At 40.2% G+C, this 221,696-nt stretch overlaps 3 protein-coding genes across 4 annotated transcripts; 1 reads left to right on the top strand and 2 right to left on the bottom strand.

Moving 5' to 3' along the window:
* Positions 1-30,330: 30,330 nt before the first annotated feature.
* Positions 30,331-169,792, top strand: FRYL (FRY like transcription coactivator). Of its 2 annotated transcripts, XM_080797034.1 has the most exons (62): positions 30,331-30,465; positions 42,248-42,301; positions 45,429-45,568; positions 46,504-46,600; positions 56,239-56,318; positions 56,763-56,843; positions 59,218-59,386; positions 59,674-59,766; positions 64,902-65,000; positions 66,024-66,125; positions 69,064-69,108; positions 72,044-72,147; positions 72,555-72,663; positions 74,155-74,241; positions 76,227-76,398; positions 76,855-76,987; positions 79,525-79,632; positions 82,737-82,974; positions 84,082-84,267; positions 84,556-84,642; positions 85,802-86,070; positions 88,375-88,570; positions 89,678-89,802; positions 92,226-92,283; positions 94,859-94,950; positions 98,246-98,418; positions 99,983-100,143; positions 100,658-100,768; positions 101,727-101,881; positions 102,204-102,303; positions 104,083-104,251; positions 106,536-106,798; positions 107,779-107,919; positions 111,018-111,186; positions 113,043-113,127; positions 113,881-113,993; positions 114,945-115,095; positions 115,760-115,863; positions 116,938-117,123; positions 119,124-119,328; positions 120,516-120,637; positions 121,696-121,886; positions 123,201-123,295; positions 124,363-124,970; positions 125,298-125,395; positions 129,523-129,693; positions 132,131-132,271; positions 135,068-135,265; positions 138,239-138,400; positions 138,524-138,598; positions 138,936-139,112; positions 143,649-143,852; positions 144,449-144,616; positions 150,661-150,911; positions 153,770-153,977; positions 156,371-156,520; positions 157,619-157,717; positions 162,942-163,010; positions 165,970-165,987; positions 166,753-166,863; positions 167,891-168,081; positions 168,579-169,792. In XM_080797034.1, exons 1-62 carry the CDS (start codon positions 30,346-30,348, stop codon positions 168,835-168,837), a joined length of 9,096 nt encoding a protein of 3,031 aa, XP_080653160.1. In that variant the 5' UTR covers positions 30,331-30,345; the 3' UTR covers positions 168,838-169,792. The 2 variants fall into 2 exon arrangements, with proteins under 2 accessions (XP_080653160.1, XP_080653161.1); XM_080797035.1 differs by lacking the exon at positions 69,064-69,108.
* A 4,241-nt stretch (positions 169,793-174,033) lies between these two features.
* On the bottom strand, positions 174,034-178,305 carry ZAR1 (zygote arrest 1; the record flags this gene model as incomplete). Its single annotated transcript, XM_080796901.1, has 4 exons — positions 174,034-174,177; positions 175,801-175,875; positions 175,957-176,049; positions 177,331-178,305. 4 exons carry the CDS (start codon positions 178,303-178,305, stop codon positions 174,034-174,036), a joined length of 1,287 nt encoding a protein of 428 aa, XP_080653027.1.
* Positions 178,306-179,712: 1,407 nt separating this feature from the next.
* SLC10A4 (solute carrier family 10 member 4) lies at positions 179,713-185,488 on the bottom strand (the record flags this gene model as incomplete). Its single annotated transcript, XM_080797013.1, has 3 exons — positions 179,713-180,225; positions 183,871-184,081; positions 184,893-185,488. The coding sequence occupies 3 exons, from the start codon at positions 185,486-185,488 to the stop codon at positions 179,713-179,715; spliced, it is 1,320 nt and encodes a 439-aa protein (XP_080653139.1).
* Between the last annotated feature and the right edge of the window lie 36,208 nt (positions 185,489-221,696).

Genomic DNA, 221,696 nt, shown 5'->3' with positions numbered 1-221,696 from the left:
CCATGATTTCAGTATTTCTTGGAGCCCTCCGGATATTTCAGGGGGTCTTTTCAGATTTTCTCAGGTAAGTGAAAGGAAAAAAGTGGACATGACGCTGGTACCCTAATCCTTGGTCAGCCAGAGTTACTTTGATTTTTTTTTTTTTTTAAGATTTTCTTTATTTGAGAGAGAGAGGGAGAAAAAGAGAGAGCTAGAGAGAGCCTAAGAAGAGGGAAGGCCCGAGGGAGGAGCAGACTCTCCCTGCAAGCAGAGAGCCCAATGTGGGGCTCGATCTCAGGACCCTGGGATCATGACCTGAGCCGAGGGCGGACACTTAACCCACTGAGCCACCCAGGCACCCCGGACTTACTTTGATTTTAATCTGTTTTTCTTTTTGGGTTTAAGCATAAAGATTCATTCTTTAGGAGGTATATTGCCAAACAGATTTGAGATTTGCTATTGTCCCCTAAGAGTGGCCGTCCCCGATCACGCTAACTCAATCGGGCCTCATCTGGTTTTTCGTGTCAGGATACCCACTTTATTACCTTCACAGCCCTTGGTCACAATTTGTAATTTTATATTTGCATGTTGGTATGTGGGGACCTCCTCCCCCACACCCAAACTCCTAATCTGTACCATTGTATCCTAGCCTTCCCAAGGGCACACAGATCTGTTTTATTCACTAAATTATCATTTAGCACTTGGCAGGGTGTTTCCAGTGTTTAGACAACTTATATCTAGTATAATGGGTGACATGGTTGAGCTTAAATGTATCTTGTTCTTATTTTCTATTTGTCCCATCTGTTTTGTTTTTACTCCCTCTTTTGTTGCTTTCTTTTGGACTAATTATGTATTTTTTAGTTGTAATTCTACTATTGGCCTTTTAAAAAACTCTCTTTTTTTTTAAAGCTAGTTGCTCCAGAGTTTACAGAATGAATTTTGGCTTATCACAGTCTATTTTCAAATAATAATAACATTTAATGTATAATGTAAGATCCTAAAATCTTCTTCTCTCCTCTCTTCTTTGCACTGTTGTAGTCACATTTTTTATTTTTACATGTTATAACCCTGACAGTATGTTAACCACTTCTGCTTTAAGCCGTCAATTAACTTAAAGAAATTTAAAATGAGAGATAAAGGGTCTCTTTACCTGCAAATGCACCATTTCTGGCATTCTTCCTCAATTGTGCGAATTCAAGTGTTCATTTCATATGATCTTGTTTCTGCCTGAAGAACTTTCTTTAACATTTTTTGTATGCAGATCTGTTCGTGTCAGATTCTTTCAGCTTTTTTCTGTCTCAGGAAAGTTTTGCTTATATCTTTGCAAGCTATTTTCACTGGATAAAGAATTATAGGTCATCCGTTTTAAGCTGTAAGCTTTTTAGCAATATCATTATGGGTAAAATGTTACCAACCAGAGAAACTCATTAGAGACTCAGTGCCCAGGACAGAGCCTTGTTAGTTTCAGACGAAACGTCTGTGTTGGTTTTTATCTTTTTCCTCTGCGCGTAAATTATTTTCTTTGACTTTTTTAGATTTTCTCTTTGTCATTGGTTATTGGCAGTTTACGGTGTGCCTTGGCATCGGTTTTTGTTGTTGTTATTTGTTTGTTTTTGTCTTTGTATATGTGTTCTTGCTTGAGGTTTGATGACAGTTTGGGATTTGTGGGTTTGTAGACTTCCTCAATTTTTGAAAGTTTTTATTTATTTATATTTATTTTATATTATATATATAATATACATATTATATTTATTTATATTTATTTATTGAAAGTTTTATTTATTTCTTCAAAGAGTATTTTCTGTTCATTCCTCTCAGATTCCAATTACACATACATTGGACTGTTTGATGTTGCTCCAAAGGTCACTGAGGCTTTGAGCTTTCTTTTTTTTTTTTTTTTATTGTTTTGACATCTGTACTTCAGTTTGGAGCTACTGTTTCCATTTCTCCAAGTTTACTGATTTTTTTCTTCTCCCAAATCTAATCTTTTGTTGGTCCCATCTAGTGAATTTATTGTTAAGGACAGCATGTATTTTTTTTTTTTTTTTATTCTTTAAAGTTCTATTGGAGTCTGCTTCTTATATCTTGTTTTCTCTTCGTGAGTTCATCAGTCTCATATTTTCTCTTCATTGTGTTTATTTTTTTCCTTTAAGTCCTTGAGGCTATTTATAATAGCTTCTTAAAGAGCACATATGCTGATTCCATCATTTCGGTCATTTCTAGATTTCTGTTGACTGATTTTGTGGGTCATATTCTCTTAACTTCTTGACAGATAATTTACGAGTGATTTTGAAGTTTTTAAATTATAATTTTTTCTTGGATGCTGGGCATTGTAAATGTGACATTGTTGAGAGCTAGATTTCGTTATATTCTTTTAAAGAGTTACTTATTCTGGAAGGCAGTACTTGCAGATAGCTGAATCCTTTGGGGCCTCTTGGATCCTTTGAAGCCACGTTTAGGAGGGCTTAAAGTAGTCTTTAGCCCATTACATTTCTGGAGTATCTACAGAATGCCCTGGCTATTCAACTATTAGAGTTTCTGAGGCTTTTCTTATTTTTAATTGCCTTGATAATGCTGAGGAGTATTGGTTTGGCAATTTGTACACTCTTCAGTTTAGGTCTGTGTAATTTTTTTTTTTTTCCATAGTTAGACGGAGGTAATGGCTTTTTGGTAGGAAGAAAACAGAGGTAAAATGCCATTTTCATCATAATCATATCAAGAGCATGTACTCTTATCACAGATGATTTTAATCTTGATCTCCTGGCTGAGATAGGTTTCTCTAACAAAATTACTCTTTTCTCCCTGCTTTCTATAGTGTACCTTTGGAAGGAAGCCACCAAGTATATAGTTCACGCTTTTAAGGGTTGAGAGTAAGGCTCCTTTTTCTTGAGAGTAAATTATCTACATAAATTATTTGGAATTCTTCTAAATATGTCTCAGAGGTCCATGAGGCCATTCTCAGAGTTAAGGATCTACTCGAAGGACTCACGGGGCACAGCATGTAGTTGTACTCACAGCTATGATTTATTATAACATAAGGGTACTACACAAAATTAGCAAGTAAAAAGGCATGTGGGGCAAAATCCAGGGGAAACCATGTGCCAGCTTCCAGAATTTCTTCTAGTAGCATTAGAGAGGAGGGAGTTGATTTCCCAGCAGTGAGCTGTGACATCCAGGTGACATGTTACCAATCAGAGAAATTCATTAGAGACTCAGTGCCCAGGATTTTTATTGGAGCTGGTCCCATAGGTATCCCCTGCATGGCACATCCCCAAGTTTTAGACTCTGAGTGACAGCAGATGTCTAGCATAAACCATATTGTTCGTACCAGCAGTTTAGGCTTAGTGAGCCATGCTTTCTAGTTCTGTGAATGGTGGGGCCCTCTGAAAATTGAAGTTCTTAGATGATAGCTACGAGCCAATCTTGTAAGCAGACATTTCAAAGGATAACAGATCTGCTAGGTTAACTCTTTTCTGTACCATGTGAGATTTGTCTCTTCTCTCTTAGTTATTTACTTATTTATTTAATCATTTATTTATATCCGTGTAGACTCATGGATATTTATTTTATACTGGGGATTCTATTCCAAAACTATATTGTTTATTTTGTTGTTCAAATTGCTACAGCTTTGGCTCTTGGCAGCTCTTTCAGTGGGCTCCCATATCCTCTTGATATACCCACATTATTTTGTGTTTTGAGCCCTTTCTTACTTTCTGACCCTACGAAAGATGTTCTAGGATTATCGTGTGCATGCTCTGGCTTTAGGAATCCGCCGTTTACCCAGGGAGCCTTGCTCCCTTTTTGTAGTGAAGTTTTAAAATGTTAAATTCATTTTGAAAGTTTGGAAAATATATAAGAAGTAAGTAGAAAAGTAAGTGCATAAGAAGCAAATGTTAATTACTGACATCATTATAGATAATTACTGTTAACATATTTTGTTGCATTACTTAATAAGAATCCAAAGAAAACTCTGAAAAAATTTTATAACCATTTTTTCTTTTTTTTTTTTTTTTTACAAATTTTATTTATTTTTATTTTTATTTTAAATTGGAGTATATAGTTAACATACAGTGTTATTATATTAGTTTCAGGTGTACAATAGAGTGATTCAGCACTTCCATACAACACCTGGTGCTCATCACAAGTGCACTCCTTCCTTAATCCCTATCACCTATTTCCCCCACCCTCACCCTGTTTTCTTCTTTGTATTTTATGTATAGTATTAATTAGTATTAATTTCCTAGCAGACCCGAGAGACTCTTTCCTTTCAATCTCTTTTTTAAACTCCAGAAAAGATAAGGGCTTTTTGAAGAGGCTGAAATTTGTGGGGCTGTAGAATAGAAGGCTCTAGGAGTGATAGGGTAGTTGACATTTTATATAGAAAAACTTGCCAAGTTTCTGGGTTTTATCATATTATAATTGTTTTGGATTACCAGTTTAATAATTTCTGAGGTATTTTAAAAAGTGCGATATAGGGACGCCTGGGTGGCTCAGTTGGTTGGGCGACTGCCTTCAGCTCGGGTTGTGATCCCAGGGTCCTGGGATCGAGTCCCGCATTGGGCTCCTTGCTCGGCCGGGAGCCTGCTTCTCTCTCTCCCTCTACCTGCTGCTCCCCCGCTTGTGTTCTCTCTCTCTGTCAAATAAACAAATAAAATCTTTTAAAAAAATGTCAATATAAGGGATAATGCTTATATTTTGTACCTTTTTTAAGGATGTTAATAATTGAAGACTTTTATTTCCTTATAGATAAATTTCAGTGAATTGTATGATAGTTTATATTAAATCCAAACTCCATTATATATTGGGGAACATTTTGTTCAGATCCTATATTTAAATGGAGTATTTCTGAAGGATTTATTGAGATTTTTTCCTGGTACACATTCTTTTAGTGTATTAGAGTGTACCTCTATCTTCCTTCTACTTAGACTTGTTAAGCAAGTAACTAATTCCATGAATCCTTAAAATGCCAGTGGAAAGGGCATAGAATTAAGTGGAAATTGATTAAAAGGAAGAGGGAAACCTACTTTCTAACTCCTTGAGGGCAAGAGAACTGCCATGGTCATCTTTTGTACATAATGCTTTATATTATCTGGTCCAGGCCAAGAGGCTGGTAATACTGAAATTGTGAAATTCTTAAAAATATTCTAAATCTTATTTTTATTTTTAAAGTCTCATCTTTTAAAAGCATTCTTTAATATATTATAACCTAAATGGTGGAAAGGAGTAGAGTTAAAGGAAGTAATCCAAAACAGACTTTTCTGTTTTGCCAAGGATATGCCATTGAGAAATGATATCTATCAATATCTTCCCATGATGAGGATACCGAAAAATATATATGTATGATACAACTTGGAGAATTCTGAAGTTATAGAAAGAGTAAAATCGAGGACTGATATTTTGACTGGTCTTTGGCAAACCTGCATTAAGCCCTAGGGTATGTGTTTTTGTGATTAATCTATAAATTAAAAATAGAGAACTTACTTGAAGAAAGGTGGGAATATTATTATCTGTGTAATATGAAAATATGAATAGTAATGGAGGGATTGAGAAAGCATTCAGAATACTGTAGGTCTCTGCTACCTAGTCTTCTAAAAGGATTGTTGGGCCCATATGTAATTGTGGGTGGATATGTAGTTCTTCTGATTAATACTTGAGTGATTTGGGTGATAACATTTTGGGAAAGGTTAGAAAGGAAATACTTATTCCATTAAACGTTGTTTAATTTATCATTAATATTTGGAGTAGTAATATGACTTATTATTTACATTTCAGAATAAAGTTCAGAGCCCAGGCTCTGCCCATACAACTGGGCTTGTCAAATTATTTCCCATATAAATGGGAAGTGCCATTTTCACTCCCCCTCTGTCTATAAGGAAATCCTGATGTCAAGTAGAGCTTCCAAAATAAGCCCAGAAATTGATTTTATACATCTGTGTCCCAGAGAAGCTGTAGATTTGCCTTGGCTATATTTACAGAGTAACAGACTGATTAGATATAATAGAAACTGATTCTTTTAGATCCATGTAGACAAAAGTTAGGCAGAAGAAAATGCTTTTTTTCAAGGTTGTGAGAGACTCGCCCATTATTTAACTTCTACCCTCCACTCTCAAAAAAGTTCTCATACTCTCATGTTCTGTAGCATGTTCATGTTGCTACTTATAGTTCATATATAACTACAGTTATAGTTCTATACAGTTTATTTAGCTAGTTATAGTTTTTAAAGGTTTACTAGAAACGAACTTTACTTCCGTGGGCCATTCTAGCCAAAGAGTGTTGAGTAGCTTTTAAGATTGTTGAGGCTAGCAGGCTTAGCTCAATAGGGCAAAATAATCGGGTACACGCCCCCTAACTTGTCTGCTTGCTGACATGGTTCAGTTCTGAGTCTTGGCGTTTAATGGCATAGTTTGCTTGGGTCTAGATCAGCTTATTCCCTGAATCTGATAATAGTTGTTCAATGAAAAGAGGATTGTATTGTCAAATCACTTTAGGGAATATTTTAATTAAAGAGAAGAACTGGTTTTGTGTACCACTCAGAGCCCTTTGTTTGTTAATATGCATTGTTAATGTACAAGAATGGAATGTAGGAGGTCGTGTTTTGGACTGTGGAATGCCCTTTATTCATGCGACACTGAGTCATTTGTGTTTCATTTGATCAGGGGGAACCCTGCTCTTTACTGAGGTCTCTGATCAAGAAGATGTACCCAGACAATGTGTTTTGGTCCCTGGGGGTCTGTTTGATTAGCCTTTGCAGCCCTGGTTTGAATTTAGGTTTGGGGCCTGTTCAGGAGTAGGAATGGCCCAGACTTACTCCATATTTCTTGAACTCCTCTGAAGAAGCACAAGCTTTAAATGAAATTCCCAACACTACTGTTACCTCCGACTATGTCTTAATGGATAGGATTATCTTTTTCCCTTAGTATATGGAAGGATGTTCTTTCAGCTTTGAATAGAGTGCCTAGCCATTTGGCTATGAATAAATTTATTCAGTTATGCTTTGATCACTGAATTTACTTATTCCTTGTGGTATTTAAAGGATACGGTAGCATAAATGGGTCAATTCAAATGTATTGCCACATATGGAAAACCACATGCTCTCCTGACCTTCAGTGTCACAGTAAGCTAATTATGGGGTCCGGACCTTTTTCTTCTGACAGTAACAAAAAATGTGTTGGGTTTGATTAGGGAATTTTCCTACTCTTTTGAAGAGCAGATAGGCTTCGAACAGTGTCAGTTTCCAGTTTTAAAATGGTTCCTATGGAATACAGTTTTGAAAATGTGCATTTTATTTGACCAGAAGATCTCTCGCTATTCATTGATATTCCGACTGTGAGATTTCCTAGGGGAATTATGTGCTCTATTAAGAATAGAAGGCCCTATGTTTTGAAATAATCCCATTATTATAATAGAGTTCCCTCTTCTGAATAAGTTGCATGCAGCAGAGGAAACTTTGTCCTGAGCTGAGCAGTTTAGAAGGCTGATGGGGGCTCGGCTACAGCATTCATTACATCATCTTTTCATCCCATTAGCCTGCGTTCTCTCTGGTGGGTTAAGTGAGGCAGTGGACTCTGTACCATTAGCCTGCTGAGAAAGTCACTGCTTACTGCCTGGGGGTGGAGAGAATGTACTCCTAAAATCACCTAGAGAAAACTGATGTTGGAGTGGGATAAATACCACCGATCCTTTTTTCTTCTTCTTCTTCTTCTTCTTCTTCCTTTTGGTCAGCTGTTATAGGAAGTGATTTAAAGACCTTCTGCTAGACCCGAATTTGTTTTGATCCCGAAGGCCCTTAGTGAGAAAAGTTGGCCTCCCTTGTCTGTTTACTAGCAGTCAGTAGTGAGTGACTCCACTGAAGGCAGCGGGAGACACAGCTCATCAGAACGGCAAACAGGAACAGAAGCGGAGAAGATCATTGGGGCCACGTGGATGGCCACCTAAAGAAAGGTGACGCTGTCCTTCAGGCCACTTGTAATAAACTCGTAAGCTTTTATTCAACGGGCGAGTTCATCTGCATTCAGCAGCCTTTCCACTATAGTCGTGCGTCACTGCGAGACTGCATGGTAATGAAGCCAAAGCACTGTGGGCCAAAACTCCGCTGCCTGCGAGAGGAGAAGGGACAGCGGCTTGGGGAGAGAGATCAGCACATCCGCGGCTGCTGCTGCTGCTGCTGCTGCTGGGGCCGTTCCTGCTGCTGTAGCCCAGTTGAGACACAATGTTGAGCCTACAGGATTCTGTGTTTTTTGAAATTAGCATAAAGTCCTTGTTAAAGTCCTGGAGCAGCAGCTGTAAGTATAAATATTCCTAAATGGGAGAAATGCTGATGTATGATCATGGCCCTTCCTTGCATGCTAATTCTTTAGACCAGTCCAAACGCAAGAAAAGCTGTTGAAAATAACATGAGGAGTATTTTCTTGGATGGCACTCAGGGAGATGGGTCGAAAATCTGGACGTGCACACGCTGGGCAGTTGTAATACTGGCAGTTAAAGAGTCTGAGGCTGAAATTTACCAGCGTTGGTTTTCTTGGTAATCTGTATCATTCTGGCAAAGTTTCTCTCAATTGGTCAAGTACAGGGGGGGAAATGACAGACAGACTCTGATCTCTGCAGGGTCATCGGATCCCAGTACTATTCCACAGTTCTGTTAGGACAAGATGTTTGCTTGAAACCACATCAGCTATCCGAAAGCATCAGACAATTTAATACAATGATCATAACTTTCCCCTGTTCCTATAATTGAAGTCACAGTGAGTAATTTTCATGTATATGGTGAATTTTCTGCTAAAGAACGTTCAAAGTTTAGGTAGATCAGTAAAACTAACGTCACTGAGTTACTATTTTGTTTGTAATTCCCTTCCTAATACATAGGTTTGGCAGAAATGCTGATTTTGTTCAGTATTTCTAGTTTTTTTCCAGTGGTACTTTTCTCTGAAGACCTGAAAGCACTTATAGCAATGATTTATTACCATAGCCTGTTTTTTTTTTTTCCTTTTTGGTCAAAATTACCTTAAAAATATGATACCCAACTAATGAAGTAATCAAGCAAAGATTCTGTTGTAATGTCTGTTTCGCCCAAAGAAAACTGAAATGTAGAAAAAAAATATGACTCTTCCAAGGTCATACAGTGGCAAAGAACTGGAATTAGAACCCAGTTGTTCTTGCTCCCAACTGTGCTTCTGGTGCCTGAGCAAACTGATGAATAAAAGATGAAAGACTATATTTAATTTTTTCTGGTTGACTCCTTACCAAAATATTTATTTAGTGTAGTTTTGTTTTGTAAGCAAATAATACAGATGGCCAAATGTTGACATAGGGGGAGAAAACCTCTTAAGGTAAAGCCTTATGGAGTATAATTTGAGGAGATTTGTATTTTGCCAAATAGACTGCATTTACAATCTCCGTATTTCTTTTATTTTTGATCTGTAAGGAATTCTTCCATATGGAGATATTGTTGTGCCAGATGGCAGAAAGTTATCTTAGTTCTAGGAAAGTTTCTAAGTGAATTAAAATATTGGGAGAATTATAACTGAATTATAATTACTAATTTAAATTAAATACTTTTACTACTGCAAAGGGGAATACAAGAATGCATTTTTACTAAAACAGACTGTAGTTTCTAATCATTCTTTCCCCCTCCTCTCCTTCCCCCATCCTTACCATGTACTTTTTTAAAAATAGTAAGACGGTTTTATAGTGAGAAGGAAGCTATAATTAATGGGTTCTTCTATAGGAACAGTGCCTTAGATTATATCACAGCAGCTTGTCTTGTAAAAACTTGGTTCGCATAGATATTTTTGAATTATGTGGTTATTTTGTTTTGTGACCATTTAAACATTTCTTCATGTCATTGCCTGAACCGTGTAACCAGCCACTGCCAAATCTCATGTAATCACATCCCCTGAATCCAAAAGTGAACCCAAAACAGATGTTTGTAAAACCTTTGCTGTTAGCTGTTACTAATATAATGATTCAGGTTGTGGGCATCCCTTTGCCCTTGGCCGTTCATGGTACATATCTCCTTAAGGTGTTCTTACAGTTGTAAAGCGATAGGTTAATATTGAGAAGACAACACAAAGTCTCACTGTTCACTGAGGCCCCCACTAGGTCTGTTCTAGCCCTGGAAAGTGGGAGAGTATTTTTCTTTTACCAGTTATCTGCAGATGGTCTTTTTAAAATCTCCCCTTAGCCCTATTGTGTTTAAAAAGAAGAGAGAGAAGATTAAAATATATTTAAGACCCTAGAAAAGGACAGCAGTTATCTGTCTCTGCCGAGGGCTGTGTTAAGAATCCAGCACTTGCATTGGCCAGTATTGACTGAGCATATACTATACTGTAACAAACGGATGTGATCTTTGCTCAAAAGGAGCTTCTAGCTTAGTCGGAGTGCTAATATGCACAGGAAGTTAACAGTAAGGAAGTTCAGTGAGCGCACTTGCATATGTATCATGTCTTATCATGAGACTGTTACATGTGAAAAGAATGGGGGGTACGAGACTTAAGTAATCCTATTGGGCTACAGGGGACACCCCCTCGTCGTAGACAGCACTGCCACCCACAGTTTCCCTGAGCCAGAAAGCAGGTTTGGGTCCACAGCCCTCTCACCCGTACACCACCTACCTTCCATGCCTTTCATCCACTTACCAAGATGTGTCTTGCACAATTTCCTTAGACGCTCCTGCCTTCTCTTGCCAGAGCCACTTAACTTAGTTCAGGCCTCTCTTCCTTATCATCTGGAATACTGTCATAGCTTCCTTTTTGTCCTCATAGCCCCTTCCACGGTGCTGCCAAGGGCACCTTCTAAAAGCCCCCTCTTAAAGTCTCTCCCCTCCTTCACAGTCTTTTTTTATCGCCTGGGGGATGAGCCCCTGCTCATTCTGTGTCTCCTGTTGCTGGGCTTGCCCAGTTCCTGCTGTGTTTGTGCCTTATATCTGCTGCTACCTTTGCCTGGAGTGTGCCCCCCCTTGTCCCCACCGCCCTTAGGCCTGCTTCAAAGTGAATTCTCCATCTTTGAAGACTCATCCTTTTCTTCACCTTAAACATCATGGAATCATGCTTATTATCACTTCATTCATAGCTTTCTCTACCCCTTCATTGTAAGCTCCCAGAGGGCAGATTGTCTTTTTTGTTCTTTGCAAAGTTAATACTTCTTTGTATACTTAATGCTTAGTTAAGTTCTCGTAACTGTGTAGGCAACTAAGAGCAAGCTTGGGGATGCAGTCATTTTTGTTGGGTTGGATTAATAATGGGGAAAAAGGAGGATAAATATATGGTCCCTCTTCTACTATGTGTTTATTATTATACCAGTGAGGTCTCTAAGGGGAATAGTTCCGGAAGCAGGAATTTATAAAATGATACCTTAGTGAATTAAAAAAAAATTCAGCATTTTACTAAATTCCGTTTAGTGAATTTCCCAGGAAGAATAGAGAAAAACCCAATTTATTAATACCTTTTGTGTTAAAAAAAAAAAAAAAGGAAATGGCAAACAATTTTCCCATTAAGTAAACTGTATATTTCAAATGTTGCCCTTACTCTCCTTAAAAAAGAAAAATTAAATTTTTGTTATTGAACATAACTTAATAGCAGTGCATGTTATAATTCTTGATCATTAAATGATAGTGTTTCACGTTTATAAGATGAGTTTCCTGTGATTTGTATTATTGTTAAATGCTACATTTTATATTAATTGCGAGAGGCCCTCTGGTTTCAAGGCCTGCTTAGCTGGCAGAATGTTGATACAGTGCTGCTGAAGTTTGATTATAGTTGAGCTTATTTCTTTCAGTAACAACAATGAAGTGACATTCATATGGCCTAAATTCAGGATTTTGTCTTTGTGCCAACAGTTTTAGGCATTACTTCTTTTAAAAACTGAATCGGGAACATTCTGTTAAACCAGCTGTGTAGTGAGGATGTTATCATTAAAAGATTGGCTTAGTTCCCTAAAATTGATAAGACAATGCAAGATTCAGTCCTGAGATCTATTCAGTTACACATCTGCAGTGTTAATTATGGTCACACACACATTATCAATATAATACCTCTTGTAAACATATTTATAAGATTTATTTTGCATTCATAATTTTACGACAGCTAGTGTTTCCAAAGTTCAGTTATCACAGACATAGAGGAGATACGGACTTATTTTTAACCACAATTTTTATAAATTAAAATATGAATAAGGTATTGTGTGTTAAACAATCTGCATAAATTACTTGGGTTTTTGCACAATGAGCAAAGTTCACAGAGTTTTTAACGCTCAGAGATGTTTTTCCTGGATTGCAAAAATAGTAAATGTCAGCCCCAAAGGCACAATTATGCATTTATCTAAACTTCAGTTAAAATTTGTGTGACACTTGATTGAAATACTACTATTTACCATGTATTGAAGTAACTGTGAGCACATATATTGTGTGTGTGCGGATACAGTCAAATTATGTGTACATACATTTATTCTATCATGTAAGCATTTTGAAAATTTGATGGGGCAAACTATTATTGCCATTTTAAAAATATTGGGTTTATGATATGTGAGATATCTATAATTCACATACTATAATGTCATCCTTTTAAAGTCTATCATCCAGTGGTTTTTAGTATGTTAACTAAGTTGTACAACCATCACCACTCTCTAGTTGTAGTACATTTGTGATCCCTAACAGAAACCTCATACTCATTAATTTACTGTCCGCCTCTACGGATTTGGCTCTTCTGGACATTTTGTGTAAATGGAATCCTAATAGGTGTCGTTTTGTGACTATCTTCTTTCACTTTCCATATTTCCAAGGCTCATCTGTTTGTAGCATGCATCAATTTATTTCATTACTTTTTATGACTGAATGATATCCCATTGTATGGCTATACCACATTTTGTTGATCCATTCGTTGGTAGATAAATTGCTGTTTTTTTAGTAGAAGAGTAAATTGGTGTTCATATAAGTTTAAGAGCAGGAAGAACACCCCGCAAATACCCAAACTCCCCCCACCCAAGTTTTATTGAGATGCAATTGACAAATAACATTGTCTAAGTTTAAGGCATAAAACATAATGATTTAATATTATATATACATTGCAAAATAGTTACCACAATGAGATTAACATCCATTACTTCACATGGTAGAATTTTTTTCCTTCTGATAAAAACTTTTAAGACCTACTCTTCTAGTAACTTTAAAAAATACAACACAATATTGTTAATCTAGTATTTTCAATTGAGTATAGTTACCATTGTACATTACACACCAAATTCTCTAGCTAACATCCTTTAATTCTTCATGTTTCAATTGAAAGTCATCCCCGATCTCTAGTGATACTTCAGAATTAACAGTTTGGAGGAATGGTGGGTGGGCAAAAGGGATATGACATGGTGGACAGTAGAGGACACATGACCAATCTGGCTGGAGCAGAGAAGCATGGGAATGAGCTGGAAAGGTAGACTGGGGCCAGAGCATGTCTTGAAGACTTAACTATGGATTTGGAGAACCATTGATGGACTCCATGACAGTGGTTGGGATGATCTCATCAGGCTAATGTTTTTCATGGAATGGCGGGAGAGAGAGGGAGGTACTGTGTACGGGAAGGAGTTAGGATATGACTGCTGCAGATCAGACATGAAAGGAAGGTTGAACAAATGAAGAAATGTCCTTTCCTTTTTTTTTTTTCAGCAAACATGTATATAATGCCTACTACATGAGTAGGTACACTTCTGAGTGCTTCACGAAATAGAAACTCATTTAATCATGGCTATGAGAAATATTTAAGAGCTGGGAACAATAGATATGGGAGGTGAAGGAGATTTTTAACTAAGTTTCTACACATGAATTCGGTAGGGTAATTTATGTTCTCATGACAGTAATTTCCGAGATGGAACCATTGAGAGTTAAAATTGATCCCAGTGTAAAAGAATCACTTATTGCTTATTGCCAAAATACTCTCTCATCCCTCAGAGAAATCTGTCTGCTTTGGGAAATGAAGCCTAGGCAAAGAAGCCAACTCATTGTGCTAAGTGAATAGTGTGAACTCTGTGATGGTCCCTGAATTTAGAGTTCCTAGCTGCAGACATCATTGAATTTAGGAATCGTGGGTCTGCTTTATCCATTTAGGAAATACACAGATTCTAACTCCTTAAGCTAGTTTTACCTCATTTGACACAGATACTCTCTTTTCTTTTTTTTTTTTCAAGATTTTATTTATTTTTCAGAGAGTGAGAGTGTGTGAGTGAGCGCACAGCAGGGGAAGCAGCAGGCAGTGGGAGAAGCAGGCTCCCCGCCGAGCAAGGAGTCCGATGTGGGACTCGATCCCAGGACCTGGGATTATGACCTGAGCCGAAGCCAGGGACTTAACTGACTGAGCCACCTAGGCGTCTTGATACTTAATTTGTGTGTGAGAAGTGTAACTGATTCTTTAACTCATTAAGTATTTAGTTTCATGGTTTGTTTGAAAATTTTGTATTGGTAAGTATTAGAATAAAGCATATAATTTACTAATGAGATAGAAAATTCAAGATGGGGGCGCCTGGGTGGCTCAGTGGGTTAAAGTCTCTGCCTTTAACTCCTGGGTTCTTGAGATTGAGTCCCGCATTGGGCTCTCTGCTCAGCGGGGAGCCTGCTTCCTCCTCTCTCCCTGCCTGCCTCTCTGCCTACTTGTGATCTCCGTCTGCCAGATGAATAAATAAAATATTAAAAAAAAAAGAAAAGAAAATTCAAGATGGAAAAATCTAAGATGAATGGTCACAATATTCATACGTGTCTAAGATTATTCAAAAAGGACAGTGTAGGGGCACCTGGGTGGCCCCACTGGTTAAGTGTCTACCTTTGTTTGGCTCAGGTCATGATCCCAGGGTCCTGGGATCGAGTCCCACATTGGGCTCCTTGCTCAGTGGGGAACCTGCTTCTCTCTCCCCGTGCTCCTGCTCTCTCCCTCTCTCTCTCTCTTTCCAACTCCAATAAATAAATAAAATCTTTAAAAAAAAAAGGACAGTGTAACATCTGTGGCAAGTTTCAGACCCACTGTTTCATAAACCTGGATGTCATAACCTTCCCGTTTGTACCTTGTGTTGTAGTTGTGTCTAAACTCCTTCTTGGGGTGCCTGAGTGATGTAGTCGGTTAAGCATCCAACTCATGATTTTAGCTCAGGTCATGATCCCAGGGTCATGAGATCAAACCCTGCTCAGGCTCTGCTCTTAGCATGGAGTCTGCTTGAGTCTCTCTCTCTGTCTCCCTCTGCCCCTCCTCTGTACTGCATACTTGCTCTCTCTCAAATAAATCTTTTAAAAAAGAACATAAAAACTCTGTGTTACTATCAGGCCCTGGGTCCTGTCGTATGCTAAGATGGTGTGTTTTGGAGAGCCCTAGCTTTCTCCTCCAGACAACTCAGCATTGGCCCAGCCTCACTAACAAGCTTTGGCCTGACTTTGTTCTTCATTTCTAGTGTCTGGGCTGCTACTCCTTCTTGTGTCAAACAATGGAGGTCAAAACCTCCACCTCTACTTCTTGGTACTTCTTCCTTCCAGAGCCTTGCCTTGTCAAAAAAACTCTTTGGTAACTGTTTCCTTTAATTATGGGGCTCTGCTTTGCTCCTCAAGAGAATGAAGTTCTCATCCAAAAACAACTATTAGGACCCAAAGAGAATCAAGTTCTGTTGATGTACCTTTTTCATGATGAGATACACCTCCCTTATCGCATGTCCGTGTACTTCCTGTTCTAGACTTTGTGGAACATATCTGTTCCCTAACATGTAACTGTTGTTCTTTCATGGGTCTCCATGGTGCTTTTTACCCGTTATCACTCTTTCGATGCCATGTTCTGCCTCCGTTACTAGATTTCTCACTACCTCCAGCATCACTGATGTTCAGCCATTATGCATTCTTATGACTGTACTGGTATTTGTAGTCAGAGTTAGTTCTAACTGTCCCTCTGTACCAGTTGCTGAATATTTGAAATGTGACAACTGACAGGTACCTGGTCTACATTAGTGGTTAAGCGCCAAGTCATTGAGTTCTGGTTTGTTCCAATGTTCCAAGACTGGACATATTCTTTTAGGCTTCTTTTCTGGAAGGAACCATGTTTATAGTTTCATCACATTGATGAGACAGAGTTTGCTAGCCTTTTGCAGGATGGAATGGGCTTTGTTCTCTTGATTTTTCCTCCTCCTAATCTTTAATGCAGGATGTCACAGGACACTGCCCAAGTGGAATTTCTTACAGTTTTATTTTGAGTCTACTAGTTGATTGAAGCATTCTTTTCCCCAATTAAAAAAAAAAACTTGCTAAAATGAGTAAAGTTTTAAGGGTTTTTTGAAAAAGAGAATTCAAGAGAAATCTGTTCGGGGAAGACTGTCGAAGCCAAATTCCAAACTGTCAGACCTGTTTCTATTAGAAGATAATGCATTGGAAATGTGATGGCAGTTCATAGTAGAAAATCATATGGATGGTTTAGAAACAATGCATGTATTTATTGACACCTGCGGCACAGAAAGTGAAAATAGCCATAAAAATGAAGGATGAACTAATATCTATTAATATATTAACAGTGTAACAATTTATAAATTATATATATGATAAATGCAGATTTACATTAGATGCATTAAATGAATATTTTTTGTTTAAAATAACCTTCACTGATGTTTAGAGCAGCTTTAGTCATATTTGCCAAAACTTGGAAGCAACAGAGCTGTCCTTCAGTAGGTGAGTGGGTAGATAAACTGTGGCCCATCCAGACAATGGGGTATTAAGTGCTAACATGAAATGAGCTGTCAAGCCATGAAGAGATTTATAGGAAACTTAAATGCATTATTACCAAGTGAAAGAAGGAAATCTGAAAAGCCTACATGCTGTAGGCTTCCAACTGTAGGATGTTCTAGAAGAGGTGAAACTATGGGGACAGTAAGAAAAGTAGTTGCCAGAGGTCAAGGGGAAGGTCAGATAAATAGGTAGAGCTCAGAGGATTTTTAGGGCAGTGAAACTACTCTGTAGTATACTATGTTGATGGATGCCTTTGTTCAAACCCATAGAATATAAAACACCAAGAATGATCTCTATGGTAATCAATGGCCTTTGGGTGATAATGACGTGTCCGTGTAGGTTCATCAGCTCTAACAAATGGACCATGCGGGTAGGAGATGTTGGTAATGGGGGAAGCTATGCATGTGTGGGAACAGAGGCGTATGGGAAATCTCCATTCCTTCTTGTTTTGCTGTGAACCTAAAACTGCTCTTAAAAAAAAAGTGAAGTCTTAAAAAAAAATTGAAAAACTAAAAGCTTCACATAAAATGTTGGAGCAATATATGAATGAGTCATTCTTATTGTAGGGAGACTGTGGAAGAAAAGAAAATGATGATTCCAATAAAATGGCCTTAGTAACACCCTTGAAGGTAAGGCTAGGGGTGCATTTTTATGCAGAATACAGAGGCGTGCATTCCACGGTTTGATGGGCCCGGCCTCACTTGGTTCAAATTGGAGTCACTTTGGCTGCTTTGTGAAGTTGTTAGCTCATGCGCTAAGAAGCACAGGTAACTGTGAAGGAAGTTTTTTAAGGAGTCCACGCGGAGTATTGTTAATGCACTCAAAGCTTAAGCATGCAGGAAAAAGAAGGCATTCCTGTCAGTACGCTGGGGTTTGGTGACTAGACTGGTTAGAGGATACAAGGCATGGGGAGGGATTGATGTGATGGTTCTCGAGTTCTCATCACTGAAATCTCACCCTTCGAAATCACCGATAATGGGAGGCAGGGGGTTCATAGGGCACCAGGATACGTGGTTCGGGGAGTGGTTCGGGGCATGGTTCGGAGAGCAAGGGGAAGTGGCCGAAACCACAAGAGAAAAAGCAGTTCACCGAGATTTCTAGTTTGAGCTGGGAGAACGACATATGACTTTTTAAAATGAGGTTTTTGAATTATTTTATTGATCCTTCACTCTGTTTCCTAGAGCGTTCCCCCAGTGACATGCTTTTATTTAACAACTCTCCGAATTGCTTGATGGATGTTATTTGTGGTTATTCTGTACCCAGGTTTCCTTATTTCTGGTGTTTTTGAAACTTTTTATTGATCAGAATTAGTTTTAAGTAAAATCATTGTAGAGAACCAACTGTTCCACCAAAGATGAATAGTGTAAGGCAATGATTCTCAACCTTGGCTGCGCCTTAGAATCGGGATGGGGGCTTGTCAAAAACTTACAGATGCCTGGGCCTCCCTCCAAAGATTTTGATTGTGATTTAAGGAATTACCAGAGAAGGCCAGCACAGACTGGGATCAGGTCAGAAAACTTGACTTTGCCTTAATGCTGAGAGTGGATATGAAATCTGTTTCAGGAGGTGGAATTGTAATAAACAATCTGACAGAGACAAGTTTTTAGGTTTGCCAATTTACTAATTTACGATGAGAAATGTGCCAAGTGGGTGTTAATGCTAGGGCTGGCCGGCATTGTGGGGTAGGTCATACAAAGCTAAATTCTAATCAGAAAGATGCATGGAAAGCCTGCAGATCAAAGAAATTAATATCTGTGGAGCTTCCTTTAGGGGCCAGAATACTCATCTTTTCGTTCAGCCTACTGGACTGTACTTGGGTGGACGTTACATTTCCGTCAGCAGTAGGTAAAGTGTTCAGTTTCTCTGTACCTTGCCAACAATAGAGCTGATTTTCACTTCAATATTTGCCAGTCTGATGTGTAGACAATGAAAGCTTATTGCTACTTTTGATTTGCATTTTCTGGGTGTACGAAGTTTGAATATCTTTTTCATATATTGTCTTTTCAGATTTGTTCTTATGTGAATTGCCTAATTACATTTTTTTTTGTCAATTTTTGTCTGTTGTGTTGTCTTTTTCCTGTTAATTTCTAAGAGCTCTTTGAATACTTTATATTAGCTGTTACCTACATTGTATTTTTTTCCAAATTTGCCCTGTCTTGTTTATGGTATTGTTTGCCTTATGAATATTTAAAATTTTTATTTGGTTGAATGCGTTAATCTTTTAAAAATAATTTTGGGTTTTCTATCTGGGCCAACAGTCTCCTCTCCCCTGGATTCTCTATGTTCATTCCTAAGTTTTTTCTTTAAAACATTTTAAAAACTTAAAAGAACGAATTTTCAACATCCTGTTAATCTAGACTTTGCTTTTTGAATATAGTATATTTTTTTCAGATGAATAGTCAGGTGATATTCCAACATTATTACTAAATCATCTTCTTCCTTCCAATTTTGCCCCTGTTGAATTCTTATTCTGGGATTTTTTAGGAGGTTGTCTGATGTTTTACATTAATCTGATTTATCTGTACTTAGGTTTACTGAATTGATTATCATTATATTATGTTCTGAAATAGTTTTATATTTGGATGTAATGTTTCAAATATAGTTATAATGTGTTCTGATTACAGTTATGTTGTCTTCTGATTTAGAAAATATTTATATATATATATTTAAATTTTATTTATTTTTTTGACGGAGAGTGAGAGAGCACAAGTAGGCAGAGCAGTAAGCAGAGGGAGAAACAGGCTCCCCATTGAGCAGAGTCCCATGCGGGGCTCTATCCCAGGACCCTGGGATCATGACCTGAGTCAAAGGCAGACGTTTAACCAACGGAGTCACCCAGGTATCCCTCTTTATATATTTTTAAAATGATTTTTTAAAGCTTTTGTGGGGATATTTAATCCTCATTATGTATACCCTACGATGGTTTTTATCCAGTACAACTTAAAAAAATAGTATTGAAATCTTAAATTGGAGTTGTCATGATTGATATATTAATTTTGTGAGAATTGACCCTTACAATAAAAAGTATTCTTACCTACAAATAAGTCTTTTCATTTGTTTAGATCTTCTTTTATGTCCTTCAAGAGATTCTCATAAGGACGCCTGTCTGGCTTAGTCAGTAGAACATGAGACTCCTGATCTTGAGGTCATGAGTTCAAGCCCCATGTTGGGTGTAGAGGTTACTTAAACAAACAAAAAAAGAGGTTCTTATAGTTTCCTCTATAAAAGTCCTATGTTTTCCTTTTTAAATTTATTTGACTATTTTTATATTTGTGAAGAGAAGATTTTTATCCACTTTTCTTTCTAGGTAGTTATTGCTTTAATAAAGAAAGCTTTGTTTCTTTTTCAATATTTATAACAATGATTTAATTTTTTTGTGCTGGGACGCCTGGGTGGCTCAGTTGGTTAAGCGGCTGCCTTCGGCTCGGGTCATGATCCCAGGGTCCTGGGATCGAGTCCCACATCGGGCTCCTTGCTCAGCAGGGAGCCTGCTTCTCCCTCTGCCTCTGCCTGCCTCTCTGTCTGCCTGTGCTCACTCTCTCTGACAAAAAAATAAATAAAATCTTAAAAAAAAAAAAAAAAAAAAAAAAAAAGATTAATTTTTTTGTGCTGTTGAATTTACTTATCCCTTAACCTCCTGATGTTAAGTAATAAGGCAAGAGTCTGCATTTTTGTTTAGTTTCTGGTTTTTTTTTTTTTTAAAGATTTATTTATTTATTTGACAGAGATTACAAGTAGGCAGAGAGGCAGGCAGAGAGAGAGGAGGAAGCAGGCTCCCTACCGAGCAGAGAGCCCGATGCGGGGCTCGATCCCAGGACCCTGGGATCATGACCTGAGCCGAAGGCAGAGGCCTTAACCCCCTGAGCCACCTAGGCACCCCTTAGTTTCTGTTTTTAATTGAAATAGATTTGGTGTGTTGAAACCTCGAATGGTGTTTGCTCCTCATGTTTGGTAAATAATTTTGTTTTCTTTGTCTCTGGCCGCTGGATTATATTATCTGTAGAGTGTGGTTATATCTCTTTGCCTGCTCCTGAAGGGTGGGCCATATAGTTACAGTGCTTTCAAGAGGAATCCCAAGAGTGATAGAAGGGAATCTAAGGCAGTCTCAGCCCTTGTAGGCCCCTCTTAGTTGGCTCCCAGTTCAGATATTAGGAGGAAGCCCCTCTGGTCCTTGTCTTCTCCCACCATCTCAGCCTCATGGGAATGGAGGATTCCGCCTCCTTATCAGACTGTGCTCAGCTTCTTGGAAGGCAGAGAAGATGGTTATACATCCATATGTAGTCGGTGCCGTCCCTCAGGCCCGGAGTCTATGTATATTTGCTGGATGAAGTCCTGCAGGGTCCTGGTGTTCCCATATTCCCTTCAGGGCTGTCCTGTGCTGATCCCCAGATTCTTGTCCGGCTAGAAGAGGAAAGTCTGCCACAATAGCTTTTTTCATTGGCAACAAATGTTTTTATGGGAGGAGGAGAGGAGAACAAAAATGAAAACAACTTTCTTATGGCTACTGATACGTAGCCATGGCTGAGATATAATTCAACCCACTCATTTTCTAGAGGGAAAACAAAAGCTTAGAAAGGTTAAATAGTATGACCAAGATTATAATGATACCAAGTAGCCAAGTCAAGTTTGGGCCCTGGTCTTCTGACTTCTGGGTTCATGCACATTTTAAAAATACCACATTATTTCTAGATTTTTAGAATAGTTCCTTAGCTGAGTTTCTGACGGTTCAAAGAGTACAAGGAAATAATAACCTCAGGGAGATTCTAGCTGAGTGAATAATGGATTATTTAGAGATAGGTCATTTTTCTTGAGCTTTATAATAAGCGATATTTCTGTAGCAGACTTCAAGTAAAAAACACTGGAAATGTGCCAAGGATGTCATGGGACTTCTATGTTTAGAAACTGTTTTCAGTAGGAATAGTTTAGAGTAGGATAAATAAACATTTTAGGAACAGATGTCCAAAGAACAAGCAAAAGTCTTAATTTTTCTATCCATTGAAATTCCACCAGAAGAAAAAAATGTTGGACTGAATGGTAAGAAAAATGATGGCATTCACACAATAGAAATTCAAAGTATTTATGATTAGAATTAGTAAGAACTACATACTCTGATTTTAAACATTAATAGCTCGAAGAGTGAATAAAAATTCAAATCCAAAAAAAGAATTCTATAGATCTCTTATGAAAGAAAGTGTATTTTGGTGGGGGGGAGGGGGACGGAAACGGCAGTTGGCATACACAAAGGAAGATAAATTAATGACAATATGCCAGGTTCCAGACAAGAAGTCTTAATTAAGATGTCAGTTTTTTCCCAATTACTTTATGAAGATGTGCATAAGCCGAAAGTATAAGTGAAAAACAGTAGCTGAGAAATTACTGAAGATGGTGAATAAACAGCACTATTTGTGCCAACAGATAATAAAGCCTATGATAAAGGTACAGTAAGTAAAAGGAGGTCCTGATCCAAAAGCAGATTTTAAAAATTTGATGATGCTTATGTTTTATTATCTCACCATAATCTTTCTACATTTGTTATTATGAGACTGTAGTTTCACTGTATCATTAATTTGGTAAATTTGTGATCAAGAAAGCTATGGAGGTACCCAGGTATGAGATTTAAAGGAACAGTCCGGTACAATAGGCCTAAGAGGTGTTCGCAGCCTACGTTCTAGGCCCAATTCACCTCTAGTCCTTTTCCTCTTTAAAAGAATCTCTTCGCAGGGCACCTGGTGGCTCAGTCGATTGAGCATCAGACTCTTGGGCTCAGTTCAGGTCATAATCTCAGGGTCAGGGATTAAGCCCCGCGTGGGACTCTGTGCTCAGCGGGGAGTCTGCTTGAGATTCTTCCCCCCACCCCCCGCTTGCACACTTTCTCTCTCATAAATATATATGTATGTATATGATATATATATATTATATATATATATATATATATATATATAATATATATGTCAGTCTTTTAAAAGAAATTTCTTCTCTCAGCTTCCCCTCTATGTATATAACCAGGCAGGGCAAAGCATCCAAAACCAGAATCTTTTTGTCGTTTTTGTTATTTTGTTTTGTTTAGGATTTATTTATTTCACTCTGTTTACTTATTTATCACTCCAAGTAAACTCCAGTTGGATGACAGTTTTAAATGGGAGAAGTAAAGCTAATTAAATAAAAAGGAGTTAAAAGAAAATATAGGCAAATACCTATCAAAGTGGGAAAGTTTTTCTTTATAGCCCACTTTATGTAAATGAACTTGAAGATGCAACCAACATATTTGATTTGGGAAGTAGTTATTCTAAGTGAATAGTATGTTAACAATCTAGACCTTTAAAGAATTTAAAAAAAAAAAAAAAAGGATGCATCAAAATCTGGTGATTCTCGAGAAGATAAAGCCACTGATCTAAAGGTTCTTAGGAATTGAGGACCAGACTTCATTATTTCACGCCCATGTGATAAGCAACTTTAATTAGAAGTCAGCTTCCTCATCCTAATTGGACAGTAATTTGAAGAGGTATATTCTGGATCTAGTCCCTGCTAGGAATTTTACCAGCTCGCTGTTAAACCCGTGGTGGCTTGAAATCAGCCATGATGACTATATTTACACGATAGAAATGGGCAAATGATGTAAATCAGAACTTTTTTTTTTTCCCAGAGACATTTACCAGCATATCACTTGAAATAGGAATAAGTTTGTTAGAACCACAGAGAACAAACTGATGGTTACCAGAGGGGAGCTGGGCGGGGGAAAGGCTGATAAACGTGATGGAGATCAAGGAGAGTGCCTGTGGTGATGAGCGCTGAGTAACGTGTAGAACTGTTGAATCACTGAATTGTACACCTGAAACGAAGATGACACTGTATGTTAACTATACTGGAATTAAAATAAAAAATAAAATTAAAAAACAGGATTTTTAGGGTAACAAGATAATATGCAAAATATCTTGATAACATATTGATAATGTTTCATTTCTGTCAAATAAAATGCGAGTTTCCTGCATTTCTGAAGAAATTTTGAGATTACAGCAAACTATGTGTGTGTGCACTAAAGCCATCAAATGACGCTTTCATATTATACCTCTCAACACCCACAGCATACATATTATTTATCTTTATTTCCTCTTCCGATACAGTTGCTTCCAAATGTGCAGTTTTTCTCTGGATAGTTTGTTGAGAGCTTACAACAACCTAATTGGCCTCACCAAAAGTTGAAATTCGCTATTATTCCCTGATACTGATTTTGCTAACTTTGTTTCTCCTTTCAGTCTACCATGTAACCTGATTTATGTTTTTGACATTTTTATTTTTAATTGACTTATAATCTGTTTCCTTTCTCTCAGCTTGATCCAAGTACATTATTGTTTTAAGCTTTAGCTTGAGCTGTTGTTTATTTTCACTCTTCCCAGGCATCTTTGGTTCTGGCTGACAGGGATAGAATGAGCTTTTCTTTTGGAGTTTTTTGTTTTTTGTTTTTTTAAGATTTTATTTATTTATCTGAGAGAGAGAGAGAGAGAACAAGCGGGGAGGACCGGGAGAAGCAGGCTCTCTGCTGAGCAGGGAGCCCCATGTGGGACTCATTCCCAGGACCCTGAGATCATGACCTGAGCTGAAGGCAGATGCTAAACTGACTGAGCCACCCAGGTGCCCCTTCTTTTTGAGTTAAAAAAAAAAAATTAACAGACTTTATTTTTTAGAGCAGTTTAAAATTTACAGAAAACTTGAGCAGAAAGTACAAGCAGCTCCCATGTACCCCCTTATCCTGCCCCCCATTTCTCCTATTATTAACATTTTATATTAATGTGATATAGTTGTTATAATTTATGAACCTACTTGACACATCATAATCACCCAAAGTCCATAGTTTACATTAGGGTTCACTCTTTGTGTTGTCTGTTCTATGGGTTTTGACAAATGTAATGATGTGTTCCCATCATTACAGTATTGTACAGAATAGTTTCGGGAGCCTCAGAGTCACCTGTGCCCCCCTATTCATCCATCTCTTGCTCCACCCCCTGGCAATCATGCTGCTTTTTACTGCCTTCAAACTTCTGCTTTTCTCTTAATGACATATAGTGGGAATCATGTAGTTTTTCGGATTGGCTACTTTCGCTCAGTAATACACATGTAGGTTTCCTCTAAGTCTTTTCTTGGCTTAATCATTCATTTTGTTTTAGCACTGAACAATATTCCATTATCTGGGTGTGCCAAGGTTTATTTTTCCATTCACCTACTGAAGGACGTCTTGGGTGCTTCCAGGTTTTGGCAATTACGAATAAAGCTGCTACAATTATCTATATACAGGTTTTTCTGTGGACATGTTTTTAACTCCTTTGGGTAAATACAAAGGAGCATGGCTGCTGGGGTCATATGGTAAAAGGATGTCTGGTTTTTTAAGAAACCTCTAAACCATCTTCCAAAGTGCCTATACTTTATACTTCCACCTGTGATGAGTGAGAGTTCCGGTTGCTCCACACCCTCCACCGACATTTCATGTTTTCAGTGTTCTGGATGTTTGGCCATTCCAGTAGGTGTGTGGTCATACTTCATTGTCATTTTAATTTGCAGCTCCCTGAAGACCTGATGTGGAGCATCATTTCATATGCTTATCTGTCATCTGTGTGCCTTCTTTGTTGAGGGATCTGTTCAGATATTTGGCCCATTTTTTTTTTTAGTTGGGTTATTTTCTTGTTGACTTTTAAAAATTCTTTATATATTTTTGGATAGCAGTCCTATCAGATATGTGTTCTCAAAGATTTTTTTCCCCAATTTGTGCCTTGTCTTTTCATTCTCTTTTTAAAAAATATTATTTATTTATTTATTTATTTAGAGAGAGAGAGAGAGAGAACGAAAGCGAGTACAAGCAGGTAGAAGAGCAGAGGGAGAGGGAGAAGCAGGCTCCCCGCTAAGCAGGGAGCCCGATGTGGGGCTCCATCCCAGGACCCTGGGATCATGACCTGAGCCAAAGGCAGACGCTTAACCGACTGAGCCACCTAGGCGCCCCTTTCCTGGGACTTTAAAGTGAGCCTTGAAGTTGGGTAGTGTAGGTTCTCCAGTTTTGTTCTTCTCTTTCACCGTTGTGTTGGCTGTTCTGGGTCACTTGCCTCTCCATATAAACTTTAGAATCAGCTTGTTGATATCCACAGTAGAACTTGCTGGGATAGGCTTGCTTTTTCAAACTAAGAATTTTGGTTTTGCTTTCTTAATTCAGAAATATTTTTTATATTTGTTCTTGTTCCAAGGCCATTTACCTCATACTTTTTTTTCTTGGGTGATCATCAAAAATTTTATTGTTAGTTTGTGTAAGTAATAATAATAATAATTTTTCAAAAAAAGATTTATTTATTTGAGGGAGAGAGGAAGTTGGGGGAGGGGCAGAGGGAGAGAATCAAGGTGAGGCTTGATCTCATAACCCATGAGATCATGACCTGAGTCAAAACCAAGAGTCAGACCCTTAAGAGACAGAGCCACCCAGGTGCCCCACCGTGAAAGTAACAATTATGATAGTAAGCAGTTGTATGGAACTTTGTTATTATTCTGCATTTTTATACATAAACATATGTGTGTAATATACCTGTACATATAGAATGTTGTGATGATAAAGTAGGAATTTTTATCCCTAAAGACCTGTTCTCAGAGGTAAGGCAACTGTAAGCATTTTTCACAGACTCCACTGGGATCTTTTTGAGCCACAGCTACCTGCCCCCACCCATTCCTATCTGAAATATCCCAATAGTTGAGAATTACTCTGTATTTTGAGAGATGTTAATGTTTAGAGTACTGTGTGTAGGAGCATAGTGGAAGCAAAAAAAAAAAAAATAAGGCTGAGAATCGTTGCTATAAAGTAATAAAATGGACTCCTGGGTGGCTCAGTTGGTTAAGTGTCTGCCTTTGGTTCACGTCATGATCCCCAGGTTCGGGATCAAGTCCCACATTGGGCTCCTTGCTTAGCGGGGAGCCTGCTTCTCCTTCTGGCTGCCCTTCCCCCTGCTTGTGTCCTCTCTGACAAATAAATAGATAAAATCTTTTAAAAAAATTAAGTAGTAAAACCAAACACATCTCACTTTAGGAGTTATATCTCTTCTCGCTTGTCTGCTCTCTTTGACTGAATTTAAATTTATTTTATAAGGGTACAGGTGTCTTAAGAGAATGAAAAGGATAATTATTTTAGTAAATATGCTAAGTACAGTGCTATATAGAATAAGCTGTCCCAAAATACCATATTTATTTTTTATTTGCACTTTATCTAAAAGAAAGAATACTAATGTGAGCTTATATTTCCATGTTTGAGTTATTCAGGTCTTGCGTTATTCTTGTCAGCAGTTAGAGTTTAGTGAATTATAGTCTAAGGATGCTTGATATTACACTGGGCTCCTACAATTTGTAACCCACTGAGCCACCCAGGCGCCCCTTATTTTGGTTTTATGTACTTACTGTCTTATGACCTTTTCGCACCTAACTCTATATGTTGAATATTTTCCCGTGCCATTCAGTATTTTTTGATGATGTCATTTCAACCGTCTACAGAGCATTCTGCTTATTAAATTATAAAGATAATTTACTTTGCCAGTCCTTAACATCAATGTTAGATTGTTTTGCGACCAGAAATCTCATTGAGTAGATATGTTCTGTATTACTTTTTGGTATTAATGGAGTCAACAAGCATTCATGAAATACTACGAAACACAATTGAAATAAATTAATTTGTTTGATTTAAAAACATTCATTTTTCATAAAAATTGGATTTTCTCAAGCTTGAGATATTTTTATTTTGAAAGATAGTGCAGATGGTTGGAAGAGAAATCTTTAGTTAGAAGATAAGTGCAGGTTGTCCTGAAACTCTTTGGCTTTATTGGCAAATTTCTTAAAATATGCTATTTTGATGCCTAGAAATATTAGTTTATGCTTAATTTATACTTTTTAGGAAGTATAAGATAGTAATGGCAAATTATTTGAGAGGTCATTTTAGCTAAAGTTTTTTTTTTTCTTTTTTTGGAGAAAGTGTTAAAAAAATGTTATTTAAAAAGGTTATACCTCAGGGCACCTGGGTGGCTCAGTGGGTTAAGCCTCTGCCTTTGGCTCAGGTCATGATCTCAGGATCCTGGAATTGAGCCCCGCATCGGGCTCTCTGCTCAGCAGAGAGCCTGCTTCCCCGATCTCTGCCTGCATATGTGTGATCTCTCTCTCTTTCTCTCTCTCTCTCTCAAATAAATAAATAAAACCTTAAAAAAATAAATAAAAAAGGTTATACCTTGTCAAAGTCTAGAATTTAAATACCAGGTCTATTACAAGGCTTCTTTGGTTACATATATTGTGAAGTTAAAGCCAGAGAAACTTTGTAACTGTTATGATCTTATGAATCTTATTTCGACGTTTACAAATCTTAACTAAAAGAAAAGACATATTTTGTTAACTATGACCTTAAGTCAAAGTTTGAAAATGTTTTATCCTCATTTTTATGTCTAAAATGTAAATTAACCTTCTGGAAACTATCTGAGTAGTTTTTGTTCTCATTGTTTACTATTTTGTGATTTCCTATGGTTATCCAACATAATATGGGTATAAAATATAGAGTTTGCTTAATGATCCAAAATAATTTCTTTTAAGATCTCTATTTTTCACAATAACAGTTGTGAACAGATTCTCTCTTTTATAATACACAATGTTGGATCATGGAACAGAGTAAACAAACAGGTCATTGTTTAAAATAAATAGCGTGTACTGTGTTCAAAGGACTGTGAATTTTTGTTTTGAATTGTTCTTATTATATAATTTTAGTTCTAGAATACAATACATAATATATTTTGATTTGGAAGTGTTGCAAAGATATTTAGTTTTAGGTGCAAAATTAACAATTTGTAATATTCTTTAGATTATTTTTAATAGATAAGCATGCATGACTAATTTTTAATTTTGGCTTTGGAGGAAAAATACTCTGTTTTGTGGAAAAATAAATAAAGATTATGACTAGGACATGAAGGGAGGCCAAGTATTTGGAAATTCTTTCGACAATTTTTTTTTCTTAATTTGCAGTTATTTTTTCTGAAGTCAAATATTTGTATTTTGCATTACTTTCTAGAATTTTCTTTTGGAGTTATCATGGGTCACTTTTATTTATTTCGGCACACTATATGGTATAGTAGGGTTGGGTTTGTTTGTTTTTTACAGAACAGTTTATTTGTTTGGAGAGTATGTATTTAGAATAAATTTGCCCCATAGTTATGTACACACATACGGAGATTCAGCATTCGGTTGTGTTCTGCTTCTGTTTTCAGGGAGGGGTTTGCTTTGGGGACACCTTATGCAAGGGCATTACCTGGAGATCAGGTTGGGGTAGAGAAGTACAAACTTGCAGGTTTTCAGTGAATATTCTAGGCCACAGTGACGTGAGCTGAAGTTTGGGAAGGGAAGGGTCTGTGTTACACAGCTGGCTGAAAGACCGAGGTGACTGGATAATGTGAAGATAGGAGGCCCAGGAGTCTAGAGAACAAAACCTGTGATGACAAAGAGCCTGTAGCAGTCGACGTGTGCTCTTTTTGTACCCCAGCTGGGGCAGGCACTGAGACATCCCTATCTGAGGACATGGCACCACTGTCCTTTGAAAGATTGCAATAAAAATCCTACAAGTCATTGCCAGTTCCTTTCCTTCGCTTTGATGCCAGATTCACTAACACGTAACAGATGTCAAGGCCCTTCCTTCTCTCCTGTGCCATTCCATCCTCTTACCCTGAGTTAGTATTGTCCCACCTGGGCCTGTGTATAGCTTCCCTGAGTACCCGGGCTGCCTTTCCAGTCCGTTCTCTGGAGGAGCTAGAGAGATCTTTGAAGAGAAGCAAGATCCTGTCCCTCTCCAAGTTAATACTTCCCACTGAATTTTAATTTTAATTTAATTTTAATTTCATTTAGAATAAAATCTGATTTTCCTACAAAGTTCTAAATCCCTAATGATTTTGACCTCGTCTGAAATTGCCCGTCATCCCGGCTTCCTCCGTTGAGCTCCAGCCACACCGTTTATCAAACATGCTCACTCAGTTTAGCACTTTCTGTTCCTAGTGCTTTGCCTTGCTGCCTCTTTTTTGTTATCCAGATGAGTTCAAATTTAGCTTCTTCAGTGAGGCCTTTTCCTAATCATGCTTTCCCAAATAGTATCTTTCAGTGCCTTAACTAATCGTGTTTCCGTTATTCCCATCTGTTTTATTTCCTTCATTGCACATCACTTTGTTTAGAATTGATAAATTAGTATGTATTTATTATATACCCAGTATATGCTAAGCATTGTTCTAGGCACTTGGGATTTATTGATGAACAAAAAAGACAAAAGAGAATCCCTGTTTTTAGGAAATTCACATTAGTAGGGTCGAAAGAAGAACAGTACATAATAACACATAACTAAATTACAGTTGGGCAGTTTGTTAGAATGTAGCAAGTGTAATGAAGAAAGATAGAGTATGATAATACAGATTGGGAGATCTGGACAGGGTTTAGGGGCAGGAAGCATATTAAATAGGGTGGTCACGGTGGGTCTCATCATTTTGTTGGTCATTAGAATTCTTTCGTTTCTTCTATTTTTAGCTTCAGCACCAGTCAGCAAAGTGAATAAGTACTGTGCTTCCTCCAACTTTCATTCCACTTCGGGAAAAAAGAATATCATCATGTCAAGCATTACGATTGACCCAGATGTCAAGCCTGGTGAATATGTCATCAAGAGCCTCTTCGCAGAATTTGCTGTTCAGGCTGAAAAGAAAATTGAAGTTGTAATGGCTGAACCCTTGGTGAGTAGAGCTGACCTATAAATCTGAAATATTTTCTTAACTTTTTTTTTTTTTTTTAAAGATTTTATTTATTTATTTGACAGACAGAGAGCACAAGCAGGCAGAGAGGCAGGCAGAGAGAGAGGAGGAAGCAGGCTTCCTGCTGAGCAGAGAGCCCGATATGGGGCTCGATCCCAGGACCCTGGGATCATGACCTGAGCCGAAGGCAGAGGCTTTAACCCACTGAGCCACCCAGGTGCCCCTTCTTAACTTTTGTATTAACCATTATAATATAAAGTTTCCAAAGGAAATAATGTACTTGAAAAAGAATTAAAGGAAGCCAATCTGAAAAGGCTGCATACTATATAATCCCAACTCTGTGACATTCTTAAAAAGGCCAAAATGTGGAGACGGTAAAATGACCACTGGGGACAGGAGCTGGGGGTGGAGGGATGAATAAGCAGAAGAAGGAGGATTTTTAGGGCACTGAAAATAGTCCGTGTGATACTGCAGTGGTAGACCCATGTCATCATACGTTCGCCCATACCCACGGAACGTACAACGCCAAGAGTGGACTCTACTGTCAGTTACAGAACTTGGTTGATTAGGAAGTGTCATTGTGGTTTCATCCGTAGAAACAAATGTACCACTCTGGTGGGGAGGTTAGGCCAGTGTGGGATGGCGTATATGGGAAATCTGTACCTTCCACTCAGTTTTGCTGTGAACCTAAAACTGCTCTAAAAAAATAAAGTCTAGAAATTAGGAGATAGGTGAGTAAAGTGATGATCTAGAAAGCTGTAATGACTTCAGACTGCACCTTGTTAAGTCACTTCAGGTCACCAGAGAACAAAAATGGATTTTACCAACAGGAATTGTTGAGACCAGATAAAACATAAGAGAAAATAAAGGAAAATCTAGAATATTCTGCAAGTTCATGATATGGCAGTCGCCAAACTTATAATAAAACTGTAAACTTATTTTTAGATGTATAGTGCATGCATGAGGCAAACTTAAGTGTTCTGAGAAGCTCCATGTGATTAGAGCTTACGGTAAAGAGGAAGGAAGAGAAAGAATGAAAACAAATATTTGAGTCAGATTCTGAGGGGCTGTGAAGGCTGTTGTGATAGATAATACAGTGCTTGGACACTCATAGGGAGAAGAGATTAAAAGCAGAGGGCAGAGGGGGCCCTGGCTGGCTCAGTGGGTACAGCATATGACTCTCAATCTCTGGGTAGTGAGTTTGAGCCCCATATTGGGTGTTGAGATTACTTAAAAAATACAGTCTTAAAGGCAGAGACTACTGTTTAGCTGTTGTATATAATTCAGTCTGGAATGAAAAGAGTCTTGAATTAGAGCATTAACAGTGGAGTGGTTGAAGAAGAGAGTAGGATAACAGAATTAGTAGAACTCAAACAGGAGTAGGTGTTTTGAGGGAAAGTGAAGGTTAAAAGTTCTTTGACGTGTTAGAAGAGATAATATTAGATTAAAGAACACGAGAATGTTATTGGGGTAGGAAAGGAGAATAAGATAATTTTTCTTGTGTGAATGATAAGCTTGAGATACTGGTCATGTAAACCATGTGGAATTACTTTATTGGTAGCTGGGAATTCTTTGTCAGTGACCAGAAATGATGACCGGAAATAGAGATTTTGGCATCATCTATGAGAGAGAGTGGTAAAGCCAAAAGAGCAGATGATGATCAAGAGAGAGTGTAGAATGGCATTATTATTGTCAAATGATATGGAGGGGAAGAGTACAATGAACACTGAGAGAAGTTACTGGACTTGGGAATTAAACAGCCTGAGAACAGTTTTAGTAGGGTGATACAACTTTAGGAAATAACTTTGGGAGTTTGAAGGGGTTGGATCTGGGATGTATCAAGACCACAGTGTCAGTTAAAATTAGGATGATCACAATGAAGATGAAGGTGGGGGATGTCACTGCTGGAATTTACTTTACTCCTTAACACAACTGGGTTAGGGATAGGTTTTCACCAGCGATCTGAGACCCCAGGGGTTTGCTCCTTGCCTGAAGCTCAAAGCCACAGAATGGCAGAATGAGGAGTTAGGCACAGTAATGGCTTCAGAGCCTGTATACTTCCTCACTTTGCTGTACTTCCTGCCTAGGAAGGAAGTGGGGAAAGGAACAGAAGAGAGAACAGGTGATAATCTAAGAAAGGTGGGAAGTCGAAGGAGGTATTGCGTTTTTAAGTCCTCCTTCACTAAGAAAAGTAACAGGGCTAAGATTGCAAAGGGATGTGAATGGGTCTGCGCATGCCTGCGAGTGAGTTTCTTGCTGTCTTTAAGTAGAGAAGAAACTACTTTAAGTAGTGAAGAAAGCAACTCTGCAAAAAGTGTTTGAGGTCCGGTAAATAATAATATATAAGAGAGCATTAGCCACAATGTATGCTTTAAAACGGCAGCTCGTTGTATTCCATTTAAATCATTCCACAGTTGCTTTCTGTGTACCACATTAATGATTTTGTTTTGATCAGTGCGTATACATTTACAGCAGGTATATAAATTTCCCCCTTAGAAACAAGATTTATAAGGACTCGTAGATATGAATTAATGGTTATGAGGTTTGATTATTGATGTGCTTAATCTATAAAGTGTTATTTTCTTCATCGGTGGTCTGTGAATTACTCGATAGTGTGCTACAGTAGCTTGTTTAACAGACATAAAGTAAGAAAGGGAACCACTTTAAGAAAAAAAAGAAACATTAAAAAAGTTTTTGGAATATGGTCACTAGTTGATAATACTGTATTATAAACTTGAAATTTGCTGAGAGTAGACCTTAAATGTTCTCACCTCCCCCAAAAAGATAAATATGTAAAGTGATTGACATGTTAATTAACTCAGTGTGTACATACATCAAATCATCACATTGTACACTTCAAACACATTATACTTACATTTGTCAGTTCTATCTCAGTAAACCTGAAAAAAAGAAAAATGTTTATGAAAAATTTCAAGTTATATATAAAAGTATAGATTATAGTGTAATGAACCCTCTAAGACCCATTGCATGGCTTCAACAACTTTCTTTCTTTCCTTGTTTTTTTTTTTAAGATTTTATTTCTTTATTTATTTTTAAAGATTTTATTTCTTTATATAAATAAAAGAGAGAGAGAGCAAGCGAGCACAAGCGGTGGGAGGGACAGAGGGAGAGGGAGAAGCAGACCCCCGCTTAGCAGGGAGCACCTTAAGGGGCTCAATTCCAGGACCTCAAGATCATGACCTGAGCTGAAGGCAGATGCTTAACTGATTGAGCCATCCAGGTGCCCCTAAGGATTTCGTTTTTTAAGTCATCTCTATCCCCAACATGGGGCTCAAACTCACAACCCTGAAATCAAGAGTTACACCTTCCACCGACTGAGCCCGCCAGGCACCCCTGGCTTCAGCAACTTTCAACTCGCACAGCACTTTTAAAAAAACACTTCACCTATTTTATAAAATATTTATTTATTTTTTATTTTATAAAATATTTAATAAATAGCAGCATGTGGTATGGTCCTGTCAGCTCTCTAATATTATATATTAAAGGAAATTTAATTTTGACATATAGAGTTCTTAAGAGTAAAAGTGTTACAAGAAAATATGGGTGAAATTACCTAATTTGACTGAATTTATGAAATGGTGATTTTATATCTTCCTCCTTTCTTTTTCTTCCAATGCCGTGGTCACTATCCTAGCTCAGGGTCAGCTTTGCTCATAGTAGGTCATTGCAATAACTAGTAAGTAAGTGGTTTGTCACCCTTCCATTTATCTTGCTCTCACCAGACTTTGCTTCATCTAAAACAAATATTATTACCTTTTCCTTTAAAAAATCTTGCTAATTTTTTGTTGCTGTGCAATGAATTCAAGTTCTTGGTGGGTCATTCTGGCCTCTTCACAGTCTTATTACAATTTGTATAATGTCTCATGACTCTTTTACCCTGATGTCTCCTATGACACTTAACGTATCCTCTGTATATTCTTTTGTCCTGGTGTGTTCTTACTTTTCTCCTGATCCCAAATACTCTTAACTCTTCTCTATTTTAAGCCTCTATTCATCCTTCCAGACTTCCCACATGTTCCCTCTCTCGTAGTGGTCCTCTTCAACCTGTATGAATCTTCGTTTCATCATCATAATTTTTCATACTCCCAGATTCTGACATTGTCCTGTTAATTGCTTACTTGTTTATCTCCTCTGATGTGAGCTGCTTGATACCAGGAGCCAGGTCTCCTTTGCCTTTTTATAGTCCTGCCTGTGGTGGTAGATGCCTAGTAGAAGGTGAGTGGTAAAGAGTTGTATTTTAACTTGGCTTTAGCCTTACAGAACATCACTGTGTACCCTTTGTTCTCTAACAAAATATAATATCCTCATTCTAGCCATAGCTTTTAATAGTTCTTTTATAATAGTCTGATGCGGACTATATTTTATTCTGTAATTTAGTAGCTAATTAAAGAGACATCTACTGTGTTGTCTAAGACTATAAAATTTGGTGAACAGTGGTGAGGTTTCCATCAGAAAATTGATGTTTTTACTCCACCATTGTACTTAGAAGAAGCACTCTCTGCTTACTCTTCCTTACCAGAACCTCCCTTCCCCCCAGTGTAATGGACTGTAGCAACCAAGGGCAAAGTCTGTTAAGCATCTGACTCATGGTTTTGGCTCAGGTCATGATCTCCGGGTCCTGGGATCAAGCCCCACGTCGGGCTCTGGGCACAGTGTGGAGTCTGCTTTGTCCCTCTCCTTCTGCTCCTCCCCCTGCTCCCCCCTCCCGGAATAAATTAAAAAAAATTTTTTTTTAATTATAAAAAAGATTAGACAATGATACATTTAATCTAATACTGTGACAGTGTTGATATTATAGCTTCAAATTTGTTTATCGTGATTTCATTTATTGTGAAATTTATTCAGTTTTTTTATTTTAGTAAAAACAACCATCTAAGATGAGTCTCTTGAGTTCTTGAATGAAAGAAACTCTTGCAGGCTCACTTCAAAGAAACTAGCATCCATGGATTGTTACATAAAAGGATACTAGCATGTCTCATGATCAGTCTGACAGTAAGTTACATAAAAACGTAGAAGCACAGATGTGAAGGGATTTTGCTAAAAGAGTTAATCTACCACTAAAATGAGAGAACTGGCCTTCTCCTTCTCATATTAGAAGCCGTAATAAAATTAGCGGAGCTTGATATTTAGCCACAACTTCATTTTCATTTTAGGGGGAAGATTGGGGAAGGAAGGCGATCACTAATTGAAATTGCAGCTTGCAAACCACAATCCAGTACCTTAGGTCTCTTCCCTCCTGAAAGAGGTGGATCAATCCTTGGTAATGATCCAGGCACGCTCTAGCTTATCTGTTAATCTTTTAGATTGCCAGTGACTAGAAAAGAAGATAAGAAAAAAGGCTTTAACCAATCACCTGCTCATTTAGACTTCATTTGGTTTAGGCCCAGCATTTTTACAGCTTTGAAATAGCCAGTATTTTTTTTTTTGAGAATATTAAATACATATATGTAATTTTAAAAAAAATGTTCTCCTCATATGACCTGCTTCTTCTAAAAATTTTGCCTTCTCCTTACATGTATGCCTGTTATAATTTGTTCTATTTTACAACCACGGCATGAAACAGATCGGAAACCTGGGGGGATGGGCCTTTTTGACTATGGTCTTCAGTGTGTAGTCATTGGAACGAGTCATCAGTGTCAGGTCTATTTCTGGGGTCTGTCAGGGTCCCTAGGGAAGGTCCTTCCAGTACCCCAGATGGCAGGCTTCAGCTGATGCCCTCAGGGTCTCGAGGCAGAAGATAACTGGGTTTGTTGGTATTTGGTACATAGATGTTTACTTGAGCTCCCTGTCTTCAGTGTGTTATCTCCTCTTCGACTGTAGTGTCCACCAGTCAGCATTTCTGTTTTGCCCTGTCCTGAGAAGGACAAGTGTTCCATGGGTAAGGTGGAAAGACAGAGCTGCTGAAGGGAAGGAAAGGGAGGGTCTCGGTTTTCCTTAATCCTTCAACCAGCCCTCTTGTTTTTGACTTCACCTTTACCTATACTTTCAGAGCACTGAAGTTCCCCAAATTCTCAGGAATTGCAAAGTACTGACTGGATTATCTTTCCTCCACCCTGTGTGGCAAGCTCACCTACTTTCCCCCTGTTGTGACTCAAATGTCATCTTCTCCATGGTCCTTCTGTCTAAAATCTCACCCTGCTTTCCAACCTCCTATCCTGAAGTCTGTCTAAGAGAACACACATTTTAGTTGGTTCTCTCATTGGACTTTTAGGTTCATGAGGATGGGGATTGTTTTCCATTTTGCTCGTGGTTGTGTCTCTAGAGCCTAGAACTGTGCCTGGCATACTGTACATTCAGTAAATAATTCAGGTGAATGAGTAAGTGGCTGCATGGAGAATAGACACCCAACTTTTCCCCTTGCCTACTTAGGACTCACTCTTGTTGGCTGAAATGTCTTGGTTGGGCTTTATTGTCTCTCGCATTCTCTCTACCCTTTGGTTTTAATTCTTAAGTCTTCTAAAAATTCTTTTACTGTTGTCTTGGTCGGGTTTTAGAGGAGAGAATGGAGGCTATGTGTGTGTTAAGCCTACTCTCTTTAATTGCAAATTATTGAGGTATTTCCACATCATTGTTAACACTATCAGAATCCTTTCAGTAAATGCTCTTGCTGTCCCTGCAGGCTACATGCTGTTCTTGGTACATATATGCTACTTAACGAATCAAGTTAGAACATAAAGATTGGGAACCTTAGAATATTCGATCTTTAGATTTCTTTTCTTTTCTTTTCTTTTTTTTTTTTTAAGGTTTATTTATTTATTTATTTATTTGGGCGGGGGCATGGAGAGGGAAAGAGAATCCCAAGCAGACTCCCCGCTGAGTGTGGAGCCCACTGCAGGGCTCTGTTGTGCAACCCCGAGGTGCATGACCTGGGCTGAAATCAAGAGTTGGATGCGCAACCGACTGAGCCACCCAGGCGCCCCTCGTTGTTAGTTTTTTATATTATTATGAAATAATGACGTTATAAAAAGTGGAAATAGTTCTAAATTTCATATAATAAGAGTAAGGATTCTTACTTGCATTCTGTATCAAAATAAACACTGTCCACAGTTTGTAGTCCATCATTTTCCATGTCTGTTATCCATCTCTGTAGCATCTGCCACATTTTAAAAATTTTTTTTTATTTTTAACCTTTTTGCCACCTTTTTTTTTAAAGCACAAATGGGAGGTTTTATATCTGTGTGTTTGTGTGTGTGTATTGCTGTACCTACATATTTTGAACAAAGTAAATTGGAGATTTTTCTGCATTAGCCTGTATAAATTTGCCTCGTTCTTTTTAATAGTTCAATATTATTCTTTTCCTTTTTAAAAAATTTAATAGTTCAGTATTTTATTTTATTAATTTTTTTAAAAGATTTTATTTATTTATTTGACAGAGCGAGAGAGAGAGACCACAAGTAGGCAGAGAGGCAGGCAGAGAGGCAGGCAGAGAGAGAGGGAGAAGCAGGCTCCCTACAGAGCAGAGAGCCCGATGTGGGGCTTGATACCAGGACCCCGAGATCATGACCTGAGCCGAAGGCAGAGGCTTAAGCCACTGAGCCACCCAGGCATCCCTGTTCAATATTATTTTGATAAAATAATGTTTTTTATTAGTCTCTATTGATAGTCGGTTTGGAAATTAGCTTAATTTAGGGCTACTTTAAAAAAATATGGTAAAAAAATATGGTAAACATTCTTGCACAAAAGGCTTTGCATACGTGCATGAAGATAGAGAATAATTTCTATTCTTTTTTGTTGTTACAATGGGTTGCTTCTGCTATAAACATTTTTCGAGGATTTATCTTTTTAAAATGTCTTATTGGAAGACACCCCAACTGCTTCTGCAATGATGAGGGTGTCCTCAATCACCCTATGCTTAAATTGAGAGGTTAGTACAGAGTTCTTGGTTACTAATTTCTATTTAGTACAGTACACTTGTTTTATGTTTTTGTACTTATGGTAACTTGAGTATCCTTTTGCATTCAAAAATAATTTCTGAGTTCTTCTTATGGGAAAAATAGTCTACTTCCATTTCTTGGTTTAGGGAAAGCTCAGGGAGGATGTCAAATCTTTGAGGAAGTATGAGCTTGTTGAGAAATAAAATATGTTAATATGAAACAACATTTTGTTTCTGAAAAGCTCTCTAATTGTGCTTGGCCGGTACTCTAGTGTATAAACATGTTATTTGAGTAATAAAGCACTTAGATCAGCAGTCCTCAAGACATCACTGAAGACCTTTAGACTTAGAGTGTAAAAGGGGATTAAATGAATGTGAAGAAGCCACCTACTGTCTCCCCCAACCTCTCATCTTACATAGTTCACAGGAGGATAGTAGAGACTCTTTAGCTCACTATTTTTCAAACTTCTAGATACTTTTAGAAATGGTGTTCTATGGAACTGCTGTAGGACTTTGTGCTTTACTGAAATTTTAGAGCTAATTGATATCACATATATGGTTGTACAGAATCATCGTGTTGGATGTAAATGATGTATAGGTTGGTTTTTGAAATCCAGAACTTGTTCTGCAAGATAATCACCCAAATGCGCTTAGCCTGTGAAGGCCCAGGTACCAAGGACATGCCAAAAACCTATCCTTATTAAGAAAGTAAAGTGCCCCAGAATTCAGGCACTTTCCTGATCTCATTTAAATTAGTTAGAAACATGTTGCACTGATAGCCAGACTGGGAGTTTTTACACTTCAGTGGCAAATATACTTGTGGATGTGTTTCCATTAAGAATAGCCATGAGTGCCAGAAAGTGATAGGACTCTACCAGATAAAGAAACTTCAAAATACACATATTTCTAAATTCTCATTTCTTTCAAAGAAGGATGATGCTTGTTTTTCTTTGATACATGTTTAATATGTATTTAAAATTCAGTAAAAAAGCCTAACATAGAGAAGTTTAGAAAATCATCCTAAAAATCTCAATAAAACAGCCATCGTGTATTTGAATATAATCCTAGCCGTCTCCTGTATTCAGTAAGTAAGTTAGGTAAGGATATGTGGGGTTGCCAGCAAGGCAAGTAGGTAGGAAGACGCACAAAAGGGATCACACTGTCTGTGCTATCTTAATTTAAACTCATTATGTTATAAATTTTGTTTGAATTAAACAGAACAAAAAGAAACAAACTAGAATGATTTAACTTCTGAATTTCAGGTAACTTTCTTTTATAGAAAGAACAGTTCTTGAGAGATCTTTAAAGTTGGGGCACCTGGGTGGCTCAGTTGGTTAAGCATCTGCCTTCGGCTCAGGTCATGATCCTGGGGTCCTGGGATCGAGTCCCGCATTGGGCTCCCTGCTCGGTGGGGAGCCTGCTTCTCCCTCTCCCTCTGCTGCTGTCCCTGCTCATGCTCGCTGTTTCTCTGTAAAATAAATAAATAAAATCTTTTTTAAAAAAAGATCTTTGAAGCTAAATGTAAAGAAATAAACAGACGTGTACATGGAGGTTTAGTGACAACTAGATTTGAAAATGAGGAAATTAAATCACTTCTTCATAATTCATGATTTTGTTTAGTTACATTGTTTTTTCTCATATTTTAAAACACATCTGTTCTGTAACCATAACTTTCATGGTCGTACCCTACATTGTTCTAAAATTAAATGAATTTGCTGGATTACCACCAAGCATGGGAAACTCAAGAACAATCCTCAAGTTTAAGAATGAGAGGAAGTAATCTGCATTCTTTGTACAAAATACAGAAAATAAAAGTAAACCAATTATTCAACCACAAAATAGTGTTATTCTGTTTTTATTTCTAATGCGTGATAAATATGTTTCTAGAGCTTTAAATGTATTTATATGTGTAATACCACCATATATGCATTTATCCTTTTATAAGAGAATTAAATCTGTTATTCTCTAATTTAATTAATACATTGAGAACATTTTCCCAATCTACCAGTTTAGTTCTACCTGTCACTTACTGGCTGTTCACTACTCTGATGTGTAGCTATACCATGATTTTGTGACCCAAATTCCCCATTGTTGTACTTTGATGTTGCTTCTTATTTTTAACTGCCTAGTTAATGTCCCTTTATGTGCCTTTTATAAATGTGGAACACAGTCCCCCCCGCCCAACCCTGGGGCATATTCTGTTTTTGGATCAAAGAGGAAATTGAATCAGAAATGATGTTTTTATTAGGATTCTCCAGAGAAACAGAACCAATATTTTGTGTGTGTGTGTGTGTGTGTGTGTGTGTGTGTGTATAAAAAGATATTTATTGGAAGGCATTGGCTCACATGATCCTGGAGGCTGAGAAGTCCCCAGGTCTGTAGTGGGCAGGCGGGGGACCCAGGAGAGCAGGTGGTGTGAGCTCCAGCCTGAAAGCCGGTCCAAGAAGAGCTCCTGTTTCAGTTCGATATGGGAAAAGTGGTACGGTTGGGCTAGCCTGATGCTCCAGCTCAGTGTAGTCAGACAGGAGGAGTCCATCTTACTCCAGGAAGGGTCGCCATTTTGGCTCACCTCGGGCTTTCATCCTGTTGGCTGAAGTCCACCCACATAAGGGAGTCTCAGTCTACTTGCTTGACTCAGTTCACCAGTTCAAATGTTAATCTCATCCCAAAATATCCTCACAGGCAAACCCAGAAAATGCTCTCGCGGGGTACCCTGTAACATAAAATTAACCATCACAGTATCCAGTGTCCATCAAAATTTCTGTCTGTCTAGGATTTACTTAGCTCCCTCTTCCTCTCAACCCATTGCAGCATAGTATCACAGCCCATTCCTTCACTCCTTTGTTTTCTACTGGGTGGAGGCCCCTTTATGTCCCAGTGTCATCCATCCTTCCTTCCTTCCTTCCTTCCTTCCTTCCTTCCTTCCTTCCTTCTATCCATCCTTCCATCCCTCCAGAGAGGGAGAGAGTGAGGGGAGAGAGAGAATCCTGATGTGAGGCTGAAGCTCATGACCCCGAGATCATGACCTGAGCCAAAATCAAGAGTGGGGTGTTTAACTGACTGATCCACCTAGGTGCCCCACCATGACACTCGGTCTATACTAACTTTAGACAGTGATCTGGACTGACCTCTTTTGAGTCATTTCTTCATACAAGCAAAGAAGAGTGCGCATGCAGGCGAGAGGGTGGGGAGAGTTTACTATCAGTTACGTCCCCCAGGCCCACTGGTTGAAGGGTAAAGGGTCTAAGCTTTCCACAGTGAGTCCTCTGAGCCCTCTTTGGGTCACAGATGTTGCTTGCTCACAGTAGGAACTCAGTATGTGTTTTTTCAGCAAATAAATGAACAGAACAAATGGAAAGTTAAAAAAAAAAATTCCAGTACTGTTGTGTGCTGAAGGAAGACACAACACTAAATTGGAAGATTATATTAATAGGAAGCAACTATACTGAAAGGTCACCTCATGAAAGTATCATGTTTCACTGTCAGTACCCTCGCTCTTTCTTTATGTAGTACTCTTTTCCCTTGGCTTCTGTGATATGCAATTTCAAATGGTACAAAAATCTATGTAGTAAAAACTTTCCATCCCGAGCCCCCAACCCTCCCTTTATTCTAACTGTCCAATTTATTTCCCCATGTGCAAACACATATTTCTTTCTTTTTTTTTTAAAGGTAGTCTGTGTATTTAGTAGTGCGCGCGCGCGTGTGTGTGTGTGAGAGAGAGAGAGAGAGGGAGGGAGTCTTACCTTTGTTTAAAATAAATCTAATTACAAATGAAAACAAAAACAAAACCAACTCATGAATCTGCTTTTCATATATAAGATTTCTAATATTTTGTATATATGCTTTTTTTTTTTTTTCCTTAAACCATAGGAGAAGCCATTGTCTAGATCTCTTCAAAGAGGTGAAGATCTTCAGTTTGACCAGGTATGCCAATTTTGGGGGGATATTTTTTCTCCAAAGGAAAATGTTTATTCTAACAGTCTGGTCCAAATATATCCAATATTAAGAAATTGTTTTATTTTGTTTAGTGAACCTTTATATCATTACACATTAGATTCAGTCTGAAATTGGTAGTTTGTTTTTTAACAAATAGAAGGAGTTATGAACTATGACCTTTATAGTTCATGGAATGATCTGTGAACTTGATTGGTTTCTGTCATTTATTTATTTACTATTTTAACATTTTATTTATTTATTTATTTGATACAGAGAGAGAGAGAGAGAGAGTGTGTAAGCAGGGAGCGTAGGAGAGGGAGAGGGAGAAGGAAGCCCCCTACTGAACAGGGAGCCTGATGTAGGACTTGATCACAAAACCCTGGGATTATGACCTGAGCTGAAGGCAGATGCTTAATTGACTGAGCCACCCAGGCACCCCAGTTTCTATCATTTAGCATCTGAAAACTTTTTACTTTCATTGATAATCTCTTTACTGTGTCCTTTGAAATTTTCTTAAAATGTTTCCCGTTACATACCTCAATCTTTCCTTGTGTACCAATTCATAAAATTTTTACATAATAATATTTTACCTCTTTTTTTTTTTTTTAAGAGAGGGAGAGAAGGGGGTGGGTAAGGGGCAGAGGGAGAAAGAGAATCTTAAGCAGGTTCCATGCCCAGTGTGGAGCCCGATATGGAGCTCTGTGTCATAGCCCTGGATCATGACCTGAGCCAAAATCAAGAGTCAGACACTTAACCTACTGAGTCACCCAGGCGCCCCATAATATTTTACCTTTTAATGTTTTGGTTTTGTCTCTTTGGGGCTATCAGAACCTTAAAATAGAACATTAATATCTAAAATTGAGTGCAGTATTCCTAGGATGTTAATTCTTTCCTCTTGCTGAGATTAAATGTTTGATCAATTGTTATTTTTGTCATAATTATGTTCATTCAAGAATTATTTTGATATATATTGTTTGCAAAAACCAATAACCCAGATTAGCTGTTTGTTTCTAGTATTCCTGTAGTACTTTTCTCATAATTATGTATCTAGGAAACAGAAATTTATGTTCATGTTCATCTCATTGACTAGATAAAGATGACTGGCTACAATTAGCTGGGTAGAGACTTTACAGCATATTGTGTTTCTGGACTCTAGCCCAGTTCTGAATCAGAGTTACCAAGAGCAGGGCTCCAGCACCCGTATTTTACAGTAGATCCCTGGGGGATTCTGAAGGATACGCCACTTAGTGAGTAGCCATTGACCTAAGAAGAAACCATAAATAGGAAGCCTAGTTTCTGTTAAAGTAACGTTATGATCACTTTATATAATGCTCACCAAATCTCAGTGTTACTACAAAAGGTTCTAATTATTACAATAATTAATTTTATTTATCTGTTACTAATATATTATTTTAAAGATATTTAGATTATTTAGATCTTAAATCCACTAATGAATAAATGTATAGTCAGAATTTAAAATTCTATTAAAGTATTTTAAGGAATATTTCCATTTTTTAATGTAAACTTTTAATAAAACTTTAAATGGTTGTGCCCCATAGTTCAATTTTGGTTCCCCCCCCCCACAATAAAAAGCCAGGTGTGGGAGAAACTGTTTTCATATATACTTAAAATAGTAGATGGTATTTTATTGTTCCTTCTTTAGATATTAAAAGGATTTGCTTTGAGTGATCTTTTTTATTGTTTATAAAATACAAATACGAAAAATTAGTTAAATAAAATTAGAATCTTGTTTTTACTTTAATTTTCTATATTAGAAACCATTACCTGTCAAATTATGGTTAATTATAAATAAAAGTATGACTAGAAGAAGGCAGAGATAATGAAAAAGAGAAGAAGAGCTTATACAATCAAATAAACTGTTTTATTCTTTTCTATTTCCTTGGATGAAGTACATTTTGAAGTTATATGAATTAGGAAAATTAAAGGTTTAATTCCTGGTGGTACCGATCTATCTTCATTAACTGACACTTTCTGTAGTCCTGGACCTGAACAAGACCTTGAATATTCCTGCAACCCGTCATTTTTTAGATAAGAAAAACAAAATAAAGCATGTTTGACTGTATACTTTGAAGTATTAATTTTATGAGCAGTGAGTTGCATCAGATATGGAAATTCCTATCCAGAGCGATTTTTTGCTTGAGATCCTTCAGATGAAGAGTGACCTTAGGGACTGCTTGCTAATGATAACTGGTGTGCTTCTTACTGCCACTGCAGATTCATTTCATTCATGAAATGAATCTGGCATTTACCTAGAATTCAGATGGTTTCCGGGATGCCTCAAATTGAACAGCATTTGTTCATCCCACCACGTTTATCTTTACGCTGTCCTCTTACATATCCTAAGCTTTAAAAGCTTGTTGCAGCACGTTTCCAATACATTCATGTGTGGGTGTCACAAATTAATAATGCAGTTATAACTCTCCATTCTGCAGTAGAGTGACACAAAGTTTACTCTCATACACTTCTAACATAACACAGTCTTCTCCATTCCTCATCTCTTCATTCATTCTAGCGGCAATATTTCCAACCTTTTGTTCACATGAGCATGGAGGAGGAACTGGCCGGGGGAAGGAGGCAGGTGTGGTTTTCTCATGATACGCATACCACTTCCCCCACAGGTATCCTTCTGTATAACCAGAGATGTTACTAAGGGTCATGTTTTTACACACGTGAGTAGTATATAGAGGCAGGAAAAAGGTGGACAACTTAGCCCACTTTGTTACTTGGATAAACCCCTAATTCTTATTTTTATTTTAAAACACATTTATTGGGATGCCTGGGTGGCTCGGTTAAAGCCTCTGTCTTCGGCCCAGGTCATGATCCCAGGGTCCTGGGATCGAGCCCCGCATCGGGCTCTCTGCTCAGCAGGGAGCCTGCTCCCCCCCCCTTTCTGCCGCCCTCTCTGCCTACTTGTGATCTCTGTCTGTCAAACAAATAAATAAAATCTTTAAAAAAACAAAACAAAACATGTTTATTGCATTTGAATTACTCTGTTCATCTTAGAAATATCGGTCATTTCCAAATGATGGCTAATAAAGTTAGCAGTATGGCACCTTGATGTATTTTAACTTCTGGTGGTATCTTGTGTTTTCAGTTGATAAGCTCTATGAGCTCAGTAGCAGAGCACTGTCTCCCTTCCTTACTTCGCACCTTGTTTGACTGGTACAGACGCCAGAATGGAACTGAAGATGAATCCTACGAGTACAGGCCTCGATCCAGCACAAAGTCTAAGGGGTAAGGGGCTCATTTTCCACTCCTCTACCTAGAATTGAAACGCTTTCAATGACAGGGGCATTAGTGTTCTCAACCAAAGACTGGTATTGTTTGATTTCTGAGCAAAAACATTGACTATTTTTGTTATGAAACTGATAGTGAAAGGAGCATAGTCCATACTTAGGTGTAAATCAAGGGAAGGTACCAGTTAAGGTCGATGGAACTCCATGGTACCGATCACTGGGATAGTCAAATGAATTTTAGGAGCGCCATTTCAGTAGTTCAGTGAGGAGCTTTAATGGTTCTAGAAGAAGTTAAAATATTCAAAGAGGGTCCAGTTCATATGGCTTGTGATGGGAAGCAATTGCTGTGATACAGGAGGACTGCCAAACCCTATATTATGATACCGTGAGACTCTCCCTGTTGCTCAAATCCCCGAATTTCTCTTCCCCTCCTTCAAATTTGCCAGGGAGGTGTTGGCATTGCATAAAACATCCATCTGGGTTCAAGAGATGATCTGTAGTTTGGAATTGGGTTTTAGTTGATGCCACCTGTGATTTTTCACATTAGATACACAGAAAGTTTCCCGGCACTGTATTTTCATCAGAAAAGTTTTTATTTTTGTTTCAGTTCTTAATTTTAAAAAAATCCTAATCAATATGGAGTAATGTTAGATTTTCTAAATAAAATTTATTTTCCTTAACTGATTCCTTTAGAATGGGTTTAATTTCTGACAGATACAGTAGCGACATGTTTATCAATACTGTACAAAATACCCAACACGAGAAAGAAAATGAGAGTGTACAGACGTTGGGTATTTAAAAACAACTTGAACTGTCAGTTGCCATAGGGCACCATACATACGAGGAGCTCAGTAAATAACCAAACTGTTAACCAATAGCTATTTTAAAATGTATGGTCTTAAATGCAATCCTAATTTGGGGTTCTTGTTACAGGGATGAACAGCAACGTGAAAGAGATTATCTTCTTGAAAGGAGAGACTTAGCAGTAGATTTCATTTTTTGTTTAGTTTTAGTTGAAGTTCTAAAGCAGGTAAGAAGCTTTCTTTCTGCAGAGTTTGTGTTCCTTATTCTTATTTTGCCTTCACGTTTCATTTACCTTATTTAGGGTGTTATGTCTAAAATTCTGGCCCACGTTAACTAGATTTCTACAATATAATTACACGTCTTTCCGTTGCCCTGGGCTTTCGTGGCCCATACCTATCACTTCCTATTCTTTTTACCTTTACAAAATGCTGTTTAAGATAGGAGATCTTGTTAGCAAAATTGAGATGAATAGAAATTGGGTTACATACGGGCTTTTAGCTGTGAATACAGTCTGCCTGTCATCCATCAGCTTCAGTCCAGTTTCAAAGAATTTCTCTTCTGAAGTGATCAAGCCTGTGTTCCAACGTGTAATCATCGTACAGTTACAGTTAAGGGATAGGGACGTGTTGACCTGGGGAATACCGAATTGTCAAGTGCAAGTGCTTTTTGGACAAGTGAAAACCCCTCAGGATAATAAATGTTTCATGTCTATTCAGTGTCTGTTAGGATGCTGGCATTGTGTTCACACTGTGCTTGTGAATGTGACATCTGATGTCTGGTATCCTGTGTATTTGTACTACTCAAAGTCAGTACAGGTATACCTTTAAATACATCTAAGTACTTGTACTGATTTTGAAAGTGGGTTTTTTTTTTTTTTTGGTCAGTTTTTGTTTTTTTATTTACTAAAATCAACTACTTTGTTCAAATACGTGAAAGTATTTTTTGTTTCTTTGTTTGTAGTCTTTAAAAAGCTCTATATCATTCAAAATCAAGCCATATATTTCCAGCCATGTACATTGTAATGTTTGAAAAAGTTAGGAAACCTAAAAGAAAAAAAAATCACATTTTGCATATGACATATTTGGACAGGAATTTTGTTTTTATTATACAAAATGAAATAGAATATATACTATGAAAGTAAACAGCAAATGTTAGATATAGAAGTTAATTGACAGCCAATTTTTTTGATGGAAGCAATATAAAATTATTTGAATTATTTTTTTTTACACTTTACCTTTGTTTTTATAATGTATGTGAAAAATCATTGAAATCTGAATAGCTGAAATTCACAAATAAAAATTTGAAATATGAAAAGCAGATAAGTGCATTAATCGGTGGTAAAAACCATTTTAATTAATTTGTACCTTTCCTAAAGGTCTTTCTGTAGGTGTAGGAAAGAAATTTGCTGTGGGAGTTGTGCTAATAAGCCAGGTTTGCTTTCTGTGATCTCAGTTTTGCTGGGATCCTAAGACCCTGAGGCCAGCGTAATTCGGGGTAGAAGAGCTTAGGACCAGAGCCGTCATTGACCATGACTGGACTTTGCCTAGGACTCATTGTGGTTGACCTCTGGCATCTTGTGTGCTGATGTAGGTCATGTGAGTGATTTGGTAACCAACAGTTTGCATTGCCTAGTTAAATAATCCAGGGTTTCTTCTTTGAGCTGGAGAAATTGTAAATTCCCTTAGACATTCAGGCCCGTCTCTGATCTGGCTCCATGGTACCTTTTCTCCTTTGCTTCCCAAGGCATTCTTTCACTTGCCAATCAGTGTCTCCTCTGAAAGTTGCCCCTCATTGCAGCTTCAGAGCTTCTCTGCACCAATAACCCTATGTAAGTTTTCTCTATCCTGTCCCCTTCCTCTCACCCGCCCTCTCCCCTTCCCCATTCTCTTGGTCTTCATCCTCCTTCCTTCCTCTTCCTCTTAAAAAATAATGCAGATAGCTCTTCTGGTGGAGAAAACCATAGGATTCATAAACTTTCATTGGGCCCATTTTTTTAAGTCCATTCCACAAAATCCCTTCAGATCCATGGTGCACATGGACTCAAAGTGTGGGGAAAAAAGAATAGCTCCTTTTTTTTAAAAAAAAAAGATTTTATTTATTTATTTGTCAGAGAATTGGAGAGAGAGCAAACACAAGCGGGGGGGGGGGGGTGGCAGGCAAACAGAGAACAGGCTCCCCGCTGAGCAGGGAGCCCGATGTGGGACTGGATCCCCAGACCCTGGGATCATGACCTGAGTCAAAGGCAGCCACCCAGGTGTCCCTACAACAGCTTTAATAGCTAATCTCTGTTTTTTGGTTCTGCCACCATATTGTTCCAATCTATAGCAGCCTTTCTACTGTTTTCTCTCCTTTACCATTATCCTCATACTTTCACTCAGATGCACCCATGAAAGAATAAAATCTGTCACAAAGAACAGTGAGATACTTTATTTATTAAAAATCATACATAGTTTTTTTTTCTTTTCCCCAGTAAAAGGGAAGTCTTTTTAGCTTCTTCGAAACTAATAAAACAGAAAATGAAATAAAAATCAATAGAACTTTTTGAAGTATCATGACGAACTAACCCAATTTTCTACCGTGTCAAAGTGATGTAGGGTTTAATAGATCTGGAGACTAATCAGTGTCATATATCTTGAATTTAATAGGACTTTTACTTTTGCCCCCCATAAGAGACACATATTAAAACGTGACTCAGTTTTATTTTGATGAGACAGACGGTCCCAGGAGTACTGAAGTATTGATACTTGGTTGGGCCAGTCATAAAGAGGAGTAAATATTCTTTACGGGTTAGTCCTTGACATCCTATATTATAAATTTTTTTGTTTCTTGAATAGTCTGTTGTGTCTTCATGCGTGTTTAGAACTCTTCACGATGCGTAAAGGCTCTATATCCTTTGTATCAGCCGGTCATTGTAATAAAACTAGGAAACAGCCAGGACAAGTGCTTTCATTCCAGCTCTGTCATTTTCTTGCTGCGTAACTTGGATGAGTTATTATCCACTACCTTTTCCCCCCCTCTGTAAAAGAAGGATGATAATATCATTTTTGTAGAAGCGTGAGCGTTAAATACAGTAATGCCTGGGACATGGAAAGGGCTCTGTCAGTGTATCTGTTATTTTCATTTTGCAGATGAAGAAATGTTCTTAATTTAGTGACTTGCTGATGATTATAAAGTTAGTTCACTTTTTTATTCCAAGTTTTCGGCCATTAATAATAAGAATATTGGTAAAATCAGTGATACAAAATTAGGTGAAATAGGCAGCATCTAGGGAAATTAAAGTTTTAATCAAAAATTAGAGAAAGAATTGAGTTAATGTAAATATGATGAAATGAGTATGATTCACTATGGGAACAAAATTAATTCAAGATGATAGAGGACGTAATTTTATTTTTTCAAGAAAGTCAAACATAATTTTGGGCTTATGGCCAACTACAAATTTTAGCATGTCAATACCAAAAGCTTTCAAATTCATAGTAAAAACATGTCTAAACAGCAACATCAACATTTAGAAAGTTTGAAGCGATTTTCTTTCCATATGAAATTTTAGTCAGACATTTACTCATTGAAATAAACAAGATTGGGAAACTTGGTTTGTAAACCATCTCCAGCTCTTGGCTTAGTTTTATTTGTGCTGTTGCGAAGTATTAGAAGGTGGAGTACATCCTTAGTATGTTCAGATTTCACATGTGCATTTTTGATGTGGATGAGTTCCCTGAAGGCTGTGAGGTTATTTGTGATTTTTCTGAGGTTAAATGCATTCCTTCCCCTTGGCACTGAAAGCTGGTCCTTTAGGGAATGAATGAGCCTCATTGACTCCGCAGTGTCCCTATCGTAACCTGATTTTGTTATTTTTCACTTTCATGATGTGATAAAAGCATTAAAGTTTGGGAGGTGGTGGTGGGAAGGGCCTTGGAATAAAACTCGGGTAATCTTTTTTTTTTTTTTTTAAGTTTTTTAAAGTTTTGTAACCAATCTTTGTATGCAACGTGGGGGCTGGAATGCATGACCCTGAGGTCCAGAGTCCCATGCTTCCTCTGAAGTCAGCCAGGCGCCCCTGGGTGTTAAGATTCTGCCAGATATATATCCTTCTGGAATGTTGAAGAAGAATTAGTGCTGCTTCTAATCACAAATGACAAGACCTGAAGAAGTCTTGACAGTATGGGTGGGAATATTACTCCATGCAAGTAGACCTCTTCCTCTGTATGCTGAAAAGGGGTTCTGCACCCTGCCCCCCACCGCTGTTGCCTTTTTTTTTGAGATTCAGTTTGAGAATGTTTTTATTATTATTGCTGTTATTATTATTCTTGAAAATAAGGGGAGAAATAGGGATTTTGAGAATGTCTGTGCATCCTGATCTTGTTCGTTCTTAAAATTAGGTAAGGCCTATTTCTTCTTTCACTTCTATTTCTGGCTACAATATGATAAAATTGAAGGCTTTGATTTCTTTTGCCTTTATCAAATGCATTTTTATATGGCAGAAACTGGGCGTGCAGTATTTTCTAGAGAAGTACACATCAGCTTCTGAACTTTAGTTCCCTCATCTGTAAAATAGGGAACCAGTATCTACCTTGTAAGACTAAGTGTTACAAGTAATATTTACAAAAATGCCTATCTAATGCCTGACACACAGACACATACCAAGTGTTGATGGTGGCCATAGGAGGGGAATAACTTAAGAGTGTATAGCATGACTAAGCAGTGTCCCTAGCTGTCATTGTTAGACATCAGACATCGCTGGACCAGATAAGACGGTTTAGGAGAAATTGCAGGTTGAAGTTAAGCTGTATTTCATATCTCTGGCCTAGACCACACTGAACATCCCTGCGAGGAAATCCATATTGTAAAACCACAGCACAGAACAGCAAATGGAGTATAAAAATTAAATCACATAAAATGCAGTGTTATGTTATTGCAAGGTCAGTGAGGTATCTGGGGCCCGGCCTGTATGATTAGCGCCATGAATTCTGGAATAGGTTCTAGAAGTCAGAATGCTTGATCCCGGTACAGCCTCTTCCCGACTGAAGTTTGTCATCCACTGGTGGTAGGTGTCTGCTCCGTTTTAACCATCAGTGGGTAGCCACAGGGCTGACCCAATGCGTGGGACAGCAGCCTTGATGATAGTAACTGTTTTTGTTACCTTCGGGCCTATTTATGGGCCCAGTTGAGGGAAGATCAGGCTGGGAGACGACATCTGCCTCCTTGCTTCTCGAATGGGCCCTAGTTTCCTGCCATTTTCCCTACCAGGCTTTCCCCTCGGTATCTCCATCCTTATGTTGTAGCCCCTTTGTGTGGCCTGCTTTCTCAGGAGATAAGAATTTTGGCCTAGTCCCTTTTAGAAAAAGATGGAAAAGGGGAGAGGATAAGAATCAATGTCCAAATGTATTATGCTCGGTTTTTCATTCTCTCAGGACCAGTGATTTTAGGGTTCCAGTCTGTTGTCTGTTTTATAGGTGGGAAAGTGGAAACTTGCTCAAGGTTATATAACTAGTAAAAAGAGAAGCTGTGGCTTGATTAAACTAAGCCAAAATCCACGGTCTTTCTACACTTCTATCATGGTAGCGAAGAAAAAGTTTTTATTTATAAAGATTTGATTATAGTTTATTTACAATAAATTTATCAGCTTGGTGTGTATAAAAGGAACACTTGGGGTATACTGTTCTGAGTTTCTTCTTAATATAAGAGAATAGTATTGTCCTAAAGAGGTATTCAGGGTACCAAGTAAAAGATTGTAATGCATCTACTTGATTGATCGGCTACTCTTCTGAAATTCCTATATCAACAAACATGATTGTTATAATTCTATAAGGAAGTGTCTGCCTATGAAAGATTGAAAAGCTTTTTTAAATTTTTTTTTTAAGATTTTATTTATTTGTCAGAAAGAGAGAGAGCACACAAGCAGGGAGAGAGGCAGGCAGAGGGAGAAGCAGGCTCTCCGAAGAGCAAGGAGCCCAGTGTGGGGTCATGAACCCTGGGGTCATGACCTGAGCTGAAAGCAGACGCTTAACCAACTGAGCCAACCAGGTGTCCCTGGAAAGGTTGTTTTGTTGTTGTTGTTGTTTATTTGTTTGTTTTTAAGATTTTGCTTATTTATTTGAGAAAGAGAAGGAGCCAGGGGGAGAGGGAGAAGGCAGGGAGCCTGATGTGGGGCTCGATCCTGGGATCCTGGGATCATGATCTCAGCCAAAAACAGTTGCTTAACCGACTGAGCCACCCAGGAGCACCTGAAACATTTTTTATAATTTATATAGTCAGTCATAAAATTCCTAGTTAAGTATTGCTAATTGCTAAAGAAATTCTGGCTTTAAAATTTCATCTTCCAATGTGGGACGAAGGTTAAGATTATTCTTGTAGAGTCTGAATTCTGTAGAATAAATTCAGTTTTGGTGCAATTTATTAACACGGGATTTTCAAATCTCAGCTTCTACAAACAGGTGAATAAACATCTTTCCTCTGTCGTCAGGCTACTACTTTTAAAGGTTCATTGAGAGCTAAGAAAGGTAGAGTTTGGGTTACAGCTGCTTCCTCACTTAACCCTCTTTGATTTTGCGATGGAGCACATTTTTTTCAAACTGGATTCCAGGTACAGGCCTTTAGGATGGTCCCAATTTCTAGGAAATCTGAGACAAACGCTCTCTCTGATCCTCTTCCGTCAACAACAAATTATCAATCTGCTTAGCCAAGATAAAGCTGTAGCCTTCCGTCCTGGAGTTAAAAGTTCACCATGAGCCTTTCCAGCCTCTCATAGCTGCATGCCTCCCTCTGCTTGGACAGCACTTTAAAAAAATAGTGCCCGTATTCTCATTGAGCTGAATAAATGGCAATGAATAGTTACTGACTGGATTTTCTTATATCTCTTGTCCCTCATTGCAGTGTAATCATGGTTACTGTTTCTAATGCCTCTCTCCTATTTACTAGGTTTGAACTAGCTCCCAATCATTATTTAGGACTAAATTCAGCTCCCTCCTGATAGACTCCTGATTTACCTTTGTAAAAAATAAATTATCCTGGAGTGACTGGGTGGCTCAGTGGGTTAAAGCCTCTGCCTTCGGCTCAGGTCATGATCTTAGGGTCCTGGGATCAAGCCCTACATTGGGCTTGCTGCTCCGCGGGGAGCCTGCTTCCTCCTTTCTCTCTCTGCCTGTCTCTCTGCCTACTTGTGATCTCTGTCTGTCAAATAAATAATAAAATCTTTAAAAAAAAATAAAATAAATTATCTTTATTTTAAATTAAAATGTCTCCTTTAACCCTCACGAAACATTCTCTGACCATCTCTGAATAATTAGTGTTCCCTGCTGTTCTTTACCCCAGGCTAGTTTGTGGCTTTCTTGATAAATTAAAATCTCTATTATGATTTTATCCTGTTGATGAATTTTTCTCTAATATATATAGTTAAAATTTTTTAAGGAAGTGTGGAATTTCTGTGTGTTTTGTTTTATTTTGTTTTAATTGGACTTCAGGGCCACAGAATGGGAGAAATCATGATCTTGGTTCAAGATACACTGTTGTCGTTGGTCTCTGTGTGGCTGCCTTTGTATTTGTTTACAATATAATGATTACCTGTGGGCCCCCAAATACCTATAGCTTAAGCCTAATAATATGAATCTCTTCTAGTTCACTCCCTGGCTACCCTCGTACCATTACATTGATCTTTACGTTAATTATTCTCTTTTAAAGATTTTTCATATATGTTTGAATAATAAGTTTTCCTTGCTTTGGATTTTCTTAAAGAACGTATCATACTATATGTTGTCCTCTGGGACTTACTTTTTCACTCAACATTATGTTGCTAGGATTAATCCATGAAGTGTGCAGCTATACACACTTTCTTAGGTTTTCTTAGGCCTATAATTGCTAGTGTAGTGGAGCTCCACCCTCTTAAGTTCATTCCTGGAGCCCTGCAAATTAAATTGACAACCATCACACGAACAGGAGGAAAAGTGTATTACCAACGCATATGGAGGTCTTCATGGGAAAGAAGTTGAAGACATAAAGAACGGTTAGACCCTAAAATTTAACAGAGAGCAACACATTATGAGTGACAAAACAAAGGAAAAGTGTCTGGGCTTCTAGAGGTGGTAAATTGGGGGAAAGAAAATATATGGGGGAACTCATGGACGGTAAGGGCTGTTTAGTAAGTTTGTGCAGTCCTATCTCATTGTCAGCTTTCTGTTTCTGATGATAATGGTTGTTTTCTTGGTATGGGAAAGAGGAGGGGAGACTGCTTTTAGGCAGAAAGGGGGAGGCTGGAGAGCTTTTCCTGCCCCTGGAAAGTGCAGTTGCCTTCAGCTCAAAATGATTCTCATGCCAAAGTGCCATATTTTGTGGTGGCATACTTTGATCAGCTTCACTAGCTTGTGGGCTGTGTAAAAAATGGATTTGAACTTAACACCAGCAATGTCTGTAAAACCTCATTTATTTATGTTATCTCTACTATTTGGTATTGTCAGACTTTTCCCCACTGAGTGGGTGTAAAATGATACCTTATGTATGTTCATTCTCCTTATTACTAATTAAATCAAGCATCTCTTCATACTTATTAGGAATAAGCCCACCCAAGGACAAAAACAGAAAATTATAAAGCCTAGCTAAAAACCTTTAAAGAAGTGAAGAGATACTCCATGAGAATGTAGAAGAATACAGTTAGCCCCAAATTGATCTGTGGATTGACTGCAACTCCAATAAAAATCCTGACAGTTTTTCTGTAACTTTGAAGGGTTACTCTAAGTTGAATATGGAGGAACAGTGGGCGAAAAATGGCTAAGCTCTCTCTGAAGAAAAATAAGGGGGACTTTTAGTACCAGACATCAGAACTTATTCATAAAGTCTAATAATGAAGACTATGATTTTAGTACCAACATATAAAAACTGATAGAACAGTGAGTTCAAAAACAGACCCACACATGTATAGAACTTGAATATATATCAGTGGTGACTTGTGTAATCTTTGATCTATTAGTTCCTCCTTTTGGACTCTTTCACGTGGAATTATACAAGTATTTAACATTAAATGTACAGGATGTTTATTGTATAACATTATGTATATTGATTATTGAAAATCGGAATGAAATGTTCAGCAATAGAAAGCTTATTAAATAAATTATAATACACTGAGTAGTATATGGCCATTGAGAAGAAAGGAGGAACTCTAAGTACTGACATGGAAAGATGCATCATTTTGTTAAGAAACCTAAGGTTTGTATGTATGGGTGTGTATAGGAAAGAATCTGAAAGGATATACACCAAGCTGTTAGTAGTGATTACAAAAGGGGGATGAGGCAGGGATTTTACTTCCTGGTTTAAATATTTTGGTTTGTTTCATGTATTAGGAAGTAGCATATAACTTTTAAAGAACCAAGCAAAACAAAGATATTTAAATGACAAATTTCTAATACGAATAAGGCCACAAATAGTTTTAAATTGTTGAGAAAGTTGGTGTCGTTTTGGCTGCTGTTTATGATAGAAAATCAGACTAATGGAATGTGTGGCTGGCTCAGCTAGAGGTTGCCTTTCTGTACATGTTGCAGAGAGGTACGTGTGGGTGTCTTCGTAATTTCTGGGCAGTGATAATTATAGTCACATCAGCAATCATGCCTCCTTGTTCCCCTTTATGGGCTGTAATTCAAGGAATTTTGATTATGAAGCTAACATTCTTAAATTTAGAGCTTATTAAATTAGATGGGTAACTGAATTCTCAGGGAAAATAATAACATCCTTAGAAAAAGGGAAGATTGACTAATTAGTAATAGATCCTATCGTAGAAATGAAAACTGGTGATTGATTTAATTAGTTGGAATGTGGAGAACACTCCGAAAAGATTTGTAACCCACTTAGCTCTTGCCGACTTGACAATTTGTTTTGTTCCAGATCCCTGTTCATCCTGTACCCGATCCCTTAGTTCACGAAGTTCTAAACTTAGCCTTCAAGCACTTTAAACATAAGGAAGGGTAAGTAAAATGCTAGCTTGGGTCGATGCTTTTCTCTGCAGGCCACGTTTGGATCATGTAAGTGTGATTCGAACTCTCATGATCATTTGTTTTTAGAGTTCAAAGCATTTTCCTTCCCTTCCTTCCTTCCTTCTTTTTTGAATCCACACCAAATGCTTACAAGAAAGGTGTTTTGTTTTGTTTTTAGGCTGTGTCCCCCTAGGAAAGGTATTATTTAAAAAATTCTTAAAACTGTTGATTGGATTTATAAGAAGTCGAAGGTTGAATTTCATGACAAAGTAAAATCCAGATAGAAGAAAATTCATGTGGTTTTTATTATCCTATCGATGAATGTTTAGAGAGGGGAAAAAAATACTGTATAACACCCTGACGAGAGCTTTTCAAATTTATTAGGGAGAGTTTATAGAAAAATTTGATAATACATTTGTTCTCTTGTTGTTGTAGATATTCAGGAACCAACACTGGGAATGTGCATATTATCGCCGATTTATATGCAGAGGTGACAGGGGTTCTTGCCCAATCAAAGTAAGTGTTATAAACCACTGATTTCAGTTTGTGTTTTAGAATGCTTCCTTACTTGGGGCACCTAGGGGTGGCTCAGTCGGTTAAGCATCTGCCTTCGGCTCAGGTCATGATCCCGGAGTCCAGGGATCGAGTCCACATCGGGCTCCCACCTCTGCAGGGAGTCTGCTTCTCCCTCTGACCTTCTCCCCTCTCGTGTTCTCTCTCTCTCAAATAAATAAATAAAATCTTTAAAAAAAAAAAAAAAGGAATGCTTCCTTACTAGTATAATAGATACAGTTTTAGATCTATTTTTTTTTGTAGTTATTTTGTAAAGATGTTTATTTATTTATTTGACAGACAGAGATCACAAGTAGGCAGAGAGGCAGGCAGAGAGGGGGAAGCAGGCTCCCCACCGAGCAGGGAGCCTGATGTGGGACTTGATCCCAGGACCCCAGGATCATGACCTGAGCCGAAGGCAGGTGCTTAAACATCTGAGCCACCCAGGCACCCAATAATGACTTTTAATGCTTTCTATTGAGTACTTCCATTTCTGAGTGCAGTGTCTTCCTCCTAATTAATCGTATTTGTTTTAGCACCAAATAGTGTTTTGGATAGATAGAAGAGATACCAAGAAAGAAAAAGGAGATAGTAGATTCCTCCGTAAAGGTGTTGTTCATTAGGAGTTATACTCGTTGAACTGCCTTGAACCATCATTACAGTAAACAGTAAAAAAGTTTGTCTTTTGGGGCGCCTGGGTGGCTCGGTGGGTTAAAGCCTCTGCCTTAGGCTCAGGTCATGATCCCAGGGTCCTGGGATCGAGCCCTGCATCGGGCTCTCTGCTCAGCAGGGAACCTGCTTCCCTCTCTCTCTGCCTGCCTCTCTGCCTGCTTGTGATCTCTGTCTGTCAAATAAATAAATAAAATCTTAAAAAAAAAAAAGTTTGTCTTTAGTATCTCGTGGTTGCTCTGAAGACTATGGAATTTGAATTTCCTTTGTTGCTACTGGGAAATTTGTGAGGTAAAAAGTTATCAATGAAGATTTTCTTGGATGTCATTTAAAGAGTCTTTGGTCCTGAAATCATCAGATGAAAACCTTTCTGAATTCTAAGAAGCCAAGTCCACTTCTTGTTAATGTTTGGTTCCTCTGATTTTAGTGACTAATAATTGTTATGAGAAATTTAATAAAAAAGAAAAACCCTTGGATTCTAGTGTTATTGCAGTGGGAAGGGTTTTATCTACTTTGTATTTTCTTTATGAGATGCAAAAGAATACGTTCATGAAAAATGGTATTGTTTTCCCCAAGACTCAAATGGAGGTGGATAAGTAGTGTTTTCTATCATGTATCCATATTTCATTAATATGCACAATTTTTTTCCCCTATGTAGTCAGTGATGATTAGAAAATATGCCTCATTTATTATTTTTACTTTCAGGAACTGGTTTCCCCAAGTAACATTAATAGTAAAATCTTCAGTTCTTTCATATTCTGCAGAGGGGGAAATTAAGTATTATTGGTTATTAAATTGTTATGTATCTCTTTGTAGTGTAAGCAGAGAAAAAACTGGGTCACCTCAACAGTTGTGGTCATTTGAATCCAGGATGGTGCTTATATTTTAAAGCATTTCGATTCTTTTACTTACTCACTTTGTTATGAGACCATGTCCTCCCAGTCCTTGTCTTCAGTTTTTCTGCAGTGTAAGGAGAAATTAATTTTAAGTGATGGTGGTCTAAAATTGTTTGGTTCATGTCTTTGAACAAATTTGTGTAGTCCCTAATCTGTTCTCCGTATACCTCAAATTACAGATTTTATAAAAAGGAACCTTAAACATTAAAGATACTCTCTGATTGATAGGGGGATGTTTTATGGGTGGATTATTTGATTTTATTTCTATTATGATTATTATTTAACGGTAATGGAGCTGTACTGATGCTATGATAGGAATAAAGAAATCTTTTTTTTTTTTAGATTTTATTTATTTATTTGACAGACAGAGATCACAAGTAGGCAGAGAGGCAGGCAGAGACAGAGAGGAAGGGAAGCAGGCTCCCTGCTGAGCAGAGAGCCCGATGTGGGGCTCAATCCCAGGACCCTGGGATCATGACCTGAGCCGAAGGCAGAGGCTTTAACCCACTGAGCCACCCAGTTGCCCCGAAATCTTATTTTATCTACTTACGGAACATTTAATTTTACAATAAATGAACAGCAGTTTTGGAATGACAAATAACTGTGTTTTTCTCTATGCTTTTCTGGTAATTTTGAGGAAGGCCAAGAAAAGAGATGATGTCTAGGTATAATATCTTTAGATTCCCATGTTGAATATCGTGTTTTAAATTCATATCCTATTATATATTTGTGTTTTAAATTCATATCCTATTATATATTTGTGTATATTATAGGTTTCAGGCTGTGAGGAAGAAGTTTGTGACAGAGTTGAAAGAGCTACGGCAAAAGGAGCAGAGTCCACACGTGGTACAAAGCATCATCAGCTTAATAATGGGAATGAAATTTTTTCGAGTAAAAATGTATCCTGTAGAAGATTTTGAAGCGTCCTTTCAGTTCATGCAGGTGATAAACGTCTTCCACTGCAGGGATTAGAATTAGCCTCATAGTGGTTATTCTTGCTCTTTAGGACTTTTTAAAAGAAACAAAATGTATAGAAATGAATGACATTGTTATTAATTCCTAACCACAAGTGTTAAATTGGTCACGAGTGCGAATTAACTTGTTTTATTTGAGCGTGTTTTGACCTTAACTTTTTGGTAAAATGACAGTACTTAGAAAATTATCATGATCCTAACAATTTTTAATCTTCCTCTTTTGTGAACCTAATATATACCTCTTTTCCCCTCAAGGAATGTGCTCAGTATTTCTTAGAAGTGAAAGATAAGGATATAAAACATGCACTTGCTGGTTTATTTGTGGAGATTCTTATCCCTGTAGCTGCTGTAAGTATGTTTTAATTTTTATATTATCTGTTAAAAAGTACCTTTTCACTGAAGAAGTTGCCACATGAAATATTCTTACTTTCTGGTAATTTCGTAGACTAATTAGTGGAAACTTGGGATGTAATGTGGATACGGGGAGAGTAGTTATTCGCCAAATGCCAGTAGAGCACTGATTCGTCTTTTAATTGAAAGAATGGGCCCAGGCCCTTAAGATTCAGAGACTGTTAGGAGGGCAGAGTATCTGCAACCTAGCCTCTAGGTTATGCCTCTCTGTCATGGCTGCCTGAAGTAGCTCAATGCATTTACTCATGGCTTTGCTTCTAAAATGTGGCGGCCACTTTAATAGCCTCTGAAGTTACTCCATATTCAAAGTACTGTAACGTGTACCTTGGAATTTACAGGACTGTCTCAATTTTAAATGTTCTGTTCTGTAATTGCGGTTGACATTCATCATACTTGTTGAACTATATATTCTAAATTATTTAGAAGATAGGGTCATTATAAATATGATTGCATTAACATCTAGGGAAGCAGATATAAAAGCCTTTCTTGGTGTAAAAGGAGTGTGTTATTTGAAAATAATTTTTGCAGTGACTAGTAACAGCATGCTATAAATAGGATTAAGGGATTTTATAATGCTTAGATGCCAGGTTTTTTATTTCCCATGGGTTTTATTTTTTCCTCTAACCCAACTTAGTTGTTCTGTATATGTTATACGCTACTCACTTTCAGTATACTACATATGCTGTGTAAATATTCTTCTCATGTATATTATTATTTCATTTTTAAACTTGAGGTCAAATTGACATACAATAACTATGCATACTTAGAGTATATGATTTGACATCTGTATGCACCAGTGAAACCATCACCACAATCAAGATAATGTACATATTTGGAGCTTGGGTGGCTCAGTCGGTAAAGGCTCTCACCCTTGATTTCGACTCAGGTCATGACCTCAGCGTTCTGAGATTGAGCCCCGTGTTGGGCCCTGTACTGGGTATGGAGCCTGCTTAAGACTCTCTCTCTCCCTCTCCCTCTGCAACACCTCCCCAAAGATAATGTACATATCTATCACACCCTAAAAGTTTCCTTATTTTTTTTTTAATTACCCCCTTCCACTCACCCCACCTTGGTGAGTGCAACTATCGATGTTCTATCACTCTACATTAGTTTTGGTTTTCCAAGAATTTTATATCAATGGAATTTTACAGAACAAAGCTTTTTACTCTGCATAATTTGAGTTCCAGCTGTGTTGTGGAATATATCAGTGGGTTTTCCTTTTTTGAGTAGTATTTCATTTATATAGCTATGCCGTGATTTGGTTTTGTGTTCACCTGTTTTTGGACATTGGGTTGTTTCCAGTATTTGGCTGTTACAGATAAAGCTGCTGTGAACATTTATGCACAACTCTGTGTATGGGAAAAAAAATTTTTTTTTATTTCTTTTGGGGGAAATGTCTAGGAGTGGAATTGGTGGTCCGAATGGTAGGTGTATGTTTGGTTATTAAAGAAATCGTCAAACCATGTTCCAAAATTGTTACACATTTTGCATTCCAAGAAACTGTGTGTGAGTTCTAGTTCCTCCACATCCTCATCACCCCTCGTTTTAGTCAGTTGTTTTAGTTTTAGCCATTGTAGTGATGCACAAGCAGAAAGCCCAAATCAGGGCTCCATCCCACAACTCACAAGATCATGACCTGACCTGAAACCAAGAGTTAGAGGCTTTTTTATTTTTTTTAATTTTTTTATTCGACAGAGAGCGAGGGATCACAAGTAGGCAGAGAGGCAGGCAGAGAGAGATGGGGAAGCAGGCTCCCTGCTGAGCAGAGAGCCTGATTCGGGGCTCGATCCCAGGACCCGGAGATCATGACCTGAGCTGAAGACAGAGGCTTAACCCTCTGAGCCACCCAGGTGCCCCCAAGAGTTGGAGGCTTAACCAGCTGTGCCACCCAGGCATCCTAATACATTTTTAAAATATGTTTTAGGTGCAGATATTTTATCAGATATATGCTCTGTGAATATTTTCTCCTAGTCCATGATTTAGCTTTTCGTTCTCTTAACTCTCTTTGAAGGGAAGTTTTGATGAAGTCTGATCTATCATTTTGTTCTTTCATTAATTGTGCTTTTTGTATCATAGCTAGGGAGTCTTTGCCTAACCCAAGGTTGCAAAGGTTTTCTCCTGTATTTCATTTTTAGGGCTTAATTTTAAGTCAGGGTTCATTTTGAGTTAATTTTGTGTATGGTTGAGGTATGACCTGGTTTTGTTTTAAGTTTTTGTTTTTTTACGTATGCTATCCATTTTTTCCATCACCATCTGACCTTTTGTTGACAAGACAATTCTTTCTTTTTTTTTTTTTTTTTTTAAGATTTTATTTATTTATTTGTCAGAGAGAGAGAGAGAGAGAGAGAGCGAGCACAGGCAGACAGAGTGACAGAGGGAGAAGCAGGCTCCCTGCGGAGCAAGGAACCCGATGTGGGACTCGATCCCAGGACGCCGGGACCATGACCTGAGCCGAAGGCAGCTGCTTAACCAACTGAGCCACCCAGGCGTCCCAAGACAATTCTTTCTAAGTAGCTTAGTTTTTTGTTCAAAAAATGAGTTGGCTGAGGGGCACCTAGGTGGTGGCTCAGTCGGTTAAGCATCTGCCTTTGGCTCAGGTCGTGATCTCAGGGTCCTGGGATCAAGCCCCACATCAGGCTCCCTCAGGAGGAAGTCTTCTTCTTTGTCTCTCTCCCTCTGCCCCTCCCCACTGCTCATTTTCTCTCTCTCTCTCAAATAAATAAAATCTTAACAAAAAATCAATTGGCTGTATATGTGTGGGTCTATATATCTGATTCTCTCATGTTCCATAATGGTTCTCTAAATGATAGGTTTATTTTATAAAAAAGAAAACAGACTAACTGGAGTGGGAGGCTATCTGACTCAAACTACCTGCAAAGCAATAATTCTTGACTTTTGTTCATACCCATTAAAAAAAACTTCAAATATTTAATTATAAGGAAATAGTTTCTGTAAGTAAGAATTTCAAGAAAGGTGTAAAAAATCGTGCCAGTCACTGTCATAAATATTTGAAATTCTTCACTTTCTGTACAATTCCATGCCCACCTTTTTTAAGCATGCTCTAGATAGGACCTGAATGCCACAAATCAATTCATAGGAATATATAGATCACAAGCCATTTAATTCAATATTATAAAATGAAAGTCTAAACTACAGTTTAACTCTCAACATGAAAATAAATTTCTCCACTTTTAAAATCTTCAACTAAAATAAAGCCTGAGTAAATGGAAAGTTACTAACTTCCATTTCTAGCCAAGATGATATAATTTATAAAATCCTTTCTAAAACCATCAGTTTTAGTCTATTATCATTAGTACATGTGCTCAATTTGTTTTTCTAGAAGTAATTTGAATTACTGCCTATCCAATCCCAGATTGTCATTGGTTTTGCCAGTTGCCTGAGATTAGGGTTTTTTTTTTCTTCAGGTAATTAAAAGGAGCAGGTTGGAGGAAGAAGGACCCTTGACTATGGTCCATTAATACTGTGTTGCCTGATTCTTCTTTTTTTGCCATGTTTGCTTTGTTTGCTAAGGCAGCCCTAACAAAATACCCCAAACTAGATGCTTAAACAACAATTATTGACTCCACAGTCACGGTGGCCAGGTGTCCGAGACCAACGTGTTGGCAGGTTGATCCCCCCTGACGGCTAAGAAGGAATCTCTTTCAAGCCTCTCACCTAGTTTCTGATGTCTTTGACCTTCCCTGGCTTACACAACCATCACCTGAGCTCTGCCTTCATTTTCACATGGCATTCTCCTACGCACATCTTTGTCCAAATTATTATTATTATTATTATTTTTAAGGACAGCTGTCATGTTGGATTAGGGTCCCCCAACCCCAAAAGGACTTCATCCTAACTTACCTAATTACATCTGCAATTTCCAAATAAGGTCACACATTATGAGGTATGCAGAGTTAGGACTTCAGTATCCAAATTTGGATTGTGGCAGAGGTGACCGTTCAATCCATAGTGCCCACTCTGCACATAGAGCTCCTTCTGTCTGGAACCTTTTTGCCTCTTTAATAACTTTCCTACCTCCTTTGCCTGGTTGGACCCCACTTATTCATGACGTGTATGGAGTGCTTTCTTCGGATCAGAGCCTCTTCTGTGCAAAGGGAATGCAGGAATGATCAAGGGAGGACAGACTCCTTGCTCTTAGCTCCTTTTAGTGCAGACTACAGGTAGTCATCTAGTAGGTACAATATCTAGTGTGTAGATGGTGATCAGTACTATGGAGAAATGTAAAATAGGGTGGGGGAGAAGAATTCCTGAAGGAGTAAAGAAGTTGAAATTTTAGATAAAGTGATTAGGTGAGACCTCCACCTGGAAAGAGGTGATAGTGCGGTAACTGTTGGAAGAGCTTCTTGGGCATTAGAAACCAGTGCACACGCCCGGAAGCAAGACCATGCGTGGTATGTCCTAGGAACAGCAAGAAACTAGCTGATGTGGCCAGATCCCAGGGCGGGAGGGCAGGGTAGTGGAGGACAAGGCCAGAGGTTACACAGGGAACTATTGCACTCTTTTCAGGCAAGAGGAGCTGGATTCAGCAGAGATGGTGTTTCCTTGGGGAGGTTTTCTCTAGGGGCCCCTTATGCGAGGCAGAGCACTGAGAATTTCTCTCCTGCAGCCGTCTGTTTGCTTTAGCGCATGCGCACTTGTCTGCTCTCGTTCCCCAGTTCTCAGGGCAGGGACCGGGCTTATCTTCTTTTCTGAACAGTGGTCGTTAGGCAGTTCACTGGACTTCAGTGAGATAGTCGTGAATTATTATTATTTTTTTTAAGATTTTCTTTATTTATTTGACAGACAGAGATCACAAGTAGGCAGAGAGGCAGGCAGAGAAAGGAGGAAGCAGGCTCCCTGCGGAGCAGGGAGACTGACTTGGGGATCGATCCCAGAACCCCGAGATCATGACCTGAGCCGAAGGAAGAGGCCCAACCCACTGAGCCACCCAGGCCCCCCGATAGTCGTGAATTATTCACCGATTTCGAACCTTACAGAAGTTTCTTGTAATTCTTGGATCATTTAACTTAATGTTTGTAACCATTTTCTTTTTCTATTATCTCTTGACTTAGGCTGTTAAAAATGAAGTGAATGTTCCCTGTTTGAAAAATTTCGTGGAGATGCTCTATCAGACTACTTTTGAACTGAGCTCCAGAAAGAAGCACTCATTGGTATTGAAAAGCACTTCAACCCTTTCCATATTTCATTAGGAGTTAGAGTAATTGATTTATGAATTCAGGAGAGATTTAAGAGAATTATAAAAGCTAAAATTATAAAATATCCAAAATACAGCATAAGGGCAAGTTTTTATATATTTTTCCTGCTCTTATTAAGACTTTCTAGTCCTAATTGGACTAGCTCTACATTTGATAGGTGATTCAGACTTCATTCTAGGTATTGGCCTGTCTTGACAGCTGGTTTAAATTATGTATTATACTATGTGGAAGGTTGACTATACTGTTGAACCATAAATTCCCTTGTTTTACATTATAATAAGTTGCACTCAGAAGTATTAGATTATTTAGGAATCGTTGTCTGTCTAATGACATCATTCCTATTCAGAGATTTAAGATTTATCCCCCCCTCCCCTGCCGCCCTGCTTAACCACCCACTTCAATTAATGTTAAAGGAGTTTCTGTAAATTTTTATGCAGCTCGGAGAAAGTGTGGAGAATTAGACAAATACTTGACCACTTACGGTAGAGATCTAATAATGAATAAATAGTGATTTTTCCAGGCATTGAACTAAGTGCTTTGCATTCTTTGTTTTACTTTAAGCCTCACAACCCTGTAGGAGACACGTAATTATTATTCTGAGCTCTGCATGTTAGGAAAGCGAGCCTTGGAGCACATCATGTATCTGCCCTGAAGTCACACACCTGGCAAATAGCTCAGATTTTAGTGCCAGTCTGTCCTTGATCCCAGGGGATCACTAACCCCTGTACTGCTTGAAGGAGTGATGGGTCTGTGGAAAAATAAAAGCATGAGAGGAGATAGATTAAGGAGTTGTTCTAATAGAAAATTTGCCCTTTATCATGTTTTTGTTAGATTACTCTGTGAGATCGTACCTCTTACGACAAATGGGAATCCTGCCTAAAAGAACGTACTTCTCTTTGTTGATGAGAATAAATATAATTAACAGATCCAGTGCTTTTTCCTGAAAAATGTTAATCCCCCTTTCCCTGTCTCCTACAGGCTCTATATCCACTAATTACCTGCCTTTTATGTGTCAGTCAGAAACAGTTTTTTTTAAATAACTGGCATATTTTCCTACAGAACTGTTTGTCACATTTAAAGGTAAGACATAGTCACGTTTCTGACCTGTAAATATTCTGACTATAGTATATTCACTTATGTATATATATATATATACATACATGTATATATATATACACACACAGAACAATATGTAATAAAATGTTCCTTGTTACTGGTACATTTGAATAGTAATACTTTACCATATTGCTTTTCTTATAATCATTCTTTCTGTGGGGAATCATGTATTGACATGAATAAACTTGTGATTGAAAATTTAGTTTGACTTAACACAAAATTGTACATTTTTAACAGCTGTTGTTTATATTATCTTAGATCTAGCAATATTTGTTAATAAATACATACCTTTAGAATTGCAGAGTATTAATCTTACAGAACCTTCCAGATACTTATTTTGTATTTCATTTTGAAAAAATTAAGTAATGTTGTCCCCAGTCTGAAAAGGAAACAAGCCTTGATATTAAATGTCACTAAAAGCACATTTAATGTAAGTATGCCCAGCCGAATCGAAAAGCCTGGTATTGGATCCACATGGGTATGAAAGCTCCTTAAATGATTCTGCCTTGAACCAAGAGATGGTTGTTACTAACACTATTTGGCATATCCATGTCTGGTCTCTCACTGTTGTCAACAAAACTGTGCAATAGTAGGATCTTTATCTTCCCAGGGTACTCTGCTAGCAGGATCTAATGGGATTTTCCTTTCTTCTGTGGATAGGAGCTCAGTTCGTTTCTGCATAAAACATGGCACTCTTCCTCACCTGAATGTCATGGAAATGCTTGATATGAACACTGTTTTGATGCATGGATAGATATGTTTGAGTATTTGGTTACATGTTATAGAAACATGATAGACATGACATTTCATTTCCTGTTACTCCTCTAAGTTAGGGATAATATCAAAAACTTTTATACTTTGAAGACAATGAAAGCAAGCACAGATAGATTAAATGACTTTTCTCTGACCCTATAGGTCATTGGGGTATTTGAGAAATAGGTCTGGCTCTTCTTTCCCACTTTGAGAATGGTCCACGGAACCACATTATCCTATACATACTTTCCATGACATTTTATATCATTTTCAAAAGTGCCTTGCATTTTCAAAAATACCACTTAAAGAGGTATACAGAAAAATATCAGTCTTTGAAAAAGTTTTGGTTATTTTTCTCCTAGCTACACATCAGTATTACTCTTACTTGGATGAGAATTGATATGCTCTCTTTGCTTCCTATATGAAGATTCTCAGGACCAGATCAAGCTTATTAAACTTTTTATGTCCTGCAACCAGAAAATAGGTTTTATTTAATTAATTGCATTAAACTGTTTTCTGTCCTCATTTTGAAAAATTCGTACAGATATAGATACTGAAAGGGAATTGATCATTTTCTGGGTGGTATGATTTTTCCATACTTGTAATTAAATATTGTAAGACATGCATTTAAGTGTTTGCTGAAAGGTTGCTTTGTTTCATGACAATTCATACTTTTCTGTTGCTTGTTGGAATTTTTTTATATATATACGTTTCCACCTAACATATTTGCAATTCTTTCGCAGTACCTTAACTTTTATTTTTTGTCTTAAGGCTTTCATTTAAAATGCTGTTTTCTTTGAACCCTTACCTCCTGTTAAATATTTCTGGCATATTGTCCATTTTCATTAATGGCAATGTCCATCTGCCAGGCTAAAGGAGATAAGAGCCACCTTAGCATGAATATTTGGAATATAGTTGTCTTGGCCATTAACCCTTAACTTACATTAAGGCTCTATTCAGCAGAAATTTTCTGAATCGGCTCCTGTTTATTAGGTTTTAGAGACTGTGGCTACACTGCAGTTGAGGTAAGACATTGAGTATGCAGGGAAAAAAACCTACACTAGGTAACTGGTACAACAGATATGATTTATTTGTTTTATATATAGGAAAAACTGGTTCAAGATAAAGGCCTACAGTGATTTTGTTTTGAGATTCAAGTAACCTCCTGATTTAAAAAAAAAAAATCTATAACAGTTTTTCATTTATTAGACTTATGACTTCTTAAATCTTGTTTTTATTAATATTTACCATATGCTAGATGCTCTAAATATAGTATCTCTTAATTCTTACTATAACTGAGGCTGTAAGAAGATAAGTAACCCATGCCAAAAAGTGGTAGAAATAGGATCTGCATCTAGATCCATTCAGTTCCATAACTTTTGCCTTTTTGAGGTCCACCTTTTAATGGTTTCTAAGGAATTTTGCTATACTGAATATTTTCAGAAAATATTTGACTATAATTCTAGGATAGTAAAAAGCATTATTCTCTAGAGCATTAAGAATAAATAGGAGACATTTTCAAAACACTTCACTATTGTCCACTTTTTTTTTTGAATGACCCTTCTAGTTTTTGAAGTTGGTGACCATGAGAAATGGGTGTTAGTCCTGTTGGCCCATAACTGCCATGAGAAAGCATCCATTGATATTCACAGAAAATGCTAAATCTCTTATTTGTGTCCTAAACAGAATTTAGTACTTTCCTGTTTCCCTATCTTTATATCTGTTAAGGTCACCGTGTGAAAAATGATGGCCAAGTTTCTGAAGAATAATTGGAGAGGGATTGGGGGGGGGGACTGATAAGAGTAGATTTCCTATAGAAATAATTGAAGATTTTTTTTCTACAGTGCATGCTTATTTTCCTTTAAAAATTTACCCTTGCTCAGACTCAAAAGCAGTGGTCTGAGGAACCTTTAAGATAGTTAACAATTTAACCATTTTCTCTTAGTTCGAGTACTGTAGATGTATCCTACAGATGTATTGTAGGATTTTTTTTCCCCCCTTAGTGTTTCTGGCCACTGTCTTGGAACTTTCAGATTTCTTCTAAATAGAGACCTTGGTGAAGAGCTGTCTTGTTTTGTGCTTATTTTCATCTAACATGCATGTGCCGCATCTCATGTTTACGTTTGCTGTCTCACATTGCTTTATTTAGATGCCATCTAACAACAGTATCAGAAAACAAATAGAAACACTCCAGGTGAGTTGTGTTGACGGTACAAAGTAAACTACTGCTTTATCTCCTTTAAGTGTGGCTTTTTTTTCTCCCCCTGACCCATTGTTGCATTGCATGTCTGATGTATTTATTCCAACCTGCTTCTCTTCCTGTCAAAGACTAGCTCCCAGCAGGGACACTCTCCAGGGTTCATATTAACGTGGCCCCAAGAAGATGAGCTTACAGGCTGGAAGGGATATGAATGTGGATTCTTAACCCACATCCTTGATTTTAAAATAGTCTGTTTAATTTATTGTCTAACATTAATTACATTGTTATAAATGAAACTTTAAGAATGTAAGTGAAATTAAGGTGATAGTGGCTTAGATTGTGACTATCATTTTTGATGCATGACTTTTCAAAACTTTCATCCTATTGGTTTGGGTTTTAAGCAAAATATTTTGGTTTTGGTTCCCAGTAGAAAAAAAAGGGAAACATTAAAAATGATTGCTGCCAAACATATTGGACATATCAGAACTTTATTGGATTTTAATTTATGTAACAATCTGATTGTTCATTTTATACCAAAAATTGTGACTAGGGAATTATATATATACATCTATCTTTGTTTAAGGCTCAGATCAATTTAGGATGTTTTTATTATTCAGGCATGTATAGCAGCCTTTTAGTGACTGAATAAGTATCATTGCTTGATCATTTTTCATCTGGTTTTGGCTTTGTTCAGTATAGAGTAACTCTGCTCTGTAAACATAGTAGTCCATCTTAGAAAGTTTGAAAATCAAGTGGTTTTCATTCCGGATACCTCAACTTTTAACATGAGATAACCCAAATACTTTATTAGCCATTCATATAAGAACATTTTTTATATGGAATTGGACTTAAATATTTTTAATATATTTTGAAAATAGCATTTAATAATGTGAAAATACTACTTGGAGTATACATATTTTGATATCTTGGATTTAAATGATAGATAAGAAAGTACTATAAAAAACTTGGTTGTAACTAGTAACAATGGATATATTCTTTGATACTTCATATGTTACTTTAGTTACATTAGTAACAAATTAGTAACTACTAGGGAATGTATTTGAAATTTGGACTCATTATGGATTTAGCAGTGGCAGGAGATTGATGTTGAGACACGGACCAGCAGAATAATTGATACTCCATTTTTTTTTTTTTTTTTTCCTTCAGCAGTGGGAAGGGGCATAGGGAGAGAGAGAATCCTTAGCAGGCTCCACACCCAGAGTGAAGCCCTACCTGGGGCTTGATCTCAGGACCCCAAGGTCATAACCTGAGCTGAAATCAAAAATCGTTCCCTTAACCGACTAAGCCACCCAGGCATCCCAGTATTCCCTTCTTAATTATATCAATTCTTCATACAGATGTGTAAAATTATATTTTCTAGTGGCTGTTTTTCTCTTGATCCTGAGTTGTTATTGTTTTGTTTTGCTTTTCATATGTAGTTGTCCGTTTTTCTGTATATTAAGAAAATGTAAAATAGAGTGGCTAAATTACTTAGTATTTTAAAACTACCTTTTATTCCTTGCTATATATAAAATAATTGTTTAACAATAAGAAGTCCCCAAACCTGGAGCACCCGGGTGGCTCAATCCGTTAAACTTCTGCCTTCAGCTCAGGTCATGATCTCAGGGTTCTGGCATTGAGCCCCACATCAGGCTCCCTGCTCAGCGAGGAGCCTGCTTCTCCCTCTGCCCCTCCCCCTGCTTGTGCTTTCTCTCTCTCTCTCTCTGAAATAGAGAAATAAAAATTAAAAAAAAAAATCTCCCAAACAAAATTAAATGAATGCTAATTTATAGCAATCAGTGCATCCTAGAACCAATCAACATGCATAAAGAAATGCTCCAGGGGCACCTGGGTGGCTCAGTCAGTTAAGCATCTAACTCTTGATTTTGGCTTGGGTCATGATCTTGGGGTCATGTGATCAAGCCCTGTGTCTGGCTCTGTGCCAGGCATGGAACCTGCTTAGAGATTCTCTCTCTCTCCATCTCCCCCTGCCCACCACCCTCCCCCCAGAATGCTCCTGATGAAAATGACCATTAGCTACATTTTGAAAATTCACAATTAAATCTCATTACATGACTCTGGTCATTTGAGAACTTAACTTTCTAGAAGAAGTAGTATGAAGAAAAAGTTTACAGATCAAATTGTGATTGAAATGGAATAATTTTCTCATTCTAAATGATAATTTAAGTCATTTCTCATTCTAAACAAAATGTAAAGGTACAACAACTAACATATATTGAGCATTTAACATGTGCCAGGCAGTGTTCCAAGTGCTTCTCACATAATAACTTCCTTAATCTTTGAGGTAGGTACTATTTTGTCTCCATTTGAGAGGTGACAAAATCACTTGTGGCACCAAGTGATCAAACAGTGCCCCTAGATGGACTCTGGCCGGTGTCATTCCTGATTTCAGAGTCCATATGCTTTTCGCCCTCTATTCTGTTCTTCCTTATAAGGATAATCACCTTATAATAAAAAATAAAAAGATAATAGTTCTCATTTTTTCATAAATGCAAGTATCTATAATAACTTTTGGTGTTCTGAATTTTAACTACGTATGGGCTCCAAAGATGAGTAATCCTTCCATCATGATGTCAATACTGTGTGAACCATTTATTATCAAGTAAGTTGATGGGTGTATAATTTACAAGTTCTTTAAAGTGTTAATGTAATATTCATATAATACTAATATTTTATTATTTTGTTTGAGCATTTAAGGAATGGCTCAGGATTTCCTTATTTATGGTTACCTTTCAATTTTCTGTACTTACCATATACCGGATGTATATTTACATATCTAAGCCTGCTTTAGATTGAAAGACAGAAAGAAGTAGGGCAATGGCTTTTAGTTCTTGATAGATTGTATTGGGTCAGAAATGATTACAAGTGGTTTAATAAGTTTATTTTTTTCTCTTTTGTTTTTAAACAGAATAAAGATCCTAAAATGTCTCGCGTTGCACTGGAATCTTTGTATAGATTATTGTGGGTTTATGTAATTAGAATAAAATGTGAAAGCAACACTGTAACTCAAAGGTAAGTGCCTTTGTATTAAAGTATATATTTAGGGGTGCTTGGGTGGCTCAGTCGTTAAAAGGCTGGCTTCGGCTCAGGTCGTGATCCCTGGGTCTTGGGATCGAGCCCTGCATCAGGCTCACTGCTCAGTGCGGAGCCTGCTTCTCCCTCTCCCGCTCCCCCTGCTTGAGTTCCCTCTCTTGCTCTCTCTCTCTGTCAAACAAATAAATAAAATCTTTAAAAAAATAAAAAGTATATATTTAAAAAAATCTTTGTTAAAAACCATCACACTGATGGAACTTTAGTGAGCCTTGCAAAGACCTTAAGAAGGAATATGAATTCTCCTGACATCTTACGAAGAATAGGAAGAAAGTTGTTAATGTCATTATGTCTTTATGACTCAGTCTTGTCTTTTTTTTTTCCTGTAGTCGTCTTATGAGCATAGTGTCAGCACTTTTTCCAAAAGGTTCACGTAGTGTGGTTCCTCGTGATACACCTCTCAATATATTTGTGAAGATTATTCAGTTCATTGCTCAGGTGAGTGCTGTACCCGATAATACACATAGACCTGCAACTTATGCATAATTTATTATAGTAATTTGGAGTTTTAAAATTTGTTGCCCATCTAAAAGCATGATAACAAAACACTTACTAATAGTGAGTAGTGAAAAATAAGAGTGTGCTAATAATTTTTTTGTGACAAAGTCAGTTTATGTCTTTGATCTGCACCCCTGCAGAAGGTAGTGAGACCCACAGGCAGAATAAGCAAGTAATTTAGGAAGGGTCCAGGAGGTCTCTCCGAAGATTTTTGGAAAATTGTTCTCTCGTGCGTTAATCTAGTTTCTTAGGGACAGATATAGAATCCACTGCAGTTAGTGGAGCCCAGAAGGATCTTTGAAGCAATCTGGATGGTTCACAGAGTTGCTAGTAGGACTACTCTGAATGACTAAGAGGAAATTGCAAAATTAGGCTATCAGTGTAGCTGCTGCCCTGGTCCGCATCAGTAGAAGATACCTTCTGTCCCGTCCTCCTCTTCCTCAAGTATGCCGGTTCCCTTGGACTCACATGGGTATATGCCCCTTGGCAGGGTCTAAATCACATCCCGAAGCCCGCTATAGTGAGGAACCCTGGGGAATACAATTTGAGCTTTTAGTCTCTGCAGTAAAGGAAGTTTTATTACAAGGTGATAGAGGCTGAGTGAGCAAATCCCAGGTTTCGGTCACCTTCCCTTTGGGGACGTCAGCCCTCGAGAAGCATAGGTAGGGTTACCTCGTCAACTAAGGAAAATGCTTTGATTTCAGGATATTTGTTGTGTTCTCTTTGAACTAAAACCGTGACAGTTTTGACAATTTAGATCATCTATAATGTAATAATTTTGAACAGTGAAGAAATGAGGAATATTTAAATACAGTGAATGCATTACTATATACTGGAGCACAGAACTAATGATGGTTAAATGAGTATAAATGTTTCCTTAAGGTGAATGAAAGCAGACTGCTTTAGTGCTTGTGTGCAGAAAACTTTTGCCATTGGTGCACATCTCTATTTTTTTTCCTTTCCCCTCGGATCTTACGTACTCCCTTGGATTAATCACCACATCAGTGAGAGCTGTGTGACTCCTCTCAAACCTCAGTTAATCTTACTAATTTTTCATTTCCTTGGAGGTTTCCCTGGAGACCTGTTCTGCCTGTCTCACTATGAACTCACCGCTCTCTAGGCCTACTGCATGGCTGTTGCTTTGGGACTCCCTTTTGTCATCATCCTTCACTTAGATATTTGGGTGTGATTTTGGTAAATGAGTGTTTAAAACGTTTATCCTATTTGTTGGGATACTAAATCGTTTGATAAGTAATATATTTATAGTCACATTTTTCCCCCTGAATTTGTAGGTATTTTTCTTTTGTCCAGCTAGGTTTATGAAGTTCTTATGGGCACAGATCTGTGTTGTTGCTATTATATGTCTAATTCTTAATATGATACCCAACACGTAGTAGGAGGTTATAAGGATTCCTTGATATTTTTTTCTAGGAACGTTTGGATTTTGCAATGAAAGAAATAATATTTGATCTTCTCAGTGTTGGAAAATCTACTAAAACTTTCACCATTAATCCAGAGGTAAAAAAAAAAATTATAATATGATAATACCCTATCCTATATAATCTTTTTATTTTATTTTTTTTAAGAGCAGTTTCTGGAATCAGAATGCTTAGGCTCAAACCCACTAGTTAGAAGCTTTGCTTTTAATTACCAGTATGATCTGGAACCAGTTATTTGACCTTTCTGATGGCCAACTCAATGGTTTCATAGCATGGTGAAAAATAATCGAGAGAGGAAGTTTTCCAGATCAGTCAGCTCAGTGGACTTGTACAGGTTGTGATATGAGCTCAGGTTTCTTTTATCAATATCAGTATCAGATTTTTATTTTTTTCTTTTTTAAGATTTTTTAAAAATTTATTTGACAGAGAGATCACAAGTAAGCAGAGCAGCAGGCAGACGGCGGGGGTGGGGGGCGGGGGGAAGCAGGCTCCTCGCTGAGCAAAAAGCCCAACACAGGGCTTGATCCCAGGACCCTGAGATCACGACCTGAGCCGAAGGCAGAGACTTAACCCCCTGAGCCACCCAGGCTCCCCAGTATCAGATTTTTAAATAAATATTATTTATTTAGCATTTAGTTTAGTTAAAGCCAGAAAAAATTACACACTTAATCAAATATTGGCAGATTGCAGTACATGGGAAGAATAAATAAGTGGGGGTCCCTCTGTGAACCCCAGTATGGGCCTTTCCCACTTCCTTCATGATGTTTTCTATGACCGTGTGACATGACCATGTGATATTTAGACTAAGGGAGGACACCCATGCTATGTCATATATAAAGACGAGTAAAGCTTAAAACTTTAATCTTATTTAAATTCAAAAATACATATAAATATAAGTTTTTATTTTCTTCTGGTGTTCCAGTGAGCTTACCTTGCACACCCATTGGGATGCACATGGCCACTTTAGAGACCACTGGCGTAGGGCAGAGACAATGGCGGCGTGGGTGGAGAACAGTGGTGGTGCAGACGGAGAGGAGGTTGTTGACCATGGAAAGAAACCTTGAGAAGAGATCGAGGTTGAGGGGAAAGTGCATTTGGCTTGAATGAGTTGAACATAAGGCATTTTGACATCCATGTAGAGCTGTCATGTGGGTCTGAGGGTCGGAGTTCAGAGAAGTGAGGCTTCAAATTGGAGGGCGTGGTGGTATGGGTGGTAATGGAAGCCATGTAGACTGAAGTCGCTCTGGGAGAGAAAACCTGGTGATAGAGGAGAATGCTGTCTCGGACCTCGTCCTGAAGTAGTCTCACATTGACTCTGTGGCGAAAGGAGGCCAGAGCTACAGGGCTGGCAGAGATGACTCAGCCAGCCATGGCACAGATGAGTCAGAGGAAGGGAGTGTTGCAGAAAACAAGGACGAGTTGACAGAGTCCTGTGCTGCTTGAAAAGTCACTGCTGAAGCAGTTGCTTCAAGGAAGTATTATAGAGAGGACTTACTCTATTAAGATAATAGAACATAATTAATGAAAGTTAACAGAATATATCCAGTTGAAAGGGAAACGCTGGAGATGCAAGCAAGAGAAGGGGTAATGGGTGGTGTGCCATTGCCGGGAAAGCAAGACCAGATGGGATCCCAACACCAGGGAAGCCCAGCGCCCCCTTGACTGTCAGCAGAGCGAAGGAGAGGGAGAAGAGGCATTACCCTGTGAGGGCCTGAGGACAGTTGATGGTTTTTTCTGCTGTGAAGTAGGAGACACATCATCCCTTAAAGGAGGGGAGGGTAGAAGAGTAGGATTGCTGAGGAAGGAGCAAAGAGGATGGAAATAAACTTTCTAGAGAACAGGAGAGCCAGCTGGCCTCAGAAGTGAGGGGGTGGCATTCGGGAATTTGGTATTAAACCGTAATGCCCAAACTACTTAAAAAACACCAGACAGAAAAGTTAGTTTTCCTCGTGTCCTCGTGCCCCCCATCCTCCCCAGGTTAACAGACAAGATGTTTTCAATGTGAAAAAGGGATATCTTCTGATGCTCTGATTTCATTCTGAAACTTTTTTTTTTTTCCTGAAGAGAATGAACATAGGCCTCAGAGTCTTCCTTGTAATAGCAGACAGCTTGCAGCAGAAGGATGGGGAGCCACCGATGCCCACCACAGGGGTTATTCTTCCCTCAGGAAACACTCTTCGTGTCAAGAAAATTTTCCTCAACAAAACCTTGACAGATGAAGAAGCAAAAGTCATAGGTTAGTGTTAACTAGGCCAAATAAACTGCTTTGTGATAGAGTTTAATTTTCTTTTGAAAAAGTTTATGAACAACTAAATCTAAAATTAATATGTTGGTCTAATGTGGTTATTCCAGTATAGAGTGATACCGAAAGTGAATACAATTTTGATAATACCTCCAAGTTTTTGCATTAAGAGTCTTCCAATTCAGTCATTATTTTCTTACATGATACTATCCACTGCATTTTGTACTTCCTTCCAAGTAATTTTAGTTCTGTGCGTGAGTTGTACACATTTTCTCCAATATACTGAAGCTGATCATTAGGGAGAAGAGTGTAGCACAATTGACATTCCTTCCTTGGTGCCAACAATAGCTGATGTCCTTGAAAGATAGGCTTTTATTTTTTATGGAAAGTAACTACGGCTGTTCTTTATGTAATTTCTGACATTTTGTAACCACGACGCTGTTTCCCTAGGAATGTCAGTGTACTATCCTCAAGTACGAAAAGCATTAGATAGCATTCTCAGACATTTGGACAAAGAAGTTGGGAGACCAATGTGTATGACCAGTGTACAGATGTCCAATAAGGAGCCCGAAGACATGATCACGTATGTAGTTCACTATTTCTCTTCATTGCTATTTCAGTGTTCTTAAAAAGGTAGATATGGTTCATTCTTGCTCCCTTCCTTTCTCCTCTGGAGTTGCCCCATATTGCCATCTGCTGCACTTTTTAATACAGTGATTCTTTCCACCTGCTCAGTTTTATTCTTTAAAATGCTATCAGTGGGCGCCTGGGTGGCTCAGTCATTAAGCATCTGCCTTCGGCTCAGGTCATGATCCCAGGGTCCTGGGATCGAGCCCCACGTCTGGGTCTCTGCTCGTCGGGAATCCTGCTTCTCCCTCTCCCACTCCCTCTGCTTCTGTTCCCTCTCTCACTGTCTCTCTCTCTCTGTTTGAAATAAATAAATAAAATCTTTAAAAAAAAAAAAAAGTGCTGTCAAATGAGTTGAGAGAACAAAAGTCCTCCTGGATCTCAATGTCATTGTCAGTGACAAGGCCCTATCCTTGTTCCATGACTGATAGATAAATCCTGGTTACCCTTGACGTGTGGATGTGGATGGTTTAGTAAGTCAAACACATACTCTTGTTTCCAGAATCCCAACAAAAAAGAAAACCTAAAAATCTCCCAGTAACAAGAGGTACAGAGAGGAATAATATGAGTTGTTTTCTTTAAACACTACGTCAGCCCCCTGCAACCTCCCCACCCCCATGGCTTGTCGCTGCTTGTCATCCCAGCATCTTTTTTTGTTATTGTTGTACGACAATAACTTGTTGTATTTGCTAGTAAGTATCTATGTATCCTGTAATAAGAGAGGATTTTTTTTAGATATTAATAGATATTAATATCTGCATTATAGGTTTTAGAACACCAAACTGGATATTTGATCTATCAGTTTAATTAATAGAGAGTTATTATTTACTGGCATCTGCTAACATCTCTGAGAACTTATCTAGTATTGATGTTTTTCCCCTCTGCATTCTTTTCCCTGAAAAGTCTCTCTCCTCTTCATCACAGCCACCTTCCTCGCTGTGTGACCAAGTTGGCCATCACTAGCTTCCTCTGGCCATACACGTGGGGTCTGCAAACGCAGCAGCGTGCACACTCCCTGCCAGCTGTCCCCTCTGTAATGCCATTCATGTTTGGTTCCAATTTCACCTCCAGCGATACCGCTTTTCCTTTCTCTGCTGTGCTTGCGTCCCTGTTGGCCAGTTTCCTCTTCTGATGATCCGCGTTTGTAAAATGTCATCTGTGTTTATCCCTGGAGTCAAGGAAGCAGCACAGTTACCTGCTTTGCTGTCTGTGTGAAGGAATAACAAATGTGCAGTGACCAGTCACAACAGACTTGGAAAAAGTACTCTTGTTCTCGGGGTCATGAATTCAAGACCTATGTTGGATATAGAGATTACTTAAATAAATAAAACTTAAAAAAAGAAAAGAAAAGAAAAAGTAACACGATTCGTCAGGGATTATGATGCACATCTGTTACTTACATAGTGCTTTGTGGGCTGTAGAGCTAGCAGGGAAACTGGTATTATTTAACTGAATTGTTGTAACTGAAATTCATGCATATTGGAACCATTTAAAGAGAAGATGGACTATATAAAATCTTTAAAAGTAGGTTAGCAAGGCCTTTGCCAATGTAATGAATACTGACCCCAAATGCTGAGAACATCCAAATTCTTTTCTACCTGAGAAGATTTTAGGCTACTTCAAGAACAATTTGGATAAATAAACTAAAATCCTCACCTTGAAATATAGACCAAAATAAAAACAAAAACCAGTGCATTAGAAGATATTTAAAATAAAATTTTAGAAATCATTGAATAACCAGAAGAAAATATAGTAGAAATAAATTGTATTGAGCCTCTGAAGGAACCAGGGTTTTCAGAATTGACATTTAATTAGATAAAAATTAAGTATCTATATTTGTGTGTATTTGTGTATATTCTAAAGTGAAATAAAAAGAGAATAGACAGTACCAACAGTGGAATGTGAGAATGCCTTTGTTTTAAGACCCTGTTAATTATACATATACTACTGTATATGTGTATGTGTGTGTATATATGTATATATACATAATTATACATAAGTATACATACTAATTATACATATTAATGTATAATATTAAATGAAAAAAATTTTTGTTAATTTTATACGTTCCTAAAATAACCAGTGTTTTGTTATTTAATAATATCAACTGTATTTCCTATGATTTAATAATTAAATATGCTTTATTAAAGGTTAGATATTGATTAAATTATATTTAATTTTTAATTTAAAATAATTGTATTCTAAATAATTAAATACTATTTATTGTTTAAACATAATAGTTTCTGTGGCTTTCTAATTACTGAAAATCTTTTTTGCTTGCTAGTGTTTTCTTTCCTGAATTATCTCTTTATTCTTTTGTCGGCTTGTAAACTGATGACTGTTTACTGGATTTGCATGAGTTCTTTTTATATTAAATACATTAAACTTCTTTAGGGGAAGGAGACTCCTATTTTCTCTAATTATTTTTCCAGCTTTGCTTTCGTTGTCTAGCATATGTAGTAAACTTACTAAATCCTGTTATATATTTTTCAGGGGGGAAAGAAAACCCAAAATTGATTTGTTCAGGACTTGCATTGCTGCTATTCCAAGGCTGATTCCTGATGGTATGAGCAGAACTGACCTCATTGAACTCTTAGCAAGGTAAATGAGAATGACTCTTTGCTCTATTACTTTTTACCTCTTTCAATCCCTTTAAATGTCGAATACACCCCGTTATTGTTCTCATGAACAGAGTAATAAAGACATGTTCAATGCTTTAGTTGATATACTTTCTTTTTAAAAGAAATTTTTTTTAATTTCTTTTCAGTGTTCCAGAATTCATTTTTTAAATGTGATATACTTTCTAAACTTCCGTGTTGTCTTTTATGTATTGTTAAACACATTCTCCCCACTCATTTTTAACTTTTTAAAGTTCTTTTGGAGTCCTCTACAAATCCCATTTTTCTGTTTTCCTCCTTTTCCATCTAGTATATTTCTTAGAATTTAGATAACATGTTATTCCTTAACAGATACGAGGTGTTGCCCAGCAGGCAGTTAACTGTTGGGCTAACACTTGGAGTCCTTCCTCTAACACCCAGGGCGGTGTCCGGATCTCATGGTCACTTATTTCTCCCATCGCAGAGCCCATAGGGTTTATGCGGCTCTTTCCTTTGTTGGGCTTCTCATAGCTTTATAAAATAAGAAATAACATGACAACTGAATTTGAATACTTGCTCCCAAAACTAACTCCAAGCTGAGGTGAAGGTTTGTTGAAAGCTGCTTTTTTGTTGATGGACGTAGGGATTCCGTAGATAAGGGGTTGGCAAACATTTTTCTGTGAAGGACGGGATGGGAAGTATTTTAGGATCACAGGTCACGTGGTCTCCGTCACACCTGCTCATCTCTGCCGGTGGCTCAGGAGCAGCCTTGGGCAGCCTGTGAAGGAGAGGGCATGACCGTGTTCCCATGGTGCCCTTGGCCCTTGAACTGTAGTTTGCTGGCCTCTGCTTTAAATGAAAAAAGCCAAGTATCGTGGCCATCACAGAGCAGGGGTGCTTGACTGTTTTGAAAGTTGTTTACTGGTTGCCAAGCACTTATCACTAAGACTTAAGTTAAACTCACTGTGAACAGCTAATAGACTTCTTCAGCAACCCTTTTTACCTCCTCCTCAAAAACGCCCAGCATTTCACACACCTGTCACTACCCTGTCCTCAACCAGTGCAGGTTGCCATCAAGATACAGAACAGCATTTGTCTTCTCCTCCATTCAGGGTTATGAGGGGAGAAAGGAGTCACTTGGAAACTTTGCACCATGAGCTAAATTCATCCCGTTCCACTCTCTTAATTTTTGCTGTGAATTGGATTGAAGAGTTACAAAATTCATGTCAGTGTTAGGGCAGGAAAGGAGGTTTAATGATTTGTAATGTTATTGCTTGGAAAAACAGAAAACAGCTCTTACACGATTGTATGCTTACTCCTCCCCCTTGGTAACTCTACACCTTTGTGGATAAGGATCCCATATCCCCCACCAAAAGGAAACTGCGTCTCTAAGGGGCAGGGACTGGGGGGCCCAGTGAAGGGAGCAAATATCTGAACAGTTGAGTGAGTGACAGCTTTGCCACTTGCTTTGCTTCCTTCCCCTGTGAGATTCATTTGCAAGTTAATTTACTTCACCAGAAAGGAACATTCTAGGGTCTCTTCTATTTTGTGCCTCATTCTTACCATTTGGAGTTACGATCTCTAAATCTTGGGTTTTTGGTTTTTTTTTTAATGAAAGCAAGTAAACAAAACGAAGATGCATTCGTAGACTTGTATGCTATGTCTAAGGAAAGTTAATTCGTCTGTCTTAATGAGCCTGACTGCATTGTTGTTCTCTACGCAGCAGGTGGTTAGCTCCTGTGTGTAAATTTTGAGTTACACAGATGGGTGCAAGGTGGACATGTGTACATTTGGGGATTTGAGGGAGGTTGAAATCATCTTTAAAATGAGCATTATGGAGACAGTCATTCTTTTTCCACAGCACCTCCCTTGGTGCCACGATCAGAGACACTGGGCTAGAGAGCCTGAACGGGGCCCCAAATGATATTTCTGCTGCTCCGGGTTCATGGCTTACTTTCAAGTCTATCGAGCTGTAATAGATGTTCTCTTCCGTCTCCCTGTCAGGTGAAGGTTGGCTTAGTGAAGACCAGAACTGAGTTCAGCAGGGCGAAGACAGTGAAATCTCCTTCCTCCTAAAGCACGCAGCTTTCCTCCTCTGTCAGTGAGGATAATGCCACTGCCCCAGCCTCCTGTCAGCCTGTCCTTGTGGCGTAGTCTAATATTACCTACTTAGCTGCTTCACTCAGGCTCTTCCTAACTCTGATGCCTGTGTCCTGATGGTCAGTCACTAAAGGAATCCTCTTCAGCCCCAAATCAGAAACTCTTGCTCATAGAGGGTTATATATTGGTAGCTTCACTACTGCAACCATCTTTTATGGTTTTCTTATCATTCTCTGCTTTATGTTCTGGTAAAATCCTTTAGCTAATAATACTTTCATGTTCTCTTATTGCTTTGATATCTTTAAAGGGTGATTTTATATAGCCTTTCCTCAGTCTCTTTAGGGACCTGTGTGTTAGATCAGCACTTTTTTTTTTCCCATTCTTTTTTCTGCATATACACCTTTTATGATGTTACTCTAAAATTTACTCTCATGCTTCGGAATGGTTTCTGTTAAATTGCTTTCATCTTGGTTTACTGTATTTTCTTGTTTACAATCAGCCATCTTGTATTTAACTCTAACCACAGGAGCACGAAAAAAGTGACCGATAAATCATGTTCTTTCCAGTGATAATAAGGGACTGAACATCCGAAAGATAGGGCTTAGGTATTATATGACTGGATTTAATTTTTGACTGATTACAAGATAACATACAGCATTTCAAGGACTAAAGCATCTTTAAAATGTAATTCTGTTATGTCAAGCTCTATTTTTTTAAAGTACAGCATTTTAATTATGATCAAACTTATTATCTGAATTATAGTAAAAGTACCAACTACTGTTAATAGATTTGTATGGGAATTTAAATTTAATTTATATGGGAATTTAAATAAGTGAATATAGAATAACATAGGGGTGAATATATACAAAAGGGGAACATTGGTTCCTATCTTCAGACTTAGAAATCAATGAAGAGGACATATTCTTTAGGTTCCTAGTTTTCAGTTTTACATGATAAAACTGCGGGGGAAGGTTTTGAGGTTTGCTAATGGACTTCTGTTCTTGGTAGGCTCACCATTCATATGGATGAAGAACTTCGTGCTCTGGCTTTCAATACCCTGCAGGCACTAATGCTTGACTTCCCAGATTGGCGGGAGGATGTTCTTTCAGGATTTGTTTATTTTATTGTCCGGGAAGTGACCGATGTCCATCCCACGCTCCTTGATAATGCTGTAAAGATGTTGGTACAATTAATAAACCAGTGGAAACAAGCAACCCAAGTGCATAACAAAAACCAAGACTCCCAGGTACCTAGTTCTTCTGTGTGGTCCCTTTGTACGTGGTCAGTGGGAAATGCCCAGCAATGGTGTTAATATATGTTGCTTTCTCAAAAACCGAATATTGGCTTAGTGTTGTTGACTTTGGAAGTATTCGTAGTCCCTTAAACTGAACCTTCCTGCAGTTCAGATATTAAATATAGAGTTTGTGTGTCCAGCCTTTCCAACCTTCTTCCTTTGGTAACAGTTTTGAATGAACACAGAGAGTGGAGGCCATCCTAGCTTACAATTAGGCGATTTCCAATATATTTAAAGCTGATAGAATAATAATTTTTGGTAGTATTCCATTTGAGTTATTTGATTGTTTTACCCATGGCACTCATCCCTGCTTCACATTTGCAGTCTGTCTGTTTGTTTAAATGAAAGGTTCTCAGATTATAATAGATTTATGTAATGTATTATCTTAGAACCTTGTAATTTTAGAGCTGGATCATCCAAATCCGTCCAGCTTCTTAACCTTCATTGAGCATAGAAATCACCATGGGCTTGGGCGCCTCGGTGGCCTAGTTGGTTGAGCATCTGCATTTGGCTCAGGTCATGATCTTGGGGTCCTAGGATCGAGCTCTGCGTGGGGCTCCCCACTCAGCAGGGGAGTCTGCTTGTCCCTCTGCCTCTCTCTCTCTCTTGCTCTCTCTCTCAAATAAATAAGTAAAATCTAAAAAAAAAAAAAGGAAATAAAGAAATCACCAGGGGCCTAAGAATCTCTGTTTTCTACAGGCTTCTAGGTGATGCCATGCTGTGGTCTACACTTTGAGTTCAAATGGTCCAATTCAATCCCCTTATTTTCCACAAATAAATGTTAGACCACAAGTCATTAACAGTGTCAGCTCCAAGATTACAAAGTAGCCAGAGCACGGTAGCAGTTCAGTACAGAATTCATAGACTGCCAGTTAAATGCTTCTTTTCCTCTGTGTATACTGTTAAATTTTGATAACTTAAGTATTATTTAAATTGCCTGAGCTGAGGCAGACCTATTGCTGTAATCAAGATAATTTGCTTTCCTCTTTATTAATGGTTGCACCGGAACGTCTACACATATTATGTTGTTTTATTGTTAATTTCTGTTTATTTTTCAAGCATGGTGTGGCTAATGGAGCTTCACATCCCCCTCCTCTGGAAAGGAGCCCGTATTCCAATGTATTCCACGTGGTCGAAGGGTTTGCACTCGTCATTCTCTGTAGCAGTCGACCTGCCACTAGAAGGTTAGCCGTCAGTGTCCTTAGAGAAATAAGGGCTCTGTTTGCACTTTTGGAAATACCTAAGGTAAGATTTAGGTATATTGCTTAATTATCTAGTGAAAGTACTTAGAACCCTCCTGTTGTTTATTCTTAATGCCTTTTGCATTGCTGCCATGCGGGTATAACTTACCTTCATAACAAAGGAACAAAGTCTTTTTGACAGGGTTTAAACTAGCCCACCTGCCCTCAATTCCATTAGTACGATTCCATTATTACAAATAGCGCTAACGTGAATTTTGTTATGTTTTCTTAGATTTGGTTACTTTTCTTAATCATTCCTAAATCTTTTTAGACATATGATACTTTTTTATAGGGTGACGATGAACTAGCCATCGATGTGATGGACCGGCTGAGCCCATCCATTCTCGAGAGCTTCATACATCTCACTGGGGCCGATCAGGTAACTAGAATGATTTCATTCTATTCAGTCTTGAATGCTGTTCAATCTTGGAACTTCAGATAGACATCTCTGAATTTTCCTTTACAACTTTAATGCATTGGAAAGCATTTTACGTCCAAGTTGTAAGTAATTTGACTCAGTAAGATGAAGAAAAACACTTTGTCAGCACACACAACTAAGAATGGGTTGATTTTTTTTAAAAAGGTCATACATCAAGATTTCAAGATTAGATGTAAACGTAAGTATCCAACTTGATTACTTGAAGTTTTTTCTTCCCCTTTGAAATACAGGGACAAAGTTTCTGTTCTCTGTCTGTGACACTTGGCTCTTATAACTCACAACTTAATATATAACCGAGGGAGATAATTAAAAAAAATTATAAACCTAAGTGATGATTATAAATCTGTACAATTTAAAGAATTCTGTTTTAGAATATTAACTATGATTTATGCCAACAAAAAGAATAGTGAAGTACTCTTTTCTAGTGCCCGAAGTCCTGCCTTCCTGCATCAGAGCCGGTGTTTCATAAATATCTGTTGACTTGATAGAGTATGAATTGAGCCTCTGTTCAGTTTAGGACTCCATTTGTTTTTGTTGTTGTTGTTTGAATGACACATAATTTGCTGTGAAGGTCAGTCTTTATCTCTTCAGTTTTAAGAGCTTAGAATATGGTTGAACAAATATGTAAGAATAGGTACCTCTGGTGAAGTCCCGTTTTCCAGTCTGTTCTACGAATGCCTATTTCGGGCATGTCAGCATGAAGTTAATGGTCCCTTTTTCAGTTCCCAGCAGCGTTAGTATGCCCATGGAAGTTGCCTATTCCTATATGAATTACGTTAAGTCATGGTTCTTCACCCTTTTTGGTCTATAGAGCCTTTTGAGACTAATGAAAGCTGTGAAATCTCTCTTCAGAAAAGCACATACCTACACTTTTCTTCAGAAAAGTACATACCTACACACAAAAATGGTATATGCAGTTTCAGGAATTCACTACTCTCTTACACCCACTTTGGACCTCATCATTACCTCTGTTTTAGAACCTCTGTTCCAGAAACTACCAACAGGCTGCCTGTAGTTTAATACAATTCGTATGGCAAAACTTTGAAAATTACTCAAATGTGCGATAACTCGTGGTTTGTTTGTTTTTTTCTCTTCGTAGACTACTTTGCTGTATTGCCCTAGCTCGATAGATTTACAGACATTAGCAGAGTGGAACTCTTCTCCCATCAGCCACCAGTTTGATGTGATTAGTCCATCCCACATATGGATATTTGCACACGTGACCCAAGGCCAAGACCCGTGGATTATAAGTCTCTCCAGTTTTTTAAAGCAGGAAAACCTCCCCAAACACTGCTGTACAGCTGTGAGCTATGCTTGGATGTTTGCATACACAAGACTTCAGTTGTTGTCCCCACAGGTTGATATAAAGTAAGTTAATTCCTAGATGATATAATATCAGTTTTTAAATGTATAGCCTGTTTTTATAAGTATGTATTTGAAAAGTCATACAAGTTGGAAATTCCACAAATAAATGATGTGCCATAATTGGACTGATGTCTAAGGAGGGAGATGAAAGATGTAAAGGATGTAGTCTTATAGTCCCTTCATCCTTCTCATGTCATTCAGTCTCACCAGATTGTTAGTTCACTTACTAGGACAGTGCTTGGTACATGGTATGTGTCTGATGAATCCGTATTGAAGGAAAGAACTAAGGAGGGAAGGGTCCGAAGAGGAGGATAGATGGGGATATAGGGAATTTTGTGGATGAATGGTGTGAAGTGAAGAGACAACCATCTCAGGGACCTGACTTCTCCTGAGGACATCATGAGGAAGGCCATCTGCTGATAGGGACTAGTGATAATGGCATTGAACTTCTATTTGGACGCTAACGGTAAAAATTTGGAGTAACTGATGGTGTGATAGAGTGTGGAGGCAGGCCGTCATCAGCTGCAGTGAATTTCTTCTTGCTCTTAAATATAATAGAGAATTTTTGAACCTGAATTTGAGTTCCTGGTTTCATTTGATCCAGTACGCCATTCATCGGATGGCATAGAATGAGTCCTCTCATTGTAGACGTTGCCATGTAAACCCAACACCCAGACAAACCCAACACCTTAGGGTCACATGAAAGGCTCTCCAAACTTGGTTCCAGTCTATACATTTTTCCTTACTTTTGGTCATGGCTACCTGTGTGCTCTTATGTTAGAACCAAAAAAAACTTCTCAGAGTTCACTGCCTGGGTCTACAGTTTCTAGTCTCTGAGTTTTTATTCACATGAACTTAGAATGTTTTTTGTCTTCTCCATGTTCTATGTGTTGATATCTGATGTAGCTCAAATTCCACCGTATTTTTAAAGCTTTCTTCTGCATCTCCAGCCCAGAGTAGTCATTCCTTCTTTTGGACCTGAATATAGCTATTTTTGGTATTTCTCTATGTGTATACACACTTATTATGTATCTATGTACATTCTCAGGAATTGTGTATTAGATGGTTTTTTTTTGGTTTTTTTTTTGTTTTTTTTTTTTAGTGAAAATTGACACCTGCCACCTTGCAAAAATAACCTTTATGACTTTATCTCATTTGGTCTCCCCTAATTGCCATATTTTAAATTGGAAGTCCCTTTCCTACTACCATTCTCTATCTCTTGTGTTGTTCATTATCATACTTGGCACCATCTGACATTGTTTTATTTATTCTGTATTGTGTATCTTCCCCAACACACATGATGGTAGTGATTTTTTACAGGGTTCATTTTGTTTTGCTGCCATCACAATATTTTCTAAAATAGTAAAACACTGTCGGTGAATTAACAAAGTGGTATATTGCTTTGCTTATCTTAATATATAAATGTATTGAAGACAAGGACAGTGTATTAGTATCTTTCTGTTTTGTTTTGCTTCTGAGTCCTTAATCCCACCAGCATTTTGGTATTTAGAAAAATTTATAGAATTGTGCCGATATATTTTATTGGTCTGATGTTTCAAGACAGAAATTTGACAGAAGCCTTAAAAATGTAGCTGTCCTTTTGATGTCGCAATTTCAATTTCAAGAGTTTACCCAAGAAAATAATTAAACTTTTATTGTAATTAAGCATATATTCAAATGATTAGTGCTGTGTATTATAGGGGAAAATTGCTATTAGCTAAAATGTCCAATAATGAAAATTTGGACAATAAATCCTGATAATCTTTATAATAACATAGCATACAGCCATCAAAAATGATGTCAGAGAAGTATATTCATTTAATGGAAGATGTTTAAAACGCACATTAAGTACATGTGAAAACCAGCCGTATTATTCAGCTTTTATAAGTTAAGGGAGATATATTCATTTATTTATATATGTATGTATTTGAATTGAAAATGTATGAAAGAATATACAGTGATTATATTGACCTGGGACTAAAGGTGATTTTCATTTTGTTTTCCCAGTTTTTTTTTTTTAACACTGAGCGTGTATAATAAGTTATAAAATGTGGCCTGTTAAAAATATTAACTTTGATCACAAGAACAGTAGATTATGTTAAAATGATCCTACGATGTATTTAAATTTTCAGTCAGATAGTCATTTATATCTTATACCATCCCACAGAGATTTAGTGGTTAGTAATAAAACTTTATTAACCATCTTTCCCAAATTGATAGAATTTAGCTTTAGTTTAAAAAAAAAAACAACACTTCAGAACACATTGAATTATTTACAGCTCCCTGTTTCTCTTCTTCTTCCCCCAGTAGCCCCATCAATGCCAAGAAGGTAAATACCACCACCAGCAGTGACTCCTACGTCGGCCTGTGGAGGAACTATCTGCTGCTTTGCTGCAGTGCGGCGTCGTCCACATCCTCTTCCGCATCCACGGGGTCTGTGAGGTGTTCCCCGCCCGAGACGCTGGCATCCACCCCTGACAGCGGCTACAGCATTGATTCCAAAGTAAGCTTTCCCCGTCCGCCACTGAATCTGAAGGGCACCATGAAGTAATGTTTTCAGATTTCTTTTCCAGGACAGTAATGTGGTTGAAAAGTGTGTTACTTGTATGAATGATGAAAATAGTTCAAGGAGTCCCATTACTATGGATTCCTGGTTGGAATCAGTTTTATATATATATGTGTGTGTGTGTTCATATGTGTGTGTGTGTATAATTGATTCCAACCAGGAATGTATATAATAAAAAACTATATAAAACTATATATATGTATATAGTTTCTCTTTGGTGAAGAGATGATCATGCTCAGTAAATTCATCATAATATTTTTTTTTTTAAGATTTTATTTATTTGCCAGAGAGAGAGAGAGTACACACAAGCAGGCAGAGAGGCAGGCAGAGGCAGAAGAAGAAGCAGGCTCCCTGCCGAGCAAGGAGCCCGATGCGGGACTCCATCCCAGGACCCTGGGATCATGACCCGAGCTGAAGGCAGCGGCCTAACCAACTGAGCCACCCAGGCGTCCCCATAATATTTGTAAAGCAATTTTCACCCCTATTGTTGCTCACTTGATTTCCTGTAGTTCTCACAATATAAAAGAAATCATTTAAATAATTAAATACCTTTCTTGACTTTCCCTAAATTATGCAGTGATATAAGTGATACTTGGTAAGAACAGTTCTGAAGTCTTCATGATATGACACAAAATATTGTGAGGTGGTTGAAGACAATTTAGAAAACTGAGTAAGATCTGAGTGTCTTACTTTAACACCAATGACTTGGAAATAATTTTGTTTAATTCACTTTCACGGATCAAAAGACATAGAATATCAGAATATCCTCCTACAGAGGAAGTGAGCCTATTATGTAATGGTAAGTATCTGTAAGAAATTAAGAAACCCACAGAGCCCAAATTCTTTCAGTGAACTTAGAGTGAACCATTGGGCAAATCATTTAATGTTCTTAGATTATGTACACCACAGGTGAATTTTGAAGTTCCACTCACAGTAAAAATTTCATCTCTCCGTTGCCCTTGATGAAGTATTAATGAAATGCCAAGCTATTTAGTTGGATGTACTGTCATTAATGGCTGCTATAAATACGTATTTTTTTTCCAGATTATTGGCATCCCATCCCCTTCATCCCTGTTTAAGCATGTAGTTCCAATGATGCGCTCTGAGAGCATGGAAATCACAGAATCCCTTGTTCTAGGTCTTGGCAGGACCAACCCAGGAGCTTTTAGGTAATTACCTTCATATGTTTTCTCTATGCACTAAAATAGTCAGTGTACTACTGGAGAGGTGAGTTAGAGTCCTTCCAATCAGGACAGTTCATATCCGTCCTGACATTTACCAGTTAACTAACCATGTAACATTAAACGAGTCATTTAATTTCTTAGAACCTTTTTTCCTTCATTTTGACTGAGCAAATAAGATTTCCCCGATATCCTTCACAGAATTACTATGAAATCTCATATATACTATATATAAATGTGTTCTAAAAATGATAAAATGCCACATAAATTTTTAATATTTTCCTACCTATTGACACAATGATGTGATTATTTTGTAGTTTTGGTCTATTGGTTGAAACTATAGTTTTTCCTCTTCTTGTTCAAAAGAATTAGATTTTTTTCACTTTTTTAAAAAAATTAACATATAATGTATTATTAGCCCCAGGGGTACAAGACTGTGAATTATCAGGCTTACATATTTCATAGCACTCATCATAGCACATACCCTCCCCAATGTCCGTAACCCAACTGCCCTCTCCCTACCCTCCTTCCCCCAGGAACCCTCAGTTTGTATTTTTTTGTTTTTTGTTTTTAGATATTTTATTTATTCATTTGGGAGAGAGAGAGAGAGAGCACAAGCAGGGGAAGAGGCAGAGGGAGAGGGTGAAGCAGACTCCCCCGAGCAGGGAGCCCGATTCGAGATACGATCCCAGGACTCTGGGATCATGATCTGAGCTGAAGGCAGACACTTAACCATCTGAGCTACCCAGGTGTCCCCCTCAGTTTGTTTTGTGAGATTAAGAGTCTCTTATGGTTTTTCTCCCTCCCAATCCCATCTTGTTTCAGTTTTTCCTTCCCTACCCCCCAAACCACCCACTTTACCTTTCAGATTCCTCATATCAGGGAGATCATATGATAATTGTCTTTCTCTGATTGACTTATTTCGCACAGCAAGAATTAGATTATTTTTAAAAGAAATTTTTTTTTATATCATCCTTGATGTTCTTTATCTTGACAAAGTAAATCCTTCATTTTTGTCTGAGATTCTGCTTTATTGTTGCCTGCTGGGCCTTGTATTTATTCTTTTGAGATTATCCTCTATTGATCTAAGGTGATGTTTGTTTGATGTTTTATCTCTGAGATAACGTGTACAACAGAGGCTAGGTTAGCAAATTGTAATATGTCTATATTTGCGGGATGGCATTCATCATAAACGAGGTTTTAAAATATTATTTTATGACAAGAAAATACATTATTTTGCTAATAGCAAAAAAAAATGGGTTACGAAAATGATCTCAGCTTCTTTTTTTTTTTTTTTTTTTTTAAGATTTTATTTATTTATTTGACAGACAGAGATCACAAGTAGGCAGAGAGGCAGGCAGAGAGAGAGGGGGAAGCAGGCTCCCTGCCGAGCAGAGAGCCCGATGCGGGGCTCGATCCCAGGACCCCGGGATCATGACCCGAGCCGAAGGCAGAGGCTTTAACCCACTGAGCCACCCAGGCGCCCCTGATCTCAGCTTCTTAAGAAAACAAATTCTGGTAAACAGAAGCAATCCGGAGGCAAATACATTAACGTCTGCAGTAGTTTTATTGATGATGAAATAGTGGATGCATTTTATTTTCTTCTTTTTTATTTTCCCCATCATCTACGGTCTACATCTACAATGAGCACATTTTCAATTTAAAATCAGATTATAAGCAAAGATGAGACTATCATTTTCATGAAGTTCATGCACTTTGACTCATTAATTCCATTTGTAAGAATTAATCCTAAGGAGATAATCAGAAATGAAGACAAAGATGTTCACTGAGGCAGTATTTATAATAATAAAAATTAGAAAAAATTGGGGCACCTGGCCGGCTTAGTCAGTAGAGCATGTGACTCTTGATCTTGAGAGTGTGAGTTTGAGCCCCACGTTAGGTGCAGAGATTACTTAAAAATAAAATCTTTAAAAAAATTTGGATGAAATTTAATGAACCGGTAATAAATGAAATTATTTAGAAAAACTATGGTATCCCATAGTTTTGGGATAATATGGTATCCCATATTCCCATGTGGTAGGATATTGTGAGCTAACTAAGGGCATATGGATGTCATTATGCTAGTGTTGGAGAAAGAAAAGATATCTTCTCACATCTGCTAGGGCTTCAACTATGTAAAGTACACCTGGGCTACAAAATGATGGAACATCACTGTTGACGATACTTACCTCTGCAAGTTAGAATAGGTGGCCTGTACCATTTTTTCTGCTTTCCCAGTGGTCTACAGTGTGCACGTGTTCTTCTGTAACCAAAACAATGAGGACTGTGTTAAAACAGTAGAACTGGGGTTAACACATTACTGCATGTCATTAGATGAGTATTTACATATTTGTGCATCAGATTATATCTGTTCAGCCATTATTTAACAATGTATATAATTTTTCTTTTAGGGAACTAATAGAGGAATTGCATCCCATAATTAAAGAAGCACTCGAAAGAAGGCCAGAGGTAAATGTAGTTTTCCGCATTAAATATTTGGCAGATACTTATTTGTCTTTTGTATTCCCTACATTATACCAAAAGTTAGCGATTGAGAAGTAGATATGTAAAAGATGGTCTGATGCAGTCGTCAACCCTTTCTTTTTTTTTTTTTAAGAGAACATGCAGGGGTGGGGAGGGGCCATGGGAGAGAGGGAGAGAGAAGCTTGAGTAGGCTCCACGCCCAGCACAGAGCCCAGCGTGGGGCTCGATCTCACGACCCTGAGATCATGACCTGAGCTGAAATCAAGAGTCAGACACTAAACTGACTAAGACACCCAAGCATGGTGCTCCTGAACATTTTTTTAATATACAGAATTCTTCCCTGCCCCCTCACAGAAGATCTTACGCAGAAACTCATTCTAGAAAACATATTAAATTCCTCTAACTAAAGTGGGCCCAGTCAGAGTCTAGGTTGGGGTCAGCAAAGCTTTTCTCTAAATGGCCAGATAGTAAATATTTTCACCTTTGTGGGTCCTGCTGTCTCTGTTGCAACTACTCAGTCTGCTTTAGACTACTAAACAAAGGGGCATGGCTATATCCCCCCCCAATTTTTTTTTTAGGCAGCAGTGGGCCAGGGTTGGCCCCAGGTCTACGTCCCTAAATCTAAAAATCTGCAACTTTTAGAAACCACAGGTCTGGCGGGGACAGGTAGATATGTGAACCACAATTATGACAGTGTATTACACACTGGAAGGAAATCACAGATATGAGGTTGCTCAAACCGCAGAGAAGAAAGCCTCTGGGTCTGCCTGTTGAGGAAAAGTAGGTCTGAAGCACCAGTATTTGAGGAGAAGTTTGAAGCATGTTCCCCAGTGGACAAGCAAGGGAAAGACATTCTAGGCAGGGAGACAGCATTTGCAAACTTTGTAAAAAGAATGTGGATGTTGCAGATTCTTTTGCATGATTCTGTTATGGAGAAAGTGATTGATGATTGATAAGGCTGCAAAGCAAGAGAGGAACTCTCATGAAAGTATCCTGGTCTCAGCTTTATCCTGCAGACCACTGGACACCATATGGCGTGAGCATTAGAACTGCCTGGAGGAGTTACTACACATTATAGATTCCTGGGCCTGTTGAGTGAGATTCCCTGGAACAGAGCCCAGAAATCTTTTAAAAAGCACCTTAGATGAACCTGGTATAGGAGACTGAGAGCCACTGCTATTGATGTCCCAGAGGAATTAAAGCAGGAGAAGGACATGGTGACAAGAGCCGCCCTTTTAGAAACTTTAAGATGGCATCTGTAAGCCTTCAGTTCCTTTCTTTAATCCAGCCCTGTAGAGTAGTGATAGTAATTGATGGGACTTTTGTTTCAGAATGATCATGTTGATTACAGTGTAGGATGATTCATTAGAGGGACTCGGAATTGGCAACAAAATTAAGTAGCAGTGTTTATTTATACTTCAGAATTTCAGGGGGAAGAAGTCCTCCTAGCAAGTGAGTGGGTTAGCTCAGTGTTGTACCTGGAATGTAAGATTGATTTTGAACGCTTCAGACTCAAGATCTTTCTGTAGCGACAGAATGGAAACAAGTCAACTAAAACTTTGCAGAGATCATCAAAGACTGCTTAGAGACTGTCCTGCTCAGTACAAATGGCTGTAAACTTTATAAAGAGCGATAAGAAATCGGAAACGTAATGAGCTGGTCATCAGCAAATTGGTCTGCTCTGGAAGGCAGGAAACTGGATTGTTGCTCTGTATTGTGAAAATTACCTCCCAGTGACGTAATGAACAGTAGAAGGAGGTGGTAGAGCAAATCTGTCTCTTCCGACTACACGGGTTCCCGCAGAATCCAGGGGAGATGTGACAGCTAATGTGCTAACCATTAGTCCTTCGGTGCTAGTAAGACCAATTTATTCAGACCGTAATGATCAGGGAAATTTTTTCTTCTGCATTTAGTTTCTGTGTCAGAATTAACTGTTGAGTGGAAAACTTTGGCGTGAGCAAAATCTGTGGGGTTTCTTCATTCCCCTTTGTGTTCTTTTCCCTGTCTTATTGTTATATTTTGGGGAATATCTTAGGGATTCTTAACCACGCAGTGGGAACAGTTTACTGGCTGCTTCAGTGCTTCTAAGTTGCCAGATTAGCAAATCACCTGAAAGTAACTGAGAAGTAACTATAGGATTTTATTTTATCCCCACACAAGGAGTGTTACCACATAAAACATCATGTGATTTAATTTGGCTCATTAATTTCACACTACTCACATGTATCTCTGATTCAGTAGCCTGTAGAGTGATTGCATTACACATTATTCTTCCCAAGTTATATGGAAAAGTTTTCTTTTTTTTTTTTTAAAGATTTTATTTATTTATTTGACAGACAGAGATCTCAGGTAGGCAGAGAGGCAAGCAGAGAGAGAGGAGGAAGCAGGCTCCCCGCTGAGCAGAGAGCCCGATGTGGGGCTCGATCCCAGGACCCCGGGATCATGACCTGAGCCGAAGGCAGAGGCTTTAACCCACTGAGCCACCCAGGCGCCCCTGGAAAAGTTTTCTAACAACTTCTCTGAAGGATGTTTACTGAATGTCTTTCTGTCTTTGGAATAGAATATGAAACGGCGCAGGCGTCGAGATATTTTACGAGTACAACTGGTACGAATATTTGAACTGCTGGCAGATGCTGGTGTCATTAGTCACAGGTCAGTATTGGATTTTGACTTTTTTAAAACTTCAGAATAATTAGGGAACATATTTTTTCTCTTATGAAACATATAAAAACAGAAAAGCACCTTTGCAGCAACAACAAAAAACTGCTACCCTGTGAACATTATTTAAAGAAGATGCAGCCAATATGTTAACCAGGGGCTAAAAACTGTATTGAAAAAAATCCACCACTAGTACCAGATTGCTTCGGGCAAAAATCAGCTATAATGTTCCTAGGATTTTTGATATTTGCAGGAATCTAGTAAGTCAGGCAAGTCGACAGTGGCCTTTTTTGGTGACTAACTTAACAATTTCTTACCTTATTTTAAAGATCTATTTCTTTTGGATTGTAAAATCATATATACAAAGGCTAAATGCTCGCTATAAGGTTTGTAAATTTATTCCAGTCGACTCCTAATCTCTCCAAAATCCATGAGCGTAAATCATAATTCATAACTTCCAACGCTTCACCAATGAAAACATAAAACCTGGAGTTATTGCTAGAATAAAGGCATGTGGACACTAAGACCAGGAAAATTCCATTGACTTTGGAAGGGTAACTGTGTTGCCTGACTATTGAAGGAGGAAAAAAAAAGGTAGATCTGATCATCTCCAAAAAAAGGTAACTGAAAACTGAAAAGAGATCTCAAGGGAAAAAGAATGTTCATAAACTAGTGCAGTATTGTGACTTTGGCATTTGTCCTGATTATTTCTTAGTATACCTCATACCTTCCATAGTTAGCATCAAATGCTTTTGATGAGTGCTTTCAAAATTGAGCTTTAATTAAAGAGAATTTAGACCACTGACTTACCTTTTCTTTTATAATAGATGAAAAGAAAGAAAAAAAAGATTTTTTTTTTTTGTCCTACACAAAAATAAAACAGTGCAAGTTAGGAAAAGAGAATTTGAAACATACTGGGCTTAATGCAAAAGAAAAAAAAATCAACAATCTAATATGTTTCTGTATCTTTTTTTCTTTTTTGTTGCTTGTAATGTAGTGTTAGTGAATGAAGACTCTTTGGCACTATTTGGGGGAAGTGCTGGATGTTGATATATTTAAAATTTACAAAAGCTGTAGTCACTATTGAGCAGTAATGGTTTTTTTTTTTTTTTTAAAGATTTTATTTATTTATTTGACAGAGAGAGATCACAAGTAGGCAGAGAGGCAGGCAGAGAGAGGGAGGGGGGAGCAGGCTCTCTGCTGAGCAGAGAGTCCAATGCGGAACTCAATCCCAGGACCCTGAGATCATGACCTGAGCCGAAGGCAGCAGCTTAACCCACTGAGCAACCCAGGCGCCCCGAGCGGTAATGGTTTTGAACACTGTTACGTGGTTGTTGTTTTTTTTGTTTTTGTTTTTGTTTTTAAGAAAAAGTAATACTGTAAGGCTGTTAGTATTGTGGACTTTTTATTTCCTTGATTAAGGAAAAAAATTAATTCTAGAGGCCAAGAAGGCAGGGATCTTGGCTTTGTTCACCCAGCCGATCTGATGTGCCTGATGCGTAGGAGGGATTAAATGAATAGTTGTTAAATGAATGAATGTTTTTTTCTGAGTCAGGTTGTAATCTATTAAATTGGTTTCCCATCCAGTAGTAAATCACTACTCAGAAATTAAAAACATTCCTTTAAGGAATGAAGAATAACATTTCATTTTGAATTTATTCAACATATTTTTATTGTTGTAGACTGGTATTTTTAATATATTGTAGTACCATTGTGACTCCTTACTTTTGTTTTCATGGCCACAACTCCCAAAAATTATTTTTACTTTTTTTTTTAACTTTTTATTTTTTAAAGATTTTATTTATTTATTTGTCAGAGAGGAGGGGGCACGCACAAGCAGGGAGAGCTACAGGCAGAGGGAGAAGCAGGCTCCTGCAAGGAGCCCAATGAGGGACTCGACCCCAGGCCCCTGGAATCATTAACCAACTGAGCCACCCAGGCATCCCTATTTTTACTTTGAAAACCACATATTTTCGAAGTACTTTTCAAATATAGCAAGGAAAAACCGATTAAAATAAATGTAAATGTAATAGCTAACCATTTATATAGCATTTATGGTTTACTAATCCTTTATTATGTAGTAACGAATTTATATTCTTACTAAAATGCTCTGAAGTAGCTGCTGGTCAAATCCTTAATAAGTGTGGGAACAAGACTGGAATCCAAAACTTCTGACTAACCCAATGACCCCCTTTCAGTCTGTGGTTTCCTGGCTCAGAAGCCTTGCCTCAGAAAATTACTACAGAGAGTTTTGAGGCAACTCCATAGGTGTTAGATAGAAGACTTGAAAACCAGCACTCTTACTTGAATTCTCTTTAAATTTTTGTATCCTCGGTACTACCTATGCTAGAATCTTGCTGAGAGTAAGTACCTAATGGATATTTGATTGCTTGTACTAAAGGCATAATGTGAATTTGCATGGCAGCTCTGAGAATATATAGAACTAGTTGTTCTTTTTTCTACCTTTTTTTTTTTTTTAAGTGGGTTCCACCCCCAGTGTGGAGCCCACTCTGGGGCTTGAACTCACAACCCTGAAACCAAGAACTGAGCCGAGATCAAGAGTTGGCCACTTAACCAGCTGAGCCACCCAGGCACCCCTCCTCTTTCTGCCCTTCTAAATTGATCCTCCCTATCCCATATGCCTCCTTATTTCCTTTTTTTGAAAAGCTATATATTTTGCCAGAGGGAATAACATTCAGCACTCAGAAAAGTTGATTAAAGGTAGATATGGAATTGAATGATATAAATTGCAATAGCAGTTTCTTGATTGAGAAGCACCATCTATTTTGTATTTGGAAGCCAAATCATGTTCATTTAATTTTTATAGATTAAGTTGCACACTACCATGATCGTGCCAAGTTTGATATACAGTTCACCTTTGAGCATGGACTTGAACTGCATAGGTCCACTTGTATGTGGATTGTAACAGCACAATACTATACATGTATTTTCTCTTACGATTTTTTTTAATACTTTCTTTTCTCTAGCTTGCTTCATTCCAAGAATATAGTATATAATACATATGACATATAAAATATATGGTAATCGACAAGTTTCTTTTATCGGTAAAGTTTCCAGCCAACAGTAGGCTATTAATAGTTAAGTTTTGCAGAGTCAAAAGTTACATGCAATTTTTGCCGGGGGTGGTGGGGGTAGGTGCCCCTAACCCTGACATTGTTCAAGGGTCGACTGTATATTATTCTGATTTTGATTACTAGCAATTTATTTTGATTTGGAGTATAATTAAAATCAAATTTTCTTTTTTCTTTTTTTTTTTCAATATTTTCAGTGCAAGTGGTGGCCTTGATAATGAAACACATTTCCTCAACAACACTTTATTGGAATATGTAGATTTAACTAGACAACTCCTGGAAGCAGAAAATGAAAAAGACTCAGACACACTGAAGGATATACGATGCCATTTTAGTGCCTTAGTGGCGAATATCATTCAGAATGTTCCAGGTACTCTTTCCAGTTTCTTAAAACACTGTCGACTATTAAGGAACCATCATGTGCTTTCTTCTCCTGAGGGTTTGCAGGCTAAGGTGATAAAACAGCTTGGGAACATAGTGGGAGATATGTCAATGTAACATGGGTGGCCAAGAGTTTGTTTGACCTTCAGTTAGTGTCGCAGGCAGAAATCAAAAAGCAACACCACACCACATCGATTTTTAATGATAATAAAGACACTAACAAAAAATTTAAGAAATCAATAGAAGAAGCTTCTTTAGGCAAACTTGTTCGAGGCGCAGTGAGCAAAAAGCCATTATGTCCCAAATGGTAATTGAGCAGAAAATTAACGAGGTACTGCTGAATGAGGGAGGAAGGGCATAGCCGCAGTTACAAAGTCTGCTAAGGATATACCATGTTACTGACTGATTCCTTTAAGGTATATGTGCCTGCTTTCCAGTACCTACTCTAAGCCGGGTCCTGGTTTAGGCCCTAGGAACACTGATACATGCACTTATATTTTAAAAAGCCATAAATTGCTTACAAGCATGAAACATAAAATGTGACTGTAGCCTTTGGTAGACAATGTCATTGCAAATGTTTCTTTTTCTTTCTGAAAAGGAATTACTTTGTTACCTTTAAGAGAACATACAAACCGTTGACTCTCTAAGTGAGAGCATTGGTTACATTTTATAAAAGAGGCCTGTAAACATTTCTTTAGGTCCATTAATTTCAAGGGCAGGAGGCCTGTTTTGAACTTCAGAGGGAAATGATTTCCTCATCTGAAGCTCAGTTAGCATAAAGATATAATTTAGTCCATTACCAAACATTTGTCTGCAACCTCCAGATTGGTTTATTAAGATACTGTTGAGTTTCTTCAACAAGGATCGATGCAGAGAACTTGTAGATAGAATTTTCAAGTGGAAAGAATTCTTGGACATCATCTCGATCAGTGGTTTTCAAACAATGTTGTTTCTTTCCTGGTGCCATCAGCAAGCAGCAGCAGAATGGGTCTAGACTCTGGGCCTCCCCCCTTACTTCAAGTAGATCAGCCTCTCCTTTGTCTGTTCCGTATATGGAGATTCCATGTAAGGATTCTTTGAAAAAAAAAAAAAAAAAAACAGCTGTGCAGCTGAAAACGGACAAAGCTCAGAAACAGCTTACCTATTCCAAAGCTTTGTCTTGGCAATGAACCAAGATCCAGACTTGCATTCGTGTTGGTGTCTCGGCCAAGCTTACTGTGTAGCCAGCAGCAGCCAGGGAGAAGCAGGGGCCCGACTCTCGGCTCTGTGCCTGCCTCTGGGCAGTCCTGTGCCTGCCTTGAGAGCCTCCTCGCAGAGATCCTGTATATCTCACCGTGCTGAGCTACATGATGTCAGAGACTGTGGCCCTCTTCCCTGGTCCTGCACGTGCGTCAATGATTGCCATCACCGAGGAGGTGTTTGGTAGGCTCAAAGGAAAACCTTTGCTGGCTTTCTTGCAGTGTTACGTACTCAGTACCAAATAAGTTGACATGCATGTTAAAATAAAAAGAAATGGAAATAAATTTTTTCCCATCTTTTTTTTTTATCCGCAGTGCACCAGAGAAGAAGTATCTTCCCTCAACAGAGCCTTCGTCACAGTCTGTTTATGCTGTTCAGTCACTGGGCAGGTCCCTTTAGCATCATGTTTACACCCTTGGACAGATACAGTGACAGAAATATGCAAATTAACAGACATCAGTACTGTGCACTAAAGGTATTGCTTAGAAATCTAATTTCTTTCTTCTCCCATGAAGAGTGCAGTTAAATATCTTGGTCTCTCAGTGTCTAGTAGTATAAAAAGGGTGGATTTCTTCTACCATTAGAATATTTGCCTGCCGTATTCGATTTATACTGTACATTTCTTTAAATACATAAAATACGATGCAAAAAAGTGATAGAATCTACCCAAAACTTAAATGCCATTTTCTTAAAGAACTGAGAATTGCCTCTTTTATCCTACTTAAGTACTTTTTCTTGGTCTTTTCTTCCTCTTCTCTTCCAGTACTGTCCAAGCTCATGCCTTATTTCGTATCATGTATTTACTTACTACTCATCATAAATTACTTAGTTTCGAAAACTGCTATTACACTTTTCTTTGTAAAGGAAAGAATTAAAAATACTGTGGCTACATAAGCATGAATAAAAATATCCTGCCTCTTCGCATTAAGCAACCAACATAAAAAACCTCTTAAATGTTTTAAATGTAATTCTAATATTATTGTTTGAAGGCTATGTCTGCTGTACTATGTTGTGGCCCTGTTGCAGATAATGTAGGACTTTCATCAGATGGCTATTTGTACAAATGGTTGGATAACATTTTGGACTCTCTGGACAAAAAGGTGATTATGACGGTTCCTTTAAGATTTCATAATAATCCGCACTGCTTTATTTGGATTTAGAGTATGACCCATTAAAAATAAGTCTTTTTTTAAAATTAGGTTAGAATTATATGCAGAAGGCGTGTTTTGTAAAATTAAATAGGATGCAATAATTTAAGAAATGTCTAATTCTCATTTATTACTTATTTAAATAATGTTAATTTCCCTTTTGTATTATATGATTAATGCGGTTGTCTCACGAGAGAGTTCTAGATCTGTAAATAAAATATTAATATAGAATACATTGAGCTCCACGGAAGAAATATGTTATTTGTTATGTTTAATATCGTTTTTTTGACCGCTCTCCAATTAATCTTTCTTGCCTTCCCTTTTCCTCACTCCCCTCCTGTGCATGCCCAGACTTCACAATTTAAAATAGGACTTATGTTTTTTCCCCTCCAAATAATTTTTCTATTGGGTTATCAAAAACAAGAATAAAGCTTGATAAAAATAACTGGAGAGCTTAATAACTCACTTTTCTGAAAGCACTTAATCACTGTTCATACTCATCAGCCGCCTTCAGGGCTCTGCTGGAGGAGAGAATCGTACTACTTAGAGTCTTGTATAAAAAGCAGGAGACCAAGTATAATTTATCCGTGTCATTTTTTTTTTCTTTTGGCTGAATAAAATGAGAAGGACTTGAACAAAAGGAAACTGAGTTTTGTGCTTAAATATAGTAAATATATATACTATATTATGGATATAGTATATATACTATATATACACACTATAAATACAATGAATATATATACTATATTGCTAAATATATGACCTATGTATACTATGTATACTATGTATACTATTTATATATATATATATAGTATATATATATATATATAGTATATATTTTATATGTACTATATATATATCATATATATAAAAAATTTTTGTCCTGGCCATTGTTGTGACCTTTATGTAGGTTCACCAGTTGGGCTGTGAGGCAGTTACATTACTGCTGGAACTGAACCCGGACCAGAGCAACCTGATGTACTGGGCTGTGGATCGATGTTACACTGGTTCCAAGAGAGTGGCAGCCGGCTGCTTTAAAGCCATAGCTAACGTATTCCAGAACAGGTACCCTACATACTGTCTTCCGTATTTTAGTTAGCTTTTGTTTGTTTGTTTCTTTCTTTCTTTTTGTTTTTAAATGTTTCCTTTTGAAGTCAGAAATACTAAGAAACCAGTATTTTCTTTCCTTGAGCTCTAACAAAATTTAACCAGAATAAAAATAATATCACCTTCCATTTGTTGCGTACCTTTCGCCTTTAAAAAAAAAAACAAAACACCTAGCCATAGGCTTTACACTTGGTGTCTGCAGCCTTGCCTTTTGTATATCGTATTTATGAATGATGTGAAAGCCTCTAAAATTTCTCTAACATGTAAAATTTGTCCCTAGGGATTATCAGTGTGACACAGTGATGCTCCTAAATCTGATACTGTTTAAAGCAGCTGATTCTTCTCGAAGTATCTATGAAGTTGCTATGCAACTTTTACAGGTTTGTAAGCAAATGTTAGTTAAAATATAAGTTATTGATGATTTAATGAAGCATATAAATATTTAACCTTTTCTTTTTTTAAGATTTATTTATTAGAGAGAGAGAGTGTGGGGCAGGGAGGGGCAAAGGGAGAGGGAGAGAGAAACTCTAGCAGACTCTGTGCTCAGCGCAAAGCCCAACGCAGGGCATAGTCTTATGACCCTGAGATCTCAAGCTGAGCTGAAACCAAGAGTTAGTCGCTGAACGGAGTGTGCCACCCTGGCGCCCCTGGGCTTTATTTTTAATAGGGAGGCATGGCACCAATTCCTGATTATCATTAAAAATAGAGGACAAAGAGAAGAGATGCCTGGGTGGCTCAGTCAGTTAAGCATCTTCCTCGGGCTCAGGTCATGATCCCAGGGTGGTGGGATTGAGCCCCATATCTGGCTCCCTGCTCTGTGGGAAATCTGCTTCTCCCTCTCCCTCTGACTGCTGCTCCCTTTACTTGTGTTCTCTCTCTGTCTCTGTCAAATAAATCAATAAATAAATCTTAAAAAAAAAAAGACGACAAAGATAGTATGAGTCACTTAAGTCTGGAAATAATACAGACTATTCACAAATGAAACAAGATGGGATCGGGAGGGAGACAAGCCAGAAAAGGCTCTTAACCTCACAAAACAAACTGAGAGCTGCCGGGGGGGCGGTGGGTATGGAGAGGATAGTTGGGTTATGGACATTGGGGAGGGTATGTGCTATGGTGAGTGCTGTGAAGTGTGTAAACCTGGCGATTCACAGACCTGTGCCCCTGGGGCCAATAATACATTATATGTTTATAAAAAAAATTAAAAAATTATTTTAAAAAACAAAAAACAAAAATACAGATTATTCAGAAATGCATTACAAAGGGCTTATAGATCTCCTCCCACATACACACATGTATGCGCCTGTATGTGTTCAAATGAAAATGGAGTGGTTAGGACTTCCGTGTGCCTGGAACTATCTCTGTCCAGCAGAGAAGAATATTGTGAGCCAAAGGTTTTTTTTGAGAACCAACTAAAAACTAATTAGCCCTTTTATGATATGCTTGTATAATTTTTCTTTATTAGACCTAGAAAAATAACCTAGAAAGTTAACTTACCAAGCAGGGAGATTTTACAGTTATTATTATACAGTTATACATTATTGTGTAATATACATTATTATACAGTTATTATTATACAGTATCTAACTAATCGATAATAGGATGAGGTTCTTCCCTCTTAACCGAGTTAAGAATGAGATTCAAGTAATGCTGATTTTTCCAGAGGGTTTGACTAGTGGTACTGATGCTGGTGGCCACCATCTTGGGAATTATACCCTCATGGCTTTATTAATTATGAAGAAAGTTCAGTGCTGTATATTTACTTGGTATAACGTTAAAATAATTTTTAGCTCATAGTCCATATTTAATCTTTATTTAACCAAGATCTGTTTGAGGATTTTTTTTCACTTATACATGTTTTACATAATCCTGTTTTTGAAATGTAAAGTGGTAAATCTTCTTCAAGTAATTGCAAGTTGCTAAAGTCATTTTCAGAGTATGCTCCTAACCCAGGCATTAAGCACAAGGAGTGTAAAGCCTTCCAAACAGTTAAAGATCTTTTGCAAACATTCCTGGGAATTAGAAATTAACATCTGAAATACTCTACAGTATGCATAACTATGTAATTTTTGAGCTGGAATAATTCTTAGAAGATTTTATTTTATAGTTATGGCTGAAATTCAGAGGACTCATAAAATCTCGCATCTACATTCCTGCAGATCCTGGAACCGAAGATGTTTCGCTATGCCCACAAATTGGAAGTTCAGAGAACAGATGGAGTCCTCAGCCAGCTGTCTCCTCTGCCGCACCTGTACTCTGTTTCATATTATCAGTTGTCCGAGGAATTAGCAAGGGCTTATCCTGAGCTAACTCTCGCCATATTCTCAGGTATGACCGTTGAACTTGGCCGTGGGTTTTCTTTAGCAGTCATTTCTAAAAAACTACTTGTAGGAAATTTAAATAAAAGAAATTTGAGGTTGATTCAAAACAGAACATGTCTTTATGTAAGAAAATAATTTTTTTCCTTTAGTAAGAACATGTAAAAACTAATCTATCGTGGTAGGTTTCTTATTAATGTAGTCTTTCCAAGGCTTCTTACTTTACCTTCCCTTCTCAACCCCGGGGTGGGGGAGGGCTTCACATACAATTTAAAAATGTTTCTTTGATAGACACAGAACTTTCTAAATCTTCTAGTACGTACTTCATCTTGTGTATTGGTCTGTCTTTAATACTAGAAATGGGCAGCGATAAAGATACAGGTTTCTTTCCATAAGTAACACCTCTCATCATAGGGAAAGGTCCTGCATTGCTTGGAGCAAAACTATTGCTAAGGGGGCGCCTGGGTGGCTCGATGGGTTAAGCCTCTGCCTTCGGCTCAGGTCATGATCTTGGGGTCCTGGGATTGAGCCCCGCATCAGGCTCTCTGCTCAGCGGGGAGCCTGCTTCCCCCCTCTCTCTCTGCCTGCTTCTCTGCCAACTTGTGATCTCTCTCTCTGTGTCAAATAAATAAATAAAATCTTAAAAAAAAACAAAACGAAAACCTATTACTAGGATTCCACGTTGCTTTCTGTTCCCATTTCCTTTTCTGGGCCAAATGACAGTTCCTTCCAGGGGTTTCCAAAACAGCAGCACTATGTGTCAGGCAAGATATCCTCTTTATCTGCATCTCCCAGGACTCAGATTTAAGACAGTTTTTTGTTTAAAATCTAGTTTAACCTTCCATTCGATGAATGTACTATTGTAAGTGTTCCTAGAGTGCTTTATCCTTTTACTGAAGATTTAATTTTAACACCGCGCACTTAGGTAGTTTTCCTGCTTTCACTTGTTGTGAGATCTTATTTTAACCTGAGAATTGAACATGCACCGAAATGGCTATCCAGGAGATGACAAGTAGCCTTGGCGCATCTTTCCACGGCGCCCATTTCAGCAGTAGAAATAGTTCCCCATCCCTCACTAACCTGAACGGGGAAGAACCTATGTAAATCCTTCTAACAATTCTTAAAGCAGTTTACCTGTCTGGTTTGCACTGGTAGACGGCGTGATCGTGCCCCTTCCCTTTTCGTACTGCCCACAGTCCTGATAGCCCTTTCGGGATCAGTGTGGATGGTCATCAGTGCAGAGCAGTGGCTGCCACGATCCCTGATTCTGCTCCTGGGCTTCTTCCCAGGACTCCCACACAGAAAGCAGAAGAGTCCAGCTGAGTCTCAGAGCTCCAGAAATTGGTGGGGATGGGGGATGGCAGCCGGGACATGTGGAGACCATGCCCAGAGCTCAGTCCCTTGTCCTTCACTTCCGTCTTCAGATAGTCTTGTCGCTAGGACCTGCTCATTATAACTCCTTTGCTGAAAATGGTCTGTTCTAAACCAAAATACAGCCTGTAAACCTGCTCAGTGCAGTTTTCACTTTTACTGCTTCCAAGGCAAGATGAGCAGAGTGTTTGTTAGGGATCGTATGGGGAAGGCTATCAGTAGGCACGTTGCCCACTTTGAAATTTGAGGGTCCTGCTCCTTCCTTGCTCTGGGACCAGTTGCGGTGATCTTTAAATGTTTCTCAGCTCCCTGGCTCCTCTCATCCTTTTCTTCCTTTACACCCACTTCTGACCCGTTCCCCCGCCCCCTTTACCTGCCTCCCTTGAGTATCCACATTCGCTTTTTCTCGGCCCTTACGCATCTTCATAAATGGCCTTCAGACTCCGTTAGTGTGAGTTTCTTCTCTGTGAAGTTACCGAGGACTTTCTCACTGCTAACCCTAATCCTCAGCTTTTGGTCTTCAGTCTGTTGGCTACTTTGCCAAGCAATCGATGTAAGTCACCCTACATTTCTTTAAATCCTGAGCTCCCGTGATTTCTAGAAATTTAATGTTTCCTGGTTTTCCTTCTACTGTGAGCTATTCCTTTTCTGTCACTTTTGATGGATTCTTTTCTTCTGTCTTAAGTATTCGTGTTCCCAGGCCACCTCCTCAAGAGACCCTGTCTCCCCGAAGGAGGTCATTGCCATGGCTGGGGGCCTCCCCCACTCCCACACATACCACCGCCGCCTCCCCTGGTCAGGATCTCTTCATTCAGCTACTTTCAGAGCTCCAGGTCTTTGATTTCATACCAGAGGTAATTACAAATCAAAGGAAACAGAAATGATGCCCGTTGTTCCCTCTTTCGGCTTGTTTTTAATTACAGAGATAAGCCAGAGAATTCAGACCGCTCACCCCGCTGGGAGGCAAGTCATGCTGCACTATCTCTTACCCTGGATGAACAACATTGAGTTGGTCGATCTGAAACCGCTGCCCACAGCAAGGCGACATGATGAAGACGAGGAAGACGACTCCTTAAAAGACCGAGAGCTCATGGTGACCAGCAGGCGCTGGTTGCGAGGAGAAGGCTGGGGCTCTCCACAAGCCACTGCGATGGTTTTGAACAATCTAATGTACATGACAGCGAAGGTAAAGTGGGGTTGGTGTTCACAGTTGCTGCACAGAACTTTTTTTTTTTGGTTTGTCCATTTTTAAAAAAAATTTTTTTTGTATTAACATATAATGTATTCTTAGCCCCAGTGGTACAGGTCTGTGAATCATCAGGCTTATACACTTCACAGCACTCACCATAGCACATACCCTTCCCAATGTCCATAACCCAGCCACCCTCTCCCTACCCCCCACCCCCCAGTAGCCCTCAGTTTGTTTCATGAGATGAGGAGTCTCTTATGGTTTGTCTCCCTCCCGATCCAATCTTGTTTCATTATTCCCTCCCTGCCCCCTGCATCCCCACTCCCTGCCTTTGAAATTCCTCATATCAGAGAGATCATATGATAATTGTCTTTCTCTGATTGACTTATTTTGCTTAGCATAATACCCTCTAGTTCCATCCATGTCATTGCAAATGGCAAGATTTCAGGGCGGGGGGTTGATGGCTGCATAGTATTCCGTTGTATGTATATACCACATCTTCTTTATCCATTCATCTGTTGATGGACATCTAGGCTCTTCCCATAGTTTGGCTCTTGTGGACATTGCTGCTATAAACGTTCAGCTACATGTGCCCCTTCGGGTCCCTACATTTGTATCTTTAGGGTAAATACCCAGTATGCTGCATAGAACTATTAAGAGGAATCATAAAGGGTAGAAATAGATGAAGAGATCAGATCATCCTGTGATAACCAAACAGATAATGGTCTGACAAAGAACCAAATTCCTTCCCTTAAAACACTTCTCATTGGATACAGGATATGGTCTTGGAGGGAGGAGAGAAAATCATATATGATTGATGATGTTTATGTTTAGATTTAAAGAAATATTTATTCCTCTAGAGGAGGGAAAAAAAGCTGCCTCTAAAAACACAATTTTCTAATATTTCGCGGTGTGACAAAGTTGGGTACTGAATACGCAGTCATCACTGAAGTGTGTGCTATGTGTCCTGCATCTAGTACGGGGACGAGCTGGCCTGGTCGGAGGTGGAGAATGTGTGGACCACGCTTGCAGACGGCTGGCCGAAAAACCTGAAAATCATTTTGCACTTTCTGATCAGTATTTGTGGAGTGAATAGTGAACCAAGCCTCTTGCCTTACGTATGTATTCAGGTTCATTTAATTTTCATTTTTTTTTTGGTGGCTTAGATTCTTTTTTTTTTTTTTTTTTAATTTGACAGGCAGAGATCACAAGTAGGCAGAGGGGCAGGCAGAGGTTGGGGGGAAGCAGGCTCCCACCAAGCAGAGAGCCTGATGTGGGGCTCGATCCCAGGACCCTGGGATCATGACCTGAGCCAAAGGCAGAAGCTTTAACCTACTGAGCCACCCAGGCACCCCTATTACCATTTTTTTAAAGTAATACTTACCTGGTTTCTTGTAGTACCAGAATGTGGGGAGCAGGAGAGCAGCAGAAGCAAAGGCCCATAGTAGGGACCCCGCCTGGAAATCAGCACATGCCTTTGTCCATTGCTTCATTCAACCGCTGTTGACTGGCCTTGCCCACAGGCCAGGTGCTTTTCTAGCTTCTGGGCATTTCAGTCCGATAGGTGATGGAGATTTTATTCTTTGAACCTCCGCCTAATGTATTTAATGAGTAAACCAGTAAGTTAATACAGTGCAGTCTTGATCAGGGCTACAGAGGAAAATTGCAAGGTACTAAGTGTGAATAACCAAGAAACCACAGCTCTCTGGGAGGAGTGGAGATGATCCCCAAGGGGAAGTCATCTAGAAGTGAGACCAAAAAATTGAGAATGTTCATGCTTTCTGCTAGGCAGGAGCTGGATAGGAGATCAGTATGGTGAGTGAGAGAGCTCAGTGCTTGTAGAATGGCGCCGACGGCTTCCAGAAGTGGGGGGATGCATAGGAAGAGGTATGCAATGAAGACTGTCACAGTCTTTACCTTCTAGAGGGGAAAGCATTGCTTACATCTGCTCAAGTGGAGAGTAACACGAGAATGTGAAACATGAGGGTTCGACTGGAGGCACACAGGCGGACCAGTGCACACGTGTGTGTGCACACATCAATGTCAGGCAATACCCTAAAATCATGACCTGAGCCTAGATCAAGAGTCGGGTGCTTAACCAGCTGAGCCACCCAGGCACCCCATCTCTGGGCAGATCTTAAAATATGCTTTATTATATCATACCAGAAATCTTACAATGATTACCCATTGATAACCGACCTACACACAGCTCTGTATCTATTGCTGTCTTCCCAGAGCCTGGTCTAGTGTCTGGCACATAGAAGGTACCTGTAATTGGATGGAAGGATGTGTGAGTTGGGCTGGAAGAAGAAACAGGCAGGAAGTAATAATGCCAAGAAGCCAAGATGAAATTCAGGGAATAACCATTTGCCAGGAACTTAAAAAAGGAGCTATTTTTAATGACCATCATAATTTCTCGATTTTCATTCTTAATCGCTTATTCTAGGCCAGGCATGGAATAAGCACCTCATCTACATTGTTTCATTGAATTCTTAGATCTGAGTGTGTGAAGATTACGGCAGTTCTATGGATGAATAAAACAGGGCAGAGAGTAACTTCTTCAACGTTGGGCAGCTATGAGCTCCGTCACATAGTAGAGTGAATTCCCACTTTGTGGAGAAGCCTGGCTGCTTTCTCACGGTCAGATGGATTAAAGGCACAGAGGCAGGAATGCATCTAGCAGGGTTAGGAGGTGACTGAGTCTGAGAACAGAGACTTAGCGAAGACTTAAAGCGGTTTGGATAGAGACAGAGCTGTGTGTAGGTCGGTTATCAATGGGCAATCATTATAAGATTTCTGGTATGATATAATAAAGCATATTCTAAGGTTCGCCCAGGGTGGGGTGCCTGGGTGGCTGAGTGGGTTAAGCCTCTGCCTTCAGCTCAGGTCATGATCTAAGGGTCCTGGGATCGAGCCCCGCATCGGGCTCTCTGCTCAGCGGGGAGCCTGCTTCCCCCCTCTCTCTCTGCCTGCCTCTCTGCCTACTTGTGATCTCTCTCTCTCTGTCAAATAAATAAATAAAAATCTTAAATAAAAAAAAAATTTGCCCAGGGTGGGGCACCTGGGTGGCTCAGTCGGTTAAGCACCCGAGTCTTGATTTGGGCTCAGGTCATGATCTCAGGGTCCTGGGATGGGGCCCGGAGTTGGGCTCCACATTTAGTGGGGAGCCTGCTTGAGCTGCTTTCTCTCCCTCTCCCTCTCCCTCTGTCCCTCCCCATTCTCTCTAAAAATCAATCACTCAATCTTAAAAAATAAATAAATAGGATTTGCCCTGGGGTCATGTAAAGCAGAGTTGCCCCTTTTTCTGTGTGCCGGTGAATCACCAGGGTATCTGGTTCTGGTGGGGGGGTGGGGGGGTGGGGGTGGGGGTGGGTGGGTGGAGCCGAGATCTTATATTTCTAGCAGCTCCCTCTCCCCTCCCCCACCTATGCTGGCAGGACCACATTTTTTAAGCTGCAAGGATTGAAGTACAAAGAAAAAAGGAGGCTGATTAGTTAGTAAGCGATTCATTAATACTTATTGCCGAGACACAGAATGCATACTACTGAAATGTTCTTTTTCCCTTACTTAACTCATACTATGTACTAGGCATGTTTAAAGTGCTTTCTTAAATCTTACTTAATCCTAACAACTCTATGAAGTAGGTGTCGTTGTCCCCATTCTGCAGAAGAGAAAACCGAGAGTAACTGTGCAATCGCATAGCTACCAAGTGTCTACGCCCCAGTCCATGCTGTGTGGTCTGGGTTCTAGTTCAGCTCCAGTTCTTTGCTTGTAATCACCACTCTGCACCTGCTGGGTTAAATACAGAGTCTTAGTAGGGGAAGCAGAATTAAAAATCCTGTGTTTGAAGTCTAAGGGGAACGTAGGGATGGTATTATTAATTGAAATCTCTTCATTAAAAAGACACTGATTTATAGGAAAGCAGTTATCTTTTGCTTTTCTAAAAAAAAAAAAAAAGCAGAATAGTAAGGAAGTAGATAATGTGGAAACCGTTAAGCAGTCGAGTCATCCCGATTAAATCTAACACTGAGGGCCAGGGGAACACCGTCTTTATAAAGCCAACTAACGTCTTATTGGCAATCAATGTTCAGATTTAAGTTGGGCTTATTTAAATACCATTTCGAATGGATCTTAGCTGATAAAACCTGCTTCGAGACCCAATTTATGAAAGAAAAATTGTCCTTTGTCTCTTCTGAACCGTTTTCTCTTGTGACAGGTGAAGAAAGTTATTGTCTATTTAGGTAGAGACAAAACCATGCAGTTGCTGGAAGAGCTGGTGAGTGAGCTCCAGCTGACCGATCCCGTCAGCTCAGGCGTCACTCACATGGATAACCCCCCGTACTACCGCATCACTTCCAGCTGCAAAATCCCTTCCGTCACCTCAGGTAAGAAGTCCCTTAAAACCGACCCCTTGGTCTCCGAAGAGAAGCTTTACCTAACTGTTCAGCTCAGCGGGCCTTTGTTTTCAACAGTGTCAGGAAACACAAAAGCCATCGTGAGTCCCGTGTGGGGACCAATTTGACAGGACTTCGTAAATCCTCACAGGAGTGAAGGAGTTGGACCTCGAAAGGGTTCTTAGTATTATAGAGGGAAACAGACTTACACATATGTGTGTGGAACTGGAATATAGATTTATATATCCTTATACAACAAGCATTTTTCTAATAAGTATAAATAGTATCTTAAATATAGAAAAGGCTTACTTATTGACCTACTCTGTAATTTTGTATTATAATTATTTGGGCATATATGATACCTAATGTCCAGTCATGTGAGTGTTATATGTATATACAGATATAATCACAGTAATATTTTCAGTTGCAGAAACTACATCCCTGAGGGAATAACTGCCTCTGAAAATCAGTGTAATAACAGGACTATTTTAGGTTATATTTCCATGAAGTTCTTTGTCACTCAGTTTCTATGAAATGTTTCTGGCATGTTAATAACATCTGTGTAATTAGAAATATTTCATAATTTATTTCTTGTCATCTGTTTTCATCTCTTGGCTCCTTTTGTTCTGCTTTCTAAGGGATTTCTGATAACACTTCCATAGAGTTTTTCTTATCTGTCAGAATGTTAATTCCAAAGAGTTTATTTTTTAATGAATTTTTTTTAGGAGCACCTTATTCATGTTTCATGGTTGGACTGTCATCTATAATTAATTTTCTTCTCCCTGCAGAAGAGCCTGTTTTCTCTATATTGCTCTGTTTTGATTTGTCTTGGTAAAAGCTTTCCTCAAAAGCCTACCAACTCGAGATCTGTATTTTTTGATAAAGAGTAGAATATTGAAAAGTTGATTGGATATTTTGTAGGTATATATGGAGCTTGTTGACTTTGTCTTTTGTTGTGTGATGATTTCACTGATGAAAGTGTCTATCGGTCTCTTCTCTTGGACTAATCCAGTTACCCAGACAAAACTCTACTAGTCATCTACCCAAAGTAGAGTGTGTAGGGCTGTGTGTATGTACACATACATAGAATCCATGGATAGACATACACATGTACACGCAACATTGTCTTCATGCCTTCTGGTAACTCAGTGGGGTGAGAAGCTTTCAAGGGGATACCATCTCAAGTTTTAGTGTGTGTATTTCCCCTCAATTCCCCTATTCTCAATGAAGTTCTTCCTCTTTCAGCTGTAAATAATGTGCCCTAGCCCAGAAATCTTTGATTTACTGTTATCAGAAAAGAATCCTGGGGGCACCTGGCTGGCTGAATTGGAAGAACATGCAACTCTTGATCTCAGGGTCATGAATTTGAGGCCCATCTTGGGTATAGAAATTACTTAAATGAGTAAAGTTGAAAAAAAAAAAAAGATTTCTGGAAGTGGAGGGGCATAGATCTTGGGGACCAACTACTTCTGAAATAGATTTTCAACCAAGCCCGCTATTTTAGTTACATTTCTAACCCCTACACCCAGAGGTACTCAGTGCTGCTAATGCCTGAGTCTTTTGAAGGTTCAGCAATAAAGCTGTGGATGCTTCTTGGTTTCCCCCACTACCAGCTTAGGATTCAGCCTCCTCAAAGCTGACTTACTTCTTGTCCATTTGTTTTCAAGCTTCTAAACTTTGGTTGCTGTTGTCTCCTTTCCCTCTTGGTCATTATGAGTACATTTCTTTTGAAAAATCACCCTGCTCTCATTTTAGTGGAGTTTTAACATCTGTAATTTTGAAATCTTTTGTTCTTACTGAGTTATCCCAGGCTTTAAGCTCACAGATAGTTTCATTTCTGATTGCAGGAACTACTTCCAGTAGCAATACAATGGTAGCTCCCATAGATGGTAATCCTGATAATAAGCCCATAAAAGAGAGTATTGAAGAGAGGTAAGTACCTCTCTGTTCTTCATTAGCCTTTCAGGTTGACAGATACTATTATCACCAGAATAAATGATCATTTCTGCATTGCAATGTATGTTTCATTGAGTGTATATTTCAGAATTCTAGTGAAGAAATATATTTCCATTGTGGAAAATTTCCACCATGACCGTTTCATTATCAGAATGCTGACGTGCTAGATTTCTTCTCTGTGCTCTAATGTTTGAGTAGATTATGTCCAGTCTTTTTGTGTCGTCTGCATTTTTAGAGTTTTCTAAATGGCTGTTTACTCTGCCTGTTATTGATAAGCTAGGTTTCACCAGAACATTATTACCACAACAGTTTAAGAAAAGTCTTCAGGTAGAAATAATTGACTTAAAAGCTTAAGCTTGGGGCTCCTGGGTGGCTCAGTTGGTTAAGCATCTGCCTTCCACTTAGGTCTTGATCCCGGATTCCTAGGATCGAGCCCCTCGTTGGACTACCTGCTTGGCAGGGAGCCTGCTTCTCCCTCTCCTTCTGCCTGCAGTTCTGCTACTTGTGCGCTCTCTCTCTCTCTCTCTCTCGCCGGCAAATAAATAAACAAAATATTTTTAAAAAAATAAAAAAGCTTAAGCTTTTGAACTATATGGTGGAAATTAGGGTATATCATAGGAAGCTTTTTTCAGTGTTTTATGTACTGTGTTCTATTTTAAACATAGAAAGTGAAAGTACAAATACCATTTTACCATGAACTGTGACTAACTGCCACGATCATTCCCATAGCTATGTGCACCTTGACATCTACAGTGGACTAAGCAGTCACTTAAATCGTCAGCATCACAGACTAGAATCTCGATACAGTAGCAGCTCGGGAGGATCTTATGAAGAAGAAAAAAGTAATAAATTCCACATGTTTTTTTATGACTATAATGGCGAGGTGTATTATTATGTTGATACCAGCGAATATATTTTTCTGATAAATTGTTTTTAAGAGGAGTATTTAAGTGCCACTGATGGTGTTCCAACATAATCCGAAATGTCCTGATTTTAAGCAGCAGCACGAATGGGGAAATTTGTTTTCAAAGCACAGGTTCCCTTATAGATAAATCAAAAGGAACATAAGAATTGGTTCTCGAGAAGCACCGTAGACACTGGCTACAGCCTGCTTTTTCTACCAGGTTTGCTCTTTCTCTGTGGATTCACATTTTACTGGCAGATTTGCCCTTGGAGTCGCAAAGTGCATGTCCCCCCAAGTCTCCCTCTAACACTGGGGGAGAGTGGAATAGAGGCACCAGCCTTCAGACTGGGAAGGGACCCTGAAGATGATCTGGTCCAATCTCCTCACTTTGCACATGATGGAACTGAGGTCCAGAGAGGTTAAGTGACTTACCCATGTCACACAGAATTCACATTTCCTGATGTCATTTTTTCACTGCACCCTACAGCCCCGCTGCGGTAAAGCAGATTTCCTTTTAACATGGGTTTGTGTTGGCCCTATCTCAGGAAATTTAGAACGTAGTAACTTACCAGAAGGCCCTTGCTACAAGGCAGCTTCACTCTGATGGGGTTCGTGGCTTGGACATCAATTATGGAGTCTAACAGAGTACGAATGTAGTTTTGCTTTGCTGTGAACGATGGAACCTAAACTGATAGTTCTTTCTGTCTCTGATTTGCTTAACTTGACAATAGTTGTGCTCAGGTCTTCCTAGCAAACCTAGGTCAAAAAAGAGTGGGAAGTTATTTTCTTATCACTTTCCAATGCTATAAATAAATGGTGTCTTACTAGAGTTTGCTTATGTGGGCAGAAAATAGATGGTGTAGAAAATGAGATCATTTTATTTTGATAGGTGATTCAATGCCACTTTATTCTAATTGGCGACTGAAAGTGATGGAGCATAATCAAGGAGAGCCACTACCCTTCCCACCAGCTGGAGGCTGCTGGTCACCACTGGTGGATTACTTGCCTGAAACGTCATCACCTGGATTACCTCTTCACAGGTGGACCACAGCGTCATTCCTATTTCATATGAGCCAAATCGCTGCTTAACACTTTCAGCTTTCTTTTTGCTATCTGACAACACGGCATAAGAGCAATTTCTTTCTTTTGATACTGCAACAAATGAGATTCATGTGTTTAGAGTTCGAGAAATCTACAGACTCAGAATTCTGTTTACAATTAATATTATTAAATCTACTTCTGCCGCTGCTTTTCTGGGTGTCTGGCATAGTTACTTGACCTTTCTGGGACCCAGTTACTACATCTGAAAAATATTCTATGGCACTAGGCACTATTACTTTGAATTGTGTTAAAACTGAATTCTACTTAGCGAAAACACAATAGAACAGTTACCGCATTCTCTCAAAATTTATTAATGTATCAGACACGTACTGAACACCTACTATGTGGCAAGCAGTGTGCTAGGTGTCAGGGTTGAAGATGAAGAAATTATGGCCCTTGACTTTGGGGAGCCCTTAGCAGGTAATGTTTTATTCTAAAACTATCACTTAATGGTTTCTTCAGCTATATTTCTTTTCATCTTTTTTTCTTGAGAAGTTGTATTTTTCCATAAAATACATTATTAAAAAAGTCTTCAAGTAACTGGCGTAAGATTTTCTCAAGTTGACTCGGATAGAACATTAATAGCACTCTCATTTGTCACAGGTGTAACATAGCCGTGATCCTTTTGACCGATCTGATCATTGATCACAGTGTGAAAGTGGAATGGGGAAGCTACCTCCATCTTCTTCTTCATGCAATTTTTATAGGTAATAAATATTGCTTCTAACTCAATGTCACATTATATTTCTACAATAATTTAAAGACAGTCTGTTTTTTTTGGTGTTTCTGCTGTCGTTCTGTGGTATATCATTTCCACGATGCCTTTTATGGTGATTCTCATGGCCCAGTAGGGACTTAGTCCTCACCTCTCTCTTAACCACAAATAGGTCTTCTGTCCTCTCCTGTCCTGCGGCACCCCCCACCTCTCACAAACACACCCTCTAGCACGAAAAATTCGAGAGCTATAGCAAGAGTAAAGTTAATTTACCTCTGGAACTGGAAACTTCCAGTGTAAATGGAAAATTAAAATGGGTTCTAAGTGTTTCCCAAAAGAATGGGATTTTGGACAGCCTGATTATTGAAACTCCACTGGGCCCTCAGTCACAGACACATGGGGTCCATCCCATCCGCAGTCCTTCTCGTGCTCGTAGAATTGACTTCCTGAAGCAGGTCAGGGTAGCCATCTTCTCCACAGTTTTCCTGATATGCACACTTATTATATATGTATTCATTTCTTGGATAATAAACATCTACTGACTTTCCGTTATATGCTAGGCACAAAAAATGCTTGCCTTTATGAAATTCATTTACATAAAGTGTTATGTAACAGTGATTTTTTTCTTTTTCTTTTTAAGAGAGGAAGGGAAGGGGGGTTGGAGAAGGGAAAAGGGAGCGGGAGGAAGAGAGAATCCCAATCAGGCTCTACGCCCAGCATAGAGCCTGATGTGGGACTCGATCTCACAACCCTGAGTCCATGACCTGAGCCAAATTAAAAGTCGGACATTCAGCCGAATGAACCACCCAGACACCCCCAAAGTAATAATAATCCCTAATAGATTGCTAAATTTTAGTCAGAAAATGCATGGAAAACTTGTCTTGATTCTCCCTAGTGCTCTAAGACAATGATAAAAATTCCAGACCAATAACTATTTTTGTGTCTTCTACATCGTCTTCTACAAAACATGTTCTGTAATGTCCGCTTTTCTTTAAAATATGTGTTTGGAAGCAAGAGTAGTCATTATTTCTCTTTATTGATGATTATTTTCTCCTGTCCTTTCTAGGGTTTGACCACTGCCACCCTGAGGTGTACGAGCATTGTAAACGCCTGCTTCTGCACTTACTAATAGTAATGGGATCCAACAGTAACATCCGCACTGTTGCTTCTGTCCTTCTCAGGAACAAGGAGTTTAACGAGCCCAGGGTGCTTACAGTCAAACAGGTTGCACACTCCGATTACACTTTCACAGGTATTTGCTCCAAATGCCCAGTTTGATTGACAGTGGAATCATGCTTCATTAATTTGAAGTCTGCAGTGGAGAAAGTCAATGAAATCAAAGTTGAAGTACATTTTTTTAAGTGTAGTTTTATTAGTTTAAGGACCATTTACGTTATTTATTCACTAGTAAAAGAAATAAGCATGGAGTATTTGAGTGTTTTGCCTTTTAAGGGTCTTCATCGTACAGATTTTACTTCTTAACATACAAGTTGAAGATCAGTGAACGAGTGCTTAGCTGATTGAGCACAGTTATGGAGAAGACATTGAACTTGTATTAGATTCCTCGTACTCTCAAGATCTGAAAAATGGACAGAGGAAGACATTTAAAGTTTTTTATTAACTTGGTTATATTTACTGTATGTATGTATGTATGTATTTTTTAAAAGATTTATTTATTTGAGAGCGAGAGAGCACATGTGAGTGGGGGCAGAGGCAGAGGGAGAGGGAAAGAGAATCTCAAGCAGACTCCCCGCTGAGCACGGAGCCCAGCGCACGGGGCTCGATCTCATGACTCTGAGATCATGAGTTGAGCTGAAGCCAAGAGTCAGACACTTAACTGACTGAGCCGCTGAGGTGCCCCTATATTTACTGTATTTAAAATGTTACGCATTTTTAAGTCTAGTAAGTTCCAAGTTACACATTTTGAATAATGAGGTCCAAATTATTGACTTTAATATAAATGTTATTTCATTGTTAGTATGCGTTTTTTTACTTTGCAAGTTACATTTTCTTCTTTCCTGATAGCCATAACTTACTACATTTGTCTGTATCATCAGGTTAATAATAGGTGATCTAGAAAGTGTTTTTTTTTTTTTTAAGATTTTATTTATTTATTTGACAGACAGAGATCACAAGTAGGCAGAGAGGCAGGCAGAGAGAGAGAAAAGGAAGCAGGCTCCCTGCTGAGCAGAGAGCCAGATGTGGGGCTCGATCCCAGGACCCTGGGATCATACCCTGAGCCGAAGGCAGAGGCTTTAACCCACTGAGCCACCCAGGCGCCCCTAGAAAGTGTTTTTAAAAAACGAAATAAAACTACCTTTTTTCACTAGTCCTATAACGTCAGATACAGGGTTAAAGTACTTGGTTAAAACCCTATTTTTTACTTAAAACCGTGTAGTTAGTAAGGAAACAATTAGTAAATATCTCACCTTTTAAAATGTGATTAAAAGATCAATAGAATAAAGCTTACGCCTCTTTTATGTTGAAGCATCTTTATTTAAAATTCCAGAGTTTGTTTTTGTTATTTGTTTTTAAGACTCCTTTTGCCATCTTGTGAAGATCGGAATTAGTAACAGCCTGTAAAAGAATTTAATAATTGATGTAATATAAATATTACGAAGTTTTGAAAATTATCTTTCTTCACGTAAAATGAAGCGGAAAGTGTCAAATCCTTTCCCTAAGAAAAATCAGTTCAGGTTGTGGAAACACTGGGCTCAACACGTGTTGAGACAACATGCCAAAACATTAGGAAAGTGCCACTTTCAGCTTCCCTCAGCAGATGGCAGCAGAGGACTTCACAGTAAATCCAGATAGTTAAGTTTGTCTGTTTTTTTAAAGATTTTATTTATTTATTTGACAGAGAGAGAGAGAGATCACAAGCAGGCAGAGAGGCAGGCAGAGAGAGAGGGGGAAGCAGGCTTCCCGCTGAGCGGAGAGGCCGATGTGGGGCTCAATCCCAAGACCCCGGGATCATGACCTGAGCCGAAGGCAGAGGCTTTAACCCACTGAGCCACCCAGACGCCCCAATCCAGATAGTTAAGTTTTAATAGGAGGAAAACAATGTTGGCCCCCAGGCTCACGGGCTGGAATTTGGTGCTGATGAGGCTTCCACAGGAGGAGTGCTGATTTGCGCCAGGGGGTGCCAAGATTCCCACGTGGGGCCCGTATAACCTGTGAGGAAGGAGGGTTTAACTGTAGATAGTGTGTGAGATCCTCTCCTGTCTGGTATTCACACCATCTTTTCTCTTGCAGCGGGCGTTAGTGACTTTATACCTGATTACCAGCCCTCCCCCATGACTGACTCAGGGCTTAGCTCAAGTTCTACCTCTTCTAGTATCAGCCTAGGAAATAACAGCGCTGCCATTTCCCATCTGCACACCACTATCCTCAATGAGGTCGACATCTCAGTAGAGCAGGATGGAAAAGTCAAAACCCTCATGGAATTCATTACCTCAAGGTAACGTCACAGCTCTCGCCATTCTGGCAACTGGGCTGTGTTAAGTCGTTCTTGCATTTGTCAGCTACGGGGAACCCTGTTTTTCATTGCTGGCTGGCCACTGATTTGGAATACCCAGGTGTATACTATGTGACACTTGGAAAAGTTGATGCCTCCGAAGACTTCTTTTGGGTTCACACAGTCCTCCCTGAGGAGGACCTTAATCGTGTCTGGGTACCAGGTGGCCAAAGAGAAGACAGTATTATCAGAATACGTATCCCACCTCCATTAGCTACATTGGCAGTCATCAGATTTTTACTCTTTACAAGGCACCATAAGTAGGGAAGACACCTAGATGGGGACAAGGGGGTTGGTGTTCCACAGCAAGAGAGAAATCACCAGGAGCATGAGAAGTAAAATGTGTTTGGTGAGTAAGCCAGTCTGACTGTAATGCTGAGGGAGATGTTTCTAGACGAGAAAACTCTGTAGGCACTGGAGAATTCAGACGGGAGGGCCATGAGGCCTAGGCCACAGGCTACAGATCTCTCATCTTTCCAGAAAACAGAAATTATTGAAAATCCTTGAGCTGGATGGGAAGGGGGTGGGAAGCACAATTAAATACGTCGAGAACAATCCGTCTCATGGCAATGAACAGGATGAATTAAAGGTTTTGGAAACTAGTGGCTGTGTGACCGCCTAATCTTTTCAGGGCCCTCTGGGCCTGAGGTAATAAGGAGTTTAACCCTTACTAAACAAGGAGGCAGCCTTGAGAATGCAAAGATATTTTAAAGAATCAGCAGGAAGCTGTTCGGTCGTAAACATTCCCTGTATTTTTAGCTAGTAAATTATTTTCTTTGCATTGCAGTCTAAATACAGTGTAGCCTCTCGAAATTATGTTGTGACCTGTAACACAGAAACAGTAACCAGTACTCTTCTCACTTGGCAGAATTTGTCATCTTTTCCTACCATCTCCGGGAGAATTTAACTGTAATGACGGAGGCTGAAATTTCTTGTAACCCGGATCTTCCTCACCTTGAGAGAGACCATTACACATTCAAGTACATAAATAATAGTGGACTGTGTGCATGCTATTTGATTTATTCCGTTGCTGTCCTTTCTAGTGGCAAAGGCACATTTTAGGTGACTAGGAGTGAAACTGTTAATGCCAGTTTAAAACCAAGGGAATTATGTCTGTTCTCTGTTTTCAGGAAAAGAGGGCCCCTTTGGAACCATGAGGATGTTTCTGCCAAGAATCCTAGCATAAAGAGTGCTGAGCAGTTAACTACGTTTTTGAAACATGTGGTTTCTGTTTTTAAGCAGTCAAGTTCAGGTATCTTCTCTTAAGTATTTCAGATGATGCTGACTTTGATTGAGATATTTTAATGTGATGTGAAAATTTCTGATACTGCTTAGCAAAGAGTTGACAGTTGACATGCCTGCATTAAAAAGTTTTGGATGGGTTTTTCTTTCTTCTTTTTTTTTTTCTAAAGATTTCATCTATTTGAGAGAGAGGGAGAGGGAGAGGGAGCATGGGCGGGGGGAAGGCAGAGGCAGGGGTGGGGCTGGTGCTCGAGACTAGATCCCAGGACCCTGGGATCATGATCGGACCAAAAGGCGGGTGCTTAACTGACTAAGCCACCCAGGCGCCCCTAGACATCTTTTTAAATTCATTTTCTTTTTGAACTCATTTGCGATAACAGATTTGTTTTGATTCAAGAAAAACTAAGTCACTCCTTAAAAAATAAGAAAGTCATTTGTGACATTCTGGGGTTCTTCTTTTCATATGTGATGACAAAGTTACAGTGTAGTGACATATTAGGAAACAGTTACATGACGGGAGCATAGGCGGAGATGACAAACTCAAATTCTGTTTTAATCTGTAACAGTCTTCTATGATCTAAACTTGACATTTGAAAATCAGAGTAAAAATGTATGTGTTTAAAGCACTGGTTCTCAACTAGGGGTGATTGTTGACCCTCGGATATCTGGCAATATCCGGAGACATTTTTGTCACAACGGGGGGGCTTGGGGGGGCAAGGGACCACCGGTCGCTCTTGGTGTCCAGCTGGGCAGAGGCTAAACCACTGCCACACAAGTATGCCGCACAGGTCCACCTTCACAACCAAGACTTGTGCGGTCAAAATAGCAGCAGCGCTGAGGTTGAGAAACCCTGTTCTCCAAGAACACTGCCCTGGAGATGGGAGCGAAGAGTCCTCTAAAATGCACATGACTTTAGTGCAAAGACAAGGCACTGACTTCTAAAATCTGAGTGCCTGCCCGGTTGGCCAGGCAGTATGCTGGGCGCTGGGTTTAGAATGGTTCACGTCTGGTGATAACCCTGCCTTCCAAGCAGCGGGAAGCACTCACTGGTACCCTTTGTCTTCGCAGAAGGAATGCACTTGGAGCATCACCTTAGTGAAGTTGCTCTGCAAACAGCACTTTCTTGTTCTTCTCGACACTATGCCGGGAGATCCTTCCAGATTTTCAGGGCCCTAAAGCAGCCTCTTTCTGCAGCTACACTTTCTGACGTTCTCTCCAGACTCGTAGAAACTGTAGGGGACCCAGGGGAAGATGCACAGGTATTGCTTTAAATTCTTTCCACGCCATCGAGCTACTCACTGTCAAGGTCTCATTTGCCGAGCACAGAGCATAACAGGTCTGACGGTTATGTAGAATTCGTGTCGGATGCTCACAAGCAGGCAAAGAATTATGAAACAGAGTTTTGTAAATGATATTTAGTAACATACTAACTGAATCAAATATCTAGTGCCTGTTAGAGAAAGCTTTACATTTACACACGCACACACGCACACTTGGATATTATTTTGGGTTGACCACAAGGTAAAAGAGATGGGAAATTAAATTGAAATAGAGAGTGCTGAGTTTTTAAGATAAATTAAGTGAAATAATGCAATTGAGAACTTACGCCTATACAGAGTGGAGATTTTATTAACACTGTTCTAGATACTGGGGATACAGTATAGTGAACAAGGGAAAGTTTCTGGCATTCCAGAGCTCACATTCTACTGGGAAAATAAGTCTCTAATCCACCAAGAATATGTAACACGATTTTATTTAGTGATTAATGCTGTGAAAATAATAAGGTCTAGTAACAGGTTAAAGAGTGGCAGGGAAGAGGGAGTTGTTTGTATATATGATCATCTGAGAAGGTGAGTTTTAAACACATGTGTAAATAAAGTGAGGCCTGAGAAATAGGACTAACAAGTGCAAAGGCCCTGAGGCAGAAGCAGTAGGCCTTTCTTTGAAGAACGTGAAGCAAACCAGTATGGCTAGCATATTGGATGGGGTATGTCTAGCGTCAGGAGTTGATGTGGGCAGGTCCAGATTGTGTGAGGTCTAGTAGGCCCTGGTGTGAGGTGGGCTTTTAGTTTGAGTTGATGGCAAACAATGCTCCTAGTCTTTGAGAGGAAAGTGATGGATATAATTTGCTATTTAGAAAACTTCAGAGGCCAGGTACAGTCCTTGGGAGGGCAGTAGGACTCAGCTAAGGTACTTATTGTAAAAGTCCACACTGAAACGGGGGCAGTTTAGATTAAGGGAAGCTGTGGAGGTATAGAGAGGGGGTCAGATTTCGGATATATTTTGTAAGTAATATTTTCATGACTTGCTGATAGCTTTAATTTAGAGGTGAGAGAAAGAAACAAAAGTGACTCCGATTTTTGGCCTGAGCAATTTTGGGTGAAATGTGCCATTATAACCATTAGTTTGATGAGTTTTCATCAGTTAGCAAGATCATGTTGCTCAAGAGTTTAATCATTTCGTAATATTAGTGTTGAGTTTGTTCTAATTTTAAATCTCATCAGGAAGTCCGTTACAATATTTTTTCTTCCAGAGCATAATTAATGAAAATCTGCCCTTTTTTTGCCCCCTAGGGATTTGTGATTGAGCTTCTTCTCACATTGGAATCTGCAATTGATACTTTGGCTGAAACCATGAAGCATTATGATCTTCTTTCTGCCCTTTCTCAGTAAGAATTTAAGCCAGACAAACTGTAGATTTGTAGGTAGAACTCCAGTAGCTAAATATGCGCCTAACTGTGACATTATATTATTCTTTTATTGGTGGTGAGAATAATACCAAACAACTCAGATGAATTACCAGTGGGAATGAGAGCCTCCGACAGGGGGGCCGTGTGCAAAGTCTTACAGAGCTGTAAGTGGCGGGGTGTTCTTCTCAGGTCCTGGTCAGAGATCTTTCTGCTGCACGACGGGGCATCAGCGTCACTGCCCAGCTCCGTTCTTGCCACACCCAATGTCCCACTGCCTCGCACGCAGCAGGCCAGCCCCCTCCTGGCTCACAGCAGCCGCAGAGTGTCCTCTCCCACTTTCTCTTCCTCGCAAATCCAAATTGGCTTATCCTTTGAGACCCATCTCAGATATCATCACCTAGCCAAGCATTTCGAACTCCCCAAGGGTGGTGTGAATTATTCCATTTTGGGGGTTCTTGGGGGGTTTTCTTCAGAGTTTGATAACAGTAATTAACAAGCTATAAATGTTTACATCTCCCTGTCGCCCAAAAGACTTCAGTATTCCTAGCACTTTGCATGCTGCTGGCACCTATAAGCAGCATTCTGTCATTATTTTTATAAAATCAATGATAATTGGATGTGAGGGAAAAGGAGAGATCAAAAATAAATTTTTGAGCTTGATTTTTTGGGGGAAAGAGTGTGCATTGACAGAAATAAGGACATGGGAACCATCAAGTCTGGGGATAAGACAAATGAGGTCTGCTTTGGACTAAATCCTAGAGCTGAAAGTTGCCAGTGATTATTGTAGCAGAATTTTTACTTCAAATCAAACGTCATCCAGCTCATGGGACACAGTCAGCCACGGCAGGAAAGATACTGTTGTACATTTTGCTTTCCTATGGCGGAAAGAACCAAAATTTGAATAAGCCAAGTCAGATACACTCTAACATAATTTTTCCTGATTAACAGTGCTTTTTCAGTGTTTTCAAGAGTAAAATTGAGCTAGCACAAGAAGTGATGGTACATGCATTTATCTTTTCTTTCTCTCTTTTCATTTTTTGGTCCAGAACCTCATACCATGACCCTATACTGGGAAACAAGTATGCAGCTAACAGGAAAAGCACTGGACAGCTCAATCTAAGCACAAGCCCCATTAATAGTAGCAGTTACTTGGGATACAACAGCAATGCAAGAAGTAACTCTCTGAGACTAACTTTCATCGGTGACCGAAGAGGTGACCGGCGGCGGAGTAACACACTGGATATAATGGACGGACGGATAAACCATAGCAATAGTTTAGCAAGGACTAGAAGCCTCTCCTCTCTGAGAGAGAAGGGAATGTATGACGTGCAGTCCACTACTGAGCCTACCAACTTGATGGCCACCATATTTTGGATAGCAGCATCGTTACTAGAATCCGATTATGAGTACGAGTACCTCCTAGCGCTCAGGCTTCTGAACAAACTGCTCATCCACTTGCCTTTGGATAAATCGGAGAGTCGAGAGAAGATCGAAAATGTACAAAGCAAGTTGAAATGGAATAACTTTCCAGGCCTTCAGCAGCTCTTCCTTAAGGGTTTTACCTCAGTCTCTACACAAGAGATGACCGTGAACCTCCTCAGTAAACTCATCGCTGTCTCCAAACTCACGCTGGTGGATCCTTCCCAGCTGTCAGGTGATGTTAATAGAATTGCACCAGCTCTCTGCTTTTGAATGGAGTGAAGTGTAAACTAATGTGTTTTGAAGTCTACTAATTTCCGCTTTTCCACACAGAGTCACGGGTTGATTTGTTTGCTTGTTTGTTTGAGTACGTGAGATAGCCTCAGTTCCTTGGTAAAAGCAAAAAAAACAACAACAACAACAAAAAAAGAGATCGTAGAAGGTCAGGTGTTCCAAGAAATAAAGAGAAAATGGTTTCTGTGAACCATGAAGAAAATACCTTTGGTTTTTAAAGTCATGTGCAATAAAATTGGTTATTGTTTGCTTTTTTTTTTTTTGATAGGCTTTCCTCTTAACATCCTTTGCTTATTGCCTCACTTAATCCAGCATTTTGACAGCCCAACTCAGTTTTGCAAAGAAACAGCTAGTCGAATAGCAAAGGTAAGCAAATGTTATGCTGACAGATAACGCTAAAGGGAAATTTTTCTGGAGTTTATCTTAAAGGGGGGAATCTCTTAAGTCTTTCTACTGTCACTTCCTCTGTAAATTTCACGTCTAAATTTTTATTCTTTTCATGCATCTCAAGGCGTTTTACAGTAATGATGTAAGCTACCACTCTTCAAATCACAGTGAATAAAATTATTTGTTTAGTGTAATGCTCCTCTGAGTCGAGTCTTTTTCTGCTCCGTTTCCCTACTTTTATCTTCTACCTTTCTGTCAGTCTTCAGTTCATTCATTTGTTTTACCAGATATTTGCTGAGCACTGGGCTGGGTGCCAGAAATGCAGTGATAATCAAAGGAGACAGGATACTTGCCCCTGTGGGTCTTAGAGTAGGGGTGCAAGCAAGTAAGTAGACAGTCCCCTAGAGTCTGATAAGTGTGCAATGAAAGGACAGGCCTCCAGGGGCACAGAGAGCAAAAGTCTGCCTAACTGAAGGCTGAATAGGATTAATCAAAATAAGATCCCTGGATGAGAAACTAGGAACAGAGTGACTTAGGTTTCCAGGCAGGAGAAATTGCATGTGCAAAGGCCCTGAGAAGAAGAGGGGATAATACACTCTGTGACTCCAAAGGTTCTCTCTCCCTTTTGCCCTTTTCCTTTTAACATTCTCTTCACCTCTCTTTGCTGGCTTCATTCTGTTCCTTATTTTCTTTCCTTCAAAGGTTTCTGAAACAGGAATGTACCGATTTTTAAATCATCCGTTAACATTTTGTTCGAAAGTGTTAGAGCTCTTAATCATAATTTTGAAGAAGAATATGATTTTTATTAACTTTTTAATAATTTCAAGAACAATAAAGAACCTTGCCTTCTACTTAAACTTAATTCTTAATTTTCTTTCTTCTTCCTTGTTTTTTCAAGTCAATTATTGAGTCTTGGAAGAAGGGCTTTACAGACGGAAAATATAAACAGTCATGAGAAGGCATTCTCTAAATTTATAAGCCTTGTACATACAATAGGAAATCAGCTGAGCTGGGGGAGATAAGTGAAGAGCCGTAGAAAGAAGGTCACCTAGCTAAAGCTGGGGGAGAGGGGAGAAAAATCAGAGAAATTTGCAACAAAAGGGAATAAGCAAGTGAAATTCTCTGAACGAGCTTTTTTATATAAGCAAATCTTTAAATAGCTACAGGTCATTTAACAAGTAGCACAACAGTAGATGGAAAGGGCAAGTAAGCAGAAAGCCAAAGAGAGCACCCGCCTCTCCAGGGCCTGGATCCCAGCACAGGCAAGTGCAAAGTCATTTCTGAGCTGCCCCGGCCCCGTGAATCCCGTTAACAGCTGCACACACAGAATCCTTTTTGTTAACTTGAGAGATACTCGTTAATAAATGACAAGGTAATATTTATTAAGTATGCTGTTGAATCCCTCTCTGATTAAATTGCTAAATTAATAAATTAGATATGGAGAGATCTTTAACATAACCATTTGAAAAGCACGCATTTAAAAAGAAGAGCCATTACTGTAGTTAGTGGAAACATATCTGAATTTTGAAAATGATTGCCTAAAAAAACCCCAACAACATGTTTTTGCATTAAGGAGGTCTGAAAGTGATATAAAATAATTTATTAAAATATTGTTCACTTAAATATTCTAATGACCTGTCATTAAAAGAATGTCGTAAACCAGTTTTTTTTTTTTTGTTTTTTTTTTTTTTTGGTGAGAGGTAAGAAAGAACATATAAAGGGGAAAAAATTATATTGGCTTACTTTGGGATTTCAAAACATAAAAAGCACCAGTCCTTTAATGAGGGAAGTAGGAGCATTTAGAATGGCAGGGGATGCTGTTGGAGACCCTCCTTCCGAATGCTGGCCCAAGCCAGGAGCCCAGCCTGGGCCAGCCCAAAGGCTGTAGAAGCACAGGACACTCCCAGATACCTTTCTGTTTTTAAGATACCAAACACAGCTTTCTATGAGTCATAAATTGTTTTTAAGTCTGTTTTCTTCCTGTTGAGTGGGACACAAAGTTTCCTCTGTCTGCTTTCAGCAACCTGCAGGATATGAATTAAATTGATTCCTTAATTATCCTCTCACTTAAAACTGTTGAAAGTCATTTTCTGCCATTATGTGCTTCCTCATTATGCAAATATCCCTGGTTCTGTTTGTGCCCGTGGAGAGCACAGAACTTCAAAGTGAGGCAACACTTAGGACAAATATTGTCCTTTTAAGCTATTCATTATAGTAAAAATAGTATGCTGAAAATGTTTGCTTATAAGACATACCCTTCTGGGGTCATACTTTAACCCAGTCATTCAAAAATTCCAAAATTAGGGGTGCCTGGGTCTCTCAGTGGGTTAAGCCTCTGCCTTCAGCTCAGGTCATGATCTCAGGGTCCTGGGATCAAGCCCTGCGTAGGGCTCTCTGCTCGGCAGGGAGCCTGCTTCTCCCTTCTCTCTCTGCCTGCCTCTCTGCCTACTTGTGATCTCTGTCAAATAGATAGATAAAATCTTTAAAAAAAAAAAAATCCAAAATTAAATCTAAGCCATTGTCTTTACAATTACACAGTATCTATTCCTAAGAATTTCTTCCTCTTCAACAACAGGTTTTTTTTAAAAAATCATGCTTTAAAAAAAATATTTTTTAAGGACAGAAGAGTTCTTTAAGAATGACTTATTTTTCAGGAGAGAATGCTTTAATATTTTAAAGAACTTACTTTAAAATAGTAAGGTGATTCCTAAAAAAATAATAAGTTGCCAAATTTTAAAATTATGTGATTTTTTAAAAATAGTGTGCCTATTGGATTTTGAAATACAAATAAACATCAACAAAAAATTTTTTTCTGCCTACCCCATCTGTTTTATGGGTAAAAGGGTAATGCATGAAACTAGCTTCTTTTAACAATCTTATAAAATAACTTCCAAGATACTGCTAGGAGTCCACAGTCTCGCATGCCTTCCTGTTTCAGGCCTATCCAGTGATAATGTCCACATGATGAGTCTAAGTAATAGTTACGTTCATCTGAAAGTTGAAAAGTACATAATTTTAAAAGGTAATATTCTGCAGTTGACCTTGAACAACACAGTGGTTGGGGCACCAACCCCCTGCACTGCTGAAAATCGCATAAGACTTTTTACTCTCCCCAAACGTAATTGCTAAAGTCCTGTTGACTGTAAGCCCTACCGATAATGTAAACAGGTCAGTTAACACATATTTTGTATACTACCTGTATCATATACTGTATTCTTACAATAAAGTAAGCTAGAGCACAGAAAATGTTACTACAAAAATCAGAAGAGAAAATACGCGTACAGTCCTATCCTGTATTTATCAAAAAGAATCTGTGTATAAGTGGACCCGCACCCCCTCTGCCCCTGCCGTTGTTCAGGGGTCAACGGTATTTGATAGAGGTTCTGTAATACTGGATCAGACAAACTCTAGGAAGTCCGTACATTTTGAAGTAGCCTTAACTTACTGGCCAAGGACCTTAAGAGTTTGCGGAGATTTCCAGAAGAGCAATCTGGGGTCTGTCCTGCAGGCTCTCATGTACGGGGTCCTGCAGGATGGCCTGGAGAGGCAGAACTCAGGGTTTTATCAGAGCCCCAAGGAAGTCCTTTGAATAGGTCACGCATGTCAGCGCCCCTGCAGTTGACTGTCCTACTCAAAGAACCAGGAGAGCTTGCGACAAAAGCCTTTCTGCTCTGGCTCAGCGTCTCTCAACCCCGTGGAGCCTGCCTGTTGCGTTAATGTGCACTGAACCAACCACGTAGGGATTTTACAAAACAAAACTCTTTACAAAACAGCTGCTAATGATATGTAGCATTTCCAAAACCACGTATGGGTTTTGCCAGAGGCAGCTTTATAAAGCGTCAGACTGACAAAAACAGAAGTCCTACTATTTAACCCCCATGGGAGTTCTCGACATCATAATCATCTTTCCATGTTACCCATTAAGTTACTCTCTCAAGAATGCCTCTTGCTATTTTTCTCTCTTTTCTACTGTATTAAATAAAATGCATTAAAGCTTCAACATCTACCTCTAAATTATTGAATAAACATGTTTAGTATAAAATCAAGTTTGAACTTTGAATTGGCTTTCTTTTAGGTGAGTGAAATTATTTCCTTTGGTTTTTTAGGTGTGTGCAGAAGAAAAATGCCCAGCGCTTGTCAACCTGGCTCACATGATGAGCTTGTACAGTGCGCACACCTATTCCAGAGACTGTTCCAACTGGATCAACGTCGTCTGTAGATATCTGCATGACTCCTTCTCAGATACTACGTTCAATCTTGTGACTTACCTTGCAGAGGTAAATTTACCAAAAGGAAAAAAAAAGTCCTTTTTAACTCTTCTGTGGCAAAATTTTCAAGTAGACTTAGTTCTAGAAGCAGTACTGATACTAACGAATCTTGAAATTGTCTTTGAAAGTGAATATAGGTAACATCTTTTTTGAAAGGAAAATATGGGTAGTTCCTTTCAAGTAGAAAGAAAGTATAAAGTATACTGTCAAGTATAAGGGGTTTTTTTTTTTCATTTTCATTTTCAGTGTGTATTTTCTCATTCACTGTCCTTAAGTGACATAAAACTCAAAATAATGTACATTTCACCTTTATTTCAAATTAAAAATGGGTTTTCAGTGGTCTTGATCCTAGAGAATGGTTATAATTTTTGCTTCTAAAAAAATTAGTTCTTGACTTTGAAATCCATTCTAGAATGATATAGTATGCAAAGGCCTTTTCTCCTGGCTAAGTTCTTATTTTAATGATATATTTGCTTCCTGTTCTAAAATATGATTTGGGTGGCTAAAGATGGAATTATAAAAACACTAGTCCTACAACAACATAGAAAGTAAATATTTATTTGTTGAGGAAGTAACTTCATACTTAAAAAAGTAAGTTATTGTTAGATATCCACAAAGAATCTCAAAAAGTCCTAGTTACTAAAAATGCTTGTCCGCTTATAGTAAGTGATACCTTCCTTTTTAAAACTTGACCTCTAGGGTGCCTGGGTGACTCAGTGGGTTAAGCCTCTGCCTTCGGCTCAGGTCATGATCTCAGGGTCCTGGGATCGAGTCCCGCATCGGGCTCTCTGCTCAGCAGGGAGCCTGCTTCCCTCTCTCTCTCTCTCTCTGCCTGCCTGACTGCCTACTTGTGATCTCTGTCAAATAAACAAATAAAATCTTTAAAAAAAAAACAAAACAAAATAAAAAAACTTGACCTCTAAAAATTAAATGTAAAACATTGTATCAGCTTAAAAGAAATTATTCATAATTCAGTAAACATTTTAAATATTGCTCATAACACTGTTAAGCCTAGCTGTGTCATGGATGTTGACTTTAATAGCACGCTTTAGGACTGGTGTGCATTTTTAAGGTGTTGCTTTTGATAGGTTTGCTACCATCAACCTTAGATTTAGGAGAGATTATGATGGGGCAGGGGCACCCGGCTGGCTCAGTCAGTGGAGCATGCAGCTCCTGATCTCAGGGTTGTGAGTTCGAGCCCCACATTGGGGGGTGTAAAGAGTACTTTTTAAAGAGAAAAAAATCTTAAACAACAAAACAGAGAGAGCTGACGATGGGAACTACCTGTGTAGCAGCTTCTTAACCTGAATAAATGCAAGTCTCTAGCTAGGTTTATCTTATACCTACACCTTTAGGAAAAGAGCCAACATAAAACCAAGGCTAACTTCTACAGCCTATTCCTTCATTGGCTTTGAAGTCAAGCTCCTTAGATCAGCTTCACATTGGTGTTGCCATCAAGCTCACCACAAAGGTAGCCCTAGTTCTCCCATCCTGGGGTCATGGAATCTGGAACTGGGACAGGACAGCCTGTGTGTACCACATATGCGACTGGTTTTCACTCTGTAGAGAGAATGCTTTGCCCCAGATGTTACCCTCAGTGATGTAAGTTATCCTTGTTGTATTATTATTATTAATTCTGAAATTATTACTGACAACAGTACTGAAACCAGTTACGTAAACAATATAAAGTTTAGATAGTATGACTACTTTTTTTTTTTTTAAGATTTTATTTATTTGAGAGAGAGTGAGCACGAGCAGGGGTGGGTGGTGAAGGGCAGAGAAGAGGGAGAAGCTGACTCCCCAGCAGAGCAGGGAGCCCGACATGGGGCTCTATCCCAGGACCCTGAATCATGACCTGAGCCGAAGGCAGACATTTAACCAACTGAGCCACCCAGGAATCACATGATTATTTGATTATTTTTTTAAAAATCTTATGGACATTGGGGAAGGTACATGCTATGGTGAGTGCTGTGAAGTGTGTAAACCTGGTGATTCACAGACCTGTACCCCTGGGGCTAGTAATACATTATATGTTAATAAAAAAATTAAAAATTAAAAAAAAAATCATGGCTCAGATGTCAAGAAACTTGTCCAAGATCACATAGCTGATAGGTGCCTGGTATGAATGGTTTGGGGGTAAGTATTCTTTGGTGATGGTGGAATAATGATTTTTTTCTTAACCTAGAATAAATGGTGGTCAACTTAAATTAGTTAAGGAAATGAAAAAAAAACTAAGATTAAAATGAAAAGTAATTATTGATCCTTTCTGAACCAAGGACAAGTAACAGTAACAGACATTATCTTTTACCTTTATTATATATTAGTCTCTGGATTTCTCATCTAACCATAAAATCATGGATTAAATCTATTATGTTTTCAACATCATAAATATAAACATTAAATTCTCCTTAACCTAATGAAAGTATCCTTTTTAATACTATTTTAGCTGTTAGAAAAAGGATTGTCCAGCATGCAGCAATCATTACTACAGATCATCTATAGCCTTTTGAGTCACATTGACCTCTCTGCTGCCCCAGTCAAGCAGTTTAATCTGGAAATCATAAAGATTATTGGCAAATATGTACAGGTGAGTGAACACAAAATTTATGTATAGAATCATTCATTGCAAAACAGTTTATAATCATAAAAAAACCCTTTAAAGGTCCAAGAGTAGAGAAGTAGGTTAGCCCGTAAGTCACGTTTCTAGGAATATTTACAACATGGAAAAGATGTTCTTAATGTAAGTGACAACAAGCAAAATCTGAATGGTAGGATTGGCATGACTCCTAATTTTGCTGAATCATTGTATCTGTGAATATACATTTCAGTAATGACTGGAAGGAATGTACACAGATGGCAGCTCTCGTCACCTCTGGACAGTACACTTGTGACTCTTCTGGGCTTTCCTGCTACTCACCAGGTTCTACATAGTAAACAAATACTACTTTCAGAAACAGAAGAGCTCTTCGTAGAGTCTGTGTTTTAGACTTGCTTTCTGTGTCTGATACAGGGAGCCCAGATATATAGAATGCAGGAAATCAAACTTGTTTTAATGTAAATGATGGCAAGTCAGTCTGGTCTGTACTGAATTTCACCTTTGAATTACCTGTTAAGAAAGGCCTTGCTGAGCAGATCAGTATTGTGGATACGACTTATCAAAGAGAAAAACTCTGTTAAGAGCCTAAACAAATTAATATTTTGTTTCTACTCCAGTTATATTGCATTCCCTAAAGCAAAACTTACAAATGGAAATAACTTGGCTAGCAATGAGTTTTGTCGTAGCCCATATCTGAAAGTAATAAAACTGTGTTGGTTTCCATTATTCTATTAGGTAATCCAAATTCTTTTTATATTCCCCTGACAGTCAGTAAATGCAAATATTCAAAAAGCATAAGATTCCTGTTTATCTTCTCTATCTTCTCTCTCAGTGAGTAATGTTTCACCGAGTAACAATGACATATTTTTTTCTAAAGAACATTTCTCTTTTCTTCTTAAGGCGTCAAGAAGTTAACTCATCAGATATTTGCTGGGTCTCCCACAGAGACACATACCACATTGAACTATTCATTTATAAAGTGTAGATGCATTTTTTTTTTTATGTTCGGAACCATAGGCTCACTTGTCCACTGGGCGAGCGAGAGATCATAAGAAGGCATAGATTTCTGACTAAGTGAATGGCATATTACCCATCCCAAAGGAACAGCACAACTTAGCTTTCCCTAATGGCTGCCATGTTGGAGGACAGATCCAGTGTGGCAAGAACACGTAACTTTTGTAGAGAAGCTGGAAATGTGGGTTTTTCTCTAAAATCTCCTAATTTCAAAATGTTGACCCCAATTTCTTAAATTTTATGTGAACCCAAGTCATATTTAGCTGATGGGCCATCACAGTTAGTGACTTCTGCTTTATTCAAACATAAAACATTTCACAGAATGGAACTCCTCCTGATAATCTTTTATATTTCAAGCACAACTGCCAGTATAATTTATAGAAACATCCCTGAAGAAGTTTTAACTTTTTACAGTTTCCAGAGCTTCTAATTATTTCTGTCAGAAAAAAATGCCATAACTTTGTTAAATATAAACTACTTGTTTGTTTGTTTTTATAGTGACGTACGTGCTTAAAATGTCACAATATCTATGTGGACGTTTTTATAATTATTAAATATTTTGTGCTTTAGGCGTCCTCATACCAAGATGTTATTAAAGAAATTGGATGACTCAGTTCTGCCAAAGACGTTTCACTTGCTGTTGGTTATTATTTTAGTGACATTTTCCCCTCAGAATGGTCAACTGTGACACAGTATGTAGAGCACAGGTTGAGATGTAATTTTGTGACCATAAGTCAGAAAAAAAAAAAGCAGTTTTTTAATGTGTGTGCTTTTCAATAGATGGCAAAAAAAAACAACTATAAATTCTTTATTAGAAATTGATTCTTCTTTGGGCGCCTGAGTGGCTCAGTTGGTAAAGCGTCCAAATCTGAGAGCGAGCCCCGTGTGGGACTCTGTGCTGGGTGTGGAGCCTGCTCGAGAGCCCGTCTCTCTCTCTCCCTCTGTCCCCGCCCCCACTTGCACATGCACACTCTTGCTGGGAAAAAAAAAAAAGAGAGAGAAAAAGGAAAAGAAATTGATTCTTCTTCTTCTCTACAAGTATCTGTTATGGTCATGTAAATCATTTTTAAATTATGTTGGTAGAAACACACAAAACTAAAAGCAGAAAAATAACTCAAAGACCTTAATAACTCCAATAACTTGGCCTCTTTATCGCGCCACTGGCCAATCAGAAGACGACACAGCCACAAATGTAGGGGAAAAACTCACCCTATACAACTCAGTAACCCCTGAGAATATCACTTTAGCGGTAATGATCAATCAAAATTAGAAATCATACCGATCCTACCATTCAGATTTGGGCTTGGGCCATCAAGAAAAATCTAAATTTTTTTTAGTTTTTTAAAAATATTTTTATGTCTGAAAAAGAAGATATGCATTAAAAATTGTCTCCAAGACTTTAAATATTTTAAGTTTGGAGTCTTAAAGCCATAACTTCATGCATCTAGAAAGTTCATATATATATACAACCCCTTTGTTTACCACTATGGTGAGATTACTACATAGACTTTCTAAATTAATATTTACAAGTGCAAGGTATTCTGAGTTGGTAGCATTATGTATAGGATGTCTCATGAATCCGACAGTAGAAAATAATTTCCTTACGTGTTGTAACTCAGACCCTCTATTAAAGGACCTTAAAGTCAAAATGAATGATTTATAAGAAGTTTTTGTAAAAACAGTACTTTCATTGCTTACAGTGTCCACTCAATTTTTGTTCTTAGTTAAATATGTATTTGTAACTTTTATATGCCTATTATTTTTTTAAACCAGAGTCCTTACTGGAAGGAAGCCCTTAACATATTAAAACTGGTGGTGTCTCGCTCTGCAAGTCTTGTTGTACCCAATGATATACCCAAGACCTATGGAGGAGATCTAGGTTCTCCTGAAATTTCCTTCACCAAGATTTTTAATAATGTCTCTAAGGAGTTGCCCGGGAAAACCTTAGATTTTCATTTTGATATCTCTGAGGTAAGGTGCTCTATTAGAAATGTTCGTTTGTTCATTTATTCGCCCATTCAATAGTAGGAAACAACAGGTGCTGTGAAAATGGGGTGGGGGTGGGGTAAAGCCATGCCATTAGGGGAGAAGCCCTGTCATTAGGGGAAGCCTACATACTCTTGGGAAAATGGGTGAGTAAACATTGTGAGAAGTGCTTTGGTTGGAAGTCAGAAGTACTGTAGGAAGATACAGCATGTACCTCTACCCTGATCTGCGTGTTGAAGCACGAAGTAGGCCTTGACAGGTGTATATGGGAGTTTCGGGAGGGAAGGTTAATGCGAGAAAGAGCAGCATGTATGAATGAAGCCTTGTAAGTGAGAAAGCATGGTGTTCTGGAAATTTCGGCACAGACTGTAGAGAATGGAGGTGCAGAGTAGGATGGGGGGTGAAGCCGAAAGCATAGGAAGGGGCGAGATCATAAGGACCTTGCATGCATCATAACAAGATGGTTTTATCTTGAAGCAGTAGAAGCTCTTAAAGAATTTGTAACTGGAGTGGAAATAGTAGGATTTGCATTTTGGGAAATTCACTCTGGCAACAGAATGGAAAAATAGACCAGAGTGGAAGAGAGGGAAGTCAATAAGGAATCTGTTAGAATAATTAAAAAATAATGTTGGAATGTCTCTAGGCAATTGCCAAGGAAATGAAGAGGGTCGGGGTGGGTTTCAGAGAGCCTAAGGAAGTCCTCAGTGGGATTTCCTGGGAAGGAGAGGAGGTGTACTAAGTGAGGAAGAGGCATCAAGGACAGTCGCTTTGCCACCGAGATGAGTGTTGGTGCTGTTCAGAGAGAGTGAGAAGGCAAGGAGAACAGATCTTAGCCGAAGGGGAGGGTGATGAGGTCAGCCTTGGCTAAACCAACTCTAACACTAAGACACATAAGCTGCCTAGTAGGCAATTAGATTTTAAGATCTGAAGTTTTGGAAGAAAACTTGGATGGAAGTAATCATGTAGGATCTTCAGTGACAGTTAAAACTGTGAAAGGAAAAATAAAACTAAAATAAACTAAGACCCAAGAAGCCCAATACTTTAAAGAGAGACGCAGGGCCCAGTGCAGAAGGGAACCTGGGCCCTTTATTATGTCACATATTTAACACAAATCTGACATAAAAATTTTTGACCCTTGTTGGGAACCCCCAATTTTTTTCCCAGCACCAGAACCCATTCTTATTGGCCTTGGAGCCATGAAAATCATCTTTTAGAAGCCAAAGAAGGAATTTTTCAAGAAGGAAGTTGAGAATGATTAAAAAAGAAAGAAAGATCCTGGGGCGCCTGGGTGGCTCAGTTTTTAAGCGTCTGCCTTCCACTCAGGTTCCAGGGTCCTGGGATCAAGCCCCGCATTGGGCTCCCTGCTCTGCGGGAAGCCTGCTTCTTCCTCTCCCACTCCCTCTTCTTGTGTTCCCTCTTTCGCTGTGTCTCTCTGTCTCTCTCTGTCAAATGGATAAATAAAATCTTAAAAAAAAAACAAAAAAGGGAAGATCTGATCGGTTTTGTATCAATCAGGATCACATAGATTAAAAAAATTATTTTGCTGTTTAGCCTTGGTATTAGAATTTATCCCAGGTTTATGGGTTATGTTTTTTAGATAGAAACTATGTTTGTTGCTAATTTTTTAGTTAATATCAGAATTCTAGCATAGGGCATGATGGAGAAACTGGGCTTTCCTGTTCCTAATTATCTTGTCTAAAGCACTGGTAAGAATTCTCAAAACACTTGATATGCTTCATTTCAATTTGTTTCCTCAAGAATTCCCAAGTACCTGCTCTGCGTAGGCAGAGGGGATATAGTGGGGGAGCAGAGACGAATCACACAAGGTCCATAGGGCTCACGTGTAAGACAGCAGTGGAAACAAGGCCCCAGCACCTGGCAGATGTCCACATATAATTACCCGGACGTGTGGTATCAGGGAAGGCTTCCTTGGAAGTCTGGCATCACCATTAAAAGATGATCACGGGTTTGGTTGGTTGGTGAATATTCCATACAAAGGGCGCAGCATGTGCCAAAATGTAGGTCCATGAGAACATGGTGTGTTTGGAAAACAGCAACAAGTTAGTTGTGCTGGAGTGTGAGCTTCAGGCAGGTGTGGTAGAAGTTGACGTCCGGGAGATAAGCAGGAGCCACATCAAAAAGGGACTTACTTGGATGATACACAGATGAGCTTGAATATTATTTTCAAATATAAATTCAAGACACTTCACAAAGCCAGAATAAATATAAATGAGTTTTGGATAATCATAGAATTTTTGCTGATATAAATTTGGAAACGTTATACATCAGATTTGGAGTAAGAAGCTACATAGATATCTTCCTCTTTGGGGTTGTTACTTAACTTGAATATTGGCAGAAGTACATTATTGAAGCGCATATAGCAACACGTACGGAAAAAACACCAAAAAACACCAAAAAAACACCAAAACAAAAACGTTAAAGCTGAGTGATAAGATTACAGGTGTTTTTTTTTTAATCATCTTAATATTTTCTGAGGTTTCAAAGAGGATGTGTTTTATAATCCTGAGAAGACATGAGGAGGTGGTGGTTTTTAAAGAAAGCGGATCTCTATTTAAAATAGGAATAAGCTCTCTATAGTCTTCTCAGAGAGTCATTTTCAATAAAGCGAAGTCTCTGGATTTAAAAAAAAAAAAAAAAAAAAAAAGACATCATGGGCAGCCCCTGGTAGGCTCTTTCAGACCAGCATGCAACTCCTGATCTTGGGGCTGTGTTTTGAGCCCCACACTGGCTGTAGAGATGACTTAGATAAACTTTTAAAAATAAATTTTAAAAAAGACATCACTACCTTTGATTTTTGTAACATCTACTTCATGCTAAGTAATCTTTCACCTTTTGTTGTTTTTGGTTCTTTGTAAAAAAAAAATCTTATAGATACAATATTAATCCTTTCATGTTGGAATATCTGAGTCAGACACCACCATTTTTGTTTCTGTGCAGACACCAATCATTGGAAATAAATATGGCGACCAGCATAGCGCAGCTGGGAGAAACGGGAAACCAAAGGTCATTGCTGTTACTAGGAGTACATCCTCCACTTCTTCTGGTTCTAATTCTAATGCCTTGGTTCCTGTTAGTTGGAAAAGACCACAGTTATCACAGGTACATAAAAAACCATCAAAAGCAAAAATTTATAGAAGGATCAATTTTGTCGTATGTACGACAGCTCGAGAATTTGCCTTCTTGATCGGTAATCCTAACATTTGAATTTTTTTTCCCCCTTAGCGAAGAACAAGAGAAAAGCTAATGAATGTGCTTTCTCTGTGTGGTCCGGAATCTGGCCTTCCAAAGAATCCATCAGTGAGTAACCGTGACCGCACGCGTAAAGGTTTTAAAAATTCTGTTGTTCCGTGAAGAAATGGAAATGCCTCCAACTCCTTGCTTGCCTCTTCTTGCTTCCCTTACTTTGTGGTATTAACTAAGAATGAAAGAGATATTACTGGTGTCTGTGGCACTGGGCAGTTACGGTAATTAAGTATTCAGTCAGTTAGACGTTAACATGAAAACCAGATTAAAGCTCGGAGTTCATTGACAGAGGAGGCCTGTGGTGGCTTCTCGGGCACCAGTCCTCAGACACAGAGTGACGAAGCTGACAGGTGGCTTTTTTTTTGTTTGTTTGTTTTCGGCCGGGGCTCAGGTTGTATTTTCTTCTAATGAGGATTTGGAAGTCGGTGACCAGCAGACCAGCCTAATTTCTACAACAGAAGACATGATCCAGGAGGAAGAAGTAGCTGCAGAAGATAACAGCAGTGAACAACAGTTTGGCGTTTTTAAGGATTTTGACTTTTTAGATGTTGAATTGGAGGATGCAGAGGTAAGGATGTGGGCTCTCCATTATCATATTTATAGTTTACAGTTGCAAGTTTATGAGAATTAAGGATTTGACCATAGGATCTTTACTTGTTAAGGTCAATGTAAGGTCAAGAAGGTACAAATCCAGTTAAATGGGTACCAGGTATAAGAAGGGTACTTGTGATGAGCACCGGGTGTTGTGGGGAAGTGATGAATCACTAAATCCTACTCCTGAAACTAATATTACACTATATGTTAACTAACTGGAATTTAAATAAAAACTTGAAACTATATACACATATATATACATCCATAATTTTTTTTTTAAAAAAGAAGAAGATAACATCTAAGTTGGGAACAAATACGATTAGTACGATTAGTCAGTAGCAGTAGTCTGAAACAAAAGAAGAAAGAGGAAATCTAATTTTTAATTTTTTCCCCAGAAAATAAAAAGTGAAAAATGGGTTTCTTCCAAAGTAGGTCTTTAATTTAGGGCGTGCTTAGACTTAAATGTTCCACATGAGCCAAATAAGTTAATATGCAGCAAAATGATTTAAAAAAAAGGTATTAAAATTTATCAAACACCATTTTAAAGTATAAGTACAGACACTTACACTAAGTTAAGTTAAATTAAACGAACTTACGTGAGTACGAAGGCTTCGGCTTTCTAGAACTTTCTCCCGTGGCATATGACCGGTATTCTACCTGTGACATCCTCACCATTTTCTGCTTCACCGTGTAGCCAGCTCCCCCAAATGACTCATTTCATTTAGCACCGGAGGGCTTTCTCCTCTACACTGAGTCAGTCTAGAGTAAGTTGATAGTTGTGTGTCAGTGTAGGTGATTTTGAAACGGAAACTAACTCAGAAGGTGGATTTATTAGCTTACAGGACTGAGAGAGGCCGGAGGTAGAGCTTACTCGGAGACGGCTCAGTGAGGTCTCTGGTTATGTCTCTGCAGCCGGCTAGGCTCTGCCCCTCTCTGCAGGTCTCTGCCAGATGCTTATGTCCACAGCAGGGTTCAGAGCAAGTGAGGGTCACTTCAGAGATGCTCTTGTGCTGAAGAAGTGGAAGTGGAGAAGTTGCTCTCCTAAATGTTTTTAGCACATTTCCCATCATATGATTGGGCCAAACTGGGACATTAGCTAATTTCTGAGACAGACATTGTGGTGAGGAGAATAGGATTGTCTCGACTGTGTTGGTCTGTATAGGGACCTAATTCTGTAGCTCAGTCCCCTAAACTTCCAGCTCCTAAACCTGAAACCTCTATGGCACATGGGTTTAAAACATGTGCACTCTAAAATTTTTATAAATATCTCTATTCCAGAAGCCTTAATGGCTTGTCGTCTAGTATCCTCACCATTGTCAGTTGAGATGTCTTTCCCCGAAGAACTGAGAGTCACTCATATAATTGTATGCATTCATTAACCCTCTGGGAGGGATGTTTTCCTTTGGCTCTGATAGGTGAGGGGGAGTGAAACGTAATGGCCTGTGCCATGTCACAGCATTAGCTGCTGAGAGGAGACCGGTTTAGGGATGTCCTCGTCCATGCTTCAGCCTTCACTGCACCAAGGAGGATATGCACACGGTGGCCCTGGGTCTAACCAAATGCCTTTGCACTAGCTTGGCAATGGACAGGCTTCTATAATGGCTCACCACTGACATGTTCCCGAAAACCCAGGTTCACCAGAGCCTCAAAATAAGTATTGTTCAGCACCACGTAGGGCAGTGGCTTTTTAAGCTTTTTTTTTTTTTTTAACTATAATCCATAGTTAATACATTTTATATCATGTCCAAGTATCTAAATACACATATCTTTAAAATTCAAGTTTCAGGGCGACTGGGTGGCTCAGTCGATGAAGCCTCTGACTCTTGGTTTGGGCTCAGGTCATGATTTCGTGGGGCCTGGGATGGAGCCTCACTGGGGCTCCCCATTTAGCATGGAGTCTGCTTGCAGACTCTCTCCCTCTGCCATTCCTCCTGCTCAAGTGTGCACTCTCTCTCTCTGTCTCTAAAATAAAATAAATATAATCTTTAAAAATATATAAATTAAAGTTTCAAGAATATGCAGCCTTGGGCATCTGGCTGACTCAGTCAGTGCAGTATGACTCTAGACCTTGGGGTCATGAGTTTGGGCCCCATGTGGGGCATAGAGATTACTAAAAAAAAAAAAAAAAAAAAAAGAATATGCAGCCTTACTCTATTATGCACACTGATATTTCCTATTCTCTTCCATTTTTTTTTCCCCAAAATGGCAGGCCATCACCCTCTAAAATTGATTTCACATCCCCAATTTGAAAAACATGTTACAGGAAATAGGGCTGGCTTGAATAATCAGGCAAGAAAGTGTGATGGATCAAAGAGGCCTGCGGCCCTACCTCAAGGGCATCATGAGCAGCTTCTAAATCTTTTGTAGTTATTTGCTTTTTTCATTTGAGAGTTTAAAATTTCTAAAGGCAGACAGGCTCCTGACATGTTTGTAATGGTAAGGTTATTTATTTTGTTTGCCTTTTTTTTTTTTTAAAGAACTCTATAAATGCTTCCAAGTTTATCCCGTAACCTAATGTGTCAGTAGTAACAAATATGGCTTTTTTTTTCTTTTTTTTTTGGCAGAAGGGAGGGAGAGTGGGGGGAAAAGGAGAGAGAGAGAGCAAGAGAGAGAGAGAATCCTAAGCAGGCTCCACACCCAGCATGGAGCCCAACGCAGAGCTTGATCTTAATATCCTAAGACCATAGCTTGAGTTGAAATCAAGAGTCTGATCCTTAACTAACTGAGCCACCCAGGTCCCCCCACCTCAAAAATACAGTTTTTGAATAGAAATTTGACCTCAGTCAAATTAGACTAAAGATATTTAATGTAGTTTTTTCTTTAATTCAAGTTGGTAATTTGGGGAGGGTGGTATTAATTTATGCCTCATAAATTAGGCAAATCAGATAAAAAAGATTTTTTAAAACCTAAATATAGTCTTGCTTAAAACAGGGTAATAGGAAACACTTTGGTACAAAACAAATGAGACTGTTCATTAAACTTATAAAACATCCCCAACCTGGAAAGCTCCCCATGCGTATTCATTCATTCACCAAATAAAGATTGAGGGCTGTATACTATTATATAATGATACTTGAAATATCTTGTGGGAAGATAGCTTTTCAAACTTTGACCTTAGGGCCTCTGATAGCCTGGGAAACAAGGAGAGATTCCAGGGCCAAATGGGCAGAGCCCCTGGCTACCTGTTTTCAACCAGAGCAGTTTGGGTTTTGTATATTAGTTTTGCATGGTTGACTTCCATTTTAAATCTCATTTGAAATAAGTATTCCTGGGGCACCTGGGTGGCTCAGTTGTTAAGTGGCTGCCTTCGGTTTGGGTCATGATCTCAGGGTCCTGGGATCGAGCCCCAAGTCGGGCTCCCTGCTCAGAGAGAGAGAGAACTCTTCTCTCTCTCTCTAATAAATAAGTAAAATATTTTTTAAAAAAGAATTATTCTTTTGCTTTATTAAAAAAAAATTGAAAACCTCTACTCTGGACCATCCCTCTTGAGTAAAAAGGAAGACAAATCCTATTTGGCTGGCCAAATCACTGTAATTTGTCACTTCAGGGCTTACGAGAGAATATAAGAATTACAGCCTTGCAGAAGGAGGATCAGTTTAGAGTAACCGACACGCAGCTTACATAAACCCATAAGTGGCATGAAATTGAAATCTGTCCTATTTCCTCTTGACCTTTTGACGTTATCCAGGGTTGTCTTCTGATAGCTTTGATCTTTATCTTAAACTGTTTTATAACAAAATATGGGTTTAGCCAGAACCATCCTGCAGACTAAAATAATTGTGACCCTGTATGTTGTCGACTGAATGTGGGTATTTTAAGTCAGTTTTGCATTGTATCAAGTATTAAAATCCATGTAAATTTTGAAGATATTCCTAAAGTTCGTGTTGCCAGAGTGTATCATAGAAATGTTGTTTTAAGTGTCTGTCTCTGACTTCCTCATAATATATCTTGCATAAAAAAGTAATTTGAGTCACCTGTTGGCTTCCTACTCAGAGCTTAATCCAGAGCTTGAATCAGTCTTTGGGTCTGAGAAATCACAAAGAGTTTTCCCCTGAAGTGTAGTGTATATTTAAATGTTTGTCTTCGTTCTTTCTAATTCTGTGTGTTTTCCTTTTTGCTAACCAGGAACTGCAGGTAAGTTGCAGCCTGGTGTTGTGGACCGTTTATGTGTTGTCATTTGTGATGTACGTGTCTTCTTCACAGTCTCATCTGTGTTTGTGTGTTCGAGTAGAAATGGCCTAGATGGTAGGTTTAGTTGGTCCCCGGTCACACATGACAGAAAGTCCAGAAAACTATTTAGTTAAAACAGGATCAACCAAATCTTTTGATCTCTTTAAGTATAAATATTTAAGGAAGTTTTTAAAAGTTTCGAGACATTGAAGGGCTGATTGAAACTCTGCTTATGATGATGCATTAAGTGCTTTTCATCCGGGTACATGTTTTCCTGGTGTAGCATGTTTGCCACCTGCACACGTACCTGCGTCTTAGAAACCACGTCTTACTTTTCCAGGGTGAAAGTATGGACAATTTCAACTGGGGAGTCCGCAGGCGCTCGCTGGACAGTATTGACAAGGGGGACACTCCGTCTCTGCAGGAGTACCAGTGCTCCAGCAGCACCCCCAGCCTGAACCTGACCAACCAGGAGGATACAGATGAGTCGTCCGAGGAAGAAGCGGCGCTTACCGCAAGCCAGATCCTCTCACGCACGCAGATGGTAAACGGTCACCTTCCCAGACGGCGACAGTCGCTCTCGCTTTCCCTCTTAACTTCCAACCTCGTCATTACTCTGTCCTGGTTTTTCTGATTTTCATTTCACCGTGGGTACAATGCACGCGCTGAAATGAAAATTCGAAATTGCACTGCTAATGCAGCGTTCCGTGCGCGACAGGACTAAGCATTTACGTGGAGGCTGCGTACCCCTTAGCGGCTGAGACCGTCGCCTCTTCTCTCCGAGTGATGGCGAGTCTGCCTCTGAAACTAGTAGTACATCATATGTGAATTCAAACAATAAATTTTTTAAAATTACATATAGGACCAAAAAATAATGACTCTCAGGTCAAGATAGACATGGTTATGTGGGGCTTTTCCGTGTTGGTAGTTTTTGCCTAGTGGGACCTACCTTGTGTGAGCCGAGGCAGCACCCAGTCCATCGGAGACAAAAGCGGGGGCAGAGGTCATTGTAGGAGGTCAAAGAAGCTCTTTCTAACAAAGCTCCCCACCTACCTGATGACAGACAGTCTGTTCCTTGTGGCTTTTGTGACCATCCCCGACTTGTGAGCGAACTCCTCACTCTGCTGTCTCTCCCTTCAGTTGAACAGTGATGGTGCTGCGGACGAAACGAGGCCGGACCCTCCCGATTTACTCCTTCAGTCTCAAGATTCCACGGGCAGCGCCTCTACAGAAGAAGTGCTTCAAATCAGAGATGAGACCCCAAGTTTGGAGGCTTCTCTAGATAATGCTAACAGCCAGCTGCCTGAGGTGGGGAGAAAGGCAGGCTGGTGCATGGCCAATCTGGGCTCCTTTTAGCAGTCTGTTACCTCCCTCGCTTGTCTTTCGAAAGAGTTTTCATCTGATACACTGATTTGTGGCCAGTATTTCTAACCTGTTGGGTTATTTTAAATGAAGTAGACAAATCTGATAATTTAAAAAAAAAAAAAAAAAAGGAAAAGCTGCTGGATTAAGGAAATGACCTGCAGGTTAAAAATAATCTTGAGTGTTTGAATGAGCCTTTTGTGTTGCCGAGTATGATTTTAGGTCAATGGACAGATGCTTCCTGGGGGTGGCGAGCATCTTCTTTGGGGCTGGATCTTGGAAGGGCCGCTTTTTTGTTTTTTTCTTCTCTTTTTGCTTTGTGTTGGGGTTTATGTGATTGGTGCTCTGATTGGGATTAAAACCTCAGGCCAGCTGCGTTAGCGGTTGGTTAAAGGAAACCTTTTTAAAAGACATTGGAACTACTAGTATTATGACTTTTGGAAAGGCCTGTGAGAAGTAAGCCAGATTCCAAGCTAATGACTGACCAAAAATAAGTAAGTATTAGTTTTCTTGATGGTTTTTTTTTTCCTTAAGATTATTATAGATACTCTTTCTTTTCTTTTTTTTTTAAACTATAATTGCTATAGATTCATCATATGTGCTTTAATGCTTTGGTAACTATTAGGAAAATACTGTATTTTTTCACGGTTAACCAAACTAATGTTACTAGATCTCACTATTTTAGTTAGTTGAATTCTCATGTTCTTATTAGGCTGACAGTGTATTTTACATTTTTAACAGTAACCAGAGTTTGAGATGAAGGCATTTTGGCATTTTTTTCAGTGTGTGACTAGTATGGCTTAAGTTTAGATAACTCAACAAATACTGAGATTTTCCTGCATGCCAGGCATTGAGTTAGGTGTTTGAATAAGGCTTGGTGACCGCGACTCTGGGGAGTGCGTTGTCTATTAAGGAAGACAGAGAAGGTTGGGGAAAAAGGCATTACATTTCCGTATGAGAAACTTAGTAACAGCCATGTCCGGGCTTTGTGAAAACTCAGGAGAGGCTGATCAGCTGTACACTGGGGTAATGGTGGTGAAGGACAGGTTTCGTGGCATCTGGGACATTGCAGACAGAGGGACGACATGTGGAAAGACAAGGCAACATGAAATAACGTGGTGTATTTGGGTAACGGCAGGAAATTGAGTATTTCTAGAGAATGATTTGGGTAGAGGAGGAGGAAAAGGAGAGATGGATAGGGTCTAAGATGAGAAGGATCCTACGTGCCACACTGAAGACTTAGACTTGACCTCAGGGTGATCACGAGTCTTGAATTTTCACTGTTTCAAGAGATACCTGTTCCGTGACAAGCACCATACCAGAAACCTAGATGAGAATACAAGCCATGCAAGTATTCAGTGATTTAACCAATGTTTCCTGAGCCCCTACTGCCTGCTGGTTGCTATTCTGGGCACTGGGCATATGGCACTATGTGGAAAAAGGCTCCTGGTTTTCTGGAGCTTAATTGTAGTAAAAGGAATGATGAACAGGTAAGACAAATAAAATAAAAATAACATATCAGAAAGTGATCTTCCTCTTAGTTGCACTGAGAAAATCTAAGAGTAATGTGGAATTGGTGAGGAAGAAAGGTAGGGTGGCATTTGAAGTGAACCCTACGTGACAAGAAGATGTGGGGGGGCAGCGTCCCAGACTGGGGAGGCAGCAGGTACAAAGGCCCTGGTGTAGACGAAGAACAGGCTGGCCAGGGAGGCTTGAGCCTGGGGAGCAGGAGGGCTGGATGGAGGAGGAGTCAGAGAGGGGCCGGTCTGAGAGCCACACAGCAGGTAACCGTCAGGGGGTTTTAGGCAGAAGAGGGACACGGTCTGATTTTGCTTTTTAAAATCTCTCTTTTTGTATGTTGAAAAGGAAAGGAGGTTCTAGTACCCGTCACATGAGCTTGCAGACCAGGCGCCTGTCATCAGGGGAAGGCACCGTCTGGTTTGTGTTCTAGCAAAGTCTCTCTGTCGGAGGTGTGGAGGGGGGGCAGGAGGAGGCTGAGATGGGGAGATAAACCAGAACAGTATTAGCAAGAGATAATGGGGCCCAAAGGAAGAGTCACGAAACGAGAAATGTTTCCAGGAGAGGACCGACCAGTTTAGAGATGCACTTTAAGTAGACTGTATTCCCTTCGGTTGTTGGGAGGCTTGTTGTGTGAGTGTTAATTCCTAGTTCATAATCTGTCAGCTGTATCCGGTTGGGATCATAGCATGTAAAAAGGCCTCATTAGAAACAAGGGAAAACAGACCCATACTAGAAATACCCTCTTAACAAAAGCAGTAAGGTTAATGGTCGGGTGTTGTCATTTTGTTTACTTGACAAATGGGAAATCTTTTACTTTGGGTTATTAAAATAGCTATAATCACAGTAAACTTCTGATAGAAATCACTCATTTATTGGAAACAAATTGGAAATTCACATATATTTCCGTATATATTGGAAACTTATTTCAGATGGTTCAGTCATTCATCCAACAGGACTGTATTTGATGGCTTCTTTCCAAGACACTATAAAGTTCCTGCTGACATTTTTTTTTTCCCTAAAGGAAAAACACCTCACTTCACTAGGTTTATTTCCTTTATCAGTCGTGGGTTTCATTTTTGCCATAAGCTTTGTGACACAGCTGAATGAGGATGAAGGAGATATTCATAAACATAATATTTCATTAGTAACAGTTCTGTTGACTTGAAAATTATCACCAAAAGAATGGCTGTCCGCAGGAGAACATTAGGTATTTTAACCTAATGTGTTTTCCCCTGTCATGCCAAATAGTGACAGACGACCTCAAATTGCCCTTTTTAAAAAAAGTATGAAACCACCAAGGTAATGAAACAAAACCATAATTCTGGTTTGTTTTTTTTTAAAGATTGTATTTATTTATTTGACAGACAGACATCACAAGTAGGCAAGGAGGGGGGGAAGCAGGCTCCCCCCGCTGACTCGGGGCTCGATCCCAGGACCCTGGGATCAAGACCTGAGCCGAAGGCAGAGGCTTAACAACTGAGCCACCCAGGTGCCCCCATGATTCTGTTTTTTAAAGCAATTTCTTAAGAAGAGGAATTAACTTTAATAGGTGAAATACTTTAAGAATTAAAGGGAACATCCATTCCTAGAACTGATCGAGAGGGGTTTTTCCTCCCTTAAATTACGTTGCTATCAGGAAGATGAAACAGAACAGGCTAAAAGCATTTCGTGTCATGACAGAAGCTTTAGAGCCATTTGCTACTTTCTTCTCTGTAACATGTACACCTTACACTTTGAGCTGTTAAGGGATTAAGTCCGTTCTTCATTTGCATTTATTAGAGAAACCTTCACAGACGAATTTCTTCTAGTATTTATAATAGCTTAGATACCATTTCATGGATGGCAGAAATTATTCCTTATAGGAAATGAATCTTTGAGTGTAATTGGGTTGGGGGGGCGGTTTGCACATATATGCATCATGTGTATTATCTTACTACTGTGTAGTAAGATAAAGTTCAAGAAAATTTGATTCTCATAAGGCACATACAACAGTGGAATCCATTCCATGAGCCCAAAAGCACTCTCTTCATGAGATCTAGGTGTTCCTAGGAAATTTTAGCCTGTAGTGTATGTTAATAATTACAGATAAAACATCTATTTCCTAATTATTATTCAGTAACAGATGTCAACCAAATACATGTATAAACTAATGAAAAATGAGGACATTAAACTGAGAAGTTTGGTGGGTTACTGCAACCTGGTATATTCAAATTGGTATAGATGGAGAAATTCATGCTAATAAAATCTCTAGGTGTAGAAATATCTCTAGCACTATCACAGAAACTCTCTTTCCAAATAACTAATGCTTACCGCCTTAATGGCCAAATCTTTTTTTAAAAAATTTCAGATGCAAACAGTGTATTGAATTTTTTAGAGTGATTGAAGTTTGTGGAATGATTCAGGAATGATGGTCCCACATTATTTAAAAAGTGCTATTCTGTGCAGAGTCAGAATTTCTCCTTTCCCTGCCTCACTAACCTCAGGCCAGTGTTCCCGTAATATCCTTCATGTCTTCCTGCCACACTTCTGTGCCATTCCTGTCTTCTAAGTCCTCTTCCCTGAAATGCTGTCTTGGTCCGCTTGGGCTGCTTTTACAAAATATGAGAAACCGGGTAGCTTATCAACAATGGAGATTTACTTCTCACAGTTCTAGAGGCCAAGGACTCCAAGATCAAGGTGCCAGCAGATTCATTATGTGGGGGGCCTCTCTTCCTGGTAGCTCTCCTTGCTGTGTCCTCCCTAGCTGGCTCTCTGGCCTCCTGTTGTAAGGGCACTCATCGCATTCCTGAAAACCTAATCACTGTCCAAAGGTCCCATCTCCTGGTACACCACACTGGGGGTGAGAGTTTCAATGTCGGCATTTTGAGGAGATAAAAACATTGAGCCCATGACAGTATCACTAACCCATCTTTGTCATACCCCATCACATGGTATTTCCTCCAAGGAGACTAGTCTCCATGCCTCAACCAGATGTGACCTCTCCCTTTTTTGAGTACCAGTAGTCCTCTGTATATTGTTCGTAATATTTACCTAACACTTAATGTACTCTAGGTGATTACTATTTGCACATTAGACTAACCCCATTTTTAGGTTGTAAGCTGATTGGAGATAGTTACTGATTTATCCCAGAGCACCCAGCCCAGAATCTGGTCAAAATCCTTCATTCATTTTATGATATAGATGAATTTTACACATGTATAAACTGTGGCCCAGACTGGTCTAAGGTTAGGGACTGTCTCCCTTACTTTTCATGTTTTGGGAGAAAAATTGTACTTTGAACCAAGAAGAAAAGAAACGACTGCACAACTAATTAGTAACTTAGGACTAAGCACCTTTGAAAAGGAGCTGATCTTTACTCCTAAAACTGAGACCACAGTGCTTATTTTCAAACCAATTAAACTAATATCCGTGCACATTAAAATTAGTGTTGACTCCAGAATGGGAGAAGACATCTGCAAATGACCAATCTGATAAAGGGTTAATATCCAAAATCTATAAAGAACTTACAACTCAACACCCCAAAAATAAGTAATCCAGTTAAGAAATGGGCAGAAGACACGAACAGACATTTTTCCAAGGACGACACACAAATGGCTAACAGACACATGAAAAGATGCTCAATGTTACTCTTCATCAGGGAAATACAGATCAAAACCATGATGAGGTATAACCTCACACCTGTCAGAATGCCTAGAACTGACAACCCAGGAAACAACAGATGTTGGTGAGGATGAGGAGAAAGGGAAACCCTCTTGCCCTGTTGATGGGAATGCAAGCTGGTGCAGCCACTCTGGAGAACAGTATGGCGGTACCTCAAAAAGTAGAACTTACCTATGGCCCTGCAATTGCACTACTGGATGTTTACCCAAAAGATACAAAAATACAGATTCACAGGGGTACATGTACCCCAATGTTTATAGCAGCATTATCAACAATAGCCAAACTGTGGAGAGAGCCCAGATGCCCATTGAGTGATGAATGGACAAAGAAGATGTAGTATCTGTATACAATGGAATGCCAGTCAGCCATCTAAAAGAATGAACTTTTGCCATTTGCAATGATGTGGATGGAGCTGGAGTGTATTTTGCTAAGCGAAATAAGCCAGAAAGACAAATATATGGTTTCACTCATATGTGGAATTTAAGAAACAAAACAGAGGAGCATAGGGGAAGGGGGAGAAGAGGGAAGCAAATTTTAAGAAACCCAACTACTGAGAACAAACTGAGGCTTGATGGGGGGAGGTGGGTGGGATGTTGGGCTGAATGGGTGACGGGAATGAAGGCGGGCACTTGTTATGATGAGCACTGGGTGTTGTATGTAAGTGGTGAGAGCCCCAGATTCTACACCTGAAGCCCATTTTACCATATATGTTAACTAACTAGAATTTAAACCAAATGTTGAAATTAAAAAATTAATTAAAGTTTTTTTCTTATGTTTTTAAACTTGATAAAAATGTGATTGTTTTACAGGATACAAGTTCAGTATTAAAGGAGGAACAGGTGATCACAACGTTTGAAGATGAAGGTTCATACATAATTCAAGAGCAGCAGGATTCTCTTGTGTGTCGGGGGATTCTGGACTTAGAAGACGCTGACATGCCAGAGCCCCTCGCTCCTGAAAGCTATCCTGAGTCCATCTGTGAGGAAGATGTTACCTTGGCTTTGAAGGAACTGGATGAACGATGTGAAGAAGAAGAAGCTGATTTCTCTGGACTGTCTAGGTGAGACTGTGGTGTCACAAACACTAGAATGAGCGGGTATGTCCTCTCTGAGCCCCTCCCAAGTATGGTCCTCTCTTCCAGTTCACTTAACTTTTGTTTCTGTGTTTTAGACTGTAATCATACCACCTTCACTGTAAAAGATAAAATGACTGCGATGGGTTTATTTTCTGTAACTGAACTTTAATTTGCTTAAAGAGAAGCAAAGCATAGTGAGCAACATTCTACACCAAATTCCTCTTTTGGCAAAATGCCCAATGGCCAGTTGTTAAGATCAATATTCCATCATGGCCAGAGCCAGGTGTCAAAATCATGGGACGAACTTGGTGATACCAAAATAAATCTGAAATATATCCAAAAAATTATTTTACAGTTTCCTCATCGGTGGAATAATGGGCAGAAGTGACCATTTCTTGGTACTGTCAGATGTTAGATGAGTTTTTAAAAAATGTTCATGTTCCATACATTCAAAATATATTATCAAAAGTACCAAGAATTCCCAAAGAGGGCATTTTCTTCACTCATGGGCTAACAAAACTGAATAATCATTATTGCATATAGTTCTTAGAAGAAATCTTGGCTGTTATGAAATGTGTAAACTGAATTGTTCTATAATGATCTAGAATTATGACGTTAGTCATAGTAGTAGATCGTTATAATAATAACATAATATATAATATAATATATAATATAATAGTCATAATAAATAGATATTATTATCTGTTTTTCTTTAAGTTTTATAAATATTTGTTGCTCAAAATCATGTTCTTTATAAAGGTGTCTAGCTTAATGCACTGTCCGTGTATCTACTTCCCCATTCATTAATTTCAAGCTCTTCGATAATTATTTTTAAACAAATATTAATATTTAGTAGTCATCAAATATTTCAGAGTTTCACTCTTACAATAAGAACCATTCATTTGTATTTCAAGTGATAATAGAGGGGTCTGTGTGTGTGTGTTAAAGTAAGCACTATACCCAGTGGGGGGCTTGAACTCACAACCCTGAGATCAAGAGTTGTGTGCTCCTCCAACTTAGCTGGCCAGGCACCCCTAGTAATAGAGTTTTAACATACACAGCACAGAAGGAGGTTTTCACTATTGAATATACCTACAATATTCTCCTGTATTTGAAAGTATACATTCAGATATTAACCACCATAGTGACATACCTTGTTCACGTTACCGATTTGGACGGCAGTAACCTGCAGTCACTCATTCATTCATCATACACAAAGGCAGGGATGCCAGAAATGATGTGGAGGTAGATATTCAACTATTGGGCTTTCTAAGAGGTTGAAGCCAAATAATGGACTTTGGTCAAATACCAAAGACGAAATCGAGTAGTGTACCCCCACTAATACAGAGGGATAGCCACCCAGGTTTACAAGAAATACATTTTGCTAAGATCAGTCACCACAGTGACATTGTAAAAATACACTTTCAGGTGTCTGCTTTATTTTTATCTTTTCCCCCCGTCTTTACTCAAATCCCTCCCTTCCATATGAATTGCTCCATAATTTCTATAAAGCCTTATAGAGCTACTCTGTCGTGTGAAACTCGCAATTTTAAGACCTTGAATAAAACATTTCTTTATGGAGTTTTTGACTCAAACACCTCTTCAGCCGTAAGACCCAGGGTCACACATTTTGGTATAGAATATCCAACCCAAACATACCTTCATCCCCTTTTCATTGTTCCATTGTTGTCTGTATTATCTGACTGTTGGGATTATAAATTCCTCAAAAGGGATGGCCTGGTCTAATTTTTCTTTGAATTCACAATCTGTTACACACCACAAGACGTATAATATATACTCATGAAGCAGCTGAGCTGCCAGTATGTGTCGAGGCTTATAACATTGGGTTTGGACCCGTAGTCCTGGGTTCAAATTCTGACTCTGTCATTTCCCACCCAATAACCTAGGCATAATATTGAATTTCACTGAACTTTTTGATTCATCATGGTAAAACTGAGGTCACATGGGGCACCTGGGTGGCTCAGCTGTTAAGTGTCTGCCTTCAGCTCAGGGTCCTGGGATCCCAGGGTCCTGGGATCGAGCCCCCATCGGACTCCAAGATTGGCAGGAAGCCTGCTTCTCCCTCACCCACTCCCCTTGCTTGTGTTCCCTCTCTCACTGGTCTCTGTCAAATACATAAATAAAATCTTTAAAAAAAGCAACAACTGAGGTAGTAAGAGCCCAACCTTCAGAGTTGCTGTGAAGATAGACTCACACAGTCCTCATAAAGCAGCTAAGCTAGCCCCTGACCCAAAGTCAATAGCCAGAACGCTTTACATGTCGTCATCATCAGTCTGGACCTGTTCAGTTAAAGGTCTCCAAGACTGATCATTAAAAATGAAAGCATTCTACTCGGAGTTATTCACAGAAGTTGCTGGAAATTACTGCAGAGCACTGGCACATTATAGAGCTTGGCTTGTTTTAAGGTGGTTGCTTGAAAGTAAATTTCTAATTCCGAAGATGCTTAGGAGAAGGAACACGGAAACCTGCTTCCTTGTACTTTCTTACAAAGTTTAAGTTGTGCACTTTCTTTTTTTTTTTTCTTTAAGATTTTATTTATTTATTTGACAGAGACCGAGATCACAGGTAGGCAGAGCAGCAGGCAGAGAGAGAGGGGGAAGCAGGCTCCCTACCTAGCAGAGAGCCTGATGCGGGGCTCGATCTCAGGACTCTGGAATCATGACCTGAGCCGAAGGCAGAGGCCCTAACCCACTGAGCCACCCAGGCCCCCCTGTTGTGCACTTTCTAAATCAATGCATAAATTTGAATAAAAGCAATCTACATTGGATAACTCAAACTATTTTAAGATAGTATTATGATTGCTGTGATATTTGTATTCACAGTCAAGATGAAGACGAGCAAGACGGCTTCCCAGAAGTCCAGACATCCCGTCTACCGTCACCATTTCTTTCTGCCATAATCGCTGCTTTTCAGCCGGTAGCGTGTGATGACGAGGAAGAAGCCTGGCGCTGCCATGTCAACCAGATGCTGTCTGACACCGACGGGTCCTGTGCTGTGTTCACTTTTCACGTGTTCTCCAGGCTGTTTCAGGTCCGGCAGGTTTAAAGTTTTCTGAATTTATATTAACAGTTACCCAATAAAGTTATGGGGTTTGTTTTGTTTTGTTTTTTACTCTAAAATCAGTACCTCAAATTCTATTTTCTTTCATTTTTTTATTCAAATTCTGTTCTATTTTTATTTTTCTTAGTGTCTCAAATTTTCATTTTCCCACTGCTGGTTTTTTTTTTTTTAAGATTTTATTTATTTATTTGACAGGCAGAGATCACAAATAGGTGAGAGGCAGGCAGAGAGAGAGAGAGGAAGAAGCAGGCTCTCTGCCGAGCAGAGAGCCCGATGCGAGGCTCGATCCCAGGACCCTGGGATCATGACCTGAGCCCAAGGCAGAGGCTTTAACCCACTGAGGCACCCAGGCGCCCTCCCACTGCTGTTCTTTAAAAAAAATTTTCCCCGGGGGCGCCTGGGTGGCTCAGTGGGTTAAACCTCTGCCTTCGGCTCAGGTCATGATCTCAGGGTCCTGGGATCGAGCCCCGCATCGGGCTCTCTGCTTGGCAGGGAGCCTGCTTCCTCCTCTCTCTCTGCCTGCCTCTCTAGCTACTTGTGATCTCTCTCTCTGTCAAATAAATAAATAAAATCTTTAAAAAAAAAAAAAAATTCCCCCCCCCTGGAGCTCCTAGGTGGCGTAGTCTGTTGAGCGACCAGCTCTTGGTTTCAGCTCAGGTTGTGATCTCAGGGTCATGACAATGAGCTCTGCATTGGACTCCACGCTCAGAGCTGGGTCTGCTTGGGTTTCTATCTCCCTCTCCCTCTCCCTTTCCCCTCCCCCCAAAATATAAATATTTAGAAAAGTATTTTCCCCAAAGATAGTGATATTATTTAAATTTATATTGTGACACTGTAGTACTGCCAATTATTGATACAACAACTAGTACAGATATCTCCCCTCAGGCAACTAAAATAAAACTTGAAAGTGATCGGGGCACCTGGGTGGCTCAGTGGGTTAAAGCCTCTGCCTTTGGCTCAGGTCATGATTCCAGGGTCCTGGGATCGAGCCCCACGTCGGGCTCTCTGCTCAGCAGGGAGCCTGCTTCCCTTCCTCTCTCTCTGCCTGTCTCTCTGCCTACTTGTGATCTCTCTGTCAAATAAAATCTTTAAAAAAAAAAAAAACTTGAAAGTGATAAAAACTGATAAATTTTCTGCAGTAAGGTGGGCACCATCCAGGATGCCATAAAAAATAAGAAGCATGGTCCCTGCCTTCAAGGGGTTTGCAGTCACTAGCCTAAAACAGCTTATAATTAAGTACTCAGTTAATTGACTGTGTCTCCGCACACCTCAAAAATTTTAGCTAAGATTGCTTCCAAGTGTAGGAATAATAACATGAGCTCACCTGTATCGAACACTCACTGCATGCCTGGCATTGTGCTTTAACGCTTTACATTATTTAATCCCTAGACCAGACCTACATATGAGATACAGATGTATTTCTGGCGTTCTGTAGCCAGGGAAACTAAGGCACAGAGAAATGCCAGCTCAGTCATTACACTCCCGCTTTTCTCCTCGACCCCAGCGAATGCTGCCCATCTTGGAAGACCGAGCTCAGTACATACTCTCAGCCACTCCAGCCTCCAGTCTCTCCCTCCTGGGGGTTATTTAGTGCTCATGAAATTATTCTGTCCTTTTGCACCGCTACTTGGTTTCCTATTTATGTGTATTTTTTCTTCCCAATGATGCTCTGTTTAATGATACCTGAGATTGTAGTTTCTGACTTTATTATTATTATTATATTATATTATATATATTATTATTATATTATTATTATTATTATTAAAGCAGAATGATACCTGTGGATACACATTAACTATTCGTATAATTACACCAGTGACAATGTAGTCTGAGTCACTGAGCGCTCATTATGGGTAAGGCACGATCTACTTTATGTTAATGAGTATTCTTGAGTTTTGAGAAGATCATACCTTCAGTGCATCTTTAGGACTTTTAATTGAATCAGATGGATCCTGTAGCCAAGCACAGTAAACTGCATTTACTAAAGGTTTCTTTCAACTAAAACTTTAGAAGAGCTAATTCTTCAGACATGTAAGGACTTTATTTCCAGTGAAGTGCAGCCTGTATTCCTTCTCTCTCCTAATGAAAAAAAATTCAGGAATAGGGAGATGAATGGCATGAATCATTGGTTTCTTTTTTCAGTAGTAATGATTTTGTAAATTTTTGATTGTTTTGTGAAATGAACATTTCATAAAGAAGAGCCTAAACACATAAATTTCCAGACCAGTTATTAGCATTCTGTGTATCACTACAATAATAATTTTAAAATAAAATTTGCCCTAACTATAAATTATGCTTCTTAAAGATGAAAAAAAGGCCTTCTTAGGAAACACTAAAACATTTTTTAATGCTTTTCTCCATAGACAATTCAAAGAAAGTTTGGAGATATAACTAATGAGGCAGTCAGCTTTCTTGGGGAGAGCCTGCAACGCATCGGTGCCAAGTTTAAAAGTTCGCTGGAAGTAATGATGATGTGTTCAGAATGCCCAACTGTCTTTGTGGATGCTGAAACAGTAAGTTTTTATATTAAGGCTTATTATAAAGACTAAATGGGAATGGCACCAACCAGCAAATGGTCTTTTTTTTTTTTAAGACAATTGAGAATTTTGAAGTGTAAAGGTTTATATTTTCAGTTTGACTAAAAATATCTAGCAAAATGTAATTCTAGCATATTATATGCAGTGACTTGTGACTGTTTCTGATTCTGAGCCCTCACTGTCCTCACCCTTCACAGAGTCCCAGATGGGGAAGCTAGAGAGCCCTACTCTAGACATGGCTACTTCTTTTCCAGTTCTTGAGTAAAAATGGGTAGGAAAGGGCTAGACCTACCCCCGTGAAGAACCCAGAGCTCAGTCCTCCCATTTTGTTTGCAAACATACTCAGAGATTATGTACTAAGATATTTAGAGAGGGGCGCCTGGATGGCTCAGTCGGTTAAGTTCTGACTCTTGATTTCAGCTCAGGTTATGATCTCTCAGGGTGGTGAGATTGAACCCTGCATTGGGCTCCATGCTGGACATGGAGCCTGCTTAAGATTCTCCCTCTCTCTTTAAAAAAAAAGAAAGAAAAGAAAAAGATATTTAGAGAATTAAGGTTTAAGAAGCTTCAAGGGTGTTACCTTTAAGATACATACTAGTCTGGCGTGCCATTTCTCACCTAAGGCAGTTCTGGAAAGCATTTGGAGCCCTGCTTGTCCTTGCTGGCATCCCTGAAATCCCACTGCATTCATACTGTGTTTCAGTGAAGGGTCAGCCCTTAGTATGGGACAGAATGCAGTAAAGGGACATTGGCACTAAGTTGGGCTAAAAACCAACTAACAGAAATTCCATGTCCCAAAAGTTACCAGTCTCATGACTGTGATCAGAAATGATAACCTGGGGGTGCCTGGGTGGCTCAGTCGGTTGGGCATCTGTCTGCCTTTGGCTCCGGGTCATGATCCCAGGGTCCTGGGATCGAGCCCTGCATCGGGCTCCCTGCTCAGCGGGGAGTCTGCTTCTCCCTCTCCTCCCCGCTTGTGTTCTCTCCCTCACTCTCTCTCTCTCTCAAATAATAAATAAAATCTTAAAAAAAGAAAAGAAATAGTAACCTGGCTCAATGTTTCTGATTTGACAGCTGATGTCATGCGGTTTGCTGGAAACACTCAAGTTCAGTGTTTTGGAGTTGCAGGAACACCTGGATACATACAATGCTAAGAGAGAAGCAGCTGAGCAGGTCAGTCTCGCTCTACCCCGTGAAAAAAGTAGCTCGCTTTTGACAGTAGAAATGTTAACTTGGCAGCTGAACAGCCAAGCTAGAAAAGAGGACCTCTTAGCACCTGCCTCAGGGTTTTACTGAGAAACTTTGGGGCCTCCCTCTGAACTCTCTGCCCAGTCAATTCCCATCGTTGGCTTTTAGAAATCAGCCCTCTAAGAGCTTAAGAACACCCTGGAAAACGATCCACAGGGCAAGTGGGGAGATAAAAGCATTAGTTCTCTGAGAAGGCACTGTGCTGTTGTGATCCAGAGAACGTGTCACCTGTGACAAAGCTGGGATCTTTTTCCTGCGACGTGTATGCGGGCAAGCAACGGGAAAAAGAGGCGTGTAGTAGATTACAGACAGCACTTGCAAAGAAGTGTTTCTTCCGCTCCCATCAGGCACTGCAAAACAACACTAGTCCTGTTCCCAGAGAGTAAAGGTTTTTCAGTTAGCAGGGGCAAGAAAACTGAAAAGTGTTTGTTTTCTCCTTTTCACCTAAACTATACGTAGGAGACAGTTTTTTCCTAGAATAGATAGATCTTTCATTAATTTGTATTAAGTACCTGTGCCATGGAGTGCTCACTTCGACAGCTCATATGCTAAAATTGGAACGGTCCCAAGATTAGCTTAGTCCCTGCACAAGGATGACACGCAGATTCGTCAGGTGGTCCATATATTTTTTTTTTTTTGGAATATGACTCAGCCATAAAACAAGAATGAAATCCTACCATTGCAATGACATGGGTGGAACCAGAGGGTATTATGCCGGGGGAGATCAGTCAGTCAGAGAAAGACAGTTATCACAGGATCTCACCCATGTGTGGAATTTAAGAAACAAAACAAATGAGCATAGGGGAAAAGAGAGAGGGAACAAACCAAGACATAGACTTGTAATTACAGAGAACAAACTGAGGGTTGCTGGGTGGGGGGCGGCCAGGGGATGGGGTAAATGGGTGATGGGGATTAAGGAGGGCACTCGTTGTGATGAGCACTGGGTGTCGTAAGTGATGAATCACTGAATTCTACACCTGAAACTAGTTTTTAAAAGAAATTTTAATTTAAAAAGTATGTATCTGTCACATACAAAGGCCTATGAAAAGTGTAAAACCTGGCTCTTGTTCCCTTAATATACTAGGTGAGACTATAAAGCACAAACACTGTGTATGAATAATTACTAACAGAAGGGAAAGGTCAATGTATAAATAAAAGTACTGGCAATGAAAAAGACTTCACAGCACTGTGCAGGTCTAACAGACCTGATGCTGTACACTGTGATTTCCGAAGTGAGGTCACTTTGGGCCGTTAGGAAAACTCCATGGAAGAGATCAGACCTCAAGCCTAGATAGACGGTAATTTTAGATTGTAAGATTCTTTCAGGGAAAGAATATGGTATGAGAACATACTAATATTAAGGCTTTCTCCTCTTACAAGGGAGGAGGGAATCCTACATTTGGACTGACAGTAATGACAGATGGGTAAAGAGGGAAGAGTTTTCAACGTTGGGAAACTATTGGGCAAGATCTGGTCATCTTACAAATACAGTAGTCCCCCTTATCCGTTGGGGGGTACATTCCAAGACCCCCAGTGGATGCCTGTAACCACAGAAAGTACCAGAACCCTATTTATACTGTTTTTTCCTGTACATGATGAAGTTTATAAAGTAGGCTCAGTAAGAGATTAACAACAATAATAATGGACTGTAAGAGAGGCTGTGTGAAGGTGGTCTCTTTTTCTCTCAAAATACATTTTTGTACGGGACTCACCCTTCCTGTGATGACGTGAGATGGTGTAGTGCCTTCAGGATGAGACGGAGAGGTGAATGATGGAGGCTCTGTGACGTAGCATCAGGTGACCATTGACCTTCTAGTGATAGGTCAGAGGAGGATCACTGCTTCCGGCCTGCCATTGACTTTGGGGGACTGAACCACCCTGCCATGTACATGCTTGTGCTTGTCTTTTGTGTACTCAGGATCGCGTATCTGTTGAGTGTCTACGGAGAATTGCTGGGTCATGGGGTAGAACATATGTTCCCCCTTCATTAGATTCTGCCATGCGCTTTCCTAAAAGATGCTCTGTCAGTTTATAGTCCCTGCAGAAGTGTGGACAAGAGCTACTATTGCTTCATATCTTCACCACCACTTGGTATTTCCAGCTTTTAAAATTTTAGTCAGGCCGATGGGTGTGCAGTATTTTATGGTGGTATTGTGCATTTCCCCGAGCACCTACTTGAGCACCTACTCAAATAGGTATTTTCATTTAGGCATTTTTTTTTAAAGATTTTATTTATTCATTTGACAGACAGAGATCACAAGTAGGCAGAGAGGCAGGCAGAGAGAGAAGGGGAATTAGGCTCCCCGTCAACCAGAGAGCCTGACGCGGGGCTCGATCCCAGGACCCTGAGATCATGACCTGAGCGAAAGGCAGAGGCTTAACCCACTGAGCCACCCAGGCGCCCCAAATTTAGGCATTTTTTGAACTGTGCCTTCAAGTATCTTGTCCATTTTTGGAAATAGGTTATTTATGGCTTTCTTATTGATTTCTAGTTTATCGTAAACACAAGCCTTTTACTGGATGTATTATAAATTTTTCCCTTCTCTGTGGCTAGCATTTTCACTATTAATAGCATTCTTTGATGAACACAAGTGTTCAGTTTTAACGAAGTCCAAGTTATCCGTCTCTTTTCCATTATGGTTAGTGCCTTTTGTGTCTTCAGAAATACTCGCCTACCAGAGAAGCAGTGATAGATTGCTCCTATTAGTGACCTTGATAAATCCTGCCTCTCTGTGTTCACACCCTTTGAGAACTTGGCTAGATGGAGGCTAGTTTGGCACCTCTTAAGTCTGAGATATCCTTGCCTTTTTCTGACCAGTCACCCAGGCACCCCCTCCCCCATCTGTTCTTTGTTACCTTTTTTTCTCCCTTCTTGTCTTAGAACCAAGTATTTCTTGTTGCTCCGGTTTTTTCCCTCTAATAGCTTTTACCATTACAGTATTATAATTAAGACCTTCTTCCATTATTCCTTGAGTCTCCTGAGGGTCATAAGTGAAAGCCTGGGGTGTGCATCAGGACCCCCGCCATCCTGGCCGTTAATGACCAGTTCTTCTTTTCAACACGAAGAGACCAGAAATTTCTACTTGCATTTTTAGCCTCCCAGATGCTGCTGCTTGGTTTTCTAGCCTTTCCACCCACACATGTTAGACATTAGAGCAGCAGTGTCCCGAGGGAAGCTGCACAGTTGGGCCCCTTCTCTGCAGTCCCCTTTCCTCCAGCATCCTGGCCCTCGAAAATTCCCTACCTTTGATGACCCTGTTTTCCCAGCTCAGTGAGACCGTGGGCCACACACCCTCGCTGTCTGTTCAGCCTCTCTGCCTGAGGAAAAAGCAAAGCTTCGAGTAAGCAGATCCCTTGGAGTAAACACTGGGCTCTCCACCAGGCTCCCTTTCAGGGCTTTGGTCTAACTCCCTCAATCCTGGTGGATGGTATTCTGCTCCTTTAGTTGTCCTCAGAGGACTGGCCTTATACAAGCTACTCCATCATGCCCAGCAGCCAAACCTCTCCGGTTGTCTTAACCTTCACTTGAGCCTTGAGTAAAGAAACAGTAATGGCAGGGAGACTGACTGGATGTGAACTGAAGACACTGTGTACACAGACTACTGTGTCTGGTCCACACTGGCTGGAATCACGTGGGCCTGTACTGTCCAAGCCAGTGTGCAGCCATGGGACTGTAGCCTCGGGACATGTCTTTTGATATAGTGAAAAAAAATATTGAATAAAGCTCCCAAAATGCCAGATCACTGGGCCTAGAGTAGAAAAAAATCATATTTTATAAGAATGGGACATTAAATATTCAATTACTGTTTTTTCTAATTTATTAGTATACTTGGACAAATTGGACTGGATTAGTGAGGATGATTAGGTGTGTACACATTTTAACATTCTATATGAATAAATACTGACACACGCATTCTACAGTAGGTTTCAGCCGAATGTTCTCGACATTAAGAAGTCTGCTGGATCGCTTCTGACAGTGGCTGCCAGCAGCTGTATCTCACTCGGAAAGCTTAACATGTTTCCTCAGAGATGCTGTCAAGCCAAAGCCTAAGGGCCTGTGCAGTCTGAGGGACTAGAATAAAAGCAACATAAGGTCAAAGAACTGTTTTGAAATAACTGAGAGGTCTAATTTTCATTCTCTGCATGTAGAACAGTCAGCTACAGTTGAGCGTTTTAAATGCCTGGTAGTACTGCGACATTTCAGAGTGTATCCTTAACGTAGCGAGTAGTTTCTCTCAAAGTCTTAATTTCATATATATATATATATATATATATATATATATATATATATATATATTAGTTTTATGCTTAATCTAGCACACATGTAAAGAACCAGGAAGTAAAAAGAGATTAAGAATATCAAACTGTCAAAACCCAGGGCTACACTTGGAGGCTCTCAGCTTTTACTTCAGCTCGGACATTCCACGAGCCCCACACTTTTCCCCACTAAACTACAATACTGTTATGTGATTTTTATTTGACCAAGGAAAGGATACCTTAAATAAATACCCAACTTTAGGAATAGCCCGTGGATAAGGGGGAAAAAAACCACATGTGGCTTCTGTATCCAGTACGCTTCGGAGATAACATGTTTGTCATTCATTACTGTCCAAAAGGAAGAAAAGGGAAAAGAAGTAAAAACAAGATTTAAAATGGATTTTGGTTTCTGTTTCACTAATTAAAACGGACACCAGTCTTCTGAGAATTACACTTCTGATAAGCAAACCGACCTGCTTAATTTGAAGTTGCTTTTATTAAATTGTGCCTCCGGAGGGAAGCACATCTTTCATTGCCCCATCTTACGTTAGACACAGGTCAGGTATAGATTGCGAAGATTTCCAATAAAATCTGCAAAATGAAGGCTGCTGTCTACTGAAAAGGAGCGCCAGGCGTCCCTGGAAGAGAAGACGCTTTATTGCATTTCTGTGTGCGAAGCCCAAGTGTGTGCATCTCCTTGTACTTAACAGCGCTGTCCTGCTCTGGGCCGCTGCGTATAATTAGGCTCAAGTGGAGATTGAAGGATCGGTCTATAACCAATCCCAGAGCTTCTAGTTCACTTGTAAAGTGATTTTATACACACAGGCTGTTTTATTACCAGTTTCATGGTGCACTGTACAATCACTATGTTAAAATTTGCTTATTTCTTTAGTGGTTAGACAACTGTAAGAGGACATTTGGTGCCAAAGAAGACCTATACAGGATAAACACAGAAGCACAGGTAAGTCTTCTCTGCTTAGTTTTGCTGTATTTCTAGATCAGGTAAAATGATGTGTGTGCGTGTGTGTGCGCGCGCGAAGGTCCCTGCTTGAGAATCCTAGAATTAAAATTTATAACACTTTTCATTTTTGTTATCAGAACCATCTTAGTCAAAGTTGGGTTCAATGAGATATTGGCTTAGTAATGAAAAATGCACTTTAATAAAAATGAACAACCAGCTTGGGACTGCAGCTTAATAACATTCAGCAGATAAGCTTGATGGATATCTGAGCAGTCCAGGTTAGACCATACTTGCTGCATCTGCCTCTTCAAAAAATGTTTGTTCTGCATTAGTATTCTGCAGATAAATTGGTCGGGAAAGCAAACCTGAGAGTAATGTTACATACATTCATGGTGGCCTTTCTAAAGGTGAAATTTTGAGATTGGATAAATTATAACTTTTGTATAGCATGAAAGAGTAACATATTTTCTTCAAGTGCATATATATAACACATCATTAAATGAGGATAAATTAGGCCCTACAAATTATTCTAATAGGAATATAGCATCCTATGGGGAAAATGCATTAACAACGTCTGCATTGACATCAGAAATCCAGGCTTTTTCAACATTGGTTACACTGTTACACATTTCTTGTCACTGTAAAAGCTATTGTATTATTATAATATGAAGTTTTTTTAAAAAACTGAAATGTTGAGAAAATAACAGTGTGCATTTCACATACAGTATCTCTGTCCTTACAACTGTGTCTCATAGATGCTATTATTATCCCCATTTTGCAGATGAGGAAGCTGAGGCTCAGAGAAGTCAATGTATCTAAAATCAGTAAGAAAAGAGTTAGAATTAAGATTTAATCCAGGCGGGCTGACTCCTAATCCTGCGCTGTGTTACAAGGAAATGGTCAGATGACCTGTGTAAAGAAAGAAACATGGGAAAGTGAGGAATTAACTCTAAACTAGAATTGGAGCCTTTGGTTTTATCTTCACCACTGTTTAACTGCATGGCTTATGTAACATAAACTCCTTTTTTCCTACATAAGTTAGGTGATTAGACGAAGTGATTTCTTATATTTCTCTGCCTTGAAGAAAATGAGTTCCATCTCCAGGAGTCTAAGTCAGTTAATATAGCTCAAGGCTTTCGACTAAGTGAAAACAGAAAACTGTACATTTTAGAATTTCATTTATATCTTCTCTCTCCTTTTACATTCAGCTCCTTGAGATTGGGGACACCTGTTATACAACATTACTAGTATCTGTCCCCGTGTATGAAAATTCTTTTGCATAATAAATACTTATAAATGAAAAAATATATACCTGCCAACTTCAGTATACTGAATATCAAGAATTTCAAATCTGGAAAGTTGGCATATTTAGAGTAACTTCTGGTAATTCAGAGCTACACAATTAACTACATTTGTGTTATCTCCTACAATTGTGACCAGAGATTGATTTGAGAGAGGGAGAAAGCAAGCAGTGGAGGGGCAGAGAGAGAGGGAGAGAGTCTCAACTCTCAGGCAGACTCCCTCCGGAGTCCGACATGGGGCTCAAGTCTCATGACCCCAAGATCATGACTTGAGCCGAGAACAAGAGTCGGATGCTTAACTGACTGAGCCACCCAGGCGCCCCATCATGATTTATTTTCCATTACATCCCAAAGTAGATGCTATGAGTGTATGCATCTAGAGCCAGTTCCATTATTTCAGCTAATAGAAGTGAGAAAAAGTATTTGAAACTCAAGTGGTTGTTAGTTTCCATATAAAACTGTATAAAGCAGAACCTCAAATTTAGATATGCTAATATGTTTGACATTGGATTATGCTCAACTAATAATTCACGGAATGATTATCCACGTAATGCATAAGGAAGCAGAATGGAGCCGAAGTTCACCTTTGCTTAGAAAATCCCTTCTAAATGGATAGGCATGTTATATAAACAGTCCTTCAGAGGACACTGTTTAGAAAAGCAGACTTCAAAGGAACTTTTAGAAGCAATATTTACATCGTAACAATTGCCATTTGAATTAGAAATCATTCTTCTCTAGAATGGACCAGAAACTAGGTCCAAATGGCTATAGATATTTTAATAGAATATTTTTTAAATAGTCCTTAAACTAGATGTTTTGCTCTATATTTTACGTACATCATCTCTTTTGACTCAAACATAGTTGGGCTGAACTTCTGAAGTTCACTAAATTGCACTCTGGAATGCATTTTTTTTTTAAGATTTTTTAATTTTTTATTTGACAGAGATCACAAGTAGTCAGAGAGGCAGGCAGAGAGAGAGGGAAGCAGGCTCCCCGCTGAGCGGAGAGCGCGATGCAGGGCTTGATCCCAGGACCCCGGGATCATGACCTGAGCCGAAGACAGAGGCTTCAACCCACTGAGCCACCCAGGTGCCCCTGGAATGCATTTTAAAACACACCTCTGCATTTGACATTCTGTGTTCTGACTCCACCAGTTATGGCAACATGGGACCTAATTAGTAATGGTAGGAAGCCTGGACCCACACCAGAGATAATCTTCTCATGGGTATTTATAAATCATAAGCAAGTTCGTTTCTAAAAACAGTAATTCATTCATGTCTCATTGTCCAATCAGAAATTTTCCACTTTACTGATGGAAATTTTATGACATCTGCTTTTTCTCTTAGATCACTTATACTAGCCAAGTTTCCCTAGATCACGTTAGTTCACTTTTGTCCTGTGTAGCTTTCACACAAGAAACAAATTATAGCCTAAAGGTAATTTAGTTATTTGTCAAAGGGTTTAAAGTACCCTGGATTGTTACAGTAAGTATATAAAAAGTTTTATTCTGGAAATAGCAAATTTTTCTTTTGGATGCAATTAAATGTTCTTCAGTTTGCCTGGGACATCTGTGACCCTAGTTAAAATGATTTCTTACACTAATTCTTGGTCTTTTTCTTCCTTTGTATTTTTTGTGAACCGATCACCTTCTTGCTTAGCAAATGGAAATTCTAGCAGTAAGTGACCTGTCTTAATTTATAGACTTATCCATGTCAGACAAACTGATTTTCATTTGCCATTTGTGACCTAGCAGTGTTTTGTCATGGACTACTTTAAGAGTATGCTTCAGTTCCGCATAGCCCTAATCCATGAAATATTGGTCCTCTAAAGAGGAGATTTGCTGATATGCACAACTAGCAGCCACCTTTTTTGTACATCTATCAACTAACATTTTAAACTTAATTTTAAAAATCAAAAGTGCCTGTGTTAATTTCGTGGTCTCATTTCCATGAGATTACAAGGTTTTGTGGGGTTTTTTTTGTTTTTTGTTTTTTGTTTTTAGAAAAATGAATTCATTTTTAGGTAGGAGATAAGCTAGTGTGACTTTGCTTGGCACACATTTGTTGATAAATGCTGTGATATATACATCTCAGTGGGCAAAAGTATATGCATTTGTCCTTCTTTTTCATTACGAATTTCAAGTTAAAGTGAATCCTTTTTAAAGCATTTGATGTTGCCTGCTGAAAAATTCTGATGTGAAAATGTGCTTCTCACTAAATGAATTATGTAACCAACAGGCTTTAAATTTGTATTTTAATCCCAGTCTTCAAAGCATCTTTCCTCAGTTTTACACTATATTAACTTGCTTACTGCAGAGAAATAAATGTCAAGATAATTTTTAACATAATTACTTATAAATTTTTACTGGAAATGTACTGTCTACTCGAACATCACGGACAGTGGCACCTGAATTTAACGCAGTGTTATTTACTTACTTCTAGGAACTGGAGCTCTGCCGAAGGTTATACAAACTGCATTTTCAGTTGCTGCTTCTGTTCCAAGCCTACTGCAAACTGATCAGCCAAGTAAATACAATAAAAAATGAGCCAGAGGTAAATATTCAGTTCTAGCAGGAATTACTGATCCTAGAATATTAAATTATAACACACATATTCCTTGTAGGAGATCTTACGTCAAAAGTCACTTAACAGTGAGTCCTTTTTTTCAGAATTGTCATTTTAGAATTTAGAAACGACGTGCTGTTTCGGGACCTGTCAGTAAATAAAACAGCAGATAGCCAGCGGTCTTGAAAGGTTCAAGACCTTCAAGGTCACAGCAGCACCAACAGAGCATCTGTAACCAAAAGTCAAGGAAAGCACATCAGCTGAATAAAGACACAGTTGAATTATGAAACTCCCCTAACGTCTTGTCCATATATTTTTGTAGTTTTAGTGACGCACATACAACCTGTCAAAAACACTTTGAATGCTGGAAATCCACGTAGTGAATAGGTTCAAAGACAGTGACTTTAGTCTTTTTACCCCCTTGTCAAAGCTGGTATGGAAACAGGAAATGCCTTCACTTTCATTAATTGGTTAAATCAATTTAAAAAATACATACTGGTTTATATAAAATGCACTGGGTAAATAATCTTTTAAAATATAAAGACTTTCCTTCGCTGTCAAAAAAAATTCATGACCCCCCTCCCATAACAGTGAATGATTGTTACCATCCAAAATGTAATATCACATATTAAAACCAATATAAACATTGGTTACAACCAGTTTTATTACATCATAACATCTATTATAACCTGTTTTTTTTTTCTTTCCTTAAATAACCTCTATGCCCAATGTGGGGCTCGAACTCACAACCCCAAGATCAAGAGTCACATGCTCCACCAGCTGAGCCAGCCAGGCCCCCCATCACTTGTTTCTTATCAAGAGTATTTAAAGATGACACTTTGGAAGTCTACTGAATGGAGAACTTGAAATATTAACTGCCTTTAACTACTAAACGTTCGCCAGTCTTGAAGAGAAGCTACTCCTATCATCAGACACAACTTCACAGCCAATTAGATGCCCCTTGGGTTCTTTAATATACAGATAGATCGTTTTAAGGTATATTTATTTGTTTCAGGTCATCAACATGTCTGAGGAACTTGCCCAACTGGAAAATATCCTCAAAGAAGCAGAGTCTGCTTCAGAAAATGAAGAAATCGACATTTCCAAAGCTGCGGAGACTACTATAGAAACTGCCATTCATTCTTTAATCGAAACCTTGAAAAATAAGGAATTTGTATCAGCTGTGGCGCAAGTGAAAGCTTTCAGGTGAAATGGATTTCATACCTCTCCACCTAGAGGGATGGCGATTTTACACTGACTGGGTTTGGGCTTTTGATTTGTTGTTTCAGTATCACGTCTTTATGAAAGCGGGACTGTGGTATTTTCTACAGTTATCACTGAAATGACACCAGTTTTAGACTTTGCTCACTCTGCTACTTTGGGGGATACATGTGCTCAGATATCAAAACAGATCCTCTGATTCACAAGGAAATTTTGTTACAGGTACTAATTTAAAATGTCGCTGACTTTAATGACTGCTTGAGTCTCAGGACTTAAAATTGTTATGTATCTCAGGGGCACCTGGGTGGCTCAGTCGTTAAGCATCTGCCTTCAGCTCGGGTCATGATGCCAGGGTCCTGGGATCGAGCCCTGCCCTGGGCTCCCTGCTCAGCGGGGAGCCTGCTTCTCCCTCTGCTTGTGTTCCCTCTCTCGCTGTGTCTCTGGCAAAATCTTTAAGAATATACGTATATTGTGTATTTCAGAGCTCTCTGGCCCAATGACATCTTTGGCAGCTGTGAAGACGACCCCGTGCAGACGCTGTTACACATATATTTCCATCATCAGACGCTGGGCCAGACGGGAAGCTTCGCGGTGATAGGCTCTGACCTGGACATGTCCGAAGCCAACTACAAACTGATGGAACTTAATCTAGAAATAAGAGAGTCTCTACGCATGGTGCAGTCATACCAGCTTTTAGCACAGGCCAAACCGATGGGAAATTTGGTGAGCACTGGATTCTGAGAAACTTCAGGCATTTAGGGCAGAAACAAAACGGAAGCTGACGAAGAATGAAGAACGGGCACCTTTTGTGAACTCTTGCAGTTCCCGGATGACTCTTCCTGGCAGCATCCACAAGCCGAGTGTAACTCATGTCCAACTCTTACCAAGATAAGGAAGGTCGGACGGAATCAAAGATCTGAAGAAAAGAAATCTTAACGGCTGCGAATACCTCCCACAAGCAACTGTGTGAAGGCGGCATTTTTTTTTTTTAAATTACTTAACCTGTGTGAAAAGAAAAGGGCTAAAAGTGATGCATACAAATACATTACTTTCTGGAGAAAGGAGAGAATTCCCAGACTGTTTGCAATAATGGCCTCTAATACTGGGACATTGGAAAGCAGGTGACATGAGGCTAAAATCCAGGCTCGTTCATTTTAGCTGAAGACCTGCGCGGCTGCGGGATTCCCGGCAGCCGGGAGCGTCCTCTGGAGTTGATGCTCTAGTCATCTACACGAAGAACCTTCAGTCGGATAGATACAGACAGACTTATTTGCAAAAACCATTGATTTTTTTCAACACATGGGATGAGGGCGTGGGTGTTTTGTTTTTTAGTCTGTATAAGGGGTTGTGTGTGCGTGAGCTGGGATGTGTGCGTATGTGACAGTCCTATTTTCAAGGTATGGATGTTTGGTGATACCGTGTCAGCATGCCTCAAAGAGGACTGCAAGATTATTTTTGAAGAAATTTTATTTTATTAGATCTAACTCTTCATAGTGTGTAAATGTTAGGACATTTTAATAATATTTTAAAGCTGGGCTTTCCCGGTATTTTGAAAAGAAATAATATATCTGTTAATGTTATTGGAATGCTGCTCAGTTCTCTGATCAGTGCTTACGTTACGATTGTTGATAACTAACCAAAGTAGATGCCTGCAGAGACTTTAAAAATGTAAAATAAAGATGTATGCTGCCCGTCAGCTATTCTCATTAGAAAAGTTAACTTATTTTACTCCATAATTATTATAGAAACTGTAAAGATTAAAACCAGTATTGTACATTGGTGCAATGCAGTGTTAGACAAGAACAGGTGTACAAAGCTAAAGAAAAGATTGCGGTCACTGATGGTAGCATACATGACCTGCGGGCCCCGAAGTCTGCAGAGAATTCAAGAAGAGAGATGCAAACCCATTTTTCTCTGTTCGTGTTCAGGACTCACGTGTTTCACCCAAAAGGAACCTGGGGCTATGGGGGAAAAATGAAAGGAAGCCGGAAGACTGACTACCAAACATGCAATATACTTACTCCTGTCGAAGTCCGTAGCTTAACACGAACTGGATTCTGTCCTTTTCTAAACAGCATTTTGTAAAAGAAATGAATGTAGTCCCACAATTCCTCTGATTTGAAAGGAACACCTTGTATTTTTATAGGCATCTCTTATCCACTGTGACTTTCTTTTAAACTGGGCTCTGGGATTCCAGAGTTTAGAATGTAGAAATGAAATGCTTATAGCTTTGCCTTTTCTTGGGGGTGTGGACCCTGCCAGAAATGTAATTATGCTCAAGTGCATTAATTGAAGGCACTGTGCAGGCCGTTGGACTGATGACTCAAGTTCTGTCACCTGTAAAATCCAGAACTGGTCACGGCACATTCATGATCACTGTATTTTTTGACCCTGATAAACACACACACACACACACACACACACACACACACACACACACACACACAGTTATTTTAATGGTGTTCTGGTACTGTAAATGGTGTCCTTTAAATTATTTAATAACTTCGGGTGTGGGGCAGGAAGAGAGGGATGGTGTCCAGAGACACCCCACACTTTACATCCTATCCTACCATCCCCTATTTTCTCACCCTCCTTATATCCTTTTTGTTAAAATAAAAAGCATTGTAGCTGCTGGTTTGTGTTGTATTTTAAGGATGAATGATTATCGTGTACAGCATGCAGAAACTTGTCAAATATTATCCTCATCCATAAACATACTTCCCCTAAGAGGGGGAGAACAAAGTTGAGAACAAATCGGGGTGACTAATTAATTGCCCAAACCAAACCTTTAAACAGTTGAAATTTCCTTTCCGTGCTGATGTAGCTCAGTTGATTAATAAGTAAGGTGAATACACCTACAGAAGGCAGAAGGCAAATATAAAGTAAGCTTGTCCATTTGCAATCGAGTTTTCCTAAAACCTATACTAATTTGCCCCTCTGAATCCAGAGTTTGCATTTAGCAAAATATACCAGATGCTTAATTTATTAAATACCATATGTGGTTCCGGACAGAGCTGTTTGTGCTCATACGACCTTTCTCTTTTGCCCACCAAGTTGATCATTAGTAAGCTTGTACAATAACACCAAGAGAAAAGCTCTGGCAGTCTTTTCATTCTGCTTCTAAAATAGGAAGCCCCAAGTGTTTTGTTTTTTTGAAACACAATTTAAAAGATATTTTCTTCTTTTAGTGATATAACACAGGGGGTGTAGTACAACCCACACAATCTACCTTAAATTTAGGAAATAACCATTCTCTTGGAACAAACTCACCAAAGCCAGAGTAAGTTTTCCTTATTTAGGTCCCGGAGCGCTGCTCACACACCATGCCGGCATATTCTAAATGAAAAGAAAGATATCAGAATCAATGTAATTATAATTGTACTTCGAGGCATTTAAAATATTTATCAAAGTAATCCACGGTCGCCTTAGAATCACTGGACACCCAGAGATAATGTATCCTGGGGATTTCCTTCTAGTCAGTCATAACGTCTGCCTTGCGACACACACACAAAATTCCCTTAGAGTGTGACAGTGCTAATTGCCAAAATATCACAACTTTTAGAACGATATTTTTGTGCCACTTTGTGCAATGCACACTAGATAAAACCTACTTTGGTCCTTGCTTTCCTCAACTGTAAAACGTTAGCTGCTCTATTAGGAAAAGTAATGGCAGGCTCTTTAGTTTGAAGAATGATTTAACCACCCATATTAATAGACTTGGGACTCTTTAGCAGGTATAGTTCTATGGTTCCCTCATTAAATAAGTGTTTACTTGTTTACGTGTTTGCATGCCACGAGTCAAGTAAGTTTCCTTTCCCTGTCCCTTCAACCAAATCTGTAGGAACAGGTGTTCGATCACCTTCCCCCACACCTAGAGTGGTCATTCAGCTCTTTGGTCCTACCACCATTTTATCTGATCTTTGCAAGTCTCCTTACTGGTTTACAGGCAGCCACTGTGATTATTTCTTTTTGAAGATAAATGTGTGTCCTACCACAGCTTTAACACCTTTTAGTGAATTCAAATGGCAAAGACCAGTCAGTCCTCAGGGAAAGTCTAAAAAGTCCTCCTAGTCTACGCCTACCAGTGTCACTCGCCATCATGCCCATCCCTGTCCCCCAGAGTATTTGACTACTTTGGTTTCCTTCTGGTTTGCTCTACCACAGGGCCTTTGCACAGGTTACCTTGGTCTGAAAACTTTCTCCTTCCCCTCTTCACCTAAGTTCACCCAAACTTCAGGCCAGCCCAAGTGTCATTTTTCAGGCAAGCCTTCTCTGACCTCCCTAAATCTGACCCTCCATTATAGGCCCCTGAGTAGTTCTTATGTGACAAACTCCATGTTACCTGTTTTTAATGTAGAAAATAACGGCCACCTACTCACTATACTGGAAGCTGCAGAAGGGCAGAGCCACGTCTGTTTTTCTGAAGTATAAGGCTGACTCAAGCAGTAGTTTCCATACTTTCATTCCATAAGCAACACCCAGGATGCTTGCTAAGTGCAGGCAGTGATTCGGTAAGGATAGGGGCCTCAGAATCTCTCTTTACAAGCACCTTCCCCGGTTCGTGTGGATGCAGAGGAGACTTCCCATTGTTCAAAGGGTTCTAGAGACCTCAGATTCATTTTAGGTTACTTTGTTTTTTAAGATTTTATTTATTTGACAGAGATCACAAGTAGGCAGAGAGGCAGGCAGAGAGAGAGGAGGTAGCAGGCTCCCCGTTGAGCAGAGAGCATGATGTGGGGCTTGATCCCAGGACCTTGAGATCATGATCTGAGCCAAAGGCAGAGGCTTTAACCCATTGAGCCACCCGGGTGCCCCTTTAGGTTCTTTATGCCTTAAATTTGTCTACACCCACCCATCCAAGATGTTAACAGACATTTCTGCATACTTCCCTCTAAAGTCGTAAGCGTTAACTTAAATGGGAGGGTTAGAAAATTGGAAGGAGGCATAATTAGCACCTGGTTCCAGTTATTGTGGTTTCTGTAACAAACCAGTAATCCTCAACTCTGATACCATTAAAATTCTGAGGCACTAGACAACATGCCATCCCCAACCAGGAGAGCTCTGGGAGCAGGTCCTTCGGGCTCTCTTGGCCATCATGTAGGCAGCTAGCAGGCACGGACAGGGTGAGAATTCCTGTGTTAGTCTGCAGTTACAGAGGTGCAAGACAAAAAGCCAGCCTACAGCAGTCTGTTAACTAACCTGAAATCTTAACCTTTCGAAGGCCCATTTAAGTTACCACCTGAAGTCCAGATGATGAAGTTAACAGCTTAAAGAAGCTGCCCTTCGCCACCTGTAGTCTCTCTGTGAAATGGTCCGTGTCTTTCCGAGCCTCCCCCACCATAGCCGCTAGCCCAAAGGCAAAACCCTCACTCTTGGGACACCTGGGTGGCTCAGTCATTAAGCCTCTGCCTCTGGTTCAGGTCATGATCCCAGGATCCTGGGATCAAGCCCCACATCAGACTCCCTGCTTAGCGGGGAGCCTGCTTCCCCCTCTCCCACTCCCTCTGCTTGTGTTCCCTCTCTTGCCATGTCTGTCAAACAAAATCTTTAAAACAAACAAACAAACAAACCCTCACTCTCTTCGTACATCAGGGCTGGGCTCTGCCTCCACCTCACCCGGAAAAATGTTACTTTAATGGTTAGGTAGCTTTTCAATCACCATCTTGTTAGAAGCTTCGGCCCTACAGCCACACGTAAGCAGTAAACCTCACAGTGACAGATGCAGACTCTTAGCAGAAAAGCTCTCCTGAACTTACAAAAAAACCTTATGCAATTTATCGTTTTTGCAGTACTTTTATTTGAAGGCTTTATCAAAAATACAGCCTTGCATGAAGTATTTTTGAGAAGGGAGAGGCAGAAAGGAGCGTAGAGAAAAGCTAACGTGTCTGCTCCGTTAGCTCACGTTCAAGTAGGACCATTTCTGTTTTTTACATTCATTTAAATGATATACTTGAAGCTGAAAGTGCTGTCACAGGACAGGCGCTTGCCTTTGCATCTCCCACACAAATCTTGACGATGGGGCCTTTTAGGGTCAACGTGGCGAACTTTTACAGTGCAGGAACATCTAGTCTGTTTACAACTCTGCAAAACCAAAGTGAGAAGCACAGGAGATAAGCCCGTGGGGACGTCCTCAAACTTCCAAGTTATTTTTCTAGTCCATTCGAATACTTACGGAATGCACTCTAAACAAGGCCCTGGGCTAATTTTGCTCTGTCTGCACCCCTCCAGCAAGGACAGGATAGGATTAAAGGGTGCTCAACCAGGTGCTTGTGCTCTCACGTTGTGTAAGATTCCGTGTCGACTTGTGGAGTCGCTCTTGAAACACCATTAGAGGGAAAGCTTTCTGCCCTTGAAGGGTGGAGAAGAATCCGCCCGGGGCAGGGGAGTCAGACAAGGAAAGCTAGGAGGGGAGGCTAGCTACTAGGCCAAGCTGGGAATCCAGCCTGGCGTCCGTGGACGTGAACCTGCCTCCCCCACACGCACCTGCTGCAAATGACCTTACGCGGACACCAAAAGCGAAGCAGCACCCCCGGAGCCCCGGGAGCAGGGCGGTCAAGGCATCCTACTTTATTTAGAACCTGACCCTACTCTGCCCTCATCTAAGGGAGTCTAAACCGTTTTCTCCATGCTTGGGTTTTCTCTTCCTACCCTAGCCAGTAAGGCCTCCAATGTCCAACTTGAGGAAAGTGCGTGGATTAGGCTTGTTAGCTAACACATCAGGCTCCACTACTGAGGGCTAACACGTCATCATCTCAGGGTCCCAGGATGGAACCCCACATCGGGCTCTTTGCGGACCATGAAGTCTGCTTCCTCCTCCCCTCCCCCGGCTTGTGCTCGCTCTCTTTTTCTCAAATAAAATCTTTAATAAAATAAGACCTACAGACCATTTATCTCTTAAAGAAAAGTTCAGTCACTTTTTTCCTGAGATTCTCTAACTCCCTTCCCACAGTGCAGTGCTTAGTTTGCTTAGTTAAAAAATAAACCGGCCGAAGGCCTGGGTGGCTCAGTTGTTAAGCGTCTGCCTTCAGCTCAGGTCATGATCCCAGGGTCCTGGGATCGAGCCCCGTGTCGGGTTCCCCATTCTGCAGGAAGCCTGCTTCTCCCTCTCCCACTCCCCATGACTTGTGTTCCCTCTCTCTTGTGCTGTCAAATAAATAAAATCTTAAAAAAAAAAAAAAAGTAAACCGGCAATGTCACTCATTAGCCCCATAAAGGTGGGCAGCTTAAATTCACTCTGGAACAAATCATCCTCCTTTTGCAAGCACTGGGAAAGACTGAAACTTTCAAACCCCATGCTTATCATTAAGTATCCTGACTGCAGGGTGGGCTTCATATAAGGCATTTGGGCAAAACAGGCAGCCTCGTGGCAGTAGAAGGCATTCTAGGTTTTTGACCTATTTTCTCCCATCAGAGAACCAGGTAAGGTCAACATTCTTACATGTTGCAGGAAGGGGCCAGCATTTCAGGAGGTTAACATAACCAAGACTTGCAAGGATAGAAGGAAACAAGACAACCCCCCACACACACACCCAAAGGCCGGGTTTCCCTGTGGTTGAGTAGTACTCGTTCCCCAGTCCTCACTGAAAAGCTGTCAAAACCCAGGTAACTAGGAACCTCTCCTCGCTCAGGATACATTCGAGAAACTCCACCAAAGCCCTCTCCCAGTTACCCAGTTCAGACACAAAAGGCGAGTATTCGATTTACTTGACAGGTGATATCCTCCACTCGGTAAGGGTTGTAAGACTTCTGACAAGTTCTGCAAAACTGCTTGAAGTAAACCTGTGCGGAGAGAGGAAGAACGTGAAGCACAGCCCTTTTGACACCTGGGTCAAAAGAGGCCGGTTCCGCAGCGTTTCTTACCTTGCTGGTGCCCTGCACACACCACACGTAAGCACTCTCCCATCGGATGTTGCAGTCCTTGCAGTGGTAGTAGCCGTACTTCTGCTCCAAGAACTGAACAGAGAGACGCCAGGGTTTAACTCACGGGAAATGGGAACTAGTCTTCATTTCACAAACTAGGAAGGGACCGATTTGCTACTTAAAACTGGCAGCCTCCTTCCAGATCATGGAGGAAAGTGGGCTCACGGTTTTGCCCATTAGTCTCCACAAGGTAGTGATCAGGTGACCTGGTTTAATCAAGCACATAAGCAAGCAGGAGCCTAAAAAAGCTCATGTTGCAGATTGGTTTGGTTCTTCAGTTTCCAACAATGCTAGGAGTCTCAACTGGGGAAAAATCAGAATTCATATTTAACTTGAACTGAAGTACACGGTCTTAGTCTTAAGCTCCAAACAGGTGTTTGGAGTTAGGCCTTCAAGTGCTCTCCAAAGTTCCTGCCAATTCTAAAGCAGTTTCATGGGTGAGCAAACATAGGTCCAGGAAAGTGAGGAGGCAAGCGCACAAGCGTGGTTTAAATTACACGCAGCTTCGGTCGAACTTGACTCTCTCCCTCTCTCCTCCCTTGCCCCCAATAGCCCTGGGCTGACAGTGGGAAAGACCCCAAAGGAGGCCTCCAGCGCTCTCACCACCTCTGCCCTTCACTTCCCTGCCTCACCACTGCCCCGCGCGCACTCAGCAAGGGTGAGCGGACCCACCGCGCCTGCTGCGCTCGGGCAGCAAAACCCAAGGGCCCCGGGGGCGTTAGCAATGCTGGGTTTCCGAATGGGGGTACTTTCTAGGAGCTAGAAAAGATCCCAAGGGAGGCACGTCAAGAGCTCTAGCTTCCAGGAGGAGCTTGGGGCATTCGGCCAAGCATCAGGGGAGAGCCGACCAGGCCCCCCGTCACTGACTCTTGGGGCTTCTCCCGCAGTGAATGCAGACCGGGGAGTCGGACCCGCGGGGAAACGACTCTCGTGCCTGCACGTTCCCCTTAGGATGTTCTGCTGCGAATCCCTCCTAGATCGTCCAAATGAGGAATGAACACCTGACTACACGTCCACGGTCAGGGTTTTGTTTTTGTTTTTAACAGTAAATACTCTCGAAATACGAATGTTACCAGGGCGCCCGTGTTGCGATCGCCGCCAACAACAACCGCGCGGCACTTGCCAAATTCTGCTGCGGGGAAAGGACGATCCCCGGCCGCTGTGCGCGGCTGCGAAAAGGCGCCCGGACGCCGCCCGCCTTCAAGGGAGCGGCACCTCCGCGGGTCGCGCGTAGCCGGGGGGCGAGGGCCGGGGGAGGCCACACGCCCGGGGCTCCCCGGTGCCCGTCAGCTCCCGCGGCCGCCCGGGCCTCACCTGGAAGCGCGGCCGCTCCTTGGCCTGCTCCGGGCTCCGCGGCGACGACGTCTCGCCCGCGGCGTCCTGGGCGCGCTCCAGCGGCGGGGGCGGCTCCGGACCCCTGGGCGCGCGCCGCCGGGCCGCCTCGCCTGCCCCGCTCTCCCGCGGCGGCAGCCCGGGCCCGGCGGCCGGCGGCTCCCAGCTCGTCCGCACGGCGGCCTGGGTCCCGACTTCGTCCCCCTCCTCTTCGGGCCGCGGCCGTCGGGGCGCCTTCCTCGCCGACTCCTCTCCCTCCTCCGGACCTCGGGGCCTCGCAGGCGGCGGCCTTCGCTCTCCCTCCGGCGCCGCGGGCCTCTGCTCCCCGGCCGTGCCGTCGGCGCCTTCCGGGAAGGTGGTGAGGCGGCGGGAGGCCACGGGCGAGTACACGGCGACGGTGCGCTGGAAGCGTACGGGCCGCGGGGCGCCGCTCGGGGGGCTGCGCTGCTCGGGGCCCCGGCGCGCTGGCTGCGGGGACGCCGAGCCGCCGCCGCCCGCCCCCGCCCCCGCCGCACCCTCGAGGCCGGGGCCGGCCGGCGCCGCGGGGTCGCGGGTCCTGCGCAGCAGCGTGCGCCGCCCCAGCGAGCACTGCACCGAGGCGTCGCGGCGCGGGTTCACCTGCACGGCCACGTCCCGGCTGCCCGCCCTGCGGGGCCGCGCGCCCAGGCCCGGGCCCACTTGCGACAGCAGGGCCATGAGCTGCGCCCGCTGGTAGCTGTCGAAGTACTCGGCGGCCGTCAGCTGCCCGCAGCCGGGGAGAGACGACGCGGCCGCCCCAGCGGAAGAGGACGACGAGGAGGAGGACGCGGGAGCACAGCCCCCGCCCCGGTGCCGCCAGCCACCCCGGCCGGCCGCGCCCTTGCCCTTGGCGGCCGGCGGGTAGGGGTACGGGTACGAGTAGGGGACGCACGCCGGGTACATGTAAGCGTCCAGCACCTCATCCCCCAGGGCAGCCATAAGCGCAGCCCGGGCCGCTCCCGCCGCCGCCCTGCCCTAAATAGGCAGCCGTGCGGAGGCCGCCTGCCGCCCACCCCACCGCCGCTCCCCGCGCTGCGCGGGCCCCGCACCCTGCCCGTCACCCGCTCGAGTCCCGGAGTCCCCGCCTAGGCGGCCTGGCCCAGACCTTCTCTGCGTGGAGGGTTTCCACACCCGGAGGTCCGCACAGATACCCTTAGAGGTTCGGGAAAGACTGCTTCCTTTGTGTTGCAAGAACTGATTTGCAAGTGAGCTCGCCCGAGGTGAGGCGGGTCCCAACAAAAGGGCGCAATCACCGGGATTAGCGGGGCCAGGTGGTCCCCATGCCTGGATGACTCCAGGTGTCTGCGCTGCCGGGGAAGCTGAGGCGGAGCTGGGGGCCTCTGTCAGGCTAGTGGGCAGAAAGGCAAAGGTCTGGGGGAACAGCTTTGGGCGCGCTACCTAGGATCTCAGATTCTGGTCTAACTATCTCAGAGCTGCTCTGAAAGTCCACACCTTGCACCCTTTCGGGAACTCCCGAGGGAAAGCACTCTAAGGCACCCACATCTAGGCTAATTGTTTTCTCTCCTGGAGCTCGCTTTCTCCTGCCCTCTACCCCCCACCTCAAGTGGGTACCGCGAGGTACTGATGTCTATTGGGGTAGAGAGTACTACAAATTTTCCTAACCCAATTATCCCTCCAAAAGAGCATTGATTTGCGATGTGTGCATGAATGCAGAAACCAAATCAGTTACCAGCTGAGAAGAAATGCCTTGTTCCCTGGAAAAATGTTAGCTGTCCATTACTGATCGGTATCAGATACACGTTAATGTATGTTTTGTGTTGATTTGACACAGGTTTGACAATAAAATACTGTATTTCATTGTTTAGTTGACCTGTTTGGGGATTTTTTTTTTTTAATACAGGTCAAAATTCAACACTGTCAGATTTTCATAAATTGAGCAAGCACTTTGTTTTTACAATTACATTAAACTCAATTATGCTTTACAAATTGCTTTACAAATTATGCTTTACAAAAAAAAATAGCTTGTTTTTACTCATATAAGATAATGCACCAAAATTCTACATTTCCAAGACCCTGTTTTCTAAGAGCTTACATATTCGAAAGAGTCATAGAAACTGGTATTGATAAAAACTAAAGAGCACATTGAACATGTTCAGGCTTTACTTTAGCAGTCCCAGGTGCAAGTTACATTATGACATTGATTTGTAATTTGTGAAAACACGTGGTTAATATGCCAATGCAACCTTACAATGGGAAGATCATAATTGTGACACGTATGATAATGGGAACCATTTGTTATCCTTTATGTAAACCATATTCACTACCACAGACCATAACTATGAAGTAATATTTCAGTAAGATAGAAGCTCCTCTGTATCTCCACGTTCAGAGAGAAGTCTGAGTGGTTTCCATCATAATTAAATTATCAGCTTTCACTGTGCCATAGGAAGTGTCTGCCATTTCCTCTTCTTTCAGTTTCTTGTAAGAAATATCTGTATCTTCATCTTCATCTAGAGGATCCCGCTTGTGCAATATTTCACTTCCATACACTTTATATATTAAAACCAAAATCCCTGCTTCTGCAGACTGGAAAAGGGCATAAAGCAAGGGAAACATGTACATACTTCCTATGAATCGTGGTGGGAAGGCCAGTTTCAGAATAGCAGTACAGAGCTGCACATTCTGACTCCCCGTTTCCAGGCATACAGTCCTCCTGCAGTTGGGTGGAAGATGGAAGAGAGTAGCTAAACCATAGCCTGAGGCATAGCCTGCCAAAGGCATAAAAATCGCTATCATGTAAACACTTGCGGGGATACTTGCCAGCAGTTCAGGTCCTAACATAGTGCCAGTCATTATGAAAAGGACCACCAGCGTCACTAGCAGAGACCACAGGGAAACCTAGTAACAGAAAATGAACAGACAAACCATCAAAAATAGGATAGCTGAAAAGGAATTCAGGCAAGGGAATCCTAGGCCCTTGGAAGAAGAGACACATCGAGTCTCACCTCCCGCACCACGGAGATCCTTGCCATAAGTAGTCTTGGACAAAGTACTTCTGAGGATAGGTGGGTCACCTCTTCAGGATGAGTCTGTGTCCTTGTTGGACAGTTCTAATGGCCTGCAGGCCTTCCTTAGGAAGAGTGACAATCTGCCTTCCCTAACAATTAGTCTTTATCTTGGATAGATGCTCAGGAACAGCACAGACCAGACTCCTGTTTAAAAAACAGGAGGTCAGGAGGTCCTGGGTGGCTCAGTTGGTTAAGCCTCTGCCTTTGGCTCAGGTCATGATCCCAGAGTTCTGGGACCAAGTCCCATGTATAGGGCTCCTTGCTCAGCAGGGGTTCTGCTTCTCTCTCTGCCCCTCCCCCCGCTCATCACTCCCTCTCTAGCTCTCTTGCAAATAAATAAAATCTCTAAAAATAAATAATAAATAATAAAAATAAATAAATAAAATCTCTAAAAAATAAATAAACAGGAGGGGAGGGGTGCCTCAGTTGAGCATCAATTCTTGATTTCAGCTCAGAGCACGATCTCAGGGATCAAGCCCAGCAATGGGCTCCTCGCTGAGGACGGCGCCTGGTTGGGACTCTCCCTCTCTCTCCACCCCTCTTTTTCTGCTTTCTCTCTTTCTCTAAAAACCAAAACCAAAAACAAAACAGGAGGAGAAGTCTACTCTTCTTCAGGCACATTGTCTCCAGCCTTTCATATAGCTCTGTAGTGGGAGTCTGGACTGTTCTGAACCTGTGTTTAATTGGTGAGTGTACCTCTTAAAAACAGGGCTCAGAATTGAGCCCAGCCCGGCAGGTGTGGTCTGATGAACAGAGTGATCAGATGAACATTACCTTTGCTGAACAGGACACCATGTTTTCCAGAAGAAATTAGTTCTAGTTTTACACGTGAGATAAAAAGCTATTAAAATTTATGAAGCTTACATGTGATATTTTCAAACCTAAAAATACTTCACGTTTCAGAGAATTGATGGTGATATTGAAACAAATGACCGACTCTTAGATTATGCAAGTGAAAAATGTAAACAGAAGATGTGAGGAATTCTTTGTGATTCTGAACACCCCCTTTTTCATCTGTTCATGAGAAACCTCCCACCTATAAATCTCTAATGATGCCCAAAAATGCTTACATATAATAGATGGATTTTAGATGAGGTATAACTGAATGTATAAGACATGGCATCGTCTTGATGTCCGACTAGTACATCTCACTCATTTAAGTAAGACAAACTGTGAAAACAGTAAGGGGGAAACCTAAAAATTCCTCTCCTAGTCTCCTTCAAATTAGTCATTAGCTAGTTTTTGTTTTGTTTTTGTTTTTGTTTTTGTTTTTTAATGGGGGTGAAGGGTGGGAGGGGTCTGCGCAGGAAAGCAGAGATCCAGAAAAACAGTTGAAGTGTTGAGTCTGGTTTGCTGGATATCTGGGGGAACCCCCTTCGGAGTCTGTGGGATTGGCATATAATTTATACTCCTTTAAAAATTATTTAAAATTTATCTGGGCTGGACAAAAAGTCTATGCTAGCTGGTGCTGAAATAATTATATAAATACTCATGCTCCAAAGGTACAATGGGCGGAAACCAAACTGTTATAAATCAAACTTTTGTTAAGTGCTCTACACCCAATGAGGGGCTCGAACTCATGACCCAGAAATTAAGAGTTGCATGCTCTACGGACTGAGCCAGCCAGGCACCCCTGAAGCCTTTTTAATACTAAGATGTGTGTCCACATCAAAAGCTTTGACAGGAAATCTGCTTCTTCATTGTAAAAATACTGGCTCCAAAGTTTCTTTTAAACTATTTTAAATCGTTTGGGTGACACTGACATTGAAGAATCATTTTAAAGTGTTTGCAAAAGTGTAAAAGTGTTATAAAGTACACTTTATGAGTGTTCTGGTTAAGGAGTAGGAATCGGTTCAGCTTAAATTCAAAGTGAGCCAAATCTTACCAAATTGTCTATTACTTAAATATATGTATCTGTTTTCAGTATGGGAATAGCTTATTTGATTGACTTTCTCTTAGAATTCCTAAGGTTTGGCGGTGCCTGGGTGGCTCAGTGGGTTAAGCCTCTGCCTTCGGCTCAGGTCACGATCTCAGGATCTTGGGATCGAGCCCAGCATCAGGCTCTCTGCTCAGCGGGGAGCCTGCTTCCCCCTCTCTCTCTCTGCCTGCTGCTCTGCCTACTTGTGATCTCTCTCTCTCTCTCTCTGTCAAATAAATAAATAAAATCTTAAAAAAAAATTTCCCAAGGTTTTATGGTATTAGCTTAATGATTAAGCTTAATAAGTTCTTAATGCATTTCAAGATTATTTGTAGGTATATTATATATGTAATATATAAAATATGTGTATATTTTCATGTATATATAAATTTATTACATTCAAAATATATATGTTTCTATAGAGCATAATTTTTTTACTCAAGACTGGATATATGAGTACAAAAGAACCCTTTATTTTTATATTAATAAAAGTTAGCTTCTCTGAATAATCAGATTTTAGATACATCTATTATTTATTTAAAATTAACTTAATTACTATAAGTAAAACACAAAAGATTATGTCTTCTTAAATCTACATAATTGAAACACTGGAGAAACTCTTTTCACTTGTCTAAATGAATTTGCCTGTGCATGAATAGTAATTACTTATGCATTTGGAGTAATTTCCCAAAATGTGAGTCGAGTCCTAGTCATGGTTTACTCTTACTATTTTTGAGTTTTCAAAGAAAGCTTGGTTGACAAATATTTAATTTTTTTCTCTAGTCAACTATTACAAAATCTCTACTTCTCAAAAAGCACCAGTTTTTTTTTTTTTAAATAAAGCCATACTGGAAATAGTGTACAAAATAATAGGAATTCTCATCCTTTCACTAGCTTTAGAAACCATATGCAATACTGCAATGGGAAAGGAAAAACACACAGATTTACTAATGGTAATATATTCTGCATTATCTATCCAGGACCCAATCTTATTTTGTGCTTTAAAGCCACTATTTCGCATATTCTATTGCTGCAATGTGATTTTTAAATTACTTTTGGTCTTATTAGTGTCTCTTTATAGAAAATAAGTAAAACATTTTAAAGGAAACTTCTCCAGAGTTTCTCAGAATTAGAGTTCCACTTTTGAAAAATATAGTAATGCATTTCTAAAATACTGGACAAATTCAACTCATATAATTGTATTTCCCCTGCTTTGATTCTTAATAATGCACGATTTGTTAGTGGAAAATATGTTGCCGATGAATGGCACGGCTATCTCTTTCCCCTGTGATATATTTCCTCCTGGGAATACTAATAGCTTTCTTTCGCTGTGTTTAACTAAGCTTTGTCTTAATTAAAGCTATGAGTTTTTGAAATGCCAAAAGATAGAAGTTATTTTGTGGCACAAACTTTTTTTTTTTTCTAAGTTATCCATGCAAGGGTTGCCAAATTTTCTTCCGTATCCCTCTTTCCCAAACTTCTTAACATTTCAGCCAGCGGTCAGAGACCATGGACTCTCTAAATACATAAAGGACATAAAAGGAAGAGCGACCTTACCTTCACGATGTAGTCCGCCACCCGGTTGTATTTGTACCGAATGAACACCCCCAGGCCAATAGGGATGAGGGTTCCGCAGAGAGTTAGGGTCACTGCCCCCAGTGGTAGTAACTGCACCAGGGGGGTGTTGATCCAAGCCCGGCTATAGATCCACAGGCACAGGGGCATCAAGACTAGGGCCAGAAGGGTGGAGGAGATGGTCATGATGATGCTGCAGAAAAGGCAATGGACAGAATTCAGAATGGGCTCTGCGCCAAGAGTCTCTCTTGCACATTGGGGAACCTCTCTCTTGCACACTGGATAGAGGAGAAAGAAAGAGACTTCAAGTCTGGAGCTTGAAGTGTGGGGAGAACTCACTTCATCCGAGGGGAGGGCCAAGAGAACGGCACCTCTTAACCCAACTGAAACAGGGACGGGGCGGGGGGGGGGGCGGAATCGGAGGACGGAACCCCAGGATTGGGGGGTACGATCTGAGGACGGTTGCCCTGGCTTTATAAAGCCTATTGAGCTGGCCACAGTCTGGATGATTCGGAGGGCAAAGAACAAACATCTTCCTTTCTTTTTGAACCCTCCGAAACACCCTGTTAGACATGGTCAAGCTGCTGGGCACGACCTGTTGGACTGAACTCAATCATATATTCCTCTATATGAGATCACCTTCGTTACTGGGGCCAAGAGCCCTATTTCGCTTTTGCATTTCCGGCGAGACCTGGCTTCAGGCTTCTCAGTTCCCTTTGTCTTCCTGAGGCCGAAGACCTCCGCTGACAGCCCAGCCCTCAGGGAGGAGGGTCGGAGCGCCGTCAGAGCCGCTCTGTCCCCACCTAGATCTTTCCCCCTCCAGCACCACCCTGCGCACATCTGCCTTGACTTCTCAAGCCCGGGCTCTTCTAAAGTCAGCCTCTCCCCGCACGGCCTTCCTCCCTCTCCCACGCCTCTCCTTCCTCTCGGCCCCGTCTCGAACCCACGGCTGAGCGCGGCTGCTGGGGATGCGAGAGAGGCGCAGGGACCAGACAGCTCCGTACCTGAGGTTCATGTCGCCGTCCACCAGCAGGGACATGAGGTTGGAGAGATTCCCGCCGGGACAGCAGCCGCACAGGAGCACGGCCACGGCGGCCACCTCGTTCAGCGAGAAGGCCAGGGCCAGCAGGAAGGCCAGCAGCGGCAGCAAGCCGAACTGGCAGAGCGCGGCCAGCAGCGCGCCCACGGGCCGGCGGACGTGCTCCCCGAAGTGGTTCACGTCCACCGTGCAGCCCAGGCCCAGCATGGTGATGCACAGGGCGGCGCCCACGAACACGTTCAGCCCGTGGTTCAGCGGCGTGTCCCAGAACGGGGTCTGGGGGTGCGCCCAGGGGTGGGGGAACAGGGACGGGCCCAGGCTGGCCGGGCCGCCCGCCGAGCCGCCGGCCGTCGGCTCCGGGGTGGACGCGGGGCCGGGGCTGAAACCGACGCCCGGACTGGGCGCGAGACTGAGCCCGGGGCTGGGGCCGGCGCTGGAGGTCGGGGCGACGGGCAGGTCCGAGCCGGGACGCAGGCTGCTGGCATCGGGCGACAGCGTGTAGTTGTCCGGCTGCAGCGAGGACGGGCCGAAGAGCAGCGTCGCGTTGTCGGGGCCGTCCATGGCGCTGCGGCGGGAGGCTGCGGGCCTGCGGTTCCCGGGCCCCGCGCGCCTCTCCCCGTCCCGCGGTCGCCGCCGCCGTCCGCCCGCCCGCCTGTCCGTCGGTCCGCGGCAGCAGGCGAAGCTCGGTCCCCAGCCGGGGCTGCGCGGCGCTGACGTCTCCGCGGCGTCGGGGGCGGCGCGGGGGCCGAGGGGCGGGGGGTGGGGGCGCTCCTCCGCGGGCGGCACTTAGAGCGCAGCCCCCCAGGGTGAGCCCAATCGCTGCGCCCCCGCGCCGGGCAGGCCCCGCCCCGCCGCCGAGTCCCTCCTTTTAATCACCAGTAAGTGGTTCTGTTAGAGTGTAGCCAGGGGCGGAACAAAGACCTGACAAAGGACAAGAAGAAGAAAAACCGTGCCTGGCTGCCGATCAAGTTCTCTGATGGGCTCTGCCTCTTTCATAATGAAATCTGGAGGCCCAGACACAGAGGGAGAGAGAGCGCGCGAGCGAGCGAGCTTATCTAAGACGCACGTAAAGTACACGCACTGCTCAAACAGCCTGCAACCCTGAGCCCCGAGAGGGCTCCCGGACTTAATATGAGCGGTTCTCTGGTAGCAAGACACAGTGTCTGGCTTTAATTTGCTAAGGGATTTTTAAATTCTTTTAATTATTTTTTTTAAGTAAAATAAATAACTGGCTAACAGTTTTTAAATAAGATGCGTTCGGACTTAAAGTAGAAAGTAATAATGCCGGTGGGTTGGGCAGGGGCGTGTGCATTATTTCATTTGATCCTCACAGTGGAGCCTTGAGACGTGCTGTTAACTCGGTTCCTCCAGAGGAGGAGTCTGAGGCCTGGGGAGATCTCCGCCTTATCAAGCAGCTCCCGGAGAAATGTGCACGGTGACACGTCGTTAGAGGGGACAGAGAGCTCTGCTAAGAAAAGGCTCCATGAAAAATGTGTTTTGGAAATTACTGGCAGACGGGGAGAGGGTGTCTCTCGGTGGCCATAAATTTATAAAGTGTTGTGTGAGTACAGCCCCGGCATTAGGATTAAAGGATTGAAGAGAAATAAAGTGGTGGGATTCCCTGCTTCGGACAGGTTTATCCCCAAACAAATCAAATTCGGAGCTCAGGGCACTGTTGACTCAACGACTTTCGGTCAGTCACCAGAGGCAGCTACAAAGGAGAGGGGCCTCTGCCTATCAAGGATGTGGAGCCATTTGAGAAGCTTCTGTCTGTCACCAAGTCACAGCCAGTGAGTTGTGAAAGCCAACTGGACTTTCCAGGGAGAAGTCTTAGCTCAGGGTTAGTTTGAGTGGAGCTAAGACCCTAGAGTGAATTCTTCCTCCCCTTTTCTGACATAGAGGTGAATGCTAGACTTCCTTTTCCCACTGGTGGCCTGAGCTCCTGTGTTTATCTCTTCTCCCCACCAAATCTCATGAAAATGACAGAGAATACGAAAAATAAGATTAAATTCACAACCTATTGCATTCGTGATCACAAGTAATTTCTTTTTTCTCCCTTAGGCCATAAATTCCACGGGGGGCAGAGCTGCCGCGAGCGTTTAGGAAACTAATGTGTCTTCATACTTCCCCAAAGCAGGAAACCCAGGAAAACCATGCAGTGACATCTCTTTAGATTTGAAGGAAGTGGGATGGGGTAATCTAAGTTTTCATTTAGGCTTATGTAAGCAAAACAAAGACACTCAGATATACTATGAAACACGCTACCCAAATACTTTCATTAGGTGGATATATCCCAGGGAGATGGGGAGAAACAGACAAGCCAAGGAGTCCCTGCTGAGCCTTTACATTCTTCAAACCACAGGATGAGATAAGCCAAGAACACGAATGGCAGGCACGTCCCTGTTTGCCCCCTCCTCGTGTTAATAATATTAAAATCCACAATCAAATTCAATAAGCAGTAATTAGAGGCAGACCCACTCATCCAACTAGCTCCTCCCTTGGCTTGGGGAGGGATTGGGGAGGCGATTTATACGATGGGCCAAGAGCAAAAAGCAGAGAGGGATGGACCGGTCCTGTGAGTCAGCGGGCTCACAGTAAACCTGCTGCTTCGGGGGCTTTCGGGGTCCTGCAGACCTGTCGTCTCCCTGCTGATGTGGTCACTGTCAGTGTAAAGAAAGCAGATGTTCCTGCCCCCCTCTTCTTTGTCATCTCCTTCACTATTTAGGAGAAAACCCCAGCAGTAGAAAACAGAGCTTATAATCCAGATGTAGCACTGGCACGGGTCCCTTAGCCTCCTCAGTTATCTTCCTTTTACTCTTGCTGCCACCGAGGAGGGTGTGACCCACGCAGGGAGAATACATCGAAGGGATAGACGACAACACAGCACTTGGGAAATATGTTATGGAGGGTTGAGGTGGGAGGTGAGAATAAATTTAGAACCTAGTTGCACATCATACACCAAAAATAATTCCACGTAGATTGAAGGATTAACTATAGGGTGCCTGAGTGGCTCAGTCAGTTAGGCGTCTGCCTTCAGCTCAGGTCATGATCTCAGGGTCTGGGATCGAGTCCCACACTGGGCTCCTTGCTCAATGGGGTGTTTGCTTCTCCCTCTGCCATCTGCTTTGTGCTCTTTCTCTCTCAAATAAATAAATAAAATCTTAAAGTAAGAACAATTTTAAAAATTTTATTTGACAGAGATAGAGCACAAGCAGGGGGAGCAGCAGGCAAAGCGAGAGGGAGGAGTAGATTCCCTGCTGAGCAGGGAGCTCCATGCGGGACTCGATCCCAGGACCCCCAGATCATGCGCGAAGCCAAAAGCAGATGCTTAACAGATGGAACCACCCAGGCACCCCTTAAATAAATAAATCTTTTTAAAAAAGTGATTTTTAGTTTTTTCTTTTTTTAAATTTTTACTGTTTCTGAATTTCTGCCGTAAAAGTGTTATTTTTTTAAAGTATCAAATCCAGAGGAAAAATAAATTCCACAAGTGTCAAAGGGTAAATCACTTTAATCAATCTTCAGCCCATAGGCTGGTAGAGAAAAACAGGCAAAAGACATAGACAAATTACAATAGAAAAAGTATATGCTGTTTATTAAATAGAAAATGTTTTATTTCACTAGTAGTTAAACACAAAACTTAAAATCAAATAGACAAAGAGTCTCAAAGTAACAACATTTAATGCTGAATGAAATGCAATGGAAGAAACTCTTGAACCCCCCGATGGTGGTGAAGGATTTGATAGAGTTTCTGGGGAAAGCCATTTGATAATACAATTCTGCTTCTGGACATTTTTTTTAAAAAATCAGAATTATTTCAAATGCAGTGCCAGAAACCCTAACTCATATTGGTTTAAGGCCAAAAAGGGAATTTATTGACTCAGGAAAATGAAAAATCTCCAGGTGTGGCTGGCTCCCAAGTCAAAATGAGGACTCAGTGTCTCTCCATTACTCAGCTCTGCTTTCCTTTATTGTTATCGTCATTGTCATATATACTTTACTTCACTGTCACGTATACTCCCTAGGGAGGCTAGGCAATTTCACACACCGGTTTCCCCTGATATCTGAAAGCAGAGCATTCCTTTGAAACCTTTCATAAGCTGGAACGCCATCAAAGGAAGAAGCCATTACTATTCACCTTTGCAGAAAAATTTTTGAGCATTCCTAGACCCACAAAGTAGACTTGGGGCTCCTGGGTGGCTCAGTCAGTTAAGCATCTGTCTTAGGCTCGGGTCATGATCTGGGGGTCCTGGGATCGAGTCCTGCATGGAACTCCCTGCTCAGCAGGGAGTCTGCTTCTCTCTCTCCCTCTCCCCAGGCCCCAGCCCCCCCCCCCCCGCTCCTGCTCTCTCCCCCTATTTTTCTCTCTCAAGTAAATAAACAAAATCTTTTTTAAAAACCCCAACAAAGTATATCTCTTATGCTTTTCTGACACCTTTGGACACATCTTGCTGATGGTCGCACGTTATAAAGGGAGATAAAACAGAGAGGCTCCCAGACACAGGTCAAATCTATGGAGACTTGCTTGCTGAGATGCTAAGCCTAGTTCTCTGGGAAGGGCCGCTCTCACTGCTGGGGGAGAATGGCTTCTATCACATCTATCACAACTCATTGCCAAAAAACCTCTGAATGCTATTTCCCCCTTTTATCGTCAAGGTGAAAATCCTCTTCAGATTCCTTTTGAAACAGGTGCTCATGTAGGTCTTTTCATAAAAGGGAAGTGGCTGAAGGCGAACTTTCAAAAAGTGAGGGGTACCTGTATATCCTACCACTTGCAACCACCTACGAAAGACAATGTCCACTGCCCAATAATTCCCAGAACAGTCTTGGGACGAATTTGGCCCGTGACCTTCTGCAGCTGTCCTGTTTTTTTTCTGATAACACATCAGAGCTCCATCCTCTTTGTAAAAGTACCATCTCGTTGCTCTTGAATCACGTGATTCAGCTGTACACTTCCTAGTCGCTACCAGAAAGCCATCAGGAGGGATTTGACTTAATCCAGATTCTCCTTTTTGCTTTATCTCGAAGTCTGTACTGGAGAAGCCCTCGGCTTTCCACACGTTCCTTCAATGGTTGAACAAGAATTTGCTTTACACGGAAAGATTTACTTTTTTCCTCTTCTTCTACTCATGATCTGTTCTTTAACCAGTTCTGTTCTTGTTTTTATATCTTTTTTTTCTTTAAAGATTTTTAAAATTTTATTTTACTATTTATTTGACAGACAGAGATCACAAGTAGACAGAGAGAAAAAGGAGGAAGGAGGCTCCCTGCTGAGCAGGGAGACTGAGGCAGGGCTTGATCCCAGGACCCTGAGATCATGACCTGAGCTGAAGGCAGAAGCTTTAACCCACTGAGCCATCCAGGCGCCCCTGTTTTTATATCTTCTTTAACTTTTCTGTCACTGCCAGCTAACCTGAAAGGTGAGAGGTCTGTTGCTTTCTTGAGGTTGTAACATCTCAACATGTTTTGGATGCACAGACATCACATAGCGATCTTTGTATGGCATTGGGTTTGCATCAGGAGGCAGTTGTCATCTGATAAACCGAAAAGGAAGAAACAATATCTACAATGCTCTAACAGGATATTAAACTGAGAATTTATTTGATCTAAACACACAAGAAAAAATCTCCAGATGTTTTTCAAGTCTCCCAACTGAAAAATTACCTCTTGTTAAGTTGCCGAACAATACAATAAATAAGAAAAAATGATTGTTTTAAAAGAAAATTTATTTTTTAAAAAATGAAGTTTTGGGGCGCCTGGGTGGCTCAGTGGGTTAAACATCTGCCTTTGGCTTGGGTCATGATCTCAGGGTCCTGGGATCGAGTCCCTCACTGGGCTCCCTGCTCAGCGGGGAGCCTGCTTCTCCCTCTGCCTGCCCTTCCCCCTGCTTGTGTTCCCTCTCTCTCTCAAATAAATAAATCTTTTTTAGAAAAAGAAGTTTTATTAAAATTAGTCTCCATTAATTGGTTTGGATTTATTTTCTAAGATTTTATTTATTTATTTGTCAGAGAGAGAGAAAGAGAGCACAACAGGGGGAGCAGCAGGCAGAGGGAGAAGCAGGCTCCCCGCTGAGCAAGGACCCTGGGATCATGACCTGAGCCGAAAGGGCAGATGCTTAACCAACTGAGCCACCTGGGCATCCCTGTTTTTTTTTTTTTTTTCTTTTTTAAATTTCCATCATCCCATACGAGGTAGATAAAGCATTAACATTTTTAATTCAAGAAATGTTATTTTGAAACATTCTTTAAAGGTGGATTTCTCTTGGAACAATTTAAAACTTCCTACCTGTTGAAGGGAAGGAAAAGTAAAATAAAAACAGAGAGGAAGCCAAACCATAAGAGACTCTTAGCTATAGAAAACAAACTGAGGGCTGCTGGAGAGGAGGTGGGTGGGGGGATGGGGTAATGATGGGCATTAAGGAAGGCACATGATGTTATGAGCACTGGCCGTTATATGCAGCTGATGAATCACTAAATTCTATGCCTGAAACTAAAAATACACTATGTTAACTAAATTGAATTTAAATTAAAAAAAAAAAAGTCTTGCCATTACACAAGAAGCAAAGAATAAAAACCACCACTTGCTCCCTCATTTAATCTTAGTCAGTAATCTGTGTCAGAGAATAGTAATGAATTCTGGTTTCAGACAATCCTGAGAAAGACTGTCATTTGTTAGTAATTTTATATTTCATATATTTTATATTTCATTCTTTTCTTACTTTCAATATTGAATTAGTCTTGCCATTCAGTAGATCTGAGAATGATTACCCATGGCTGCCGCTCACTGGTATCTGTCATGGCCATCCATGGCCCTGCTTTGTCTAGAATACTGATTGGGAGAGACTGGATAAGGTCACTGCTTTCCCCGCATCACTTCTGCAAAATCACGCCAAAAGGACTTCAATGGGGCTGGAGATGGGGGAACTGAGAGTTAGTACCAGTGTTTTTCAAGTGCTTAGACTTTCTTCTAAGTCCAAATGCTCTTCTCAAAAACCTGGTATTTCAGAATATATATGGCACATATATGTATATATACATTAAGTGAGCATATATGTATATTTTTTTCTTCTATTTCTCTACACCTTTCAGAGTTGTCTGTAATTAGTAGACTTGGATCCCTAGAAATTTCAGAGTTCTTTTTGTAGTATTGTGTTATGACAACTCAGTTCAAGCTCTGTGTGTTAAGCTCCCAGTGTTTTGCTGGACAGGATAGAGATGATGCAAGATATGTCTCCTGTTCTCAAGGATCTTGGTGCCCCACCGACGTGTACAGCTAAGTGGACAAATGCAAGGCATATTGTGCTGAACTTTGAATTTTCAGGTTCACAGGAGAGGAGAGAGATGAATGCCGGCTGTGGAGTCCACGCCTCATTAAACAGTGAGTCCTAGACTTTCAACATGTACAGGAAAGCAAAGGATGTTCTAGGGAAGGGGCACAGTTGAACAAAGTCATGGGAGCATATGTCTTCCCCCGGGGAGCACAGGGGGAACAGAGCGTGTGTACACAGTGACAAGGATGGGAAACGAGAACGGGCAAGGCGGAGAGTAAAGGCAAATTTTTCAGGGTCTTTGCTGCCACGTGAGGAGCTCGAACTTGATTCTGTGGCAGCAGAAAGTTAGCTAAGGTTTCCACCCAGGGAAGTGGCATACCCAGATTCAAGTCTCAGGAAGATGATTCCAGAAGCTCTGGGTAAATGGGTAGGAAGGGCATGAAGAACAGGGAGAGAGTTGAGGAGGAGGCTGACTACAGCAGTGGAAGATGATGGCAGCTTACATTATGGGATAAGCAAGGCAATGGAGAGGAGAAAATGCACTGGTGTGAAGGAGAGAGATGACTCGAAGCAAATTTAGGCTCTCATTTGGAAGACGGGGTGGGTGGGAATGGTATTAACTGAGATGTAGTACCTCAGTAAAATAGCAAGTTTCAGGTCAGGTCATGATCTGCTGGAGACCCAAGCAGTGAGGTTTCAGATGTGTTGGGTATTGGATATTTGGAATGTCTAGTTGGAGTCTAAAATGCAATGAGCTTCGGTTCTGAAGCATGGAAGAGATCTTATGGCAACTGTCAGGCTTATGGCAACTGTTACCCTCCGCTTGCTGGCAGGATGTCTGACGCGGTAAACTGGGAATCCCGAAAATACCCAGATGTGCTGCATAGAGTATAACATCGTTTCCAAGGCACAGACAAATCCACAACAGAGGCAATGGAGAGCCCCCACGCACGTCTCATGGGCATACCAGAAGGAAAGAATGTACAAGAAACAATATCTTTAAATGTAATAGTAAAGAATTTTCTAGACTTGAAGAAAGACATGAATCCAGATGCGGACAGTGTGAGGAGTCATAAGAAGGGTAAAGAGAAATAAATCTAAACCTAGACAAAGAACACGTTTTGGCTTTACTTCTCATTTCTGAGACAGACTGGGTAATTTGAATGAATGTCAGGTACTAGGAAGATGGTTTCTGTGAAACAGTGCCTACTGTCTACCACGCACTGCTATTTTGTACTCCTCCTCTACTCCTCAGACTCCTTTACATTCCTGAACTTCCGTCATAACATCAAATGTTGCTGTTCCTAGGATTTAGTCACAGGCTCTTTTTTCTTCTCACTTTGCATATTCTTTTTTTTTTTTAAAGATTTTATTTATTTATTTGACAGACAGATCTCAAGTAGGCAGAGAGGCAGGCAGGGGGTGGGGGGCAGGAAGCAGTCTCCCCACTGAGCAGGGAGCCTGATGCGGGGCTCGATCCCAGGACCCTGGGATCATGACCTGAGCCGAAGGCAGAGGCTTTAACCCACTGAGCCACCCAGGCGCCCCTCACTTTGCACATTCTTAGGTGATTTCATTAAATCTCCTGGCTTTAGCTATGAACTGTAGACACTGACTCATGAATTTCTTTCTTTCCTTTTTTTTTTTTTTAAGATTTTATATTTATTTGAGAGAGAGCGTGAATGAGAGAGAGAGTATGCACATGAACAGGGGTAGAGGGTGAGGGAGAAGCAGACTCCACTACTGAGCAAGGGAGCCCAACGGGACACACAACATGGGGTTCTATCCTGGGACCCCGGGATCATGACCGGAGCCCAAGGCAGACACTTAGCCAAGCCATTCAAGAGCCCCTGACTCATGAATTTCCATTTCTAGCCCCAAATCTCATCTGAGCTCTAAATCTACCACAGGTACCGCATACATGACTTAGAGCAAAATCCATTCTATCCAACCCCTTTCTACAGTCCCCCCCCCCACCCCCCGATCTTCTTTACCTTAGTTAATGGCACGGTCTCAGCAGTCTCTCACCTTTATATACGTGCATCTTTGGCTGGCCCTACATCCATCCTGCTTTCCTTCCTCTGGAAATATCCAGTCCGTCCCTTCAAATTTACTTCAAATATCACATTCCCTGCAAGCCTTTTTAACTTGTCTTTCATTTCCCTGTTAAGAGAAGGTGCTAAAACAGAGAGAGAGAGAGAGAGAGAGAGAGAGAAAAGGTGCTGTCTTCTTTGGTTTCCCAGATCAGGGTTCTGGGAACCTGATCAGGGTTCACCCATATGTGTATTTTTTTCGAGGTCTCCCTTCTCCAGTAGACTCTGGGTCTGGTACTAGCAGGAGCCGGTACTAGGGCTGTTTGGTGTCCTACGCCTTGCCTTTCCATCCTTCCTAACCTTTTTTTTTTTTTTTAAGATTTTATTTATTTATTTGACAGAAGTCACAAGTAGTCAGAGAGAGGCAGGCAGAGAGTGGGGGGGGGTGGGGGAAGCAGGCTCCCTGCTGAGCAGAGAGCTGGATATAGGGCTGGATCCCAGGACCCTGAGATCATGACCTGAGCTGAAAGCAGAGGCTTAACCCACTGAGCCACCCAGGCGCTGCCCACCCCTTCCTATCCTTAAGAATAAGCCCACTTTGCATATAGTCGAATGAATGGGAAGACGGGTTAATGAATGGGTGTGGTCTTATCCAACCAGCTCTGAGGGACTCAAGAGTGTGGCTTTGGTGTCATAGTGTCATCTGGTGACAACATTCGCTTCTGTTAAATCGGCTCTGACGGGTAGTAGGGTAATGGAAGCAGAATTATTGCACAGAGCACAGCAGCTGGCTTCCTGCGGTCTGTTTTCCAACAGCAGGGTGTCGCCAATCATCGTCACAAAGGCATCTCAACAGCCCTGCTCCAAATGACCTGATGGGAAAGTGTCTGGGCTGTGGGTTGGAATATTAAGTGACATTGTGTTTCTGCAGCGAGCTGAGCTGCTTGAGTCACAGCCGCGGTGAAAACATTTTAACAAAATTAAAATTTCGGTGGAGGAGGGAAAGCGGAGAATAAACAAGGTTGGACCAAAGCGTTGATGGGAGCAATGGCGAGACAGAGACATTGGTTTGGCCGACAGCCTCCATTCCGCAGTGGCAGGAGAGCAGAGATTAAGACGGAGAGGTCCCCACATGGGATTGAAAATGTCTCAAATTTGCTCCCCACTGAGCTGGGGGGAGGAAAATAAATAAATAAGAACCTTCTAGAAAATACATACAGTAAATTGAAAGGGGCCGTGGGGCAAATGCATAAAAGCTCTCTCCCATGAGAGCAAATTGAAATAGATCAAGTACTTCTTGTCACTTCCTATTTCCAAACGAATGAATTACTTTTTAAAAAGCCCTTTGCACTGCTGGGTTTGGCACGAGGAAGGAAATTCCTGATGTGTATCTCACGCAAATGGAAAATGATCTGGGTGATAAGGCACTGTCGCTTCTTCAGGGAATCGACATAAATAACTCTTGTAAATACAGGAAAACTAGAACTTGAAAACCCTTTCTGGAAGGTTAGAGCTCTAAGGAGCACACTGTATTTTACTTTCACTCGAAGGAGTATTTCCAGTGTCACCTTGAGCCAGGGGTAGGGGAAGGGACCTAAAAACTCTAAAACGGAAGATCGCTTTCTTGGGTTGGCTCCATTAAGAAAGGAAGGATTAACTTGTCTCACTGCCTTCCAGATCTTGTGGGTACAGAGGGAGTAAGAGGAGATCTCTGCATCTCACAGACAAATGTAGAAGGACCAGATAGAGCTCAGCATCAGTGTCAAAGAGCCCAAAGGCAGGAAGAACAGCTAGACCCCAGGAGGGATTAGAGGCAGGCACTGAAGGTCAAGAATCTGCTTTTCTCTCCATTTCTTTTCCTGCATCCCTGGCAGAGGAACAGGCCCTGTGCAGACACAGAATCATGGAAGGTCTGCTATGTTTAGGTATGAGGGGACTGGGGTCTGGGCATCATGGAGGAGTTGAGGAAGGAATGACAAAGCGGGGACGCCTGGCTGGCCCAGTTGGTAGAACACATGACTCTTGACCTCAGGGTCATGACAGGGTTGTGAGTTTGAACTCCATGTTGGGTGTAGCGATTACTTAAAAAAAAAGCCAAAAATTAAAAAAAAAAAAAGGGATGACAAGAGGTGAGAGAGATAAAGAGGGGTTAGCAGATTGGTCTTAATTCTGTAGGCTGTGGAGGGATGAGCTCATAAGCAAAGAGGGTGATATTTTTAAGGAAATTCTCTCTGGCAGCAACATGGAGGCCAACCCAAATCCACGACTCTTGGTGTTTTCCCACCATGACATCCACGTTCGCGTTTTTCCTTTTCCTATGTGTAACTAATACAGGGGTTTCCAGCCTCAAGAAGGCAGAATGAAAAGCAAGTAAGAGCATGACTTCAATCCACTCCAAGTTATTTTAAACTAAATTTGTCACAAACTCTGGTACTTCAGTTATTACTAAATTATACGCAACGCACCTTAGAATTGATCATGAAAGAGTCATGATGCCATGCTTGAGAACTACTAGAGCGAAGATGGTCATCTGTGCTCCACAGACACCTGGGAGTTCATAGGAGATATCTCTGGGACCAGAGAGAGGCTAAGAGGACAGAACTCTGACACCCCCCAAAACCCACATTTCAACCAGAGAAATCATGTTGTTATCTTATTGTTGTAAGCCTTTCACCAAAGTTTTGTTTCAATAAGATACTCCACTATTGGGTCACGGGGTGGCTCAGTGAGTTAAGCATCTGCCTTTAGCTCAGGTCATGATCCCAGCGTCCTGGGATCAAGTCCCACATCCGGCTCCCTGCTCAGTGGGGAGTCTGCTTCTCCTTCTCTCTCTGCTGCTCCCCCTGCTGTGCTTGTGCTTTCTCTCTCTCTCTCTCTCTGACAAATAAATACATAAAATCTTTAAAAAAATATATATGTTCTGCTACTTGAGATGGATGACTTGCCATGGATAGAAGATGGGAGAGATTGGAGGCAGATAAATCAAATAGGAGATAATTGTAATAGTCTGGGTGAGAAATAATAAAATTAGTTCAGCTAAATTTAGTCGAATGGATAAACTAAAGCTCATAACTCAACATGAATCACAATGCTCAAGATATAAGGAATTTCCGTAATATATATAATGGAAACCCATACTGCTAATTTATTTTGGCATGTGAAAGGGTACACATAAATAGATGAAATATAACATAACAGTGCTTCTTGGACTTTAATGTATACAGACATCACTTGGGGATCTTGTTAAGATGTAGGGTCCGGGGCGCCTGGGTGACTCAGTGGGTTAAAACCTCTGCCTTCAGCTCAGGTCATGATCTCAGGGTCCTGGAATCGAGCCCCACATCGGGCTCTCTGCTCAGCTGGGAGCCTGCTTCCTCCTCTCTCTCTGCCTGCCTGACTGCCTACTTGTGATCTCTGTCTGCCAAATAAATAAAATCTTTAAAAAAAAAAAAAAGATGTAGGTTCCAATTTACAAGGTCTGAGGCAGGGCCTGAGGTCCTACATTTCGAACAAATTCCCAGGAGATGTGTGCTTCAAGGACTACACTTTGGGTAGGAGGGTATCACAGAATCCTACAAAGAATTTTAAGCTTTCAAAATATATCCCTAACTCAGGAAGGAGCAGGGGCTTTGAAGTCAGGGAACCTTAGATTTAAGTCCAGGACCTTAGATTTAAGTCCAAGATTTACCACTCACACATCAGGGCTCACATCTCAGTCTGTCTCCTCATCTCATGGTAGTACCAGACTAACTGGGGAGCTGTTGTGGGGATTAAGAAGTAGTACAACGTTGGGGCTCTTGGGTGGCTCAGTAGGTTAAACGTCTGCTTCTGGCTCAGGTCATGATCCTGGGGTCCTGGGATAGAGCGCTGTATCGGGCTCCCTGTTCAGTGGGGAGCCTGCTTCTCCCTCTCCCTCTGCCCCTCCTCATGTTCTCTCTCTTTCACTCTCTCTCAAATAAATAAATAAATAAAATCTTTAAAAAAGAAAGAAACAGTACAATGTAAAGAATTAGCACAATGCCTAGCTCACAGCAAAAACTTAGTAAATATCAGCTTATTATTATTTTCTAACAGCCACTCTTATAAGAGTGATCCACAGATCGCCTTTATCAGAACCACTGCGGTGCTGGTTTAGAATGCAGACACCCGGAGCCTGCACTGACTCTGTTCATCCAGAAGGTCTGAGGGACGATGGGCATTCTTAACCAACTCCTCTGTACACTACCGCTGTGGGACCACTGCTGGAAGCTCCGTGCACGGGTGGCAAGCATGGTCAGACCATCTCTGAAGAAGATCTGTTTAGCATGCAGGGCCCCCAACCTTGGCTCACACCATGACCTGGCTTCCTGCAGCAGGTGGAAGGAGAAAGGCAGTGTGGTCCCCGGGCTCTAGAGACAACAACATTTTTAGAATTGAAGAAGACATCCATGTCCTGCTTTACCGTGTTCTTTACCCAGTAAGAAGCTCCTGTCCCCAGACAAAAAAAAAAAAAAAAAAAATGCCATCATGAGCCTCCTTCCTTCCCCAACTCTCGTGCAGGTTTCTTGCCAGGATAAGAGGAACTGTATCTTTTCAGATCAATTCTGGGCAACGCGGCCCCTGGACTGAATATCAACGTTGCTCCAAGTTATTTATTTCTGAGGTTCTCCTACTTTGCTTCCCACCACCCCTTTCCTTCCCCCAACCCCCCACCTCCTACTTTTTAGGCCTACATTCTCTTCTAACCCTCTGGTGCCCTGTGCCACCTAGCTCTTCCAAATCCCTGCTGCAGGGTCTTCTCCCTCATCTGTAAACTCATTCTTCCTTCCTATCTAGCAAACTACTTTGGCGGAAGTATAGGGATAAGCAGGGGGGGAAGGTGGGCATCTTCTAGAAGAAAATGGTGGGCTGAACCAAATTCCCATCTGGAAGGGGGACCAAAGCTAGCACGACCTACAGACAAAGCCAGGACTTTATTTAGGAAGCAAGATTAAATTTGGTCTAATACATGATTACATGACCATCGGGGTCCCCAGAATTCCAGAAAATAACTTTAGCCCTAGAAAAAGACAGATGTGGGCACCTGGGTGGCTCAGTGGGTTAAAGCCTCTGCCTTCAGCTCAGGTCATGATCCCAGGGTCCTGGGATCGAGTCCCACATCGGGCTCTCTGCTCAGCAGGGAGCCTGCTTCCCTTCCTCTCTCTCTGCCTGCCTCTCTGCCTACCTGTGATCTCTGTCTGTCAAATTAAATAAAATCTTTAAAAAAAAAAAAAGAAAGAAAAAGACAGATGTGACTAGTTGTCTGCCATAGACAAATCTCAAAAATGGTCCACAGGAATATCCATTTTTGATCAAATGAACTTTTCAGTGAACCTGTGAGGGTCAATTACTCATTTTCTAAAATCTTTTGCACCTGTACCTAGGAGGCAGCCAGTCAACAAATTACCTGTTGGATATCTATCACGTGGCAACTTACTTTAGTTTCTGGGGCTGCTACCTCATAGATTGCATTTCTTTGTTTATTTTCTAAACACATGAGTTAATTTTAGGTGATGATAGACTCATATGCTGCAATACATACTATGAAGAAGAGAAAACAGGGTAATGTGGCATGTGGGAGGGGTGGTTAGGGCAGTCTTCTCCCTGGAAGTACCATCCAGGTTGAGATCTACATGGGGGGAACAGGGCAGTGAGGGAAGCATCCAGGGGAACAGCAGTCCAAGAAGGACAGTAACACAAAGACCTTGGGATAAGAAAAACTTAGCACGTGTTCAGGGACAGAATGAAGGCACCAATACATGTTCACATTATATACATGGACGTCAGTGGGGTGCGTGGGTAGCCCAGTCAGCTGAGCGTCCAAGCTCTTGGTTTAGGCTCAGGTCATGATCTCAGGGTCATGAGATCGAGCCCTAGGTTGGGCTCCACATTCCACATGGAGTCTGCTTGTTCTTCTTGCTCCCCTTCCTCTACCCCTCCCCCTGATTGCAATCACATGTGTTCTCTCTCTCTCACTCTAAAATAAATTAATAAATAAAATCTTTTTTTTTTTTAAAGTAAAGTCATCTTTAAATAAATAAAATAAATCAATGGACATAAACATCTAACAGACATGATTGGGAGCCTTAGCAGAATTTGAACTACGGCATTAGCACGTTATCAATTACTTTTTTTTTTTTCCAAAGATTTATTTTTTTTAGTTTAGAGAGAAAGAGCTTGTGAGCCGGGGGAGGGGCAGAGGAAGAGGGAGAGGAGCAGGGAGCAGGGAGCCTGACATGGGGCTGGATCCCACAACCCTGAGATCATGACCTGAGCTGAAACCAAGAGTCAGACACTCAACTGACTGAGCCACCCGGGTGCCCTTCAATTACCTTTCTTTCTTTCTTTCTTTTTTTTTTTAAGATTTTATTTATTTATTTGACAGAGATCACAAGCAGGCAGAGAGGCAGGCAGAGAGAGAGGAGGAAGCAGGCTCCCTGCCGAGCAGAGAGCCCGATGTGGGGCTCGACCCCAGGATTCTGGGATCATGACCTGAGCCGAAGGCAGAGGATTTAACCCACTGAGCCACCCAGGTGCCCCTCTTTCTTTCTTTTTTAAAGATTTATTTATTTTACAGAGAGAGAGAGAGAGAACACATGTGCAGTGGGGGTGGGGTGCAGAGGGAGAGAGAGAATCTCAAGCAGACCCCCACTGAGTGTGGAGCCCAATGCAGGGCTCTATCTTACAACCCTGAGATCGTGACCTGAGCTGAAATCAGGAGTTGGATGCTTAACCCACTGAGCTACCCAGGCATCTCTCAATTACTTTTCTTTTTAATCCAATAAGTATTAAATGTCTCCCCTCCCCCCACCCCTCCGCCTCCAGCAGGCAGGCTTTCTATTAGACGCAAAAGATAAAAGATGCATCTGAAAGTGTCTGCCCCGGGTAGCTCAGAACTGGTGGTGGAGACAGATAGGCAAGTACCCAGTTAAAGCCACCTTCCGAGTGAGTTACAGCCCTGGAGCAGGAGCACCGTGAGGGGCTGGGGAGGCTTAGAGGAAGAAGGTCTCATTCCTCCAGAAGTATGGAAGGCTTTTACATAAGAGGCGACCTTTGAGTTGAGCCCTTCAAGATGACTAGGATTTAACAAGATGAATAGTTCCCAGCAATACTGCGGACTAGATATTCTGAAAAATCCTCCAGTTACAAAACACTGAACTGCAGAATTAAATACAATAAATATCCTTTGGAAGCCAGCAATGTATAATGGGGAACTAGTGCCAAAGCCCCATGTTTTCTTGAGGGCATTTGTCAGTACCAGGAACCCAGAGTCCTGGGGGAGGGTGGTATGGGGGCTTGTGGGGGGCAGGACATGAGAGGCAGAGACTCAGGCACCAGTAGATAGCTGGGACACTGGAAATGAGGCACCCCAGAAAAAGTCAGGAATCCTGAAGACCCACCCCCTTTTCAGAAAGGCACGAGAGAAAGCTACCTGCCCCTTAGCAAGGGCAGAGCCTGTCAAGATTAGCTTGTCCGTTTTCAGTCTAGGTGCTGGGGACAGAAAGAAAAGATAGGACTCCTGAGGGAATGAATTACCACAGCTGACCTTTCTCTCACTCAAGTTGGGGTCTGATTACACTACCGTCTCCACTTCCACCATAGAATCCCCCAAGGCTCAAGAATGGGTGTCCCGTGTACTTCAGGAAGGTGGTGTTAAGGATGGGCTAAAATGAGGATTATTTAAGGAGCGGTTAGGGCCACCCTGAAAGTCTATACATTTCTCAGAATGTAAATTATATTTCAATAAAGATTTTTCCCCCCAAAGGAGAAGAGGAGGAGTGAGATGAAGAGAAGGAGGAGGAAGAGTTAAATGTCCAGATCTACTCCCTAGTTTATGTCTCTAGAGATCCTCCCCTAGACTACAGTCTGGAGAGGGTAAAAGTTTCTCTGTACTAGGGAACGTCAGATATAGTTAAGGGTACACATGCAATAAGCAAAAATAATGGATGAATAACACGAGATACTGTGACTGGTTACTCTAGCCTTCTTCCCATTACTTGGTTCCCAGAACTTGGCAGCTAGCATAAAAAAAGAACATCAGGGTCTCCCCAATAAAACAGGTGATCCCATCACCATAAAGGGTTTTCAGAGCTTCCAGTCAGCAGTTCAGCCCCCTCTCTTAAGAAGGAACACACAGGGGCGTCTGGGTGGCTCAGTGGGTCAAAGCCTCTGTCTTCGGCTCAGGTCATGATCCCAGGGTCCTGGGATCGAGTCCTGCATCAGGCTCTCTGCTCAGCAGGGAGCCTGCTTCCTCCTCTCTCTCTGCCTGCCTCTCTGCCTACTTGTGATCTTTCTGTCAAATAAATAAATAAAACCTTAAAAAAAAAAAATGGAATGAACACACAACCGGGAGTGCCTGATTGACTCAGTCAGTTGAGTGTCTGACTCCTGATCTCAGCTCAGGTTTTGATCTCAGGGTGGTGGGTTCGAGCCCCACATTGGGCCCCATACTGGGTGTAGAGCCTACTTAAAAAAAATAATGAACACACAACCAAAGATTATTAGACATCTATGGAAAACTTCCCCTATAGAAGATAAAGACCCATACAAACCAAAAAGCAAACAAGCAAGCAACCTACAAAAATAGAGACCAAGCATGGGAAATAAAACTTTTTAAAGTTAAAAAAGACCCTTTCAGACATAGGTACTGCAATCGTCAAATAAGAACAGGATGCCACAAAAAGGAACATATAGAAAACAACAAAATTAAGAGGTCTTAAACATTTTAAATATGAAAGCAGAAATGAAATACTCAGTCATGGAGCTGAAACATAAAGTGAACATTTTTTACAGAAGAAAGCAAAATGACAGAGGCAGAACATAGGAAAGATTACAGAAATTAAAGGGTATCTTAACTAGTTTAGGAACTATAAAGAAAGTACCATAGACAGGCTGGCTTTTAAACAACAGAAATGTGTCTCTCATAGTTCCAGAGGCTGGAAGTCCAAGATGATGGTACCTGCATGACCAGTTTTGAAGAGCTCTCTTCAGGGTTGCAGACTTAGAGTTATATCCTCACATGGCACAAAGAGAGCAAGCTAGCTCTCTGGCCTCTTCTTATAAGGGCACTAATCTCGTTCATGAAGGCCCCACCCTCGTGACCGAATTATCTTCCAAGGGCCCCAGCTTCCTAACACCATTGCATAAGATTAAATTGGGTTTTAACCTGTGAATTTTGAGGGGACAAAAACATTCAGTCCATAACAGAGGGCCAGTCCCCAAGGTACAATATGTTAATACTCATTCCTGGAAGGACAAAGAAAACTGAGCAAAGTAAATCTGCAGTGCAGGTTTTCAAGGTCATTCTTAGAATCTAGGGATAGGATGTGCAGACTGGAAGGACACACTGATGAAGCCCAGCACAATGGATAAAACAGGTCCACATTGAAGTACATCATTATGACATCTCACAAAACTAGCATCAAAGTTTATTTGCTTTTGGAGAAAGAGAAAGTAAAAATAACAACAACAACCCTGGTTGTATATAAAAGATCAGGCATCGAATGGCTTAGGACTTAACAGTAATGCTAAAAGCAAGACCTGAACAAAGCACTTCAGTTTCCATTAAAGGCAGGGTAGGAAACTTAGCAATCCCCCTGCTGAAAACAATGGAAAACACTGGGTAAGATATATTTTTGAAGATAAAGGTACCTCAAAAGCATTAAGGACCTAGACAGTTGGGAACTCTCAGGACTAGAGCTTATAACAAGAGAAGCAGGCAGAACATCAGAACAATAATGCCAAACCAGAGCTAGACTTGACCTCCTTCCCCTGCAGCATAGGGAACTGTGGGAAGGACCACCTTGGTGCTGCCTTGGGGAGCAGGTGTGGAAAGAAAGGGAAAGAAGCTGACCTGGGGAGGTCTTGCCCAAAGATGGTCCTCATGTGAAACTGTGTTCAGAGCATACATAACCTGCATGGGCCAGGAATTCTCAAAGCTGGATGTACTTCTTCCTGATAGGGCGCTTAGCAACTAGAAGAAACAAATGGAAAGTTCTGCAGGAAGGCACATTGAGCCTAGACCTCGGAGAACCACCACAATCATTTTTCTAAGGTAACATCTAGCCATCAGCAGAAGCACACCGGAAAATAAAACCTGAATCTGAATGACAACAGATACTGGAATGATTAGTCATGAACTTTAAACAACTAAGCCTATCAAGTTTAAAGGACAAAAGACTGTCACTTAAAACTATCTTTAGGAAACAAGGAATTGTGAGAATGGCAGAGCAGTTTTGAAAAAGAACTAAAGATCATTTCCAGAAATGAAAAACACACGAAATTTAGAAAAAGAGAGTACAGAAATGCCTTCACAGTTCAGAAGGAAAATGATGGCTGATCTGAAATTCTATACCCTGCTAAACTATTAATACATTACCAGGTTAGGATAAAGAGACTTTTTTTAAAAAAAAGATTTTATTTATTTATTTGACAGAGATCACCAGTAGGCAGAGAGGCAGGCAGAGAGAGAGGAGGAAGCAGGCTCCCTGTTGTGTAGAGAGCCCGATGCAGGGCTTGATCCCAGGACACTGGGATCATGACCTGAGCCGAAGGCAGAGGCTTTAACCCACTGAGCCACCCAGGCACCCCAGATAAAGAGAATTTTGATGGGCAATCTTTCAAAAACCTGACCTCTCATGTTCCCCTTCTGATGAAGTTACTGTAGGATGTGGTCCGTTAAATTCAAACAGCACACCAAGAAGACATGGAAAACAGAAGATCCAACATAGGAAAGGGGCAAAGGAATTTCAAGGAGGAAATTGCAAAGAGGTACCTGAGTGACAGCTGTGCACAAATATAGGGGAAAGTGGTCTACAAGGAAGCAAGAGGATTCAAGGATACATTGAGAAGAGCTGTCAGCCCCAAGATTCTTGCTGTCACTCTAGTCTCTCCTCACCACTTCTTTGTACCCGAGGACAGAATGCCTGCTCATATTCTTATATGTACTCGACTTCTCTTTTCTTTTCTTTTTTTTAAGATTTATTAATTTGACAGAGAGAGCTCACAAGTAGAGCAGCAGGCAGAGAGAGAGAGAGGAGGAAGCAGGCTCCCCACTGAGCAGAGAGCCTGATGTGGGGCTTTATCCCAGGACCCTGGGATCGGGACCTGAGCTGAAGGCAGAGGCTTAACTCGCTGAGCCACCCAGGTGCCCCTGTACTTGACTTAAGTGTTGTCACAAAAATTCCTCTTTTCCCTTCCAGGTCCTGTTATTTGGATCATCTAAGCTCATCTATTCCAAGATATTTTTGACATCTCTTAAGAGCTGAAGTTAGGTCATAAGATTTTAAAGATTTTATTTATTTATTTATTTGAGAGAGAGAGAGAGAGAGAGAGAGAGCAAGCACAGGTAGGGGGAGGGGCAGAAGGAGAGGAAGAAGCAGGCTCCCCACTGAGCAGGGAGCCCGATCCCAGGACCCTGGGATCATGACCTGAGCCAAAGGCAGACCCTTAACTGACTGAGCCACCCAGGTGCCCAGATCATATGATTTTAGAAGCAAGAAATACAGAACTTTCAACTCCCTTTGATACTATTTTTGATGACAATCTGTATGTTCCTCCCAGCAGCCCTGCCAGATGCTCCAGCCATGGTCAGCCAGCCGTCTGTTTTCCAGAACTCATTCTTGTCCTACAAGTTCCCAGAACTCAATCAGTTTTCCAACATCAAACTTAGTAAAACACCTACACACTTACACAGAAGTAACAAACCTCCACATTAGGATGTACAATGATTAAAACACCACTTCTGGGGTACTTAGAAAGGCTGTCACAAGCAGTTGACCTGTGAGATCCAGCAACACTGAAGCCGGTGGGCTTGGTGCCCCTTTCAAACCATCCCCTGGTCATTCTGCCATCTCTTTATCAGTTTTGGAAGTGATTTGAGACTTTACCTATGTATCTCTTTGTTTACAATGTCAGATTTGTGGACATAAATAAAAAATTTTTCTCATAAACTTCAGCTGGAAAATGTATTAAGAGGCTGCACTGTGTGAAGTTGGGAGATTAAAGTTAAGAGGTCTTCTAACAAGGAGATATCAGCAACGTTCTGCTAGTTGCCCCGTAGCCTGGAAATCTTTCTTCCAGGGACGTCACCCCTGAGCTGGATGCCAAGTGAGCCCGCTGTCAGCTTTGGTCCTGGGACTTTCCACCATACAAACTGAAGGAAAGGAGATAGATGCCAATAAAAAATTCAGGATATTTATCAGTGGTCGAAAAAACATACCCCACAGGGATGGTTTCCCCCTCTTGTCTGATTGGTCACTTAGAATTTGATGATTCAAATAGTTCCAGGAAATAAGACTCATGATGTCAGTCTGTGCTAACATTTGTCTCAATCATTCCATTCTCTCCTGGTAAATGACTGCGCTTAGCAGTGTGACAAAGCCAGGTGGAGTCAATTACAGTGTGAATTTCACTAAGATGCTTCTTTAGAGCCCACACCATTAGAAGACATTCTGCCAAGAAATTTTACTGCAGTCTTACATGAATTAATATGACCCTGACACACGCAATTTACTCACCATTATTATGTTTCAGGTTGGGAGTGTGCCAAAACAGTCCGAGGTGTATCTGTTTGTTTTCTATACTTTCCAAGGGCTAAAGTGATTATACAACTGAATTGAGTCATTATTTGCTAATTGATACCCAGCTATTTTAAAGGATTGGAATAATTGGGCTATTATTTCAGAATTTTTAATTTGAAACAAAGCAAAATGTCTCTTACTGATGTTTTCCTGAAAGTCATCTATTAAAATTATGAAACATTCACTTTGCTATTTAATAAAAACCCACGATTAGGTTTTTGTAAGAAGGAAGACTTCTTTCCTTAAAGCAAGATCAATAACTGTAGGGTCATGATGTTGATCAACAATTCTGAGGTCGTTGGGGGGGGGGGGTTCCCCACCACCAAGTAATTCTCCAACTCCAACTGGGTGTTCCACAATTCCACTCAGTTCTGACGCTATCTACCTGCAAATAGTGTCAAATTTCCCAGATTAAGGGCTCAGTCCTATGAGACTGCCCTCCCACTCCCCACTCAGGGACCAATCTTAAGTCCAAGTTGTCACCTGGGTTTCTCACCCACAGTGTATAGATTGGAGGTTCCAACGACCCCCTATTCCGGTTTGATTACTTTGCTAGAGCAGCTCACAGAACTAAAAAAACCATTTTACTTACTAACTAGATGACCGGCTTACTAGAAATGGGTATAACCCAGAAGCAGTCAGATGGAAGAGGTGCGTGAGGGAAGGTGTGGGGAAAGACTGCAGAGTTTCCAAGCCCTCTCCACTCTCCCAGGATCTCCATGCGTTCACTGACCCAGAAGCTCTCCTAACCCCCTCCCCTCGTGTTCTTATGGAGGCTTCATTACTAGGCACCATTGATTAAATCATTGGCTGCTGGTGATGTAATTCAACCTGAGGCCCCTCTTCCCACCTCAAAGGTAGGAGGTGGGACTCAAAGTCCCAACCCTCTAATCACACAGTTGGTTCTCCTGGCAACCAGCCCTCAACCATAGGTGACCAGGAGGCTTCCAAAAGTCATCTCATTAACATAACAAAAGACACCTATCACTCGGTCACTTAGGAAATTCCAACAGTTTTATTAACTCTTTGCCAGATACAGGAGAGACCCAATATATATTTCTCATAATATCACATAAGATATATAACTTAAATGATTACATCCTTGGTTAGAGTCTGAGTTGAAGGAAGACATATAATTGATAAAGAAGAGATATTTCAGAATGTAATTGCAGCTTCTCTAAAGGCAGTATGTAAGTTAGGAGAGGCTAGCCGCTTTAACGAACAGTCCCCAGATCTCAACGTTTTGATTAGTCGAAATTTACCGCTCACTCCTACAAAGTCCCAGGGAAGATGTTCCTAAGCACTAAAGGAATTGCTCAAGAATGGATGCTCCTTCCATCCTACAGCTTCGCCATCTTCCTCAGAAGGCCACCAAGTTGGGAGAGAGGGAGAGAGTTCAAGGGGGAACAGCCTTGGGCATATAATTCCTTGCCTCTTAAGTGACATGTCACTTCTCTCATCTATCTCAAATAAATGTATTGCCTGCTCTACGGCATAGCTCCTAGTAAAAAAACTAGATAAGAAACCAGGCCACCCCACCCATGAAGTCCTCCTTTTGGAAAGCGCTGGGTGACCTAGATGACTGACCAGTTGAGTGATGTTGCTCTTCCCTTCCTGTACCCTTCCTACTCTTGGGTTTTAAGTTCACCAGTGAAGGGGACACCTGTCTGGCTCTGTGGGCAGAGCCGGTGACTCTTGTTCTCAGGGTTCTAGGTTTGAGCCCCAGGTTGGGTGTAGATACTACTTAAAAATAAAATATTTAAAATAAATAAATTCATCAGTTAGAAGTGAGCCTTAACCACCTCACCCTCAGACCCCAGTAAAAGCTGAGCCTTAAGTCCATGCTTTCTTGTCATCTCTCTACCCTCAGCCTTGCTGTGTGGCCTCTAGAATTGGTGAGTGATAAGTCTTGTTCTTCAAAGTTCTCCGGCAGTTTTTCACTTAGGTGCATCTTCTAATCATGATAACCGCGAGAGCCCGTCCAACCACAGCAATGGCTGCAACCAGGGAAATGTCTATGGGGTCTGTCAACCCTACAGGTCCAGGCAAGGGCCTTGGGCATTCCTAGCCAAGAGCATCACCATCAGTAGGCTGAGACCAACAGAACACCCACCTCTGTGAATGTTAATCTCATGCAAAGACACTCACAGAAACTTCTAGAATAATGTTTGACACATGCCTGGGCACTGTGGCCCAATGAAGTTGACACATAAAATTTGCCATCACAATGAGGGGAGAATAAGATATTTTCAAAAATTCAAGACCTCCAAAAGTTAACCTCCTATAGACCCTTTCCTATGAGCATCTGAGAAAGCTTCAGCAGAACAAGGGAGTAGACAAAGAAAGAGAAGCCGTGGATCTAGAAGTCTCCTACACAGGCCAGTCTAAGGACAACAGCTCTGCAGCAGGTGGAGGAAAGCGCCTGGGCCTGTGGGAGCAGCAGGACGTCACTCTTTGGGGAAAGCAAAGGAAGATGTTTCCTCGGGTTGTTTCTCTGGGCATCTCTAAGGGTGGTTATCAAGGGCACTGATGCTGGAGCCATACTTTCTGGGTTTCAATCCCGGTTTCCTCCTCAGTACCTGGTGATATGTACCTCAGTACAGGGCTTCTGTTTTTTCACATGTAAAATGGGGAAAATTAGAGTACGTTTTGCTTAGAGGAACGGTGGATGGTCAGGGCGAGCGACACAATGTTGCTCAAAAACCCCAACATCTCAGTGGCTTAAAAGCAGAAAGATACTTTTCTTTCTTATATTGTATGTCCCCAACTGTTGGCTGGGGCGGTCCACAATGTCCTCACTTGAGTGTGCAAACAGTGGGAAGCTCCGTCACCAGGAATGACAGTGTTTTCTCTGGAGGGAGGAAGAAAACGTGGGGAGTTATATACCGGTTCTTATAGGCGGGTATGTCTCATGGGCTGAGACAATTGAACCGTAATTCTACCTTACACCCACGTGGAGGACCGAAATGTCAATGGACACCCTCACACCCACCACAGAGCCCCGTGCCTCCCCCTTACAGGGAAGGAATCCATGGCTCTAGGTGAGGAGTGGGGCCACCTGAAGGGGAGAACAAGGAGGAAATAAAATGCCCAGAGAAGGGAAGGGAGCCATGATCCTGAGGACTGTGAGTTTGAATTTTGAGAGAGAAAAGAGAAATGAGAGCGGTCTTGTAAGGAGTAGAATCTTCGAGAGCGTGAGAGAGGTCTCAGGAACTCGGGAATGGGTGTGCTACATAAAAACACATATCAGAGACGAGTTCTCTGATTCCTCCTCAAGAAAGTTTAGCAGATTTTTGTTACATTTCTTGGAGATGGAACATCAGGCTAAGATGGGCTCAAGGGAGCCCATGCGTGGGCGTCAGCAAGAGAACTCAAAGGATTTCTCAGGCATTTAGGTCCTTGAGGTAGGCTTCACTGCACTTGTCCTAGGAGCCTCTCCTCCTTCATCTCTGCTGAGGGAGGGCTTGGTGGGAGTTTGCAGACCTCCAATAACAATTTTTTTTTGTATTTCCGTATTTTAAATCTCTCCAATCTTATTTAATTATATCTTGGTATACTTAAAGCTCATTTAACAAATTTTCCTTTTTAATATTCAGGTTATCTTGCAAATACATTGTTTTGAGAGAAAGGAAATTATGTTCTGGGCTCACTTTTTAAATGAATTTTTTAAATAAAAAATCATTTTATTTTTATTTTGGCAGCTTAGACTTCTAGAAAACTTGCGAAGATAGTACTACAGAGTTCCCTCATACCCTCTGCCCAGTTTCCCCTCTTGTTAACATCTTACATAAGTATGCTATATTTGTCACAGTTGACAAAGCAATTTTTAAAAAAAAAGAATTTATTTATTTAAAAGAGGGAGAAAGAGAGAACACGAGGTGGGTAGGGTCAGAAGGAGAAGCAGACTCCCTGCTCAGCAAGGAAGCCCACAGGGAGCTTGATCCCGGGACTCCAGGATCCTGAACTGACCAGAAGGCGGTCGCTTAACCAACTGAGCCACCCAGGTGCCCCTTGATAAAGCAACCCTGAAATATTATTATTAACTAATATCCATGCTGTAGTCAGATTTCCTTAGTTTTTGCCTGATGTCTTTCTTCCGCCCCAGCATCCCACCCAAGACACCACATTACGTTTAGTCATCATTCTCATTTTATTTTGATAAATATGAAAATCTCACACTGAATGACTCAAACTGAAACAAATAGTAAACGAATTCACAGCTAGCGAGGGAGATTTGGGCTTTAAGGACACTCCAGGAGAAAACAAGATTGCCCCCTGGTGTTCAGAATAGAAAATAGCATCTTGACTTTCCAAGGTAGGGTTGACGCGGAAGGACTCACCTTCCTAAACAAGTTCCTTGTGGAAAAGCTAATAAATACCATCGTTTAAATATCATCAAAAGAAAAGGAAGATGCTATCAATAACTAACAAACAAAGCAAACAACCTCAACCATGAAATGTCCTTGAAGACAGACAGAGCCTCTGCCACGGCAGGTGGTAATGTCAAAAGACTGAGAGGCTGGCGTGTGGCTGGCTACGGGACGGATCTAAAAGGTGAGGCATTTAATGCGTGTGTATAATATGACCCTTAAAAGCTGCCTCTCCACTTCACTAGTCTTGCGAGCTCTGTATTTAGCAGCACTTTCCCCCACGCCCTCCTGTCCCCTCCTTAATTAGGGGATATTCAACCGTTTGAACGTAGTGAAAAGTCAAGAAGCATGCCCAAAGAGGCTGAGAAAGGGCTATCCCAAAGACAGAGAAACAGAGAGTAGGCATCCATATAGAAATAGACACAGTTAAGAACCTAAAACTTGGGTGCCTGGGTGGCTCAGTGGGTTAAAGCCTCTGCCTTCGCTCTGGTCATGATCCCAGGGTCCTGGGATCAAGTCCCGCATTGGGCTCTCTGCTCAGCGGGGAGCCTGCTTCTCCCTCTTTCTGTCTGCCTCTCTGCCTACTTGTGATCTCTGTCAAATAAACAAAATCTTAAAAAACAAACAAATAACCTAATTTAGGTGTCTTGCACACTTATATATGTTCCTGAAAAGCAAGTTTTCTGTTACTTGAAGCCCAATTTATTATATACTGACCAATTAATATTCTTCCAAATATTGTTTTTTAGTATTAATAATTAAAATAATGTTTACTGAAGCCCAGGCAGTATGTGAAGTTCTTTATATGCTTTGATTCTTTTAATCTGCACAGCAAGTTCCTGGTATAGATCTTATGATCAAGCACCTTTTGTGAGGGGTGGAAGGATATTTTGAAATTTAATGAGGTGCCCCCCTAAGGGTCACACAGCTGCTAAGGAGTGGAGCAAGGACTCAACTCGGGCCTGATCCCAGATGCTCTGATCCACTCTGCCACGATCTTAACATCAGTTTCCACAACTGAGAATGTTTGGAAAAAACTGAAATAACTTAGGCTGTGACCTTAATAACTGTAAGAGCTCCTTACTCTATGAATACTGAGCATAACGTAGGCCCTGGTGCATTGACGTCGAATAATTTGTTGAATGAATGAATAAGTATGTCTCTTCTAATTCTTTCCTGACTCTGAGATTTAGAGATTTCAACTTTTTTTCTTTCTCTCAAATGTTAGTAACTTTTATCTTCTCATGGATACTCACAGATCTTTTTCTGAAGTTTTGTGGGAAAGAAACCTACAACTTGATGAAAAGAGGTTGTTGTGTGTCAGATTATGGTGGAAATATCTTGGTTTGAGAAGAGAAAGTTTGAACATCCATTTATAATAAAAACTCTGAACAAAGTCGGTATGGAGGAAACATACCTCAACACAATAAAGGTGAAAAGCTGAAAGCTTTCCTGTCAGTCCACAAAAGAGACAAGGAGGCCCACTTACACAGCATAGAAGTGGAAGTCCTAGCCATGGCAATTAGGCATGTTCATCAGTGGATGGACCATCCAGAAAATCAACAAGAAATAGTGGCTTTGAATGACACATTGGACCAGAGAGACCTAACAGATATATTCAGAATATTTTATCCAAAAACAGTGGAATACACATACTTCTCTCTTTAAAAAAAAAAAAAAAGTTTTATTTATTTACTTGAGAAAGAGAGTGAGACTGCAAGTGGGGGAGGAGCAGAAGGAAAGGGAGAAGCAGACTCTGCACTAAGCGGGACTCGATCCCAGGACTCCAGGATCACGACCCAAGCCAAAGGCAGATGCCCAACCAACTGAGCCACTCAGGGGCCCCTACACATTCTTTTCAAGAGCACATGGATCTTTCTCCAGAATAGGTCACATGTTAGGCCACAAAACAAGTCTCAACAAATTCTCCATCTTTTTCAACCATAATGGTGTAAGACTAGAAATCAATTGCAAGAAAAAATCTGGAAAGAACTCAAATATATGGACACTAAATAACAAGCTACTAAACAATGAATGGGTGAACCACAAAATCAAAGAGGAAATAAAAATAGTACATGGAGACAAACAAAAATGAAAACACAATGGTCCATACTCTTTGGGCTACAGTAATAGCTGTTCGAGGCTGTGCTGAGAATATTATAGCAATACAAGTTTACCTTATGAAGCAAGAAAAAGCTCAAGCAAACAACTTAATCTTATTCCTAGGGGAGCTGGAGAAAGAAGAACAAAGCTAAAAGCCATTAGAAAAAAGGAAATACTAAAGATTAGAGCAAAATAAATGAAATAGAGACTAAAAAAATCAATAGAACAGATCAATGAAACCAAGAACTGGTTCTTTGAAAAGATCAACAAAATTGATAAACTTCTAGCCAGACTCAACAAAGAAAAAAAAAAAAAAAGAAAGAAAGAAAGAAAAAGAAAAAAAAAAAAAGAAGAAAGAGGACTCAAATAAATAAAATCAGAAATGAAGGAGAAATAAAAACTAATGCCACAGAAATACAAAGGATTATAAGAGAATATTATTAAAAATTATATGCCAACAAATTGGACAACCTATAAGAAATGGATAAATGCCTGGAAGCATTTAACCTTCCAAAAATGAATCAGGAAGAAATAAAAAAATTTGAATAGACTGATGACTGGCAATGAAATTGAATTAATAATAAAAATTCCCAACAAATAAAAGTCCAGGACCAGATTGCTTCACAGGTGAATTGTACCAAAATGTAAGGAAGAATTAATACGCATTCTCCTCCAGCTCTTTCCAAAATTACAAAAGGAAGAAAAACCCCCAAATTCATTCTATGAAGCCAGCATTACCCTAATACCAAAACCAGATAAAGACACCACTAAAAAAGAAAACTGCAGGCCAATATTTCTGATGAATATAGATGCAAAAATCCTCAACAAAATATTAGCAAACAAAGCCCAATACCATAAAGAAAAATCATTCACCATAATCAAGTGGAATTTATTCCAGGGATACAAGTGTGGTTCAATATTCACAAATCATTGTGGTACATCACATCAACAAGATAAAGAATAAAAATGATATGATCATCTTCACAGATACAGAAAAAACATTTGACAAAGTACAATATCCATTCATGATAAAAACTCTCAACAAAACATGTTTACAGGAAACATAGCTCAACATAATAAAGGTCATATATGAAAAATCCACAGCTAACATCATACTCAATGGTGAAAAAAATTGAGAACGTTTTCTCTAATATTAGAAACAAGACAAGAATGTCCAGTCTCACCACTTTCATTCAACAGAGTACTGGAAGTCCTAGCCACAGTAATCAGACAAGAAAAAGAAATAAAATCACCCATAGGTGCCCTGGGTGGCTCAGTCAATTAAGCATCCGACTCTTGATTTTGGCTCAGGTCATGCTCTCAGGGTCCTGGGATTGAGCCCAGTGTCAGGCTTTGCACTCAGTGGGGAGTCTGCTTGGGGATTCTCTCCCTCTCCCTCTGTCCCTCCCCCCTCTCACACAGACACACACTCTCTCTAAAATAAATAAATAAGTCTTTAAAAAAAAGGCATCCACATCGGTAAGGAGAAGTAAAATTTTCTCTATTTGTAGAAGACATGAACTAAATATGGAAACACTGAAGTCTCCACCAAAAAACTATTAGAACTGATAAGTGAATTCAATAAAGTCATGGGATACAAAATTAATATACCAAAATCCATTGCATTTCTATGCACTAATAATGAAGTAGCACAACAGGAGAAATTAAGAAAATAATCCCATTTATAAATACACCAAAAATAATAAAATACATAGGAATAAACTTAACCAAGGAGGAGAAAGATCTGTACTCCAAAAACTATAAAACACAGATGAAAGAAATTGAAGATGACCAAGCAAATGGAAAGATATTCTGTGTTCATGAACTGAAAGAATTAATATTGTTAAAATGTCCATACTGCTCAAAGCAATGTACACATTTAATGGAATCCCCATCAAAATACCATTAACCTTTTTCACAGAGCTGGAATGAATAATCCTAAAATCCGTCAACCAATGAATGGACAATGAAGATGTGTTATATATAAACTATGGAATATTACTTGGCCATAAACAAGAATAAAAGTTTGCCATGTGCAACAATGTGGATGGACCTAAAGGGGATAATGTTAAGTGAAATAAGCCAGAGAAAGACAAATGTCAGATGATTTCACTCATGGAGAATATAATAAAAGAATGAAGAATGAAAGAAAAAAAGAGACAAAAAGAGAGACTTAAATACAGAGAACAAATTGGTGGTTGCCAGAAGGGGAGGGGGATGGGTGAAATAGATAAAGAGAATTAAGGGTACACTTACCATGATGGGCACTGAAAAATGAGGAGAATTGTTGAATCATATTGTGCACATGAAACTAATATAACACTGTATGTGAATTATACTTGAATAAATAAAAAAATAAAGGTTTGAAGAACTGAAAAAACCCCCACTAAATAAGAGTGTAACAAATGTCCTTATATTCACATGTACACTAGCAAATGTGCAGATATATCTATAAGATAAATTCTTAGAAGTGGGATAATTGAATCTAAAGGTACCTTTTAAATTTTGTTAAGTGTTAAAAATTGCTTTCTAAAGACTCTCACTAGCAACGCTTTCATTCAATATTTGAACACCTACAATGTGTCAGGTACTGTTCTAGGCACTTGTGACATAATGATAAATAAATCAAAGATCTTTTTCCTGTGAAGCTTATTTTGTGTGTGTGTGTGTGTGTGTGTGTGTGTGAGAGAGAGAGAGAGAGAGAGAGAGAGAGAAAGAGATATGGGGTTTTGGAGAGGCAAGGGATAGTCATCAAGAAAGATTCCAAAGTTTGTTTTCAGCCTGTTGCCATCAGCCAAGAAAGATGAAAGAGTTTTGCAAGCTCAGAAGCTTGGTTTTGTGCATGCATACCCTGAGATGTCCATGGATATCCAAGATGCTAAATCAGCAGCTGCATATGTAAAGCTAGAGTTCAGGAGGTGGGTCTGAATTCCAGACATATAATAGATGAATTCTAAGCCATGAACCATTGAGTGAGTATAGACAGAGAAGTAGGCCAAGGATGGGACTCTGGGATGCATCAAACTAATAGCTGCAAGGATAAAATTGAAAAATTCCTGGTGAAACTGATTAAAACTCATTAAAAAGATAAAAATCACAAAAAACTACTAAAAACTACATATACTTATTATCCAGGATACATACAGAACTACAAATCTGTAAGAGGAGGAGATAAGCTATTTGAACAGCATTCAACAAGAGAATATCCATTTGTCAATAAGATATGAAAATGTACTCAACCATCACAACCATTATCAAAGAAATGAAAATTAAACCCACAAAGATACCACAACATACTCAAATGACCAAAATAGGAAGGGCTGTTAATACCAAACATTGGCAAGGACGGAGAGCGATGGGAATATTCATGCACTGCAGTAGGAATGTAAACTAGTACAACCACTTTGGAAAATGGTTTAGAAAAGATTTGCAGCTGTTGAACATACACGCATCATTTTACCCATTAATTTCACTTTTCCACAAAAACCCAGCAGAGATCTATGCACTTATACCAGAAAGTTCAGAGTAGCATTACTGTGACCTCACCGATTTCACAGTTGTTTTGTTTTCAGGGGCATGGATTTCTACTCTTTATTCTTTCCTTCTGCTTCTTTTCTTTTTCTAGTTTCTTAAGGCAGAAGCTTAGAGCATTGATTTGAACACTTTCGTTTCTTAGTTTCCTACTGCTGCTGTAACAAATTGCCACTAACTTAGTGGCTTATAGCAACACAAACGCCTTATCTCACCATTCTGTAGGCCAGAAGTCTGAAATTTTCTCACCAGGCTACAACCAAGGCATTAGCAGGGCTTTATTTCTTCCAGAGCCTTCATGGAGAATCCGTGTCCTTGCCTTTCCCGGCTCTGGAGAGGGCCTGCATCCCATGGTTCACGGCCACTTTCCTCCAGCAATATTAGGCTGAGTCCTTCTCATGCTGCCATCTCTTTGCTTCTCCCTCTTTTGCCTCCCTCCTCCAGATTAAGGACCCTTGCGTTTTCATTGGCTACACCTGGATAACCTATCTCAAAGTCAGCAGATTAGCAAACTGAATTCCATCTGCAACTTTAAATCTGTTTGCCATGGAACTAAACATACTTCCAGGTTCCAGGGATTAGGATGTGGACATCTTTGGAGGGATTCTGTTCTGCCAACCACTTTTTTTTTCTAATATAAGCACTTAATATTATAAATTTCCTTCTAGTTACTTTAGCTGTTCCCCCAGATTTCAGCGTTTTTAACCTTCATTTTCATTCAACTAAAAATATTTTCTAATTTCTAGTGAAGGTTTTAAAATTTCCAAATTGTTGTTTTCCAGGTATCTATCTTGTTGTAATTGATTTCTGCTTTAACTTTCATTCAGTGAATAAAATTTGTTAAAATTTGTTCTTGTTTCATGACCCAGCATATTATTCCATGTGTAATTTAAAAGAATGTGTTTTTTTGTTTTTTATGATTTTATTTATTTATTTGACAGAGAGAGATCACAAGTAGGCAGAGAGGCAGGCGTGGGGCAGGGAAGCATGCTCCCCACCGAGCAGAGCGCCCGATGCTTGATCCCAGGACCCTGAGATCATGACCTGAGCCGAAGGCAGAGGCTTAACCACTGAGCCACCCAGGCGCCCCAAAAGAATGTGTTTTATACTACTACTGGATTGAGTTTTCTTTAAATGTCAGTTTAGTCAAGTTGATTTATAGTGCTGTTCAAGTCTTCTGTACCCTAATTTTGACTATTTGTTCTATCAATTACAACTGTGGATTTGTCATTCTCCTTTCAGCACTATCAGTTTTTGCCTCATGAATTCAAAGATCTGTTATTAGGAGCATACATTTTTTTAGGACTGTTACATCTTCTTGGTGAATAAACCTTTTATCATTATGTAATTTCCCTTTTTATTCCTAGTAATGTTCCTCATTCATAAGTCTTTGATAATATTGTCATTGGTTTTTTTTTTTTTTTAAAGATTATTTAAGAGAGAGAGAGAGACAGACAGACAGTGGGGGAGGAGACAAAGGAAGAGAGAAAAGCAGACTCCCTGCTGAGTGTGGAAACCAACACAGGGCTCCATCTCATGACCTTGACATCATGACCTGAGCCGAAAACTGAGTCCAATGCTTAACCAACTCAGCGACCCAGGTGTTCCAATCACTAGTTTTCTTTTGATTGATGTCTGCATTGTATGCCTTTTTTCATCATTTTACTTTTAACCTATGTCTTCATATTTATATATAGCTATAGCTATAACAGCATATAGTTGGATATCCTCTTTTTTTAATGTAACATATCTCTTTTAATTTGGTGTGTTTAGGCCATTTTTTACATTTCATGAAATTATTGGTATGGTTGGATTTAGTCTACCACTTTTTTTAAAGACTACTTATTTGAGGGAGAAAGAGAGCAAGCAAAAGCAAGGGGAGCAGCTGGCAGAGGGAGAGGGCGAAGCAGTCTCCTTGCTGAGCAGGGAGCCCGATGCAGGGCTCGATACCAGGATCCCGGGATCATGACCTGAGCCCAAGGCAGCTGCTCAACCAACTGAGCCACCCAGGTGCCCCTAGTCTACCATTTTAATATTTACTTTCTTTGTCCTCTGTTTTTGTTCTTCTTTTTCATCTTTCCTGCCTTTTGTAATATTTCAACAGATTTATAACTTAATCTATTTTTTCAATTACAGTTTCAATATACATACACTAGGAATTATAGTATATATACCTAATCCTTCAATCTCTTTAAAGTTAATATTTTACCATTGCAAGTAAAATAAAGGCTCATAACTATATGTACACACACACACGTATATATATCCCTTTATTCTTCTTATAGTCATATGTATTATTCTTAAATGCACTGAAAACTTCTCTTGACAATTAGTTTTTGCTTTCAACAGTCATAATATTTTAAAGAACTTAGAAAAATTATCTTTTCTCTTTACCCATATATTTAACATTTATGTTATCTTTCCTTCATTCTTACAGTTCTCAATCTCCTTCTAGCATCATTTCCTTTAAACAAGTCTGCAGCTACAAATTCTTATTTTCCTTCACCTGAACATGTCTTTATTTTGCCTGGATTCTTGAAGAAAATTTTCAGCAGATAGAAAATTGAGCTGGTAATTCCTTTTTTCCCAGCACTTTAAAAATACTGTTCACAATCTTCTTGCCTCCAGTTTCTGATTAGAAATCTGATCAATTGTTGTTCCACAATTAATTGCTCGTTTTTAGCGGTTTGATTAGCTTCTTTCTGGATACGTGTTTGAGTTTATCCTGTTTTCTTGAGTTAAGCAGGTTTTTTTTGGTTAAAGTTTTATTATTTATTCGAGAGAGATATCAGGAGCAAGGGAGAGGGGTAGAAGGAGAAACAGACTTTCTGCCGAGCAGGGAGCCTCATGCAGGACTCTATTCTGACTCTGGGATCATGACCTGAGCAGAGGGCAAATGCTTAACTGACTGAGTCACCCAGGTGTAGTTGAGTTAAGCAGTTTATTTTTATTTATTTATTTTTAAAAATTTCATTTATCTACTTGACAAAGAGAGAGAGCACAAGCAGGGGGAGTGGCAGGCAGAGGGAGAGGGAGAAGCAGGCTCACCTCTGAGCAGAGAGCCCAATGTGCGACTCAGTCCCAGGACCCTGGGATCATAACCTGAGCCGAAGGCAGACGCTTTAACCCACTGAGCCACCCAGGTGCCCCAAATTTGGGAATTTTAACCATTATTTTTTCAAATAATTTTTCTGTGCTACTTCTTTCTCCTCTTTCTTTGGGACCAACATTGGTGTACTGAAGCCAGCTCATCGATTGTGCATGTCTCTTCCCAACTCCATGATCAGTGACATCATGTTGATCCCTTGAAAACAGCCATGCTGGGAATATTTACACCTCGACTTAGGAAAACATTACAAAAAAGGACTTTTTTTTTTTTTTTTTTTGAGAGCCAGTTTATTGCTGGACTCAATGACACAAATATTAGAACAATTTTGGTACTGGTTTTCAGGTTGCTAAGGCTCTGCCTTTTTTTTTTTTTTTTGGTCTTGTTTCTCTGTTCTCAATTGGACACATTCTACTGATTTATTTCTCTTCAGCATCACTGATTCTTCTATCAATTTCAGCTATTTCAGTTCTAAACTTTCCATTTGGTTCTTTAAAAAAAAATTACTACTCTCAAAAACTGTTTTTTAAGATTTATTTTTTAAAGAGAGAGAGAGCGTGAGCACACATGTGCAGGCAGGAAGGGGAATAAGAGGGAGAGAATCTCAAGCAGACTCCCCACTGAGCCTGGAGCCCCATGCAGAGCTCTAGCTCATGACCTGGAGATCATGACCTGAGCTGAAATCAAGAATCAGATGCCTGAACGAGTGAGCCACCCAGGTGCCCCCTCTTGAGAATTTCTAGTTTATTCATCTCATGTTTTCCTTTCTCATAACAGCTGCCTTAAAATCTGATCATTCTCTGTACCCCTGAAGCAAATAATACACTATGTGTTAATAAAAAAATAAATTTTAAAATATCTGATAGTTCTAACATCTGAATCATCTTGGTATTATTTGTTGCCCTCCTCGAGAACTGATCACAATTTCCTAGTTCGTCATATGTTGAATAACTTTAGATTATAAGTTGAACATTTTTAATATTATAGACTCTAGGTCCTGTTAAAATATTCTGAGCAATGTTGATTTTTGTTTAACGCCCAACCCAGATAGGATCAGATGCAAGTTGTTTCATATTCTGCGGGCTGTGGTTCTAATGTCAGTTGGGTTTACAAAGACTTGTTATACTGTATTGGATCAATCTCACACATGCCCTGATACTCAGTAGCTGGCCCGTGTCATATTCAGTGCTCTAAACTGTAGCTCAGTTCTTGAAGACCTTGCTGTGCTGTTTTGGGTCTGAGTATGTACAGCTCAAGGTTAAGTTCAGAGGTTGTGCTAATTACAACAAAATAAGAGGAGTCCCTTCTCTAGCTCTCTTCTCTTTGGTATCCCTCCTTGCCGCCCAGGGCCCCTTTGCCCCGTCTTTTGGCCAGATACATGGGGGTCCTCTTGGACTGTTAGCTCTACCACCATTACTGTGCAGCCGCCACAGCACACACATCTTCAGGACAAGGAGAGTATAAACAGAGAAAAAAATGAAGATCATTTCAATTCTTCAGACAGCCAAGTGTTCTCTTCCCATTGCTTCTGTCCACAAAGTTTACATCAATTTTAACTGTTGGCACTGCGTGTTACCGGGGCTTACCTGGGGGCTTACCAGCGACATGTCATGAGAGAAAAGAGAGAAAAGAAAAATCCTCAACGTGCTCTTTCACCTCAAAATTTCCTCTGGTTTAACCTATCAGGGGGATGAACCACTATGGTAGCTCTACTGGATGCCCTCTCCTGACTTGGGGCCAAGAGAGAAGCGGGGGCG

This window comes from Martes martes (assembly GCF_963455335.1).
Source record: "Martes martes genome assembly, chromosome: 2".
Classification (NCBI taxonomy): domain Eukaryota; kingdom Metazoa; phylum Chordata; class Mammalia; order Carnivora; family Mustelidae; genus Martes; species Martes martes.
Note: the sequence above shows the minus strand (reverse complement) of the source record. Positions and strands in the feature narration are given on the sequence as shown.

Excerpts from the sequence above, each read along its gene's own strand:
- FRYL (XM_080797034.1), top strand. The coding sequence starts at position 30,346 with ATGTCAAGCATTACGATTGACCCAGATGTCAAGCCTGGTGAATATGTC. Across the intron at positions 72,148-72,554 it reads AGCAACACTGTAACTCAAAG|TCGTCTTATGAGCATAGTGT; the intron begins GTAAGTGCCTTT and ends TTTTTCCTGTAG. Across the intron at positions 135,266-138,238 it reads TTCATTTTGATATCTCTGAG|ACACCAATCATTGGAAATAA; the intron begins GTAAGGTGCTCT and ends GTTTCTGTGCAG.